Here is a 273,715-nt window from a genome sequence, read left to right as displayed (position 1 = left end):
AACTGATAATAAGCCAGTCACAAAAAGACAAATACTGTTATGATTCCACTTATATTAGGTAGAGTAGTCAAGATCACAAAGAGACAAAAGGTATAATGATAGTTGTCAGGGGTTGGGGAGAACAAGGAGTTATTGTTTAATTGTTGTCGAGTTTCAGACTTACAAGATGAAGAGATGGGACTGGATGGTGTTGATGGCTGCACAGCAGTGTGAATGTATTCAGTACCACTGAACTCACACTTAAAAATGGTTAAGATAATACATTTTTTGTTGTCTGTATTTTAATTCAGTAAGAAAAAAGAAATTACTATCAACAAGAGAATATATAAACGAGGTATAATGCATGTAATGGAATGAAAGTGAATGAACCTGTAGGGTACCACAGATGAATCTTACAGTGCTGATGAAAAAAGACATAAAAGAACATACACAGAATGACTATTTACCTAAAGTTCAAAAGCAGACAAATTTTACTATATAAAGAGGCATACATGGAATGGTAAGATTCAAAGTGAAAACAGTTCAAATGAATAACAAAAGATGACCTCTAGCGGTTCCCAGTCTTAGCACTATCTCAAAAATCACCTGGGATGGGGCAGCTTGGCAAGAATACTAGAGCGTGTTGCCATTCCCTTCTCTAGGGTAACTTCTTGACCCAGGGAGGGATTCAACCCAGGTCTCCTGCATTGCAGGCGGATTCTTTACTGTCATAGCCACTAGGGAAGCCCTTTAAAAATCTTTCCACGTCTATGTTCCACACCCTTAAGTTCACGATTTCATCATGTCTATGATGCTGGCCCTAGCTCAGCTGGTAAAAAATATGCCTGCAATGCGGGAGACCTGGGTTGGGAAGATGCCCTGGAGAAGGGAAAGGCTACCGACTCCAGTATTCCGGCCTAGAGAGTTCCATGGTGAAAGAGTCGGACATGACTGAGCGACTTTCACTTTCTCTTCATGATGCCGTCTCTAGACATCCAGTTACAAATCTCCAGTGTTTCTCTTTCTCTCCGGGAGGGTGGGGCACATCAAACCCTGCAGTCTGTGGCATCTTAGTTCCCCGACCAGGAATTGCATCTGCTCCCTCAGCAGTGAAAACTCAGAGTCCTAACCACCGGACCACCAGGGAATTCCCTCCCGGTGTTTCTAATGGGGGGACAAAGTTGAAGATGCCACCTGCTCTAAGGTGAAGCAAGAGGGCTGTGACTGGGAGGGGCAAAGGTGAGGCCTCTGGGTGCTCTCAGTCATTTTCCTTGCCCTGTGGGGAGTTTCACAGGTGTTGGCTTTATAATTTTCCACTCTGCTGTTAGTTTATTTTATGCCCTTATCCATAGGTCAGCTCTTCTCTTTCTCCACAGCGTACACGTAGGTGTTCCAGGGCCCACAGCTCACAGTTCTTACTTGGAGTTGCTTATCTACAAAGTACTCCACACGGCAGGGCCGGTCCAAAGTGGTTGTGTCCTTGTGGCCGAGCTGTCCATATTTACCTAAAGTGAAATGAGCCCCTTTGCCATCCTCTGCTGGGCCCTGTGGCTTCTCCCCTCCAGGAAGGAAAACCGGCCCATTAACCGAAGCGCTGGGCTTAGGCCACCAATCTGCTAGTGTCTGCTCCGTGAGTTCAGGAGACCAGCATCATAGAGCCAGGCAAATCCTCCAGGCTCCCCACACCTAAGCTCAGATGCACAGAGATTTTCACTGTATCTTTTTCTCTTCCCAGGGCCAGACCAAAAGAGGTCTCAGAAATGCTGGCAAAATATTCCCCTGGGACACACACTTTTTCAGAAAGGTAGATGGGACATACGGACACCTCCTATTTCTCTGAGCTCTGCCCCTCTGAGTGTGCTTAGATCTGTTCCAGAGAAGGGAATAGACGGCTTTTCAGTCCAGCAGTCGTGCTGAGACCCCTGCTTCCACTTCTCTTTACAGCTGTTGTCACCTGCCCTCTACCCGCAGGTCTTTTCCTCCCCTTAGTTTAAGCATCACAAAAGCAAACCTTTTACTTACCCCAGCCCCAGGTGTAGAGCTCCCCTGTTCCTGCAACCAGAAGGACAGTAAAGGGGCTGTTGCAATGCTCTCTGACAGGGCATGCATCCAGATCTGCCTGCCACAACCCACAGCCAGCTCACTGTGGTCGTCGTGCGATCTGCTTGGCAGAGCAGCACATACTCTCGCTCCCTTTTTAACAATAGTATAGTCACATGTCAGGAAGATCCCCTGGAGAAGGGCATGGCAACCCACTCCTCTGTCCAGAGAATCCCATGGACAGAGGAGCCTGGCAGGCTACATAGAGTCTCAAAGAGAGTCGCAAAGAGTCAGACACAGCTGAAGCGACTTAGCACGCAGCATACACACACACTAGTCCCGTTTGGGGTGGTAAAGGATCCAGGCTGAAAAAGTTCACCTTCCTATAAGCCCAATGGCTGTGACTCACAGCTACTGAGTTTGGAGTCTCAGCAGAAGCAGGGTTGGGCAGGCCCTCATCCAATGCAAGGCCGGCAAACACTAGCCTCCCTCCAGAAGGAAGAACCTTCGCGGCCTGATAGGCTGGGTAGCCTCTGTGAAAGGCCCGTGGGAGTGAGGCTGCTAGTCTTTTAAGTGACCACACCCTTTCCTGCAGCTGCCAGCTAGACAGTGGGCGGAGGGGGCTTCCTGCTCCATCCTGAACCAGCCTACCTGGCCCCACTCACTTGTCAGCACTGCCGTGTGCCGGGATCCGCAGCTGACCTTGACTGCCTCTGAGCCTGGGGTGAGGTCCAGTAAAGCTGGGAACGGCTGGACCGCTATGAAGGGGGAGGGGGCTCCATCCTCACCCCCAGGTACTCTCTTCACTTGGGAACCATCTTCATCCAGTCCTGAGGCTTCAGAGAAGCAGTAAGAGTTATGATGATAATGATGGCGAACACTCACTGAGACCTGATCTACACCTCAATCATAAAAAATAATTAAAATAATAAACCTCATTCATACACACTCCAAAGCTGTCACTTCTGACCCCAAATTCCCTGGGAAGTGCTGGAGCTGACAGGTTTGTGGGGCATGCTGTGAGGACACTGGCATCAGTCCTTCGGTGTGTCCTGGGGTCCCAAGGATGTCGCATACCCCTTCTGAGCCCTGTAGCTCTCAAGCCAGCCTATGGCCAGGAGGCAGGAATGGCAGAAATGTGTGGAAATCAACAACTGACTCTCACCAACAGACTTGTGGTTGCCAAGGAGGAGGGGGTGGGGAAGGGATGGATTGGGAGTTTGGAGTTAGCAGATGCAAACTATTATATATAGAATGAAAAAAACCATAAGGTCCTAATCTACAGCACAGGAACTATACTAATATCCTGTGATAAACTGTAATGAAAAAAATATAAAAAAGAATATATGTGTAGGTATAACTGAATCACGTGGCCATACAGCACAAGGTAACACAACACTGCAAATCAACTGTACTTCAATAAAATAAATTTTTAACAAAATTGACCCTCACCTTCTCCTGCACTTGTCTTTCCATCTTCTGCCAGGCTCTTGGTGGGCAGGGCCAGCTGCCCTGATTCATTCCAGCCCCAGATATAAATATCTCCTGTCTCTGAGACAGAGAGAATAGGGGCCCATTAAACAGACTCAGATCACCCCTGCATCCATCCACACTCCCTGTAGGAGTGTGGCTCCAGAGAGACACCATGCCCCACCCAAGTCAGCAGTCCAGATTCAGTACCTCCTTCAGGGCCCAGCAGCTTCCCTGTCTCAGCAGGGCCTTTCCCCCTTAAGTGCATTCGGCCACCTTATTCTTAAAGGACACTTCTTGCTAGGCTTGACTCTCCAGGGTTACTTTTCCCCTTTGTTGTTAAATCCCAGCCCCCATCCCCAACATGCAATTTGGAAATGAGTCCCTGGAAGTTCCCTAGTGTCTTTCTTTCACATCCACTGAGCCCAGGCTCCTTTCTTCAGCCCTACCCATCACTGGTCCTGAAGACTTTTTTAAAAAAATGTGTGTTTTTTTTAAGTTGACCAGCATTGATTTAATTGAAACAGCATGAAACTTTTTGTATAAGTTTCATGTATACAACATTACGTATATTTTGACTTCTGTATGCACTACAGTTCGCTTATCACCAAAAGGTCGGTTTCCATCTGTCACCGCACAGCTGACCCTCTTGACCCATTACACCCTCCCCCATCCCCGAAGGCCTCTAGAAGCTCTCAACATTGCTTGCCTCCTCCCACAACACTATATAGTTGGTTGGCTGGAGCAAGAACCCTAAAGCTAAAAATTCACTAACAGTAGTAGCTGATTTTTACCAAGTGTTTAATCCATGCCAGCGTTTTAAGCACCATACCCCCACTTTACGCCAGAGAAACTTGAGCAGTGAGGTGTTCCGCCCAAGATCATGAGGGGCAGAATGATGCTGATGTGAACCTGGGAGGTCTGGTTTGAAGCATCAGTGCTCCAACCACACTACACAGAGGCCTCAAACTCCTTTTGGACCTTAGTGTGAGACTTCCCATTGCGCTCACTTTCTGGTCCTCTCGTCTCCTTCCTCCTGTCCAGTAGTTCTCAAGCCTGGCTGCCAACCCAGGCCCATTAGAATAGGGAGGGGAGAGTGCAGGCCTAAGTCATTTTTAAAGATCCCGGGTGAAACCATGCCCCATGGAGTTAACAGAAGGTGATAACTAACAGAAATTCTTGAACTTTCCTTGGAGAACAGATGAGGAACACACTATTAAAACCCCTTTGCTTGTAAAGTGCCTTCATTAAGTTCACTTTGGTTATTTTTCTTTTTTTCCCTTTAATTGCATACAGTTTCATACAACCCAGCTGTTTCACAGGAACTTGAGCCTGCCCAGCAAAAGCCACCTGGAGACTAGATGGGACCACCGACCCTAAAACTGGGCCTGTGCACATGGCCAATGAGTGGCCTTCTGATGTCAGAGGGTTGGAAAACTCCACCCGCAGATCATGGTAATTGCCTCCTTTTTTTTCCCCCGCTGCCTGCGTGGCTTGTGGGATCTTTATTCCCTGAATAGGGATTGAACCCAGGCCCCAGCAGTGAAAGCCCTGTGTCCTAACCACTGGACTGCCAGGGAAGTCCCAAAGTGCCTCCACTTTGAAATCTGCAGAACCATGTTGACTCAGGTATGCCTGCTCATAACACTGATTACCTCACTTTCTTCCCTACCTCCAATCACCTTTCTCCATGCCTAAGACCACCTGTCTTATGCCATAAGTACCCCAAACCCTGCAAAGTGGCAGATCGGAGGCTTATTCTCCTATCTCCTCACTTGGCTGCCTTGTGAATAAACTCTTTCTTGGCTATCAACCTTGGCGTCTCAGCATTTGGCTGGCTGCGCAGCCCGACCTGGTCAGTAACAACGTAAGTAGCGGCCAGAGCTCCAGGTGCAGATCCTTGCAAAAATCATCTGCCACCAGTCCCACCCCACAGCCTAGCTATCAGCTGCACCTGGATCTCCTGCCAGAGGGGTGAACACAATCTCGAGTGACGTCCATTCCCATCCTGGGTGACCAGCCACGGCACTACCAGAGCTCACACTGACCACCATCCTCCTCCGGGTGGGCCTCCCAGTGTCCACTGTGTGCCACGCATCACGGCCACCCAGGCAGCTGTTGCCTTTCTCCTCTGTCCTCCTTGTCTCGGCTGCCCCTCACCCTTCCATTGTCCCTTGGGAAGTATTCCAAAATGACAGCCCTGGCTGGAGGCAGATGGATGGGAGAGGTAGTGAGACTAGAAGACGGGAAACGACTGCCAACAGTCCGGATTGTGAGGGTGGTCACGGTTGGGGGGCGGGAGAGGGGGGCACTGAATCTGTGGGGCCTTTGGGAGTCAGGAATGCCTGGGCTGACAGATTCGGGATGAGCTTGGAAGGAGGCCTGGCTAGGCGACCCATCAGATGGGGAGAGGAGGAGGAAGGTTTGGTGCCTGGGAGACCCTGAGCTGGTTTTGGAAAAGCCCTAGGTCACTCACCACTCAAGCACACAGAGTGCCAGCCACCTGCGGCGACTTCAACCATGGGTAAGCCCTGCAGTGCCTCCAACAGCCTGGGCTCTGATTCTGCCTCCAGGGTCCCGTGGCCCAGCTGTCCATGCCTGAGCAAAGGAGATCTCAGTCAGCTATGGTCACACCAAGAGGTCTCCTCCCTGTCCTTGCCCAAACACTCCCTCCTGGCCCCTGTATGCTGACCTCCCACTCCGAGGTCACATTTACCGTCCCGCCCCGCCCCCTCATCTCCCGCAAAAGCCCAGCTGGCCCACGTGGCCAAGCCCCACTCACCTGCCCGCGCCCCAGGAGAACACCTGGCCCGTGGCGTCCAGCAGCAACGCGTGCTCGGCGCCCAGCTCCAGCCGACGAGCCCGCAGCGTGCGGGCCAGAGGCCGGTAGAAGGGCGGCCGCGGGCTCACGTAGGCGCGAGCGCAGGGCAGCAGTGGCAGCGGCCCCACCTGGGTCTCATCACGGCTGGGTACGCTTTGGGCCTCCTGCACCGCCTGGGACCAGAGGGGCTCCCCGCGCAGTGCCGAACCGGGCGCCCAGGCCTGCAGCTCCGCCCCGGCTCCCGGCCCCGCACGCAGCAGCACCAGGAGCTCCTCCGACGCCCAAGCGTCCGTGCATCCTCCCGCCGCGCCGCCCGCCGCGCCCGACAGCTGCACCCGGCCTCCACCTGCGGGGGGCGGAGAGCGGGCTGGGGACGGAGGGGGCAGCGCGCACACCGGGGGCCAGGGTCGGGGACGGAAAGGGGCGCTCACGGGTCACGAAGGCGGTGTAGCTCCAGCTCGCGCTCACGCGGCAGACGTCGAGGCTGCCGCCCGGCGTCCTCAGCGGCTCGGGGCTGTGTACCTGGCGCCCGAGCCCGGAGCCCAGCGCCTGCCCGAAGCCGCAAAAACCGAAGCCGAACCAGGTGCCCCGACACTCCTTGTCCATGCCCCGCAGCGCCCTCGGCTGGCTGCGACCTGGCTGGAGCGGCTGGGGAGACGGAGGGTTAGGGCAAGAAACCGGAGAGATTCTTCCATACGAGCCCTTGCAAGATACTGCAGCTGCCTTACCGGTAAAATGGGGGGAAAGCCACCCTCCTAACCACACAGGTGCACGGCATGCATTCCACCGACGTTCGCTGAGTCCTACCAGACTTAAAATGATTCTGAGCTGTGTAAGTGGGGCCTTTTCCCTGTCCTCCCTTTTGACTCAAGCATATTCATTGTCCCACAAAGTGGGCACGAGGTAGTTAAGTAGCCTCTCCTTTAGGCATCGGACTAGGAATCTGAGTCCCTCCCACTCCAAAATCCCAATATCAGACACATTATCCCATGTAATCCTGGGAACTAGAATTGTCTCTGTTTGACAGTGGAGACTCCCAGAGAAAGTGACCCTTATACATAAAGCAAGTAACAGCACCGAGAGGGGCAGAAGGCTGAACTCAAGATGCATCATTTCCCACCAATGAAAGGCCAAGATAATGCCCTGTCAGGGGGAGGACCAGTTCCAGGGTTCACACGTTTGCCTCTGCAGCTAGCAACGCCTGTGTCCTTAGCCAATTGACTTGAGCTCTCTCAATCCAATTCAGTTTCTTCAGTTGTACAAAGCTGGGCAGCTGGGGAGGGTGATGTTTGTACCTACCTTATGGAATTGCTATGAACTGATACAAATAAAGGTTTCAAGTGCTGGCACATAGCATGGTAAGCACACTGTCAGCTTATTAAATCCAGTATTTAAGAGTTGATAAAATTAAAAAAAAAAGTCACTGGGATTTTAGGGACCTATGTAAACACAATTTCAACTGGACCTTGTCTACGCATTTATTCATCCCACACGCATTTATTGATCCTTTTTGTCGTTGTTCAGTCGCTAAGTCATGTCAGACTCTGCGACTCTATGGACCCCATGGACTGCATTGATCCCTTATTCTATCTAAGTCAATGAGAAGCACCGCTATCTGCTTTCAAGGGGCTCACGCATAAATGAGGAGACAGAGGCAGAGTCAAGTGACACGGTGATGCCGCTTTCTGCGTACAGTATGTTCGGCTTAATCAGAATATCGTTGGCATTTTTAAGTCTTTGAAGCCAGATCCTGCAGTCTCTCCTTGACCCAGGCCTGGGCTCCTACCCCTTCCGGGCCAATCCCAGCCCAAGGCCTCTGACCTTAATCCTGACCCTGTGTCCTCCACCCCCTCAGGCAGCTCGATCCGATGGGCCGTCTAGAGGAAGGAAAGGCAGGGAGGCAGGGCAGCCACCAGGAACCGGTCGACAGCCGGACGAGGACTACGCTGGCAACCAGGAAGGAAAGGTTAGAAGAGCCGCGCCCTGAGCCCATTGGCTTCGGAAGCCTCCCCGGGGCCAATCGCCGGAGAGCGGCGTGACCTCCTTGCCCAGGGCGGGCGACCATGGACTTGCTCACCTGGGTTCGGGCAATTCCGGCCGCGGCCTGTTCAGTCCTAACTCGGTCGAACCGGTCCCGAGGCCTCCGCTAGGCCCAGGCGGCCCCGGGCGGGGAGTGGGCCAAACTCCCGGCAGGCGTGGCTCGAAACGGAGGTTGGCCCAGATGGTCCCGCCCCCCGCAGGCTCGCACGGGGCCGCGGAGTCCGTATTAGAAGCATCTGGGGAACACTCACAGAGAACTAAGGGGTCGACTACGAGCGACCCCAGGGACGAGTGCTGCCTGTCCTTTTAGTATTGGGCGGCGGCAGGTCGCTCTTAACTCGCGTGGGTCTGCTGCTCAACGTGCCGCAGTCGTACTAGGCTGGAGGCGGGCAGCTTTTACCATCCATTGGCTCTGGAGTCTGTCACTTACCTCCGTGAGCCAATGAGAGTCAAGCTGGGCTTGGCCCGCAGAGCGGAAGCAGGCGCTCTGGAACCATCCGCCCAGCCAGGTGGGGGTAACTGTGGCGGCCAGCTCCAACCCTGCTCAGCTACTGGGGTCCCCTTCAGCGTTTTCCCAACCCTAGATCCCGAGTTCTCCCTGACTGGAGGCCATTGAGAACTCTCAATACAAAGGCAGAGGTATTGAAAGGCCTATTAGCTCAGAGATGCAGATGACACCATACTTATGGCAGAAAGCAAAGAATAACTAAAGAGCCTCTTGATGAAAGTGAAAGAGAGTGAAAAAGTTGGTTTAAAACTCAACATTCAGAAAACGAAGATCATGGCATCCGGCCCCATCACTTCATGGCAAATAGATGGGGAAGCAATGGAAACAGTGGCAGACTATTTTTCGGGGCTCCAAAATCACTGCAGATGGTGATTGCAGCCATGAAATTAAAAGACTCTTGCTCCTTGGAAGACAAGCTGTGACCAACTTAGACAGCATATTAAAAAGCAGAGACATTACTTTGCCAACAAAGGTCCATCTAGTCAAAGCTATGGTTTTTCCAGTAGTCATGTATGGATGTGAGAGTTGGACTATAAAGAAACTGAGGGCTGAAGAATTGATGCTTTTGAACTGTGGTGTTGGAGAAGACTCTTGAGAGTCCCTTGGACTGCAAGGAGATCCAACCAGTCCATTCAAAATGAAATCAGTCCTGAATATTCATTGGAAGGACTGATGCTGAAGCTGAAACTCCGATACTCTGGCCACCTGATATGAAGAACTGACTCATTGGAAAAGACCCTGATGCTGGGAAAGCTTGAAGGGAGGAGGAGAAGAGGACGACAGAAGATGAGATGGCTGGATGGCATCACTGACTCGATGGACGTGAGACTGTGTAAACTGGGAGTTGGTGATGGACAGGGAGGCCTGGCATGCTGTAGTCCATGGGACCGCAGAATCGGACACGACTGAGCGACTGAACTGAATGCATTTATATCCATGTAACTAAATACTGATTTGCTCCCCAACGTTTACCCTTTGACCTTCTAACAGGGATAAGCAACTCAGCAGACCTTGGGTGGGAATCCATTTGATCCCCTCCCTAGAGGTGACTGTGCTGCTGTAAAGCTGCCCACACTACTCAATCATGCCCAGCTCCCGCTCCATACTCTGGCCCACTGCCAGCCCTCCCTGCCTGCTGACAGAGCACATACTTGAGTTCCACATACTTCCTTTTATTTTTTTGGCCATATTGGCACATGGGATCTTAGTTCTCTGACCAGGGATCGAACCTGCAGCCCCTGCCTTGGAAACACGGAGTCTTAACCACTGGACCACAATGAAATCCCTCCACAAGCTTTTATTAGAGGATCAGAGGTGGTCCTGCTAGCAGGCTCAGGTGATGCTCATAGCTGGTGAGGCTGTTTGCTGTGTCCTTCCCAATACCAGGAACCCACAGGCTGAATTAGGACACGCTGTCCCCATTCCCAGCTGTCTTAGTAGTATAGGAAAAAGTGCCCTGCCATGTGAGGCCGGAGGCCGGAGGCTGTGCTGGGAGAGCAGGGCTGTGAACGTGCTCCCTGACTCAGAACAGAGGACATCAAAGGGCAGCTGGGAAGGAGAGGCCAGATGTTTGCATCCCAGCCCCCACCAGCCAGTCTGTCCTTGCTCCTTGTGCTGTGATGGGTAGCGTGTGCGAGAGGCAGGCCCTCATTTTCCGTCCTGGCTGGGTTTGATAAGCCCATATTCCACCGCTTTCCCCAGACAAGCTGTGGCCGCCCTGGTGACCGGGCTCTCCTTGTCCTTGGCCAGCACCGACAGGATCTCCAGCACCTCACTATCCATCAGGGTGCTGGCCATCTCCCTCGAGGCCTCCACCATGTTCAGCACCACCACAGCGCCCCGGTGCTGCAACTCCTGGCTGGGGCTCAGAAGCAGGGCCTGCAGGATCTCCAGCCAGTGTGTGGTCTGCCGGAAACAGGGCAGTGTGACCACGGAGCAGCAGGGAGCCCTGGCAGCAAACACCACCCGCACACCCTGGGACTGCCTTCCACCAACCGACCGCCAGCAGTCAGTAGGGGTTCCTGGCCCACCTCCCCTGTCTCCACCAAGAAGAGGCACTGACCACTTGGGGGATGCGGCTGCAGAGTGAGGGCCGCATGGAGGTGAGCATAGCCAGGCCCCCGGCGGCCGCCCGCCGCAGCAGCTCGTCATCCTCGCCGCTGTATAGCACCAACAGCTTCAGCCGGTCATTGCCCGTGGCCTCAAAGAGGTCCTGCACCTGTGGCCACGAGTGGGGAGGGAGCAAGTCAGATGGGGCAAAGCCCAGCCAGGGCCGGGTACTCCTGGGTGCCTGCCTGGCGTGACTGCCTGGACCAGTCCTCACCTCCTTGCTCATGGCCAAGTTACACATGCATTCCGTGGCTGCACGGCGGAGCATCTCATGCTCCTCAAACATGTAGCCCTCGATCATGGGCACAGCCTTCTCCTTCAGAATCTTCTGCCTGCGGGGCCAAGGGTGGAAGGGTTAGCATCACCTGAGCGTTTGCATCCATCACTCCCAGCCCTGTTTCCCCAACAACAAGCCTTGGGCCAAGGATTTCCCTGGGCAACATGCAGAGACCTCCCTGCGCAAGTTTGAAGCCACCAGGCAGTGGTTTCCAGCTTTCTAACCCGGCCGAGGAGATAGCACGTGGGACCTTGGAAAATGATCTCAACTAGGAGTTAGGAGACCTGGGGGTGATGATGGCGATGCTAACATCTTAACATTTGAGCACTCACCCTGACCCAGCACTTGGAATCTTACTTAATCCTCATCATAGGGACTTCCCTGGTGGTCCAGTGGCTAAGACTCCGTGCTCCCAATGCAGGAGGTCCAGGTTCCATCCTTGGTCAGGGAACTAGATCTCACATGCCACAACTTAAGATCCTGCATGCTGCAACTAAGACCTGGCGCAGCCAAATAATAAATATTTTTTAAAAAATCCTCACCATAGCCCTATGGTAAAGATGCACGTGTGATTATCACTACTATTTTGCAGAAGAGGAGACTGAGACTGAGTAGTCTCACCATTAGTGACAGTAATACATATTGTTGGACATATCGCTAGGAGTCAGGCATCTAGGTAGTAAATGCTTTTACCTGCATTTTCTCATTTAATCCTCCTCACTGCTACTCCAAGAGATAGGTATATAACCATTCCATTTCACAGAGGGGGAAACTAAGGCACAGAGGGGTTAAATTACTTGTAAGGTTACACACTAATAACCAGTAAAGCCAGGATTTGAACCCAGGTGGTCTGACTCCAGGGCCTGCACTCTTATGGCCTAGTTCCTTGCCCTTTCGCAGAACACTGCACAAATCACGCCTCTCGGCCTGTCTGGCAAATAAGTAACTGAGGAGCACACTCCAAACTGTAAAGTGCTGGACTTCCCTGGTAGTCCAGTGGATAAGAATCTGCCTGCTATGCTGGGGACATAGGTTCGATCCCTGATCCGGGAAGATCCCACATGCCGAGAATCAACTGTAAGCCCACGTGCCACAACTACTGAAGCCTGTGCCAGGGTGCCTAGAGCCTGTGCTCTGCTACCAAAGAAGCTAACACAATAAGAAGCCCGTGCACAGCAATGAGGAGCAGCCCCCATTCACCGCAACTACAGAAAACCAGCGTGCAGCAACTAAGACCCAGCACAGCCAAAAATAAAGTAAGTAAATGAATAACAATAACAACAAAAAAACTGTAAAGTGCTTTCCTGGGAATGGTCTAAACTACGGTGCCCTACCCAGGCCCCGCATCCCTGCGGACCTCACCGGAGCCTCTCGCTGATCCCCGCCAGGTTCGTTAGAGCCATGAGTGCCTCAAAGTTCTGCAGGCCGGAGCAGTTGAGGTGCAACAGGGAGACGAGGGGCCGGACCACCTCGTAGATCTGCAATACACACCCATGCATCAGGGCTACCCGCCCCAGCTCTCCTGACCCCACCAGCCCTGCAGATGGGAGTCCAGCCCCCAAAAGGTCGCCCTCCCCACCCCAGGGCCCAGCAGAGCCGACACTGCCCCATGGAGGAGCCACAGCCCGAGTGAAAGGCCAGGAGGGCCCACTGAGGGGGTGGAGGACAGGCCAGGGCTGGGGCAGGAAGACACGCACCCGCTCGCCAGGAAAGGTCATCTCTGGGTTGGAGGTGATGGTGAGCTTGGCGAGAGCCTGGGCTGCCTTCGTCTGCCCCACGTCAGTGCCTTCCAGGGCCAGTGGGAGCAGAGCCTGTGGGACAGGCCCATCAGCACCCAGGGTGCAGCCAGGATCATGAGGCCCGAACCATGAGGCCCGAGGCCCTGACTGCGCCACCCTCGCCTCTCCCGTCTCTCTCCCCGCGCTTGACCACACACCCACTCACACCCTCTCACTTCTGAGGCCTCCCAGCAAGCTACCCAGATGCTTCTGGAAAACACTTATTAAGGGCTAGATGTGGACTGTGCCGGGCATGGGGCCATAAAGGTCAATGACACAGGAACGCCCCGACCCTTGTAGCCACAAAGTCCAGGGCCCTTCAGCGTCACTCACGCATCAGGAAGACATTCCTGCTGGCTGCTAATGACATTTCTCTGTCCCCATCCAACACCGATCTCGGCTGTGGCAGCCACTGAGTCATGTTTTGTGGCCCATCCTGAAGGAGTCTGAGCCAGCTTACCTTGCCCCCTCCCTGAGCAACCACAGTGCCGCGGTCCTCGACCTCTTCCACCAAAGCCAGGAAGACCCTGCGGGGAGAGTGCCGGGCTGGGCAGGCGGGCTGGGGCTCGGGCGGGCAGACCTTCCGCGCCCCAGTTCAGCAAAGGCAGACTGCCAGGTGGGCGGCCCCTCTTACTCCAGGAGCCCACTGCACCAGCAGCAGCTCCCTCTGTAGTTTCATCAGCAGTGGGGAGGCTGATGGGCAGGGAGCAGGCTCACCTGGAGAGCAGCTCCCTGCAGGAACTGGTCAGCACAGGGCTCTCGGTCTTCACCATGCACGTCATGGCCGACACCACACCGGCCGCCAGCAGCTTCTTCACCCGAGCCCGCACGAAACTCGGCTTGTCCTGGGGAAGGAGGCAGCTGAGCAGAGGGACCTCAGCTGATCGGGCAGGGGAGAGGGGAACCCTTCTCATGGCACACATTGATGGGCATGACAACAAAGGGAAAGAGGACTTCCCTGGTGGTCCGGTGGTTAAAAAGTCACCTGCCGGTGCAGGGGACATAGGTTCGATCCCTGGTCTGGGAAGATCCCACATGCCGCAGGAGACTAAGCCCGTGATCCACAACTACCGAGCCTGAGCTCGAGAGCCCGTGCTCTGCAACAAGAGAAGCCACCGCAACGAGAAGCCTGTGCACGGCCACTCGAGAGTAGCCCCTGCTCACCACGCCTAGAAAAAAGCCAGAGCAGCACAAAGACCCAGTGCTGCCAAAAATAAACACACAAATCAATTAAGTTAAAAAAAGATTAAGAGAGAAAGAAACCCACTTAAACAGAAGGCGCATCTGCTGTGGATGCCTCAGGTCAGCTGGCCCCCCACGACGCGGAGGTCCCCTCACCTTGGGGTGCTGCTCGGGCACGTGCTGCTTGGCATACTTGGCCAGCTCCACCATCTTGGGGTCCGGCTCCTCGTAGTCGTAGCTGTTGGTGCAGTTCACCAGCGCGGAGGCCACCGCGAAGAGCACCGACCTCTCTTCGGACTGCCGGGAGGGGGCAGAGGGGCCGTCAGCGGCCAGCCCGGGGGCAGAGCAGCACCGGGGTCAGTGCTGCCCAGGCTCCCAGTTCTACCCTCGGCTGGGCCCCCCGGGCACCAGGATGAATCCGGGCACCTCCCAGGCCCCAGGGTGGCCCCCGACTTTGGGAGCTCCTGCACTTGACCTCCCCGACTCCTCCTAAGAGAGTGTCCCTTCTGACACAGCTGGCGCCAGTCAGAACGCCCAGGCCACACAGGGCAGTCACTTGGGCTACCAGCCCTGTGTCACAAACGCCGTTGGTCACAACCTGCCAAGAAAGCCCCTTGGGCTCTAATCCTAGTCACCGTCCCTGGACGACTGCAGGAACCCAGGGGCTACCTTGCTGAGCTGGAACAGAGCCTTCAGGGCAGCTGTATCCTCCACAAACTCTTCCTTCACATCGGCATCAAAGGTGAGGTAGGCCAGGCCCTCCACTGCCCAGCGCCGCGTGCCCACATCCATCTGGTCATTGCACAGCCACCTGGGGGCGTCCAGGGCACTGATGACTATCAGAACGAGCAGGGGGGTGGCAGAGGGGCAGCAGGAGGGGCACCCCAGGACCCAGGGGGCAAAAGCCAGTGGTTGGGGCATCCCCACCACATGCGGAAGTAGTTCACGTGGAGGGTCTGCCTGGGGAGGACAGAGGACTCCCCTCTTCTCTTGAGGTCTGGCCAGTAGGCAGGGAGCCACGGCCATGCTAAACCACTCACTTTCGACACTGCTTGGCCAGCTTAAGAGTGGAGCCTTCGGCAAACTGCTTCATGCTAAAGTCAGTCCCTCCGGCTGAGCCAAGCTTACAGAGCCCCTGGAAGAGAGGGTGAGAACCAGCTGTTGGCCAAGGGACAGAGGCAGGGCAGGGCTCCCCCCCAGCACTCTGCCAGGCTCCCGGGGGGCCAGGTACACCCCCACCAGGCTACCAGCTGGACTGTGCTGTGCTAAGTCACTTCAGTCGTGTCCGACCCTTTGCGACCCTATGGACTGCAGCCCACCAGGCTTCTCTGTCCATGGGATTCTCCAAGCAAGAATATTGGAGTGGGTTGCCACACCCTCCTCCAGGGGATCTTCCCAACCCAGGGATTGAACCCGCGTATCTTATGTCTCCTGCACTGGCAGGTGGATTCTTTACCACTAGTGCCCCCTGGGAAGCCGACAGAACCAGCTGCTAGGGTGGCCATGTGGTAGCATCTGAGAGAGACTGACATGCTGACCACTGTGCTGGCCCGGGCCCCACCCTCCTGATGTGCACCGGGACTTGCTCTGTTCCTTCCCATCTCACACCAAGGAAGCTCTTGACTGGCGGAGCTAAGATATGTGTGGGGAGAAGACAGGTGCCTCAGCCAAGGTCAGGATCCCCATGGGAGGGAGAAACCCAGGACAAGGTCCTCCTCCCCGAAAGAGGAGGACCGGCTTCCTCCAGGGGCAGGGCTGCATCAGGCTCACAGGGGTCTGGTGTTCCCTAGACCACTGGCCCTGGGGGCTGCCTGGCAGCCCAACCTGTTCACACAGCCCCCGGACCTGCCTGGCCTAGTGTGTCCTCCAAACTCCTCTGGAGCCGCTCCCACCACCCACTGTGGGCAGCCCAGGCTGCCTGCATTCTTAGGTGTCCTCTCTGTTCAAGGCTCACCTCCTCCTCCTCCTCCCCAGGAGGAGCCAGGGCCCTGCTCTGGCCTTGACAAGGCCCTGAAAGTGAAAGTCGCTCAGTCGTGTCCAACTCTTTGCGACTCCATGAACTGTATAGCCCGCCAGGCTCCTCTGTCCATGGGATTCTCCAGGCAAGAATACTGGAGTGGGTTGCCATTCCCTTCTCCATGGGACCTTCTCAACCCAGGGATGGAACCCAGATCTCCCACACTGCAGGCATATTTTTTACTGTCTTGAGTGATCAGGGAGACCCTTCGACAAGGCCCTGCACATCCCCCGTTTTCACCAAGCGTGTGCTGAGGCTGCACCCTGAGACACGGGCCAGCCAGGGCCCCCAGCCTGACCGCCTGCTGGCTCGGCCCAGTCCTGCCCATCTCACCACCAGCGCCCGGATGCGGATGCTGTCCTTTTCGCTGTGCTTGTACAGGTCTTTGAGTAGCGAGACGCCGTTGGCCGTGATGAACGAGGCCCGCTTGGCCTTGCCGGCCGCGTGGATCAGGGCCTCCACGGCCACCAGCTGCTCCTCCTCCTGCTCCGAGGCGCACAGGGCAATCACGCTCTCCATGACGCCGTTCAGCTCCAGGGCCCGATTGCCGGCGTCACATGGGCCCTGCAGGAGGCAGGACACCGTCTGGATGGCCCGCAGCTTCCCGGCCAGCCCGTGGCCCTCAAACCAGCTCCTGCGGGGCACAGGGTAGCACTTGTCACATCACAGCCAGCACAGAGAGACTGCCCTTCCCTCCCGCCTCCTCCACTGGCCAGGCATCTGCAGGATGTGGGCAACAACTGCAAGAAAAGCTGCCAGCGGGAACACCAGGACACCACCGGGGTTCTTCATCCAGGCTTTCATTCGAGTCCCACCCCACCCCCGATGACTTGCCATCTAACACAGGTCGCTGTCACTCACGCCACCCCGTCTCCTTCCCTGTAGTCACTGAGGTCTGAACGTGGGCCACTTACTCCATGACTTGTTATCCACCAGGCTGCTCCCAGCTGTGAGCCCTTAAGGGTGAGGACTGTGAAGCAGCACTGGTGTGTCAGGACGGACACACGGCGTGTGCTCAGTGAACACTACGTGCTGGAGGACACTGGCTGCACTAGATAGCTTGAGAGTTTGTGCGTATTCAGTCGTGTCCAACTCTGTGACCCCCATGGACTGTAGCCCGCCAGGCTGCTCTGTGCATGGGATTCTCCAAGCAAGAATACTAGAGTGGGCTGCCATTCCCTATTCCAGGAAATCTGCCCGACCCAGGGACTGAACCCGTGTCTCTTTCATCTCTTGTACTGGCAGGCAGATTCTTTAGCAATGAGCCACCCACACTGGAGGAGAACTGATGTAAGAAATAATATCCTTGGGGACTTCCCTGGCGGTCCAGTAATTAAGACTGTGCTTCCACAGCAGGGGGAATGGGTTTGAGCCCTGGTCAGGGAACAGATCTGATACACTAAGCAGTGTGGGAAAAATAAATAAATAAGTAAGAAAGAACATCCCTGAAGAGGGACTCTGAAACAACAAGTGGCCCTTGGGACCACTCTGACTCTCACAAGTCCTCCCCAAGGCCATTTCTCTGATGGAAAACCTTTCACCGCTGTCTCTCCCCAAAGAGTCAGCACTCTCGAGGGAGCACTGGCTGTAGGAGGGCTCCCTTACTTGATGTAGTTTTCACAGAGTCGGTGGAAATTCTCCCTCTCGGCATCACACTTCAGGTCATCGAAGAGCTTGCTGAGCAGAATGGAGGCACTCATGCGGCTGTTTGCCGTCACCGTGAGCTCCCCAGGAGGGTCCTGCACAGAGCCCCCCACCTCCAGGATCTTCTTCAGACCTGAAAAGACACCCTATTCAGACAGCAGAACACAGTTCCAACCCCGATGGGTGAAGGGAAGAGGTCTCCACTCGCACGAGGTCACAGAGTACAGGCAGATTCACAGAATCGGGCTGGCGGACCCACTGTCTACGGGGGGGCAGGTTTGAGGTCAGCAAACGACCTCAGAACTTAAGGCCTGTGTGCTGGCCCTGCCTGTGGGGCCGAATGCTCTGGGGCATGGAGGTTCCTCACAGCTGCAAAACTGCAGGTAAAATAACCTCATGCCTCATCGGATCATTGGGATAACAAGAAAAGATGAGTTCCCAACAGGCTTGCTCACGCTGGGACTTTGCCAACCTTTCCTTATGTTTCTTTAGGGGAAAGGAGAAGCGTGAACTTCTATATTAAACTGTAAGAACTTTCCCCCTGTGTACAGAAGTAACACACACTCAATGAAAAAAACTTGACACAGAAAGCTGACCCAGCCTCCCTGTTAACCTGCTCGTGGGCCTGCTCGACGTGTGGGCGAGTCCACACGTACATGGCTGAAAGGTCCGATGCTGCCGGAGGGTATAGCACGGGGCACATGCGCTTCAGCGTAGACACACATGCTGGGTGCAATCGCTCCTGGGGTCGCACAGGCCCAGCCATCTGAGCAACATGCCACACATATGCTTGGTCTATTTATTTACCTACCTATAAGTGTATGGCCAATAACTGTTAGCCACTCAGTTATGTCCAACTCTAAGGAACCCAACGACTGTAGCTCACCAGGCTCCTCTGTGCATGGGATTCTCCAGGCAAGAATACTGGAGTGGGTTGCCATTCCCTTCTCCAGGGAATCTTCCTGACCCAGAGATCAAACCATGTCTCCTGCACTGGCAAGAGGATTCTTTACCTTCTGAGCCACCAGGGAAGCCCTATCTACCCGTATTTCTATTTATTTACTTATTTATATGCTGTGCCGCATGGGATCCACATGGGATCTTCACTCCCCAACCATGGATTAAACCCAGGTCCTCGGCAGTGACAAGTACAGAGTCCTAACCACGGGACTGCCAGAGAAGTACCTCTTTTTCAAACTCTGTCACCTACCTTGGTCGATAACCCAGAGGGTGAGGCTGTTGTTGGGGTCCTTGGGAGACTTCCGGGGCACCACTTTAATCAGGAGGGTCAGGGCATTGTCTCGGCCTTGGCCCGAGACCCCCACCTCCGTCAGGAGCTCCAGGAGGTTACTGATGAGGACCTTCAGCTCCCGGGCGGGATCTGGCAACGGGAAGACATTCACCGGCTCTACAGTGGCCCAGCCCCGTCTGACCCTGAATTTCCCTGGTAGGGCAAGGGGACCTGCAGCCTGGGCGCTGGTTTCTAGCCTACCCCAGAGGCGCCCCAGGCCCTTAGACCCTAGAGTGAGATGCCGTCAACAAGCCTTTCTCCTGAACAACCTGCAGGTGTAGCCAACCTGGCCAGCTCAGCCCCTGCCTCCCACGACAGCAACACCCACAGGACACAGACCAGCTTCCACTGACTCACCCACGATGATGGCACCTTCTTTGCCGCGGAAGCCCTTTTTGACACCTTCCTTGAGAGCATCGAACATAACCTGCAGCAGGTGGCAGGCAGCCAGGGACACGGCCTGGTTTTCCACGCCCAGCATGGAGACCACCCGCCGGGTTCCCAGCACGCTCAAGGTGGCCACTGTCTGGTGGGGGGAGAGAGGTGGACAGAGCTTCCAGTTGGCAAAAGGCAGCTTCAGAGATCCCTAACTGGGTGTTGGAGAGGGTGGCCAGAGGGGAGAAGACGTGAGTGGAAAGAGCAGCTCCCTGGGAAAGCAGAGTAGGTCTGCCTGAGGGCGAGACCTGGGTGATACCCGGATTCTCTTGTTGGAAGGGCTTCCTAAAGAAAACACTGCAGGGACTTCCCTGGTGGTCTAGTGGTTAAGATTCCAAGTTTCCACTGCAAGGGGTATTGGTTCAATCCCTAGTTGGGGAACTAAGATCCCATAGGGATCCCAGGAAGGCTGCAGGAGGTGGGCAGAATCCACATGATTTTACCAGTTTTAGTTCTGGGAGACCCAGAAATAGAACCCGATCTTGGCCTGACTAGTTTTCACAGGATATTTCACATTTCCACCCCTGATCTAGAAACTGTGGGTTCCTCTAAAAGCTACCGAGAGTCAAGTCCTTGCTCCCTGAGTCCAGCTGGTGCAGGCAAGAGCCAGAGCAGGGACTTGGTGACACCGGCCTGGGACAGGGCTGTGCTGGCTGAATCGTGTGTGCAGGACACCCACAGTCTCCACGGAGAACCATCTCAGGGTCCTGCCCTGCATATCCAGTCACTGACTCGATGGTGAAGATGCTGTGGGTCACGTGACTCACCATGTCACACACTGTGAGGACCTGTGTCCAAGCAAAATGCCAGCCTGATGGCAAGGGAAGGACAGGTGCCCCGTTCTTTGCAAGCAGCGTGCTTTTACCACACGGACAAGGAGGGCATCAGTGACCAGGCATCTCTGAGAAGAGCCGAGGGCAACGCTTGTGAGCTTTCTGACGCACGTGCTCAGGGTGTCCCCGGGCTGCTTACACTCGTTCCTGGCCTCACTTTGTCCCAAATCAGGTTGGTCTTTTTGTCATTTTAATGTTGCCTCTCTTGTTATGTGTCTCCTTATACTCTGCCCTTTGAGTTGAGAGCTATGGGACTTCCCTGGGGGTCCAGTGGTTAAGACTCTGTGGTCCCAATGCAGGGGGCACGGCTTCAATCTCTGGTCAAGGAACTAAGATCCCACATGAGTGGATGGAGACAGACTGACTGAGGCAGTAGCTAGACCCTCCGCCACACCCACCCGTGACTGGTGCTCAGAGCAAATGCCAACTATGGTGCGCAGGGCTGCCAGCATCAGGTCGGGCTCTCCTGTGTCCAGCAGGCGCTGCAAGAGCTGAACCCCATTGCTCCGGAAGATCTTCTCGGCCCCGGCATCCTCCCGGGCCAGCACCACCAGGTTCTGAGACGCCTGCGTCAAAGGAAGTGCATCCTGACGTGAACACTGCACATTGCATGGAGAGAGAAGGCAACCTGAACCTCACTGCTTCCACTGAGCTCAGGGACCTTGGCCATAACCTTCACCGCTCTGAGCATCAGCTTCCTCCTCTATAAGCAGAGGGAAGAGCTCGCTCTGGGAGTTGATGGTTAGCATAAATGGAGCCTTAAGTCCCTGGCAAAGCCTGAAGGGCCAAGTCTGTGACTCAGACACCTCTGTGCACCTGGCTCCTGGCATGAGACCTGAGCACCAGTAGGTGCTCCAGGAACACTGGTTCCCTCTCCGTGGCCCACACTGAGGCCCCAGGCCCTCAGAGCCCCCACTCAGGCTCTGTGAGCCCAGCAGCACCACCTAAGGGGTGATGTGCCAGCAGACCAGGCCAGCAGGGGCTCCTGGGCCAACATCATACACACACACAGGGAGGGGTGGGCAGCACTAGGGGAGTTCAGCCCCCACTCGCCCAGGTCTATACCTTTTGCTTTTTCTCGGTGCCTTTTTCTTGTGGGTCCAATAGTATCTGAAACATCTGCTCCACTTTCGCATCCGTTGAGGACATGTATCTCACCTACGACAAACCAGCAAAGCATGGGAGGAATCACCTCTTGGCCCCAGACAACACATTTCCTCATTGTTCTCTCCAGCTCCTCCCTAGGCCTGGCTCCTGACTCCGGGAGGCACAGCACGGATGTCTGGGCCCAGGCCTCGCACCCAGCTACCTTGGGCAGGAAGAGACTTGCCTGGCAGTTTCTCCCAAACTTCCCTGGGCTATTTCCTTCTCTGAGCTGCTTCCTCCTTGGGTAGCAGGGAGCAGTGCCGATGCTGAAGGCAGTGCCATTCAGAAGGGTGCAAGAAAACCCACTCCTAGGGGGCCGTGTATTGTGTGGCGGTCTGGGTGCACCGCCCATGGCACTGAATCAGCATTTATACCTCCTGCAGGGGAGCCAGCAGGTCATGATGAAGTTGCTGATACCCTGTTTAGGTCAAGGAGTCTCTTTTTGATAGATTTTTTAAAAAATCTGATGACCAACCTCATCCTAGGCCTTTTCCTTCCCCAGGGTTCTGGGCGTGGATAGCACACATGCCTAACACGTGTGTCCTCACTGCCCCTCCTGCATCCACAGTAGACACCACTGATCAATCCCCTCCTAGGCCCAGGCGACGTGCTTCCTAATCCTTCTCAACACAGAGCTCGAGGCAGCCCCTGCAGATCAAATAGACCTGACGCTGAGAGGAAAATAATTTGCTTTCCCAGGTCTCAATCTTTTGATAAGGTGTCTGCCATCATATTACTTGCTTCCACTGGGTCAGCATATTAACATCCAGTTGTCAGGCTAATTCCAACTTGAAAATAGTTAATGATGTTCTTTAGATTCTCTTCTCCTTAATTTTCGGAGAGGGCAATGGCACCCCACTCCAGTACTCTTGCCTGGAGAATCCCATGGACAGAGGAGCCTGGTGGGCTGCAGTCCATGGGGTCGCTAAGAGTCAGACACGACTTAGAGATTTCACTTTCACGCATTGGAGAAGGAAATGGCAACCCACTCCAGTGTTCTTGCCTGGAGAATCCCAGGGACAGCGGAGCCTGGTGGGCTGCTGTATATGGAGTCGCACCAAGTCGGACATAACTGAAGTGACTTAGCAGCAGCAGCAGCAGCTCCTTAATTTTTAAATATGTGAATCATACAAACGTTGTCTCTTTATTTTAAAAATGAACAGATGAAGCAAAATCTCTTTTGAAAAACCCCTGCAAGCCCATTCTTTTCCCTAGCAGTCACACTGTTATCATTATGATGTCTCTCTTTTAAAAGATTTTCCTTTGTAATGACACACCCAAGTGTACCCATGAAAAAAACATGGTATTATTTTGGGTGCATATATGGGGGATTGTTTTAACATAGATGATATCACACTGTCAGCTTTCCACCTCCATACATGACGATCCACCTATTCTCAATAACTACACATAGGTGTCTGTAATAAGGATGTGACTCAATCTGTTTAGCCATTCCCCTATTGCTGGGCATTTTGGCAAGTTCCAATTTTTCATTACTACGAACAAGGCTGAAACAAACATACACACACCTGCTTGCATACATGGACAAGGCTTCTCTAGGGAAGATAGCCAAGAAGTAAACATACTGAATCACAGGATATGCTTTAAGAGATGTGCTAAAGGACTCTCAAAGGAGCTGTACCAATTTACACCCCCTGGAAGCAGTCATGAACAAGCCCACAATCCCCCCAACCTCACCCTATAACTGTCTGTCTCCCTCATTCTAGCAATGTGTACAAACTTTAAATGTCTGCCAAATGGGGCTTCCCCGGTAGCGAGTGGTTAAGAATTTGCCTTCCAATGCAGGGGACATGGATTTGATCCCTAGTCAGGGAACTATGATCTCACATGCAGAGTGGCAATTAAGCCCACGTACCACAACTACTGAGCCCGCCCACTCTGGAGCCCATGCACCACTAGAGAGAAGCCCATACAAGGCATCAAAGATCCTGAGTGAGGCAACTAAGACCCAAAGCAGCCAAAAATAAACATACATTTTTTTTTTAATGTTAAAAATGTTTGCCAAACAGACCACTGAAAAGAATAGCTCCTTGCTGTTCTTTCAATGTGCTTTTTTGTGACCACTGACAAGGCTGCGCATCCTTCTATAAGGTCATTTGCCATCAGTATCCCCTCTTCAGAGATCTGTGATTATAACTTTGCTCCAGATCCATTTTCCAGCGTCCCTCTACCACTGGGCAATGCCTCGCTCTCCCGGTTACTCACATACCTTCTCCTCAATCTGGCCTGCGATGTTCCGCAGGGCCTCCTGGAAAACTTTGTTCTTGGGCTCCAGGCTCACACATCTCTGCAGATCAAGGACAGCCTGGTCGAGGCGGCCCAGTTTCTCTAGGGCTTGGCTCCGCCGGTAAAGTGCTTTGACATCCCCGCCGTCCTTTTCAATGGCTGAGCACAAACAGGAGCTCTGTCAGCACCCGAGAGGCCACCATCTCCAGGCAAGAGCAGTAGGGAAAGATCTCGAGGGCTAGAGGAAGGTGGGGGGACGGATGTGGGGCTCAGTATTTCAGCCTCAGGAAAGGTGAGGGTAGCTGCAGAAAAGGAGATGCCCAGGGAAGGAGGGGGCGGGAAAGAAGGCAGATGTGTTTTAGGGGTGAAAGGAGAAGGAAAAAGTGAGGGCTGCCCACCCTAGAAACCCCAAGGCTCCACCCAAGGGCCCTCATTCCCCTACCTTTGGTTGCCTCTGTTTCTGCTTTCTCATAATCTTCCTGAAACAGAAAATACAGGGCTTGAGATGCTGGTCATCTCCTTTTTCGGGCAAAACTGGATAACAGGGTTGTTCTCGAATCACCTAAAGGCCCAAAGGCCATGTGACAAGTGTGGGGGGACAAGCAGCGGGGGGGTGGGCAAAAGAGGTCCGGGCAGGCGAGGGGAAGGGCAGCCGGCTCCCTCACCAGCTTGAGGTGGCAGGCCGCCCGGTTCCGATGCAGAATGGCCTGGTCCTGGGGCGTTGCGCCCAGACCCAGGGCTTGCGTGTAGGCCGTCAAGGCACCTTCGTAGTCCCCGCATTTGAACAGCTCGTTGCCATCCTTTCGCAGCTGTTCCACGGAGCTGGCCTGTGGAGGGAACGCGTGGAAACGTCGCAGGTGGTTTCAGGGTGAGTAGGGGAGCTACTGGGAGAGGACGCTGGGGGTCGCGGGCGAGTCCCATGGAGCGCCAAACTAAGAGGGAAGAGGCGGCCCGGGAATCGTCCGAGCAGGTGAGAAGTGGAGATGGCCCAGGGGGATGGGTAGATGGGTACGCACCCCGGGGCCGGCAGACTGGGGCTCAGGGGTCCCTGGACCACTCACAGTCATCGCGCCACACACGTCCCGGGCGCGCAGGCGCAGTCTCTGGAGTAGGGTGGGTCTAGGCTCGGGAATCCGCCGCCGGCTGCCCGGCCCCTGTCTTGCGTCAGAGGCGGGGGCGGGGAACGGGCGGGGCCAAGGCGAGAGCGCGCCAGGCGCGGGGCGGTGCTCGGCCCCGGTCCGCAGGCGCGAAGAAGCCCCGGCAGCGCTTAGTCTGTTCCCGCCGAGACCTGCAGGGGGCGCATGGTGGAGGACCTAGAGGGACGCCGGTCGCTGCTGGGGCTCTGGTCTCGGCATCGGTCCCGGCCCCGGCCCCGCCCTCGAACGCGGCAGAAATGCACAAGGTCTGCAGTCATCAGGGCCACGAGCAGCAGGCTGTAAAGGCTCAGCGCTAGGAGCGGGCCCGGACCCCTGTGAGAGACGGGAGGGTATCAGGATGCAGGCCCCAGCCGTTCTCGCTGCTTCATGTTACAGAGCCCCCGAGAGTCTGTAGAAAGCTACCCAGAAAAGTGCAGAATGTGTAAATACAAACTCAGGGAGCTCACAGGTACCCTGAAGTTATCCACGGACAGATTCAGGATTGAAAACTCCGACGATAATACATGTTTGATCAAACCCCGACTGCAAGGAGATCCAACCAACCAGTCAATCCTAAAGGAAATCAGTCCTGAATATTCACTGGACGGACTAATGCTGAAGCTGAAACTCCCAATACTTTGGCCACCTGATGCGAAGAACTAACTCACTAGAAAAGAAAGACCCTGATGCTGGGAAAGATTGAAGGCAGGAGGAGAAGGGGACAATAGAGGATGAGATGGGGGATGGCATCGATGGACTTGAGTTTGAGCAAGTTTGCCTGGCGTGCTGCAGTCCATGCGGTCGCAGAGTCGGACACGACTGAGCGGACTGAACTGAACTGATAATACATGTACTCCAGACTGCAAGATCCTTTCAGTATTGACACCCATCCAACCCCACCTGCCACACAACACCTACAGTGACTCCCTGTTACCCATTCTCACAGCCCCCTGAACTTTTCCTTCACAGATTGTTTTGTAATCATGTATTTAGGTGATTTTATGTTTGAGATCTGTCTGTAAACTACAAGCCTCCCACCCCAGAAATCAGGAACAGAGTCCAAGATACTGGAACACCCTGTCAGCGTTCCAGTGGCTCTGGGGTTGGAGTTCTCACCTGAAGATGGGAGGAGGCCGAAGGGCGGACAGATTGACCTGGTTCAACGCCTCAAATTCAGCCTGAGTGCAGCAGAAGCCCCCTGCAGCCTGCAGGTGGCAGCAGTAGGCTTCCTCCGGGGTGTCAGAGAGCCGAGGGCAGAAGAAACCCGGGTAGTGATGGCCATCAGCATCCCAGGTGGTCTGGCACAGGTGGGGGTGGTAGGCCAAAGCTGAAGGGAGGGGCGAGGGGGGCTGGAGACAGGCAGGAATGATCTACCCACATCCCATTCACCCCTTTTGGAGAGTAAAAGGGGTCAACTATTATCAGAAGGGTAAGCTTTCTCTCTCCTCACCAGCTCCCCAGAGTAGCCTATACCTGCTAAAAAAGCAAAGCACCGGAGGGGGTGGTGGGCAGAGGAGAGCACTGTACCTGACAGGGAGGCCGGCTGAGCACGCATCATCCAGCTGAAGAACAGCAGCAGCCCCACCAACAGGCCTGTCAGCAGAGGGCCTGACCTCCTCTGGAAGCCCATGAGAGGTCAACTCCACTTCCACCTCGGCCCTGATCCTAGAAACCCCAACAGCTCTATTTCTAAGCCACAGATGCAGTCAGTAAGGAAATAAAAATCAAAGCACCGTTAACATAAACCTAAAGCTTCTCTGTCACAGACCTCTAGCGAGAGATGAAAGTGATTGAGTTTCTGTCTTCTGTTGAAAAACGTGGGGATTGTGGCTCCATGCTGCCTAAGGTTCTCTGAGCTGAAGGGGAAAAGGCTCAGAAGGCTGGAGGGCCAAATGAGGAATGAGCCAAGAGTTGAGCCACTAGCCTGAAGAACAGACACGCGTTTAGAACCAGATATGTTTCTCTCTACCCACTCTTAACTTTCAGGCTGCCGTGGAAGCCATGGGAATTCAGCCTGTTCCATTTCAGGCCCCAGGGACCTCGTTTCCAGCATTTGGGGCTTTCCTCTCTAACTTCTGCATCATGGCAACCACCAAGACTAGCTGAAAAGCAAGAGCAAGTACTTTCGTTAACTTGTCCCCTGAGTCCTCATTGGCCCCAGCTACCAGCCAAAGTACAAAAGCTGCTAATCAGTTGGAGTAAACTTAGCATTCAGCCAACCCCACTTCACAGGGACAGCTCTTCCAGGGTCTCCCAGTCTCAGCAAACCTCATACTTCATAGATACTGTCTGCTGAGACAGGGGATTTCTCCAAAAGACCAGAGGCCACCAGCCCACAGTGTTGTGTTGTTGTAGTGTCTACTGAGGCCTGACAACGTCATTCTCTCAGAACAACAGTGACAACGCTCATAAGCCCAGGCGCCCCACAGCAGTGCCTGGGGACTGAAGTAGGAACCCTCAAGGCACAAGAAAGACATGCAGAGTTTGTTCCTGGCACCTGAGAGCAAAGAAAACAGTTCCTGCAGAAACAGCACTGCAGCCTGAGAGTCTTAAGTCTGAAACCATCACGGAGGGCTCCCACTGTAAGTTCCAATTTCCAGAACGTCAGACCCCGAGGGTCTTCTGGGCCCTAGTGTGAGGCTCCTTTGCCTATAGCAACCAGGCCATTCTTTCAGGGAGAACTATTTTTAGAGCACTTTGAGAATGTTCAGAGCATTGGCAGCTTGAAAATTGTCTTTTCATGGTGGGAGAGGGTCCTCCCCAAAGAAGCTGTCTCTGGCCTAGAGGCTAGGTGACTTGCTCTCTCTCCAAGTTACCACAGTCCCCTGCCCCTTCCTGCTCCGGACACAGTGAGGCCACTGTCTTCTTGTCTGTTTTCCTCCTTCTCCTAGGCTTCGAGCTCCCAGAGAGCCAGGCCATATTCTTCCTGCACCCTCGGCAAAGCACACTTAACCAGGAGCTGTTATGCTGTGGGCAGCAGCTTCCCACACCCAAGGCCCACTCGTGAGACCCGGAAGAACGCGTCCGGGCCAGACTCCACCATATCCAGGGCCTCCGCGGCGCCAGGGGGCGCTGTGGACGCTGGGTCCACGCTCCCTGGGCGCCTGGGACCTAAGGTAGCCGCCCCACCTGCGCGATGGGCTCCGAGGTGGCCCAGCTGCTGGAGGCTGCTGACTTCGCGGCCCGAAAGCACCAATGGCAGCGGCGGAAGGACCCCGAAGGGACCCCCTACATCAACCACCCTATCGGTGGGCGCGCCGCCGGGGGAGCCACGGCTGTAGCCTCCAGGGGGTGGGGACCGGGAAGGGAACGCGGAGGGCTTGCAGCTCCTCGGGCACCTAGTCGGTACCAAGTTTTGTGCCAGGCACAGTTCGTGTTTAAGACTCACAGCGACCTGGGGCGGTCGGCATGGCTGTTCCCTGTGTACAGTGGACATCCAAAAACAAAAAAAAAGAGTAAAGGACTTGCCCAAGGTCACCCCACTAGTGAGGGGAGGCCACCTTTGGCTCTGCAGAACCCACATCACGCCGCCCTGAACCCGCTCCTGACTTCCTGCTTTGCCCCGTCAGGTGTGGCTCGGATCCTGACCCACGAGGCGGGGATCACTGACATTGTGGTGTTACAGGTAACTTTCCTCCTCTGCTAGGAGGCTGGGCTGGGAATCAGGGGCCCCAATCAGCTTCTGGCACCCCTTGGCAGGCGTCCCAGGACTGAGTGGGAGCCTGTTCGCAGGCAGCCCTGCTCCATGACACGGTGGAGGACACAGACACCACCCTGGATGAGGTGGAGCTGCACTTTGGGGACCAAGTGCGGCGCCTGGTGGAGGAGGTGACAGATGACAAGACTCTGCCCAAGCTGGAGAGAAAGCGGCTGCAGGTGGAGCAGGCACCCCACAGCAGCCCCGGAGCTAAACTGGTGAAGCTGGCAGACAAGCTGTACAATCTGAGGGACCTGAATCGCTGCATCCCAGAGGGTACGCTCTCCCCCCCTGCTCTGAGGGAAAGAGGAAGGGTATCCATCTTCTTAAGTCACAAGTTGGTCAGTTCCCCTGGAATAAAACCCCAAGTGTTCTTGTTAATTCCCTAGACTAATCTTACTAGACCCCTCTGATCTTTCATACAGTAGAAATACAGAAGCTGGGCCAAGGGGAAGTTTTCAGCACAAATCCTTCCATCAGGAACTCATGGCCCTGCGCCAAGCCCCTCAGGAAGTGGGCAAAATCCAGGGCACTCCTGGACATCAACACGAGCGGTTTTCTGTCCACTCTTACGCAGGATGGTCTGAACACCGAGTCCAGGAATACTTCGAGTGGGCGGCACAGGTGGTGAAGGGGCTCCAGGGAACAAACCGACAGCTGGAAGAGGCTCTAAGGCAGCTATTTAAGGAGCGGGGGCTGACACTCTGAACGGTGTTTGGAGCCATCCTTGCCCAGGCCAGAGAAGATGCATACTCCAGCCTTTCCATGCCTCCCAAGCTCCCTCCCTGGTTCCCTCAGCACAGATATTAGAGACCAAATACACATGTCTTTTCTGACTCTGAAGATCTACCAATTAAGCTGAGCCCCAGATTGTGGGATGATGCACCCCATCCATTTCTAATGCATTCACTGCCCCTCTTCAGGCCTTGGGTCTGTTTGTTGTTTTGCACGCTGGGATCTCTGGCCCCTCAGGGACTTAGGCTTATCTATAAACAGTCTGTAAGTCATTATGCAAAATAAAACATTTGGATAAAGCTTTGAGTTGCTGTTGCTCCTCCTCCAGCCTCCCCAGTGGGGAACCGATGTGTGTGTCAGGAGGAGGTATCTGCTCTTCAGTAGGGCAGGGTTCCAACTGTGTGCCCTCTGGGACAGGTTCCTCAGGTTGAGGGCCTGAACTCCTCGGAGCTTGGTTTCCTTATCAGTGGGATAGGTTGTATAATTATCAGGGTTGAGCTAGGTGACATGCCTGACACATAGATGCTCAGAAATTGGTAGGCTTCCTCACTGAGGAAGTCAGGTGGGAAAGAAGTTGACATATGTATTGGAAAGAAGTGCCACCCTGTTTACTGGCAGGTGTTGCTGAGCTCAGCAGAGTCCCCAGCAGCAACATGATAGGGCCTGTGAGCGGGGGAGGGTCCCTCATACCTCCAGTTGCCACAGAAACCTGCTGTGGTTGGCACCCCACCCTGTCTCACCATCATCCCATCTCTGATTCCTTTCGTTGCTAAGCGACAGGAACTTCCAGGTGCCTCAGGAAGTGGCCTGGGAACTGACTGACCCTTGGAACCCATCAGGGTCTAGGAGAAGGGGCAGAGCTTTTCGAGGTGTCCACCTGAAGGGATCAAGTGAAGTGTTGTTGATCGCTGCTGAGCAGCTGAGGGTTATTAGCCCATTCTAAATGGGTACACTTGTGGGGATGAGGAGGGTTGTTAGGTCAGAGGCCACTTCATGGTCACAAGGTGATTGATGTTTTCTTTTCACATATGTTTCCTAATCTGTTCTTTATAATAACCGGATGAGATAGGCAGGGTAGGGATTATTGTTCTCATTTTACAAAGATGAAATACGAAGCTCAGAGAGGTGAGAAGACTTGTTAGTGATTAAACAGAGGAGTAGTGTCAAAATCAAGACCAGAATCCCTCTTTTTGCCACTGTGGGCCTTTTTAACCAAACAAGACTGAACACAATTGAGGTTAACTCCAACCACGCTAGGACTTCCCTGGTGGCTCAGTGGTAAAGAGTCTGCCTGTCAAGGCAGGGTGAAGGGTTCGATCCATGGTCCAGGAAGATTGCACAAGGTGTGGAGCAACTAAGCCCATGTGGTGCAACTACTGTCCCCACCCCCTAGGGCCTGCACACGGCAACTGCTGAGCTCACATGTTGCAACTACTGAAGCCTGTGCACGCCTAGAGCCTGTGCTCCATAAGCGAAGCCACCACCACAATGAGAAGCCTGTACACTACAGCAAACAGTAGCCCCTGCTTGCCACAACTAGAGAAAGCCTTCGAGCAGCAGCAAACACCTAATGCAAGCCAAAATAGTCTGTATAAACCAAAGTACAACCATTGACATCAGGAAGTTAATGTTAATACATTACTACCTTAAATCTATGATGATAGACCGTGTCACAATTTACTTGTATGCTTACTTTGGCTTTTGCTGGGCTGGGAGTATATCTGGGGACTTTCCAAGCGGTCCATTGGTTAAGACTCTGTGCTCTCACTGCCAAGGGACTGGGTTGAATCCCTGGTTGGGAAACCAAAAAGCCCATAAACCTTGCAGCATGGTCAAAACAAAAAACAATTTTACTTCTGGCCTAGAATTAGGTCAACAGAGATTCCTGGCCCCTCCGAGGATCTGTCCTTAACTGGACTCCATTTCTCTGGGTCTGCATGGCCTCATCTACTGTTCATGGCTGTAGTTGATCTCTCCATTCTTAGTCAAAGGAGATTTCCTTTTGAGTATGACTATGGCATCTGGTCCCATCACTTCATGGGAAATAGATGGGGAAACAGTGGAAACAGTGTCAGACTTTATTTTTGGGGGCTCCAAAATCACTGCAGATGGTGATTGCAGCCATGAAATTAAAAGACGCTTACTCCTTAGAAGGAAAGTTATGACCAACCTAGATAGCATATTGAAAAGCAGAGACATTACTTTGCCTGCAAAAGTCCGTCTAGTCAAGGGTATGGTTTTTACCAGTAGTCATATATGGATGTGAGAGTTAGACTGTGAAGAAAGCTGAGTGGTGAAGAATTGATGCTTTTGAACTGTGGTGTTGGAGAAGACTCTTGGGAGTCCCTTGGACTGCAAGTAGATCCAACCAGTCCTCCCTAAAGGAGATCAGTCCTGAGTGTTCATTGGAAGGACTGATGTTGAAGCTGAAACTCCAATACTTTGGCCACCTGATGCGGAGAGCTGACTCATTTGAAAAGACCCTGATGCTGGGAAGGATTGGGGGCAGGAGGAGAAGGGGACGACAGAGGATGAGATGGTTGGATGGCATCACCGACTCGATGGACATGAGTTTGGGTAAACTCCGGGAGTTGGTGATGGACAAAGAGGCCTGGCGTGCTGTAATTCATGGGGTCGCAGAGTCACACACGACTGAGCGACTGAACTGAACTGATGCTTTTACATTTTTAATATTTAGCATTCTGAGGCAGTAGTTGAGGGGGCGGCAGGACAGGTGTCTACTCAGTTTGAATGCACATCCCCAGGTATTCTGACAAAGGAAACCTGTCTTCCCTCCATCAGTGAGCTTCTCAGGCCGCCATGCTGAACGCTGTGTCTTCCATCTTCAACCCTGTCGTGTTCCAAATGACGAGGAAGCCTCATTCCCAACCCCACATAGGCTTCCTGTGCCTCGATGTCATTCAGTCGCTTAGTCATGTCTGACTCTTTGCAACCCCATGGACTGCAGCATGCCAGGCTTCCCTGTCCTTCACCATCTCCGGGAGTTTGCTCAAACTCATGTCCATTGAGTTGGTGATGCCATCTAACCATCTCATCCTGTCATCCTCTTCTCCTCCTCCCTTCAATCTTTCCCAGCATCAGGGTCTTTTCCAATGAGTAGGCTCTTTGAATCAGGTGGCCAAAGTATTGGAGCTTCAGCTTCAACATCAGTCCTTCCAATGAATATTCAGGATTGATTTCCTTTAGGATTGACTGGTTTGATCTCCTTGCAGTCCAAGGGACTCTCAAGAGTCTTCTCCAACACCACAGTTCAACAGCATCAATTCTTTGGTGCTCAGCCTTCTTTATCGTCCAACTCTCACATCCATACATGACTATTGGAGAAACCATCGCTTTGACTAGATGGACCTTTGTTGGCAAAGTAATGTCTCTGCTTTTTAATATGCTGTCTAGGTTTGTCATAGCTTTTCTTCCAAGGAGCAAGCGTCTTTTAATTTCATGACTGCAGTCACCATCTGCAGTGATGTTGGAGGCCAAGAAAATAAAGTCTGTCACTGTTTCCTGTGCCTACTCTACCTAATTTCAGAGTTCTTTCTGTTCAGGTTTGTTCTCAACTAGCAAGGTCTAAGTCAGGAGCCAAAAATGGATGGACACTCTTTGCAGAATCACTTGGTCCTGGCAACTGTTACAATCAACTTCCCTCTGACCCTACATAAAATTGAGGTTTGATGTGAAGGATCTAGTCTGTCCTCTATCGTTTTTTTTTCTGTGAGAATTGCTCCTTGAAGTGTTTGTTCTTTGTACACATTTTTTGTTAGGGAAAAGCAAAAATTTAGTTCAAAAATCTCTTCTGGATGGGAAGGTCATTCCTACCACTCACACTATTTCCTTCCTCAGAGTGCATGAGCATCATTAGTTAAACACAGTGACAGACAGTGTGGTATGCAGGTCAATTTCAGGGTAAGGATGTCACTGTCTCCACACAGGTTATACTCATCCCCTAGGCAAGCCGAATCAGAGTGCAATGTGGCCTGCCCACCCTGCGCAGGGGGGACCCAGTAAGCTGGCTGTTCTCTTCATGGTTCCCAGCTGGCCACATTCTGGAAACAGAATGGTTCTCCATGGGTAGAGAGTTGCAGAGAGGAATAGAATCCTACCCATTGCCAGTGGTTGAAGTTGTTTCTCTCATGTCCTGGCTGTGTTGTTTTTTTTAATGTGTTTTATTTCACTGAAAATGGATTCGTGGAATAGCCTGGCATCGATATTGTGTAGTGGAAAGAACACTGAATTGGCTCTGCCAGTGGCATGGGGGAGTTCATGTAACCTCTGTGGGTCTCAGCTTATTTGTAAAATGAGAGGGTTGGACTAAATGAGCTATACATGCCTTTCTGGAACATCATACATGTTTGTAATTGAAGAGAAATTCTGTATTCCTTAACAGAGGATCCTGCATTGAAAGCAGGCACTCACTCATGGGCAAACGGTATCTGCCCACAGGGCTCTCTTTCCTCCCAAATTCTCCCTTACTCCTAAGGTCCCTGGTTGATATTTTAAAAAATAAAACACTGAGAAATATTAATTAGAAGTTAAATGTTGGGTTATCAAATTATATTGACACAATATCTCTAAGTTCTTTCCAATTTCAGAGTATGATTTACAGGTTAATGCACTTACATTCTTAATTCCAGGCATTGATCTTTTTTTTTTCCTGTCGTGCTACATGGCACACAGGGTATTAGCTCCCTGACCAGGGATCAAACCTGCAGCCCCTGCAGTGGAAGCACAAGTTTTAACCACTGGACCACCAGGAAAGTCCAGGTATTGATCTAACCTAGGAAAGAGACCAACTCTTAATCCCATGGTTTCTAACAAAGCTGTTGTATTCTGAACATCACATTTTATAAACTGGATTACTTACATACATATTTTAAGTATTTCTGAACTGGAAATGTGCATTCTTCTACAAAGGGCAAAAGAGGCATCATTTTTTCCCACCACATACCATAAAGGGAAATCTGTCAGAATGAAGATGGTATAGTTATGAGTCCATACAGCAATATTTTAAACAAATGGGATCAAAGTATGTGAAAAATTTAATGTCAAGAAATGGAAGCTGAAAAATATATTAAAAATTTTTCGATCAAGCACAAGTAATCCACCTTCCTGAATTGCAAACACTTCCTCAAGTATATGTTAGGGATCTGGTTCTGGTTTTGATGTAACCCTCAGAAGATCCCCTGGAGATGGAAATGGCAATTCCAGTACTCTTGCCTGGAAAATTCCATGGACAGAGGAGCCTTGTAGGCTACAGTCCATGGGGTCGCAAAGAGTCGGACATGACTGAGCGACTTCACTTCACTTCAGAATTGTGAGGCCTCAGGGCCAGAGCTCCGTGGGAAAGGGTTACTGCTAGCCTTAAAATAGCAGACCCTTTTCCAAATTATAAGTGCAGAAGACTCACGTGGGAGCTTGTTATAAGTGTGGATTCTTTGGTCCCTCCTCCCAGAGATGGTTCAACAGGTTGTGCCAAGGAATCCTCCTGTGCGCTGAGGGAGGGTTTTGTTTCTTGTTCTCATCACAGGTCAGTCTTGGGGACCTGTGGCTCTGCTGCACAGACACCCCTCCAGTGTGCCGGCCGAAGGAGCAGGGCAGTGGGACTTTCAACGAGCAATTCTGGTGATTGTGGACCCCACCTTGAGCAATGCTGCCTTATGGGGTTCTAAGAGGCCAGTATGTAGGAAAGAACACTTCAGTTCCTGGCAAATGAATAACCTCTTTGCACATCTAATACCTCCAAAGAGAATAGCCTTTATTCTGCTAATTTCCTAGGGGGTTCACAGGTTCTCCCTTAATACTGGATTACAAATTATACTAGAAAATAATACCAGCTATAATGTAATTGCTTAGCATCCTTAATGAACATGATTGTAGCTCATGTTTACTGAGCTCTTACATTAAATGTACCAGGCACTATGCTCAGCACCTCATTCTTTGTGTGACACAGAGAATGTGTCACACTCTCTGATAATCTTCATTCTTTCACTGTGACACAGACAGGATGCCACGTGTCTTGGCCTGGCAGCAATGACCCTGGGTGACCCAGAAAAACTCAGCTGGTCACTGCTGAATCTTTAGGTCACTGCTTATTAGGCCCCATGACTTGCTCTAAGGAGCTCAAAGCAAGTTATTCTCCTGAAGTGATCGTACACACCAATTTTTGAAGTGCTGCAAATATTTTTCTCCCAGTCATTTGTATTTTAATCTTGGTGGTTTCCATCATAAACAAACTTTACACATATTTTTGGTGGTAAAATCTGTTTATCATCTCCCTTATTATAGCTTGTAAGTTTTCTGTTCTGTTCAGAAAAGACCTTTCCACACCGGAATATAAAGATATCCTGTATTTTCCTCAGTAATTCTGGAGTTCAATTTTTTGTTTTCTTCCCTCTGGAGCTACTTTTTGTGGAAACTGTGAGGTAGACAGCTCTTGTTTTAATAGATAGGCAGTTATCGTAGTCTTTATTAAATAATCCATCTTTTTCCCACTTAAAATACTCCTGTGTTCTATACTGAGTCCCTCACACCTGGGTCTGATGCTGGGCTCTCTCTTTGGTTCCAGTGGTCTGATCCCACCCCAGAGCCCCCTGGGAAATCTAGTGCCTTTTACCCAGAACCACTCCCCCACCCGCCCTCTGCTCATTCAGAATTTTCTTAGTAGTCTCACACATTTACTCTTCCAAATGAACGCTATTGTCGTTCAGTTGCTAAGTCATATCTGCCTCTGAGACCCCATGGACTGCAGCATGCCAGGCTTCCCTGTCCTTCACCATCTCCTGGAGCTTGCTCAAACTCATGTCCATTGAATCAGTGATACCATTCAACCATCTCAACCTATGTCATCCCCTTCTCCTCCTGCCTTCAATCTTTCCCAGCATTAGGGTCTTTTCCAATGAATCAGCTCTTCGCATCAGGTGGCCAAAGTACTGGAGCTTCAGCATCAGTCCTTCCAAAGAATATTCAGGGCTGATTTCCTTTAGGATTGACTGGTTTGATCTCCCTGCTGTCCAAGGAACTCTCAAGAGTTTTCTCCAACATCACAGTTCAAAAGCATCAGTTCTTCAGCGCTTTGCCTTCTTTATGGTCCAACTCTCACAATTCGTAAATGACTGCTGGAAAAACCATAGCTTTGACTATACAGACCTTTGTCAGCAAAGTAATGTCTCTGCTTTTTCATACGCTGTCTAGGTTTGTCATAGCTTTTTTTCCCAAGAAGCAAGCATCTTTTAATTTCATGGCTGCAGTCACCATCCACAGTGATTTTGGAGGCCAAGAAAATAAAGTCTGTCACTGTTTCCATTGTTTCCCCATCTATATGCCATGAAGCAATGGGGCTGGATGCCATGATCTTAGTTTTTCGAATGCTGAGTTTTAAGCCAGCTTTTTCACTCTCCTCTTTCACCTTTGTCAAGAGGCTGTTTAGTTCCTCTTCCCTTTCTGCCATAAGGGTGGTGTCATCTGCATATCTGAGGTTACTGACATTTCTCCCGGTAATCTTGACTGCAGCCTGTGCTCCATCCAGCCCAGCATTTTGCATGACTCTGCATGTAAGTTAAATAAGCAGGGTGACAATACATACCCATTTTTGCACCAGTCCATTGTTCCATGTCTGGTTCTAACTGTTGTTTCTTGACCTGCATACAGGTTTCTTAGGAGGCAGGTAAGGAGGTCTGGTATTCCCATCTCTTTAAGAATTTTCCAGTTTGTTGTGATCCACACAGTCAAAGGTTTTAGTGTTGTCAATGAAGCAGATGTTTTTCTGGAATTCTCTTGCTTTATGATCCAACAGATGTTGACAACTTTGGAACCTGTCAAATTCCAAAAAGTATCCAATCTCACTGGAATACATCATATTTATGGGATGATTTGCAGCAGAGAACCAGAATCTTTACAGAAATGTAACATGCATCGTTTGAGTCGATGTACAGAATGCTCTATTAAGGTTGATCCTCTTGGATTGTATTGGATGGCTGTTTTGGAACTTTTGCTCACCCCTCTCATCTGCCACACTGCAGGGGTTAGTAGTGCCAGAGCACAGCTAAGTAACTTTATGGCCTTGGTGAATCTCTGACTTTACTGGGAATGTCTGGTGGTTGGCTCTTTAGAATGCCACTGGCTGTAGGTTTCAGATGGAGACACCTTTATCTAAGTTAGGATGTTTCTTCCTAATCTTTAACTTACTAAAAGTTTAACAAGGGATGGATTTTAAATTTTACCAAATATTGTTTAATAAGGGGTAGATTTTAAATTTTACCAAATGTTGTTTCAGCATCTATAGAAACTATCATAAATTTTTCTCTAATAATCGAAGCTGCAATGAAGGCTGACGAGCAGCCACGGTGCCTCCTAATTTAGTCTGTCTCCCTAGTTCCCCACAAAGACTTCTGTAGAAGGATGTGCAAGGAGAAGCTTCAGGCCTGCAAGGATGGTGTCGAAAGCCTTCTCAAGTTGGAAGCTTCACTTTCTTTCCAGGGAAAGGAGATGTGCCGGATCAAATGCCCCAGTGATAGGAGGCGGCTCCTGGGGAGAGTGCTGGACAGCGTGCAGGAACCCAAGAGGAGCCAAGCGGGGTAGCCCCTCCCTCACCCCACAAATCAACACACAGACCAAGTGCCCAGTCTGAGACGGGGGTTTTGGTACCTGGAGTGTCCTATGCCCTGCGGCCATGACAGTCATGAGTCCTTCCTGCCACATGGCAGCTCCTGGCCAGGGCGTGCGGGTCAGGGAGCACTTCAGAATGGAGCCGTCACACGAACAGCCATTCCTTCTACTCCTCCACCCCACGGCTAACCCTCGGTCCCCAGCCCCCTCCTCCTGGTGTTGCTCTGCTCCTGCTTATCACATCAGGACATGTGTCCTTACACAACTACGGGTCTCCCCTAGAGTCAGCTGTCGCCCACTGTGAGCCTGACGCCGGGCTGTGGCCCACTCAGCATCCCCTGCTTCTCCTCCATCCCATTAGGGCGAGAGGGTGGGTGCCTGAGCCGGTGCCCCACGAAGTGGACACGCACACCCGAAAGCAGAGGCCAGCACTGCCCCCTCTGAGCAAGGGCCTTCGCTGCTGCATCTCAGCGGCGCTGCCCTACCTATCCACCCAACACTGGGCCTGGGGGCTGCCCCCCTGCACAGAAGCAACGATAAAGGGAAAATGAGGGCAGAGCCCAGTCTGTCGTGGTTCTGAGAGGTAGATCGGGACAGGATACCGGGTGTGGCTTGTCCAACCCGATCTCATGTGAAGAGGCCAGTCTCCGTGGATGAATCTTCCCTTCAGGCCACAGGGAGACCTAGCCCAAGCGGAGGCGGAAGGTGGCGATCTCCATGGGATCCACGTAGACGTCAGTGCTGTTGGAGGGCGAGGCCAGAGGGTACAGCAGGGTCAAGGAGGTTGGCTGCAGGAAAACCACGTCCAGGCCGTGGAAGAGGCTCCCCAGGGCCACCTGTGGGGAGGGAGAAGGCGCAGGGCAGTGCTGGGTGCTGACCCGCCACGTGCTGCGGCTCTTCCTCTACATAACCCACGTGAACCTCACCTCAGCACGGGCCTCTCCACACACAGCAAGCACCTACACACGCAGTCAGTATGTGGAACCCTAGAACCCCTCTGTGGACCTCAGGGTAGGAACCACTGCACTGAGCTGTGAGGTCTCTGACGACAGGGACCATTATCTTTTCTTTTCCTTCCTGCACTGTGCGAGGCTTTGCAGGATCTTAGTTTCCCAACCAGGGGTTGAACCTGGCCCACAGGAGGGAAAGTGCTAAGACCTAACCACTGGACTGCCAGGGGAGTCCCGGCAGGGACCATGTCTTGATTTACCTCCAAATCACCGGCACCAGCACACAGACGCGTTGATCAGTGCTAGTCTTTGCTGGCTTAAACAATGACTAGAGTATCATGGCTTTTGTTTTTTAACTCCTGGTGTTTCTGTTTGTTTAACGCAGGTTCATACACGTGGGACGAAGTTCTCTACCTGGACACCTCATCTGGCACCGGCCCCTGCCAGGCTTCAGAGGCTTTGAAAACACATCAACAGCTTCTCCCCTTTCTCTCCATGAAGTCCCAAAGTAACCCTGCTCACCTCCCCACTGGCTGCCTGCCTCACCAAACTCTCTGCCCGCTGTTCCTGGTGCTGTTTCCCTGCCCTCTGCTCCCTTCCCACACCGGGGCCCTGCTCACCTTGCCTTGGCTTGTGGTGCAGTTGAAACCCAAGTTCTTGGCCTCAAGGCCACAGTCAAAACCCTTGCGGTGTAAGAGGAGCGCGGTTTCTGCCGAGGGCAAGCCATCCTCCTGGTGACAGACACACAGGGCAGTGCATGCGTGTGGGGGCGTGCGTGTGGGTGTGGGGGTGGGGAGGGGTCTCTGCAGGGCTCACAGGTAAGGCAGCGCCTCTGCCAGGAAGGCAGGGTTGGATGGAGAGGAGTCTGGGTGAGGAGACGCAAGGTCCACTCAGGAGATCCAGTGCTGAACCGGACACTCACCTCGGCCTGGAGCGTCCGCAGGTTGAGCAGGTGGAAGTCACAGGGCAGTGAGGAGGCCAGAGGGTGAAAAGAGCGCAGAGCAGGGCCGGGGGGCTGCCTCCTGGCCACGGGCAGGGCGAGCACAGGGGTGTTCAGGGACATGGAGGTCAGGTGGCTGAGAAGGGACGGGTAGCTTGCAGAAGGGCCCTCGCGGACCTGCAAGATGGGCCGAGGTCTGGCTGAGGATGTGGCACCGGGGGAGCGGGAGGATGAAACACAGCCTGTCAGCTCCTTTGCAGAGAGCGTCCCTGACACGTCTGGGTACATGGGGTGCCTGACTCCAGAACCCTTCCAGTGCAGTTGCTTCCTGCTCACACAGCTTAGGACGGGTGACCTCACTAGGCCACCGCACCTCTAACTCCGGGGGCTTTTTGCTTCCTCATGCTCCCATCAGCAATGTCTTCTACCATGTAAATTCTCAGAGTAGGGAGGACAAGGGAAGACAGACAGATGGACGCTTCACCTGGGTCTCTGTTGGAGAAAGCCTCTGGGGCAACCCCAGTTTCAAGCTCAAGCCACCCTGATGCTTGAGCCCAGCAGTCCCCACTCCTTGGTCAGCTGACTGGGACGTCACACTCACAGGCCTGAGCTCAGCTTTCCGCCATGGCGGCTACTCCTCCATGTTCTAAATTTATGTTCTTAGCGTCTTCCTGTTGTCCAGAATCTCACACTTCCCTCAGACACGATCTCCAGTCCCCCCTCGGCAGTGTCCTCACGTCCACCTCCAGTTTCTCCCTTCCAGGGCTCAGTTCAAGCCACCAACACTGCTTCCTGCTTGAACAGCCTTGAAGCTGTCACCCCGAAGACCCACCTGGGTCCCCACTGTGGGAGTGATATGCCTAGAGCAGAGGTCTAACAGCATTCCTTCAGCTCAGGTGCCCCACTGGCCCCCAGGAGGAAGTCCAAAGTCTTTGCCAGGCATCCCAGGCCCGTTCTGTCTGCCCCAAACCACCCTCCGTGGCAGCCTACACCACCCATTAGCACTTTCTGCAATCGTGGAGACACACTACCTCTGTACTAGCACAACAGCTACTACCTACCTGTGGCCACTGAGCCACTTGGAGTATGACTAGTTTGAATGAAGAACTGAACCTGTTATTATATTTAGTTTTAAATACATTTAAATGGCCACACATGGCTAGTGGCTGTCACACCAGACAGGTGGCTCTGGTCCAACTGAGTGAATTCACGGCTCTTAACCTTCACATTCTTTCTTGCCTCCCACCGTGTCTTGGTGCAAACGTGTAGGGCAGACGCCTGCTCATCAAAGATGCTCATGGATGACACCTCCTCCGGGAAGCTGTCCTGGATTCCACTATGTTCTCTCATTCCTCAGGACCCGTGGACATACCCATTTTCTACTTTTAATTTGCACACACACAGCTCATCCCCCACCCCTACTCACGAGTCAATTCCTAGAGGCAGAGTCAGTATTGTATGCATTTACTGCTCTCTCAGCCCTCACAGCACAGCGAGAGCCCAGCAGCTATTTGACAAGTGAGTGACCAAGCCCCAGACAGGGGATCGGGCAGCAGGCTCTGCCACCAGGGACTCCAACTCCAGCTACACATCACTAAGGCTAGTTTGACACCCCATCACTGGCCCTTACCTCTCGGTTCCTGTTCCTGCTGCTGTGAAAGATCAAGCCCCTAAACATGGCTGCCAGTTTGGAGAAAAAGCCAGGCTGGTGGGGGCAAAGAAAGCTGTGAGATGATTGGGGCAGCAACAGAAAGGGGAAGAGGACACAGGGGTGGGTGGGAGGTGAGAGATGAGCATGAGGAGGCACAGACGACAGGGAGCTGTGAAGAGGAAGGTGCCAGGCTGCGTGAGATGGAGCAGCAGAGCGTCAGACTCACTTCCCGCTGACCCGGGATCAGGCCCTACTCTGGCTACACCTGCCCGCCTCCAGGAGGCTCCCAGGCCGGGGCTGGAACCCAGGGCCACCCGCGGGCCTATCCTGACCTGGCTCCCAGGGGGAGGCCCAGAACTCACCTCCCTGCCCAGGGTTCGCCGTTCCAACAGGAGGCGGAAGTGGTTGCAGGTTCTCTTGTTGTCCTTGAGCCCCTGGCCAAGGCCCCGGTTGTCATCCTGCATCAGTCTCCGGTCCAAGATCACCTCTAGCTGGCCTGGGGGAGTTCACTGTGAGCCCCTGGCCTGCCTCCCTCAGCCCCAAGCAGATGCCAGCCTCTGGAAGCAGCCCACCCAAGGCCCGAGGGGAAAGCCCGGCTAGAAGGCGAGTCACTCAGGGAACAAAGTAGCCAAGAAACTGGGAGCTGGAAGGGGGCTAGGGAAGGGCTGTGACCCTGGCAGCTCGCTGCCTGTGTGTGCTCCGTGGCTCAGGAGTAGGGCCGGTCTGGGTGCCCAGGCAGGGACCCGTCTCTGGGCTGCCTACATGCAACAAAGTAAGCAGCAACCACAAAACCCTGTCAACTGCCACGGGAAGCGGCTGCAGAGGCCCTGACCCGGGCCAGGCTTTGTCAGGTTGGGCAGATTTTGTTGTGATTAGAACACATGCCTCCTGCCGTGGTTCTACGCAGGACAGACCCCAACTCTGCCTGCCACATCCGTCAAAAGGAGGCAGCAAGAGGACAGTCAAAACAGCAGGTGGTCACCTCTCCTTTCCTTTAAAAATATGCCTGGAGGAGGGGCTCAAAGCATACACATGTTGGAACGAGGATTTTTTTCCAGCACCTTTTTTTTCAAGACTCTCTCGAGGGGAGCCCATACAGAGAGCTCTACCCACCCTCTCATATCCCCTGCCCAGACCCTGACTTCTGTATCTCCTTGGTTTTTACCCTGAGCAACCACAGAAAGACACCCCCAATCCTAAAACGGATCCCTTGCATGCAAAATTGCCACCGTGAGCGCACTGTTTTCCGAAAGGGCAGGGGGACCAAGGCGGGACACTCGGCTGAGTGAGGAGTCTTACAGCCAGGGTGACCGTGGGCAAAGGGGCAGCAGAGGCACAGGCCTTCCAGCAGGGGGGTCAGGTCCCCACTGTGCTCACTGCTGGCCCCGCGGAGCCTGGATCAGGCACCCTTGGCTCAGCCCTGCACAAATGTTCCAGCCCAAAGACGGACAGCCTGACGGCCTCGGAAGGCACCAAGTGCCAACTGTTCACTTCACCCCGAGGACACAGGAGCCATCTGGGCTGGCCCTGTGTGACCGGCTCCAGGTCAGTCCTCTCAGGTCCTCCTTTTGATTCTCAAGACCGTCCTCTGTCTTTTTAGTCATTGTCTTTTAATGACGGTTAGGAGGAAAGCAAGACATGTTTTTCTCTTTTGCTGAATAATTCATCCTAACCCTGAAGGCACTGTCCCGCCTGTCCCTACCCTGTCCCCCCAGGAGAAGGCGCACACCCACCTCAGCTGCCGATCCCCCTCAATGCCCGCTGCTTCTGGAAGGGATCCAACAGGCCGCCCCCTCCCATCACCCCCACAGCTGCCAGCACCAGGGAGAGGGGGTGACAGCGGGTGGCTGCCTTCCTGTCATCTCCCACTGGGCCTGTGGCTGACAGGGAGAGGGAGAGGTCCACGAGGGGACAGGCCTCGGGAGCAGGGATGGGCTTCTCAAGCTTGCCCTCTACACCTCCCCCACCACATACACACAGCGCCTGCTCCCCACTCACCATCGTGGAGGCTGGAGACGCCCAGGGCCTGGGCCGTGTGCAGTGTGAGGCGGTTCTGAGCATCCTGGAGGTAGGCCATGACGGGCATGGGGTAGAAGTTGGCCTGCAGGGGCAGCTTCTTCAGATACCGTCGGGGCTGCACCTGCGGGCGAGGCCAACTGATTAGGAGCGTCCTGGCCCCCTTTGGGCCCCCATCACACTCCGATTCCTCCTTCTCTATCAGAGCAGATCACCCGCCAGGGCCTGTGATGCAGGCAGTAAACACTGTCAAGCTCTGTGCTTGGTGGGGTCTCTGGGCCCCGGGCCTGAGGCGTCACCTGAAAGCCGTTGAGGTCCGTGAAGAAGGTGCCCTGGCTGTCGATGTCCGTGCGAATGCGCAGGGCCAGCTCTTTGTTAACGTAGTCCCGGATGTCCACCAAGGCCGACACATCCAGGGACAGCCCCTCCATCCCTGGGTGCAGGACAAAGAGAGAGGCTGAGTGGAGTGAGCCTGAGCCAGAGCCAGAGAGGGTGGCCCAGGTGAGTCCCAGCACTTCCAGCCAAGCTCTACTCCAGCAAGGCTAAACAACATGCTTTCTCAAACAACATGCTTTCTGGGGACAGATGTGCAAACAGATACAGACAGCGGGCAGGAGCAAGACAGCATCACAGCCCACAGAGCCCACACCTTCCTCCCCACCCTCCCCGTCTGCAGGGCTCACCTGGCAGGTTATACAGCCGGACCACCTGGTGAACGTGCTCGTAGTAGGCAACCACCTCTGAGAAGAAAGGGCCTTCTGTGACGCGCAGCACGGGTGGGTCCCTGGGGACGTAGGGCTGGGGAAAGAGCAGGGGACAGCTGAATCCACGGCACAAGAGCATGACAGGGAAGCGCCGGCCGCCATCAAGCAGTGGGACTTGTTGCCAGCAGGCTCTGGGCTGAGACCCCGGCCCAGCCAGGCCCAGGCCCCAGGTGGCACTCCTCAGATGCCCGCCCCCCACGGGGGCAGTGGGTGAGGCGCCCTGGCAGGCAGGGGACGCCCTGGAGGAAGGCCCGCGCCCCTCCTCGTGCCCACTGCCCATGAAGCCTCCCAGGGCCCCCTGCGGTTTGTGGGGTGTCCTCAGGGTACCTTGGCCTCGCCGTCGGGCAGGAAGAGGTAGGCTCCGCTCTTGTCTTTGGACGAGCGGGTGCCATAGATGAGGAACTCCATGTCCACCCGCTGTTCCTGCTCCTCATCCACCCTTCGGATGCTCTGCCAAGAAACACAGCCCTGACCCCTGGCCCCACACCAGCACATCAGGCCTGCCCCCTGGGAGGGCATGGACGAACTTCCCCAAGGGGCCCAGCCCTGCTTCCCTGTGCCGTCGGCTCGGGGCCTACATGGCCCACTCCCAGGTACACCGCCAGTCAAGTGGCAGTGCTCACGGGCCGGAGGCAGCTCGCGTGACCTGCTCCAGCTCCCAGCCCCTGGCCCTTTACCTTGAGGAGCCCGGTAAGGCCTGAGAACCAGACCTGCATGTAGCGGTTGCTGAGGGTGAAGTCACTGGTGCCCGAGTCAATGACACGGAGAGGGAACGCCTCATTCCTGCTGACGGACAGCGGCCGCCCGTGGAGGTAGACGCGCACGGAGGAGGGCAGCGTGCGGGGCCCGTCCAGGCCCTGCTGCAGCTGCAGCACGCCAAGACCCAGCGCTGGCAGGCGGACAGGCACGGACACCTGCAGGCACGGGAGGCATGCTGGCCTCGGATACGGGCCTGGGGTTCTGGCCTAAGAGCCCAGGCAAATCCTGCACCCACTGGGGGGCCTGTCACCTCTGAAAGGGCAGGTGAGGTGACCTGCCCCTCATCAAGACTTTCATGAGACTCCAATGATACTTGAAAAGCCATGAAATGGTAATCACACATAAGATTTCAAGAAAAATCTGCTGAATGAATGAACAATGGGACAACATAACTGCCTTTCTTCCTACTGTCACACTACAGCAAACTTCACCTTCCTTCCAAGGACAGACTCAAACCCCAGGAGTGACCAAACTCCAGGCAACTCCTCTCCTCAAGACGCCAGTCCCCAACATGGGGAGTAAGGAGGCCGTGAGCAGGAGGTTGGGAAACCAGTGTCGACAGACAGCCTGAGGCCCCGCGGAGGCCAAGGGTCAGCACAGAGGGCCGTGGCGGGGCTCCACCTGCCGAGCCCCCCTCACCTGATAGATGTCAGGGACCATGTCGGTGGCAGAGCTCCAGTGCGCGCTGACCTGCACGGCCAGGGGCTGACCCTCCTCTGAAAGCACACGCACCCGCGGTGAGCTCACCAGCAGGGACACCACGCTGAGCCGCTCCTGTTCCAGTGGGTTGAACAGCACCACATACCTGTGGGCAGAAGGCAGGCTCACCCAGGAGGCCCCTGCTCTGGGGGAACGGAAGCAGGAACACGGCCAGGCCAGGAGTCCCCCAGAGGTTCGGCGGGAGCTGGGAGGGGTGGAGAGCCAGGGAGGGGCTTTGCCTCTGTGCCCGGCTTACCTGGGTGAGGATTCCAGCTGGATCACTGTGCGCTCTGGAAGGGCATCGTGATTTAAGCGGGTGTCATCCTGGAATTAAGTCAGGGGGAGGGAAGAACCATCGTACAGCTCAGCCTGACTCAGAGACTTGCCTCCCCAGACCCCAACCTGTCCTGATGGGGACCAGCAGCTATACTGGGCAGGGATCTTTCACCCCAGGAAGGGGAGGGAAAAGAAGAGCAAGGCCCTTGCACCATGGCTCTCTGCCCAGGCCCGCACACCAGAGGTCCCCTCAGGCAGACGCCGGAGCGGGGCTCACCATCTGCAGGAAGGGCACCTCTGGGTCAAAGTGGTAGGTCTTCTTGTCTCCCAGCACCAGGTAGTGAGCTGCATTGATGATGACCTGCTTCAGGCTGACAAGGGAGCGCAGAAGCCTGGGAGGGCAGGCAGAAGAGGCACCAGGGGAGAGGTGACCACCGAGAGATTGTCCACCCACCTGCAGGGCGAGGCCCCAGCAGGCCAGCCAACCAACCACCCGGTGCAGCCTCATACTGGGGACGGTGGGCAGTGGCATGGAGCGGATGGGGAAGAGGAGAGGGCTCCCACCTGACCCCATAGTCCACCACAACGGCCTCCTTGGCGGTGCCTGTGATGGCGTCGTGGTGCTGGAAGAGCCCCAGCGTGCGCCGAGCGTCCGTCAGAAGGGCGAAGTTCGAGAGTGGGAACTGGCTGGCCAGTCCAGCGCGGCGGGCATGAGCCACAGCCAGGCTGTACAGAATCTCTGCACCCCTGCCCAGATAGACAAGTTGGTCTCCTGCCACACAGCTCCCCTGGGCCCACCCTCGCTCTGCAAGCCCCACGCCTCTTCCTTCCTCCCCTTCTCTGTGTTGTGGTCTCCACGCCCTTCGTGTCCCTGATAAGCCAGTCCAGCTCCTCCTTGAACCCTTCTCCCTCCAGGCTGGAAGCAGGGGCCGTCTCACCGCAGGTGTGCTTCCAGGACGCGGTCCAAGTTCTTGTAGAAAGGCCGTGAAGTGTAATAGCCTGTCCAGTAGTGGTCCTCCCGGTCCGCGTAGGAGAAGAAATCCCCGCTCAGCACAGGGAAACCTGGAGGCCGGGCCCCCGGCTCCACCCCTGTCCTCTTGTATAGAGCGTCAAAATAGTCGGAGAGGGTGCCAAACTGGGCCTGTGGGGACCCCAAAACCCCTTTCCATCAGCTCCAGAGTCTTCTGGGAATTCTGGCCCCCCCATGCCACAGCTGGGGGTGAGGGGCAGCAATCTGGCCTATGCAGAGGGTAGTCCCTGTGTGGCCTGGACCTCACAGAAGCTGGGGAGCCTGGGAAAGAATTGTGACATAAAAGGAAAAACACACCCAAGAATTGCGAATGTACCTCTGCTCTGGAGTGGCATCGGGGAGCAGGAGACCTCACAGGAAGGGCTGGGCTGCAGCCCCACCGAGGCCCCCTCCCCAGCTCAGTGTCCCTTCACACCTGCACGTGGAGGTCAGGCTTGCTATTGAGGAAGTCGAAGAGCCGCTGGTAGTTGAAGAACTGGGCGTCCCACTCCTGGGGCTTGTCGTAGCGGAAGTCATCGCCCAGTGGCACCAGGAGCACGCTGCTCCGGAAGAGCCGGGACTTCTTCCTGTACTGGTCCAGGAGCAGGCCTGCCCTGTGCGTGGGGAGGGGAACCGGCTCACACGCAGCCTCACGTCACCGGATCCTGAGGAGAGCCAGCCTGAGAGGCACCCCCTCATACACCCCTGTCACGGACTCACTCAGCTCATGGATGGGAAACCCAGTCCCAGGGAGCCCGGGGTTCTCCGGGCGACCAGAGCGTTCTTCCCGAGGCATGGCTTCAGTTCCCTGGCCCCACCCAGTTCTGCCCTGGACGCTGCACAGAACAAGTCAGTCCTCCATCCCCATGTTGGTCCCTCAGACAATCAAGATGTGCGAGCGTTCCCCTGGGCTTCCTCGTCAGGCTCTGCAATCCCCACTCTTCCATCCCTGCTCTTCCTTCTCTCTGGTTCCTACAGAGCAGCTGGGAATCCACTCACCGGTGGGTCTCTGAGTAGCCCATCAGCTAGGAACCCGGAGTACAGGGCCAGCACTGACCATGCAAGTCCAGGGGAAGGCAGGCCACACTCCCGGTGTGGCCAGAGTGGCCGTGTGTTCACACAGGCGTGTTTGGCAGCCCTCACTCTCACCCCACCGTGCTGACGTTAGGGATCATGTTTTCTGTGCGTGCGGCCCAGCAAGACCCTTTCTCATCCTGAACTTTCCTATCCTGTTTACAGAGACTAAGGGTAGAACCTTACAGTTATATCTAATATTAATAAAAGTCTTATCCGGTTGGATTCAGCCCACATTTCAAACTCTTGAGATCTTCTGAGATCCTGACTCTGACACTCCAGCTTACTTTGTCACAGTCAGTGATACGGCACAGCCCCAGAGTGAAGAGCCCAGACTCGGGGGCCGGATGACACCAATGCCAGCTGTGCATGCACTAGCTGTGCAACCTTGGGCAATTTACTGAACCTCTCTGGGCCTCAGTTTCTATCAAATGAGGATAACATCAGTGCCCACTATCACAGTATTGTGAGATTTAAAATGAACTGAATTAATATTTGTTAAACACTTAGAACAGTGCCTGGCACATAGAACTATATACAAACATGTTATTTTCTTTTTCATCCCAATCACTAATATAATCAATAGAAAAATAGAGCCCTGTCGCATTAAAGCCTCTCTCTTTTTAGAGAAATCTTGTAAGTGGCATGTTATGTGTGTCACAGTTCAACCAGCCACTAATGTACTTGGTCCACTTTGTTCTTTGCCATCTTGTCCTCAAGGAAGGACTCCTCAAATACCACCTTCCCCTAATTTATCAGCCTGTAAGCCTTTTAAAGGAGAAAATGAGGCTATCTCCCATGACTTGCTCTGTAAACCTTGCCTGGTCTTAGATCACAGCTGCTGCTCCAAGAAAAAGTGGACCTTAAAAGCCCAAGGTTTTTACTTGGAAGCAGCATTTAGATTTTTGGATTCTAGAAACAAAAGACTACTTTCTTTTGCTTTTGGTCACGTTTCACCTCTTGGACGTCATGGAAACTGGAGTATTGCAACACAAAAACCAGTTCAACTTGTTACATTCTTAAGGCCAATCCAGTTCTGGCCAAATCATTGTTTAGCTCTCTCTTAACCCACCTTTTCCTGGGGAAGCCATTTCAGCAACATCTTTAGGGGTCCCCAAGGATTTTCTCAAAGGGAATGGGTCTGTTTTCTGTGGGGCAGGACAGAATGTGCATCTGAATGAGATTCCAGGTGCACAGAGCCTGAGGATCCCGGCCAACTTCAAACCAAGGCAGGAGGCCTGAGCTTAATGAAGGCACAGCAGGCTGAAGGTTGGAAGGCACTGCACTAATCTGAGAATCATTTGCCTCTGAGACAGTCCACTGGCTCCAACATTAGTTTATGAGGACACTGGAAAACACACTCATTCGGGAAAATAAAACCTTCTGGAAAAGGTGGTTCCTTACAGCCACTCTGGTTTTCCAGGAAAACGCAGTCAAGAAACTGTCACTGCAAGGGCTGTGGGCCTGAACTCACCAGCCGACCTTGTCCCCATTTTATGAACGTGGAACTTGAAGCCCCGCCTTGCAGCACAGCCCAGACGTGTCTGCAGAGGGAGAATGGCACCACCACACCCAGTCCAGGGCTGGGAGCAAGTACCTCTCGGCCACATTGGCCTCTGTGATAGCCCGGGGCGGCACCTTCCAAGGGCAGCTGATACGCCCACCAGGCAAGCGCTTGAAATCGAACTGGCAGCAGATCTTGGGATCCGGGCCACACGTATGGGGGACATCGTAGCTGTAGAAAGGCATCATGTGGCAGAAGATGTCTGTGCTGGCGTCCGAGTCTACAGAAGACATGCCAAGCAGTCAGGTCCTGGAGCTGGGCTCAGGGAAGCTGGCGGGGGAGGTTAACTACTCCAGCTAAAGTCTGAAAGTGCACTCAAGGCTGCAAGGACACGCTGGCCAGGGTCAGGATCAGGGAGGGCAGGGGAGCCCATGGCTCCCCCAGGGGACAGACAGGCTCCGCAGCGGCCAGGGATATCAATGCGATCCCCTACCTGACCTGAAAGCGAGCGCTTCTGATGGTCTACACCAGGGCTCGCTGGGCTGCTCTGAAGGACTGGTGGGTCTTATTTCTGAAATCCCTGCCCTTCCCCCAGGAGAACTACCGCTGTGACCCCCTCCACCCTACCTGGCCTTACCCCAGGTCTGCCTCCACATGAACTCCAGGCTGTGGCTGGCGGCAAAGTGCTTCTTGATGGCATAGTGTACCCTCTGAATGAGCATGCTGGTCAGGTTGGCACGGCGCAGCAGGTAAGGCATGGTGGGGCTGTATCCAAAGGGGTCCACTGCCCAGCCCGAGCGCGGGGTTGCACCTGGGCAGGGGCGCAGAAGTCAGAGGCCTGAATGCCCCAGGGCCTGGCCACCAGGTCCTTGGCCCCACAACCCCTCCTGCCATCACCCTGCAACCATGCTGGTGTAATCAGCCTTGAAAGGAAGCATCCCCTGCCCACCCCAGGCCTTATAGCCCCACTGCTGTCCTCTGGGCCAGTGACAGACGCAGACTCCGGCTCCTGAGCCCAGACTCACCCAGGTTCTTCTCCAGCCACTGGTGGCCCTCAATGAGCTGGTCAATCAATGCAAAATAGTGGGAGTTGGCCTCGTCCGGCATCACCCAGCCTCCTGTTGCAATCTCCAGCTGCCCGTTTCCCACCAGCCTGGAGTTAAGAGCGCACAATCAGCATGGGGTAGAGACCCTCTGCCCAGTCCTGCCAACCAGAGGAGGGGACCTGTGTGCACTGGCCTCACTGAGCCAGTTTACCTGAACCCAGGACCAACCTCAAGAATAGACATGCGCCCTCCTTTCCCTCCAGCCGACCTCCAGCTGTCCTGGCTCTGTTCATCCCTGGAGTCGGCCTGCATTTCCAGGACCAGGCCCTACGTTTTCTCTTCCCTGTGCTCACACTACTGTGATTTTTCCTAATACTAGTAACCCTCAAATCTGTTCCTGCCTCCTCGTCCCTGGTCCCTCTACCATCACACCTCATCTCTGCCATGTCTCCTCTTGTCTCTCCCTGGCACCCCCAGCTCCAGGAAAGGACTTCACACCCATCCTAGGACCCAGAGGGCCCTCCCGCCTCCCCGTTGGGCACTGGCCTTCGGACTGCTGCTCTCTTTTGAGCACTGATGTTGTCCCACCACTTGGCAAAGAAGGAGACTTCTGCCCAGATGAAGCGCCGCCGGGGGTCCTCCTGCAGCTTGGACACCATGTTGTTGAGGATGTGCTGGGTCTGTTCTGTGTAGTACTTGTCAAAGGTCTTGAGCCAGCCTGGGGGAGCCAACAAAGGGTTCCCTGAGGATGCCACCATCTTCTCCAACTGTCCCTCCCTTACCTTTGCCACCAGAAAGCCCACTCAAACCAAAGCAATCTTGAGAAAGAAAAATGGGACTGGAGCAATCAGGTTCCCTGACTTCAGACAACACTACAAAGCTACGGTAATCAAAACAGTATGGTATGAGCACAAAACCAGCAATCAATAGAGCAGGATAGAAAGCCCACAGGTAAACCCACAAACCTGTGGTCACCTAACCTATGACAAAGCGGGTAAGAATGAATATACAATGGAGAAGAGACAGTCTCCTCAGTAAGTGGTGCTGGGAAAAGTGGACAGCTACATGTAAAAGAATGAAATTAGAGTATTATCTAACACCATACACAAAATAAATTCAAAATGGATTAAAGACCTAAACCTAAGACCAGATACTATACAGCTCTTAGAGGAAAATGTAGGCACAACACTCTCTGACATAAATCACTTCTTTTTTGATCCACCTCTTAGAGTAATGAAAATAAAAACAAAAATAAGCAAATGGGGCCTAATTAAACTTAAAGGCTTTTGCACAGTAAAGGAAACTACACACAAAACAAAAAGACAACCAACAGAAGAAAATATTTGCAAATGAATCAACCAACAAGGGATTAATCTCCAAAATAAACAACTCATGCAGCTCAATATCAAAAAAATAAACAACCCAATTTTAAAAAGGGCAGAAAATCTAAATAGACTTTTCTCCAAAGATATACAGACAGCCAAAAAACATGTGAAAAAATACTCAACACTGTTAACTACTAAAGAAATGCAAATAAAAACTACAATGAGGTTATCACCTCACACCAGTGAGAATTCCCATCATCAAAAAGTCTACAAATGCTAGAGAGGGTGTGGAGAAAAGGGAGCCCTCCTACACTGTTGGTGGGAATATAAACTCATACAACCATTTGGAGAACAGTATGGAGGTTCCTTAAAAAAAACTAAATATAGAACTACTGTATGATTCAGCAATCCCACTCCTGGGCATATATTTGGAGAAAACTATAATTCAAAAAGATACACACACCCCAAGGTTCACTGCAGCACTATTTACATTAACCAAGACATGGCAGCAACCTAAATGTCCATCGACAGAGGAGTGCATAAAGAAGATGTGGTATATACATACAATGGAATATTACTCAGCTATAAAAAAGGAATGAAAGAAATACCATTTGCAGCAACTTGGGTGGACCTAGAGATTGTCATACTGAGTGAAGTTAAGTCAGACTGAGAAAAACAAATATCATATGATACTGCTTATATACGGAATCTAAAAAAATGGTACAAATGAATTTATTTAGAAAACAGACCCACAGGCATGTAAAACAAACTTATGGTTACCAAGAGAAAGTGGGGAGAGGAATAAATTGGGAGACTGGGATTGACATATACACATTACTATATATATAAAATAGATAGCTAATAAGGACCTACTGTATAGCATAGGGAACTCAATACTCTGAAATGACCTATAAAAGAAAAGAATCCATGAAAGACTATACATATGTATAAATGATTCACTTTGCGGTACACCTGAAACTAACGGAACATTGTAAATCAACTATATTCCAATAAAAAAAACAAAATAAACAAAGCTTCTCTGGTGTCTCAGCGGTAAAGAGTCTGCCTGCCAATGCAGGAGAGATAGGCTCAATCTCTGGTCCAGGATGATCCCACATGCCTCGGGACAACTAAGCCCATGTACCACAGCTACTGAGCCTGTGCTCTAGAGCCCGGCAGAGGCAACTACTGAGCCCAAATGCTCTAGAGCCTTCTGTGCTCTGCAACAGGAGAAGCCACCACAATGAGAAGCCCTCACATCACAACTAGACAGTAGCCCATGCTTGCCACACCTAGACAAAAGCTCACCTAGCAACAAAGGCCCAGCACAGCCACACAAATAAATTAAAAAAAAAAAAAAGAAAAGCTCTCTCCTTGGCTCCCGGGGTCTGCTGGGCACTCACTCACCTGGGTCATTGTGAGAGTGGGGGACCACAAACACCTGCAGGTCTTCGGTGTCCCAGTCGTGCGGGCTGTAGGAGATGTCGAAGCCTTGCTTCCACACACCGCCATCCACGTTGTCAAATGGTAACTCCTCTGATATAGTTAGCATCTGCCAGGCAGGAGGAGAGCAGCTCAGTGCCCTGGCCATGGCCACTAGGGGACCCTGCCAGCTCTGACTCTAACCTGCAGCTCCGGCTTCTGGCCATGGCCCCCCAAAGCAAACTGGCAGTCTTGAGGGGAGATGGAGAAGAAGCTGGGCCGGGGCTCTGGCGGCACCACCCAGGAGCCATTGGCCACATAGTAGGGCAGCAGGGCAGGTGGGCCCTCCACGTTGGCTGTCAGCTCCAGCACTGAGTCCTTGATGTGGCTGATGATCTCATGGTTCTCCTCCAACAGCTGCTCCAGCTGTTCAATGCGGTTCTGCAGCACAGAAATCTGACTCTGCCCCCAAAAAAGCAGAAAGCAGTCACCCTCAGCTCCCTATGTCACAAGGAGGATCACTGCATGCGGCTCACCGCCTGAGGCCTGACTATGATCCTTTCTTCCCTAATCGAAGGCAGGACCAGGAGCCTAAAGGGCCAGAAGGTAATGGGTGTGGTGTGAATCACTACTGAGGACTGCAGCCCACTTGGGCTGGGAGTATCCTCACTCTCTAGCTTACGGATGGCAAGGATTTCACCTCCCATGCCTGTTCTCGACAATTGTGTTGCCTACCTGGAGCGCTGTGCTGACAAGGACAGAACCTGGGCTTAGTGGGAGGAAAAGCTGCAATCCATGAGCAATGTCTGCCAAGAATTCAGGCGGACAGTGCAGCAGAACCCAGTGCCATTTTTCCTCTCTCCTTCCTTTTTTGCCATCATTGCTGACAGCTTTCTAGAAAATCTGCCTGTTGACCTGGGCTGCCATGACTCTCCAGCTGGAGCAATAACCTGATCCTTGATAATTTATGCATGCAGAGGTTAGCAGCCAGGACTGACTCACCCGGGGGAAGTTCCCACCGTTCTGGTGTCGAGCAGGATCATGTTGTACCCGGTCCAACATGAGGTAGAGCGAGAAGACAGCCACGCAGAAGATAGCAGCCCCACATACCGTCACCTGCTTTTTCAGCTTCATACTGGCCTCCACACACACCTGGCTGGAGGGACATCAGATGTAGCTCCGGCAAGCAAAAATCCCTTGGTGGTCTTTCCACCAAATGTCCCAATGAGTTCCTGCTCCTGAGGAACACCTATTTGCCTGACTCCAAAGAAACAAAAGCTTCTAGTGCTCTGTGACGACCTGGCAGGGTGGGATGCGGAGGCAGCTGGGAGGGAGTTTCAAGAGGGAGGTGACATATGTATACTTATGGCTAACTCCTACTGACTCACTGACCCAATGGACATAAGTTTGAGCAAACTCCCAGAAATAGTGAAGGACAGGGAAGCTTGGCGTGCTGCAGTTCACAGGGTTGCAAAGAGTCGGACACAACTTAGAGACTGAACAATTCCTGTTATGGCAGAAATCAACAAGACTCTAAAGCAATTATCCTTCAATTAAAAAAATTTTTAAATATGGGAGATATACATTAAAAAAAGAAAAGAAAAGAAAGCTTCTAAGCACGGAATCCTAACACTGGCTATGGACCCAACCTGGATTGTACTCTCCTGGCTGAGAGACAGAAAGCACTAGTAAGATTAAGCACATTTGAGGCCAGTCCTGCCTGGTCATGGTAGCAGCTCTGCCCCTAGGGTGGATGTGACACTCTCTCCCACGTGGATGCCATTAAAAAACAACCGGATCACAAAACTTTCCAGCTGCGACTCCTGAGCTAGCCATACAACTTCTCGGTTATAACCAGCCGCCCACAGCTTGCCTACATAGCCAGTGAAAGGAGGCGGGTGTCCAGGCTCCCTGGCCATGAGTCTCTAATTTCAGAGGAATAAACTGGTATCTATTTTGATTTAAAGGATACAGCCAAAGCTCCAAGAGACTAACAAGAAAGCCTTTCTCCCTGCCTGCTTGGATCAGACTGGTACTTACCAAAAACACTGCCTGGCACAGCTCCTCTCTTATTCAGGAATACAGAATGAATTAAAAAAAAAAAAAGCAGCAGCCACGGCTTATGCTTCTAACAGAGTCCTCTCCCTGTTCCAATTCCCACAGTGGGCAACTTTCAGCCTCTGCTTACAGAGCATTAGGGGACTCCCTCGGAAGCCCGCCGTGATGGATGTCGAAGATCCCCTGGGTGGGGAGAAGCTAGGCACAGCTGCGGGGCCGTGGGGCAACTTGAGAGCATCAGCCCCCTCCACCACCGCCCGGGGCCCGCACTTGCCTGCGGGGCTGAGAGAGGCCTCTAGCCGCCGGGCGAGCGGGGGCGGGAGCGGCCACTCCAGAGCCTTCCTCCAACCCTGGGGCCGAGACGCTCTGTCGCCTCGGCAGCGTTGTGCCCTACTTAGCACGATCTGATTCCGCTCAGGAGCCTCCGGGCAATATTTTTAGCCCTGGGAGGCTGGGTCCAGGCCACAGGAGGTGGAGAGCTGAGGAGAGAAAGTGGGATCACCGAGGGGGGCCGGCACCTGCCGCCGGGTCTTCGGCCACTGGCCGGACCGCCCACCTGCAGCCCGCAGCCCCCTCCCGGCCCTCCCAGCCCGCGGCGCTCCGAGGCTCGGCCGGGCGCAGGACCGCAAGGGCCACTGTCCGGTGAGGGGGCCGGAGTCACCTCCGATGCCGAAGCACCACCACCGTACGCGCTCCTGACGCCCACGGCCGACCTCGGCCGGGGCCGCCGCCGGAGCCCCGTCCGAGCCCGCCCAGCGCGTTACCGTCCGCGGCGGGCCTCCGCGCCGCCCTGGGCCCGGCCGGCCGCGCTGCGCGCCCTCACACCCTCGAGGCCGGCGGCCCGAGCGGAGGCAGAGACGCAGGCGAAGGGGGACGTCCGCCCTCCGGTCGCTCCCACAGGGGCCCGGCTGCCAGGGCGCCGGGCTTCCCCTCTCACTGCAGCCAGGCCGAGCGGCGTGCGGGGCGGGGACAGCCTCGCCGCGCCCCCGCGCCGCCTCGGCCCCGCCTGCGTGCCTCGGCCCCGCCGCCGCCTGTAGTGCGCCCGGCCGAGCCCGGCCAGTCGGGCCACGCGCGACCCTCGCTCGGCTCCCGCCGGCCGGCCCGGACGCTTCCGGTGCGGGCTGCGCCGTGACCCCCGGCGCCGGCAGAGGGTCCGCAGTGCGCAGCCGCAGCCCGGACCCCGGGCTCGGCGCGCCGCGGAGCCGCGAGGACGGGCGCGTGACTTGATGTTTTCTGACTCTTCCTAGATGTCAGCACCTGAACTACCAGTAGCAGAAACAGTCCTCCATTTCACCAACGGAAAGGTGGAGTGCGTTTTCCGGCCCCCTCTCAGCTCTGGTGTAGGTATCTTTCACTTAATGCAGTTACGCTCCTCGGGCAGAGGACTGCTGCCTCCTGGTGGTACCGTGCGTTAATCACAATTCCCTCTCTGAGTTTGCAATTAATGAATAAGACATATCTCGCTTGTTCTTTTACTGGACATCTGGGTTTATAATTTTGCAGCATACTAAACCACACTAGTGAACATCTCTATGAATTCCACATTTGTCTTCTTTTAAAATTATTACCTTGGGACATGCCTGGTGCTCCAGGGGTTAAAAATCTTCCCTGCAGTGCAGAGGACTGGGGTTCAATCCCTGGTTGGGGAAATAAGATCCCACATACCACAGGGCAACTACTGAGCCCACGAACCACAACTAGGACCTGGTGCAGCCAAAACTAAATAAATATTTTAAAAAATTAAAATTATTACCTTAGGACAAATTTGCAGCTGTGAGGTTACCTGCTCAAAAGATCAGGACTGATAAGACTGATGATACTTGGCGTTCTGTTGCTGCCCAAAAGGAGCAACCATCATCTGATGGTGGAGCTTCCACCATCAATTACAAACTTGAAAACTGCTTAAGCAACTTTTTTGTTGATTAGCCAGATTTTCAAACCCACTTCATTGTTTTAACTCCCATTTCATTTATTACCGTCAGAAACATTTTTCTAAGTTTATTTGCTAACTAACATGCCTGTTACTAAGGTGTTAGAGGTAGTCTGGCTTCATCATCCTCTGTGTTTCTGTGCTTTGTCCTTGTGGTCTGGGAAATTTATCTTCCAACGTGTCTACCGAATTTTTCATTTTGGCAATCATAAGCTTATTTTCAAGAGCTCTTATTGGTTCTCTGGTAAGTCTTTTTTTTTAACTGAGACACAACAAAGTATGTGGCACAAGTCTTAAGTATACTGTTTGATGAGTTTAAAACTCAGGTATGAAGGAATATATAGGTTTAATCATCACTCAGATCAAAACACAGAACTTTGTCATCACTCCCAAAGGTTCCCCCTCTCTCAAGAGGTCAAGGACTTCCTTGGAGGTCCAGTGGTTAAAAAGCTGCCTGCCAATGCAGGGACATGGATTCGGTCCCTGGTTCTGGAGGATTCCGCAGAGCACATGCTGCAGGGCAACTAAGCCTGTGTGCCACAATTACTGAACCCATGAGCTACAACTAATGAAGCCCAAAGGACCTAGAGCCTGTGTTTGGCAACAAGAGAGTAGGCCCTGCTTGCCGCAGCTAGAGAAATCCCGAGTGCAGCAACCGAGACCCAGAGCAGCCAAAAATAAATAAATAATTTTTTTAAAAGGTCAAACATTCCCTAAGTGCAGCATGGTAGCTAACAGGGCCACAGATCATTGTGCACAAATCTCTGCATACACCTAGCGAGATGTGTCTACCATACTTCCAGGAGATCCAGCTAGTAAGGAGATGATAAGCCCCGATGGATCCAGACCGCTATTACTCACACAGACAGCAAAAGCAAGGCCAGCCTGGTGCCAGCTTTCCCCAGCCACAGGATGACACTGAACCGGAGGGACCAGATGACAGGGAGCTTGATGGTAGGTCTCTCTGCATCTGAGAAGCCAACTATTAATAACTCAGCTGCAATCAGACAATTTTATGATCTGCCGCTACACTCTTAAGTGGTGGGAGAAGGGTGGGGCAAGGTGGAAAGGCCTACACTTCACTGAAACTAGGCAAAGGGATGAGAAATGGCTTTGTGGAATCTCCCAGAAGAATGTGGCTCTTCACCAAGCTGCTTATCTCCCCCTGTTCCAGGAGGAATCATAGTGTGTTCCAACAAGACTCAGATTGGACAGTGGTCAAGCCTTGCCTCCTGTGGCAAAGTCGTCAGGGCAGTTTATCAGAGCCATTTCTAAACAGTCTACCTTCCACCACCCCGACCTTTCATGTATCCAGCAAAGAATTCTTTTCAGGAGCATCAGTCACCCCATAAGGTAGTCCGATTCATTGCACTTGTGGGAGCTTGCACCAATAGGAACTTGCTGCCTATTTATCTTAGGCAACATAAGTTGAGAGTGACCACAGCTATGTGTCCCAGCAGGATGATCAGACCCACTTGTGGGTTAGACCATAGCCAGTCTCCTTATCTGTAGCCAAACCACTGTATCCCAGATGCTACTGGGTATCAACCTTAGACTCTCCCTGTTTATGAGTCAAGAGATAGAGTTAGGACTTCCCTGGTGGTCCAGTGGTTAAGAGTCTGCCTGCCAGTGCAGGGGGCACTCATTGCATCCCTGGTCTGGGAAGATTCCACATGCTTCGGGGCAACTAAGCCTGTGCACCACAACTACTGAAGCCTGCGCATCCTAGAGCCCGTGCTCTGCAGCAAGAGAAACTACCACATGTTCCTGCCTTGGGTAAGTATTGGGCTATCCTGTCTAGGGCAGTTTGAACTAGTTCGTTTTTCTAATTAGGATGTCATTGATAGAATAATACCAAGGTGCTTGTAATGGGATTCCAGGCTACTCCATGTTTTGGTCTATCCACTGGTGGCAAATCACAGGGGAATTCAGGTAGACCTGTGACAGCACTGAAAAGGTGTATTGTAACCCAAGCCAACAAAGACAAGCGGATTTTCATTATTTGGGTATAATGGAATGTTTAAAAAGACATTAGCAAGGTCTGTCCTCTCAGAGCCCAACAACAAGAGAGAGTTTTCAGAGGTCCTGGTGGTCCAGGGGTTGAGATTCTGCCTTGCAATACATGGATCATGGGTTAGGGTTCCCATGTGCTGTGGAGCGACTAAGACCCCTCATGCTGCAGCCAAATGAATAACTAAATATTCAAAAACAAAAACAAACAAAAAAAAAACAGAAGAGTTTGTCTCCATGGAAAGACTATCACTTTCCTCTTTTGGGACCCCTTGTATAATCGCCAAACCAACACAGCCTTATGGCAGGTTTCTCTCCCTACCCTGGCCTGTAGTGTGTTACCTTGACCTTTGCTGAGATTTCCATTCTGGGAAAATGATTGCACGGTAGCTGAAGAGTTTCCCAGACATCCCCAAGGGCAAGAGAAGATTTGGTTTCAGCCTTAGGCTGCCAGGGTTGAGCAAACGTTCGATCTGAATTTGGGGTGGCAATTTCATCATCTACATTTTACCAGTTTTTTTTAATTAATGGATAGGAAAATCTGCCATACAAAAAGAGTTTCTGTGGAACAACTAATTAACATATTTAGGAGTATACAACTTCACTCCCTGAAAGATTTGAGACAGCTTTCAAAACTATGTGTAATACTAAAAGATTAGGGCTTTCCTGATGAATCAGCAGGTAAACTACCATCTGCCTGCAATGCAGGAGACACAGGACAGTAAGGTTCAATCCCTGAGTCAGGAAGATATCCTGGAGGAGGGCATGGCAACCCACTCCAATATTCTTGCCTGAAAAACCCCATGGATAGAGGAGCCTGGTGGGCTACAGTCCAAAGGGTCGCAGAGAGTCGGACATGACTGAGAAACTAAGAACACACATTTCATCGTCTGGGTATGCATGTCTCCATAATGAATCCAGACTGAGGTCACAGCGGACTAAAAGGAAGTGACTACTCGGCCACATTGGCACTCAGCGTGGGGCCGAAAAGGTCACATCCCCTTTGCGAAACAAAGACAGGGCTCCGTGGGCTGTCAGGTCAAGTGTGGGCTAGAACTCCGGTGTGCACAAACTAAGCTATAGAGAAATGAAAACAGTGGTTGTCTGAGGATCCAGACAGCTCATTACTCACACCGAGAGCAAAAGCATGACCAGCATGGTGTCAAGGTCTCACCTCCCTAGTGCTATAGGCTGACACTGAACTGGAGGGACAGATGACAGGAGGCATGGTGGTAGGCCACTCTGCAGCTACGGAGCCAACTCTAAACTATGGCCAAGCAGTTGTAGGGCCTTGGGCCTTACTTCACAAGGGGAGGGGGCCAGATGGGAAGTCTGTACTCAAATGAAACTAGAAAGATGGATGAAAAATGGTCTCCCACAATATAGGAAGGCTCCTCTCTAGGCTGCTATGTCCTGTTGCTCCAGAATGCTGCTGCTGCCGCTGCTAAGTCGCTTCAGTCGTGTCCGACTCTGTGCGACCCCATAGACAGCAGCCCACCAGGCTCCGCCATCCCTGGGATTCTCCAGGCAAGAATACTGGAGTGGGTTGCCATTTCTTTCTCCCGTGTATGAAAGGGAAAAGTGAAAGTGAAGTTGCTCAGCCGTGTCGGACTCTTAACGACCCCATGGACTGTAGCCTACCAGGCTCCTCCATCCATGGGATTTTCCAGGCAAGAGTACTGGAGTGGGGTGCCATTGCCTTCTCCGCTCCAAGAATAATAGTGGTATATTCTGTCAAGACTCCAGTCGCCATGCACAAACCTTGCCCACGTGGTCAATGTAGAGACATGCCAGGTTATAAGGACATCAAGGCAGTGCTGTTTCCCTACATGCTGACCACCTTGTTGGTACCCCTCAGACAACCACTGTTTTCATTTCTCTATAGCTTAGTTTTGCCTGTGCTTGAACTTCCTGAAATGGAATCACAAGCACTGCTTCACGCAGAGTTTCTTTACTCAACCTGTCTTTGAGATTCATCAGTGTGTGGTGCATATACTTCTGGTTTGTTCTTTTTTATTGCTATATAGACATTTGGGTGATCCCAAGTTTACTCTGGTTCTAGCTCCTCTCTCTCCTTTTGGAACTTCAGTTACATTGGAGTCTCATGTGCTTCTTAGGCTATTTCTATTTCTTCTTCTCTCTGTTTTAGTTTAAAAGTGAAACTATTAGTTGCTTAGTCATGTTGGACTCTTTGCAACCCCATGGACTGTAGCGCTCCAGGCTCCTCTGTCCATGGGATTCTCCAGGCAAGAATACTAGAGAGGGTTGCCATTCCTTTCTCCAGGGAATCTTCCTGACCCAGGGATCAAACCCACGTCTCCTGCATTACAGGCAGATTCTTTACCATCTGAGCCACCAGGGAAGCCCTTTTTTAGTTTAGACGCTATAAATCTGACTTTAAGTTCACTCACTAACTGTCTTTTGGTTAGGGAACGAATCCTGGGACTGTGTGTTTAGTCTGTATGTGACTTTATCCTTTAGTTCTGACTTTTTAGAATTTGTAATTTCAGAGATGACATTTTTCAGTTCTACCTGCTCCTTTGATTCTTTTAAAATAGATTCCAACCCTGTTGAAATTCTCTATATTTGCATCTATTTTGTCCACTTTTTTCTCTGTTTAACATATTAGGCATAGTTATTTTGAAATCCTTACCTGCCAGCTCCAATATCTGGATCATCTGTGGGTCTGCTTCTATTGTTTATTTTTTCTCCTGTATATTGGTCCCATTTTTCTTCCTTTTTGCATGTTTTATAATGTTTATCATATGTTGCATTTTGGGTATAAAAGAAGGGTAAAATATGATGTCATTCCTTTCCCCAACTTCTCTCCCAGGGTTCCCAGAGGAGCTAGTTACCTTGATGTGATCAAGCATTGAGCTGAGTTGGGGCAGAGTTACAGTTCTGATAAACCTCAGATCTGGGAAAGCCTAGCCAGTCTCTGTCTCTCCAAATCTTTCAAATTCTGCTCTAAAGAGATTTTAAAGTTAGCTCTTTAGCCACCCACAGTTTCAAAACCTGGCCAGTATCTTGAGGGAGAGACCAGTTTGTTTGTTTCAGCGCCCCTCCTTCTAAACCTCTGCCTTTCCAGCCCAGCCCCTGCCTGGTTGCCCACACTGCTCCAGAATTCAGCGAATGTTCCATGGGGGAAACTGGCTTCGCGTTTGGGGTTCGTCTAGGTGCCAATCCATAGCACAGTCCCTGTAAGCACCATTTCTTCCCCTGCTCCCCAACAGCACCTCTTAATTCTGATCATCAGAGATGTCCCAAATCAGCAAATGTCTCAGGGAAGAGAATAACTGTGCATCATCAGTTCACCTTGGAGGGGCTTTCTCCTCCTTGAAATTTTAATTCATATGGTCTTTATTTCTTAACACTACTTGCCATTGTCTTTAAAAACTATTACCTTCATCTGACGTTTGCTCTTCATTGTTGCAATGGGTGTGGGGGCTGTGGGGAGCTACCACATCCTACCCTGAAACAGAAGTTCTTCAGTTCCACTTTTCACCACTTCTAATGGAGACACAGTTTGAGTTTTCACTTAGTCACCCTCTAACTCGATTTCCTCTTGTTTAAACAAGTATTAGGCCTTTCACCTTTCATCTCTTTGAAAGTAGGTATCAACAGCTTCTTGAACTTACTTGAAAGACAGTCATTTTTACCTCAAGATTCTTCCTGCTTTGTCCTTTGGAGCTAAAAGTCTTCCTAGTTTCTGTTTTTCAGTCTGTATATACTTCTTTTTTTTTTTTTGGCTGCACTGCACAACATGCAGGATCTTAGTTCCTCAACCATTGAACCCTACTTCAGTAGAAGCACAGAGTCTTGACTGCTGGACCACCAGAAAAGTCCCTCTTTGTCTTTTTGACCTTCACCTTTGCTGCTAGAAAAGTTTCAGATAATCTTTTAGGTTTCAGGGGGACTTAAGGGAGGAAGTGAGGGCCCCTCATTGCTCGGTAAACTTGGCTTGAGCGATGCGAAGCATTTTCTTTCTCTCCGGCCACTCCATCCGCTCTGGATGGAGCTCCAACTTTCCCTGACACTCTCCTCTTCCCTCCTGTATCTCATGTGACTGTGGGACATGGACTCAGGGTCTGTAAACATTTATAAGCTAACGACTTCCCTTGTGGCTCAGCTGGTAAAGAATCCGCCTGCAATTTGGGAGACCTGGGTTCAATCCCTGGGTTGGGAAGATCCCCTGGAGAAGGGAAAGGCTACCCACTCCAGTATTCTGGCCTGGAGAATTCCATGAACTGTATAGTTCATGGGTTTGCAAAGAGTTGGATATGACTGAGCAACTTTCACTTTCACTTTCAAACCTCAGCTGCCAGCCTATACTTCCCTCTGAGCTGCCAGACTAACATGTCACACTTAGATCCCCACAGGCCCCTCAAATGCTTCTCCTAACTCGCCATCCTTCCCATGGCTCTGATCCTCTGCCTGGGCTCCTAATTCAGAAATAACACCTCCATCTGGTCTGAAGCCCGCACATCGTCCTGGTTTCTCTCCCTCCTCCCCAAGTCTCACATCCAATGGCTACCAACCACACCACGTCAGTTCTGCCCTGGGAATGCTGCCCATCCTCCTCTTTCCCCATGGCCATGGTACAGGCCCTCTGGTCCTCCTAAGACCTGCCCTCCAGAGGACTGCACATGCTGAGAGCACCTGATGAGCACAAATGGGTTTATTATTTCTGCCTGGAAGAGGAAGCTCTGGAAGGAGCAGGGATGCAGGGCAGGCCGGGAGCTGCAGCCCTGCCTGCAGCATAGAATCCGGAGGCTGGAGTCCAGGACAATGAAGAGCTGTCCAACAGGGTGAGCTGGAGCCCCATTGAGGAGGTATAATCTTGCCCAAAGGGGCCGCTGGCTTGAGCAGTGAGGCCCAGCTTCACCGATGCCGCTTTCGGATGCTCTGTAACTCCTGGTAGATGATGCTGAAGGTGGGCCGCTGCCCTGGCTCGTAGGCCCAGCACTGCTCCATGAGTCTGAACACAGCGTCGGGGCACAGCTCAGGGCAGGGCAGGCGGCCCCCTGTGAGGACAAGCACAGCACATCAGGCATAAGGAGGGGGTCTGAGGGCCCCTGGCAGCCCCTGGGGACATGCCAGAAGCAATGGGAACTGCTTAAGCTGCAAAGTTCTCCTTTTTTTTCTTGCAGCAGGAGCCCCCTGTTCTTTCCCAGAAACAGAGATTCTAATCTCAAGTCACCGCGAGCTAGCTGTGTGACTCCTGTGAAACCTCCATTTTCTTCTGTAAAAGGGACCTTTTAGTCCTGACCTCACATGTTATAAAGAGTAAATGAAGGGCTTCCCTGGTGGCTCAGTGGCAAAGAATCACCTGCCAAAGCAGGAGACATGGGTTCAATCCCTGGTCCGGGAAAATCCCACATGCTGCAGAGCAACTAAGCCTGTGTGCCACAACTACTGAGCCTGTGCTCTAGAGCCTGGGAGCTGCAGCTACTGAAGCCTGCGTGCCTAGAGCCCGTGCTCCACAACAAGAGAAGCCACCACAATGAGAAGCCCAAGCACTGCAACTGCAGAGTAGCTCCCGCTCACTGCAACTAGAGAAAAGCCCACACAGCCATGAAGACCCAGAGCAGCCAAAAATAATTAAATAAATAAAAATTTTCAAAAACGAGTAAATGAAATAAAGGTATAGCCTGGCACATAACAGGGATTCCCTGGATGGTACCTCAAGGATTGTCCTTACTGTGCCCCAGTGGGGAGGATAGACAATTAGGAGACCTGGAAGAGTCTAGCTGGAGTGCCAGGAAGAGGGCCTGGCTCTGGGACCGCTGTCAGGCAACCGGGTTCCCTTACCCTTTTCCACGAACTCCCGGGTCTGCTGATTGCTGAGGTTGGGGTAGGGGGAGGCCCCCAGGCTGAAGGTCTCCCAGAGCAAGATGCCAAAGCTCCACACATCGCTCTCGGAGGAGTAGCGGCCTGCGAGGAGGTGAGGCAGCGTGAGTGGGCCGTGCCCACCAGCCAGAGAGGGGCAGGCGGCGGCACCCGTGCCCGGCCTCGGGCCTTGCGGCCAGCGTGGATCAGGCCCAGGTACCGTAGTTAAGGGCCTCCGGTGCGGTCCACTTCACGGGGACTTGTCTGAGACCCCCCGAGGCTGCGTAGATCCCGTCGGCTTCCTCCCTGGACATCCCGAAGTCGCTGATCTTCAGGACATTCTTCTCTGTCACCAGGCAGTTCCGAGCAGCCAGGTCCCTGGGCAAAGCAGGACACGGGGCTCATGTGGCCAATGTCCATGCGGCACCTGCCAACTGCCTGGCCAGGGCACGCTCGACACAGCCACAGGCCAGAGCTGCCCCCGTGATGATGCCTGGTCCTTTAGAGGCACACCCCACCTCTGGAGCTGGTGCCTGCTGGTGAAGGGGCAGGGATGGGGAAGGGGTGCTGGGACATCCTGCCACGCCCACCCCTCACCCCCTCACCGGTGAATGCAGCACTTGCTCTCCAGGTACTCCATGCCCGCGGCAGCGTCCCCTACCATCTGCAGCAGTGTCTTCACCCGCAGGCGGGGTCCCTCCGTCCGAAGGAAGGTCAGGAAGTCTCCCCCTGGGAGTGGGCGGTGTTGGTTGGGGGTTCGAGATGGGAGAGACCTAGCCCGGCTGAGCGCCCCACCCCCAGAGGTCAGCCCCCTCTGCTCACCCTGCACAAGCTCCATGACGATGTAGATAGGCTGCTTTTGGGTGCAGACGCCAATGAGACGCACGATGTTGGGGTGGCTGTACTGCTTCAGGATCCTGAGGGGTTGGGGGTGCTGCTTAGGCTCCTGCCTTGGTCAGGGGTGGAAGGGGCTTTACACATTCGCCTCCCCAGCCCCAGGAGCCCAAGGGAAGGCCAGGTGGCCTGAGGGAGGACAGGAGATGGGCAGCAGAGGAGAAGAGCAGCTGACCAGGCCGTGTGACCTCGGGTGGGTCCCCGAGCCTGGACCCCGCCAAGCTATGGGGGGCCAGGAGGATTAAACAACACGGCAGAAGTCAAGCCCTTTGGAGGTCAAATGTCCTGCTGTGCGCTGGGAAAGCTGTCATACGGGGGACCTACAGTGATGGGTGTTTTATCACCCACCTCGCTTCCTGCAGAAACTTGGCCTTGAGGTCAGGGGGGAGCGTCTCGCGACAAGATTTCACTGCCACCAGGGTGTTGTCTGCTCGCAGGCGTCCACTGAACACTTCGCCAAAGTTCCCCTGAAACAGTCTGGGGTTCCTACCTGTCTTCCCTGGACTGTGGGCCTCTCCTGCAACCAGGAGCACAGCCCGCTCTGTCCCTACCCACCCGTGACCCAGCGCTCCCCCGCACTTAGTCCTGTTCATTCTGGCTCTCAGGTCAGGGGGCCAAGCAGACATGGGGGACAGGCTGAGAAAGTCACCTCTGATTGACTGCAGTCACTGAGAAGTGACATGGAGGGTTCAAAAATCACTTTTGCTTGGGTTGGAAAAGCATTCTGAGTTTTAGGATAGTGACTTCTTTCCTAAGAACGTATTGTATGTATTTATATTCATTTATATTTGTTCATCTATTTATTTTTGGCCATGCCAGGCAGCAGGCAGGATCTTAGTTCCCCAATAGGAATCAAACTCGTGCCCCCTACATTGGGAGCAGGGAGTCTTCACCACTGGCCTGCCAGGCCACAAGCTGGTATTTTATAGGTCACGTGAATAGAGCGTGTCTCACCTCCTTGAGGTGGGGAGTGGGTGGGGGTGATGTGCGTGCATGTGAGGGGAGTAGGGTGCGGAGCTGGCAGCAGAAGCATCTCTGGGGAGTTGTCAGGGCAGGCACTTTCCCCTCAGTTTCTGGCAGGACGGTGTATGGCAGCGGATGGACAGTGGACAGGTGTCCAAGTTGGGAATCAGATTGAGGCACGGGGGCCAAAGAGCTCTGGAGGTGAGGGTGCTGGTGTGACTCGGACGGATGGAAGCGATGCTGGGGGACGGAAAGGCAGGCAGCCAGGAGCTGGCAGAGCGCACTCAACTCACCCGCCCGATCTGCTCGCCCAGCACCAGGTCCTCGTGGCTTAGTGCCCACTTGTCCTGAGGAAGGGAGGAGGTTGGAGGGGTCAGAAGTCAGTGGTGGGCGCATGTGCTGGGCCCTACAAAGGACTGAACACCCCCCACCAACGCTGTGCCTTTCATTGCTTGGCATCTTGGTTTGTTGGTCTGTAAAACGGGAATTGGACCCAGAGTCACACCTAGATGTCTCGGGGACCAGGCAGGGGCACTGAGTGTGTGAGCACCAGCCTGGTGTATGAGGCTCAGGAAGCGGGGGTGATCTTGATGTTCTAAGCCTAGCAGGAGGCTGGCTGGGCTCCCTGTATGTATTAATATGTATCCTGTATGTGGGTGCTAAAGTCGCTTACAGTTGTGTCTGACTCTTAGCGACTCTGTGGACTGTAGCCCCACTGGGCTCCTCTGTCCACGACAAGAATACTTTTCCAGGCAAGAATACTGGGTGGGTTGCCATTTCCTTCACTAGGGGATCTTCCCAACCCAGGGATTGAACCTGCATCTCTCACGTCTTCTGAACTGGCAAGTGGGTTCTTCCCAGCTAGTGCCACCTGGGAAGCCCACATATGTATATGTATTGCTGGGGACCTGAAAAGCCCTCAGTGTTAGGATCCTTTGTGAGCCTAAACCCGCAGCCCCCAGCACCTCCCGCAGGCTCACCTTGGGCACAGCCCTGTTCAGGACGACGCCGCTCTTCTTGGTGAGGGGCTGCTGGGAGCGCAGCAGGTGGTCGATGAGCAGGGGGATGCTGGGAAAACCATCTCCTTCCAATCGGTACAGGTTCTGCAGGGGCGGGGGGACCTGAGGTCAACGGCCTCCATTGCTGGGGGCGGGGGGTCACTGAGCCGTGAGAGAGGAGAGGAAGGAAGAGCAGTGGGGAGAAAGGGCCAGCCTGAGGCGAGAGGCAGAGGCCTGAGGGTGCACGACAAGCCTGCTCCCCCATCTTATGGGGGGATACACGCTGAAGGCTTAACCTCTGTTGGTTTTTGCAGGGATTGGGTAGTCTCTGTGGCCCCTTTCAGCTCTGCTGGGGAGGCGTCTAAGACATAGTAGCTCCTTTCTACAGCCTCAAGGTCATTCCCTGCTGAAGGGAAGGGGAGGGGAGGGGAGGAGAGGGAAGGAAAGGGAAGGCTGGGGTCCAGGCCCCACTCACGTCAGCGGACTGGATGATGAAGTGCCGGGGCTGGCCGTCCCACAGCACCGACAGCACGTACTCCTGCTTGCCCTGGCTCTCCCGGACGAGGAAGTCCCCGGAATTTGTCAGGAGCTCAGCCACCTCTGCCCGCGGGATGGCCCCGTGGTACCACACCTGCTCATGCAGGGGTTTCTGCACCTCTGGAACGAGCTGCAGCGGCGGGGGGAGCTGGAAAGGCACAGGGGAGGGGCAAGGAGGAGTTGCTAGGCCAGTCAGTTGGTGGGGCGGGGGAGGGGGCGTCTCTGTCTGTCTGCCTCTCACAGGCCTCCCATCCTCACAAACCACCAGAGTGCTACATAGAGCCGCCTGCAACCCTCGGAGCCAGCAATAAACTTGCCCAGGCTGGCTGATCTCAAATCAAGCTTTGCCTTGTCCACCAGGCTGCAGCCCGCAACCACTCCTGGAGCAGGGAAAGCCCTGGGGTGACCATGCCACACAAGGTGGGCGATGGAGAGGAAGGGGTGGGCAGGGGTGACAGGATCTGGAGTCCCAGGGAAGAGAGGGGCACCCCAGTAAAAGTGGCCTGGGAGGAGCCTCCAGTAACTAAACCCCAGGACACAGTGGTAGGAGCGACCTAGGGAGACGTCCCTGAGAGCCCTGGCCTGGCCCACCCCTTAGGGAAGGGCAGAGGTGTGGATCCACTCACCGAGAACTTGGGGCGGAAGATTCCAGAGATGTGGCTCTTGAGGATCTCCAGGGTGGGCGTCCTTCCCCCTTCTCGCTCCTGCTCCTGAGGCCAGGGACAGACGTCAGCAGGTGGCCGGGCTTGGGGAGGGAGGGGGAGGGTGAAAATGAGGCGCGCAGCCCCCAGGGGTGGGCGGGCAGGGCTGGCGGCGCGGGGGCAGCCGGTGGGCGGCTCACCGAGGATGAGGTGGAGTGGCGGTCGTCCTGCAGGAGCAAGACGGGTGGGGGCTCGCCGGGGCCCAGCTGCTCCAGCTTGGCCTGCAGCAGCTCCTGCTGGGCCTGCAGCTTGGCCTGCCCGCACAGCGCGACCTGCAGCCCCTGCAGCGCCTCTTGCAGCGCCTGCTTCTTGCCCAGCAGCTGCACCCTGCAGGCAGGGGCGGGCAGTGATGGAGGGGAGAGAGGGGGGCTTGGTCTGCGGCTGAAGGCCGGGGGTGAGCCAGGCAGGCCGGACGGAGGGCAGGGAGGACCAGGAGGCAGCTGTCAGCAGGCCCCACTCACCGCTCCCGGGGGTGGGTGGTCTGTTCCTCGTTCCAGAGCTCTCGCTGCAGCTGAGTGACCGCCTCCTGCCGACTGAGCACCGTCTGGGTAGCCGCGGCCAGGTCATCTGTCACCGAGGTCAGCCTGCGCCCGGAGGAAGAGCAGTGTGAGAGCCGCGCCCCTCGGCTGCCTCCCTGCCAAGCTGAGTAAGCCTGGCGGGCTGGCCACAGCGCTGCATGGACAGCATCTGCCGCCCCCCCTCGGTCCCTAACCAAGCCCCCACACACGTGTGCTGCACGCTCTCCACTGTCAGTTCGTTCAGCTGCAGCTCCCCAGGCTCCAGCAGCTCAGTCTCCTCCAGCAGTGACTCGTCAAAGGTGACACAGGGTGGGATGTCAGGGGCGGACCTGCAGCAACAGTGCCCGTCAGTGCCCGACAGGCCAGCCGCCCTGGCGCCCGGCGCCCGTGAGGAGGGGCTTACCCATACTGCTGCAGGAAGCCTTGGTACTCAGCCTCTGGCTGGATGCGGGCCACTGCTGCGGCCATCTCCCGGTGAATGGTCACCACCTCGTCTTGCACCAGGCTGCTAATCTCCAGGTACTCCTGCAGGGTCTCCTTCCTGCCCCCAGACCAGACCCTGGGTCAGGGAAGCCTCAGGCCAGACAAGGCTAGAAGCTTGGGGCCCGTGTCACTGGATTTGGGCCCACCATGGGGTGAGATTCCCCCCTCACCCATCATTGACCAGTCAAATGACCACAGGCAAGCCACTTAGCATCTCCTGGAAGTCATAACAAGGCCCCAGTGAGAGCATATGAGTGGAGTGTGTGGTGTGAGGAAATGCTTGGGAAATATGAGCTACAAATGTGTCTGCTCTGGGCAGTCAGCCCCACGGTGGGGCTCCAGGGGCTCTGATAACCCCCGAAGCCATCGCTGTGCTGACCCCATATTGATACCTCCAGTCCCAACACCTCCCAGAGCTCCAGTTGTCTCATGTAACCATCCACCTACTCAACACGTCCCGTCGGACATCTCTTAGACACCCAGACTCCACCAGCTGAAAAAGGAACTCCTCCGGATGTCCCCTAACCCTGCTTCTCCCATTGCCTTTTCCATGTGTCCTCTGCCTCCCAGGGGCTCTGGGCCAAGCCCCTGGAGCCTCCTTGACTGTTTTATCCACACTCTGCTTCCAGTCCATGAGGAAATTCCACTGGCTCCACTTTCAAAGTACTTCTGAGACCTGATCACTTCTTCCCTCCTTTGCTACTGCCTGGGTCAAGTGGCCGTGGTCTATGGTCCAGATCACTGCAGTGGCTCCTGTCTGGTCTAATCCTGTCTTGCCCCCTGAAGTCTGTTCTTAACTCAGCAGCCAGACGGACCTTATTAAGACAGCTCAGATCCGGCCACTCTTCTGGTCCACTTGGAGCCAAAGTCCTCCCAATGGCCTGCCGGACACTCTATTATCCTCCTGCAGCCCCTTGTCTGACTCTGTTCTTCCTGCACTCTGCACAGGCTACACTGGCTTCCTAGCTGTTCCTTGATTTCAGGCATTCTCCCAGCTCAGGCCTGCGGTTCCCTCTTTCTAGAATGGCCCTTCTCCAAACATCTGCCTGGTTCACTCTTGCACTATTGAGGCTTTCCCAGACCATCCCCCTTAAAACAGTAAGCTCCTAGACTTCCCTGGCGGTCCAGTGCAGGAGACACAGGTTGATCCCTGTTCTGGGAAGATCCCACATGCCTCAGGGCGACTACTCCTGTGTGCTACAAGTACTAAAGCTCACGCTCTAGAGCCTGCGCTCCACTACAAGAGAAAAGCCCTCACAGCACAACTAGAGAGTAGCTCCTGATCGCTGCAACTAGAGAAAGCCCTTTGCACAACAATGAAAACCCAGTGCAGCCAAAAATAAATAAGTAAAAATAAAAAACAAATACATATAAAGAACTATCTTATAAAAAAAAACCCCAAAAAACAATAACCTCCTACCCTGCCCCCCTGCATCCCCATTTTCTTTTCTTATTTTTCTCCATAGCATCTATCACTTGTAACATGCTTTCAACTTTACTTGCCGATTTCCTTTTCTTTCTCCACAAATGAATGATCCTAGACGACAGAATTTTGGTCTCTGTTCTCTGCTGGATTACCCAGGAGAGCCTAGTATGGTGTTCAATACGTATAATGAAAGTGAAAGTGTTAATCACTCAGTCGCGTCCGACTCATCTGCGACCCAATGGACAGAGGGGCCTGTCCATGGAATTCTCCAGGCAAGAATACTGGAGTGGGTTGCCATTCCCTTCTCCAGGGGAATCTTCCTGACCCAGGGATCAAACCCAGGTCTCCCGCATTGCAGGCAGATTCTTTACCATTTGAGCCACCAGGGAAGAGCCCATACACATCATGCTGCTGCTGCTGCTGCTAAGTTGCTTCAGTCGTGTCTGACTCTGTGCGACCCCATAGACGGCAGCCCACCGGGCTCCGCCGTCCCTGGGATTCTCCAGGCAAGAATGCTGGAGTGGGTTGCCATTTCCTTCTCCAGTGCGTGAAAGGGAAAAGTGAAAGTGAAGTCGCTCAGTCGTATCCGACTCTTAGCGACCCCGTGGACTGTAGCCTACCAGGCTCCTCCGTCCATGGGATTTTCCAGGCAAGAGTACTGGAGTGGGGTGCCATTGCCTTCTCCAATACACATAATAGAACCCTGCAATAAGGGCCCCAGAATAATATAATTTGGATGTCAATTGACTGGCCCAGGGCTCGTTTGCACGCGATTACAGGACTATCAGTTTCACAGGGTGGGGTTTTCTGGACGCTGCCTCTGGGCGTCAGGGCTGTGGTGGGTTAGGTGGGAGCAGGGGTGGGTAGGTCTGTGGGCTCACAGGATGCAGGCCATCTCCTGGTGCAGGTCTTGCAGGGACTGAAGCAGGCTGGGCAGCATGAGCCGGTGGTGGTGCTGATGATGCAACTGTGCCGCCCGCACGCCCAGCACATAGCGGTTGTGGTGAGCAAAGAGCTTCCACAGGCTGCGCACATACTTGTCCTTGGCCTTATCACGCTCCTTGTCTGCCAGATCGGGGGAAGGAGGTGAGGGTTACCCAGAGCAGAGGCCTAAGCGGTGCCCGCCGCCCCCGTGATACCTGTGGACGGGTCTGGGCTGAATCCCCACCCTTCCCAGGGAGGGAAACCTCGGACCTTTGCCAGCCTCCTGGTACTTGCGCCGGGCCTGGGCACTGTCCCTTGCCAGGGTTCGGTATTGGCTCTTCAGCTTCTCAATGTCCTGGCTGTGACTCTGGAGAGAGAGGAGGGACTGGTGTGGTTCAGCAGGTCCCTGGAGGATTCCTGCCCAAGGTGCAGCCCTGGACAGGGCCTGTGGTCCAGGTGGGCAAGTGCTCCAACCCCCTCCTGCAGGAAGGACCTGGAGACCCCTGGGACTTAGCCATTGTTGCTGAGATTAAGGTCAGAGGAGGTGGGCTGAGGACAGGGAGGCTCTGGGGTTGGCAGAGAGCCGGATTGGGCAGGCGACAAGTGTCCCTCCTTGGCCTAGAGTGGTATCATGTGGCAGGCGTGTGTGTGGGCTGTGCAGAGCTCCATGCTTAGAAGGACCTGTGCTTGGCTGAATGCCGTTGATGCCATCTTGAAATTCTTAATAATTTGTTGACAAGGAGCCCTGTGTTTTCCTTTTGTACTGGGTCCCCAATTATGTTCCTGGTGGCAGGAACAACAGATGGTCAAGATTGGATGAAGACCCCAGTTCCCTGCTGATGTGCTAGGACACTCAGAACAAACTCCGCCCCTCTCCTCTGAACCTCAGCTTCCTCATCTGCCACAGAGCGGCGCACACAGACTAGATGAGACTTTTCCTTCAGGGCCACAGTGGAAACATTTTAGGCTTATGGGCCGTGCAGCCTCTGTTAAAATTGCTTGGCTCTGCCATTTTAGCTCTTCAGTGTTGTTGTTTAGCCTCTAAGTCATGTCCGACTCTTTTGTGACCCCCATGGACTGTAACCTGCCAGGCTCCTCTGTCCATGGGATTCTCCAGGCAAGAATACTGGAGGGGGTTGCCATTCCCTTCTCCAGGGGATCTTCCCAACCCAGGGATAGAATCCGCGTCTCCTGCATTGGCAGGCAGATTCTCTACCACTGAACCACCAGGGAAGCCCTAGCTCTTCAGTAGCTATAGTATGACAAACATATGGGCAAGTCTGTGTTCTGCTTACACTGCCAACAAAAGCAGGCTGACACCTGAATTAGGTGATCTCCTGGAGAGAGGAACCAGTGGGTGAAGACTGGCCACCAGGGGCCGCTGTGGGGCCGCTGCAAGGCTGGGGTTTGCTCTGGGAGAAGGGGTGTGGTGCAGAAGGCTGCCCAGCACATTGAAGGCTAAAGCCTCCACGTAAATAGCTCCTATCAAACAGCCTCTAGACAGAGAAGCTGGGCAGGATTCAAATGCGGGCAGGCCCACCTCACAGCCCCAGGCCTTAACTTCCGAGTCAGGGGACCACGCTGCTGCCTCGTAGAGTCTCTGGGTCCCTGGGAGGAGATGGCCAAGCACCATCCCTCTCTCTGTCTCTCTCAAGGGCCAGCTGGTGCAGTGCAGGAGATGGGCACCCTCCCTTAGTCCTGAGCTCCTCCCAGGCAATGGCTGGATCACTCATCCTTGCGCTTTCCTGTGCTCCTCTGCCCTAGCACACAGTAGGGTGACAGAAAAAAGCACAGAGGGGCCCCCCCGCCAAAGGCCAGTCCTAGCTGCGGCGGGAAGGAGGGAAGGAAGCTGGAGCCGGCTCTGGAGGCAGCCTTGTGGTCAGACACTTCCACTTCTTCAGGTAATCCATGGGTTCCTTGCAAAACCAGCCCCCTGAGGCTCAAGATGTAGGCAGGGAGGACAAAAGCCCACCCACCTTGGTGAGCTCCTGCTGCAGCTGCTGCCACTGCTCATTGTAGGATTTGCGCAGTTGCTGGCGCTCCCGGATCAGCAGGCTCAGCTTGCTCAGGGGCCCTGAGTTCAGGTCCTCCGCGTGCTGCCTCAGGACCCGGCTCAGGCCCTCCGTCTGACTGGTGAGCTCTGTCCAGGACTGCAGTGGGGAGGGGCAGGCAAAGCAGGGAGTGGGGAACCTCGCTTCTGAGATGTGCTTGCCAAATCTCCAGCCCTCCCCAGCGCGGGGCTCCAGGAAATGGAAGGGGCAGGCGGACCTACCCAGGCACCCATGGGAATTTGCTGGTGGAGGGCGGGAAGAGGGGGGGAGTCCAGAATCCCACCTGACTGATGGGGCTGTGGGGGCCGATGCCCCGGCTCTGGCCCCCGCTGTCCTGCAGCGACATGTGATGAAGCAGCCCGGCATATTCCCTGTCGCTCTTGACCCGCTGGGCCATCCACTTCCTCATGCCCTCCAGCAGCCGGAGCTCGGCCTCCTGCATCTGCTGCACGGCCCCGTGGCCCTGGGGGCTGCACAGCTCCGAAGAGAAGCCCATAGTGTGGTCCTGGGGATGGAGACAGGAGAGGCCACCACTGGGGGCAAGTAGCTGGAGACGGACGGAGGGGCAGGACAGGGAGGTGAGGGGCTGAAGAGCCACAGATAGGCAGAGGGTAAACGCCTGTCCCCTTGGAATGCAGCAATGGGTATGAAACACCACCTGGCCTGGGAAAGCCGTCGGTGCTTCCCGTGTCCCAGGTGGAGGCCTGATGCCGGCAGTCTCCTCCCCAGGCCTGGAACAGAAACCTCCCACAGTCTGCCTTTCTGAATCCTTCCACCCAGCTTCTGCCGCAGGTGCAAGATGCACACTGGGCCCTCAACAGGGCCAAGGCTGCCCCTGCAGGCACCCCAGGCGGCCACCCCCCCACTCCCACCCGCAGCCCCTACGCTCCTGCGGCCCCTGCTCCACCCTGTCCTGTGTTCCTCTCTCTGATCGCCTGCCAGGCCCCTGCCTGCTGTCCAACCGCCTCCCAGGTTGGCCGCCGCCTCCCGGGCCTCGGTACAGGCATTACCAGTGTGGGCAGCTGCTCCCGGGCCGCCGAGGACCGACTTACACTCAGGCCCCACACCGCCCCGGCCAGTTCCTGATTCGGCGCTTCCTCCTCCTGTGGTTTCAGTTGGCCCAGGCCCCGGGGCGGGCCGGCCGAGGGGAAGGGGCGGGCAGGAGCCCTGACGCCCGCCCCCCACCCTGCCCAGCGCAGGCCGCTGCCTCAGCCGGCTACACTGGCCCACGGAAACGGAAGGGAGGAGGGGGCTGGGAAAGAATGGCCCAGAAGAGAGCAGTTTGCGCTGGGCACTCCCCAGGGCCCACACAGCGCCCTGGTGGAACAGCCCAAGGGTGCTTGGTGAGCACTGGCACAGGGAAGGGCTGTAGGCTTTGCCGTGGGCAGGGAGGGCCTGGGGGCCTAGAACCTAAGGAAGGGCAGGCGGGCAATTCGAGCAGCAGGCCAGGGATGCCCCAAAGAGGAAGGGGGAAGGCTAGTCTAGGCCTTTCCCACCCCACCGGATTCCCCAAGGAGGGCTCGGGCGCCAGCCTCTATTTGAATAAAATTTCCTATTAAATATCCCGAGGAGAGGCCTACTTCTCAGGCACGGATCCTGGTGGAACTGGCCTGGCTCCTCTCCCCACCACCGGCAGGGGTTTCCTGTCCCAAGGGAGACCTGGGGCAGGAGAGGGGCCTGGGCCAGTGTGTGTGTGTCAGGGGTGGGGTGGGGTGGGGTGGGGGATATGGCATTTCCAGTGAGGTTCTTCCCAGCAAAGCCTATCTTGATTCAGTTAGGCCCCACCAGAGGCCTCAGGACACCCTGAGCAACTGGAGCTTGGGCCATCGCTCTCCACCCAGCTGGAGCCATGGCCTATGGTGGAGGAAGTAAGTGCTCAGCTGGTTCCACTCTGGGGCCTCATCTGTCCCACCCCTGGGGCTTGTTGCCAGCTACTGTCCCTTCCACACCCTCCTAAACCCCTCGGGAGATGGACTTTGGGCAGCTAGGGCAGGCAGGACATCATGTGGGCACATAACTTGCCCCAGCCCTCACCCCCACCCCATCCTGGATGCAGCCCCACAGTCCTAGGAAGAATATCACACACTGGAGGCCAGGTCTGGTTTGCATAGTCTGCACGTTTAATCACTTTAAAACCTCTAACATTATCTCGTGTCCATTAAATAGAACCAACAATGCTGGGCCTGTTTAAATTACAAGAAAAAAAAAAAAATCACTGTGCACCAACCCAGTATTTTACAAAACCAGCTGGGCTGGCCACGGGAGGGGAGGTGGGTGTGGGAAGAGGAGGGGGCACCTCTGGGCAGGTGGCTGGGTGCCACGAGGGGCTGGGGGAGAGAAAGAAAGAAAAGGGAGCTCCCAAATGGGAGGGGACTGATTGTCCTAATGGGAGGGGTGCAAAAGGCACGTCAGAAGAGGGAGGCTTGGGGGGCAGGACAGGTCAGTGCTTTCTCCACCAGGGCACAGTGTTGGGGGGGGGGGCTCGGTGCCACTGCCTGCCCATCCCTGGCACTTGGAGAACCAGTGACCCATGAGCCCTTGGCACAACGAGCCCCATCTCAAATGGACGCCAGCCTGCCCCTTCCACCGTGATCCTCCTCCCCTAGGGCCCGCCTGGCCTGGCCTACCTTGTCAGTATCTGGGGCTCAGCTGCAGCCCACCCCCAACACCTCAGGCCCAGGACAGCCGAGGGCAACAGCAGGGTGGACAGTGGGAGTGGGAGGGTGGATGGTCCAGCTGCTGCTACCCCCGTTAAAAATACAAAAAAAAAAAAAAAAAAAAAACAGCATCTAAAGTGAAATAATCACAAAGTGAAAATATATCCTCAAACAGCCCCTGAGATCCCCACAGGGGAAAGCAGCATCGGGTGGGAGGCGGGAGAGGCTGGCTGGGCCACCGTCCCTCCCCACCACCCACCCAGGGGCTCCAGGGCTGTGAGTGCCAACAGCCCAGAAAGCCCCGGGCTCAGAAAACAGGGACTCGGGCCCTGGCGGGAGGGGAGAGTGCTGGAGAGGGGAGGATGGTCAGCACACCAGCCTGGGGCTGGGCCAGCCTCGCTAGGCAGGCAGCCCGCCCGCTGTAGTGGAGGTGGGCAAAAGGCTGAATGCACGTGGGCACACGTGTGCGTGCCCTGGAAGTGCCTGCCCTGCCTTGGTCCCTTCCTTCGCTCACTGCTTTTGCCTGAGGCTCACCAGAAATGCAGAACAGGGTCTGGATGCAGAAGCCCTTAAAGAGGTGGCCGCCTCCTTCCGTTACCCCCTAGGCCAATCTCTTGCTGCCTGGATGGGGCCCATTATTGCTTTAGAGGGACGGGGAGGGGCCGCAGCCCTGGTCAGGAATCCTGGGAGGGCCGCCCCTCTTCACAGGGTGCTCTGGCTAGAACCTGGACCTTGGAAAGCTGCCCTAAAAGTTTCACTCCTTTATCCACACGGAGGGCTGCTGCGGGTGGGGACAGGCTCTCCCCCATGCCCTCACCCCCAGCTGGCCCTGGGGTCCCACCTCAGGCCGCCAGGGGGCCCAAGGCTAGGGTGGGAAGCCATTTCTGCCCCTCTTGCCTCCCAGCTGGGGTCCAAACCCAGTCCCAAGATAAAAAAATACTTTGGTGAATTAAAAAGTGCCCAAGGAGGGGATGGGCTCGAAGGGGCGGGCAGTAGGCGCTCATCAAAGGGCGCTCTGGTCTTTGATAAAGGCGGTCCTCTCGCCCCGGCCCTCGTCCTCCTCCGAGTCGGACGGGCATTCCTCCTGCCAGGCTTCGGGGGGCAGCCCCTTGTAGGAGATGAGGCCGCGGTCCATGGTGTACACTTTCACCCCTCGGAAGCTGAAGCCCGAGCGGAGCTGCAGGACCAGGAAGACGGTGACGAAGACCAGTACGATGAAGGCGCAGCTGAGGCCGGCCACCACCTCGGGCAGGTGCGAGGGCAGCAGGTCCGCCCGTAGCCGCGGCTCCGCCGCTACCTCTGCGGGTGGCGGCCGGGGGGGCGGCGGCGGCAGCGGCTGCTGCTGGGGCGACTCGCGGCTGCTCTGGCTCTGGCGCGAGCACGTCCGCTCCACCAGGTCCAGGGAGGCATGGCTGGGGCAGCTGAGGCAGTCTGTGGGGGCGGGGCCCTGGCACGTGGCACACGAGGTGTGGCAGGGCGTGCAGACGCTGGCCCGGATGATCTCCACGTCGTTCTCTGTGCTGTAGTGTGTGTCCAGGACTTGGGGAGCGAAGCCTGGGGGACAGTGCTGGACGCAGTTCTTCTGGTGCAGGGAGAAGCCTTCCTCGCACACTGCCCGCCGAGGAGGGAGGGAAGGTGAGCCTTAGACAGGTCGCCACTGCTGCTGGGCCCTGAGCCCCAGGGCAGCTGCAGCCCTGGACACAGTCACTGCTGTCCCCAGGAGCTCTCAGCCCCAGGATGTCCCTTCACACCCCCTTTCCTCCTCTATTCCCCAAGTCTCAGGTCCCCAACCCCCACAGCGCCCAAGACTCACCCACACAGGCCTGGCTAGAAGTGAGGGTCTTACAACCGATGCTCTCAGGGGGTGTGGACAGCCCCTCGGGGGCTGTGCCATATAGCACGAGGGTGAACTTGGTCAGCGTCCCTATTGAGGGGCGTGGCATAAGTCAGGAGGCACTGGGAGCACGCCTGCCCACCACCCCCAGACCCGGCCAGTTCTTCTCCTCGACCCCCAGCCCTCAAGCATCCCCCAATACCATAGTTGTTGGCTTCACTGGTGTTTTCAATCTCTAAGACCCACTCGCCAGTGGGATCCTCGTCCCAGGAATGGGTCGTCATGAAGGCCCAGTCGTTAAACCCATCTGCAGAGTAGTCGTGTGGCCTGGGGAGGAAGGGGTACACGGCTGCCTGAAGCCTCTGGGGGACCCTAGCCAGGGGGTGCCAAGACCATAGCACATGGACCACACACCCTCCCCCAGTGCCACACCAACCCCGCTGGGCTGGAAATGCCTGCTGGTTGTTTCTCAGGAGGCCAAATGTTCTCAGTTGGAAGATTCTGGAAACATGCAAGAGAAAACTACATGCAGACTACACATGGGAAGGCACACAGGTGTGGCATGTAATGGGCAGACTCAGGGATTCTTGAAATATGGAACAGTCCCATAGGACAAAAACCATCCCTCCCAAAAATGTCAGCGTTTACCCCATGGAGAAGTATTTGTGGACCATCAGGGCTGTGTGAGTCAATGAATGAATGCACGCGGACCCAAGGGACAGGACAGGCTGGGCGGGAGAGAGGACAAGTACCTGGCAGCCAGCAGGGTGGAGCGGGTACCCATGGGGCTAACCAGGTGGATGGCAAGGTCGCCACGGCGGTTGTAGGACAGGGTGAGCCGCGCCTGAGCATGCTCCAGCCGCGTGATGTGGCTGGGCTCCCCCAGGCAGGCGGTCACAGTCTTCCGCACCTCCAGCCGCTTCCCGATGTCCCTGCAAGGAGCACGTGATGGGCTGTCGGGTTGGGCGTGGGAGGGGGGGCCAGCAGGCACCCCGGCGACCCTTGGGTCCACCCTGCCCCTCCTTCCAGCCAGGGTCCAGCCCTCACTTGGGCTCAGTGAGGATGTCGATGATGCATTTCCGCTGGGGGGCCACTGTCGTCCAGTTCTGGGCCAGAGCCACCATGGCGCCAGCGTCCAACAGCCCGTAGCCGTATGAATGGCTCACTGTGGGGCAAGAGGGACGGGGTCAGCTGGGGGGGTGCAGAGCGGCCCCCCAATCCAGCCCAGGGAGCATGATGCCCTCACCTTTGCGGCCCACACCGTTAGTGGCCCAGTCGTTGGCATTGAGGTGGGCTGGCTTTGAGGTCCGGACCACCAAGTGCTGCATGTCCCGCCAGGTGAGGTTCTTACTATAAAGGAGGGACCGAAAGGCTCAGTCTCTTCTGAGAGATTCCAGCTGGAGTCTGAGGGCTGCCCTGCAGGGGGCACTGGTGGGGACAGGCTCACCCCTCGGTCCTCACCACTTACTTGGCCTCCAGGGTGAGAGCGATGATGCCCGCTGCCAGAGGGGCAGACGCAGAGGTGCCCGTGTGAGACTCTGTACACTTCTGCCGCAGGTCAGTGGTCACCTACAGGATGACGACATCGGGCATGTGACGTGTGGAGGACACCAGCAGGGTCGCCTGGCTGCCCTCCCTCTGCCCACAGGCCCTGAGCACCATAAATGGCGTGGGGAGCCAGGGCCAAGATGCCTCATTCCCATTTGCTGCCTAGCTAACTCACTGCCAACAGGCCAATGCCTGGCTCTTTCTGAGCCCCAGTTTCCCAAAGAATAAGAGGGTTGAACTAAAGGTTGAAGATCACTGAGAGCAATGCAGGGCTTCCCTGGTGGCTCAGTGGTATACAGAAGCTGCCTGCCAATGCAGGAGACATGGGTTCAATCCCTGGGTTGAGAAGATCCCATGGAGCAACCAAGCCTGTGCACCACAAGTACTGAGCCCACATGCCAAAACTACTGAAGCCCAAGCGCCCTAAAACCCATGCGCCACAAGAGAAGCCACCAAAATGAGAAGCCCTCCCATTGCAACTAGAAAGTAGTCCCTGTGTGCCACAACTAGAGAAAAGCCGGAGCAGCAACAAAGACCTACCACACCCAAAAATACATACATAAATGAAAGTATAAGTCACTCAGTTGTGTCCAACTCTTTGCAACCCTATGGACTGTAGCCTGCCAGGCTCCTCTGTCCATGGCATTCTCCAGGCCAGAATGCTGGAGTGTGTTGCCATTCCCTTCTCCAAGGGATCTTCTCCACCCAGGGATCAAACTCACGTCTCCTGCACTGCAGGCAGATTCTTTACTGTCTGAGCCACCAGGGAAACCCAAATAGATTGTTAAAACAAACAAAAAAAGAGAGTGATGCATGTTTTTAGGGAGAGTCTTACCAGGGGCTTCACCAGTGGCTCCGTGACCCTCAAGAGTCTTAGAGAGGTCCCCTAGCTCCCATCCCAGTATACCTTCGCCACCACCGCCCAGCCACGTGTGGGTAGAAGGCAGACAGGGTCAGAAAGGCAGCCCCGGGCAGAGCCAGAAAGCGAGCAGCCCCATTTCCCCAGCCCCCTCCTGGGAAGAGACTCACAATCTGCTTCTCGTTCTGGTTGCCACTGCTGTAGGTGGTGGCCAGCGTGGATGAGCAGGCCTCACTGTACCAGGGCACGTTGCCGAACTGTGTGGCGCTGCTGATGGACAGCGTGTAGATACTGTTGGTATAGCCATCGCAATTGCAGCTGTCATGTTCCCGGCCCCCGTTCCCTGAGGCCCAGACAAAGATGGAGCCCAGACCCCCACGGCCCTGTGGACAGAGAGGGTTGGGGTCACACGAGAACAGGACTTAGGGGAGGGGGGCCTGGTGGGAAGATGCTGCTTGAGACTAGGAAGGCTGGAGCATCCTTCTCCAGTGACTCTCTATCCAGCCCCTTCCCCCAAGGAGACCCCTGGTAGATCTCTCTCATCTCTTTTTACACAAAAAGAGACCCAGTCCACTACCAAAATCCTCAGAGTGGTGATTCCAGAAAGTGGTGCTGCATGCTATGCTTAGTCACTCAGTTGTGTGTGACTCCATGGACTGTCTCCTCTGTCCATGGGGATTCTCCAGGCAAGAATACTGGAGTGGGAGTTATGGGCAATTAGCATTTACTTTTCTCTTCCTGTCCTTAACGTTTTAACAAATGTGCTTTGTATAAATTAAACACAAGAATAAATAAATAGAAACAGAAAAACACAAAGACGAAAGCATGGCAAAGACAGTGCCTACTGTGCCCCCTGAGGCTGGGCCTGGTTTCCAGGGCTGGGCTAGGACCCCCACCTCACCTGGCTGACCCCCCGGAAGAAGGCCTCCTCAGCCAGGCGGGCTGGCCCATCCACGGTCTTGCCGTCATCCTCGGGGCCCCAGCTGGCACTGTAGATGTGGATATGGTTGGGGTTCAGGCCCAGCGAGCGTGCCTCCACTGCGTCTGTCACTTCGCCGTCCAGCATGCGCACCCCTGGCCACAGACGGGGGCCAAGAGAGAGAGGCTGCGTGGGTTCAGCTGTCAGGGGCACCCCCAGGAGCACACCCAGCCCTGTACCCAGAGGGGAGGGTAGAGGCTGGTGCTGGGAAACCCTGAGCCCCCGGCTTCTTGGGTGGCCTCTGCCTTTTGAAGACAAGACCCAGGGGAAAAGGGAGATCTCTCCAGCCCTCAACCACACATTTTGGACTAGGACAAGTCTCTGGGGTCTCAAAGGAGCATGGAGCTCAAGGCCCTTCAGAGTAGAAGGTGAGGTTTTAGGGCAACTCCTGCTAAGAAACGATCCCTCCAGGATTTCCCTAGTGGTCCAGTGGTTAAGAACTCGCCTTGCAATGCAGGGGACATGGGTTCCATCCCTGGTCGGAGAACTAAGACCCCACAAGCCACAGCACAACTAAGCCCGCGCACCACAACTACTGGGCCAGCGCACCACAACTACTGGGCCAGCGCACCACAACTAGAGTCTGTGTGCTGCAACGAAACATCCTGTATGCCACAACTAAGACTTGATGTAGTCAAATAAATATTAAAAACAAATAAACATTCCTCCCACCCTGCAGCACAGGGCCACCAGCAGAAGGCGATGCATTCAGCTCTTTGAGCTGTGACTCTTTGCGGCCCTGTGGACCTCCCAGGCTCCTCTGTCCATGGGATTCTCCAGGAGAGAATACCGGAGTGGCTTGCCATGCCCTCCTCTTGGGGGGGGGGTGGTCTTCCCCACCCAGGGATTGAACCTGAGTCTCCTACATTTTCTGCATTGGCAGGCAGATTCTTTACCCACTGAGCCACCTGGGAAGCCCCTCTGAGTTGCTAAGAACCCTCTATAGAAGAGCCATGTGGTCAGAAGGATGCATAGCAGCAAAGTGGGGGACACTCGGATGGGAAGTGAATAGAGAAGAATCCCACCAGAAGGGTGGTCCTGAAGACAGGGTGGCCAAGGCCCACACCCACCTCCAATGCGGGCATTGTAGGCCACGCCTACGCCACAGACACCATTGTTGGCCACCGCAGCCACCTCTCCTGCACACCGTGTGCCATGCCTGCCGGGGCCAAGAGCACAGCGTTAGCAGTGGACAGAGCATGGTGGGGGCAGCCTGAAGAACATGAGGGGCCACACGCCCCTCCACCTTAGCCTGCTGTCCCATGTCTACGCACAGACACCCCCACCGACACACACACACACACACAGACACTCTCCACTCTGACCAGACCCTCCCTCGGAGCCACAGCTAAGACCAGGACTGTGGAAGACTTCAGCCTCTTGGACGGGGCTCGTCTACTTCCTCGGTGGAAAAGAAAAGGGAGACGGAGGCCAGGGACCAGTTCTTACCTGTTGTCATTCATCTGCGTGTACCGGGGCTGGGGGTCAGGGTCTTGATCATTGACATCGAAGCTGGCCCCAGGATCCTGGAAGGGAGGTGGCCATCATAGGGTCAGCCTGGACACACCGGCAGAGCAGGACCGTCCCTGGACTCCCCTCCCCGCCTCCTCACATAATTGCCTGCCAAGTCCGGGTGGTTCTTCTCGATGCCGTCATCCAGGATGGAGACCACGATGCCACGCCCCGTGTAGCCCTGGGCCCAGGCCTCCTTCACATTCAGGTCCCGCTGGGTGACGCCAGACTGCAGAGACACCCCCCCCACTACTCAGCGCTTAGGAGACAAGGTTGGTTGCTGGGTGAGGTCCCTTTGCCACTCCACAAGCTCCTTCTCCACCCACCCCTGCTCCTGAGATGCCACCACTGGGCTCTGTGGAATTATCAAGAACTCTGGAAGGGTACTCCCCAAGGCTTAGCAGGATGGGCAAGAAGAAGACCGAGGAAGCAGACAGAGGAAGACTGACAGGAGGCCTCAGAGTCAGCCTTGGCTGCTCATGGGACCCCTCAGTGGATAGATGGATGGATGGAGGCAGCCGGGGAGGCCACATACCAGGTACCACTGCTGGGGAAACTTGGGGTCCGTGGGCTCCTGGTATATGTCCCGTTTGGCCCGTCGCTTTGCCACCTGCTGCTCCAACCACTTAACCTGTGAGGCAGTGAGGCGGAGACGGTGTGGGAGGAGGAGGGAAGGAGAGCGGGCCTCCGGAGAACGGAAGGGGAAGGCTGGAGGCGGGAGGGGCCAGGGCCACACTCACTTGAGGTTCCCGCTGCAGCCGGCTGTGCCGCGGGCGGTGAGGAGACAGGGACCGCTTTGTCACCGCTCGATGCCAGAAGTGGTAATAGTCACCGAAGATCTGTAACAAAGCAGGGAGACTGAGCTAGGCTTTCCATCTGTCAGTCCCCGGGGAAGCGAGGGGGCGGGGGTGGACAACCAGTTGCAAGGGGAGGCTCAGGACGGCAGGGGAGTGGTGGGCATCCGCTCCCTGCCCGGGACCCAGCAAGAAGGTTCAGGGGGCTGAGGGGGCCTCACCCACCCCACCTCCCAGGAGGCACCCGTCCACTGAGCAACCTAAGCTAGAAGCCCAAGGGCAGGACGAGCCTTGTCTCTCCCTGCCGGGCACCCAGGTGGCCCAGAGAAGACAAGCCCCTGAGTTCCCGCGCCAGGTGATGGAAACCCTGCCCCCACAGGCCCCACCCCCAGGCGATGTCCTGTGCCGAGGCCAGCCGGAGGGAGCGACACCTACCTGGCCCAGGTTGAGGAAGCCATGCTTGCGTGCCACGTGGTCAGCGATGGTTGGGCCTCCAGGAATGTGCACAGCCCAGGTGTTGGTGAAGACCTTCTCTCCGCAGGCATCAGCCACCAGCAGGACCAAGGCTCCCGCTGCTGCTACCACCCAGAACAACCAGGGCCTCAGCTCCATGGGGGGGGACAGGTGGCAGGGACCCCGGAGCCCCCGTCTCCTTGGCCTGGTCACAGGGCCTGGGCTCCGGCGTACCTGCTCACTGCCTGTGGCCTGGGGCTGACTGGTGGGGGCATGGGGCCGAGACGGACAGGACTGTGCAGGGAGGAGGCAGGCTGCTGGCTCTGAGGGGACAAGGGAGGGAAAGGTGGAGAGTCAGTCCCTCCCGGGCATGAACTAAAGCTGCCTTCCCACCCCTCAGCTCACTCCAGGCCTGAAAGGGCCTCTGGGGGGGTGAAGGGTGAAAATCTGGCCCCCCAAAGTCAGCCGGATAGATGGAGCGATGGACCCCTTCCACATGCAGGAATATGGAAGTGGGAAGAGGATCAAGGCTCGAGTCACTCCAAACCAGAAGCAACAACTGAATAAATGCTTCCCAAAATCTAAGTTTAAAAGGTGGGGTATAAAGCAGCAGGTACCCACAATCCCATTTTTGTTTTGAAAAGAAACTATTTATACACATACACGTATATTTATATAAAACCACAGGACGTAATCTGGAAGGACACATGCTGACAATGGTTTTCTCAAGACGATGATAATTACGAGTAACGGTTATTTTCTTCTTCGTGTTGCTGTATATTTTCCAAATGACTCAGGTATATTTTGTAAAAGGATAAAATGTTGACTTTTAAAGTTTTTTAATGGGCAGCATCTACACAGCTCACTAGGGCTTCCTGGTTCAGACCCAGCCATGGGGAGTTACCTGCAAAGACCCATAGCCTCTGGCAAGAAAGAGGGGGCCACCTAAGATGGGGTGTGGGCTCCTGGGGCTGAGCAAGGAGAAGGAGGATCACAGTGGCTTCACCCTCCCTCTATGGACCAGGCCATCAGCAAAGTCAGGGGGTCCAGGCTCTCTTTTTACACAGTTTCCTGGGAGACGACAGGGCCACCCAGCCCTGGCCTGGAGGCCTCCAGCAGCCCCCTTTGGTGGCTCCACGCCCACCAGCCTTGCGTCATCCGAGCCCAGGCAGCCAGGGCAAACACTAGCTGCTGAGCCAGGAGCACCAAGGTGAAGCTGAATCAATAGTCTGCGTGTTGTTTTTCCTCCTTTAGCAAACAGAGAGCGGGACCTTTCCGCCTGGGGCCACATAACTGTCCCCACATAGGGCCCCTGGTTAGCCAGAAGCCTAACCCCTGGGGTGGGGAGAAGCTGCGGAAGGTCCTGGAGGTGTCCCGCCTCAATGCCAAGCTTGTTGAGCCTGCCCACACGGCCCGGATGCCCTCACCCCTCCTGGGTCCCGGCCCCACAGGACGTCACTCTGCTGGATGGCAAAGTGAAGCTCTGCAGCCCATCCAGGCCCTGGAGGCAGACCAGAGGGCTCACCACTGGGAAAACTCACTTTGCCCGGGGCTGCCCTCAGCATCCCCAGCCTCCCTGCCCGCTCCTCCTGCATTCCCACCCTTCAGGCTGGAGAGCCTCAATGCATAATTCCTGGAGTATTTTCAGTTTACACCAAAATAACCTGACAGCTGATGGCAGGAGGCATCCACAAGGCAGCTCCTCCTCACCCCGGATGGGCAGAGTCCATAGGGTTCCCGGACGGGCCGGGAAGCCACTGCCCCATGATGCCTTGGGCGACCAAGTTCCAGAGAGCTGATCTGAGCAAAGGCTGGGCAGCACTTGGGGAGGGTGAGAATTTGGGGAGGGAGGGGAAGGGGCCCCGTGCCCCTCACTTAAGAGAGGATATAGAGCCCTAGGGGCAGGGCCTAATAGAAACAAGTTCTCCTCTCCCCTTCCTGACCCAAGAGCTGCCTCTTGGGTTCAGATGTCAAGCAAGGCCACCTCCTGATCACAGTGCTGTGAGCCATACTGGACCCCCCCACACACACACATCAAGACTGGGTTCATCTGGGTCTAGCCCATGTTCTGACATATTGTGGGTGGAGCCGCAGCTGCTTGGTGATAAAGGTGCTTATTTAATTACCTTGCAGCACCCAAAAAGGAAGCCGGCTTCAGGAACAACCAAACAATCCTCCAAGAAAGGACTAGCCTCCATCTGCTCAGCATCCCCAGACACGCTGAGCCGTGGATATGGCTTCCACAGAGCTTGAAGCCCCAAACAGCCCTGCCTCAGCATCCTGGAAGCAGGGAGGATGGCCCCCACCTCAAAGAACAGACGCTGAGAACAATAAATGAATGGGCTTCTTCTCCCCACCCCCATCCTAGACTCTGACTCACCCTCTGAGTCCCTGTTTGGCTCAAACCGGTAGGCTTGCCATATTTCCAGCCTCCTGTGAAGCCCTCTCACTTGGGGCTCCACTCCAGGCTTAGCCACAGAGAGACCTGTGGGTGCTCTTCCTGGCTGTGTTCTCTTCTGCCCCAGGAACCTCGACGCAGCCAGCCTCTCCAAGGCATCCGAACTGAACCTCACCCAGGTCCAGCTGCTGTTTCCCAGGCATGGGGGGCGGGGGGAGGTGGTCTGGTGTAGTCAGGGCTGCCTGGGAAAACGTTCTTTCTTTGCAGCAGAGACACCAAACCAGCTCCTGTAGCAGGCACTGATGGCTCCGCTGAAATTCTGAATCCCAGCCTTTGCTCAACTACTCATTTGCTGTGTGATCTTAGGTCACTTCCTCTCTCTGTCTGGGCCTCAGTTTTCCTAGGTGGTAAAAACTGGTAGACCAGAGGTTTTCAAACTTTTTTTGAAAGCCACAGAGTCCTCTTTAAAAAAAAAATCAAATCTTATGTGGAAGCCCAATATAGAACATCGTAAAACTTGGGCGGCTCTAGAACAGGAGTCAAGCTTGGCTCCTCTCCTCGGCTGTCTCCACACCTGACCAGCGGCTGCCCATCCCTCACTAGGCCACATTACCTGGGTTTCCCTCCCATTTCCCGAGGCAGAAAGAATTTCGACACCCTCCTGTGCAGGAGGGTCTGCATCCCCCGGGGGTAAGGGGTGAGCGGACGGCGGGAAGGAGGCACTGACCTGACAACCGACTGCTGTTAAGACCTGTCTGGCAAGCAGGCCACCCCACGGGGGCAGCAGGGGCCTCGGCCAGGCCTTCGTGGGAACCAGCCTCCCCGCGCCCGCAGACCCCGCACCTGAGTGTCTCGCCGCCCAGGTGTGCGGGAGGGGACGAGGCCCAGGTTGTGAATAATCCCCTCCGCCGCGAGCAGCCGCTCCGCCCTTCCCCCGGCGGGAGCGCAGGCCCTCCCCAGCGGTGGAGTGGGCGAGCCGGCGGCTGCCCCCAAGGACGGCGGGGAGGCGGGAGCACCCGGCGCCTCTGGAATCCTCTCCCCATCCCGCCCCCGGCGCGGGCCCCCGCGGGCGCTTCCTGGGGTCAGAGGGCTCGCCCCGGCCCCAAGCGGAAGAGCACCGGCACCCGCGGGGGCCCGGCGCGCTCAGGTGGGCTGCGGGATGCCCTTCCTGCTCCCCGCGGCTCCACCCTCCGCGCCGGCCCGCCGGCCAGTTCCGAAAGCCGGGCGGGCATCGGGGCCCGGGCTGCCTCCGCGCCCGCGACCCCGACCCTCCCCCGGCCTGGGCGCTCGGGCCGCGGAGCCCGCTCCTCAGGCAGAGCGGCCCAGTCTCCTCGGGCCCGGCTCCCGGCGCGGTGCCTCCCCCCGGGGCCCCGCGCCCTCACTGCTTACCCTAGGGAGCCCAGGCGGGGAAACTTTTCCAGGCGAGCGCCGGGCGGCTCAGGCGCCCCTCGGCCGAGCGGAGAGCCCGGCTCCGGGGGGCCTGGGCTCGGCGCGGTCCCCGCGCCCGGCAGCAGCGTCACCGCGCAGAGGCGGGGAGGCGCGGCGGCGCGGCCTCGGCCGGGCCGGCGACCAGGGCAGGGCTCGGCCTCGGCTCCGGCTCCGGCTCCAGCTCCGGCGCGGGCGGGGGCAGCGGCCGGGCCGCGGCGGCGCGGCTTGTTTACTCGGGGCCGCTGTCAGCGGCTGCGGCGGCCCGGGCTCCTCCTCCTCCGCCGCCGCGCCCCTCCCCCTCGCGGCGCCACCTCCGCGCTCCCGGCCGCCGCCGCCGCCGCCCCACCGCCCCGCCACGCCGCCCATGCCGCCCGGGCCCCTGTTCCGAGCGGGAGCGCCGGGGCCCCGAGGCCTTCCGGGGCGCCTGCCGCCTCCGGCTCCAGCTCGGGGCAGAGGTAGGAAGTGGGGCCGGTGATCCCAGAGCCCTCGCAGCCGCCCGGCGGGTTCCCCAGGCCCCACTGCCAGCGCCCCCGCCCCCCGGGCTCGGCCGTTAGCTCTGCGATTTCCCCGGGCCGGCAGGCGAGGAGACCTGAACTCGGCACCCCGGGCAGGGGTTGGGAAGGACTCGAGGCGTCACTATGAGCCCAGTCGCGGCCGGATTCTGGGGGAGTTGGGCTTCTCCCCCACCCCCCGCCACTTCCCCACTCCTAAGCCACGAGTTTGGGCACGACCGGGTTAAGTGCCCTGGGATGACGCACCTGGAGTACCCCCCGAGGTCGGGCTTCACCGCGTCTCGGCAAACTTCCTTGTGGCCTACAGTTAGAAGACTCACAACTTTATTTGCATTTATATAGACAGGTGGATGAGCAGAACAACTAGCCCATCCCCTTTTTTAATTTTTTTAAACTTTTTTTTTTCAACTCCAACTGCCTGCCAGGCACCAGGTCAATCACTTTATATTATGCCTTCTTATGTACATTATTTAATCCGCATAATCCTTTCAGGCTGACATTATTAATCCCATTTTACAGATAAGAAAACTGAGGTGCACAGGGTTTAAATAATTTGCTCAAGGTCCCACAACTAACAGGCCTAAGATCCCAGAAGAGATCTGGGGCTTTGGCAGAGCCTGAATCTGAGCTCCTTGCAATATACCCGGCTCCTCTCCCTCCCTGGGTCCCTGCCCTAGAAAACGTCTGTGCTACTTGGCTGAAGCCATCACTGCTTGAGCTGAGAAAGAAAAGAGGGGGAGTGTGGCCAAGAGCTCCCCAAGCTGGGTTATTTCAAGGTCACAGCGCAGTCTCTGCCCATCCCTTCCTGCCCCCTTTGAGATAACCTGGCAGAACAGTGTTATTCTGTGACCTCTTCAGTACAGGTTTGGGGATGATGAGGAAAACGGACCAGGATGTTCTGAGCTCTTTCCCATGTGTTAACTTGCTCCATGCTTACCATGGATTCGGCAAGGTGGATACAGTTTTCCTTTAGGGAGCTTTCATGTATCACTATCTGCGCTTTACCCAGGAGGAAACTGAGGCCCAGAGAAGTTAGTAGCATTTGTAAAGTAACTCATTAGGTGACAGTCAACCCCCAAGCCTGAGTTCAAGTCACAGCAGCACTATTTTAAACTGGGCCAACCTTAGACAATGATTTGAGCAAACTCCAGGAGATAGTAGGGAGATAGAACAGGAAATGGCAACCTACTCCAGTATTCTTGCCTGGGAAACTCCATGGACAAAGGAGCCTGGTGGACTACAGTCCACGGGGTCGCAAACAGTCAGACATGACTGAGCGAGTAACACTTTTACTTTACGGGAGATAATGTAGTTCAGAGGAGCCTGGCATGCTGCAGTCCATGGGATCGAAAAGAGTCGGACTTGGCTTAGCAACTGAACCACAGTGACACAACCTTAATTCTCAGAGCCTCAATTTACCCTTCTGTAAAATGGAGATAATATTGAACCAGTGAGATAACATACTATTTGGGTACCTGTACGAACAGCTCAAAAACCAGAAACTCGGGGAAGAATGTGGGGTCCTGAAATTTGAGCGGGGAGGTGAGTCGGGTTGACCCTCTTTCTGAATGGGAACTACTCTCCCCATCACAATCACCAGGGAGCAAAGACTCCTTGGGGCCACCCCGGGGTAGCCCCAACCAGCAGCCCCAGCTACAGTTGGGAAAACAATGCTTCTGCAGTCAGACCTAGGCAGGAAGTGAGTCACGGTTCTTCCTAAGTCTGTGAGCAAGAGAACCCTGTTGAGGGGAAACAGGGACTGGGCTGGCCCCACCTAGCCTCTGAGCTCTGAGTCCCTCTGTGCCCTTCCCACTTGTCCCCTGGCCTACAAGAAAAGTCAGCCCGGAAAGAAAGCAGGGCTGTCTACCTCTTGGTGCCCCACCCATCCTGGAGGCTGGCCCAGGGAAGCTGCAGTGGGTCTGAGGAGGAGGAAGGGGCACTTTGAAGCGTCCCAGTTTCTCCCACCAGCCTGCGCCTCCAATGCTGCCTTTAGCATAAGGAGAATTCTTTAAACTGTTGTTCAGAGGGGCATCTCTGAGGGGAGGAGAGGACTGAGAGCCTGTCCCAGGGCATCCCTACCTTAGTCTCGCTCCTATTTTAGGGTTGTATTTTACAGCAATTCGGTTGTTAAAAAAAGAATGCGGAGGGACTTCCCTGGTGGGTCGAATGGTTCAGACTCTGTGCTTCCACTGCAGGGGATACAGGTTCGATCCCTGGTCAGGGAACTTAAGATGTCCTGCAAGCTGCTCAGCCAGGCCAAAAAAAAACAAAAGAATGGAAGCCACTCCTCTTGAGAAAAACCCTCTGGAGAGAAACCCACCTTGCCACAGCTGGTGACTGCTAGTCAACTTCTTCCTTTATCTCCTGGAACTAGTCAACTTCTTCCTTTATCTCCTGGAAAAAGTCCTAAAGGCAGGTTTTGTTCTCTTTATCACTCCCAAGAATTTATCTGAGGTTTAAGGCCTGAAGGAGCTAAACTGCCTGCCCAGGTCCCCTGACTTGGGGCCTCAGTAAGCTCACGGGCCTCTGGACAAGAGTTATAAGTTTTACACAGCAGTTACTACGACAGGGGCACCAAGTGACAGAAGCCTGGCAATGGGGGTTGGAGGGGTGGGGAGGACAACCTGTGGGGTTGAGCCGGGCCTAGTGGGTAAGGCCTGAGGCAGGAACAGGCTATGAGCAGTTCCCACCTTCCTAGCAGGGGGCGGGAAGAAGGGTCCAACCAGGCCTTTCTTTATCCCTGGATTTGAGGCTAACCAGCCAGGTGGCTCGGCTTCCCAGGTGGCTCAGTGGGTAAAGAATCTGCCTGCAATGCCGGAGACACAGGAGATGCAGGTTCGATCCCCGGACCAGGAAGATCCCCTCGGAGAAGGGCATGGCAACCCACTCCAGTATTCTTGCCTGGGGAATCCTATGGACAGAGGAGCCTGGAAAGCTATAGCCCATACAGTCACAGAGAGTTGGACACAACTAAGTACACATACACAGCCAGGTGGCTCAGACAGTAAAGAATCTGCCTGCAATGCAGAAGACCAGGGTTTGATCCCTGGGTCAGAAGGATCCCCTGGAGAAGGGAATGGTTATCCATTACAGTGTTCTTGCCTGGAGAATCCCATGGACAGAGGAGCCTGGTGGGCTATAGTCCTTGGGGGTCACAAAGAGTCGAACACAACTGAGCAATCTGGGGAGACCCCCAAGAGCAACTGGTGTCCTCTGATAAAATCCACCCATTCACCCTTCCCTCAGGCACTCCCATTATCCCCTTGGAGTGCTCCGGGGCATCCCTTCCTCAAAATCTCTTCCCCCATCTCTCAGAGACCTCAAACAAAGCTTTCAGGATCAAACAAAGCATGCAAGATCTTAGTTCCCCAACCAGGGATGGAACCCTCAACCCCTGCAGTGGAAGCTCAGAGTCTTAACCACTGGATGGACAGGGAAGTCTACCACCTCCACCAACACCCACTACATCCACACATGCATGGGAGAGCAGACAACAACATTTAATTGGGGTTTTCTCTAAAAGAGCGGAATTTGAAAGCTTTCTGTTGTCTTCTTTCTGCTTACCTGCACGCTCAGAAATTTCTGCAATAACTTTTAGAATAAGATAATGAAAATATTTAAGTCATGCAAAGCTGAATAAAGCATGCCCATACTTCACCAACTAGTTCCAGAACACCTGGGGTCCATCCTGATCGCTGCTGAGACAACAGTCAGGCTCCTCCTGTCCCGTCACAGGGCAGGGCCCTTCCAGTTCTAGCTAAACCGCTTTGGGAAAATCTCCTTTATATGACAGGCAAACTGGTGTCTGTGTGGGCGGGAGGAGGAGCGAGGAGTGATGTGGCAGTGATGTATCTGGTCACGCTGGGACAGGATCGCAGCTCGACCGGCCGTTCTCCTGTTCCTAATTATTAGGCTAGGTCCACGCTTACCTTTTACCTGCAGGTTCTGCCGCATCCCCAAGTCACTGCTCAGCTTAAGGGTTCCTTTCTGCCAGCTCTGTGTCTTCTGCTTTGCCCTCACTGCCCAGCCAGTGCTGCCCACGATTGGGCAACAAATAGGTGCTTTGGGTGCAGTCTGAATGCTGAGCCCTGGGACCTCAAGCTGAGCTGCTTAGGACTTGTCCTTAGGAAGCCAGCGACCACCTCCGGGGGAGATAGAAGGATACCCACCAGGAGCTTCCTGAAGCTTCACCTTCCCTCTGGCCTTGCAGCTCCAAAAAGCTCTGCCCTTCCTTCTCTCTCTTGATACAACAATGTAAAAACAATCAGTTGACATGACTTCTTGTTGAATTTTCCTATCAGTTCTATGATCAGAACAGGATTTCTCTTCCTCGACACTATTGACACCTTGAGCCAGGTTATTCTTGTTTAGAAAACTGTACTGTGCATGCTAGGATGGTTTAGCAACATCCCTGGTCCCTGAACGCTAGGGGCCAGAAGCATCCCCACCTCCATTATTGTTAGGGGAAGCACACCGACTGAAACTGCCCGCACTGGCCAGACACCATAGTAACCATTTACATGAGTTATTTTACAACAGGAGGTCCTGCTAAGGAACAGAGAACTAATAAGCCACCACCAACCAGAAGAGTTCCGGAAAGGTCCAAAGGACCTTCCCATGTGTCCTTCCATCTCCCAGAATCCTCCTTGCTGGCATCCATCTTGGCTGAGCAAAGCATGTGCGACCAGGAAGGACCCTGAGTCAGACTGGCCAGAGAACCGGAAACTAATCACATCACCATAACACCAGAGACGGTGAGCCACGTGGCAGAGCAGTTCTCCTGGCTTCCCTTACCCTCCTGCTCTCCACCCAGCCACCTCTTCCCAATATAGCCTCTTGCTTTGTCAGCTCATATGTCTCCTTGGACAATTCATTTCTGAGTGTTAGACAGGAACCCCCTCTCAGGCCCTGGAAGGGGTCCCCCTTCCTGCAACATTATGACAACCAAAACCGTCTCGTGTGTGTTTAGTCGCTCAGTCGTGTCTGACTCTTTGTGACCCCATGGACTTAACTTTCCCCTATGGAGCCCGCCAGGCTCTTCTGTCCATGGTATTCTCTAGGCAAGAATACTGGAGTGGGTTGCCATTTCCTTCTCAATAAAATGTCTTGCAACATTGTCAAATGTCCCCTCAGAGGGGGACAAAACTGCTCCTGGCTGAGAACCACTGGTTCAGAGTGAGGAGCAGGAGTGACTTGGGAGAGGGTCGGTATGCCAGGGTTGCAGGTGGCAGGGGCTGTGTGCCGGGAACTGCACCGAGACAGCTGGCAGCAAGAGAGAAAACTCCCAAACCCCAAACCACCTGGCAGGGCAGGGCAACAATGGGGCCATTTAGTGTGCAGGGCAAACAATCTTATGTATCTCCCCAACATCTGAGAACACGGCTCTCAAGAAAGTTAATGATAATGCTGAATTGAGGAGAGGAACTATCACGTCGAGCACACTCTGTTTACTGAGGTGGGGAAGCGAGTGAGACAGCTCTGCATTAAATATGTATTTGGAAAGCAGACAAAAGTGGTGGCTGAAGGAAGAGGGGCGGGGCGGAGGAGACTTTGGGGAGTGACATATCTGTTCATTACCGTAGTGATGATTCCATGGTATTCACAAATATCAAAGTGGATCAAGTCATCAGAATAAAAAAAGAAAAACAAAACTAACAAATAAAAATGGATCAAGTCGCATGTCTTAAATATATGGAGTTTATCATGTGTCAATTATATGTCAATAAAGCTGTTTTAAAAATGTATTTCAGGACTTCCCTGGTGGCTCAGTGGATAAGAATTTGCCTGCCAATCCAGGGAACATGAGTTCAATTCCTGGTCTGGGAAAATTCCGCTTGCCACAGAGCAGCTAAGCCAGGATGCACCACAACTACTGAGCCCACGCGCTGCAACTACTGAAGCCCGAGCACTCTAGAGCCTGTGCTCCGCAACAAGAGAAGCCACTGCAATGAGAAGCCTGAGCACTGCAACTAGAGAGTAGCCCCTGCTTGCCACAACTAGAGAAAAGTCCATGCACAGCAATGAATACCCAATAAAAAATAAATATATTTCATTGTTTAACATTTTAGTGCTTGAAAAGCACTATTTTGGAAATGTACTACCATGAAGTAGCCATTTCTTGACTGTGCCAGGTGAATGGTGGGGTGGGACAGTCACTGTAGTCCTTAAAAAGGAAACAGAAAACAAGGAGAAAATGGTCGTGGACCTCCAGGCACATCTAAGGAAGGAGGGAAAAATGATGGCAAGAACATTCAGCTCCAACATCTTTACATGATGCCAGCGAGAGCCTGTCCGCCGGCTTAGAGGAGACACTGGAGAGTTTTTCCGTTGGACGATGCTATCAGACCAACGTGTCTGGAAAGGTATTATCAGGGGCTTGGGGAAAAGAAATAACAACTCCAGTGCTGGCTGCCAGGAAAGGAACAGATGAATCTGGAAATTACAGGCTCCTCCACTGCCTTTAATCCCTAAAACAAACATTGCTGGGGGAAAAGCCAGTTAATACCTGGAGGGGGTGGGTGTTATCCCTCAGTGGGGCTGCTGCAGCTGGGGAGTGGAAAGCCTTTACAGGAGCTGGCTGCACGGGAAAGGTGCCAGCAGCCACTGTGCCCAGGGGGTGTCCTCGGCAAGGTGCCGAGGGGAGGGGTGCCAAGGTGCCCAGGAGGAAGAGCTGGGGATGGCCAACAGTGAGGGGCATCTCGCCAACAGTTCAAGTGCCTTTCTTTTTTTGAAAACCAAAATGTATTTATTTACTTGGCTGCATTATGTCTTAGTTGCGGCATGTGAGATCTTCGGTCTTCCTTACAGCATGGGGCATCTTTTTAGTTGCAGCATGTGGGATCTAGTTCCCTGACCAAGGATCGAACCATGGGCCTCTTGCACTGGGAGCAGGGAGTTTTAGCCACTGAACCACCAGGAAAGTTCCTGAGCTTCTCTTATAAACTGGTTTAGTTAGCCAGCTGTCTGCCGCCCTCACAACTGGAACACTGGAGGAGATCCTGCACCCAGCAGGTGTTCAGTCAATATCCAAGGAAGAAAGGAATGAAATGCCCAAAGCACAATCAACCCTCTACAAACGGAGATTTTTATGGTTACACATAATATCCCCATCGAAAAGGTCTGTCCTTGCTTCCCCTCCTCACTCTAGGCTTCTGAGAACTTCAGTGGAGGTCTCCATCAGCTAAAATGCACTTGAGAGACTTCCCTCGTGGCCCAGTGGCTAAGACTTTGAGCTCCCAATGTAGCAGGCCCAAGGTTCATTCTCTGGTCGGGGAACTAGATCCTAAACAGCGCAACTAAAGATTTTGAGTGCTGCAATGAGACTGAAGAGCCAGCATGCCACAACTAAGACCCACCACAGCTCAGTAAATAAATAAGAAGTTCAGATCATGGTAAGTACTCTGAAACAAAATAACAGAGGGTGGTGTAATAGTAGCTGGGGGATGGGAAGGTAGTATCCCTGGGGTGGTCAGGGAAGGCTTCTCTGAGAAGGTGATATTTGGGCAGAGGCTCAAACAAGAGACAAAGGTGTGACGATCTGGCAAGAGGGAGTCCCAGGCAGTGACAGAGGAAAACGGTGCATGGGCCTGGTACGTGAGCTCTGGAGTACGTCTCTGGAGTGCTGGGGGAGAGGGTGGCAGAGGGAAGAGATGGGATGAGGGTGGTCAGCAAGGCTAGACCACGCCGCATGCAGCAGCCTGGGTGGGACACTGAACTGAGCAGTGGGCAGTTTGAGGGGAATTTTACTAACTTGCCTTTTTCAAAGACCCTCTGACTACTGTAGCAGAGAAGACACATCAGGGCAGGTGGGTAAGAATGGGAGCCCAGGGACTTCCCTGGTGGTCCAGTGGCTAAGACTGTGCTGCCAATGCAAGGGGCCCAGGTTCGATCCCTGGTCACGGAGCTAGATCCCACTTGCTGCAACTAAAGATCCTGCATGCTGAAATGAAGATTGAAGATACCGAGTGCCGAAACTAAGACCTGGGGTGCCGCCAAATAAATAAATAAATACATACATAGATAAAGAGGGGGAGCCCATGACAGTCCTGTGCAGGAGGCACCATTCGTGACCCTCCCATGTTACAGGTGCGTGAGGGGTCTGGCTTGGGGGTGTCAGGAGACTCTCGTAACCCAGTAAGCCTGTTTGTGGGCTCTTGAGTCAGCAGCCGGTCTAGGAAGGATGGACAGGAGCCATAACACATGTCTGCTCTGGGAAGGTGGAGCCTCCTCAGGCCAAGAGCTGGCCCCGGGGCGGCCAGGCCTGGAACCCCACTGCCCAACCCCTTTGGTGGTTCAGGTGCTTCTCCCTGAATCACATCCCTGTCAGCATCTTTAGCTGCAGCCTTGGCAACAAGGGATGCCTGAGTTTCCAGCTAGGACTCCCAGAGCGCCCACCGCTCACTCCCTGGCAGGCACCCTGCCAGGTTCTTTCCTCTCACTGCCTCCTGTATTTGTTATGGCCACCCTGGCCCAGGCACTGGTGTTAGTCCCACTTTATGTATTTGTTTTTTAATTGAAATGGCCTATCTTTAAGCCATATCATCTTATTTATTCATTTATTTTTGGCTGCACTGGGTCTTCGTTGCTGTGCACAGGCTTTCTCTAGTTGCGGCGAGTGGGGGCTATTTTCTAGTTGTGGCGCTTGGGCTTCTCATTGCAGTGGCTTTTCTTGTTGCAGATCACAGGTTATAGAGCTTGGGCTCAGTAGTTGTGGCACACAGGCTTAGTTGCCCTGTGGCACGTGGAATCTTCCCTGACCAGTGATCGAACCCATGTCCCCTGCACTGACAGGTGGACTCCCGACCACTGGACCACCAGGGAAGTCCTGTTATTCCCATTTTATAGATGAGGAGCCTGAGGCCCAGAGAGCCTGCCTTGAGTCACAGTTAGGAAGGAAAGGATCCAGAATTTAAACCTGGGGAACACACACACTTCAGCATCTCAGCTTTTTGCTTCTAGAAGAGGGAGAACGGGTTGAATCAGACGCTGATTCCCAAGGCATCGTCATGTAGGTGGCTCCACTGTGGTTCACCTTTGACTTTTTCTTGGAGGAGGCTTGTATACCTGCACTCTCCCAACTGTGATTTTTTTAAATTAATTTGTTTTACATTAATCCATTCTCAACTTTTTAAAAAAAACCTGGGGGCTGGGTCTTCATGACTACTCTCTAGTTGCGGTGCTCGGGCTTCTCCTTGTGGTAGCTTCTCCTATTGTTGGGCACAGACTCTAGGTTCTTGAACTAGTAGCTGTGGCACACAGGCTTGAGTTGCCCGTGGCATGTGAGGCTTTCCCGGACTGGCGACTGAACCCGCGTACCCTGCATTGGTAGGGAGACTCCTGTACACTGTATCATGAGAGAATTCCTCCCCCACCCCTTCTTGTCTTGTCCCCACCCACCCCAACCCCCGTCATAATGCTGTTTCTATAACATGTGCGCTGCAAAACCAGAGCTGTTCTTTCCCCAACCTGGGTGTTAATACCAGCCCAGCCGTGGGCTCAAATGCAGCCCTAACACTGGCTTGAATGCCACCCCCACTCCCTGGGCAAATTACTTAACCTCTCAGGGACTCCGTTCCCTCATTTGTAAACTGGGGTAAAAACTGCCCAGCCCATCAGGTGATAAGTGTAAAGTCCTCACTCAACGCAGTATCTGGTCTGAAGCAGTGTCTACCGTGAGTAAATTCCATCCTCCTCTCTGAGGCAGGCACGCTCTTCCAGTGGGCTGGCCCTGGAGGCTTCTAACTTTTCCACATTGGCCCAAACCCAGGCATTCATGGGTGAAATCTCTGCCCTCCCTGTGGTCCTTCTTTGGTGCCGTTAGCTTATTTTTTTCCTCGGAGGAGAGCGGCGGGCCTCCTTGCCTTGCTGCGGTATGCAAAGCAGCCTTTGGTGTGGCCTGGTCCCTGGGTGGCCCATGAGACGCCTTGTAACCCTTCTGCAAGCTGCTGGCTCCTTTGACCTCTTGCCTTTGAGGTTGAAGGTCAGCAGACGGTCCTCCGAGGCAGTGCTTCCCGACATGGTTACATGCAGAGAATGTGAGTAGTTGCTGGGGCCAAGGGACCAGGCTGATTGAGGTTGATGGGGTCCTTCTGGCAGCTGCCACCCCACACCCTGATGCCCACTTGGGAGCTGGAGGCTGTAGAACCCATTTCAGACACATGAGTTGGCAGTGCTCGCTAAGGGGAGGCTGGCGGTCTGGCCATGTAGGGGACAAGTGGCTAGACTGTCCCACCACCGGCCACATTGCTGTGTTGTTAAGTTCTCTCCTCATAGAGTCCTGGGCAGGGCTGGTCTTCCTGACCTTCTTGTTTTTAGAGAGAAGAAATGTTTTCCAGAGAGCATTCTTAGAAGGTCGTTACCCTGGGAAGCAAATAAGGCTCTTTATCACGGACGTGGGTCTCTACTCTGAGTCTGTACATCCCCTTTATGGGAAAGACACCTGAGCACCCTCCCCAGTGCTCATGGAGGTAAATTATTTTGGTTTGATTAGATATCTCCTTGCTATAGTTCTCATGCAGCCATCAGGCCAAAACCATTCAAAGTGAAAACTATGTGGGAAAATACACATAAAACAATCGTGCTTCTACCTCTGACCCTTCTGTTTGGCCCCCTTCCACACTTGGGCGCCAATTTTTATTAGATCTGATTTATCCCCCCGATATTTCTTTCTGCCAAAAAAAAAAAAAAGAACATAAATTATATGTGCATACACATTTATCTCTCTCACTATTCTTTTAAGATTGTTTTTGATGTGGACCATTTTTGAAGTCTTTATTGAATTTGTTACAGTATGGCTTGCTTTATGCTTTGGTTTTTTGGCCAAGAGGCATGTGGGGTCTTAACTCCCTGAGCAGGGATCGAACGCACATCCCATGCATTGGAAGGTGAAGACTTAACCACTGGATCCACCAGAAAAGTCCCCTCTCTATTCCTGTCCTTTCCTTTTTTCTTAATCAAAAGGGAGCATGTTACATTTTTTTTTTTTTTTTTTTTTTACTTAGCAGTACATTCTGGAGAAGTTTACATAATAAAAATAAGCAAAGGATTAAAATATACACACTACTATATATAAAATCCCTGGGTCGGAAAGATCCCCTGGAGGAGGAAATGGCAACCCACTCCAGTATTCTTGCCTGGAAAATTCCATGGACTGAGGAGCCTGGCGGGCTACAGTCCATGGGGTTGCAAAGAGTTGGACAAGATTGAGTGACTGAGCGTGAACACACACATTTATAAAATAGATGACCAACAAGGACCTAATGAATAGCACAGGGAAATATACTTACAACCTTTAAATAACCTATGATGGAAAAGAATTGTAAGAAGAACATATATATATATGTAACTGAATCACTTTGCTGTATACCTGAAACTAATACAACATTGTAAATTAACTATGTTTCGATTAAAAAGTTTTTTAAAGGGCAAAGAATGCAAAAGTAAATAAACCAATTCAAAGTGACAACATTAGCTTGATGGGAAGTATGATGCTGCTTGGCTGAAATCAAATTGCCACTTGCAGTGATTTGGGACTGACCAATAAGAGTAGTTCTCCTTTCGAGTTTGTCATGCCTATGGATGCTCCATGTGCTGGGGATGACTCAGTTCTCCCAGTACTTTTCTCTATTTGAATTACTGCAATACTTCTGTTTGCATAGTGGGCTGTTACATCATTTGGCCTACACTTGGTTTCAATGCATCATTTACGCATTAAATCCGCCTCTGTTCTTTTCTTGTTAGCCAGCAGCAATCCAAAACGACTGCTTGATGCCAACACCATCATAAACACAAATGCAAACTCGGGCAGTGAAATCCTGTGTCAACAGTAGATTGTAAGGTGGTCATGCCGGCAGTAATGATGATGAAAATAATCATAATGACTAACATTTACTGAGTACTTGCTCGGAGCTGGCACCCTGCTAAGTGCTTTACATGCTGGGTCTTAGGTAATCTTCCAAACAACCCTATAAAGTAAGCACTACCCATTTTACAGATGAGAACATTTAGTCTAAGAGGGATTAAATAATTTGCTCAAGGTCACATGTACAGGAAATGGGACAGTCAGAATTTGAACCCATGTCAGGCTGGCCCCAGTAATCACCGCAAGGGCTGGGAGCTGGGGCAGGGACCTAACTAACCTCTTTGCCATCAGATGCTGGCCATAACTGCTCACCTGGCTAGGTGCTCCTGGGCCAGGCCAGGTAGGACATGTAGGGTCTGGGGCAGAAGGTGGAAGGGGAGGGTGTGGGCGGCAGTCCCTGTGGGGGCCTAGACTCTCTGGGACCCTCTCCCTGAGTCCTGGGTGAGAGTGAGCTGAGCCTGTCACTTCCCTCTCAGTATCAAAGTGAATAAACACACACACACACGCCAAAAACACCATTTAGAAGATAATGCTCTATGTCCATGACCGGTGACTGTGACAGTGACATTTTGTCAGGTTCTGGCAAAGGACTGAGAGTTCTGAATGTTCTTCTACAGTCCTTGGCTGGCTGTGCTGGCCTGGGGTTGGGCCAGGCTCAGGGTGAAAGAGCGGACTCTGTAGCCATCACCCCCCAGGGCCTCCTCAGGGCCTTCCACCTCCCATCTCACTTTCTCTCCCAGTCCCTGTCCCGCCCTTTCCCCCTCTCCTATCCCTGCTCATTTCCTGCCCTGGGCCTGTCCTTGTTCCCTGTTGCAGCCTCAGCCTGTAGCCTCCAAGTCCGGGAGAACCAGGGCCACTCAGGTAGGCCTGGAGCGGAGACCTCAGCTCAGTCTTAGTCCGCAGGTGACAGAGCATGTCTGAGCTTCACAGGCTTCCTGGGCAACGGAAGTGGTGTACTAGTTCAATGACGAAGATGGTGACCCAGTGGAGTCCTATTGGTGGCTGGCTGCCACCGTTTTGAATGGCAGCCTAGGGTAGGGGTTTGGCCCTCAAGAATCAGGACATCCCCCCCAGACATATCAGGCTGCTGGGGCCGACTCACCCCAAGGCTTACATAACAAATGCCTGAGCCCTGAAAACCTGGGCACTCCCACTGCCTGCCTGAGACCCTCTCCTGGTGAAGGTCCTGGGAGGCATACACAGGCCCAAGGGTGTATGGGAGGGCACCATTCCACGATCACCTTGGATCCAGGCCTGAGACCACAAACACCCTTATCCTTCACCCTGTATTAGGCCCCAGGAAACCCAGCCCTCTCTAATCTGCTTCTCACCCTGCCTGGTAATTTGGTTTCTGTTTTCCTAGATCAAAATGACTGTAGAAACTAAACCTTCCCCTATGGCTCCAGGTGATGCTCCAGGCATTGTTAGAGCTCCTGAAATGCTGGCCCCCTTAATAGTTCCCAGTGTGGTCTTTGATGGGCTCACCATGATTGGGTATTGGTAGTCTTCTTTTCATCTGGGTTTGTGCTTCTACTAGAGATTTTTTTTTTCTTTTTAGTTGCATGGAATGTGGGATCTTAGTTCCCTGACTGGGGATCGAACCCATGTGCCCTGCAGTGGAAGCCCCGAGACTTAACCACTGGACCACCGAGGAATTCCTCTGTACTTCTACTAGAATCTAACCCTTTCCTGTTTAAAAATTTTTGTTTCTTGCACTACAAAAACGGTACATACATAAGCACCATCCATCTTGTCCATTCCGACCTCATCTCATCTACTCCAGTCCTCTCCTGGCTCACTCAGCTCTACCATAGGCCCTGCCTGCTATGTCTCTTCTGTCCATGGGATTTCCCAGGCAAAAATACAGAAGCCGGTTGCCGTATCCTCCTCCAGGGGATCTTCCCGACCCAGGGAATATGCATCTCTTAAGTCTGTGGCATTGGGAGTTGGGTTCTTTACCACTAGCACCACCTCGAAGCCCATGGACAGAGGAGGCTGGTAGGCTACAGTCCACAGAGTTGCAAAGAGTCAGAAATGACTGAAGTGATTAACACTTTCACTCACTTTTTCACTTTCTTGCCATCTCAGCCACATAAACTAGGTCTGAATTTGCCTGGCAGCCGAGGATGGGTCACCAGGGGGTGTAAGTTTTGGTAATGGGGGCATTTAGAAGCAGGGGCGCTGCCAGGAAAGTAGGAAGCCTACAAACCCTGTTCTCCGTGACAGGAGTCCTCAGAATCGGAGAGCTCAAGACAGCAGTGACCTCACAGATAAACCCCAGTGCAAGCATTGGAGCTGGTTATCTGGGACAGGAAGTGGCTATGGAAGCGCTGAACCAACTCAAAATCCCCTTGCAACGGCTGCATAATTTCTCCAAGGACTCAGTCTTCACAGAAATGAGGTTACTGGGGCACCTCACCTGTGGGGAACATTTGGGGAACTCCTTGCGGGTTCACTTGGGACAGACACTTGCAGGATCACGTTATGGCAAACACCCATCACTTCTTTGTCCTAGCCCATCGCAGACATTGCTAATCCATCCCCACACGGCTGTGGACTCCTTGTTTCCACGGTGCTCCAGGCAGTCACCGTTAATCTATCAGAATTCACCCAGGAGGGGAGATGTAATATCTGTTGCTGGTAGAAGAGCCATTCCTGAGTATGGGGCAAAAGAAATGTGTCTGCAAACATCACAGGGTTAGGATTCCTCAGATAAGGAGACCAAGGCTCTGAAGGAATGAGACCTGGCTGAGGTCACATGGGGCACTCGTGGCGGAAGGATCTGGAGCTCTGGTCTTCCCACTCCTGGCCAAGAAGCCTTGGTCTGTAACTGGACAGTTGGTCTGGGAATCAGAGCACATATGTGTGTCCCTGTGCCCACATGTCCACCAGAGGCAGACCATTATATTAATAGCCCCTCGTGCCGACAAGCGCAGGGGGTGAAATCCCAGGGTGGTTGGGTTGATCCTGATGAACTTTGAACATTCTGGACTCCATGGGTCAGTGGGGCAGCAGTGTATAAATAGCCGGGAGGCTCGGTGCCTAGAACACGGCTGCGGGCCAGACACTTTCATTTGAGCCTTAGTCTGTGGCCAGCATCCAAGGCAATCTTCCCAGGACTCTCCGACCCAGGTGTCCAAGGGACAAGACTTGCTTTAGCCAGTTCCCACTCTGGGCAGGTTATCTCTGCCGTCTTGGCCTCTGAGGCCTGATGCATCCATAAGGAAGCTGACCTGTGGCTTAATCTGGCTGAGCCTAAGTTTCTTCATCCATTAAATGGGGATAATGATACCACCTCTGCTGAAATGTCACAAGAATGGGATGAACTAATTCTATAAAATGCTCAGCATGAGGACCTGCACACACATGGCAACTCAGGGAGGGCAGCTGGAATCACCCAAGGACTTCTCCAGCTATAAAGAGCCCAGCCTGTGACCTCCCACACCTTCCTGCAGAAAGCTGACTGTCCCGTCTTCTGCTGGCTCTGTAGTCACCAGAACTCAAATGCCTTGGCCAACCTGGGAGGGTGAGAAAATTGATTTCTCCTCATTTGGGGAAAGGGCAAGAGGGATGAAGAACAGGACAGAGGTTCCCAAACAGCAGTCCCTGGTGTCCACGTCCTGTGGCCTCTTTTGTGTGTTAGCCGGGGAAGCTGCAGACAGAGACCTCTCCTGATAGAGAGAATTCCTTGTGTGGCGGTGGGCTTTCAGTCAGCAAATCTCCGGCTTGGAAATAGGTTCTGGCAAGAAGTGCCCACCTCTGACTTCCTCAGGGCCATTCCTGGGGACCACCACTCTCTGTGCCCACTCACGTCACATGGGTTGATGCCAGAGAAGGGGACACTGGTGGCACTAGGTGGGAGGAGAAAGAGCTGGCAGTGACTGATCTATAGCAGGTTGGTACTTTTTTTGGCCATGCTGTGCGGCATGCCAGATCTTAGTTCCCCAACCAGGGATGGAACCCATGGACCCTGCATTTGGAGCAGAAAGCCTTACCTACTGGACTGCTAGGGAAGTCACTGATTCAGTGTTTTAAAATAAAAATAGCGTAGTTTTAAATTTTAAAAAGGAGCTAATTATAAAATAGTATGTAAAATGAAGCTCACGCTCACACGGAAAAAAACTGGAAGGAAATACACCACCAGGCTGAGAATTGTTGTCTTAGGTAACCAATGGACTGGAGGCTGGATTTTTCACTTTCTTCTCTGTGCCTTTCAAACTTTTCCATAGCAAGCTTTGGATTTGCTTTTTATCATCATCAGAATAGCGACAACAAAGTCCACTATCTTTAAACAAAGGTACACAAAGCCTAAGGGTTTGGGCTCCAGCTGTGCACATTGGGCTGACTTCCTGACCCGCGCCCCAGGGTGGTGACCCCCAGGCTGGGGTGGGGCCAGGTCCAGTCCCAGGGAATGGTGAGATCTGGCCCTCGTGGTGCAGGGGTGGGGGGGGGAGGGCAGAAGGGACCCAGCCTCCTCCCTAGACCTCTCCATCCCCCCCAACTGCCCACCCCCATCCCGTCCTGAAGGCAGCGTGTGTCCTGCCAATCCTGGCCCGCTGGCAGCGGGGCTGTGGCTTTGGCCCACACCCACCAGAGGCCTGCTGACTCCCTGCCTGCCGGGAACTGGGCCAGCGGACGGACGTGGTGACAGGCAGCAGTGACGTCTCCCCCCACTTCCTTTTACCTGCCCTGCTGCGTCTGCTGCTGAGTCAGGGTCCCTTTGGGGACCAATGGTGGGATGTGGCATGACACAGAAGGATGTGGTGGGAGGCTCTGGGTGGGCCCCTGAGGGCCAGGCGGGCTTCAAAGAGAAGCCAGGAGCTCCGAGGGAAATCAGAGAGCATGAGCCAAGAAGCTCTGTGTCCCCATGTGTGTGCGCCTCCTGGTCCTGTGGTGGGTTCTTTGCAGAGTCTCTTGGCCCCTGTGGCTCTAGTCTCACAGGATTTCGTCTGCAGTCTCTCAGCCCTCAGGGGACCCCAGCATTTTCGCCTTGACCTGAGCACTTACCTGTGTGCCTCATGGCAGCCTACAAGGTGGAAGTGAGTGGTGGTCAGTGTCCTGAGCTGGGTGGCCCGCCTGCATTCCCTAGCCGCCCTTCTTCCTTGCCTTTGCAATAGAGACCAGAGGAGCTTCTGAATTTTTCGAAGGGGAATGTTTTTGGCACAAGGTGGGGAAAAATTCATGTAAAATACTCCATGCAGTGCAGATGTGCGATCACAGTGGGCACCCGAAATGTACCCCCACGTCTCCAAACGTCCCTTCAAGCTGAGAATCACTGAGCTGATGCTCCATCGATCACCCTCACTCAGGTTGGGGCTCATGTGGCTCCATTCTGGACAATAAGATCAAGGACAGGTCTTCAGGGCAAAGGGATTTAAAAAAAAATTGAGGTATAGTTGATTTACGGGGCTTCTCAGGTGATGCTAGTGATAAAGAATCCACCTGCCAATGCAGGAGATGCAAAACTCTCAGGTTTGATCCCCTGGGTCAGGAAGATCCCCTAGAGGAGGAAATGGCAATCCTCTCTAGTATTCTTGCCTGGAGAATTCTGTGGGGAGAGGAGCCCAGTAGGCTACAGTCCATGGGGTTGCAAAGAGTTGGACATGACTGAGCACACCCCACATTCCACAGAGTTGATTTACAATATTGTGTTAGTTTCAGGTGTACAGCAAAGTGATTCAATTATATATACATATTTTTTTTCAGATTCTTTCTTTTTGGCTTTGCTGTGCTGCGTGTGGGATCTTAGCTCTTTGACTAGGAACTGAAATTGTGCCCCCTGCATTGGAGTGTGGAGTCTTAATCACTGATGTGCATGCATGCCCAGTTGCTCAGTCGCATCCAACTCTTTGTGATGCCATGGACAGTAGCCCACCAGGCTCTTCTTTCCATGGGATTCTCCAGGCAAGAATACTGGAGGGGGTTGCCATTTCCTCCTCCAAGGGATCTTCCTGACCCAGGAATCGAACCCAAGTCTCCAGTGTCTCCTGCTTTGGCAGGCAGATTCTTTACCACTGTGCCACCCAGGAAGCCCCTTAACCACTGGACCACCCGGAAATCCCTCAAAGTCTTTTCTATTGCAGGTTATTACAAGATAGTGAATATAGTTCCCTGTGCTATACAGTACATCCTTGCTGTTTATCTATTTTATATATAGTGGTGTGTATCAGGTAATCCCACAGTCATAATTTATCCCTCCTCCCCCCTGAGACTTTCTAAGGGACAGAAACCTTCTGTCTGAGCTCCCCAAACGGCAACCACCACCACACATCCAGGTTTTCCCAGATCAGAGAAACAGAGCCTCCATTTTGCCAAAAGCACTGAACATTAGGGTCCTCAGTTATTTACTGTCAAACGCATTTCCATCTGCTGCAGATGGAGAAGCAGAGGCACAGAGAGGTGGGGTCACTCACCCAGGTACTCTCCCCTGGTGAGGAGTGGAGGCAGGATTTACATCCACATTCTGGGTCCAGCAGCCCCACCTTACCCACCGAGCTGGCTGACTCTGAGCCCCACACACTCCACTCAGTTTCACAGACAGGTGCATGAGTGTTTTTCTTTCCCTGAGAAGAGAATCCATTCCATTCATTAGATTCTCAAAGGGTCCGTGATAAGAGACCTCTTCCTTGTGTTTGCTAATTTTACAGGTTATAGAGGTAAACTCCGTAAAGGGGAATGGCTTGCCATGTTGGCAACCAAGCTGAGATGGTAACTGCGTTTCACAACTTAAAAAAGCACAACATGAGAGGTGTGAGTTAAGTTTTATTTGGGGCAAAACGAGGACTGCAGCCCAGGAGATACCACCTCAGAGAGCTCCGAGAGACTACCCTGGAGAGGCAGGAGGGGAAGGTCAGTATAGGTGTGATTTTGGTGAAGGGAGACTATATACAATCAAGCACATATTTTCCCACTAGGTTTCTGCTAGTCTTGAGAAGCCTTCACTAGTCACAAGGAATAGTTGTCACCATTAAGGATTTCAGTGATCTTCTAGATATGAACAGATACAAGAACTGGGCTCATAAAATTGACTCCTGAAAATATCTATCTGAAGACCTGTTCGGCTAGTCCCCCCCCGCCGAGCACAGAGTGCCTCATTTCTGCTCTCCCTCCTGAATTCCTTTCAGGGGGTATTGAAAGCCAGCAGCGGGAGCAGCACGTGGTTTAATCCTCGTAGAAGTAGAAAGTGCCCATGGCAAGTGCCAACTTGTAGTTGACAGCTTCACTTGCAATTCTGTGCCTTTTCTGTTGCCCCTTCCCCTCCAACCCTCCTCCCAGCCTTTACAGCCCCACCTCACAGCGGCTGGGACCCATGCTGTAGCCTCCACACTGGCCTCCCTGCCTCTTGTTCTCCATTCTGCTCACGGCCTAAGGGGTCCCATTCAAGATCTACCGTGACTCTCAGCTCTAAATGCTAATAATTTCCTCTACCTACTATCAAAAATGGCCACAGAAATATTTCTGGTCCCACATGATCTTCTAAAACCTTGCTGCTCCCTCCCAGGAGGTGGAGTCCATTTCTCCTCTCCTTGAGCTACAAACCCTTGTAGATACTTTGATGAAGAAAACAGCAGAAGCGATGCAATGTGGCCTCCAAGGCGAGGTCATGAAAAGTGGTAAATCTTCTGCCTGTCTCTCTCCCTCTCTCTCTCTTTTTATTTCAGTATTTATTCATTCATTTATTTGTTTGGCTGTGCCAGGTCTTAGCGGCAGCACTCAAGATCCTTGATCTTCATTGTGGCATGTAGGATCTTTCTTAGTTGTAGCATAGGAACCCTAGTGGCTCAGTGGTGCAGAATCTGCCTGCCAGTGCAGGAGATGAGGGTTTGATCCCTGAGTCAGGAAGATCCCCTGGAGGAGGAAATGGCAACCCACTCCAGTGTTCTTGCCTGGAGAATTCCATGGACAGAGGAGCCTGGAGGGCTACAGTCCTCGGGGTTACATAGAGTCGGACATGACTGAAGCGACTTAGCATGCACATCCTTGTAGAATGAGTGAGACAAATTCGTGTGCAAATTCTCCCCAGTGGGCGAGGCCCAGCCTGTGTCTCACTGCTCCAGGGTCAGCTCCTTCAGGTAGCCTCTCTCTATCTCTCCTCCCAAAGGCTTTGGGTTCGGCCCCACTTCTGATGTCTCACCTTGCACACGTCCTGTTTGCTGTGTCTAACTGATCATTCGCTTCTATTTTGCTTCTTTTATTTTAATTGCCAGGCCAGGGAATTCCTGGTGATCCAGAGATTAGGACTCTGCGCTCTCACTGTGGAGGGCCTGGTTTCAGTCTTTGGTCAGGGAACTAAGATCCCCCAAGCTGCATGGTATGGCAAAATGAATTAATAAATGAATAAAAGTAAAAATAAAGATTATTGCCCAGGGCCATTTCTACTGCATGACTGTCTCCTCCTTTGAAGATGTTCCCAGTTTCCCCCCCGGGACACTCAGACGAGAGCTTACTGTAGAGTCTGTCCTCTGGGGAGGAAGGGCTAGGTCACGGATATGCTTGCCCTCGATCTGGCGAGATGCCACATCACGCAAGTGTCAAGTGGCCTTATCTGTCCCTCCACCAGCTGTGGGGTCTGCTTTGTGTAGCACCAGCTTTTTTTTTTTTAATTTTTGCCAATTTGAAGGCAATATCTCACTATTGTTTTAATCTAATTTCTCTGATACTGGCTAAGTAGCACCTCTTTTCTTATATGATTATTGTGCTTCTCTGGTGGCTCAGATGGTAAAGAATCTGCCTGCAATGCAGGTAGATCTGGGTTCCATCCCTGGGTCAGGAAGATTCCCTGGAGGAGGGAATGGCACCCGCTTCAGTATTCTTGCCTGGAGAATTCCATGGACAGAGGAGCCTGGCCAACTACAGTCTGTGGGGTTGCAAAAAGTCAGACACAACTGAGTGACTAACACTTATTGGCCATACAGGTTTCTTTTCCTAGGAGGTATTTGTTGACAACTTCTGCTGAATTTTCTGTTGGGTTGGTTGTCTTCTTGATTTGCAGAAGTCCTTTATATATTCTGGAAACAAATCTCCTGCTGGTCGTGTATATTGCAAATATCTCCGCCCAGATTGTGGCATATCTTTTAATCTTGTTTATGATATTTTTTGTTGAACTGAAGATTTGAATGTTAATGTCATCAGACTCATTATATTTTCCTTCACAGCTGATGCTTTTTTGCACCTAAGACGTTCTTCCCTGTCAAGAAGCACAGGGAGGCTTTTTCTGAGTTGCTGGTTGCATCCTATTTCTTGGCGTGGGTGCGGGGTACAAAACCAGGTTCACTTTGTGAAATTTTATGGAGCTGCAGAATTATAATGTGCACTTTCAAAATGCATATTGTAATTAACAAAAGGTTTGTTTAAAAAAGAAATCTTTCCTTACCCTTAGGTCATAAAAAATATTCTCCTAGATTTTCTCCTAAATGTGTTAAGCATTTTGTTTTTCACATGTAAGCCTGGAATCCACCTGGAGTTGTGTGTGTGGTGTTAGTTGGGGATCTAATTTTACTTTTTCCATATGGATCACCACTTGTCCCAACACCATTTATAAAAGAGTCTGTCTTTTCCCCTCTGGCTGGTGATGCCTCCTTGTCATATAGAAAGTTCTCATTTATGCACAATCCCGCCTCTGGGCCCTTCTTCTGTTCATTTCATCTCTTTATAGCCCGATGCCAAAGCTGGTGTCCTTAATTTCCTTTAAAAGGTTACATATTCAGTAGGACCCCTCAGAGGGTTTGAGGACAGGAAATGGTGGAGTCAGAATGATGCTGTGTCGAGGTCACTCTGAGGAGTGGATAATGGATTTTAGGCCAAGGCCAAGGGGCCAGGAGTCCAGTTGGTGGCTGCTGCAGTGTCCAAGCCAGAGGAGAGCACCATGGCTAAGGAATGGACTGATATTGAATCTGTGACAGACATAAAGTGGACGGGACTTGCTGACGGTAAGAAGAATTGGGGATCCAAAACGACTCCTTGTTTTTTGGCCACAGTGGCTGGTGATGTCATTGGCTGAGATGGGAAGGTCTGGGGTGCAGCTGAGAGGTGGGTCCTTAGAAAGTGCTTGATAATTGACTGAATGAATGAATGAGTGGGGGCAGGTAGGAGGTGTGAGCTGGCAGGGCTGCCCCACCTGCTACAGGCTTCCCATCAGATTCCTTGGGGAGGATGAAGCACCACCCTCTTTGTTTTTCACATGCTTTGGCTACCAAGACCCTGAGGCTGGGAAAAGATTGAGGGCAGGAGAAGAAGGGGATGTCAGAGAATGAGATGGTTGGATGGCATCACAGCCTCAGTGGACTCAAGTCTGAGCAAACTTCAGGAGACAGTGAAGGATAGGGAAGCCTGGCACGCTGTCGCCCATGGTATCGCAAAGAGTGGGGCATGACCGAGTGGCTGAACAAGTTTTTTCAGCCGTATGTCATTTCCCCCAAGCAGGACCCCCATTGCTGGGGCAAGGGGCGGGGGGGCGTCGTCTTCCTCCCCAACCCCATCCCGGCTCCGCGCAGGGCCCTTGGGTTCTTGGTCCCAGGATATTGGCTTCCAGACTCATTGGAGGACAGAGGTACCTGGTGAAGGACCGAGCTGAGTCTGAGGCTGTAGGACCAACTTTGTTACTCACCTCCCTCCTCAGTGAAGGAAGTGGCCTGGATGAGTCTCCATGTAATTTTTTGGGGGGTGGGGGTGGGGAGTTTGTGCTATTATTTGCCAGGATGGAGGAGACGCTTATAGCCTGGGAGGCCCTTGTGTGGGTGGGGCCTCAGACCAGGGCCATTTTTTTTCTTTTGCTCTATTTACAGCCTGCTATTGATTCATCAACGCCGGCTGTTGTGAAAATACCTTTAGTCCATAAAACGTGGAACATGCTGAGTCATTTCTCTGAGCATGTATTCAGCCAGGACAGCGTTCTTGAGGCCAGGCCCAGGGCGGGGCCTCTGTGTGGGTCTGTATTTAAATTTTTTTCTTAAAATTTTTTTTTATTTCTTAAAAAATTATTTATTTATTTGGCTGGGCCAGGTCTTAGTTGCGGCTCGTGGGATCTTTTACGTTTCGGCATGTGGATCTAGTTCCCAGACCAGGGATCGAACCCAGGCCCCCTTCATTGGGCACACGGAGTCTTAGCCTGTGGACCACCAGGAAAGTCCCTGTGTCTATGTTTAGCCTGTGGGCAGCCCCTGGTAGCCCCGTCAGCCAGCTCAAGCTGCAGCACACGGGCTTCATTCATTCTTTGAGTCAAGAACGATTTTAAGCCCTTTGTGTGTGTTGAGAGTGAAGCTGTGTCACCAAGATGGAGAAGAGCGTGGAGGGACCCCTGGGGGTTCTCAAGTCTCCAAATAACTTAGGGGTGTGTCAAGGGGTGGAGTGCGGGCAGGATGAGGAAGAGAAGGTGAAGGGAGCATCTCAGTTGAGGGTGGGGAGGAAGCCTAGGCTTAGCCTGGATCCTGCGGAGCCCTTGGCCTGAGCACTGTCCACTCCACCACAACCCTGGCCAGGGGAGACCTAGACACTGGGGCCTGGCATGACTCTTGGCTGGTAGGGAAGGAAGGAGGAAGGCAGGAGAGGAGAAACCAGTCTTTCTTAAGCAAATACTTCATGCCAAGTCCTCGCCTAAGCTTGTTCTTAAGGTCTTGTGCCTGATCCAGGAGCGCTGGTGGCTTGTGGGCTGCAAGGCCCTGGGCCAGGGACCTCACCCCTCAAGTCTTTTATCCTCATCTGCCTCATCTTTCTCATTTGGCCTCAGGCTTGTTGCAAGGCTCAAGTGAGGCAATGCAAAGGCACAATCAATTAATGGCCCTTCGTGGTTTTATAAATAATAATGACACGTTCACATTTATCGAGTACACTCTGTCCAGGCTCTATCTATGCTAAGTATTTTCCTTGCAGTAAATCATTTAACCCGCCCCCCCCCCCGCTGCAATTTTGAGGTGAGTTTAGTCCCATTGTACAGATGAAAACATCACAGTGTAGAGACATTAACTTGTCCAAGGCCACAGGAACACTAATGGTAGAGCCAGAATTCTGACCCAGGTGATAACGATTTGTATCTTATTCAATACATCAAGCCAGTTGAATTAAATTGGTGTTTCTCAGTGTGAATTCTCCGGAACCCTCACCTTTGCCCCATCTAAAAAAATTCATTTCACTATCTGATAAGCATGAAAAATGCTGGAACATTGCATTCTCTGGTACTCTAATATATCAAAGGCTCTCAGACATGTGACGAAAAAGGAAAAAACAAAGAACCTGTTTATGTGTAACCCAGCATTTCGAAGCTTGTTCGCTCTTGGAGTCTTACTTCTGAGATGCCCTTAGTAAGATCAAGATGGAGACTTACACATTTTCATGAGGCACTGCTGACATTCACCTGCCGCATCAGGAGTCTTACTTTCTTAAAGGGGTGGGGGGCATCCTGTGGACCACCTGGTTTTTGTTGTTGTTTAGTCGCTCGGTTGTGTCTGACTCCTTTGCAACCCTCAGGGACTGTGGCCTGCCAGGCTCCTCGGTCCATGGGATTTCCCAGGCAAGAATACTGGAGTGGGTTGCCATTTTCCTTCTCCAGGGGATCTTCCTGACTCAGGGATCACACCCGGGTCTCCCGCATTGGCAGGTGGATTCTTTACCACTGAGCCACCAGGGAAGCCCACCCTGATTTTAGGACCCTGTCGTTTTGCTTTGTTCTCTCATTCATTTTACTTATTCATTCAACAAATGTATCTCGAGTTCTCATAGGCACAATGAGAGGTAGAGAAGACGCAACTTCTCTTTTGAGAATCTCATGGTCTGACGGAGGAGATAGTGTGATCAGAAGTTGCAGGGATGGGGCTTCCCTGGTGGCTCAGTAGTAAAGAGTCCTCCTGCCAATGCAAGACACACGGGTCTCATCCCTGGTCCAGGAAGATCCCGCATGCCTTGGAGCAACTAAGCCTGTGGGCCACAACTAGTGAGCCTGTGTTCAGGGCCCGGGAACCACAGCTACTGAGCCTGCGTGCCCTAGAGCCCATCCTCTGAGACAAGAGAGTCCTCCTCGTAAGTCCCCAAGCTGCAATGAAAAGCAGCCCCCGCTCTCGACAACCGGAGAAAAAGCCCTTGCAGCAACGAAGATCCAGAACAGCCAAAAATAAATACATAAATAAAATTAGATATTAAAAAAAAAAAAGAATTTGCAGGGGCTAGGGAAGCAGAGTGGATAACACCCACCCTGTCTGAAGCCAGGGAGGGAGTTCTGGGGAAGGCATGGCCTCAGCAGCTCAAGTGAGGGGCTTTGGGTGCTCAGGGTGGTGGGCAAATCATTGTACTATCTGTGGAGAAGCTCTGCGTTACCTCGACTCTGCAGAACACCCCGGGGATTATCGGAGTCCATTTTATGAAGGCTATTTTACAGCTCTGCAAATCCTAGGTAACTGATGGTGATGTAAACCAATTCCGGTCTATACTGTGGATGATTCAGAACTCACCTGTAGAACACCGACTGACTGCCCCTCCCCGGTTTTGCCTCCATGTCTACATTCATTTCAGTAGTTCCGATCAATAAATGTGTCTGTTCTTCACCTTCTCTTTTGAACTGGTTATATCTCCTAATGCTCCTATGGATTTAGGAGTGTAATAAACTCTTTAACACATGTTCATTTATATATATATGTGTGGCAGTCGTGATTTGACCTCTTTTTAAAAGAATAGTAGCTAGAGGCTTCCCAGGCACAGACCCAGAGGCTTGCTCTCAGCACTAGGCATTGAGTAGCAGGTGGCCTGACCCAGATCCTCACCCAAGCAAACCATCAGGAGCAACTGAAATGGGCTGTTTCCTCCACTCACAAAGAGTGGAGGCAGTTTGTTGTTGTCGTTCAGCTGCTAAATTGTATCTGACTCTTTGCAACCTCCATGGACTGCAGCACACCAGGCTTCCCTGTCCTTCACTATTTCCCAGAGTTTGCTCAAACTCATGTCCATTGAGTCAATGATGCCATCCAACCATCTCATCCTGTCGTCCCCTTCTCCTCTTGCCTTCAATCTTTCCCAGCATCAGGGTCTTTTCCAATGAATGATCCCTCTGCATCAGATGGTCAAAGTATTGGAGTTTCAGCATCAGTCCTTCCAATGAATATTCAGGACTGATTTCCTCTAGGATTGACTGGTTTGATCTCCTTGCAGTTCAATGGACTCTCAAGAGTCTTTTCCACAGAACAATTTAAAAGCATCAATTCTTTGGCGCTCAACCTTCTTTATTTATTTTTATTTTTTTTATTTTTCAACCTTCTTTATGGTTCAACACCCCCCCTACCACCACCAACCCGGGTCTCCTGCATTGCAGGCAGATTTTTACTGTCTGAGCCACCAGGGAAGCCATGGGGGCAGCTAGAATAAAATAAAAACATTGTTGTTGTTTAGTCACTAAGTTGTGTCCAGCTCTTTTGTAACCCTATGGACTGTAGTCCACCAGGCTTCTCTGTCCATGGAATTCTCGAGGCAAGAACACTGGAATGGGTTGCCATTTCCTTCTCCAGCAGATCTTCTCAACCCAGGGATTGAATCCAAGTCTCCTGCATTGCGGTGGATTCTTTACCACTGAGCCACCAGGGAAGCCCAGAGCAAAAAACATGCTAATAATCAATTGACAGGCATCGATGTGCATGGAAACTGAATATTGCTTGGCTCCATGTCACCTCCCGATTGGTGCGTCTGCAGAGAAGCTGAATATACGACTCTTCTCTGGTGAGATCCATAGCATCTTCTGACACTGCCATTTCTCAGCAACAGTCAGGGAGCAGACAACAGGCACAGCTAATTTGTTTAATGAGCTCGCACAGACGCAGGCAAAACTCACCAAGAACAGAGGTGAGCTGGAACACCTGAAGCCTGTGTCTGAAACGAGGCTTGTTAGAATCGCCAATCTTAGGCACCAGAGCCCTTAAGATAATTAGCTAAAAAACAATTCCTGAAAAGCGCCAAAGAAGGTGAGAGAAACCGGACTGTCTATCTAGGAACGTCATGTAATATATGCACCATTTGAAGGAAGCTGGCCTGGGCTCTTCCAGCCTCATCCCACACAGCCTTGGGCTCCAGGAAAGGATTTCTTCATTTCTCTTCCTCCTTCCTCTTTTTCATTTGTTGCTAGTAGCTCTGGCCAGAGAGCTGATGGAGCCCTGTTTCTTGTCCTCCCTGGGGCCGGGCCCTGCTTGGGGGCGCTCGGCCAGACATGACTTTGCCCCATTCCCTGTCAGTGTGGGACTGGGAGGGTTTCCAGTGGGCCAGAGCACTAGGCATGTATGATGTACCCAGGCTCTGTGCTGGGTGCCTATGACCTAGACCCATTCACTGCACAGTAGGGTCAGGGCTGTGGGCACAGGGGCGCCCCCATCAAATATTCCTGCAACACCCAGGGACACTGCGTAGGTGTCTCAGGAGCCAGAATTGGCAAGGGGTAAGGAAATGGCCACACAGTCTCAGCACCTGCCCAGACTGGCTTCTGAGCTCTCTGGAGGGACTCCAGGAACCCAGGAGCTGGGGCGATGGCTGGACCCACTTCCCTGGGACCGGTGGTCACTGTGCCTTCCTTGAACCCCTCAGGACTCCTGCAGGGGTGGGGTCCCTAAAGTCCTCTTCCTCCCCAGCAGGAAAGCGCCCTTGATCCCCAAGCTTGGTTTCCTCATCTGATTTGCATAACAATCTGCCCAGACCAGCTCTGTCCTTTGCGCACCCAGGGCCAGAGCTCAGCACTGCCCTTTGGCCAAAAAACCCCAACCAGCCAAACAAACAAATCTTTGGCATAAGGACAGGCTATCGGTGGTTCCTGGGCAGTCTTTCCGGGGAGCTGCCTCCTGGGGACTGGCTGGCTCTGGAGTAAGCTTGGGTCAGTCCCAAGTGAGGGGCCCTCCTGGAAACTGTGTCCTCCTGGTGAGAGGCCCACCATCCCATCTGTGGGGCTGGAGGGAGTCCTGGGAGAATCCGTCACACACACACACACACACACACACACACGCAGAGGCAGATACACACAGAGGCACGGAGAGGGATGTCATCACAGCACTGCCTGTCTTAGCAAGACTAGAAATAACCTCCTCCGTGTCCAACAGTGGGGGAGGGGATCAGGGATTCTGGGCTTCCCTAGTGACTCTGGTAAAGAATCCCTTGGCCAATGCAGGAGACGTAGGTTCGACTCCTGGGTCGGGAAGATCCCCTGGAGAAGGAAATGGCAACCCACTCCAGTATTTTTGCATGAACATTCCATAGACAGAGGAGCCTGGTGGGCTACATACAATCCATGGGGTCGCAAAGAGTGGAACATGACGGAGCATGCAAGCACACGTTTCTGTGGGGTACCGCAAGCCCGGAAAAGGAATGAGGGTCTCCAGAGTGTGCTCACAAGGGGAGGGGGTATCTTCTCCGTGCCCATCCCTCAGTGCGCTCAGCGGCTCAGTCATGTCCAACTCTTTGTGACTTCATGGACTATAGCCCCCCAGGCTCCTCTGTCTGTGGGATTCTCCAGGCAAGAATACTGGAGTGTGTTGCCATTTCCTCCTCCAGGGGATCTTCTCAACCCAGGGATAGAACCTGCATCTCTTGCATCTCCTGTATTGGCAGGTGGATTCTTTACCACTGAGCCACCTGGGGAGCCCCCCATTTCCTCACAGGCTGCCATAAACCCCGTAGCCAGGCTCCCATGTCCCTCAGAGACCACCCCCCCGCTGCAGCCTCACTCAGTGTTCCCTGTGTCACACGACCGTGTCTCAGCACAGCACTGGGACTGGGGCAGAAGAGTGAGACAGAAGAGCTCAGAGCCAGGTAGGCCTGCCAATCTCAGCTGAGTGACCTAGAGCAACCCAGACCCTGCTCTTTGCCTCAGCCTCCCTACCTGTAGAATGGAGACAATTTCCCCACCTCGCAGGTGAGATGAGCACCCGGTTCACAGAGTAGGAGACCAATAGGGATGAATGTGACTTAAGTTTTGCTCACTGGGAACTATAGGGGTGCAGACCAGAGGCTGGGTGGGATCAGGAAGGTGGGGGAGCCGTGGGCGGGGGTGGGGCAGGGGCTCGGACGGCGGCTTTGCCTGTCACATGCTCCGCGTGCGTGTCAGGGATGCTGAGCCCAGCTCCTCGGGCCGCCTCCACAGCAGACGAGGGGAAGAGTTCACGCCACTGTTTCCTGACAGAGAGGGGAGGAGGCTCATCAGGCGACACAGGGTGACAGCCCCAGCCCTTCCCCCGACCCCCCACCTGCTCCAGGATTCACCCGGCACTGCTGGAGCGGGGAGACTTCAATTCAACCACGGGGGCTGGGGGCTTGTCCCAGAGCCACATTTGCTCAGCGAGCTCGCTACATGAATAGAGACATCGGTTTTAGGGAACTTCTGGGGGAGCTGGTGGACGCTGTGTGGGGTGATCATTCCCGGGGCTCTGAGGGGGGCTGAGGTGGAAGAGATGGGGGTCTGAGAACGAAGTTCCCTCTGGGCCTGCAGGAAGGGGAACCCAGCCCTGCCCGTGATCTTCCGTGAGCCTGATGGTGTCCAACCCCTGGACCTGCAGACCGTCAGTGGGCTTTGGAGGGATTCTCTGTCCCCTCTGGAAAGTTAGACTTTTTTCCCCCAATTAAACCTTTCCGACTTGATGATTTATTTCCCCCTTTCACTTTCCCCTCCTCCTTTAAGTGTGTATCTCATTGCTATTCTTACAACAGACCTTAAAATAAAACAATATGAATTATCTTCTTTATTCCCTTCAGGGGCCCCATGAGGAAGACTTGACAATGTCCTTGTTTTTCAGATGAGGAAACAGTCAGCGAGGACAGGGGACCTCGCCGAGGTCACCCGGTGGTGAGAGCCCAAGGCCCAGTCTCACGCACACGCCTTCCTGCCTCCCGGACACCAGGCCTGGCTGGCACTGGGCTGTCCCAGGGGGCGCTCAGACCACAGCCAGAGGGCAGGGGCCTGACCTGAGGCGTTGGAAGGTACGTCAGGGAGGCTTCCAGAGGAAGGGGTCTGGCGATCTAGGGGCAGGGGAAGGCGGCAGGAAGAGGGTTCTGGTGGAGGAAAAAAGTGTGCAAAGGCAAGGTGGTGTGGCGAGGGTGGACTTAGGTTGGGGTGGCTAGTGTGAGGGGACAAACAGAGAAGGGTGGGGTCAGGACTCCGCTCAAGAGGTGGGAGTGGGGAACTTCCTTGGAAGTCTAGTGACTAAGAATCCACCTTCCGGGCTTCCCTGATGGCTCAGTGGTAGAGAATCCCCCTGCCAGTGAAGAGGACACAGGTTCAATCCCTGGTCCAGGAAGATCCTACATGCTGCGGAGCAACTAAGCCCCTGCACTACAGCTACTGAGCCTGTGTTCCAGAGCCCAGGAGTCACAACTACTGAAGCCACCCTAGAGCCTGAGTTCCACAAGAGAAACCACTGCAATGAGAAACCCATGCACCATAACTAGCAAGTAACCCCCACTCCCTGCAACTAGAGAAAAAGCCTGTGCAGCAACAAAGACCCAGCACAGCCAAAAGTAAATAGATAAAATGAAGAAAAAAAAGAAGACTCCCCCTTCCAATGCAAGGACATGGATTCGATTCCTGGTCGGGAGAGCTAAGATCCTGCATGCCTTGAAGTGTGGCCAAAAATTAAAAAAAAAAAAAAAGAGGTGGGAGTGGGAGGTGAGGGAAGTGGAGTCAGATGGGGCTCAGGCATCCCCAAGGCTGCGGGAGAAGAACCCTGGCCGGGCACGTCCCAGACAGTTAGCAGGACTGGGCTGGGCCCCCAGCTGCCTGGTTCCAGCCCCTGCTAGAGTGGGTGTCTGTCTCATAGGGCGGGGATGGGAACCTCTGGCTGATGGGCTCAGGAGACAAGCTCAGAGGTTCTTTCAGCTGAGAGGGTTTGAAGACCTCGGGACCACCTCCCCTCTTCAGCTCTTCTCAGGATTCAGGTTCCCCAGGTCAGGATCTGCAGAGACTCTGGGTCCTCAGGCTGAATTTCTAAAAACCTTATTTACACTAAAGTGTTAATGACTCATATTGCTCACAAGGTAGTGGTTCTCAAGTTTGACTGTTCAGAAAAGTCATCTGAGGTGTGTGTGAAGGTAATGACTGTTGTTTTTAGAAGACTGATACATGCTCATTCTCAGACAAAACAAGCAAGTTAGAAAAGTACAAAGAAGGAAGCCATAAATCCCCTTGCTAGAATGCCAACTTCCTGAGCGCAGGAGCTTTGTCTCTTCTGTTCTGTACTGTGTTCCCAGATCCTAGAACTTTCTGGCACGCAGTCGATGCTTAATACAGCCAATTATCCACTGCTAACATTTGGTGAATGTCATCTGCACACAGAGAACTTGAGGGGAGATAATGAGGTACAGGTGGAAAGGTAAATTGGTGGTTGTTGTTTAATGGCTAAGTCGAGTCCGACTCTTTGTGACCCCATAAACTGTAGCCCACCAGGGTTCTCTGTCCATGGGATTCTCCAGACAAGAATGTTGGAGTGGGTTGCCATTTACTCCTCCAGGGGTTGAACCCTAAGTCTCCAGCATTGCAGGCAGATTCTTCACCACTGAGCCACCTGGGAAGACGAAATAATTTTAAAATGTGGGATTGTATCACACCTGCTCTATTTTAAACAAAAAGTGTTTAATTTTATTGAGTTTAATGGAAAGAAAATGAAAAAATTGCTGAATCTTAAATAAACTTTTATTTTCCACAGAGATATTCATTCATAATGAATTTATGAAACATTAAGAAAAAAAATCATGAAACCCATTAAGAGATTGGAGTCTTGGGGAAAAAGAATAAACCCTTCACTTTGGGCAGGCTCAGTATTTCTTGGGATCACTTCCTGTGTACATCCTCCTTTCCCACTCCCCACAGCTTCTGGTTTTGATGTTAATATTTTCACTTTGTCAAGGTTTATAGCACTTATACTCTGTTCTGCATCTATAATTCTCCTAGTATTTCGGCTTAGTTCTATACTTAAACAGATTTCATTCTTTCTTTTGAGCACATCGTGTCCCTGAATTTTGCATTTGAAGTCATCTCTCGGATGAATCAGTAAAACCTGTGAAAGACTTTGATTTTGGACCAACAAAAACAACAAAAGACTGGTGGGTGTCCTATATCTAGAAATGCAAATTGGTTTTGTCCAGTGGAATGCAACTGACTGCTGTCTGTGGCCACTGAACAGTTCTTGCTCGTACATGTGAGTTCATTTCAGTATTTATCTGCCTATATATGTGTGTGTGTTGTTCCCATTTTCCTCTGAACTAGTTGGAAAATATTACTTGTTCCTGCATTACTTAAGGAGTTTAATAAAAGTTTTGACCTGTGTTCATTTTATATTGTCTGAGAGTCATGATTTTACCTTTTATTTAAAAAAAAAAAATTATTTATTTGGCCATGTCGGGTCTTGGTTGTGGCACACTGACTCTAGTTGTGGTGTGGGGGTTCAGTTGGCATGTGGGATCTTAGTTCCCCGACCAGAGATCAAACTGGCGTGCCCTGCATTGCAAGGCAGATTCTTAACCACTGGACCACAAGGGAAATCCTTGATTTTACCTTTGGAAAAAATCGACACTTTTTTTGGGTGGGGGGTATCCCTCTGCATGGCTGGTAGGATCTTAGTTCTCCAACCAGGGATTGAACCCTGGGCCATGGCAGTGAAAGCACTGATCCTAAGCACTGGACTGCCAGGGAATTCCCCAAAATGAACACTTCTAATGGCTAGCTGAATTCATGACTACGTTTTTTTGCTTTTTTTCCTTCAAAAAAAAGGCTCAAGGATGCTATATCCATGGTGTCTATGAATCCAAACAACCCCAGCAGGTGTAACATTCTTGGTTTCCCCTTTCCATACCACTGTGAACACTCAGCTCTCTTGTCTTCTAGTCTTGAACATTGCTGTGGAAGAATCTGAGGTTGTCAACCAAAAAAAAAAAAAAACCACATGAGGCTGCAAATAAGAAAAGAGTTTATTTGGGGTCTTAAGAATTAGCTTAAGTCAGAACAGATAGACTTGGGTAAAACTGAGTGTTCAGAAAAGAGGAAGAGTTGCAGGCTTGTAAAGACAAAAGCCACAAGGCTGGACTCTGACACAAGAAAGGAAATTATTTGTCCTTAAGGGATAGGCTGTCATGAGTTATTTTAGGGTTAGGGCCCAACAAGTATCTGGAGTTTCTGGAACATGGGCAGATGTGTTGAGTAGATTGCATTTGGGCCATGTGTGGGTGCTCGGTTGCTCAGTCCTGTCTGTCTCTTTTCAACCCCATGGACTGTAGCCCAGGGCTTCCCAGATGGTACTAGTGGTAAAGAACCCACCTGCCAATGCAGAAGACATAAGAGATACGAGTTCAATCCCTGGGTGGGGAAGATCCCCCGGAGGAGGGCATGGCAACCCACTCAAGTATGCTTGTCTAGAGAATCCCCATGGACAGAGGAGCTTGGCCAGCTATAGTCCATGGGGTCGCCAAGAGTCAGACGAGACTGAAGCGACTTAGCATGCATGCACAGACTGTAGCCCACCAGGCTCCTCTGTCCATGAGATTTCCCAGGCAAGAATACTGGAGTGGGTTGCCATTCCTTTCTCCAGGGGATCTTCCCGACCCAGGGATCAAACTCTGTCTTCTGCATTGGTAGGCAAATTCTTTACCACTGCGCCACCAATTAAGAATGTTGTGGTAGTTTTAGGTGAAGAGGGAAGGGACTTAGCCACACATATACGTGTATCCATTCTCCCCAAAACTCCCCTCCCATCCAGGCTGCCACACAACATTGAGCAGAATTCCCTGTAGTTCAATAGGAGGTCCTTGTTAGTTACCCATTTTAAATATAGCAGTGTGTACCTGTCCATCCCAAACTCACTATCGCTTCCTCCCCTCTCCCCCCGCACCCCCACCATAATGACATGCCTTAAAGGTGGAATTAAGGGAGAGGTGATACGAATGAACTTCATTACAAAACAGAAAGAGACTCACAGACTTGGAGAACGGACTTCTGTGCTCTTTTTTTACTCCACTCATGTTATTGACGTTTCTCTCTCCTGAAGCTATTAGTTTCAAGGAAGCCGCCTTTGATCCTCGGCCCCACCAGCCATGCCCTCATGTGATTTCCTTCCCCTTCCTGGTGGTTGGCAGGGTGGCCTTGCAAGTTCTTTTCATCTTGCTCAGTTAATTCAAGCATCTCTCCTGCAAATGGTCCACTTCTCACTCGGGAACCAGGCTGTCTTCCCCTGGAAGGATGGTTTCGAGGGCTGTGTTGTTTTCAGTTTTTTGGGGAGCCCCAGGTGTGCAGGGGTTGGGGGCGAGGCCACCCTTGCTCAGTGCACAGGTCTCCTGTTTTCTGCCAGGCTTCACACACCCCAGACCCCCTCTGCCCAGCCAGGCCTGTGTCCTACTCCCGTGTCCCAGGTAGCCTGGGATCCGTGAGATTGGGGGGCCCTGGAGTCCTCTGCTGGAGACTGTTTTCTTTTTTTTATTTTTATTTTTATTTTTATTTTTTTTGGAGACTGTTTTCTTAACGTGTTGATTCATCTCTCATAATCTGTCATTCTTGTTCACATTGTCAGGTACTGGGGTAGGGAGAGTCTGTGTTCTCCTCTCACTCTGCCATCTAAAGCCTGAACTCCTCTCATAGGCAGTCTCTTTAAAAGCAATTTTTTTTTAATATTTATTTTTATTTTATTCTTTACCATCTGAGCCACCAGGGAAACTTCAGATGGAAAAGAATCCGCCTGCAATGCAGGAGACCTGGGTTTGATCCCGGGTTGGGAAGATCCCCTGGAGAATGGAATGGCAACCCACTCCAGTACTCTTGCCCGGGAAATCCCAAGGACAGAGGAGCCTGGCAGGCTACAGTCCACAGGGTCGCAAAGAGTTGGACACGACTGAGCGACTAACACTGTTATTTTATTTATTTTTCTGGCTGCCTCTGGTCTTAGTTTCATCATGCAGGATCTAGTTCCCTGACCAGGGATGGGTCCCCTGTGTTGGGAGCAAGGAATCTTAGCCACCGGACCACCAGGGAGGTCCCTAAGCAGCCTCTTAAAAATGCACATCTCCAGGTCCTGCTCACTCAGAGGCCCAGAGCCTCAGATTCTGTGAGTCTGGGTGGGACCTCTCCCTCTCCACTCTGAGTGAAATGGGTGGACAGGCCAAGGTTGAGGACTGCTGAGTCATCTACCAGGGTCATTTGCATTTTTGTCAAGTTAAAAGAATGTGGCTCTGATTATGTAAAATCACATATCCATAAACATTTCGCAGTTTTGGAATGTCCTAACATATGGGCATATTGGATCATTCATTCTAATGATGAGGCCACTGAGGCCCAGAGAGGGGAAGTGACTTGCCCAAGGTCACCCAGCATGTCAGCAACAGATTTGAAGGACTGAACAGACAGGTTTGAAGACATGGAAGTGCCAGGTGTGGGGCCTCGGGATCAGGGTAGCCCACCTCCGAGGGCAGGAAGGTCTCTGCCTGCAGCAAGAGCAGCTCCCTTCCCACCGGGGCCTTGGAGAGAGGATATGGGTGTGGCCCTTCCCCAGGGGCATCGCTGGGGAGGGCGGCCAGGCCAGGAGGCACACCGCCAGTCCAGGAAGAGTGACCCCACTTCCCCTCCTGCCTGCCTCACCCCATCACCCACTGCCCCAAAGCCATGCTCTCGGCATGAGCCCCAGATCTGGTCAGGACCATGGGCCGGGTGGCTGGTTGAGCCATCCTGGTGAGAAAGCAGCTTCGGAACAGGCGGGGAACCTGGGGTGAGAGCTGGAGAGGGGTTGGTCAGGCCTTTCTGGGAGGGATGCCTGCTTACCCAGGGAAGGGGCTGCCGGCGCATTTGGACCATGACCAGGCAACACAGCTTGACCATCCATCAAGAGGGTGGGCCAGGGACTTGCCTGGCAGTCCAGTGGTTAAGACTCTGCTTCTACTGGAGGGGGCACAGGTTCGATTCCTGGTCAGGGAAGGTTCCTGCCTGCTGAGTGGCTTGGCTGAAAAAAAAGAAAATAAGGATGGGCCAGGACCCTCAGCAGTTGGGTCAGCCATGCTGGGTGTCCGGGGTGTTATCAGCCCCCGGCCTGTCTCCTCCAGGGCTTGCTGTAGAGCCAGGGAGCCCACGCACATGGCGATGTGGTCAAGGCTGGCTGCAGCAGCAGCTGAATGTGCATCCCGAGTTGGCACGTCCTCCCCGGGCGCCCTGTGTCTGATGGAGTCACGGTGGTCCTGCCACGGGGTTGCTCCCTATACTTCCCAGAGTGCTGTGAGCGCCATGCAAGCCCCAGTCTCCCTTGTGATTCACACACTCCCTGGGACATTTGCACGCTCCCTGGGACTCTGGCCAGCCTGAAGACATCAGGCAGCCTGGGGAGAATCTGGACCCAACCCTGCCTGGTTTGATGGCTCCGCCGCCTGCCTCAGGGACAAGCAGGACCCTCTCCCAGGTGGCGGGGAGGGCAGATTCCTGTAAAGGTGCTGGATGCGTGGGCTTGAGCCAACTGGGAGCTCCTGAGCTCAGAACATATCCATTCCAAAGGGAGACAGGAAATACTTCACTGGAGTATTTTTGCAAGGAGTTGAAAAGGAATCTCGCCATTCACCATAGTGAAGCTGCAACTGAATTTCTCTCTGGGATGTCTCTGCTCTTTCCTTGCTCAACATGCCCCCCACCCCATCCTCTCCCACTCCCACCTGACCTGGAATCCCCTCTACTGTTCAGCCTCAGCCCTCTGTTTACACAGCTCTTACTACAACTGGGGGTGCTGACAGTGGCCCCCGAGGGTGCCCCGGGGAGTGTGTGAATCACGAGGGCGGCTGGGGCTGGCACAGTGCTCACCGCGCTCTGGGAAGAACAGAAAAGTGACCCCGAGGCAGGACCACCGTGACTCCATTAGACACACGCCGCCCGGGGAGGACGTGCCAACTCGGGATGCACACTCAGCTGCTGCTGCAGCCAGCCTTGACCACATCGCCATGTGCATGGGCTCCCTGGCTCTACAGCAAGCCCGGGAGGAGACAGGCCAGGTGTCTATCAGCGTCCCCCAAGTCCCATTTTTCAGATGAGGGAGTGAGGCTCAGAGAAGCTGAGGGCTCATGTAGCTGAGACAACCCAGAGACTGTGCGCACCCTGCTCTGCAACTCCTTGGGCGGTTTTAGTCTGACTGCACCATTGACTCTGAGAACCTCTCCATGCCTGACCGTTCCAGCTGTCCCAGCCACCCAGCCTAGGTTGCCATCCTTGGGGTTTGTGACAGGGCAGCTCCACTCCCTCTTCTCCGAGGCTTGTCTCCTCCTTGACATCGCGGCAGCTGGTCATTATGCCCAGTTGTCATCAGACATTTTTGCCTGGGGTTTTACACTTCCTAATTTGTGCTCATTTTAAATTTTTTGGCTGTGCCACAGCACACTGTGTGCCAGTGGCAAGTGACTAAGCCCCTGAGCCTCAGTGTTCTCATCTGTAAAATAGGGATAGCAGTATCTCAGGGCTTCATAGGTGGCTCAGTGGTAAAGAATCTGGCTGCCAAGTAGGAGACACAGGTTCAATCTCTGGGTCAGAAAGATCCCCTGGAGAAGGAAATGGCAATCCACTCCAGTATTCTTGCATGGAGAATTCCATGGACAGTGGAGCCTGGCAGGCTGCAGTCCATGGGGTCACAAAGAGTTGGATGTGACTTAGCGACTAAACTACAACAGCACGTTGGATCTTAGTTCTCTAACTAGGGATCAAACCCACGCCCCCTGCATTGGAAGTGCGGAGTCTTAAGCACCGAACCACCAGGGAAGTCCCGCTCTCATCATTTCATGGTGGTGAGTCCTCTCCTCACTTTGAAGAAGGCTTGGTTCTCAGGGAAGGAGATGCAGAGCTGAGCTGCTCCCATATTCTTCCTGGGTCTTGGTTTCAGGGACTCCCTGTGTGTTTCTTGGAGGGGCTACACTGTACAGGGAGCCTGCTGAGGACTTCTTCAGCCTCTGAGGCAGGGTCTCTCGAGCTTCCTGGTGTGCTGGCCTCTCTGACCATCTGATGAAGGTCTTGGCCCCTCTCCCAGAAATCTGCACAGACATACAGAAATAGTACATACAATTTAGGGGTTTATACACCCTCTGCCATCCATCCCTGGATCTTCCAAGGGCTCCAAGAGTCTACACGGAGACCTCTTATGTTAGGAGGCGCTGTCCGCCAATCTCCAGAATCCAGAATCCGGCTGCTTATGATGGTTAGAGGACTTGATGCGTCCACACCTGAAGGAGGCTTCTTTTTTTGAGAGAGCAATTTTAAAAAAAGAACAGGTGGAGGGGGGCTTCCCTGGTGGTCCAGTGGGTAAGAATCCACCTGCCAGTTCAGGGGACATGGGTTGGATCTCTGGTCCGGGAAGATCCCACATGCCTCGGAGTAACAAAGCCAGCGAACCCCAACTACTGAGCCTGAGCCCTACAGCCCCGGTTCCACAAGAGATGCCACTTCAATGAGAAGCCTGAACTCTGTAACTAGAGAGTAACTTTGAGCAGCAACAAAGACCCAGCACAGCCAAGAAAAAAAAAAAGAATCAGGTTACGAATGGCTGAGCCCACTGAGTGAGAGCTAAGTCGGTGTATTCACCAGTCAACATCTGCACAGATATATGCAACAGAAAACACAAACATAGGGTGGGTCCATGCCACAGTAACAATAATTTGTGTTCAGTGAGTGCCAGGCATGGCACTACCTGCTGACCATGCATTATCTCATTATACACTCATAAGAGTAAATCTCACAGGGTTATGCTCTTACGATCACTCTGAGGCACGGAGAAGTTAAGGAATGTACTCAAGGTCACACAGTAAATTGTTTCAGTTGGCCTCTGACCTCAAGCACTCTGACTCCAGAATCATCTGATAGTCCTCGTGCCTTTATGAAAGTGAAAGTGTTAGACCCTCAGTCGTGTCCGACTCTTTGCGACCCCCATGGGCTGTAGCCTGCCAGGCTCCTCTGTCCATGGGATTTCCCAGGTACGAATACTGGAGTGGGTTGCCATTCCCTTCTCCAGGGGATCTTCCTGACCCAGGGGTTGAACCCAGGTCTCCCAGATTGCAGGCAGATTCTTTACCGTCTGAGCCACATTTCACAGCGGGTGGTGAAACACAGCGAATGGGGTGGGGGGCGGGGGCGGGGGGACTGGCCCTATCCTCTTCCGAGATATGGCTTTGGATGTTGTGGGGTCAAGGCAAGGAGAGCAGGCTCTAAGTGGATGCTGAAATGGTAGTGCTCTGGAAAGCCTCTGTAGCACGTTGGCGCCCCCAGCCCTGTATCATGAAGTGGTGTTTGCCTACCTTGGCAGGGAGACAGAACTCCACTTCCCCCTGCAAATTTGGGTGGTGATGTGACCCCATTTGACCTCACAGGCTGGCAAAGGCTGCGGAACATCAGCCTACACTCCTTTCTACTGCTTTTAAGGTTCCCTTTACCTCCAGTGCTCTCTGCAAAGCGCCTGTGGGAAACCACGTTCCTGTCTCTGCTTCCTGGGTGAAGGCAGACTTGGGGGCTGGAGGAGCTTTTTCATGATACCAGACCACTTCCTGCAAATGGCTTTCCCACCCATGCATTCCTAAACACCCTCCAGAGGCTTCCAGCCCACCCGACAGGCTCAGCTGACATTGCAGGGGAAATCAAGGCTGAAAGAGGTTGCCTTGGACTTCCCTGGTGGTACTGTGGATAAGAATCTGCTTGCCAATGTGGGAGACTCAGGTTCGATCCCTCGTCCGGGAAGATTCCACATGCCGCAAAGCTTTTAGGCCTGCATGCTGCAGCTACTGAGCTTGTGCACCTGAAGGCTGTGCTTTGAAACATGAGAAGCCACTGCAATGAGAAGCCCGTGCAGCACCACCAGAGAGCAGACCCCGCTCACCGCAACTAGAGAAAGCTCAGGGGCAGCAATGAAGACCCAGCGCAGCCTAAATAAATAAGAAAGAGTTTGCCTTGCCCACGGCCCAAAGCTACATTCCCAGCAGCCAAAGTTTGTATTCACCCTGAGGGCTGACCCCCGGTGTTCTTCCCTCTGCCCGAGGTCAGAGGTTCTCAAAATGTGGGCCCCGGGGAGACGGATGGCCTCAGCATCACCAGGGAGCTTGTTAGAAATGCAGACCCTATGGCTTCAGCCCAGATCTTCTGAATCAGAAACTGCTTACCCCTGCCCTCCAGGGATGCTGAAGCTTTGAGAACCGCTGCCCTGGGCTTCCGCCTTCTCCACTGGGATGAAGCTCTGTACAGGTATCAATGACTGAAGGTTGAATTCCAAGCCCTCCCTACATCGTGGTCCTCCCCAAGGCCTTCCTCACAAGACAGTGAAAACTCCACATGCAGAGGCTAGAACAGGGAGCTAGAAGCAGATGCGGGTGGTTGTACTAACCTTAGCAAGCAGTGAAGGGTGCACCTCCGAATCAATAAACAGGGAAATCAGCTAGTTTTCTCAGAACAAGCAAAACACTGAAAGCCAAAAACAACAACACACGCGAACAAAAGGAAATTTGAGTGAATACCGAGGCCAAGGAAGTTGAGAAAAGTTGAAAGTGTTAGTTGTTCAGTTGTGTCTGACTCTTTGTGACTCCCTGGACCATAGCCCACCAGGTTCCCCTGTCTGTGGTGTGGAATCCTCCAGGAAAGGATAGTGGAGTGGGTTACCAAGCCCTCCTCCAGGGGATCTTCCCAACCCAGGGATCAAACACAGGACTCCCGCATTGCAGGCAGATTCTTTACTGTCTGAGCCACCAGGGAAGCCACTGAGGCCAACTGGAAGCCAACTTTCACTTGGTGAAGCCAACTGAAGTGGTGAGGGGGGAGTGTCCCCACAGGCCTGGCAGTGCCAAGTGGGCAGCGAGATTCTAAGATCCAGCAGGCCCCAGGCCCCGGTCCCCATCCTCCTATCTTATCCCCCCGTGGGGAGGGCAGCCTGGGCAGGCGCCTTCATATTGGCCCCTTCGCCTACTCACCCAATGAATATTATCTGGCACCTGCTGTGTGCCAGGTCTTCTCAGCTGGAACCCTGGTCTGGGGCAAAGCACAGACCTCAGCTAAGGACTATGGGGGCAGTGGTAGGACTTGTAGGGTAGGGGTCCTTGCAGGCCATCTGGGGCCCCCTTCTCTTTGCCCCTGGGCAGCACCCTCTCCTTGATCCAGAGTCCCACTGTGCTCCCCGTTGTCACCTAGTCAGGAGACCCAGCCCAGGGTGCTTGTCCCCCTGAAGTGAGGAGGGTGGCCAGGTGGGGAAGCATTGCTTTCTGTTCAGGAATGGGCAGGGTGGCCCCATTGGCGATGGCCAGATCCTGGGCTCCCCAGCCTAGAGGCCATGGGGCCACTCCAGCCTCAACCCCCTGTGCAAGTCAAAGTTCACTGACATCTGCTGGCTTTGCTTGGTCCTGGCTGGTGCCGGCCTGGGCACGGGGGTGATTTTTTCTGGCCCCACAGCCCATTCCTAGTCCACTGGAGGTTCCGACCCCACTGCCCCCAGTCCTCCTGAGCAAAACTGAACCCCAGAGTGACTGAACCCCAAAGTGTCCCTTGCTTTCTTCTGATTATAAAAATGATACAGAGCTTCCCTGGTGATGCTCAGTGGTAAAGAATTCATCATGCCAAGGCAGGAGACCCAGATTCAATCTCTGGTCCCCAGAAGATCCTGCACGCTGTGGAGCAACTAAGCCCGTGCGCCACAACTTCTGAGCCTGTGCTCTAGAGCCCGGGAGCTGAGCCCATGTGCTGCAACTACTGAAGCCCACGTGCCTACAGCCTGTGCGCTGGAACGAGAGACGCCACCAGCATGAGAAGCCTGTGCACTGCAAGTACAGAGTAGCCCCTGCTCGCTGCAACTAGAGAAAAGCCTGTGCAGCAACAAAGACCCAGCCCAGCCATAAATAAATAAATAAGGAAGACTCAAAATTAAAAAAAAAAAAAGATACAGAGCTTTTTTTGTAAAAAGTCAGGCAATTCAGAGAAGTAAAAATCATCTCAATCCCACCAACTGTTAATATTTTGGTGAGCAACCCTTTATCTAAACACATATATACACACACACAGATAAAGTGACAAAATCTGTACTAGCCATGTTGTTCTATAGCCTGCTTTAAAAAAAAAATAACAAAAACAAAACGAGCTGTCGTTTAAGATGTCAACGCCAAACAGGCCTATGCCTTATGACATGGCCCTTCCTGCAGACCATGAGGGACCCAGGGTCCCAGGCTGGGCAGTGGGGAGCAGGGACTTACAGCAAAGCAATGGGACCCTGTTTGGCTCCTCAGACACGTGCTGCGGATGATTTTCTAGGTCAATCAGCAGAGCATTCGTTACATGCTCTTAAATATAAAAAATAAATTAGCACAGAGGTGGCTTTGTTGGTGGGGTGCTGGTGTGGCCTTTGAGGATTACTTGCCAAGCTCGGAGGAGGCCACATGGGCTGCACGGACCACCATCATGTGCACACCCATGCACACCCCATACATCACAGGAGATGGTGGACCAGAGGCTCCCAAACTGACCCCTCGGGCAACAAAGCCTCTTCCTGCCTAGGAAGGGCAGTGTCTGTTGGTGTCCCTGTTGTGGGAGCGCCATCTCTCTGGGATGTCTTCAAAGCATGTCGACAGCCCCCGTCCCCACCCCATGTCCCCTCCTTGTCAGTGGGATCTGGCTTCTCCTGCCACCTGTTACCCTAAGAACTGCTGCTTCTCTTCCTGGACAAGCATGAGCCTCCTGCCTGTCTGCTGGCGTCTGGCCTCACCCGCCTCAATCCTTTTCTGACCCTGTGATCAAAGTCATTTTTCAAATACAAATTGGATCATGTCTCTCTGGCTTCAGAGCCTTCCCTGGGGACAGGTCCTCACTCCCCAGCCAGGACCATCGCAGCTGGCTCGTCCACCTCCCTCCCTTGTTTGGCTTGTCCCTCACCCCAGGGTGGTCCCCTCTTGGGCCAGGCTCCGTCGCACCTCCAGCCTTTACCTCTGCAGTTCCCTGGGGTCTCCTCCTCCTGTTCTGAATTCCTACTCATTCTCCAAGGCTCGAACTTCACTTCCTGGGCCCTCCAGGCTGGACTAGGTCTCCCCTGGAGCTCCCGCGGCACCCTGATCGCCCAGTGCTGCTTCTCCTCTCCTTCCCCAGGGGTGAGCGAGCACGGCTTCCCTCTCTGATTGTGAAATCGCCGAAAGCCACAGCAACGCCAGGGTCTCTGGTTTCAGACTGGCAAACATTTTCAGGACCTCTGACCAGAGGATACCATCACCACCTCGGGTGGCAGGGCCGGCGGTTACGATTCCCATGCAGATGAGAAGCTGAGGCTCAGGAAGGCCATGGGGCTTGCAAAGGTCACTCAGCGCGTGCGAAGTGAGCAGGGCCGCTGGGCTGGGAGCCGGGACCGGCGGTGATGAGTGGACGGTGGTCCCCACCCCCACCCCCCGCCGTGGTCCCCCGTGGCAGAGCGCGTGCAGCTGCAGGTGGCGGGCCCGTGGGGCTGGCGAGGGCGGCCTGCTCTCGGCTGTAACTGTCAAACCACGGCCGCCACAGACGTTCACACTTCCGTCTTGAGGTTGATGGGGTTCCCTGTCCCTCGGATCACAAGATGCTTGGGGCCCTTGCTGGGGAAGGGTGCTGGGTGTGAGCGGGACTCCAGCCACAGGCTTATTTCTGAGACATGCTTCCTTCCAGGCTAGGGTTCCAGACCTCTCCTCCTGACAGCAGTGAAGACCACTAGGTCCCGACGCCCAGAGGTGTGTGGCTCATTTCTGCCCCTCGGAGGGGAACGGTGTGCTCTGCTCCCGCCCAGAGCTGGGCTGGGGACCCCGACCTCTGTGGGGGCTTGAGGCTCCTGCCAGCAGCCGAGTCCCTGGGACCAGGAGAGGCCATGTGTGGGGGACCCAGGGGGACAGACGGAGGCCCGCTGCGGGGGCTCCCATATCTGGAGTAGGCTGAGGGGCCACCCGTCACTGACGGTCACCACACCCTCTGTGGGATGGCGCACCCACGCAGCTGAGCTGTGATGACACCAAAACCCCATCACCCACACCTCTGAGCACCAAGGACAAGCCTCAGACCCTCCTCCCTGCCTGGGAAACGCCTCCCTCCCTGAGGTTCTGCGGACTCAAGATCCGGCTTCTGTCCAGCCTCTCGTCCTGTCCTCTGTCCTCTGCCCAGAACAGAGGCCCCGCGGCCCACTCCAGCCTCGATGGGATTTTGTTCCCTCCTTCTTCTCTTGCCAACAGGGAACATAGGTCTGGCTAAGGAAAGCTGTTCTAGGGGTGGAGAGGACAGGAGAATAAGTGCTTTTTGAAAAGCAGGAGATTTCTAAAGGCCAAGGGTGCTTGTTCGAGCAGCTCTGGTGATGGCTGGCACAGCTGTAGAAACTGAGCCCTTGATGCCTAGCCAGTGGGGGCTGGGTCCGTGGCCTGGGGAACCCAGCAGGGGCCGGTCGAGGCTGGGGTCTCTCGAGCATGTCCCACCAGCCTGCTTCTCTGAGTCCTGTCTGTGCAGCCAAGCGGGGGACATGACTGCTGTCCTGAGGGAAAAGAGATGCTTCTTGGGGTCTCCGCTGAGGGCCCAGGGGCCATTGTCCCCCTGCTCAGAGGCCTCCACCAGGGTGGGAGCTCCAGAGTTCACTGAGATTCACCCCACCATCAACTCAGACTGCTGCTCAGAGGAGAGCCAGGTTGGGGACCCTGCAAGCCTCTCGGCACAGGGTGGGCCCTGGGGGCTCCGAGCAGCTCCACGCTGTAGGAAGAGAAGCGGTGTTTTGAGCAGAGTGAGGGGGCCTGGACCACAGCTGCTGCTTCCTCTTCTGGAGAAAAACCACAGTTCAGCTGTGCTGCCTGATAAGCTCTGCTGCTTCTGTGCCTCAAGCCTGCCCCAAGGTTCTGAAGTTTTGAGCCCTAGGGTGGTCCCTGGGGCTTTGGGAGGGAAAACGGGCTGGGAGAGGAGGCTGGATTGTCCAGGGAAAGAGCACAGACCTGGATTCCTTATAATTTAGCATCGAAACTAGAGCACTTTCAAGAATTGAAAGGGAGTTGTCTTAATTATTACACCAGGGCAGCAGATACCAATTGGGACTCCTCAGGGCAAACCGAGACGTATGTTACCCTACTTACTAGCATTTCTGAGCTGTGTGCATTTGGGCAATTACATAACCTCTCTGAATTCAAATTTCTCTCAATTCCAGCATAAAAAAGGCTGATCCTGTTTGCCTGCCGCCCAGGGCTGGTGGAGAGAATGTTGTTTAGTTGGTAAGTCCTGTCCAACTCTTTGTGACCCCATGAACTGCAGCACACCAGGCTTCCCTGTCCTTCACCATCTCCTGGAGTTTGCTAACTCATGTCCATTGGGTTGGTGATGCCTTCCAACCATCTCGTCCTCTGTTGTCCCCTTTTCCTCTTGCCCTCACTCTTTCTCAGCATCAGGCTCTTTTCCAAGGAGTTGGCCTTTCACACCAGGTGGCCAAAGTATTGGAGCCGAGGGATTAAAGGAGTCCATTAAATTATGTGAAAATGCCTGAACAGCCCTCAGCATAGACTGGGCTCTCCATGTGTGTTCTCCTTCAGTGAGGAAGAGGGCTCCTTGTCCTTGGAGGGAAGCAAGGACCTGTCAGCTCCCTGGAGTGGGTTCTCATGGGGAGGGCCCAGGGAAGGCATGTATACAGCTGGACAGTCAGACTCCAGTCTCTCCTGTGCCTTCCCGCCGGGTGATGGTGAGGCCCCAGCACTGGCCCCCATGCTCAGGACTACCTGTACCCGGGGAGGGTGGGCCAGAGAAGGGTCCTAGGCTGCAGCTCCTTTGTGGACTTGTCCCCTCCCCTCCTCCCAGGTGGTGGTCTTTGGTACTCATGGAGGACCCCTCCCGGCACCTGGCCTGAAGCAGCTTTGCTTTCTGCCAGAGGTCCCAGTTTTGGTTCAGAGAAAGCCTGTGTGCTTCTGTTCCCTGAGGTTGCCCTGTATGAACACAGCTGTGTTTTCTGGGAGGTCCAGAAAGAATTTAAGGAGGCTGCCTGCATTTCCTGTGGCTGCTCCTGGGAACTGAGAAATTGACCAGAGCCTGTGCCAACCCAGCATTTTGAACGAGGTGGCAAGGTGGGTGTGGGACCTGCCTCTGCCCCTCGACCCCGGGCTAGCCTGAGGTCTCCAGGCCCCAGGTTCCTGCAGAGAGTTCCTCCTCTGGGCTTGGTGACAGGCGTGGATGGTGCTGCCCTGCTCAAAGCCTCTGCATTCCACCCTGGGGCCCCCAGGCACCACCTTCGCCTGCCCCCACTGCCCTGGGAGCCCCTGAAGGCAGAGTGGGCACTGTGGAGGGGACAATTAGCTCAGAGTCCGGACATAGGTACCCAGTAGAGGACTGAATGAGTGAGTGAGGCCAGAGCTGGGAAGCAGCCCAGTGTGTGGCATACTCTGCGTGGAGGCTGCCCCCTCATCCCCTGTCCCCAAAGCCAGAGCTGCTGCAAGTGGAAGGTGCCACCTACTGCCAGACGCCCAGGTGCACGGCCAGCTCTCCATGGAGGCCTCAGGCCAGCAACATGAACCCTGCAGTCCAGACCACTGGCTACTTTGTCCCCCACTTCCTCCTCTCACCCCGAGGAGGCTCTTCCGGCCACCTGAGTTGGGACTTGCTGGAAAAGTGGTTTCTGAAAAGGTCAGCTCCGGGAGGCATCTGAAGCTAACAGAGCATGGCCCTCAGCAGACTTCTGCCTCCCAGTCTCCTCCATTAAATGAAGGCCCAAGGCCTCGGTGGCAGCGGGTAGGCATGCAGCTCCGAGGGCGACCCCTCAGGGTGGGTACAGGGTCGGCCTCAGCATCGTCTCCAGGCCAAGGCCACAGACTCCCAGCCAACTCCTTCTTCAACAAGCTTGGCCCAGGCAAGGGCTCCCCAGCTCTATCCTCTTGACAGAGATAAAGAAGTGGGGTACCCAACAGGTGTCACCAAAGTTACATGAGAGCTGAGAAAAGATGTCTCCAAAAATGAGGGGCTGGAACTGTGAAAAGAGGTGCCAAAATCCCACTGTAAGACTTTCTGGAACATTAGCCAGTTCAGGGAGGGTCTTGACAAGTAAGGCTTCTTTGATGCTAAAGGAAGACACCAGTATTAATACATGTTTTCACAGAGAACTTCTGACCCTTCTTTTGCAGACCCCAGATTTATCATCTAGGGCTGACAATTCCATAGGCAAACGAATGGCAACTTGTTGTTCTGATATTTTAAACGAGGGTGATTGAGCATTTTTCACATATTTGTGGGCTGTTTGCATTTCCTCTTCCGAGAACAGCTTATTCACATCCTTTGCTCATTTTTCTACTAGCTCGTCTTTTTTTTTTCTTAATGATTTATAGGTACTCTTTATATATTATGGATATGAATCCTGTGTCATGTATTTTCTTCCCTTTTTTCTCTGTCATTTATGTTTTAATGTTGTTTATGTTGTCGTCTACAAAAAGTTTTACAGTTTCATGCTGTCCCGTTTGAATCTTTCCCTCTGGCTTCTGTGTTTCATGTCGTGCTTCAGATTTCTCTCACTGAGATGATTCAGCTGCTGGTTCAGACATTCTGAGAAACAACGGCCACAGCGTTTGCAGTGGCAGCAAATTGTGCATGTGTTTCAAAAGAAAATAAGAAAATGTTTATTTTAAAAAACCAGAACTGTCACCCCGAGCATTTATTCAAATATTAATAGTACGGGTAAAAATTTATACATGGTATAACGAAACAAACAGCTTTATATTCACAGATGGTCAGATACTGACAAACAAGAAATGAGATCTATGTACATTGAGATTTGGTTGTTATGAAAATGCATATGAAGGCTTTAGAAATGGTCTATTCATAGGCTTTGGTGGAGCCATAATCCCCAATTTCCTACTGACTCCTGATGCTGCTTGAGAACCATGCAAAGTGGAACTGGGTCCAATTATGTTGGAGGGTTTAGTTTTAGAAGGTATCCTTCGGCATGTGCCGGACCCCCTAAAACGTGACAAAGAAAAGAAAATTAAAATGTCAAATAAAACCAAAAGTGAACAGTCATTTCTCTCCTAACCTGAATTACTGTGGTTTAATTGCTCAGTAATGTCCAGACTCTTTGTGACCTTATGGACTGTAGCCTGCCAGGCTCCTCTGTTCATGGGATTCTCCAGGCAAGAATACTGGAGTGGGATGCCATTTCCTTCTCCAGGGGATCTTCCCAACCCAGGGATCGAACCCATTTCTACTGCTTGTCAGGCAGGTTCTTCACCGCTGAGCCCCCAGGGAAGCCCCTTAACCTGCATGCACTTTATAATCCACGCTTTTCCTTGGTATGACATGTCTCTGCATTTTTGGCCTATGACAGCCCTGGGGTGAGGTAAGTTTCCTTTACAATTCAAGGAATAAAGGACTGCTGCCCTTTACACAAACCTGTCCTAGACGTGTCTTCCTAAAATGTCAAGGATTCTCTGACTTGAGTCCAATGCCAGGTGCCTTCTCTCTACTCTCCCTTCTTTCTACCCGTCCCTCCAGACCTCTGAGCTGAGACTCACATTCCCCACCTACTTCAACCACACAAAAAAGTGACAGCATTTCGTCTTAAGGCCCCAGTGCCTGGACAACAGGCGTGGTGGAATTGCTGCACTCCCACAGCCCAGAGGAAAGGAGCTTTGCGGGTGGGTGGAGGCGGCGTGGAGCAGAGGGAGCCTTCTCCTGGCTGGGCCAGGCCCGCCAGTCTTGGGCAGGCTGCAGATGTGGTTCCCGAGCGGGAGCAGCTTGGGGCTGCCATGTCTTCATTGGACCCTGTTGCCGGCGGCTCGCTCGCTTGTCTACACTCCAAGGTCTGCCTGCTCTCACCTCCCACTCGCTACCTTTAAAACAGGTTGAGAAGCCCCTGCCACAGTCTACTACAGAGGCCTTCCAGCACCTCACTTCCCCCACTGATCTGAAGATAACAGCTTTTCTCTCCCCACCAAATAAACTGTTAAAAAAAAAAAAAATTACAAAAAAAAAATCACAGGGCCAGTGTGTTTACAAGGCTAGCAGCAGGCAGCATTTGCCATAGAAGCCTGTCCCTAAACCAGTATTTCCCGTTGCTTTGCAGCCAGGCTGAATTCCTGCTCTGTGTTAATTCCCGGTCATCAGGGCACTCAAGTGGCCTCAGAGGGCCCGGTGTCAGGGCCATCAGCCTGCTGATGATGTTTTGGTGGGGTTGAGTGAAAAGTGGTTTTTCAACATTTTAAAACTCTCGCTCGAGGGCACTTTTACTGCAGAACTGGTAAAGATCTGCTAAAACTAGCAGAGAAGCAGCCTTAAATCTCCCTATGCTGATTTTCTGCTGAGAAATTAAGCCCCGAGAGAAAACCTGCTGTTGATGTTGATTTACAGAATGAATCTGCCAACAGCAGCCTCCATTTTCACCAGAGCCATCCATTTCACTCTCACTCAGGGCCCAGAACACAACCAGTTCATTGTGTGTTGTTCGGAAGATGTGAAACTCTGAGGGCAGGGTGGGGAGGTGAGGGCGCTGGCAGGGAGCCACGCTGATCCCGTGGCCACTCGGGGCCCCAGCCAGGTGAGCGGCCCGGACACGTGGGGAGCCACCACCTTGCGGAGTGGGTCAGTGGAAATGTGGAGAACCGGGCACGGAGACAGCAAGGCTGCTACAGGGTAAAGTGGTATTACACAACTTGCTGCTTTTTGCCAGCAGGGACTAGAAAAGAATCCTGCCGTAAACACACAGGCTAATTAAAAACCAGCATCAAAACTGTGCTGGCTTTGGGACAAGTGTGAGTTTCTCTGTGCTGCTGTGTTCAGTCACTAAGGCGTATTTGCGACACCCCACATGGTAGCCCACCAGACTCCTCCGTCCACGGGATTCTCCAGGCAAGAATACTGGAGTGGGTTGCCATGCCCTTCTCCAGGGGATCTTCCCGATCCAGGGATCCAACATGCGTTTCCTGCACTAGAAGCAGGTTCTTTACTACTGAGCCATCAGGGAAGGCCCTTACTCGCTTAGGTTCCAGGCCACAGGGCAGAGTGCTTCCCTCTGATAAAAAACAGTTGCGACAACACTGAGGGAGACAAAGGTTTGCTTTGTTCTAAAGGGCAGCAGGAGGAGGTCATGATGGACTCTCCGCGGGCCACATGCAGCAGTGAAAGCGCTCTGGGCAGGCCTGGGTGAGCCCGTGTCCGGCCCCGCCGTGAGACGGGACCAGGCTGGGGCTGCACACGCCTTCCCCAGGGGAAGCTTCAGGAAGCCCCGGTGTCCTCAGCTTAAGTCCCAGGGAGGGGGACAGAGGCCTTGTAAGGTCTTCTTCTCTGTGTGAGAGCCTGGGGAAACGAGTCTTTCCCAAAATGGTGAAATAAGTGAAGAAATGAAGAGAACGTCCCCACGGAAGGGCACTGGTGGGCCACTTGCACACGAAAACCCACAGAAATTATCCAGCCATGAAAATGGATGGACTTCTGCAGTTGCGACAATACGCGGGGACCGCAAGGGTGTGAGGCTAAACGAAATAAATCAAATATGCTATGATCGCTCTCATAGATGGAACCTAAATACATATGAATATTTAAACCAGGTTCATAGATGCAGAGAACAGACTGGCGTGGTGGTTTCAAGAGGCATGGATGGGGTGGGGTGTAGGATAAATGGGTGAAGTTTAAAGTTTACATAGAATTAAAATAGATAAATAAAACCCACAAAGTTAAACTAATATTTACTAATGCCTTTAATTTCTGTCCCCTGACAGAAGGATTAGCACATACAAGATGCTTGTTTGTGGACTTAAGCAGAAAACAATAGTTTGGTAACACTGCCTTCCTTTCTCTTCCCCACTCAATTTTTGGTCTTTATTAACCTGGAAGGAAAAGAGGTAGAAAAACTGCAAGAGGAAAACGCAACAGCCTGCACAAGTTTACTGAGTTCCCTATTTCTGTTTCCGTTAACACCAACGGGATGGTTGCCATCCCACCAGACCTGACCTAGAAAGTGAGGGCACAGGACGTTCTTGAAGAAGATGGGAAAGAGCAGGGCAATGATGAAGAAATACAAACGCTGTTCAGATCATCACCAGGACCTGACAGCAGTGCTGTCTTTGTTCCGCCTTGGTGAGCAGAGAGCACCCCAACGCTGGGGCGTCCCAGCCTCGGGGCCAGGCAGACGTGGGAACAGGGAGATGGCAGGGCTGGACTGACCTCTGGGGGGTTCCAGTCGTCACCTCTTCTCTGCTACCCGGCTAAGCTCGGGAGGCTGGCCTCCCGGCTGTTACTGAATGGCAGGGGTTGTGCGGGGCCTCCAGGTGGACGCCCTGCAGATGCTGCAGCAATAAAAGCGGTACAGCAAGTACTGGCGGGATCATAAGAGTCATGAGGAAACAAAACCCTTTTGTTTATTCAGCTAGTGTGTGACTTACGGGCTTCCCTGGTGGCTCAGTGGTAAAGAATCTGCCTGCCAAGCAGGAGATGCGGGTTGATCCCTGGGTTGGAAACATCCCCTGGAGAAGGAAATGGCAACCTCCAGTATTCCTGCCTGGAGAATCCCATGGACAGAGAGGAGCCTGGCAGGCTATAGTCCATGGTGTTGCAAAGAGTCGGACACAACTTAGCAACTAAATAACAACAATATGGTTTACAGTATTTTAGGTGGAAAAGTCTCTTCAGTGCAAGGGTCAAAAAAAAAAATTTTTTTCCCCCCTTGAAGGTAAGATGAAAATTGGAGAAGCTTTTTTACAAACTAGAAAACTTCAGTGATAGTCAACCTAGGAGCAGATATTATAAAAATCTGAAACAAAAAATATTTTTGTTTTGGATCAAAGCTTAATCCTGACTCCACGAGTTGGACCAGGCAACACTGAAAAACGGCTTATTTTAATGAACACCTCAAAGCAAAGCAGGGCAGCCCTGCTCCCTTCTATCCTTCTCCCTTCCACCCAACACTGCAGACAAGATGGTAGAACTTACCCTTTCGTCCTGGAACCACTGAAACCAGTTCTTCTCTTCTTGGATTTTTGGGAGGCTGGCACCCTTTTCCTCTTTCTTTCGTTTCTGGTTTTATTTGCAAAGTAGTGAGAAGATATGGGTGCTTCCTCATCTGACTCCTCAGGGGTGTTTTTTCCGGTGCCTCTGCTGCTGGAGGGGCTTCTCCGTGGGGAGGTGTCCTCAGCTACAAACGGACAATGCAGACATTTATTGGTAATGCCATGCTGATTACAGTCTACATGCAGACACACAGCACCAGGCGCAGTTCAGCTGAGGCCCTGCTGCCTTCCTGGAGCATCCCTCCACTTGGGTTCAACCATCCCACAAGAACCGTGCTCTTCTTTTATTTCACAGAGCCCCAAAGTAGTCAACGGCAATTCAGTTTTAAAGAATGGGGGTTGGAATTCATTAAGAAAATGTGTGATGCTCTCTAACTTAACTAGAGACGTCAGGTTTATTAGCTCACTCTCTGCAGCCCAAGTCCCTGGTATTGTTTGTGCCATTAATCCCGTGAACCTCTCTGAAAAGTAGAAAGTGCTAACTAAAAGACAATTTATTGGTTTACATATGCTGAAAAAGACAAGCCCAATGTAAGGAAAACATGACTATGTTCACATCTCATCTTTAGAGTGATAGTTACTTAGTAGTGAGTGTCAGAAAATTCTAGACTGTATTTTACTTTTCTTTGCATAATAGCTGTGAACAGTTCAAGTACTGTGTAGGAAATGGGCCTGTACAAAGCACACATTTGCAAAGAAGATGGTAATTTCCATAGGTATTTGCAACCCAAGGCACTCCCAAAGCCTGAAATCTCCCCACCAACAGTAACCAGGTCTTCATTTTCTGAAGGTACTTCCTGGCTGGCCTGGTTTACCCACAGGCTACCCTGCCTCACTGCGTGGTAGGAAGGGCACAGTAGGAAGGGCAAAGAGCGCAGTCATTCCAACTGTGGGACTGCAGGGAAATAAAAAGCCTTGCCCATTTCCACCTCCAAAATGGGTGTGCGAAAGTCCCTGGCGGTCCAGTGGTTACTCTGTCTTTTCGCTGCCTGTGGGTCTGGGTTCAGTCCCTGGTTAGGGAACTAAGATCCCATAAGCTGCGTGGCATGGTCAAAAATAAAACAGGTGTATAAGGAAGGACTGAATGACAAAAAACGGGCAAAGCTCTTGGCTCAGCATCTCTCCCTCAGTAAGCGGGAGTGGTCATCACCAGTGATTTCTGCAGAGCTGCCCTGTCTGACGTGGGTAAAATACCCTTCCAAACAAGGTGCTACACTAACCAAGTGTTAAGTTCCCACCAAGAGTTCAACGTGTCTGAAGTAAGGCTTTTATGGAATAATTACTGTACAGAAGAATTAACGAGAACCTGACTCATCTGCATGGTGCCAAGGGATAAAAATGACTGTGGAGAGACAGAACGCGACTCGCTCATTTCTCACCCCACTACCATTTCCCTCAGCTCCGGGAAGGACCGGAGTTACAGAACAGTTCACTTGGCTTGTCTGCATCACAGTATGCTGGAGGCAGGCACCTGACTCCTGCACCCGACCTATCCCCCACAACACAGGCTTTGTTCTCGATTTTCCCTGCATCCACACTTTCTATCGCTAGTAGTGAGAAGTACAAGTGATGAGCTCCGTAATTAGAGGTGCTACATGATAGGCCTCATGCAACCATTAAGGATGCACTCGCTCGGGCAATGCTAGTGACAGTAGAGGCTCTAGCGTTCCAGTTACATGTTCATTTTCCAAAACATTTCAACTTAATCTTTAGACACGCTTGTCGGATAACACGTTCCTTCCTCAGATAAGGAAAGTGAAACATGAAAAGGTTATTCGTTGCCTGCCAAGGATCACAGAGGGGGATGCTGACCAATCTGCAACCGGCACCCGGGGGCTCCAGGGTCCTCAGGCGCTTGCTTCAACAGAATCAACAAACGCTGGGCCCACAGGCCTTCCATTGGGTCCTATTAGCAGGTCTGGTAACTGGCACCCCCAGGGGACCCAAGCAGGAGTGTTCTCTATGAAGTGCGTGGCACCCCACTGGGGTCTGCTCGGAGCACTTGGATGTCAGTGTGATGAGGCGTAGGAAGCACTGACACAACCCAGAAACCACACAACTCTAATCCAGTGAGAGGCATCGCTTAACATTAAAAGAGGCTTTTGGAAAAACACATATTTGGCTGTATACCGAACCTGGCAATGTCCACTCAGAGTATTTCTGTAATACTGCAATCACTTCAGCACCATATTTTTCCAGTTTGTCTTCGGTAACACCATCAATTTGAAGCAAAACCTCAGGATCAGAAGATAAAGATTCTGTACATGGGCATAAAATTAGAAATTTAAATTACCACCCAGAGAAAACCCACTGGATTTATGCTCATTCACCCATTCAGCGCCTGTGTGTTAAGTGCCAACTGACTGCAGAGCACTGGGTACATGGGCCAATTTTCTAAAAAGGCAGCTAGTGCCAACGGAGGCAGCAGCCAGGCCCAGAGGGCAGGAGCCCACGGTCGCATTCCAACAGCAAAGGTGCGTGGTCAGGGCAGAGAATGGGAGGGGGGTAGAGGACGTTGGGGGGGAGCAGAGTAGGAGGGCATCCAGTCTTTGCTCTCACCCACTGTTCACAGGACAAAGACGAGTCTAGTTGCAATTATGGGGATCCTTTTTTTGCAGAGAAGGCCCACATTTGTGCTTCCACCTCTGACTTCTCCCCTGCACTCCTGACTTGCATCCCCTGCTCAGTAAGACCTCAAATGAATTCTCACTCCCCCCGCAACCCAAACCTGTCCTTCCTGCAGCCTTTCTGCATGTGGGCGAAGCAAGTAGGCCATTAAGAGTCCTCTGAGCACAGAAGGCACATGAGTCTTACAGCTAGACAAGTCTGTCCTTGTAAATACCACTCTGGCTGCTGTATGCAAAATGGACTGAAAGGGAAAGAGGAGAAACTGGAGCCTCGAGGAAGCTGCTGCAGGTGCGAGTGAGGATGCTGTGAACTAGATGGAGAGAAGAAGATTCGGACATGTTTTGGAGGCTAGGTCTGTAGGATTTATTGATGCTATGGGGAGCAAGTGAGTAATCCCCACATATTTGAGTTGAGCAAAGGGTGGATTTCAAATCTGTGATTCTCTCATCATTTCTACATTTAGAGGAAAAAGAACAGACCTGGGACCTGTGTCCCAGACCCTTGGAACAGACCAGGGGGTTAGCAGAAGATAAAGTTAGGGAGGCAAGGAGAGATGCCGATCCCTGCAGGTTCCCTGGTGGTCCAGTGGTTAAGACCCTGTGTTTCCACTGCAGGAGGTGAGTGTTTGATCCCTGGTCAGGGAACAAAGGTCCTATATGCCTCGGGGTGTGGCAAAAAAAAAAAAAAGAAATACAAATCCCTGACAGAGTTTGTACTTTGAAGAACTGTTGGAGCTTTAAAGAGTACTTAGAAGATTAAAGTGAGTATCATGTTTATATCTGGAGTTAAGGAGTCCAGTTAAGAAACTTCACTGAGAACCTAGGAACAAAATACAGTATTTTATTGATTCTAAGATACACACTTTTTTTTTTTTTTTGGCATTTTGGCATTCCAGGGGTCAAGCTGCGTCTTACAAGTGCTGATGGACAGATGGCAGCTGTCCAGTGGCTGTCACCGCCTACGCACGTGAGAACACAGTCACAGCATCAGTCAACAGCACCACTGCAGTGCTGGTTCCTCACATGTTGAGTTTAACTGCACATGAAATGTCTTCAAAAAAACTAGACTGAGATGAGCACTGAGAAAATGATGTGGGGACTTCCCTGGTGATCCAGGGGTTAAGAATCCGCCTTCCCAGGCAGGGGACATGGTCTGATCCCTGGTTAGGGAACTAAGATCCCATGTGCTGCGGGGCTGAGCCACAACAAACACCCAGTGCAGCCAAAAAGAAAAAAATAATAATAATAATTAAAAAAAGAAAACAACTGTGAATACAAAAAAGCTCAGATATGGAGTAATGGGGAATAAATGTGGCATTAACAAAGCAATTGATTTGTTCTGGAGGAGATGACAATTTCATAGTTTCTTACAGGCAACAACCAAGTGCTTTACATGACTTGTGTTGCTAAGAGATGTGTGCCCGTCCGTGGACAACTTTCTGGTATCATTAAGAAAATATCACCATCACATTGGAAGGGGTGGTGGGGATTTTGATAAAATTTGGGGGATATAGTGGAACATGCTAAAAAGGCTGTATCACTAACATCCCTGATGACATGAGGGAAAAACAATGACATGGACAACTGAGTCAAAAAAAGACTCAGAAGAGTCAGGCTTTGAATGTGAATTTTTACAAGTACTTAAATCAACCTACTTTGATTTATGCATTTTCCCATAGAGGCACAGTTACATATGTTAAAAATCTGAATAAAGTAGAATACAACTCTTTCAATAAAAGTACTGTGTCACAGTTTAATTAGCAGAATTTTTTTCTTTCTTGATAGTCCATAAAATAACAACGTGGCATCTTAGAGTTGATGAAATACTATAATGGCCTATGGTGGCCAGAGTGGGAATGGGAGGGAGGGAAGCTGGTGATTATAGGTTTTTATAAAGGATGAGCATGGAAGGAAATGTACACTCATCGTCAATCAACTGCTGGCCAGCTTATTTTCCAGGGACTTTACTACGAGAATTCTGGGTGGAGCTATCTGAAGCCACGGGGATAATTCAGGTCAGCAAGTATTTATCACAAAGTACTTAAGATACAGCCATGTGCTAGCTCTGGATTCGGAGAAGCATAAAACAAAATCTCTTTTCATAAGGAACTTATGTTTTAGGAATGTGAAGCTAAGGTCCTTATGAAAACAAAACAAAACCGTGTGCACAATTCGTTAAACATAAAGCAGGCAAGTAATGCACACAAAGTCAGTAAGAGACACCTGGTATTAGCAATTACAATTATCCATATCGTAACATGCAGCATTAAACCAAAGTATAAGATTAAAATTATATTAATACCATATGTCTAAAGAACAAAGTACTGTGTTTATCTTCAAGAATATATTTTATTTCAAGAATGAGTTTAAATTGTTTGAGCTTTCAGTTCAGAGATGGAAAGTCTTGCTAAGTCGCTTCAGTCGTGTCCGACTCTGTGTGACCCCATGGACGGCAGCTCACCAGGCTCCGCCGTCCCTAGGATTCTCCAGGCAAGAATACTGGAGTGGGTTGCCATTTCCTTCTCCAGTGCATGAAAGGGAAAAGTGAAAGTGAAGTCGCTCAGTCGTGTCCGACTCTTAGCGACTCCATGGACTATAGCCTACCAGGCTCCTCCATCCATGGGATTTTCTAGGCAAGAGTACTGGAGTGGGGTGCCATTGCCTTCTCCGAGATGGAAAAGACAGATATATTTATGCTCTTGATGAGTTCTTTATCAAGATTAACTTTTGGCCCATTCATTTATGCTGTGCAACAGGAGACGCACACATACTGACCTGCGAGCTTCTTGAGAGTGACGGTATTAAAAATATTAAAGTAGTGGACGCCAAAAACTTTCCCCAGAGATTTGCAGACTTCTGTAAGTTCTCCAAGACATTTCTTAACCACCTCTTCCCTCTGAGACACCTTTGCCACTAACGCTTTTTGTTTTTTCACACTGCTGGAATTTTCCGTTTCCATAAAGTCTACCTTTGTGAGAGAAAAACAGAGCACAGCAGTGGGTGTGTGCATACTTGCAGCCAAACAGAGGCTTTATTTAATGCTTAATTACATTTCTTGGGGGGCGGGTATTTCTGTTATGTCAAGTAGATAGTAAGTCTCTTGGGAACAGGGGCTGTCCATTCTCCATATTCACATTTCCAGTGAGAGCACAGAAAAGCTTTTTAATAAATGTTTATTTAATGAATATATTATGATCTAATGATCTAATAGCCCATATGATTCATTCTGACAGGTATGACATTACTTGGGCTCAAGTTTAAGATCTCTTTCTAAACTAAGAAGAACAGAATATGTTCATATAGGGCAGTACATATAAGTTCAATGTCCATCAGCTCATCAGCTTAGGAAAAGACACTTTAACTCGCAGTAAAATTCTACTCTTTGAGAGATAATAAAATCAACATTTAAAAAATCATACCTTTAAATGCCCGTTTAGTACGGTTTGTGCTTTACTTCCAAGCATCACATAGGCAATTGGTTGATCATTGGCATTGATATATAAGTCTTCATCCAAAATCCTGTCAAGTATCAGTTTTTTAAAAAGTCTTTCGGCGTTGTGTCTTGAATAAGTAGATCCTTTTCCAAATATTCCTGACTGAATTTTTGCACTCTTACTCCCTGGCAAGAAGGTACAAGAAGTCAGATTAGTAAATATAGGTATTTCATAACCGAGGGCTTCCTTGGTGGCTCAAATGGAAAAGAATCTGCCTGCAATGCAGGAGACCCGAGTTCGATCTCTGGGTTGGGAAGATCCCCTACAGAAGGCAATAGCAACCCACTCCAGTATTCTTGCCTGGAGAATTCCATGGACAGAGGAGCCTGGCGGGCTACAGTCCATGGGGTCCCAAAGAGACAGACATGATTGAGTGACTTTCCCTTTCACCATAACTGTAACAAAATAAGCTAAAAAAAGTCATTTTTGGGGACTTCCCTGGTGGTCCAGTGGTTAAGAAGCTGCCTTCCAGTGCAGGGGACATGGGTTCAATCTCTGCTTGGGGAACTAAGATCCCACCTAGCATGGGGCAACAAAACCCATGAGCCACAATGAAGAGCCTGCGTGCCATAACTAAGACCCAACGCAGCCAAATATACATATATATATATTTAAGTCATTTATGGACAGATCTGGATAAAGGGATAGATAACTCTTCTTCAGGAAAACCCATGGCATAAACAGACACTCATTTCCATAAAGTAAGAATATTTGAGTAGAATTCTAAAATAATTTCACGTCCTTCTCTTTACATAACAGGCATTGACCAAACACAGCAACAAAATTAAGTTGGTCATTTTAGGATGTTGCATGCACAGCTTATAAAATTATATGACAGCAAACAAATCAAAGACAAAGTTTATGTCAACTTTAATACCTTCACATCACTGTTGCTGTATTAGGATAACTATGCATTGTTGATCTAGTTCAAAAAAATTTTTTTGACAATCAACTTGATAAATATTATCTCTGGTCCTGCAATGAAAGTGCTGCTCCTTTACAATCAAAGTATTTAAGTCTACAAATTCTGTCATCCTCACAGATGAAACCTATATAAACTCCAAAACAAGAGCATAGCATTCCACGAGGCCATGTATTTCCCTCCTCCCCCAGGGGGCTGACTGAGAGCTCCACCCCAGGCTGGATACTTGGTTTCACATCCCAGCTGCTGTAATGACAAGCGTCTTTTTTTTTAAATCATAAGCACAGTTATTTTTTCTTTAATAACAATCTATTTAAGAAGGTTGGAGAAGGCAATGGCAACCCACTCCAGTATTCTTGCTTGGAAAATGCTATGGACAGAGGAGCCTGATGGGCTACAGTTCCATGGGATCGCAAGAGTCAGACACAGCTTAGCAACTAAACCACCACCACTTAAGAAGGTTGGTGACATTGATTATAATCAGAATTAACAGCTATACTTTGTAAGGCTTTAGTTCTATTGTAAGAGCTCCAAATAATTATGTTACTATAAATTTCAGATGGCTTCTGGTCACAGATGCTGAATGATCCAAGTTGTACTTCTTCAAGTGACCTGGACATAAAGGACTATTGCTCTGGTAAAGGACTGGGTAACGTGGACGCAGTACTAGTCCTGAGGGTAACTAAGAAAGCTGGATGAAACATAAACAATTTTCTTAAAAACATACAAGAGCTGATGAGAAACTGAAGCATGTGTCAGAAAAATGTCTGACTTAGCAATCTTTCTAGGAACCTACATGAAAGGTACAAACAGATGCAGGTGAAGGTGTACTTAAAAGGCTATTTATTACACCATTATGTACACTAGAAAAATATTGAGTTGGCCAAAAAGTTCACTTGGGGTTTTCTGTAAGATGTTATGGAAAACCCGTAACAGACTTTTTCACCAATCCAATATGTTCTAAAATAAAACTATTTAAATATATTTCATCAATATGATAAAATATAAACTAAAAACTACTTCAAGAGAGTAAAAAAATTTTAAAATGCTTATATTATTAAATAAAAATGATAGAAACTATACATTCAATATGATAAATATGTGATTGTGAGCAAACACATTAAAATATTAGTAGTTCTTTTTTCTGGAGTTTGTATTTTTCAGTTTTCTACATGTAATAATGTAGAATGTTTATGTATCATTCTTATAGTAAACTGTTTAATCTACAACCCTTTGTGCTCCCAAACTAGAAGGCAAGAATCCAGAAAGGAGGTCCAGCATTAAAAGCTGCTTTGTCCTGAGAAATGTGTGGATCCAGAGGAAACAGTTGAGAGACTGAGCAAACCATCTTCCTTCTCCAGTGGAGGCTATTCATTTTTTTAACTGCTTTATAGATTTTAAATTACAGTAATACATGTACATAGGAAAAAATACAGTACAGGAGGGTTTGACATTAAAAGCAACATTCCTCTATTCTACCCTTCCCCTCCCTAGTCTCACTCTTTTCCAAGTCAATCACTTTTTTAAAAATTTAGTTTTTAATTTATTTTGGCCATGCCATGCAGCATGTAGGATCTTAGCTCCCCAATCCCTGGTCAAACCCCTGCCCCCTGCAATGGAAGCGTGCAGTCTTAACCACTGGACTCCCAGGGAAATCCCAAGGCAATCACTTTTTAAATGGCTTGTTTTCAGCTCTTCTGGTGGTTACTCATGGAATCCACACTTCTGCTGTCATTCCAAGCCGTCCGTATACTCCCCTTTTATTTTTATCTGTTTATTGGTTTTGCTTGGTCTTCACTGCTGTGCGAAGGCATTCTCTAGTTGCAGCGAGTAGGAGCTACTCTTTGTTGCACTGCCTGGCCTTCTCATTGTGCTGACTTCTCTTGTGGAGCACAGGCTCTAGGGTTGAGCCCATGCCCTAACAGGCCCGAACAGGCTCTAGCACACATGGGATCAGTAGTTGCAGCTTGAGGGCTCTAGAGCACAGGTTTAGTTGCGGTGCTTGAGCTTAGTTGCTCCACAGCATGTGGAATCTTCTTGGATCGGGGATCAAACTCATGTCCCTTGGATTGCCATGGCAGGTGGATTCTTACCCAGTGTACCACCAGGGAAGTCCCTATTCTTATTTATTGTACTTTCATTCTTACATCACCAGGATTAACAACTATATCCTGTCCTGTTCTCTAACCACGTTTAAGTCTATACTTTGACTCTGCTGCTTATCAGCAGTGTTTAGATTAGGACAAGCTTCCTTTCCCACTTAGAACTCCTGACTCTCGTGCAACTAAGGAGGATGTTCACTGTATCCAGACAGATTATTTTGTACATTTTATCAATTACACAAAACAGTGCGGCCACTTCCTTCATTTTCTGATTGACCTCCGCTCTCTTGTATAATCTTTCCCCCGGAGTTTCTTTCTGTCATCAAAAAAAAAAAATTCATTTCTTCTTCTTTCTCTATATTGCTTGAGACTAATTTTTCCGACTTTCTGTTAACAATCTGTACAGACTGCTTCAGGACGATCCCCTGGAGAAGGGCATGGCAACCCACTCCAGTATTCTTGCCTGGAGAATCCCATGGACAGAGGAGCCTGGCGCGCTACAGTCCACAGGGTCGCAAAGAGTTGGACACAACTGATTGAGCACGCATGTAAAGACTGCTTACTGTTACTCTGGGACTTCTCCCTGGACCCATGGGTCTGTTCTTGTTTATGGTATACATCACATCATCTTCTTTGCCTGCGAGTATCCAGGGTTGCTGGTATTAATCTGATGTCCTTTTGGTTTTGGCTGTTTTTTTCTTTTCAAAGCTTTCAGGAGTATCTCTGAAGGGGTTTAGAATATGCCACAATGGCATCAAAACTATTTTGAGCAGAAGGCATCTGAGTTCCTGAAATCTATCTGCCAAAAAGCAGACACTCCCCAAAGAACTCAATTGTCTTAAATCCTACCCCCCACACCCCCGGGAGCAACCAGAGAAGACTGACTCTCATCATCAGAGATGAGAACTTTCCATACAACACCCAGATATTGTCACAAAAACGACCACGTCCCCCCCCATCTTTCTCCTAAGGGCCCGTTTATCTTCCACCCCCATCATTTGTTTCCTCCTAACCCTTCCTGCCTCTCCTTCCCCTATTAAAATGGTAGCTAAGTCTCAGATTCTAATGGCTCCTTTGAGTCACATTTTCCATGAACTCCCGTTACATATCTGATTAAATCTGTCCTTTCTCTTGCTAATCTGCCTCCCCTAATTATAACAGAGAAAAGGCTTTTCCTCCCTAACATCTCTTTACTCTCGGTATTCTTAAATCTCATCTTAGAAACCATTTATTTGGCATTAAGCAGGCTTTTTTTTTTTCCAATCTAAATTTTGGCACACCACACAATTTGCAGGACCTCAGTTCCCTGACCAGGGATTGAACCCAGGCCATGGAAGTGAAAGTGCCAAATCCTAACCACCAGGGAACTCCCCCAGTGGGCATTTTAATTAAGGCTTTTTTCCTTTTCTGAGAAATTTCCTTTTACCGTTGGTTTCATTATTTCTTCTGTTTTCTATTTCAAAATTTTGTCATATTTTACATTTCCTAAGAATTGATCTGTATTTTCTCTCTCACATTTTCCATGTATTTTTGCTGAGGTCTTGAGAAAATTTTCTTGATGTTGTCTTCCAGCCTTTCTATTAAATTTACTTTGTCAATCATTTAAAATTTTTAACAGCTCTTTCTTCATCTTTGTTTCTTTTCCATACAAGTGAAAGTTGCTTAGTCATGTCCGACTCTGTGACCCCATGGGCTGCAGCCCACCAGGCTCCTCTGTCCATGGAATTCTCCAGGCAAGAATACTGGGGTGGGTTGCCATGCCCTCCTCCAGGGGATCTTCCCAACCCAGGGATCGAACCTAGGTCTCCCGCATTACAGGTGGATTCTTTACCATCTGAGACACCATAACATTCTATTATTATTTGTCTTTGTGAAGATACTAATGAGGAGTTCCCCTTCCTGTCTCCCCAGAAGTACTACTTTCTAAATTATCTCTATCCCCAGGATCAGATATGTTACTTCTTTGGCCTTTCTCCTTTCTTTGCGGCATGCCAACTCTTAGTTATGGCACGTGGGCTCTAGCTCCCTGACCAGGGATCGAGGATTCCCTGCAATGGGGGCATGAAGCCTTAGCCACTGGACCACCAGGGAAGTATCTGGTCTTTTCTTGATTGTCTATTTATATTTACTCTTCAGGGACCAGATTAAACTTTTCAAGTGGATTTCTTATTATTTTGTATCTACATCTATTTCCCCCCAAATTCCTCCCTTGAAATGGGATGTCCAATTATCAGGTTTGCTTTAGGGTAAACGTGCTGGGTGGCCCCCAACTTGGCTGTCTTTCTGCTCCTCAAGCAGTTTGTTTATCTTTGTTCTAGAATTAGTTGCAGGCTGGTATTCCATGCAGTTCTTCTGTGAGCAGACTTTCTTCCAACTGTCCCCTCCTATTTGGAGCTCCCCTGCTTTCACTTCTACCCCTAGGCCTCTATGACCCCAGGTTTGGGGCCTGGTGACAGTGCCGTTCCGCCTGGTTGACAGTCCCTTGGCTGTAACTTTCTCCTACATTTATTTGCTCTGTGATTTATCGAATTTCATTCCATTTATCAATATGCTTCCATCCATTTTGTAAAAGATTTTAAAAACTTCTGCTCTGATGATGGTCTCTTTCTGGTTCTCTGGGCTGTTACAGATTGAATCCTCATTCTATTTCCTTGCTACTATTTTAAAAGGGCCTCAAGGAAGAAAAAAGAAGACAGGTACTTAATGCTCAAGCCGCTGTCCCAAGCCAGAAGCCCAGTGAAGTCATACTCACTCACTCAGATGAAACTGCATGAGCTTTCCTATTTTCTTTTTCATTTGTGAAAACTCATTTTAGTGACTTATATAAATTCTATAAAAATAACTGTTATAATGCATAAAATGGCTTTTCTTTCATTACTCTAAAAGGTTTTTATTCTAAAGCTCTTAAATTCTTTAAGAAAACAGACAATAGAGGTGTTTCTATGTAGCTGTAATGATTTCTTTAATGTTCAATTTTAATTGATGTAATTCAAATGATAAAACAGCTGACTTACCCAAGAAAATGTCGACCAGCATGTTCATAGTAAACCTCCCAGAAGGACCTATACACTTTATATTTCTTGTTCCCTGAGATGAACTGTGTTCTTGAACAAATCTTACAATATTTTTCACATCATTGGTCACATCTTTTGTCTTAAAATCCTATGAATAAAAAGAGATTACCTTTTTATACTTATTTGTTACATTTTACTGTTATCTTTATAATTAAGATAACAATACCTAGACTGCTAGGGTTTAATACTAACTGAAATAGTCCCACAACACGCCATTTCCACACTAAAACCAAGACCAAAACCTAAGGAAGTTGCAAATGCTCCTTCTTTTCTAAGTTTTTATATTAATCTTATGTCTAGAACAACTAGCAGTCTACTGTGTCTATTTCATTAGTTTCACAGACAGTTACCGGAGAGTACTCTGTGGGTAGAAATATTCTTTTTTTCCAAAATCCTTCATACTTTCTCTGTCACTTACTGTATGGTGACCTCTGGAATGAAAAACATTGTCTAACCATGCAAATGTATGAGTTCCGATGTCCTTTGAGTCTTTGGTGCCACAGTCAATCCTTTTTGTTATTTCCAGTCAGTTCCCTTTCTCGTAGCCCTCAGTTGTCTCCAAACTCTGCCAACCACTTTTTCTCCTTTGCTCTTTGAATTTTATTTATTTTCTTTTTTGGCTCTGCTGTGTCTTCATTGTGGGTTTTCTCTAGTTGTGCTTGGTGAGGGGGTGGCTCCTCTTTATTGCAGTGTGCTGGCTTCTCTTGTCGCAGAGCACGGGCTCTAGGTGTGTGGGCTTCAGTAGTTGCAGCACAAGGGTTGAGTGGTTGTGGCACACGGGCTTAGCTGATCTGCAGCATGTGGGATCTTCTCGGACCAGGGACTGAACTCGAGTCTCCGGCACTGGCAGGTGGACTCATTCACTGGACCACCAGGGAAATCCCTCTGCCTTCCTTTTAAAGTCCCCATTATTATGTGATGTTTTACTATCATCACATCACAGCAATGCTGAGCACCTGCAGTTCTCAGAAGTGGCATCGTGCTTCTGTGCCTCTGTATATGTAGTCCCTCTACCTGCTAATCCTTGCTCAACCCCCGCAGTCCTGAAGACAGGTGGGTTTTTCATCCTATACTAACAACTGGTAGTGATTCTGAGGCTCTATCTGGCATCATCACGAGAAAGTGCCCCCATAGCTCTCTCCAACCTGTCTCCTGCCTTAATTCTTGGTGACTTAGTGCACAGAAATGATTCTCCCACATGTTGGCCTTGGGCAACTTGATCTCCTGTGCTCTAGTGATCCCATCCTCCACAGATGTTGGCCACTCACTCTAATGGTCACACCACTACCTTAGTCTTACTAATACCAGCAACCCTCTGTTCTCTGACCATCACCTCCTACCTTTCAAACTCAGGCCAGCTAGTATGCTGACTCCAACAATCCACTGGGACTGCCTATCCATTGATCCACACCCTTAGATGTTCTCTAAGTACTAAGATATTCAGTTGATATCCCAGAGCCAATCTTTTTTTGGAGGGCAGGAGGAGAAGGGGGTGACAGAGGATAAGATGGTTGGATGGCACCATCAACTCAATGGACATGAGTTTGAGCAAAATTCAGGAGATGGTGAAGGACAGGGAAGCTTGGCATGCTGCAGTTCATGGGGTCTCAAAGAGTTGGACATGACTGAGCGGCTAAACAGCAACAATTTCCCTCTTCACATGTACTTATAACGTATATTGTCTTTATTCAGCCTTCCTCTGCTTGAAAGTGAGCTCCACAAGAGTAGGGATCTTCATATGTTGTTTGGTGATATATCCCAAACTCCTAGAACAGTGTCTATCACAGAGCAGGCACTCAACAAATATTTGTTGAATGAGTGAACAGATTAGCAACATCTATAGAGTGGGACGTGGTGGGTGGAGATGCCGGGAATCCAGAGACAGAGTAAATTGCCCTCTGCTTGGCTAGTGCTGCCTATCTGTAACTGGATTTATAACACGGTATCACAAAGATATGAATACAAACATGTCTGTCTCTCCTGTCTGTGAATCCCTAGCACCTTGCACAGACATTTCAAGTAATATATAAAACAAGAAAATGCTCCATAAACTGTGAAGTAGAGAAGACAAGGATTGAATTCAACCACCTCCCAAGGTTATTTTTACGAGAGATGATAACAAACTCATCTCGAAGCTATTGCCATTATTCTTTATAGTTTTTTAAAACCAATTTACAGAGTAATCTAATTGAGCTGAATTCAAACACATAAGTATACTAGTTATAACCCTTTTGAGAATAGGATGTTTAAATGTAATTACAATTGAATGGAAATTTATTCTAGCTGCCCATATTGGATCTTTTTGGAAATTTATAGATTAACGACATTTCTAAAATATCCTATAATCACTGAAACAGGTACAGTATATATTTTTTAAACAGGCTTCGAATTGTAAGAGTATGTCACAGAATTATTATCAAAGTGTTTCTATTTCCAATTAACATGGGGAGGAAGCCACTGTTCCCTTGTTAAACTCCTTAGCGCCAATTTTATTGCAGTCTAACTTCTATCTAACTTTTCTAAATTAAGAGAAGAAAAAAGAAATCTTGGTAATTTCCTTATTACAAAGAATTTAAAACCTGCTTATTTTACCTTTGTTTTACAGCAGTTATCACATGAAACATCTGGGTATTTCTTACAAAAATGAGGATTAAATTCATTTTCGCCAAAGTAAGCCAAAAGTTGTATTCTCCTACATTCTGCTATATTTTCACAGTAATGTACCATGCTATACAAATTATTGAAGTGGGTCTCTCGCGTATGACGGTTTCCATCTTTTTCCACTAAAAGAGATGAAGAACATAGTAAAACATACTTATTAAAGCAGAAAAATTGAATATATCACAGAAGTATTTAAAATAGGTTCCTATAATTCTAAATATTTATATGATAATTAACTGAATGTTTATGTTCATCTCCAAGATTCATCTCAAGAGAAGACTCTTGAAAGTTCCTTGGACAGCAAGATCCAACCAGTCAATCCTAAAGGAAATCAACCCTGAACATTCATTGGAAGGACTGATGCTGAAGCTGAAGCTCCAATACTTTGGCCACCTGATGCGAAAAGCCAACTCACTAGAAAAGTGAGAAAAGACCCTGATGCAGGGAAAGACTGAAAGCAGGAAGAGAAGGGGATGACAGAGGAGGAGATGGTTGGATGGCATCACTGACTCCCTGGACATGAGTTTGAGCAAACTCTGGGAGATGGTGAAGGACAGGGAATCCTGGCGTGCTGCAGTCCATGGGGTTACAAAGAGTCAAACACGACTGAGGGACTGAACAACAACAACCAAGAATTTAGTTTTACAGGAATAAACATAGGTTGTCAGGAGTAGCTGAAAACATTTTGCAATTCTTCATTATTCCCAACGATAACTATCTGAACTATATTTACTACATTTATCAAGACAAGCATGAACTAAACCTAACATCCAGAGTGAGCAGAGCCTGGGGCCGTGGCAGTGGGCTGTGCATCTTCTGGAGTATTTGGGATCAAAGTGGTGAAGCCATTGGTTCTGAAACTGTGTGCGAAGGACCTCCTGGGCTGGGGTGGGTGCTGCAATGAACGCACAGGGCTGCTGGTCGGTATTTTAAATTTAAGGGAAACACAGCAACACCTAACATCTGTTGAACTCCACATACACAACTAGTTTGGGGTAGTTCACAATGACCTTGTTGTTTAGTCACTAAGTCGTGTCCAACTCTTGTGACCCTACAGACTGTAGTCCATCAGGCTCCTCTGTCCATGGATTTCCCAGGCAAGAATACTGGAGTGGGCTGCCATTTCCTTCTCCAGAGGAGCTTTCCGACCCAGAGATTGAACCTGCCTCTCCTACATTGGTACATGGGTTCCTTACCACTAAGCCACCAGGGAAGCTCTAGTGATGTGCTCCTTTCCTTCTAATGACATTGTTATTGTTTTTTATTTAAATTAAATTTTTCTTGTTTTCCTGGCTGTGCCAGGCAGCATGTGGGATCTTCGTTCCCTGACCAGGGATCGAACTCTCACCTCCTGCATTGGAAGCATGGAGTCTTAACTACTGGACCACCAAGGAAGTCCCTCTAAATGACATTGTGAAGCTGAAATTTTGGCAGTTGCTATCATGAACACAGTTACCTCCAAAAAAATCAACCTGAAACAGGAAATGAGGGTGGTAGCGTCCATTCTGATTCCAAGGTTTGAGAACAACATGTACGCAGTTTTCATTCATAAGCAACTGTGGTTCGTTAAAAAGGAAATAAAAAAAATTTTTTTTCTGCTTTATGAGTATTATTTTTTTCAGATGGCTTCTAAGTATTTAGGGTTTAAATACTAAATTATCTGGACCTAACTTAATAAAGGTTCTTTTCAAAAACACACTAAGTTGAAAAGTTTCACTTTTTTGGACACACTAAGTTTAAAAGTTTCATTTTTTCACTGGGAATGATCTTGGTATAGTGCAAGGGAGGTGAATCTTGGATTCAGATCCACCAGGGCTCTGCCACTTATCTAGCTCTGTATTTCGAGGAAACTCTTCTGTAAAATGAGGAGAGTAAGAGTACTGTCTTTTAGGGTTCTTGTGAACATTAAGTGACGTATGTAAAGCATTCAAGACAGTGGCATACAGTAAGTGCGTGCTAAGGAAACATTATCATCACTATGACTACCCTCTCTGCTACTGCTGCTGCTGCTGTTGGAAGCAAGTTATAAAACCTTTCTGAAGTTCACTTTTCTCTTGGGACTAACTCTATCTCTAAAGTCGGTGGTTGGGAATTCTCTGGCAGTCCAATGGTTAGGATCCTGTTACGAGCACAACAGGTCAACATCATTCGGCACAGAGCCTGGTAAGCGTCATTTCACACACTCAGTATCTCTGCCAGAGTTCCTTCAAAAGTGGTCTCAAAACAGGCAAGTTTACTTATTTATCTATTTATCTATCTATTCCTTGTTCAATAAACAAGGAATATGATTCTATAGAATTCTATATAGTCAAGCTATGTGTACTAGTTGGAGTCATAGTTACACCCTAGTGTTGACTAGAAAAAAATCTGGTCAGTATACATATATATTAAAAAAAGCACATTTATATAATAACTATAAATAGAGGGGGCTTCCCTGGTGGCTCAGAGGGTAAGGCGTCTGCCTGCAATATGGGAGATCCAGGTTTGATTCCTGAGTTGGGAAGATCCCCTGGAGAAGGAAACGGCAACCCACTCCAGTACCCTTGCCTGAAAAATCCCATGGACGGAGGAGCCTGGTAGGTTACAGTCCATGGGGTCGCAAAGAGTTGGACACAACTGAGCGACTTCACTTTCTTTCACTATAAATAGAGTATAACCTTTAAATCACTATGTTGTATACCTGAATAACTCAACAATACTTCGCGGGGGGGGGGGCGGCGGGGCGGAAGAACACGCATAGTAGCATTTGCACTGTGAAATACCTGCATTCGGGAACATAAATATCAAATATAAGATATTGCCTAAAACGTAAAGCAATTACACCCCAATTTAAAAAAAAATTATTAAAAATAAAAAGATACTGTCTAACTCCAATGGGGAAGTCAAGAGATGGGATATGAGAAGGCTCTATAGGGGGTTTATTTCCTAACCTGGATGGGGGTACATGATAGCTTGTTAGTTTTTCCATTTTACCTTTCTGCATGTCTGAAATATACGCTATATACAAGGATCTAGGCAGAAAATGGGCCTGGAAGGATACAAAGGAAATTAGTAACTGGAGTTATTTCTTAGGATTGGACTGTATACAAGGCCTGGTTTAGAAATTTCCCAGTCTTCAACATGTTGAACAACATCTTTATCATAAAGAAGACCTAAAATAAAACTTCCATATCTATGTAAGCGCCTCTATTTTAAGGAACACTGGACCAAAAGCACCATGACTGCAGGGGTGGACGACAGTCATGGGACTGAATGGGACAGCACAGGTTCCCCAGGGAGCTCAGCTTACTCAGGATAAGCCTTTTCAGCCGGGTCACATCGTGGTAGGTGTAGAAGAGTATGCAGTGAGAGATCTCCCCGTCTCTTCCGGCTCGGCCAGACTCTTGGTAGTAACCCTCCATGGACTTCGGGAGGGAGGCGTGGATCACAAAACGCACGTCCGGTTTGTCGATGCCCATTCCAAAGGCAATTGTCGCACAGATAACCTGATGTAAAAGCAAAAGCCAGTGAGGCTCTTAATGCATCTGAAGGAACATTTTAATAATAGATGCTTTGAAAAGCTCCATCCTCTATTTTACTTAATTTTTTTTAAAGTAATTCTATTATTTATTTTTGGCTGCCCTGGGTCTTCATGGCTGTGCTTGGGCTTTTTCTAGTTGCCACTCTTGGGCTCTAGAATGCAGGCTCAGTAGTGGCAGCACATGGGCTCAGTAGTTGCACACGGGCTTAGTTGCCCCATAGAATCTTCCCAGATCAGGGATCAAACCTGTGTCCCTCGCATTGGCAGGTGGATTCTTAAACACCGGACCACCAGGGAAGTCCTTCTCTCTTTTACTTTGTGCAAGAGTGGTGCTCACACAGCCATGGTATCCATAATGTCCTGATAACCGTGTTGCTCAGAAGCTCTGGGTGTTCCTAGGGCTGGGGCTGCCGGGATAACTGCTGCTAGCTTTTCCAATGGCTCAGGAACAGTGGTGTTCTCACCTGCTCCAGGGCTTACTAACCGTTTTTCCAGCTGATCACACACCGGTTCCTTTTATTCATCAGCTGGTTTCAGAGTCACAACTTGTGAATTTTTTTATTAGAACTCGGATGGGCAAAAAGTCTGAGAGCTGCTTATGCTAGAAAAGAAAAAAAGACTGGAGACTGTGGATCTTGGCCTATACAAGTTACTCAGTGGAAGCAAAGTGGCACTCAAATTTCAGGAGCCTGATAAATCAGTTTTCAGTAAAAAATCATCTTCAAGCCTATCTGTTTCAGTGGCAAATTTAGGACCTATAACCCAGCTGAAGACACTGTATCCCCAGGCAAAATTACATTACACAAACAAAGCTGCAAGTCTTTTTTTAGGACCTAAAAAGATGAATTGTTACTTCAAGAAGAGTATTTCAAAAAACAACTGGAAGATGTGGCAGCCAGACTGAGGCTAATGACATGATTTCAGTCACGGTGAGTATCAGAGCCGGGAACTGCACAGCACGGAGCACCCGGATGGCAGACAGAGCGCTCACCCACACTGGGAACACCGGGGGCCTGTACTTGAGGTTATCCATCCACTGAAATTTACGGCACTGTGATCAAAGGGGAATCTCCCTGGAAAGGGAAGGTCTACCGCAGCCTCGAGAGGTGGGAGAGCAGGTGGAGAGGCTGTGGAGCGAGCTGTGTCAGCCCACAGGTCTCCAGGAAGCCTGGGTGCACCTCCCAGGGTCTGCCGAGCACAGCCCTTCCAGGGAGCCCGCAGGCTCATGAGGTGACGATGACACCAACTCCTGCTGCGTCTCTCTGCTTCTCGTAACTGGGAATACCGGCTTTGCTGAACTGATAATTCCTTCTTTATATCTGTGTGGCTTTCAAATTTCAGGGAACCATCATTTCTTTGTGAAGAAAAACAACCAAGTTTTATTCTATCCCACAAATCTAATAAGATCAAGGCTGCCCAGTTGGTTATTACACCTTGACTGTGAGGATTAGCTGCTCTGAGGCAGAAACAATTAGATTAAAAAAACTGAATTACTTGATCAAAGGGTTTTATATATAAAAATATGTACATTGTAGAATATACTATATATAAAGGGGCTTCCCAGGTAGTACAGTGGTAAAGAATCTGCCTGCAATGCTGGAGACTCAGGTTCAACCCCTAGGTTGGGAAGATCCCCTGGAGTAGGAAATGACAACCCACTCCAGTATTCTTGGCTGGAAAATTCCATGGACAGAGGAGCCTGGCGGGCTACAGTCCATGGGGCCACAAAGAGTTGGACATGACTGAGCAATTGAGCACGTACATATATATAAAGAATTAAAGAAATTAAACAAATTGACTTGCTGCTTTTTTCTTATCAGTTTTCTATCTGATTTTTTTATGGTTGAGACTACACACTTTTGAATTATATTTTTTTCTGCATTCATCTATCGTTAACATTCCAACATTTTCATACCATTAAAAAATTCTTCATAAACCATTTTAAATGGCAGGAATGTACTGCAATATAACCAGTCATGGTCTCAGAACATTTATTATTAAAAATAACACTAAAGTAAATTCCACACCTGTTTCAGATTTGAGTACAGTCCACCATACTGTTTTCCAGAAAGGGTCTCAGCCTCTCATAACACTGTTCCCGTTACTTAATAAAAGTTTGCTAATACGGAAGGTAAAAATCTCTGTTTTAAATGTTAATTCCTTTGATTATTAGTAAAGCTGCACTTAAAAAACATTTGTATTTAGCTCTCTGCTTCTTCCTCTCCAATAGTCTCCTGACAGCCTTGGGTAATTGACTATTTGAGCCTCATGCTTCTCTTACCACATTTTTACAAGGTCTTCATTATGTTTTATTTTTGAAGATACAGTTCCCAGTTTGCTGTTGCCTTTCGATTTTGTTTATAGATACAGAAGCATTTAGTTGTTTAGGTTTTCAATCATTTAGAGCAGTTACTTCCTTTAGGGTTTGTTTTTAAGCTTAGGTTCTCTTCCACATTTAAAAATATCAGTACTTGTATTTGCCTGTAATTTTTTTTTTGCCATGTGGTATGGTATGTGGAATCTTTGTTCCTGGACCAGGGATTGAACCCATGCTCCCTGCTTTGGAAGCATGGTGTCTCAACATGGACAGCAAGGGAAGTTCCTATTTGTAATTAATTTTGATATGAGGACTCAGAATAATTCTCCCCATCAGGTAACCAGTGCCACAAGTTGAATAAACTTCCCTTCCCAATTGTGCTGTGTGCCCAGTCGTGTCTGACTCTTTGTGACCCTATGTACTATAGCCCGCCAGGCCTCTGTCTTTGGAATTCTCCAGGTGAGAATACTGGAGTGGGTTGCCATTTCCTTCTCCAGAGGCTTCCCAGTTAATTTTACATTTTAATTAATTAATTTATTTTTGGCTGTCTTGGGTCTGTGCTGCTGTGCAGGCTTTTCTTTAGCTGTGGAGAGGACAGCTACTCTTTAGTTGCGGTGCACACGGTTCTCATTGCAGTGACTTCTCTTGTTGCAGAGCATGGGCTCTAGGGCATGCTGGCTTCGGTAGTTGCAGCACATGAGCTCAGTAGCTGTGATGCACTGCTGGCTTAGTTGCTCCGCGGCATGTGCAATCTTCCCAGATCACCCATGTCTTCTGCACTGGCAGGCGGATCCTTTACCAATGAGCCAACAGGGAAGCTCCCCAATTAATTTTAAATGCCTTCCTTATCATATACTGTTTTTACATGTTTCTAGTCTATTTTTGGATTTCTGTTTCATTGATCTAGAATGTATTGCAAAGCCAATGTTCATGTATTATCATTTTCTTGCCAAATTCTTTTGGTTATTTTCACTTGAATGTTCATCCAGGCAAATGTTCAAAAAAGTTCATCAAAGGAAAAAAAAACAGTGCAATTTTGATTAGTTAAATATTAATTTGGAGCCCCAAAAACTAAAGTCTGACACTGTTTCCACTATTTCCCCATCTATTTGCCATGAAGTGATGGGACCGGATGCCATGATTTTAGTTTTCTGAATGTTGAGCTTTAGGCCAACTTTTTCACTCTCCTCTTTCACTTTTATCAAGAGGCTCTTTAGTTCTTCTTCACTTTCTGCCATAAGGTTGGTGTCATCTGCATATCTGAGGTTATTGATATTTCTCCCGGCAATCTTGATTCCAGCTTGTGCTTCTTCCAGCCCAGTGTTTCTCATGATGTACTTTGCATATAAGTTAAATAAGTAGGGTGACAATATACAGCCTTGATGTACTCCTTTTCCTATTTGGAACCAGTCTGTTGTTTCATGTCCAGTTCTAACTGTTGCTTCCTGACCTGCATACAGGTTTCTTAAGAGGCGGGTCAGGTGGTCTGGTATTCCCATCTCTTTCAGAATTTTCCACAGTTTATTGTGATCCACACAGTCAAAGGCTTTGGCATAGTCAATAAAGCAGAAATAGATGTTTTTCTGGAACTCTAGTGCTTTTTCGACGATCCAGAACATGTTGGCAATTTGATCTCTGGTTCCTCTGCCTTTTCTAAAACCAGCTTGAACATCTGGAAGCTCACAGTTCACATATTGCTGAAGCCTGGCTTGGAGAATTTTGAGCTTTACTTTACTAGTGTGCGAGATAAGTGCAATTGTGCGGTAGCTTTGAGCATTCTTTGGCATTGCCTTTCCTTGGGATTGGAATGAAAACTGACCGTTTCCAATTCTGTGGCCACAGCTGAGTTTTCCAAATTTGCTGACATATTGAGTGCAGGACTTTCACAGCATCATCTTTAAGGATTTGAAATAGCTCAACTGGAATTCCATTACCTCCACTAGCTTTGTTTGTAGTGATGCTTCCTAAGGCCCACAATTTCTTACAACTTTGTAAATCAAACAAATATTCTGAACTATGTCTACATCTAAGTTTTTCCTCAGTGATTCTGAGATGACTCTTAATTTCCTATGTATTTATTCATAATACATTTGACTATTCTATCAATCTCAACTCTCCCGATTTCATTCTTGGGTGCACTTATTATTTTTAGGTTGAACATTACTCCCTGTTGCCAAACATTTTTCTGTTTGGCAAAAAAACACACATTTTTTTGTTTTTTATCCCTTCAATTTTCATGTTTTTTTTCCCCTTTACATTCTCAAGTTATTCACTACATCATTGATTCAAATGTCTGCATTGAATTGAACAATGTGTCTTGATATATAATTCTATTTGTTTTGTTTTTTCTTGCATTTTCTTATTTGCATACATGGAATTTTTATTTTTCTCTTCATGTCAGCCTTTTCATATCATCTTCTTATGGCAAACTGTTTCTAGTTCATACAAGTTTTCTTAAATCTTTCTAAGGATATTAAGTCGATATCCTCTAAGACTTCCTTTTATTTTCCTTCAGAAAATAATTTCAAAAGTTATTTTCTTTCTGAATCTTCAGGGTAATGATTTCTTTTTTTATGAGCTGAAAATTTCATGGGCTCCAAAAAAAAAAGTTTAGTCATTCTCAGATTCATCTTTGTGTGTGGAGGGAACTATCCAAGTGACAGTATGGGATGCCTAGAGTGTTCTCGGCTTCTTTCTTGATCCACTTGGGTGACAAATCTGTCATATCAGAAGTAGATGCTCAGCATCACTAGTTATTAGGGGATGCAAATAAAATCACAATGAGATACCACTTTACATCCACCAGGATGGATATAGTAAAAAAGAAAGGACAATAATTAATGTTGGTGAGGTGGAGGCATTGGAACCTCATACATTGCTGGAATGTATAACTTTATAACTGCTTTGGAAAACAGGCAGTTTCTTAAAAAGTTAAACAATGAGTTTCCATTTGACTAAGCAATTCTACTTCTAGGTATTTATTTATTTATAAATTAATTAATTAACTTGTTTACTTTTGGCTATGCTAGGCCTTTGTTCTGTGCTCGGGTTTTTTCTAGTTGGGGGAGCAGGGGCTACCCTTTGTTGTGGTGCTTGGGCTCCTCACTGTGGTTGTGGGGCACAGGCGTAGGCACGAGGGCTTCAGTAGTTGCAGCTTGAGGGCTCTAGAGCACAGGCTCAGTAGCTGTGGTGCATGGGCTTAGCTGCTCCGAGGCATGTGTAATCTTCCCAGACCAGGGATGGAACCCGTGTCCCCTGCACTGGTAGGTGGATTCTTATCCATTGAACCATCAGGGTAGTCCCTCCACTCCTAGGTATTTACCCAACAGAACTGAACATATGTTTACACAAAAACTTGCACAGAAGCATTATTCACAAGAGTTAAAACAGTGGATAAACCTAGATGTCTTCCAACTGATGAAGAGATAACAAATGTGGTACCTCATACAATGGAATATTATCCAGACACAAAAAGGAGTCAAGTACTGATAGACACTACAATGTGGATAAATTTTGAAAACATGCTAAGCAAGAGAAATCTGTCACAGAAGAATGCATACTGTATGATTCCATTTGTATGAAATGTCCAGGATAGGAAACTCTACAGAGACAGATTAATAGTAGTTAACAGATTAGTGAACCGGGGGGTGGGGAGTGATGGCTAGTGGATATGTGGTTTGTTTCTGGGATGATGGAATGTTCTGGAATTACACAGCGGTAATGGTTGCACAACCTTGTGAATATACTAAAAACCACTGACTTGTAAACTTTGGGAGGGAGAATTTTATGGTATGCGAATTACATCCCAATAAAAATTTTTTTTTTTTAATTTAAGAAAGAAAAAGCAACTTTAGATGTCTCAAAGATCTCCTTTTAAATTCACCTTATTTTGATGTTTTACTACCTTTAAGGTAAAAACAATTTTCCATCCAAGGTGGCTTACATACTGTAAAATATTGTTTCCTTTATGTTAAGTGATGTTACCTGGCAGCCATCCTGATTAATCCACTTGTGCTGTACTTCATCTCTGGCGGAGTCACTGAGGCCGGCGTGATAAGCCAAGGCAGCAAGGCCATCCTTCTGTAATGTTTCAGCCATTGTGTCACATTCTCGCCTGGAGAGGCAGTAAATTATCCCTGAGTCATCTGCCAAGAAACCAAAACAATCTTGTGAAATGAGGACAGGTAACATAAACAATGACGTAACTTACATGATGTTCTTAGAATTGTCTGAACTGTAAATAGACCTTCAGTTTTCTGACAGCAGAGGAGAATCACATAGGTAGAATAAATCAAGCAAGGAATAACATGTGCTGGAAATGACAAGATTTGACTTGCAATCCTGTTCCTCCAAATGGACCTAGAGGCACCCTGGCTCTGTTTCTCACTGGCTATACAATAGGAAGGCACTCCTACACAGACTTGTAGAAAGCATATGGTAATATGTATCAACAGCCTTAGAAATTCTCCTTCCTTTTGACTCAGTTTCCTTCTGGGAAACAAATCGAAGAAATAAAGTGACCCAAGGACTTATTTAAGAAGTTCTGTTTACAGTTTTTGGCCGCATTGTGCAGCATGCAGGATCTTAGTTCCCCAGCCAGGGATTAAACCCTCGCTCCCTGCAGGTGGAAGCGCAGAGTCTTAACCACTGGACCACCAGGAAAGGCCCTATAGTTTTTAAGATTAAAAAAAAAATTTAAGGGCCAACATAGGACATAATTAAGAAAGAAAATTACAAGCAACCATTCAGTGTTTTCTAAGTTTTTAAAAAGACATGAGAAAATGTTTAAAAGAGGTAAAGGGTAGAAAACACTGTATATACAGTAGGCTAATGGAAAGAAAAATACACACAAAAATTACTGGAAGGAAATAAGCCAAAATGGTAAGAGTAAGTTAACTTGTCCTATGGTAAGGTTTGTCTTTTCATTCTTTCTTTCCTTCCTTTCTAAATTCTCTTCACTATATTATATTTACTGCTGTTTGTATGCACATTATTTTTAAAAATCGGAAAATAAAAGGCAGTAAAGAAAAAGACATCTCTCTGTGGAAGAGCCAAAGATACAGATACACACACAAGGCTATTTATATTAGCTCCCTGGGTGGTGGGGGTGGGGGGGATGGAAAAGGAAATCACTGACTTTTTCCTTGATCTATCTCTGTATTGTTTGATTTACTGAAACAAATGTGTATGCTAATTCAAAAAAATAAAATAGAGATGTTTAACAACAACAACAACAAAAAATGCTCCATGGAAAAGTAGCTAAGACGTTACATGGAAAACTACCATGAATTTCGGAATCTCATTTTAGTTAACAGGACTCAAAGGCAGACACACTTGGGAGAAGGCGCTAGAACAGAGTTGCATAATTCACACACCAACAGCAGCCAGAAGAAAGACTGAAACCACGAATAATACAGGTGTGTAGGAGGGGGTATTTAATATGCTTTTTATTAGGGGTTATTGCTAACAAACCAAATGAGATTTTCTAATTTTCAGAACTGAGAGAGTTGCAATATTCTGTGCTATAAACAGCAAGTAAGCGCTACCATGAGAAAAGAAATGCTTAATATGCAATTTTATATATTCAACCGTGGCACTAAAAAGACATTTATCACTTCCAGACATAATTCATCACAAGGCTGTACTCACGTGGGTGATGCTTTCTGATCCATTCTAAGCAATCAAATGCCACCTTTTTAGGTTTTTTGGGTAACACATAGTATTTTAGATTGTGTCTGTTGAAGCTCATGCTAAACCTAAAAGAAGTCAGAAACAATAAAATTTCGCTATTATGAGAAAATATGTTTAGCCACCTTCGAAACCTGAACACTGATTGGGCTTCCCTGGTGGCTCAGTGATAAAGAATCTACCTGCAGATGCGGGAGACACAGGTTTGATCCCTGGTCCAGAAGATCCCATGTGCTTCGGAGCGACCAAGCCCGTGCGCCACAGCTATTGAGTCTATGCTCTGGAGCCTGGAAGCTGCAACTACTGAAGCTCAGGCACCCTAGAGCCCGTGCTCCACATTGAGAAGCTATTGCAATGAGAAGCCCGTACTCAACTAGAGAGTTGCCCCCACTCCCCAAAACTAGAGAAAAGTTCTCGCAGCAACAAAGACCCAGCACTGCCAAAATAAGTAAATGAACAAAATTATAAAATAAAAAAAATTAAGTACTGGTTTTCTACAATGCAAACCTAATCATCAAGTTGTCTTAAAGTGAATATAACTACTGGCAACTTATATAATAAAACACAGCTGGAAGTTAGGTTAAAGATTAAGAATGGTGATAAGGAGGGTATGCCTATGGGACTTGATGACAATCAGAAGGAAGGCAAAAGAAAAAAATATGCAGAAAAGACAGGAGCCAAGTTTCCAAAAACAAGGTAGATTAAAAGCAGAGATGGTTAAAACATTATTTAAAAGATGAAGAAATTCATAGAGAAACCATACATAACTTTAGGCTACCAACATCCCCCAATTCTAACTGTGCACAGAAGGGTGGGGGCTTCCCAGGTGGCGCTAGTGGCAAAGAACCTGCCTGCCAATGAAGGGGATGCCAAGGGACGTGGGTTCGATCCCTGAGTCGGGAAGATCTCCTGGAGGAGGGCATGGCAACCCACTTCAGTATTCCTGTCTGGTGAATTCCATGGACAGAAGAGCCTGGTAGGCTACAGTCCATGGGGTGGCGAAGAGTCGGACACAATGGAAGCAACTAGCCACGAATGCACACCAACAGTGGAGAGCTGGCTGCAAGGCCCCAGGAGGTGAACTTTGCAGACCCTGATCACTGCCCTTTGCTCTGTGCTCAGAGGGAACGTGACTGACTCTGAGACGGATGTGCTCTTCGTCCTCTGGCCTTTCGCTCTTGGTCTCCCATGTCCCCTATCTCCTCTGTGAGCTCTGCCTCTCCATTATCTCCTTTCCTGTGCTCTAGTCTCTTCTGTGAACTCTTCCCTTTTATCTCTGTATATGTACCTGGACCTTCCAATCCTGAAAACAAAAGCTTCTCTTGACCCTTCATACGTTCCACTGCAGCTGGCATCCCACTTTGTTCTCTCCCTCCAAAGGCAGGTTTCTCAGAATCCTCTAGTGCCCCCAACCAACTGGCTTCTGCCATTACCATTCGACCAAAATTGCTTTATCAGAGCTTTGAGAAGCTGGAGAAGGATAATGAAATTGTTATAGGGTCCTTGGCCCTGGGGAGACTCTGAAATTGCGCCAGGTTCCAACATGGCCCCAGGAAGGAGAGAGAACATGACTAAGGAGTTAAGGTTAGAGAATGAAGACATCTCAGTGCGTGGGTGGATGGAAAGGAACAAAGATCATGAACTGCAGTAACCTGTGGTAAGGAGGTAGTCTATACACAGGGGGTGAGGATCAGAGGAATGAAAGACAGCGACTAAAACCGCTGCCTTTCTGTCTTTATATCTAAGTCCTAGCTAGATGGGTCCAGGTTTGGTTGCCATTGATATCAAGATAAACACTTAATTTTAGGACTAAAGAATGCTTCACATGTGAGGCAGGCATGTTCCTGAGGGGACCGCTATGCAGATAAGATGGCCACACAGTAGGCGGCAGAAATCAACTGCATCTGGTATCTGCCCTGGTCTTCTGTCAGACCTCATTCTCTTACCTTTCCTTGTCACTCTCTGCTGTTTGCTAGCCTTACCAAAACCTCTATCAGCTCTCACAACCATGGGGCTTCTCCCGACTTATAGGAGAATCAGCTCCCAAAATACTTGGCTCTTCTCTTCTTCTTCCCCTGTATTATCCTCTTCAGGGACTGCACTCTCACTGCTTTAAACAGCATCCAAATATCATACCTGTGAGTTCCAATTTCACTCCCACTGTAGACCTCTTTTCAGAGTTCTAATCCACAGTTCAACTTCTTCCAAATCAGTGGTCTCAATTTGGGGTACGTATACCCCTAAGGGTTCACAAAGACTTTCTTTTTTTTTTTTCACAAAGACTTTCTAAAGGTACATGAGTGAAGATAATCTAACAGGAATCAATTTCCAGATCCTGTTTTCACATGTATGAATTTTCCCTTAAAAGATGGATCTGAGGGACTTCCCTGGTGGTCCAGTGGTTAAGAATTTGCCTTCCAATGCAGGGGACATGGGTTCAATCCCTGGTGGGGGAACTAAGATCCCACACGCTGTGGGGCAACTAAGCCCTCGAGCTGCAACTACCGAGCCCTAGCACAGCACAACAAAAGATCCTGCATGATACAACTAAGACCCAACACAGCCAAATATATAAACAAATATTAAAGGCAAACAAACAAGAAAAAATGGATCTGCGAATGCTGGTAATCAGGACTTTCTGCTCATCGTTTAGTCGCTAAGTTGTATCTGACTCTTTTTGCGAATCCATGGACTGTAGCCCACCAGGCTCCTCTGTCCATTGGATTCTCCAGGCAAGAATACTGGAGTGGGTTACCATTTCCTTGTCCAGGGGATATTCCTGACCCAGGGATAGAACCCAAATCTCCTGCAAGGCAGGCAGAGTCTTTACTGCTGAGCCACTAGGGAAGCCCTTTCTGCTTGATATTCCTGCCCCATTTTTTCCCTTTTACAATTGTCTCTCACTTTTGAAAAACAAACTTTACTTTTCACCATTCTAAACTTTACCATGTGCATTGTTCCAGATGTAAAAACCTCCAAACAAAACGACTGAAAGGTAGTATGGGTGTAGGTGCAATTTTCTTTAATCCAAGTACCAGAGACCCTGGGTAGGGCTTCCTGTCTCTCAATGCTTTACACATTTCTGTTAAGAGTAAAGTACAATATCAGGAAAAATGTATTCTGGCCTTTATTGGGATGATCTGATTTCAGATACACTGACAGAGGTGGCAGGAGAGAAGTTGATGCTCACTTTATGAAACTGGCTTCTTTCATTCCTATTGTCATGAAACGCATTACGTACGGCGTCTTGTGAGACGACTGCTAAACAATACTTTGAAACCATCTCTCTTAAGACATCATGTATATGTACAAAAAACTCAGAGATCTTTTAGTGCTTGAGATGCCAGAAGAATGTGTGGCAGACTGTGGCAAGACGGTACATGAGAGACTTGATACACCCATAGACTATTTTGATTGTTCTCAATTAATTATTTACAATCACTGCCACAGCAAAGGAAACTGCAGTCTTGATAAAATTTAGGCATAAAAAGAATTGCCCAGGAATACAAATGATGTAGATAATTTAAAAACTTGATATGATTTGGGCTTAAGCTGGGAATGGTGCATGAGTTGCCCTACCGATAGGAATGCCGAAATGATTATACACAAGAATGGCCTTATTGATTTCCCCTACATTTTACACTAAACTTTAATTTCAGAACGGTGTTTTATGCATTAAACAAAAAAGTTTTAGGTCAAAAAAGGGGAGACAAAAGCACATGCTAGTGGAATCAGAATCCACTATATCACTGGTGGGAATGAAAAACGGTGCAGCCACTTTGGAAAGCTCTCAAAAGGTTAAAAATAGTTACAATATGATCCAACAATTCCACTCCTAGGGATATACCCACGAGAAATGAAAACATAGGTACACACAAAAACATGTATGGGAAGGTTAATATACCTATGTTCAAACCTATGTTGCTCAAGGGTCCACTGTATTTACACAATTTGTTATAATGAAAAAGTTACATCTCTTAAAGAGTTCATTACATGTAACAAATCTTACTTGGCTTGTTGGAAATGGGATGTTTCACATCAATTGATAAGTGGATAATAAATGTGAAATGCCTATTCAACAAAGATTATTATGCCATAAAAAGGAATGAAGGAATTTCAGGTGGTTTACTGACTAAAACTCCATGCTCCCAATGCAGGGGCCCCAGGTTCCATCCCTGGTTGGGGAACTAGATCCTGCATACTGCAGCTAAGAGTCAGCGCAGTCAAATAAATATTTTTTTTTTTTTAAAGGAATGAAGTTCTGATATATGTTATAACATAGATGAACCCTGAAAACATGTTAAGTGAAAGAAGCAGGGCAGAAACAGGAAGGAGAGAATGGGTGGTGACTACTGAGTACTAGGTTTCTTTTTGGGGTGATAAAAATGTTCTAAACTTAGATTTGGGGGATGGGTGCACAACCTGTGAAAGTACAAACAAACCAGTAAATTCTAACTTTAAATGGGTGAATTCGGTGGTGTGTCAAATGTATCTCAATATTTTTTTTAAAAAAGCTTTGGATCCCAAAATATCTTCACCAAGGGAATATTGGTGTAGACACTGAAATGGTAAATATTATTAGGTCCAGTGTGTCAAGCTCTAGTTATTCTAAGTGATGTCAGGAAACGGAATCACTTTGTGCGCAGCTCTTGCTGCTTTTAGAACTGAGGCACTGTCATGGGCATGTATGTGTACTAAGTAGTTTATGTGACTTGAAAAACAAAGTCAGAATTTTTTTTTTTAACGTAAGAAAGTAAGTCTAGTTTGGCCAATTGTTTTGGCAATGAAAATTGGCTTTGCCAATTAGGTTTCATGGTAGTCATGTCTCATTGTTTGAAAGAGCTAATTGGCAGCCATAAAACTGACAAAACTATTATTTAAAAGCATATCACAGAATAAAAACATATGTCAAAAATATACTAGAAAAGATGTACTGAAACTAATAGCATTTTGATTTTTCCAACTCCTGGATAAAGGAATCATTTGAATGAAAAGAGTAACATGGATATCTAACAGCCATTAGAAAAGTTTGGTAAAGCCTATTTTTAAAGGTATATTTCCCAGAAAAAGTAAAGTGAATAACTAATGATCTGACTTATTTTGCCAGTCAGATGGTTCCGAATTCTTTGCTTTTCACAAAATTTGGAGGACTTAATTGAGATGTCAGCTGAGAGATCATTACAAATAATTTTTGATGACAGATCATTATATAATTTTGGCATAAATATCAGAAGGAATTCAAATAACTGAGCATTAATGCTAGGATAAAATGCTTTCCATTCCCATCTACATGCTTATATGAGCAACATTTCTCAATGCTATAAAATATACTTCTAAAAATAAGAAATATGAACTGACTTGACTGATCCATAGATAAATGTACTGAGAAAAAGTCCTAGCTCATTAAGTTACACATTCCCCATCAAAATTTATCCCTAAGAATTGTTTTAAAAAATGTATTTAAGCTGTTCTGATCAGTCATGTACTACTAATGTTATATATAATTCATTTGTTCAGTTAGGAAGAAAATTTCACTATAGGAAATTTTAAAAAGACAATTAATTTACATATATGTTTTTCTTTCAGGTAAATATAACAGAGTAAGCAATAAGACTTCATGCATAAAAATACATTACCTTAGAGTAAAATTCTATGGGGAAATTGAAAGAGAAACAGTATTCTTTGTTATATTAACTGCATAAATGTCTAGCTCTTATTTTTCTTTCTCAGTTCATATTATAAGGCCCTGAAGAAAAGGAATAAAGCCAATCAATTTTATTTCCATCCTCATATTTCCCAAAGACGAAGAATGTTATCACAGACTGGCAGTAGGAGAGAAGAACAGGGACCATGGCTTCAACCCTAGGGGCACCTGTCATCACCAGGGCCATGACACCACAGCAGTGGGGAAATTTAATCCAAACAAGGGGTCTATGGGCAGAAAAGAAGATCCGAAAAAAAAAAGTAACAAAGTGTTGGTTAAAATCTTTCACTTCCAACTCAGGGATTGAAATTCTCCCAAATATAGAAGCACCAAATATATTAAAGGAGTCAACAGACCTGCCCAAATTTTCATATTTTACCCACATTTACCAAAATTCTTCCGTATGTTTCATTTATTCATTCTTACCGAGTGCCAAGTATACACAGGGCACCACATGCTAGACTCAGGGAATGTACAGTCCATGACTTTTCCAAGATCTCCCCCACACATCCTTGGGAGAACATATTAGAGGTGTCTGCCTCTGAGCCTATATGTGCAATGCTTACTCAAAAAAGACAGATTTGATACTTCCAAAAAGCTATTCAAAAGGTGAATTGAATTTAGATCACTTCTCTTAATTATGGGCATTTGGCAATTAATATTACTGATTTAAAAGAATAGTAGATTGCATCTGGTATCTATTGATGGAAAAATGCTAAAAACACTGCCTATTTTTTAAAAAGGATTTTATAAACCAGTGGAAGACTTGTAGAAGCAAATTTCCAGCATGTGAGTTCTTCACTAGAACCTAACCTTATAAGGCATCTTAAATACAAAATGTAATATAAATCAATTATGGAAGAAACGATCTTCTTTTGTCCCAAATTTTATAAACAGTCCTCTGCAAGTGAAATTAAAATATGGCATTCCAGTTTTTCTGATGACCTGCACAAAATTCTGAAGACTCTAAAATTCTTGGGTTTATGAATGCCAGTTTAATCTGCAAAAGGTCTCTGAAGCTATCTTAATCTCAAACCCCTTCACACTAGGGCTTCCCTCGTGGCTCAGATGGTGAAGAATCTGCCTGTAATGCAGGAGACCTAGCTTCGATCCTTGGGTTGGGAAGATCCCCTGGAGAAGGGAATGCTACTCACTCCAGTATTCTTGCCTGGAGAATTCCAAGGACAGAGGAGCCTGGCCGGCTACAGTCCATGGAATTGCAAGGAGTCGGACACGACTGAGTGACTAATACCACCTTCACATCCGTCCCCACATATGGCACTTAAAGAGTTCTTATAATCCACCAAAATGCTGCTGTTGTCTTTACTGATCATAATAGTTATAGTGCCAGCTTATTTTCTTTATTTCCAAGTGAGCCAAGCTTTAAGAATTCACCCCAATACATTAGTAGCCATTATTCCCTCAGATATTCCTCAATCTCAAAGCACCCAGTAATAAATTAGAAAGAAAAAATATTTTAACCTTGGTAGACAACAGCTGTTTAAGTAAATGTTTGCTGAGTAAACGGAACCTGTCAGAGAATGTACTTGTCTTTACAAAGTCATACAGAGGTACAAAACAATTCAGTGCAACCTATACTGGGGATATTTTCTTATAGAAGCTTTTGTTATTGAATAATTATGGATTTGGTGGCAAGAAGAAGCACTTTGCTGTTGAGATGAAAACGAAGTAAAAAAAAAGCTGCTGCATATACTTTCTGGACTGTTCTCAACATCCTGGATATAGTTGGGACTTCAGAGGAAAATGACAAAGCAGTAACGTCTGTCCCTTTCATTATATACACTCTACGACAGCAGTCCCCACCCAACTTTTCTGGCACCAGGGACTGGTTTCTTGGATGATGATTTTTCCACAGGAGCTGGGGGGCAGGGGATCGTTTCTGGATTCAAGCGCATTACATTTATTACGCTGCTGCTGATCTGACAGGGGGTGGAGCCCAGAAGGTAAAGGGAGCAATGCGGAGTGGCTGTAACTACAGATGAAGCTTTGCTTGCTTGCCCACTGTTCACCTCCTGCTGTGCAGCCTGTTTAGTTCCTAAGAGGCCACAGTCTAGTAGTAGTCTGTGGTCCTGGTTTGGGGTCCCCTGTTCTAGGATGCATGGGAGCCAAAATTGGATAAATAAAAGCTAATTTATTACTGAGACCATCCTAAGGTTTAACAGGTATGGCATGCACTTTATCCCTAATTTCAAAACTGGTACAGGGATAAGAGTTTTAATTTCAGTGATTGAATAAAAGCCCCAAGGTCTTGGTTCCCAAATTCTGCTGCACATTGGAATCACTTGGGAATTCAAAAAATTAAAAAAAAAAAAACAACAATACATTTTGGCTCCCGGCTCCCCAAATCCTGATGTAATTGGCATCGGAGATGGAAATACACCCTGGAGATGGAAACAGCTGCCCACTTCAGTATTCTTGCCTGGGGAGTCCCACGGACAGAGGAGCTTGGCGGGCTACAATCCATAGGGTCGCAAAGAGTTGGATACGACTGAAGTGACTTAGTACGCACGCACCCCAGGCACTGGGATTTTTGAAGACTCCACAAATGACCCTATTGTGCAACAATCGGGGAAACCACGGCCCCCAGGTTTTAAAATGAATAACTTTCGACAACTTACACCTGAGGCCTGAGAATCTTCAGCTGAGTGAGTATGTCCTTCTGTACCCGGGGGTTGGCCGTGGCAGTGAGAGCCATCACTGGAACGGAAGGGAACTTCTGGCGAAGAATATTCATTCTTTTGTAATCTGGACGAAAATCATGTCCCCACTAGTTGGGAAAAAAAAAAACAACGACTGCTTTTCAGACTACTCGGATCTTCTTTATATAAAGCATACATTTAATACACATATTAAGAACCACATTATTCTTCAGTGAAATAGCAGAATAATTCAATCAACATTTTCTTCTCTCGGCACTCAAGATCTAGATACTGTTGGTGGTGTGTATTCACCGGTGTGTCAAGACATAGAGAACGATACTTACCTGACTCACACAGTGCGCTTCATCAATGACGAAACGTGCCAAGAGCCTCCTCTCATATAGATTCTCCAGAGTAGAGATTAGCCTGTTACTTGCACAGACCTAGACGGGAAGTGTGTTAGTCAGACATTTAAAACCATTTAAACACATCACCGTAAGGATCTGGTTGTCTTTAAGTTCCACTGTGACTTAAGTTGTATTAAAACCACATAAAATTGGTTCTGATTTCAACCTATGAACTGAATTAGAAAAAGTAATAGAAAATAGCAGATGAGACACTCTAGAATGTTCACCCACATTTAGCAAACAGTTATGTATTAGGTCAGTGCTTCTAAAACAATTTCTCAGTGTATCTGGGAGCCGCCACACATTTACACTGGTAACAGGGTTACAGACGTGTTACATGTGTGCATGTTGTTTGGGGGAATCATATGTACAATATATACACACATGTGTGCATGCTCAGTTGAGTCCAACTCTGTGACCCCACGGACTGTAGACCACCAGGCTCCTATGTCCATGGGATTTCCCAGGCAAGAATACTGGAGTGGGTTGCTATTTCCTCCTCCAGGAGATCTTCGAGACCCAGGGATCGAACCTGCGTCTCATGTCTCCTGCACTGGCAGGTGGATTCTTTACCACTGCGCTACCAGGGAAGCCTATATATACATGGCTTGTACATATAAGCCTGTATGTACGTATATTTCATAGCTCAGTCCATAACTGGGCCTAGAAACAATGACATCCCAGTAGCAGTGACGATATCTGGCACCCACGTCTTGACAGACATGTTGTAAGGACACAGAAGCCAGTGCGATGGAGCTTTTCCACTGGCCAAACCTAGGACAATTAAAACATCAAAACACACAATGGTAACTGATTATAACCCACTGATTAACTTAAGAATTCATGATTTCATATTGATAAAAATAAATACGTGGGTAAAATGGAAAGCTTGTCCTTACAGGAGAATACTAATTAAATTAGAAGAATCATCACTTGGCACCCACTACAATAACAACTGGTGGGGACAATAAAACTCAAGTCAAAGTCTCATGCTGCTGCTACTGCTAAGTTGCTTCAGTCATGTCCAACTCTGTGCGACCCTACAGACGGCAGCCCACCAGGCTCCGTCCACCATCCCTGGGATTCTCCAGGCAAGAACACTGGAGTGGGTTGCCACTTCCTTCTCCAATGCGTGAAAGTGAAGTCGCTCAGTCGTGTCCAACTCTCAGCGACCCCATGGACTGCAGGCTTCTCTGTCCATGGGATTTTTCCAGGCAAGAGTACTGGAGTGAGGTGCCATTGCCTTCTCTGAAAGTCTCATGAGACATAGGATATTTACACAGTTTCAGAAACATCATATTAACCAAGTGATCGAAGTTAACAATACCAATAATAGAATGAAACGACATAAATTGCCTCCTGATAGGCTGCACTGAGAACATATCACCACTTCTGTGATATTCCCCCCAAAATGAACAATGCAAATCTAACCAAGAGGAAACATAAAATCAAATTGTGTGACAGCCCACAAAACAACTGGCTTTCACTCAGCTGTCAAGATCATGAAACATAGAAATTGTTTAAAGAGACATGAAGAAAATGGATAATCTAGGATTTTCTTTTGCTATAAAGGATATTATTGGGATAACTAGTGAAATTGGAATAAAGTTTTATAAAGTAGCAGTATTGTAGCAATTAATATTTTCCAATTTTGTTAACTGTACTGAGAATTCCTTGTTTTTAGGACATGCAATGAAGTATTTAGGGTTGAAAGGATATCATGTCTGCAACTACTCTGAAATGTTTAAGGGAAATATAGAGAAAAAATGATAGAGCAGTTACAATAAAATGTTACCATGTAGGGTTTCTCAATTAAAGTTATAGAGGAATTCTTACACTAAACGCATCAGAAATTATGTAAAAAATTTAAAAACATATGTATTTTAGTGGGCTTTAATGAGATAACAGAAAAAATATACTGGTCCCTGCTCCCAGTTTCTGGAATAGGGTTCCTGAAACCCTTGTAAATTCTTAAGTGGTTAGAGCACTGGGGCTCCCCTGGTGGCTCAGTGGTAAAGAATCCGTCTACAATTCAGGAGACAAGGGTTCAATTCCTGGGTCAGGAAGATCCCCTGGAGGAAGAAATGGCAACCCACTCCAGTACTCTTGCCTGGGAAAATGTCATGGACAGAGGAGCCTGGCGGGCTACAGTCCATGGGGTCACAAAGAGTTGGATACGACTTAGCGACTAAACAACAAGAGCACTGGGAGCACCTTTGGTCCTATTGAGGCAACTCTGGTTGGGCTCCTGGGTGGGAACTGGTCACTCGAAAGACTACACCAGGATTAAAAGCTTGGGATTTTGAGTCCTACTCCCATCCTCCAGAGAAGGGAGTCAGTGTAGAAATGGAGATTATAACTGATCATGCCTATGTAAGGAAGCCTCCATAAAATTCCAAAAGTATAGGGTTCAGAGAAGTTCTAAGTTGGCAAACACATCCACATGCTTGGGGGCTGACACACCCCAACTCTACAAGGACCGAAGCTCCTGTGCTCAGGACCCGCCTCGTATACCTCTTCATCTGGCTGTTTATCTGAAGGCCTTTACCACAGCCTTCAATACACTGGTGAATGTAGGTAAGTGTCTCTCTGAGTTCTGTGAGCTGCTCTTGCAAGTCACTGAATTCAAGCAGGAGGAGGTCACAGGAACCTCAGATTTGCAGCCAAGTCAGAAGGAAGTTGCGGTAACCTGTGGCTTGGCACCTGGAGCAGGTGGTAATCTCGAGGGACTGAGCCCTTAATCTGTGGGGTCTGACACTATCTCTGGGTAGGCAGTGTCAGAACTGAGTTAAACTGCAGGACCCCTAGCTGGTGTCACAGAGGACCACTTGATGGAAGCAAAGACCTCCGTGCCTTTGATAACTAGCGTGTAATATTCTATGTGAGAAGTAAAGGAGAGAAAAACAGGAGGGAAAGACTTGGTATTTCCTCACTTGGTAAGGAGAACTGGGTTGTTTTTCTAAAATAGCTGTAATATTATATTTTAAAATAATGATAGAAATACAAACCTTCTCTGGAGTAACATACAGAAGTTTTATAATTGGGTCTTTTTTTGATAACTGGAGGTAAATACTTGTAGCTTCTGAGTCTGTCTTATCACCTGTCAGATATGTAGCTGGGATCTAAGCATAAAAGTAGTAAACAATTTAAATTTTACACATTAATCTGACTCAAACTTACATTTATCTTTAGGTTTTATAAATATTTTATAAGTCACATATCAAATCTGTCAAAGGAAAGAGAATCTCAACATAATAATCAGTATATATTTTTAAAAAACCCTTGTTAACCGTAAGTCAAATAGTCTTCTCACTATTTATTTCCTTTTCTTTTTCCCTGTTTCTTTACTTTGTTAGCTTTTCAGATTTGTAAGGAAGATAAATATGAATTCAGCATCTAGGAGATTCCAATTCTAATGTATGGCCATATTATTTTTTCAGGTAAATGCATCTTTTGGGTTTTAATGCACAACGACACTAAAAGAACCACAACCTCATGAATGGCTGAACAATGGCTACCATTTCTATACTGAGACATCTTTGGGAAGAAAAATCAAACCAGTGGTCTTGTTGAGGGGTGATGGTTCATAACCCTGAGAAGAGTTCTGTTTGATCACAGTATGTAGGATTTAATAGACTGCATTCATAAACTTTTCTTAACCTCAGCCAGGAGGAAAAAGGACATATGTGTGTGGGCATGCACATGTGTATGCATTTTAAGATATTAAGGGAGTGAGAACTAAGCCGATCTGACAGTAGTATAAAAAGAAATCCCTCCATAATAGAAAAAACAAATTTACATCAGCAATACAGGTTAAAGGTTCTTACTAAAATGCATTCTTCCAGAGTAAAACCAGACTGAACTCTAGAAAGTTCTATAATTCATCTGTACCAGAATTTCCAAAGACTTGTACTTAAATGTAACAACCTAATATAACTGCTGTGCTTTCACCTTATAGTTCATGAACTGTTTAATAAAAAATGTTACCCAGAGTACTAAATATAACTGTTTTTAAGTTATGCTATTCTCAGTATTTTTATTATAATTGGTAGTGTTTTAACTTACATCCAAGGAAGTCAGCTTTTGGACTTGATCTACTATAAGTGATCTCAAGGGAGAAATGACAATAGTGACCCCAGGAGAAACACAGGCAGGGAGCTGGTAACACAGGCTTTTACCACCTCCTGAAGGAAATGACAAAAAAGAAAAAAAAAAAAAAATCCATCAAGTTCTATGTTGAGAGCATGAAGGCAAAATGTACAAATGATACATAAAATTTAAAATAACTAACTAATGGGACACCAAATGATATTCTCCACGGTGCCAAAATATGCCATATTTGAATGAGCCAAAGTATGTGGGCAACTTAAATGCGTAAAAATTATCTTTAGGACAATCTTATGTAGGTACACATGATAGCAAAAGCAAGAATCAGGGCAGGAAACTTAAATGCAACAGAAATACCTTAAAAGTCTACTTGAGAAGGATACCCTGAAAAATGCCCCCTTGAAACCCTAGAGGGTCTTGGAAAGCCTTGAATGAAAACTGCTGGATGAGGAGGGTGAGAATTCTACCACTGAACTGCCAATGCCTCAGACTGCTGGACAAGACGGATGCCAGGGCCCTCTCTCCAGCTTTAGTTTTGCAGTGCCAAAGTGGAGTCAAAACAGGAGACACAGACTGAACGACAAGTTAATAAAGTATGAAAAGCTGCTGACTAAACAAACCAACACCATCTAAAATGTAAGATCAGTTTGAGAAAATTCAGATGCCTAGTCAACGTTATTTAATGATGATGGCCACAACTGATTGCTGGAGGTCACAACAAAGGCGAGTAAGAGGCAGAGGCAAGACTAGAGGTAAGTAACGAAACCCAAACTTTCCACACTGCTGCTTGCTTTCTTTTCTTAATTGAAGCATAGGTGATTTACAATGTTCCCCTGCTTCTTATCCTAATGGCTGATTTAATATTCTTACTTGGATGACTGTAAATCACTCAACAGCCATTATACACTTTAGCAGCACAATGAAAAGTATTGCATCTCTTCAAAACTGAAGACAAGAAGAACTATGTTCCAGGCTTTTCACTTAATCCTCATGACGCTCTGTGAAGTGGGTGCTTTGGTATTATTCCCACTGCACAAACGAGGAGCCTGGGTTTGGGGGGTGAAGTGCCTTGCTCACAGCAGCACTGTTAATAAGTGGCAGAGCTGTGCTTTGAGCCCAGGGCATCACTCCAGAGCCGAAGATTTCAACCACCAGGCCACACGAGGTTGTGCCAAATAAACTGCCAGAAGTGGTTGTGGTCTCTGACAGTAATTTTTTTGTTCCTGTTCCAGGCTAATTTAGACTAGAAAAAAAGAAAACTTCCCAAAGGAAAATCCTCGATCAATTCAACACAATGAGCTTTGAGGTGAGGATCTTAAAGGGCAATAAATGTTATCATGTCAACAACTAGAACAGAGGATATGAAGTAACATACTTTCCCAACTGTGGCATGGGAGGGTTAGAGGCCCCTAAATGATAGAAATATGGTGTAGGTGTTCTTTTTATTTCTATTAAAGGGCTTTCATTTAACATCTGCCAATGGATTCCTGCCAATTCATATCTAAAAATACATACCAGTGGGCATTAAAATAAAACAGTCTTCGCCAAGCAGTGCAGCATTGATCGCCTCTAGCTGATTAGTTCTAAAATTATGCAGGCCAAATTTCTTATGAAAAATCTTCATCATTTCTTTTGTATGAGGAAAATTAAGACTCTGGAAACGCTCGTGTTTCGGATTTCTGGATGCTAAATTCTGCTCCGTCTTGTCTAAGAAAATAATCAATGTTAAGAGAAATCAGGGCGTTATTGTAACCAATCAGCTTTGGCATTTTAACCCATTGCCCTGTAGAATTGCTGGTGTATGGCTTGCTACAGCACACCCTTCTTTACCTGTTTATCAGGGTTTCCTTGCTGCCCAGTGTCAAGGCCACCAGAGACTTCCTAAGGGCCAAGTTCAAGTTTTTCCTTGATTTTTTTTACAGCACCTACCCCTCCTATATATTCTCTCCTCCTTCTCTTTTGAACTTCAAGACAGTCATGGGGGGACTTCCCTGGTGCTCCAGTGGCTAAGACCCTGTGCTCCCAATGCAGGGGGTCGGGGTTCTAACCCTGGTCAGGGAACTAGATCCCACATGCCTCAACTAACAGTTTGCATGTCGCACTAAGACCCGGAACAGTCAAATACATACATACATATTTAAAAAAAAAAAAAAAGACAGTCCTGGGTTTTCTACTCACTTTAACTTCCTTTTCCTGGCTCCATTTCCTCCACCTGCCCCTGAAATTTGGGAGTCTCTGACACTTGGGACTGGGCTCAGCAGACATTCTTTTTTTGGAATTTTCCTAGTCCTTTGACCTTAAACATCGCTGATGTGCACAGAATGCCCAGATCTCTTTCTCAAGACTAGACTGATGCCCTCCTAAGTCCCAAGGTTGCACGCACCAACAACTGTCTGCAAGATACTTCCGCCTGAATGACTTCCCAACACTTGAAGCTCAGCAAGCCTTAAAATAGCCCTCCTCAGCTCTGCTCCAAATCTGCCTCCACCTCCTGACTTCTCTTTCTGTTCATGGTGTCACGGCTTTCTCAGTCACCGGGTCTGAAACCTCAGAGTCATCCTAGCTCCCTATGAATCTCCCTCCATCATGTCACTCGCCTCTGCCCCCTCTTCTGCCCCCTCGCTGTCGCAACTCTGGGTGGGTGCCCACAGACAGTGAGAGGTGCTCACTCCAGCTCTGGCAGTTCCTCTCACCCCAGCCCTCAACCATCTCAAAGAAAACTGCGAACACCAAGCATGACACACTCAAACATGACACAGAAATAAATCCATTAATGGTTATTTTAAAGGCCAACAGCATAGCTGTAAGAACAACCTCCATGGGATTAAGACATCAATGTCAAAAATAGGGAGGACTCCACTTTACAAAACCTTACACATATAAACTTCTTTCATTTTGTTTTTTTTTTAAAAACCACCTTTTGATAACTTTATAAGGTTAATGTAAGGTTTTAAAATTAATTTTGGATTTTCTCTGCAGCCTTTACAATGGCCAATTTCACTATTCCAAAAAGTTCTCTCACTAAACTGTGAGCTCCAAGCAGGCAGGAACTCTTTGTTATCCATCTATCACTAGGACTTGAGCATAGCTGAGCATAGCACATGGCACATGGTGGCCACTCAGGAAATATTTGCTGAATGAATTAAAATGATTCTAGACCAAAAAAAAAAATTTGACTGACTTAAGAAATTTCTGACTTCTTATGTTTCCGTAAATTTTAGTATTTTGACATAAAACCTGTTTCGCTGCTTTATAAACTGATCATTTCTTATCAACCCAGGATTCTAAAAATACACACAATGACATTTTTAACATATAAATTTACCTTTGCTTTTTATCCATCCCCCAAATTGTTAAAAACTTGGCCCTCATAAGGTTTATTCTTTTAAGGACTAAAAAATGTTAATTTAAAGGCAAAGCACATTTGTAATGACTTTTAGAGCTTTACTACAATAGGTTATAATTACACATTTTATAAAACTACAGCTGGTACCGAGACAAAAGAGCAACTTGCTTCTGAAATTGTGATTTGTAATTCATATTATCAGCAGAAATTTGCATAGAAACAATGTCATTCTCAGGCAATGATGATTTGCTATGGTTTTTCTTGTACAATTCCTATTCTGGATAGTTTTGTTGTCAGAGAAAATATAAGCATTCCATTTATTGTAAACTTACCAGGGTAATTCGGAATTGAGAAGTTTTTATTTTGAGTGATAGATGCCCCTGGAAGACAGTCTGTCTTGGCGGAAGAGGGTCTTTCTGACACTGATTTAACTGGTCGACCTTCCTTAATGGGTGGGTAGGCAGCTGTGGAAGATTTGCTGGCTGCTAAATTTTGCATCAGATTTTCCCAGTCATCATCATCATCGTCAAAGTCATCTATGTCAAAATTGTCAATCTCGCAAGCAGCCTGGAGCTCTCTTTCCAAGTCATTTATCGAGGTGGTATATTTATTCTGATCTTTCACAGCCGTGCTTGTGAGAACATTTCCTGGGAAATCAGGGCTTTCATTTCTTTTCTCTGCCCTCGGTGTTTCAGCCCAGTTGCTACTTACAAAGGACTTCTGTAAACGGGAACTGAATAGCGGTCTCTCAAAGGGACTCTTCGTGGTAGCTGAGACTCCCGTCTTTCCTAGGGGAGGAGTCAGTAAACATTCCCGGGTGGACATGGAATGTGAGGGGAGGTGTGGAAGAGTGAACTCCTTCACAGCATTCCCTTCAGGACAGGAATCACCCTTTGGAAACGCGTAAGGTAGGGAAACAGAGGCCGAGTCCTCCACAGGGCTCTCCAGGGGATCAGGCCTACATTCCCACATGGAGCCAAGAACACTGGGATCACTGGGATCAAAATCTGCTTCAGCTAGGAGTTTCCTTCTGAAGAGAGAACACAGGATGCCAAATCAACGATGAGAAGTTGGCAATGGTGTGGGCTTTCCTGGTAGCTCAGCAATAAAGAATCTGCCTGCCAATGCAGGAGATACAAGTGAGATCCCCGGGTGGGGAAGATCCCCTGAAATGGTAACCTCCTCCAGTATTCTTGCCTGGAGAATCCCATAGACAGAGGAGCCTGGTGGGCTACAGTCCATGGGGTTGCAAAAATTCAGACATTACTTAGCAACTAAACAACAACAAGCTGGCAATGGTAGGGTACACACAAGTTTATCTTTAGTTTTCATGCCAAACTGGCAAAATATATCCAACCTTAAAAATCTGAATACATGAATTTGAGTAGGCTCCGGGAGTTGGTGATGGATAGGGAGGCCTGGCATGCTGCAGTCCATGGAGTTGCAAAAAGTCGGAGATGATTGAGCAACTGAACTGAACCTCATACTCAGCCTTTTTTGTTGTTTTTCCCCTTGAATGACTGTCTCAACCTGTGTTTCATACTTACATCTTACATTTGATTTCTCAAATAAGCAAATACAGTATCATTAGTTATTCTTTAGGCTAGGTGTTGATTCTTCACATTGCCTTTCACTGGATGTTTTTAATACCCTCAAAAATACAGTTTAATTAAACTAAATTTAAATTGTAAAAAAAAAAAAATCTGAATACAAATGTTAAAGGAACAGTTTGAAAAAGTAAATTAATTGAAAAAGTAAATTAATTTAAGACATAACGTAGAGCACAGGGACCTCTACTCAATACTCTGTAACAACATATGTGTGTGCTCAGTTGCTCAGGCATGTCTGACTTTTTGAGAACCCATGGACTGTAGCCCACTAGGCTCCTCTGTCCATGGAATTCTCCAGGCAAGAATACTGGAGTGGGCTGCCATTTCTTCCTCCAGGGGATCTTCCCGATCCAGGGATTGAACCCATGTCTCTTACATCTCCCGCATTGGCAAGCAGGTCTTTACCACTAGTGCCACCTGGGAAGCTCTGTAATAACCTATTTGGGAGAAGAATATGAAAAAGAATAGATATATGTGTATGTATAACTAAGTCATTTTTTTGGTATACCTGAAACTAACATAACATTGTAAATCAACTATATTCCAATCACAGAATTAAAAAAAAAAAAAAAAAAGACAGTGATAAGTATGCTACACAATTTCTGGGGCAGAATGCCTGGAAATCTTGCCCTGTATGTTTGACACTTACAGTGTCGGTGGAAACGCAATCAGATCCAGAAGGAGAGAAGTCAAGATACCTTATGTCCCGCTGCTGGAGCAGCTCATTCCCACAATCCAAAGCTTTCAGCTCATCATCAGGAACAGCATCAACTAATTTACAGATTCGGTCCATCACACGGATAAGCTGCTGCTGTAAACTTGTCTGTCTAGCTGTAAAGTAATTATGCTATGAATATTTTTCACCACCGACAAAAAAAGACTTAAAATTTTGAAAGCCCTGCATGAAACACCTGAAGTAGTTTAAAAACAGGATTCTGAACAATAATATATTCTCCCATTATCTGCCTCTGAAATCATCTGAAATCAGACTGGCTCTAATCTGTATCATGAGAGCTCAAAACTGTTATCGTTTCACTTCCTGCTAATTCTTATCATAAGGTAACCAAGCTAGCTGTAAGAGAAAAGTTTTATGATTTTTTTTTTTTTTACTAACTTCAGATGTAAACCTCACCATGCCCACACAGAGTACGTCACACAGTTTGGACAGGTAAGAACTCCACTTGTTGCTCTGGTCTGCCTGCCAACCAGAGCTTCCTAACAGCACGGCACTTACACTTTCCTTTTGGAGAGCACTCCCACCCTCCACCCCCACCTCCTCAGTGGGCATGTGACGTGAGATAGCTCAATGAGAATTAGATCTTAAGAGTTTTTTGACTTACTGGAAAAGAGGACCTCTCTCTTCAACAAGCTGGACAGGCTGCAGGTGGCCAACTCTGCCACCCTGAAGGAAAATACAAGCTTGAAAATAAGGCCAACGTAAGGGAAAGCAGAAAACAGAGATGGAGGGAAATGGAAGACTGAGATAGGGAGATGTGAGAGAAGAGAAGGAAGGTGTGAGAGGGAGAAATTCCTGATAACACCCGTATGGACATATTCACATGCCCAGCCAGCCCACTCCACACTTTTACATTTCAGCTGTATAACTAAGAAATAGATGTCAGAGGAGGGGTGGCTTTAGATGAAGCAAAGAATAAAAAAAAATGGGTTGGGGAGCAAGAAACATGGCTATCGACCCCTGGGGCCTAAGGTGTTCAGGTGAAATAAACAGTTTAGGTAGCTACAGAGGCAACAGTATTCTCAGGAGACAATCAGAGAAGAGGAGGAGGCTGCTGGGAAACTACTGAGCGAAGGCAGCCAGCCGAAGGGTCTAAGGAGAGGAAGAGAGGACAGGTGAGCGTGGGGGTGTGAACACCACCCTGATGATGGGACCCACATGTCCACTGAAGACGACCTGGGAGTGCGGACTTTCACTAGCGACTGATGTACACAGGGCCGTGAAGTATGAAGTGGTACCAGTGCACTTGCTGGGCTCCTGTTTGACATCTGTTTTCTCTGGAAGGAGAATGGGCACTGGATTGGAAACAGGAGGATAAACAACAGTCCACAGGAAATGAAAACCAAGACAGGCTCAGAGATACAGTTATTGGAAAGGAGCTCAAGTCTCTTTGCCTAGACAGATTACACCTCAGAGTACAAAGGAAACCTGCAAAAGAAAGTCTCACTAACACATGAGGTGTCTAGTTAATAGGATAGTTGAAGGGAGAGTGAAGACAGTCAAACACTGTTCTAATTTTCAAAAAAATTCTAATGAGATGCCAAAAGCTACAGGCTCGTGTTCTTAAAGTTAATTCAAGGCAAAATTCTAGAACATGTTATCAAATGGCTGCTTTGTGAGCTCTAAGAAAAAGAGGAAACAATTACAGAGTTCACAAGAGTTCATAAAAATACAACAGCCATCTCAACGTAGTTCCTTTTTCGAAAGGATCAATAGACTGGCAGATAACAAAAGCCGCCATTTATTGAAGGCCTGCAGTGCAAGGGGCACTTTACCTTGAATCCTTTACCAGGCAAGGTAGATACTATTCTTCTCATTTAACAGAAGGAACAAAAACTGAGGTCCAAAGAAGCCGGACTACTTTGGCACAGTCACCAGCCAGGAGCGGGAAGAGGAAGGCTTGCATACCAGGTCAGCATTGCTCTAGAACCAATGGCCCACCTTTTTCCTCTTGCTGCCTCAGACCTTCAAATTCCGCAGTCAAATGAGCCAGTCTTAGGCATCCCCAGGGACAAGGGAGAGGAAACACAGTCTGAAGGCAGATTTGAAACAAGATGAACACGAGGTGGTGATGAATAGACTGCTGTCAGCTGAGACTGCTACTGCTAAGTCGCTTCAGTCGTGTCCGACTCTGTGCGATCCCAGACGGCAGCTCCCCAGGCTCCGCCATCCCTAGGATTCTCCAGGCAAGAATACTGGAGTGGGTTGCCATTTCCTTCTCCAGTGCATGAAAGGGAAAAGTGAAAGTGAAGTCGCTCAGTCATGTCCAACCCTTAGCGACCCCATGGACTGTAGCCTACCAGGCTCCTCCATCCATGGGATTTTCCAGGCAAGAGTACTGGAGTGGGGTGCCATTGCCTTCTCCAGGGAGGCTGCTAAGGACGTTGTGTAGGACTCTGTCCTTGCTCTCGCCTTAGCCAACCATTTCATCAGAGAAACTCGAGGATGCAGGAGCACTATGGTGCAGTGGCTACCAGTGCAAATTCAAGAGCCTCAAGACTGCTGGGTTCAAATCCTAGTTCTGCTGCTGTCTAACTCTATGGCCATGAGCAATTATTCAGCTCTCTGGTACCTCATACCTTGGTTTCCTTATTTGTAAAATGGGATAACAGAAACTATCTTAAAGGATCATTGTGAGGATTAAATTAATTAATATTGTAAGGCACTTAGAAGAGTGCCTATATCAGGTATTTCAGGAGCATTTTTAACAATAAATTCAGAGACGAAAATAAACAAAAATTCAGAGGAAACAGGAACCACACCAAGAAATCACTACACATGCATGTGTGCAAACACACACACATACCGTAAGTACAGCAACTGTCAAACACACATTCACACACCCCCTAAGTACAGTACCCATCAAATAAGAATAGAAAACAGTACAGAAATACTCATAGATTACAATGCAGCTGTTGGAAATTAATCTGATAAAAATGAAAAATTCCATGGAAGAGTTAATTCATGTCAATGTATGGCAAAAACCACTACAATATTGTAAAGTAATTAGCCCCCAACTAAAATAAATAAATTTATTAAAAATAAAAATAAATAAATAAAATAAAATAAAAAAAACAAAAAAAACAAAAAACTGAGGACATCTCTCAGAAAGCAAAAAAGGCAAGAGATGAAAAACAGAAAAGTTAATTAACGGAGGTCTAATGGTCCAATGGCTGAAGTTCCAGGAAGAGTGAAAGAGAAAAGAAGAAACAAAAAGAAGAAAACAAAAATGAATAATACCAGGAAAAATTCAGACTAGAAAGAAACAAACTTCTAGTCTGAAAAAGCCTTTGGGAAACAGAAATCAGGAGTGGGAAGGAGACACAGCAGTTTTTCAAAGACTTTAAGTGCTACTGGATTATTTATACTAGATATTTAATAGAAAATTTAAAAATGAATTAGAAATAAATCAAGCAAACAAAAAATATTAAACTTTAAGTGAACACCAAACCCAGGAAACTAGGAGGATGAACGGTCTAGAAATCAGTACCTATAAAAAAGGTACTGATAAAAAATATTTAGCTCTAGGAACTTCACATTTATCTCACAAAGATTAAAGCTACAGGAAGGCAAAATTTTGGTTCAGTATGAGAAAAAAATTCCTTCTCTATTCTAAAAACGCTACTTGTTAGAGAGTCATCTGGTGAGAAAACAAGTTTCTGAGTTATTTGAGCAAATGCTGGTGGTTGGTTATTATGGATGATTCACTATTAGATCAAAAGAAAGTATAGATTCATCATCTTATACTATACAGTCACAGGCTAAGAATACAACCTTACTTTGTTTTCAAAAGTAAGCAGCTACAATATGTTATGTCTAAAATACTTTTGTACCTTCACAGCTTGTGCTGGTTTCTCGATTAGGCTGCTGTGTGGCCATTTCCTTGGGTTTTGACAAGTCTTCTGCTGTGCTAAGACTATCCTTTTTGTCAGAGGTGTCAAGATCCTTCAACATACTACAAATTAAAAACACATTAAACTGATCAGAGTATAGACTAGACCAAATGCATACTTTTCTCTCTAATATTTTCCACAACTGGTTAGACACTATATAACAGAAAAGAGAAACATGACTCTGTATCTCTACTGTAAAACCTCTTAGATGGTGGTTTAGTTGCTAAGTCATGTCCGACTCTTTTGTGACTCCATGGACTGTAGCCCACCAGGTCCCGCTGTCCCTGGAATTTCCCTGGCAAAAACACTGGAGTGGGTGGCCATTTCCTTCTCTAAGGGATCTTCTTGGTCCAGGGATTGAACCCTCGTCTCCTGCATTGCAGGTGAATCCGTTACCAACTGATCTACCCGGGAAGCCCTAGCTGGCCCTCAACGTTTGCCATCTTTTGGCCCTGATATTAACACACGTAAACATGGTCATTCTGGCTGTATATAAAAAAATACTTTAAAAGTAACAAAATAAGTTAGCATTAAATAAGTGTTAAAGAGAGGATACTATGGCAATCCAAAGAAAGCTAATGCTTATGAAGGAGAGAGATTGTTGGTTTACTCTCATTAGGCAATGGAGCTTAGGGTTACCATAAGAACATAACTGGAGATAAAGCTGTAAAGATAATTTGGGATCTGCAGAGAGAGGATTTTGAGGGACAGCTGAAGAGGTTTAGGAATACAGGAGATATTAAAACATGTTCTCCTTTTTGTTATATATTTTCTAACCATTACATCTCTGAAATAAGTTCAGAAGTCACAACCAGCACTTTAAAATGTAATAAAATATAAACAGAAAATGTAAGTGTGCACTGCACATAAAGCATTTGTGAAAATCCTCTTTTAGTTTTATAATATATACAAATATATATACAAGGTTGCAGTGGAAAATATAGAGAGAGAATTTATCTCGGAAACAACCTTAGAAAGAACCCTTTTCCAACTGCTGAAGATCTAGGTAAAATATACTAAATTGTGGTATGACAACTCAATAAATTATGTAGCCATTAAGAGGAATAAAAATAACGACTATGCAGCAACATGGAAAACGTTTTAAAAATAATGGCAAAAGGACAGCAGATTGAAAAATGATAGCAACATGTTGATTACGGCAATGTAAAAATACACACATATAGAGAAGGAACAAAACAATGTGGACAGGCAAGAGGGAGGAACAAATCAGGAGTATGGGGATGCAAATACAAACTGGGCTTCCCTGATGGCTCATATGGTAAAGAATCTGCCTACAGTTCTGGAGACCTTGGTTTGATCCCTGGGTTTGAAGATCCCCTGGAGAAGAGAATGGCTACCACTCCAGTACTCTTGCCTGGAAAATTCCATGGACAGAGAGCCTGGCAAGTTACAGTACATGGGGTTGCAAAGAATTGGACATAACTGAGCAACTAACACTTTCACTTTCATATACAAAATAGACAAGGTACCAGGATTTACTGTATAGCATAGAGCATTATATTCAATGTCTTGTAACAATCTATAATGGAGTATAATCAGAAAAAGAAAAATACAAACCCTAAATCACTATGCTGTACACCTGAAACTAACACAATATTGTAAATCAACTATACTGCAATTTAAAAAAAATAAAATAAAAATAAAAAAACTTAACGTGAATAAAGAAAATGTTTGGTTTGTTGGACTATAAGACTATCAGTCAATATCCTGTTAAAGTGGCTACAATGTTATCTGTGCAATACACACTTGAAATAACCCTACACTGGATCTTAGCCCATTTGCCATTAATTACGTCATCTTAGACAATCCTGTTCCTCCGTAGGCTTCAACTCCTTCACCTGAGAAATAAGAATGCTGTTGAATAATGCTATGTGAACTCTTGCTTAGTTTTTTCCCCACAACTCTATCTGCGTTTTTATTGGGAGATGAAAGAGGGGAGTTTTGGGAGTTTTTCTGTTTTGTTGTCAAATAGCAATCACACTTCACCCTCTCCCATCTCTGTAAACATCTCAACCCACCTGTTAAAACAAAAACCCAGAGAAACCAGCTTATGTAGACAAACACCTCCTTCCTGTCTGCCTTCCTTCCTTCAGGTGATGTACTAGAGGGATTTGTTTCTCATCAAAATATGGTTAGCAGCATAGTATATATCAGACCTCTCAACTGAGTGGATTTAGGCTGGAGTCAGTATAGTGGTAACAACAACTATTAGTATTTTAAGCTAATAATGAACTATGTGGATTCTCTATTTTCCCACAACACCACCAATTAATCACAATAATGTCACAAATTTATCAAAATTCAGTGAATGACAAATACCAATGGTCAATTCTACTAATATTTGGATTAAGAAAAATTTTAAAAAGAAGAAAGGACATTTTACTTAATAAAAGTCACTTCACAAAGAAGGTGTTAGTTTTGGGTCATTTCAGGTCTAAGAAATCAGTATCTCTAGGACTACAATCCACATATCAAGATCAACTACATAAAACCATTTGGAGGTGCCATGTAATTAATGATAATGGGACTATATAGTTTTAGAATACCAACAATTAAATAAAATGTATATAAACAGGACTTTCTTGATGTGTTCATTTGAATACAAAACAAACTGCAGTAGCATGAAATTAGTCAATTTTGAGGTGACATTACACAGCTAAAATTATTTCATCTACCTCAGAAACAATGTTTATTAATTAATAAAACTATTTTACCTAGAGCATTTTAAAGAGGATGAAGAGGTAGAAGTCATTCCTTCTTCTGGAGAAGGTGGGACAAAATCTATGTCATAATCATCTTCGTCAAGCTCAACACATGAAGATTTCTCAATTGAATGTAATTCTGTTTCTTCCAAGTTTTTCTTCTTTTCACAATTACCTAAAGTAAAACAGTTGATGGTTATCTACTTTAAACATAGCAGTGTGTACATGCCACCCCAAACCCCCCAACCAACAAGATCCTACTGTACAGCACAGGGAACTCTGCTCAATGTGATGCGGCAGCCTGGATGGGAGGGGGGTTGGTGGGCGGGAATGGATACATGTAGGTGTATCGCTGAGTCCCTTCACTGTTCTTCTAAAACTATCACAACACTGTTAACTGGCTATACCCCAATACAAAATACAAAGTTTAAAAAATAAAGTAAAATAGTTGATAAGTGTAGGTTATTTTCATATTAACCAGCCAGAAAGAACAGGGTGTGAGCAGTTAAAAGTGAGTGCTTTGGATAAGATAAAAGCACTAGCAGCACTTGGTACTATATGAGTCCTCTCCTTTCACACGTTAATGTGGGCTTGTTTCTTCATGGAAGATGACTGAATCAACTGGATTAAGTCCAACAAAAGCTGGATTGAGGCTGATGATTTGCTTAAGGGTTTTCATGATTGTCTCCAGTTGAATTATGAAACTCATATTTAGTATCAGTCCTTTCATTTCTCTATTTTTCATTCACATTTAAATGAGGGTAAAGTACAGTAAGTAAGCCTGAGGGTTATACAAGTACCATTGTTGATACAGATAAACTATGTCTGCTGCTGCTGCTGCTAAGTCGCTTCAGTCGTGTCCGACTCTGTGAGACCCCACAGATGGCAGCCCAACAGGCTCCGCCGTCCCTGGGATTCTCCAGGCAAGAACACTGGAGTGGGTTACCATTTCCTTCTCCAATGCATGAAAGTGAAAAGTGAAAGTGAAGTCGCTCAGTTGGGTCCGACTCTTCGCAACCCCATGGACTGCAGCTTACCAGGCTCTTTCGTCCATGGGATTTTCCAGGCAAGAGTACTGGAGCGGGGTGCCATTGCCTTCTCCCAAACTATATCTACCTTATCCCAAAGGTGTCTTAGTTATTTAAGTCTCCCATAATAAACAACTCTCTCTCAACTATGTGGGAAAACAGTGTCAAATCGTTGCTCTCTAGTTTACCTGTTGCCAAATTTTCTCTTCATAAATAGTAACACATTTGATTAGACTATAGTTTTGCTTATAATCAGTCACTTTTCAGTCCCCTCTTACCCTGCAGTAACCTTGATGGGATTCAGGTGTTTAAAAATATTAGTCTCATATTTACAATTATTTCATCAGGTGGGTACCTCCACATATGGCTGATCTCAGCTATTAAGTTCTAGACATCTAATAACTATGAGACCTAAACATTAAACTATTTGACTGTAATTTATAATACTTGAATAGCATGATTACATTGTATTATTCATCAATATTAGGTAGTGCAAATCATAAAAGAATTATAACACAAAGGCTTAGTTTCACATCCCAACTCTACTACCAACCACTCAGCACACCATCAAGAAGCCATCTGAACTTCTATGGAAACTTCTCTTCTTTTTATTGAAGTATAGCTGATTTACAATATTGGGTTAGTTTCAGGTGTACAGCCAAGTGATTCAGTTTTTTGCAGATTTTGTTTCATCACAGGACATTACTAGATAATGGTTATAACTCCCTGTGCTATACAATAAATCCTATTGCTTATCTATTTTATGTACAGTAGTTTGTATCTATTAATTTCATATTCCTGATTTGTCCCCCCCACTTCCCTCTCCCCTTTGGTAACCATAAGTTTGTTTTCTATGTCCCTGCTTCTGTTTTGTATATTTATTTTTATTATTTTTTAGATTCTACATGTGATATCATACAGTAATTTTCTCTCTCTGACTTATTTCATTAAGCATTATATTTTCTACATATTTCTTCATATTTAAAATCACAGAACTATCCTTGCTAATATAAAAATTATATTAGCAGAATAAAATCTTTTATTTCCTTAGTATGCTCTGCCTCAAGAACGTGGCCAACAGATGATTCAATAAGCACCTCTATGTATCCTAGGGACAAAAGCTAAATTATATTTGCTACTCTTCCCAATGTCTAGCTTTGAATAAACTAATACAATCAACCTATTGAAATGAAATAATAATTTTTACCTCTTTCCGCTCCCAAATGAATTTTTAACGAGTGATTTTCCTGAGTATCTTCATTTATCAGCTCTTCAGAATTGGGGCCATCATCAATCCAAATCACGTCACTATTTAACCATTCTGAGTCATCCTTCTGTCTCTCAGTCAAATGTTTCTGCTTGCTCTCAGAGGAGAAGGGAGCCAAATCAGTCTTCCCCGTATTTTTACTTCCCTGCGCTTTTACTAAATTCCTCTTAGACTTTTTTGATTTCTGAGCAGTGCTTACTCTTACGAAGTGGTTTTTGCACGGTGTTGCAAATGCTTTAGAATTTCCAAAAGTATCAAAGTCATCCATATCACCCCAATCACTGAAGGGAATAAGAGAATCTGATGAGGAACTAAATTCTAATTTCTTGAAAGTAGCATCGCGGGATTGCTTTATAACCGGTGTGTTCTGGGCTGTACGTGAAACTTCCTGGGGAACCTGAGACAAACTTGGCAATAATGGTTTTGAACCAACTCTCTCAGTTTGCGGTCCGGATGGAGCACTTTTAAAGTCACTGATCCCCGTCTGCTGATTGGTAGTGTGGGGTAAAGGTTCACTGAAGGAAAAGGCCTCAGTGATATTAACATCTTTATCACTCAACACAGGTGTTTTTGCCACTGACACACTAGTTATAGAGACATCGTTGGCTGAAGGCACTTTCTTTTTAAAAGTGAAACCTCTGAAAAAGAATCGAAAAACTGAATTAGATGGATTAATTTTAACAAACCCAGAAAGTAAACAAAGCTCTGAATTTTTTTTTTTTTACTAATTTATATAATGACTTACCTTCATTGTATCCCAAATGAGCAAAGACTCTATCTGCCTCTCTGACTTTAAAATATGTAAGGTAACTTACATTATGCTTTGTATGCTCTGATCCTTCCTTTTCAGGAGCTCATTACTCAGCTTTGAGACTATCCAGGCCATTTCCATTACTTTGCCTCTCAGGCTCATAGTCCTTAATTAACAACCTCTCCAGAGAGGGGGAAAGCAGAAGCAAAGAACAGAAGAGACGCAAATGTGACTTGTTGCGACTCTGATGGAAGTTTTATGGGGAAAAGAATTAAAAACTGCCAGCTATGCTGAAGTCTGAAAGACAAGTGAAAGGGGCAAGGGCCCTAAACATCTGCTGGCTTTACTGGTAACTTTAAAGTCAAGCACAAAGAATGTGCCTAGAACCTGCTGAGGGCAAAATGAGGGCTATACATCATTAGCTATTGTGAGAAGGACTTTGGAATACAGCTTGAAGGAAAGAACAGAACTGGAGAGCTATAGTTTCCTTACACATGGTTTTTGAAAAGGACATAAAATTATATTAAGATACCAATCTGGGTCTTCCCTGCTGGCTTAGTGTAAAGAATCCACCTACTAACGCAGGAGACATAGGTTCGATCCCTGATCTGGGACAATCCCATGCGCCAGGGAGGAACTAAGCCCGTCTGTCACAACCACTTTAGAGCTCAGGAACCACCAGAGAAGCCACCACAATGAGAAGCCCGTGCACTGCAACTAGAGAGCAGCCCCTGGGCATCGTAACTAGAGAAAAGCCCACACGGCAATGAAGACCCAGCACTGCCAAAAAAAAAAAAATACCGATTTGCTCATATTTACAAGAAGACTCATTGTTCACTCAATGAATATATATTGAGCAAATATCATGTGCTAGAAACTGTGCAAAGATGCTGAACAATTCATTACCTGGAGTTGCTAAAACATGCTCTATTATTATTTTGCAAAGTGGGAGAAAACCATTGACCTCTCAGCTTCATTTTCTCATCTCTACGATGAAAGAGTTGTAAGAAATGTTTCTTTTCACTTGAGTGTTGGTGCCTGTATGAAAGCAAACTAGAGTACTTACGAAGATTTCGGTTTTGAAAGACTCAATTTATTGATAAGCTTTCTTGCCGAATGACGTTCCAGTTGTTCCTGTAGATTATTTTGAGGAATAGCAGCCATGATCCTAAAAAATGAGGGAGAAAAATATCAGTGGAATTACACGCTTTGGATTAATCACAGTATTTACTGTTCCAACTGTGCCCAGAGTAATGAGAATTTTTTTGGTCAAAAAACTGTTTTGACATTTAAAATAGGTGACATTTGAAATACATAATCTTTAACTAACTGAACGCTCACTTAAATAGCAAAATGACCTGGTTTTCCCCCAATGCTAAAATAAGCACAAAAGATATTATTAGGGAAGGGCTTATTAGGAAAAGGCTTGCAGAAAAAGGGGACCTGGCCTAGGTCTGAAGAATAGAGGAAAGGCAAATGGGGAGGGAAGTGTGAGAAAATGATCAAAGCACACTGAAAATCCAAAGAACAAAGGAATAGCCGAGTCCTCTGCCCGAGGGGAAATCGGGAAAAGAAGGACGAGCACTGTCAATGAAAGCAATGGTTTACCAGCAAGATGCTGTGCTTTGGAATCATCTAGTCTCAACCTGAAAGAATACTTTTACCAAGCATATAAATTGTGACACTGCTGAGCTAATTCCTGGGATAAAATGTAGCTTAGGGGCTTCCCAGGTGGTGCTAGCGGTCAAGAACCGGCCTGTCAATGCAGAATATTTAGATGTGGGTTCGATCCCTAGGTTGGGAAGATCTATGGGAGGAGGAAATGGCAACCTGCTTCAGTATTCTTGCCTGGGAAATCCCATGGACAGAGGAACCTGGCAGGCTACAGTCCATGGGGTCACAAAGAGTTGGACATAACTGAGCACCACCCCCACAAGCATTAACCATCAATGTGTATCTTCAGCCATCTTAAAATTAAGGGGGCCGGAGACATTCCTGGTGATCCAGTGGCTAAGATTCCGTGCTCCCAATGCAGGGGGCCTGGGTTCAAAACCTGCTCAGGGAACTAGATCCCACATGCAACAACTAAGACCCAGTGAAGCCAAATAAATAAAAATTAAAAAAAATTACTGGGGCCTGGGGTGAGAGGTGGGAGGGAAGTTCAAGAGGGAGGGGACTTATGTATACTTATGGCTGATTCAAGTTGATGTACGGCAGAAACCAACACCACATTGTAAAGCAATTATCTTCCAATTAAAAATAAATTTATTTTTAAAAAATTACTGGGGCCAAAGGAGGATGGAATAGCAGAATATATGGACAGTAAACAATTCCTATTTGAGCTAAGAGCTATAACCCTCTTTCTCATTTTATCTTTACCAGAGAGCTCCTTTTATTTTATGTCATATAACTTAGGAGGAAGAGCTAACAATACCAAATGATATTCATGGAAATATGAACTTTTACATAAATCACAGTCCACTAATTATTAAAATAAACTATGTTTAACAAGTACTTTATTTATTTTTTTAATAAATTTATTTATTTTAGTTGGGGGCTAATTACTTTACAATATTGTAGTGGTTTTTGCCATACATTGACATGAATCAGCCATGGGTTTACATGTGTTCCCCATCCTGAACCCCCCTCCCACCTCCCTCCCCATCCCATCCCTCTGGGTCATCCCATTGCCCCAGCCCTGAGCATTTGTCTCATGCATCGAACCTGGAAAGGTGTTCTGTTTCACATATGATAATATACATGTTTCAATGCTATTCTCCCAGAACGTCCCACCCTCACTTTCTCCCTGAGAGTCCATAAGACTGTTCTATGCATCTGTGTCTCTTATTCTGTCTCGCATATAGGGTTATCGTTACCATCTTTCAAATTCCATATATATGCATTAGTATACTGTATTGGTGTTTTTCTTTTTGGCTTACTTCACTCTGTATAATGGGCTCCAGGTTCATCCATCTCAATAGAACTGATTCAAATGTATTCTTTTTAATGGCTGAGTAATATTCCATTGTGTATATGTACCACAGCTTCCTTATCCATTTGTCTGCTGATAGACATCTAGGTTGCTTCCATGTCCTGGCTATTGTAAACAGTGCTGCGATGAACATTGGGGTACACGCGTCTCTTTCAATTCTGGTTTCCTCAGTGTGTATGCCCAGCAGTGGGATTGCTGGGTCATATGGCAGTTCTAGTCCCGTTTTTTAAGGAATCTTCCCACTGTTCTCCATAGCGGCTATACTAGTTTGCATTCCCACCAACAGTGTAAGAGGGTTCCCTTTTCTCCACACCCTCTCCAGCATTTATTGCTTGTAGACTTTTGGATAGCAGCCATTCTGACTAGTGTGAAATGGTACCTCATTGTGGTTTTGATTTGCATTTCTCTAATAATGAGTGATGTTGAGCATCTTTTCATGTGTTTGTTAGCCATCTGTATGTCTTCTTTGGAGAAATGTCTGTTTAGTTCTTTGGCCCATTTCTTGATTGGGTAGTTTATTTTTCTGGAATTCAGCTTCAGGAGTTGCTTGTATATTTTTGAGATTGTTTGTCTGTGGCTTTGTTTGCTATTATTTTCTCCCATTCTGAAGGCTGTCTTTTCACCTTGCTTATAGTTTCCTTTGTTGTGCAAAAGCTTTTAATTTTAATTAGGTCCTATTTGTTTATTTTTGCTTTTACTTCCAATATTCTGGGAGGTGGGTTATGGAGGATCCTGCTGTGATTTATGTCGGAGAGTGTTTTGCCTATGTTTTCCTCTAGGAGTTTTATAGTTTCTGGTCTTACGTTTAGATCTTTAATCCATTTTTAACAAGTACTTTAGATATTAGTGAAAAAAGGAAAAACTTGGAAGCAAGTTCAGTGGACGAAATCTTCATGTGTTGAGCTTGATGGAGATGATTACAATATCAATTTTGTTCCACCTTCCCTGGAAGCAAAAATAATGTTTGACTCTTCTTCCTCTTTAAAATGCCATCAGTAAAATAACTAATTATGCTAAGTTGCTTCAGTCATGTCCAAGCTTGGTGTGTTGTAGTCCATGGAGTCACAAAGAGTCAGATACGACTTGGCGACTAAACAACAAGAAGTCGCTTCAGTCATGTCCAACTCTTTAGACCCTATGGACTGTAGCTCCTCTGTTCATGGGATTCTGCAGGCAAGATATTAGAGTGGGTTTCCATGCCCTTCTCCAGGAGATCTTCCCCACCCAGGGATCAAACCCATGTCTCTGATGTCTCCTGCATTGGCAGGAGAGTTCTTTACCACTCATACCACCTGGGAAGCCCAATTAATAAACACTGAATAACTATGTGAATTATATCTTAATAAAGTTGTTACAAAATAAACACCAGAAAGTAGACAGAAAGGTATAATGAACTCTTATGTACTCATTATCAACATTTATCAAAAACTGTCAGCTCATCCAATATTGTTTCATCTGCACACACATCCCGGGGTCTTTACTTCACCATTCCGGAAGCCAAACTCTCAAAATAGTGATATTTTAATTCTGTCATTCCTTCTTCGTTCATTACCTGGAATATTTCTACCAAGAGAAACGTACTCTGATCTACTATTTTTGTTACCCAGCAGTACAGCTCACATAGGAAAGACAGGATAAATGTTGGATTTTTTCCCCCTTTATTAGTTTTCAAAATAATGAGTTAATTCTCTGGTAACCTCTATTGGTCAATTTTTCTCTCAGTATCATTATAAATTCATGGATTAAACATTAGGTATGTTTCAATTCAATATAATTATCACCCTTATTGATTCTCAAACTGTTTCAAAACTGGCCAGGGGGAGCCTTTCCAGTTGACTCTTCAGTCCTTTTTGCTTCTTTAGTTTTGATTTTTATTGGGCTCTAGAGGATGGGCTGGGAAATACCTCCGCATGTTATGCCCCACGAGGAAGATGTCCATTCTAATTTCCCTTGGATTTTTCTTTTCTTGGAGCTGCTGCTCTTGCTAGCAGTAGCCTCTTCAGGTCTACTGCTGAGAGGCTCCTCCTTGGAGGACAATTTCCTCTTTTTCTTGGGGACCCTCGTTTCCTGACTCTTGGGGTCACTAACTGGTTCCTTTTTAGGGAAAGATTTCTTCCTCTTGGGAAGACTTCCAGTGCTACCTCTTTTCAAGATCATTACTGACCAGCTCCTCCCTGGAAAAAGTTTTTTTCTTGGGTTTTAGAGACAGACGGGTCTTCCATTCCATTCTCCAGAGGAGCCTCCTGTTAGTGTTAGTGTTAGTCGCTAAGTCATGTCTGATTCTTTGTGATCCCATGGACTGCAGCCTGCCAACTCCTCTGTCCATGGAATTCTCCAGGCAAGAATACTGGAGTGGGTAGCCTTTCCCTTCTCCAGGGGATCTTCCCAACCCAGGGATCAAACTCGGGTCTCCTGCACTACAAGCAGATTCTTTAACATCTGAGCCACCAAGGAAGCCTCCTGGGGCTTTTGCTTTTGCTTCTTTTTGCGTCTTTCACTTGTCTCCTCATAATCCTCTGGGGCACGACTATTTTCTGAAGATGCCAGGGCAATTGCAGCCAGCCTTTTCTTTTCCTTCTTCAAGCATTTCTTCTCCTGTTTCTCTAGCTTCCTAGTAAATCTCAGTAGCCACTTCCTCTGCCTGAACCATTGCCTCTGTCATGACACCCAGATTCTTTTGTGGAATCTCTTCAGTCTCACAGAAGGACAGACGCTCCTCAACTTGTTTTTGAAGTTTCTCCCCAAATACACCAGTCGGTACCTCAGAGAAGCAATCAATCTGTGAGGCAATACTGCATTTGTTTGCCAGGTTATCAGGAGATACGGCCTTTGCTCTTGGCAGCTGCTCAGCCAACGAAGGTCGAGTGGAAAATGCGTCCAAATTTTGGGGTGTTATCCCTTGTCTTCAAGGCTCTGGAAACTTGGTCCCTTTGCTGGGCCCAGGGGATCACTCAGACACCAGGACTGGCTCTTCAGTCCTTCTGACATAAACTCAGGCTTTGGGAGCTTCTTTACTATCTGGAATAAAAAGATGTCCCAGACTTCTCTTGTGCAGTATTTTGCACCTGACTCAGAATCAGGCATCTCTCCAAAGAGCCTTGATTTGTGTGTGTTTTTGTGTGTGTGTGCGCGCGCCATGCTGCACAACATACGGGTCTTTGTTCCCCAACCAGGGATTGAATCCTCACCCACCTCAGTGGAAGCAGCGAGTCTTAACCACTGGACCACCAGGGAATTCCCCACCCTGATTTTTTTTTAAGTGGAGAAGGTATATCTTTTTTTATTTTTAAAAGATTGTTTTTTTCTGTGACCCATTTAAAAAGTCTTTATTGAATTTTTTACAATATTGCTTCTGTATTTTATGTTTTGGTTTTTTGGTTATAAGGCATGTGGGATCTTAAGCTCCTTGACCAGGGATTGAACCCACGCTCCCTACACTGGAAGGTGAAGTCTTAAGCACTGGGCCACCAAGGAAGTCCCAGTGGAGAATATTTTAAGACCATCATTCCCTGCATATACAAAGGCACCTCCCCATTTTACATCCAGTTTAAAAGCACTGGCATTTTGCTGAAGTATGTTTTCTCCAAAGCCCAGTCCAATATGGAAGTTTTTCACATAATAAAAAGACTGAAGCCACACTACTGACCTCCATCAATGATGCGGAAGCAGAGGCACACAGCCTTCAGCCTTAAGACAAAGCAGGACAAAAGGGTCCACAGCATCATTACATAACCTTTCCTCACATTCCTTCTCAGGTTTTACTGTTCCTGTCTCATCCTTCCGCAAATTTTTCATACTTTATTGATTTTTGGATCAAAACTAGCCACGGCAGTCTACAACAAAGATTTCTAACATTATTCCATGGCATGAACTGATATACATATCAGTTAAATATACATATTTAACCATCTTAATAGTACATATGTTTAACTAAATATTTTGTAACTGTAGTGATACACTGTGGATTCACAGTTAGCATGTAGTCAGTAGTAGTGTTAGTTGCTCGGTTGTGTAGGACTCTTTGCGACCCCATGGACTGCAGCCCTGCCAGGTTCCTCTGTCCATGGGATTCTCCAGGCAAGAATACTGGAGTGGGTTGCCATTTCCTTCTCCAGGGGATCTTCCCAACTCAGGGATCGAACCCAGGTCTCCTGCACTGCAGGCGGATTCTTTACCATCTCAACCTTAATATGTCCTTCCCTACTTTCAAGCTACACTGCTCTTTGGTTATTCCTAGCAGGGTGGCATCCTCTAATCAGTTATATTCTGAAGCATGGCAGCAAGGACATAATTTTCCTACTCCACAGCCTTCAGCAGCAATGCTTTTAAGAAGAGGTATAGAACATTTATAGCACATTAGTATGCTTTCCAGTGTTCTTTCCCAGTTAATACACCCCATATATAACCACTATCTGACTTTATCATCATAGATTAGTTTTGCCTGTTCTTGAATTTCTTGATTCGTATATATGCATTCAGACAGTATGTATTATCAATGTATATTTGAAATAGTGTCTGTTAAATCATTTTTAATAGGTACACTAAAACATAAAATTAGAACTACTTAAAATCAAGACACAATAAATATCTTATATTTTACAATAGAGGTGAATCCATTAAAAACAGGGGCAAAAATGAGACTGTTCTCTTATTTTCACTCTTATGCTAGACATTCTTGCCAATGCAAAAATATGCAAAAAGAGAAATATACTAGAAAGGATGAGAATATCATTACATGAGACAATTTGATTATATACTAACTCAATCCAAAGAAAATCAGTCATTAACAATAGACAATTAAAACTTCAGGAAAGTGGGTAAATAAAAGATAAATTTAAATCCATAAAAGTCAAAAGTATTCTCATGTAATAGTAATAACTAACTAGAAAATATAATTTTAAGAAAGTGTTCAATTAACAATAGCAATGAAAAACATTAAGCTACCAATTAACCTAACAAAAGACATACATCTTAATGATATAAAGAAAATGACCAAATATTACTAGGAAGAATTAAGAAAGATTTGGATTGAGGAATATATTTCATATTCTTAAAAGAAAGGTTTAAATATAGCAAAGATATTTCTTCCTATATTAGTGAGTTTAATAAAATTCCAATTAATGTACCACAAGAATATTTCACAAAACTCAACAAAAACACTTCATTGGACAAAGCATGAGGCAAGAATACAAAATAACAATGGGATGGGAACTAGCATTAGAAATATTATAATCATATTAAGTGTAACTAATTTAAATGGCATGGTATTCAACTTTGAAAAAGAAAAACCAAAATACAATGTTTAGTGTGCAATGAGAAAAACATAACAAAATAAGGAAAGTAATCATATTTAACAAATGTTATTGACATAATGAGCACACAATATATTCTAGATCAGGAGTTGAAAAAACTATGACTTATAGGCCAAATCCGGCCTACACCCTGTGTTTCTTAAATAATGTTTTATTGAAACACAACAATGCCTGTTTATTCACATACTGCATGGTTGGGAAGTTACAACAGAGAATGTCTAGCCTGCAAAGCCTAAAACATTTACTATTTGGCCCCTTACAGAAAAGGCTTATTGACAATTGATCCTACTAGATTAGTGCTGGATAAAATAAGACATTATTAAATACGGGGTGGGGGGACTAGACTAGGAGTTCAGGATTGACATGGACACACTGCTTTATTTAAAACGAATAACCAACAAGGGCCCACTGTACAGCACAGGGAACTCTGCTCAATACCCTGTAATAACCTAAATGGGAAAAGAGTCTGAAAAAGGATTCGTGTGTATGCATGTATAACTGAATCACTTTGTTGTACAGGTGAAACTAACATAACACTGTTATTCAACTATGCTCCAATATAAAATATAATTTTTTTATAAAGTTAAAAAAAAAGAAGAAATGATTAAATACAGCAAATCTCTGACAAGAAGATAAAATGATCAAGTCAAAAGTGAGAACCCAGAGAGGTAAGGAGAATACTGACAGCTGTTTTTGTCCTAAGGACAGCTGTCTAATTCTGAGAATTTGAACATCAGTTTTGCTAGCCTTGGAGGGAAAAGATGGGTAGAATCAAAGTCAGGGCAAGACCGTAGTGGGAACTGCTTCCCCATAAAACCGTCACCCCAAAGGGCTCTGTCATTTGGGCAAAGGTAAACTAAAATTAAACCCCACCTCTATCCCCAGGAATCTACAAATAAAGTTACCAATTAGTGAGGGGCTGAGTAGGAGAGACCCTGAAACCACAAGCCCAAGAAAATCTTTTCAACCCAATTTTTATCAATCACATATTTAAAAAACAATTCAAGTCATGAACGTAGATTAAAGCAATCCTAACCCCAAGGCACCTGGCAGAAACAAATGCAAAAATGTCTCTGGAGGACAAGCCCTTTATCTTATGCCTTAAATAGTTACCATGAGACAGTGTGTAGCAAACAGAATTAGTCAAGCACAAAATGGAAACAAGGCACCAGGAATGAGAATTAGTTGTAACAGAAATAAACAGTATCAGACATAGCAGTATAAAGCTATTAAACTTATGTTTACAAAAATAAAAGACAAGCTTGAAAATATCTGCAGTAAACACAACTGTTAGATTGACCTTGTCAACAGAACTTTTAGGAATGAAAGATACAATAACCAAAATTCAGAGTTCAACAGATAGACTTTGTAGAACAGTAGACTGTTCAGTTGTTCAGTTGTGTCCGACTCTGCAACCCCATGGACTACAGTATACCTGGCTCCTCTGTCCTCCACTATCTCCTCGAGTTTACTCAAATTCATGTCCACTGAGTCGGTGATACTATCTAACCAAATCATCCTCTGCCACAACTTTCTTTTGCTTTCTATCCTTCCCAGCATCAGGGTCTTCTGCAATGAGTCAACTCTTAGCATCAGGTGGCCAAAAGTATTGGAGCTTCAGCATCAGTCTTTCCAATGAATATTCAGGGTTGATTTCCTTTAGGATTGACTGGTTTGATCTCCTTGCAGTCCAAGGGTCTCTCAAGAGTCTTCTCCAGCACCACAATTCAAAAGTTATCAATTCTTCAGCAATCAGCCTTCACGGTACAGCTCTCACATCTGTACATGACTACTGGAAAAACCACAGCTTTGACTATATACCTTTGTTGGCAAAGGTATCTTTGTTTTTAAATATGATATCTAGGTTTGCCGTAGCTTTCCTTCCAAGGAGCAAACATCTTAATTTTGTGGCTGCAGTCACCATCCACAGTGATTTTGGAGCCCAAGAAAATAAAATCTGTCACTGCTTCCACTTTTCCCCCTTCTATTTGTCATGAACTGATGGGACCGGATGCCATGATCTTAGTTTTTTGAATGTTGAGTTTCAAGCCAGCTTTTTCACTCTCCTCTTCACCTTCATTAAGAGGCTCTTTAGTTCCTCTTTGCTTTCTGTCGTTAGAGTGGTATCATCTGCACATCTAAAGTTATTGATATTTCTCCGAGCAATCTTGATTCCAGCTTGTGAGTCATCCAGCCCAGCACTTCACATGATGCACTCTGTAGATAAGTAAGCAGGGTAACAATATTCAGCCTTGATGTACTCTTTTCCCAATTTTGAACCAGTACACTGTTTCAGCAGACAACACAGAGCTGAAGAGGAAATTAGTAACCTGGGGGGAAAATCAGAAGGAAGTGTCCAGGATCTGTCTCCATGGATTTCTCACACTCCTACATGGTCCAAGCCTTCTGAGCAAAGGACATGTTAAGTAGCAAACGGCCTTGGTGGCTGTACTCCTCTGGAGCAATTTGGCGTCACACTTTCCCCAGAGACATCTCATGGTAGCCAAGATAAAGCCCTTTCTTTTCTCTCCCTGGAGACATTCCCCTACATTTAGGGTAATAAACCTCAAGGTCCCTTCCTCTCTCAGCCGGGGAGATTTACCTACATCTTAAGGTAAAAAGTAATCTCTCTGGAAGATATGCTGGAACCCTTAAGTGCTCAGAGTCTCTGAATTTTGGGGTTCCTTTCCTGGGATGCACTCAACTGTATGCACAGGTATCATGTAGCTCTCATCACATCACCTTGTGGGAATTAGGGTGTAGGGAACGGATGCAAGGTATTGCTACAGTAAACAGTAAACCATCTGTATCCCTCACCCAGGTGTCCTACGTCATCAGTACACGTGTAAGCATCTCTGTATGTGTTTGGCTAACTTGTGAGCTGAAAAATAGGGTAAAATTTAAGATCCTTCAAAGTTTCTGACTTAATAGATGCATACACAGAATGATAAAGAAAACAGATGGAAAACATGAGGAGTTAAAAGGCATGGAAGATAGAGTAAGAAAGTCTAACATAAATCTAGCTCCAGAAAGAGGAGAAACTGGGGCAGAATATTTGAAAACATAACAGCTGGAACATTTCCAGAATGAAAGATACAAATCTTCAGATTTAAGAAAGGAAACATATTCTGAGCAAGACAGATAAAAATAAATCCATACCAAAATATATCAATTGCAAGATTTGTGGGGTGTTTTTTTCCCCCTTTTCTTTTTTGGCTGCACCAAGCAGCTTGTGGGATCTCAGTTCCCCAACCAGGGATTGAACCTGGGCCCTGGCATTGAAAGCGTGGAGTCCTAACCACTGGATTGCCAGGGACTTCCTCTAATCATGCAATACTTGGATAGACTTTTGGATAGATTTCTCTTCAGTAAAATTGGAAATCATAAGACAGTGGAATAGAGCACAACATTATAAATCATCTATACTTCCATTAAAAAAAGTGACAATAACAGTGGATTAATATCTTTCAATCTGCTGAAAGTAAGCTAGGACTTTTTTCCCAGCAAAAATATCCTTCAAACATTGAGACTGAATCATAAATTACATCACAGTAAGGCTGTTATTTTTTAAACTGGCTATAATGAAAGAAGGAAATGGAACCCACTCCATTTGGCAACCCACCCCAGTACTCTTGCCTGGAAAATCCCATGGACAGAGGAGCACACCTGAGTAACTTCACTTTCACTTTTCATAATGAAGGAAACAGGGAGAGTATTGGTGAGGATGTGAAGTGAAACCCTTATCCACTGCTGGTGGGAATGTAAAATGGTGCAGCTACTTTAGAAAACAGTCTGGCAGTTCCTCAGAAAGTTAAACACCGAGTTATCATATGATCCAGCAACTCCACTGCTAGATATACACTCAAAAAAGCTGAAAACAGGTATTCAAACAAATACTTGTATCTGAATGCTTATTGGGGCATTATTTATAAGAGCCCCAAACTACCCAAACTAGAAACAACCCAAATGTCCATCAACTGATGAATGAACGGATAAAGGAAATGTGGGTAACCATATAATGGAATATTACTTGGTCACACAAAGGAATGTAGTACTGATAAATGCAACAATAATGATGAACCTTGAAATATTATGCTAAGAGAAAGAAGCCAGTCACAAAGAACAACATATAGTATGATCCCATTTATATGACATGTCGAAAATAAGCAAACCTATAGAGTAATCAGTGATTGCCTGGGGCAGGGGTGCTGGTTAGATTGCGGTTTGATGGCTAGGGGTGCAGTGTTTTTCTTTGGGCTGACAAAGCTGTTCTAAGATTCAGTGTGACAACTGCTGCACAGGTGAATATACTAAAAGCCTCTGAATTCTATACTTAAAATGGGTGAATTTTATGGTATGTGAGTTATATCTAACAAAGTCATTATTTAAAGAGCCAAGCCAGGGGACTTCCCTGGCGGTCCAGTGGTTAAAACTTCGCCTTCCAATGTAGGGGGTGCGGGTTTGATCCCCTGTCAGGAAGCTGAGATCCCACGTGCCTTGTGGTCAAAAAACTAGAACAGACAACAGAAACAATATTGTAACAAATTCAATAAAGACTTAAAAAAAAAAAGGTCCACATTAAAAAAAAAATCTTTAAAAAAATAATCAAGGCAAAATAAAGATATTTTCAGATAATCAAAAACCAAGAGTTTACCACCAGCAGACTCTCATTAGATGAAATTCTGAAGGATGTACTTTCATGTAGCAGAAAAGTGAGCCTGGATGGATGACAGCTAGACTGAAGGACAAAGAAAGTGGCGAACATTCGGTTAAATCTATGCAAACCTTGACTGCACAAAACAATAACAATGTCCAGTGGGGTTAAAAAATTAGTTAAAACACCCAACAACAGATAACCCATAAATGAGGGAGGCAAAGACAGTGAACATGTTCCAAGGCCCTTGTATTGTCTGTAAGGAGTGTAAGGCTTTGATAACCTTAAAACTTTGAGAGCATAAATATGCATTTGCACTTTCTAGGGTAATTACCAAAGAACAAAAGCAGAGTATGTAACTTAAAATCTAGAAGGGAAAAATGATTAAAAACAAACAAACAAACAAAAAACTTCACCTGTAAGAAAGCTACATAAAAGAGGAAAAGAATAATACAAAGAAAAAATAAGGTAGTAGATCTAAATCCAAAAATTTATTAATTGTAATAAATGTAAACAGACTGACAAAAAAACAGCTGATGGCTATAATCATCTCAAATAAAACAGATTTTAAGACATAAAGCTTCAGTAGAGATAAAGAATATAGTGATAAAGAATTCAATTCACCAGAAAGATTCACTACTTTAAATTGGTATGGCTCATAAAATAACTGCAAAAATACATGCAGCAAAACTGATAGAATGACAAGAAGAAACAGAAAAAAGCCTGTAATTATAGTAATTTAAAATTAGCTCTTTGTAAATGACAGAACAAGTAACTAAACAATCAGTAACAATCTAGAAATTCGAATAACACAAACTTGACAACTACACCATGTACACATTTTTTTCAAGAACAGACATTGATAAAAACCAACCCTGTACTGGGTCACAAGGCAAGTCTCAACAAATTTCAAAGGACTGACATAATAATGACATGCTTCCAACCAAATGTAATTAAGCCAGAAATCAGCAATAAAAAGATAACTACAAAAAAAAAAAGCTGTTTTCATATCCATTGATGATTCATACCTGAAGAAATAATATGATTATATAATGATGGTTTTTCTAACCACAGTCATTCTTTAGCAGTTGGCATTACCATTTAGTAGTTGGCATTCTACTATCAAGAATTTTTCTGTCTCCTCTATTTGTTTTCTATCAGTAAAGAGTCTTCATTTATTCAGTGGGTTGTAATCTATACTGTCATTATTTATGTTGATGCTCAAATTGTTTCATATATGGATTATATAAATATATAGAGAGATAAATATAGATTCTGGACTGGGAAAGGGAGCAGGAGTGAGGCATGACACAGGGGCATGCAGAGACTTTTGGGAGAGATGGGTATGTTCACTAAGCCGATTGTGGTGATGATATCTTACATATATCAAAGCTGATCAAATCATAATTCAAATATGTGCAGTTTATTATAGGTCAACAAAACAGCTTCAAAAAAGGCAAACTCAAGGAGCATCTAGAAGACTGAAAAGTGTTTTGGAAATTTTCCTTCACTCTAGCCGTTTGACAACAACGAGAGACAGGTTACTCGGGGCTTCCCTGGTGGCTCAGTGGTAGAAGAATCCGCCTGCAATGTAGGAGACGAGGGTTCAATCCCTGGGTCGGGAAGACCCCCTGGAGGAGGAAACGGCAGTATTCTGTCTTGGGAAATCCCATGGACAGAGAAGCCCGGCGGCCCACGGTCCACGGGGCTGCAACTGCCGGACACGACTGAGCACGAGCACAAGAGAAGGACGGCTCAATCAGTAACGTAATATGGAGGGCTGATAAGGTGTTTCTGAAGTTACCCTTCATTGGTCCGAAACAATTTATTAGCATTGTTGATTACCCAGACTTTTGAAGTTTAGTAGAATTTTCCCTATGAAACCATTTGGACCTACTGCTTTTTGTTTTCAATGAAAAGGTTCTTTCAAAACTTTGTTTATCCTATGGAAATTGAGCTATTTAACTTGTCATCTTTATGAGGATCCATTTTGTCAAATTGTTTTTCTCTACCCATTTCAGATGGTGACTGCAGCTATGAAATTAAAAGATGCTTACTGCTTGGGAAAAAAGTTATGACCAACCTAGACAGCATATTAAAAAGCAGAGACATTACTTTGCCAACAAAGGTCCGTCTAGTCAAGGCTATGGTTTTCCCAGTGGTCATGTATGGATGTGAGAGCTGGACTATAATGAAAGCTGAATGCTGAAGAATTGATGCTTTTGAACCGTGGTGTTGGAGAAGACTTTTGAGAGTCCCTTGGACTGCAAGGAGATCCAACCAGTCCATCCTAAAGGAGATCAGTCCTGTGTGTTCATTGGAAGGACTGATGTTGAAGCTGAAACTCTCATACTTTGGCCACCTGATGTGAAGAGCTGACTCATCTGAAAAGACCCTGATGCTGGGAAAGATTGAAGGAGGGAGAAGAAGGGGACAACAGAGGATGAGATGGTTGGATGGCATCACAGACTCAATGGACATGAGTTTAGGTAAACTCTGGGAGTTGGTGATGGATAGGGAGGCCTGGCGTGCTGAGTCCATGGGGTCACAAAGAGTCAGACATGACTGAGCGACTGAACTGAACTGATGCTGGGAAAGATTGAAGGTGAGAGGAGAAGGGGATGACAGAGAATGAGATGGTTGGATGGCATCACCAACTCAATGGACATGAGTTTGAGTGAACTCTGGGAGTTGGTGATGAACAGGGAGGGAGGCCTGGCGTGCTGCAGTTCATGGGGTTGCAAAAAGTCAGGCACGACAGAGCAACTGAACTGAACTGAACCCATTTCATATAAATATTCAAATATGTTTAGAGGCATGCAAATTGATCTCATAATTTAAAAAATTTCTTTTCTATCAGTGGGTTTTTCCCCATTTGTCATTTTGTATTTGTGATTTCCCCCTATTTTAATTTTTTTATCTTTATTTATTTATTTTGGCTGCACTGGGTCTTTGTTGCAGCAGGTAGGCTTTCTCTAGTTGCGGGGAACAGAGGCTATCTTCCTTGCCGTGCGTGGGATTCTCATTGCAGTGGCTTCTCTTGTTGTGGAGCATGGGCTCTAGGCCTGTAGTAGCAGTTCCAGTGCTTGGGCTCAGTAGTTGTGGCGCACTGATTAGTTGCTCTGTGGCGTGTGGGATCTTCCCAGACTAGGGATCAAACCCGTGTCTCCTGCACTGGCAGGCAGATTCTTAACCACTGGACCACGAGGGAAGACCAATCCCCCTGCCTGTTTTCTTAAGTTAGGCAGTAGTTTACTAGTTTGCTAACTTTTTCAAGATACAAGATTTTGACTAATCATTTTTCAGTTCTCTATCTCATTAATTTCTGCCCCTGTCTTTATTATACTTTTGCCTCTTGTGCTTTCATTTGGTTTACTTTGTTGTCCTTTTTCTAACTTTCCAAGCTTGCAATTTAGTTCATCTATTTTCTTTCCTTCATTTATAATGGCTTTAAAGCTATAAATTCCCCCCTTCATCACCTCATTATATGTGTCTTACAGCACCTGATTTGTTGTTTTCATTTCATTAATTTTCAAGAATCCTTTATTTCCATTTGTATTTCCCTTGTATCTGATAGTATGTTAATAGAAAGTTTTTAATTTTCCAGATGAAGGGCCTTTGTCTTTTTTTTTTTTTAATCATTCTAACTTTCTAGTTTTGTTGTACAATGATAAGAACAGTTAAAAATATTTGTACTTTTGGGGAAATACTAATGTTTTCTTTGTGACTAAACATATTGCAAAAATTAAAAAAGGGAGAAATTTCACTGAAAACAGAGTTGCAAAGTCTTGAAGGGGGTGCTCTCCTCACATGTACCTTCCTTCACAGCTTGCTTTACGTTCCTGGGCAGGAAGCTTACTTTATCACCTGATTTTCTCCTTGTTAAGCAACAGCGCAGTCAATGAGATCTGCAACTCAGCCACTCTGAACTCTTGCTTTCCTCCAATGGTCTTGGGTTTAGAGCATCCCTTCCCAACTTCTTTTTCCATATAAAGTAAGGTTGTTCTGCTATGTTTTCCAGGCTTACCTGTGGTTTGCCATAGTTTGCACGTCCTAAATTGCAATTCCTCTGCCATTCCTGAATAAGTTCATTTTGCCAGTAAAATAACTATTTTATTTTTAAGGTTGATAACATGAACTATTTTAATGAATGTAAAATGCACACTTGAGTAGATACATTATTACTGGACTAATCCTACAATGTTTCCATAAAAATTAGTTTAATTTTTCAAAGTAAAAAAAAAGAGAAAGGAAGAAAGAGATCCAGGAAATCCTTATGTTTGGAAATAAAGAAATATACTTACTAAAAAAGCATGCATCAAATAAGATAACAGAGTGGGCATTAGTATATATTTTTGAACTGAACAATAATGAAAGTTTACATATAAAAAACTTATGCAACTAAAGAAGCAATTACAGGGAAATGCACAGCCTTAACTATTCTATCTCATATGTTTTTCATTTTCACAAGTGAAAAACAAAATAAGTCCAATGAATATAGAAAGAAGAAAATTATAAAGAGCCAAAATAATGAACAAATAATAGAGAGAATCAGTAAACAAGGTTTGTTCTGTGAAAAGGCTTACCAAAAACAAGAGAAAAGGCATGAATAACTCACTATCAGGACTAAAAGAAGAAACTCAATCACATATAACATAGACATTAAAATATAGTAATAGGTTGTTATGAACAACTTTGAGCCAGTGAAATTTAAAATTTAGATGAAAGGGACAAGTTTCTTTACAAACATAGTTATAAAAACTCACTCAAAAAGACAGAAAGCCTACAGCCTTACAGTTATTTTAAAGAAATATCTGTAGTTAAAAATCTACCCATAAGGATACTATCAACACCCAAGAGCTGGTGAATTCTTCTGAGCATTTATGACAATAAAATATTCTAATTTTTAAATACTTTATTTAAAATTCCAAATTTTATGAATGATTCGAAAGTACAGAAAGACTGAACCTCCCAACTCTATGAAGCTAGCATAATTTTGGGACAGAATTCTGCAAGGGAAGTTAACAAGAAAAATTACAAGTCAATTCTCATGCATGAATGTAGCTGCAAAAAATCCCAAACAATATGTTAGCAAACCAAATCCAGTCATGTATAAAATACACTATGACCAAGTTGCACTGTTTCAGGAATGCATGGTTGGCAACATTAATAAATTAACTTATTAAAGCAAAAGAATCTTATGATTTTTCTCAAGAGCTGCTGAATAAGCATACGGTAAAATCAAATAAATATCCATTCACAATGAGATCCATTCTTTATGAAAACTCTTATCAAAGAAGGAATAAAAGGGAACTTTCCTAACCCTACAGAGGGGATATACATTAAAAAATAAACAAGCCTCCATCCAGTGGGATGAAATTTAGAAAGCTTTTCCTTTTAGATCAGGACACTACAGGGATGCCCACTCTCACTACTTCCATATGATGTGCACTGGAAGTTTAAGCCAAAGCAGCACAGCAAGAACAGTCAATGAAACAGTACAGGAGGACTGGAAAGAAGCAAGAACACTAACATTCACAAATGACACAACTGTGTATACAGAACGACTAGAAGATCTTCAGATTAACGGAGGGGGAAAGCCTCAAGAAGATGTAAAGGGCAAGGAAACAGATTTTTCCCTAGAGATTCCAGAAAGGAACACAGCCTTGCCAACACCTTGATTTTAGCCCAACGAGACCCATTCAACTTTGGGACTACAGACTGTAAGATGATAAATCTGTGTTGTTTTAAGCCACTGAATTTGTGGTTATATGTTACAGCAGAAAACAAATGCAGTGAGTTTAGGCAGACTGCTGGATATGAGGTCAGCATACAAAAATTAATTCTATTTTTATATATCACCAATAAACAGAAAATTTCAGAAAGCTTACCATTTACAATGGCATAAAAATTTTTAAGTCCAAAAAATAAATCTACCAAACTATGTCTATGATTCTGTTCAGAAAATCATAAATTATTATTATGAGAAAGTAAGGAGTAATCAAAGGACTCTTTGAGATCCCATGGAATTCTTCAGGCAAGAATACTGGAGTGAGTTGCCATGCCCTTCGCCAGGGATCTTCCCGACCCAGGGGTCAAACCCAGGTCTCCTGCATTGCAGGCAGATTCTTTACCGTTTGAGCTACCTGGGAGGCCCACAAGGAGTAAATAAATATTTGAATCATAGTCATGACTGGAAGGCAACAACACTGTCAAGATGCCAATTCTCTCCAAATGGATGTGTAACTTCATGCAACTCCAATCAGAATTCTATTTTTCCCCCCAAAGGAATTTAATAGCTGACTGTACAGTTTATATGGTGATGCAAAATTCCAAAAATAGCCAAGACACTCTTGAAGACCTATAGGATCAGAAGACTAGCGCCAGCAGACATATGAGGACTTACTAAAAACCCACTTTAAAAACAGTGAGATACTGATGCAAGGATAGGCAAATAGATCAGTCTCTCTTTGGTCTAAAGAGACTAAAAAATCCACAAGCAAGGCAATATACAGACAATTTATGACAAAAGTGGTGCTGCAGAACACTAGCGAAGGAGTCTTTCAGTAAATGGGGCCGGGGCACTGGATATCTACATGAGAAGAAATGAAATTTAAGCACTACTATACTCAACACACATAAATCATTTTCAAGTGAACAGCAGCTCTAAATGTAAAGGGCAAAACAATAAAGTTTCTGGAAAATAATATAGAATAATTTTATAATCACCAAGACATTTATCAAACAAGATATATAAAGCACTAACAAAAAAGATAAAGATAAGAAAAACTGAACTGTCATTTTAATTAAGAATCTTGTGTGTGCCAACTAGTTTAAAATAACTTGCTTGGTGGCTCAGACAGTAAAGAATCTGCGTGTGATGTGGGAGACCTGGGTTTGATCCCTGGGTTGGGAAGATCTCCTGGAGAAGGGAAATGCCAACCCACTCCAGTATTCTGGCCTGGAGAATTCCATGGACAGAGGAGCCTGGCAGGCTACAGTCCATAAGGTTGCAGAGTCGGACATGACTGAGCAACTTGCACTTTCAAGACCTGACACCTGAATATAAAGAAAAAATAAGATCCTGATTGGGCTTTCCCAGGTGGTGCAGTGGTCAAGAATCCACCTGCGATGCAGGAGACTCGGGTTCGATCCCTGGGTTGGGAAGATCCCCTGGAGGAGGAAATGGCAACTCACTCCAGTATTCTTTCCTGCGAAATCCCATGGACAGGGAACCTGGTAGGATACAGTAGAGGGGGTTGCAATGAGTTAGACACAGCTGACCACAAGCAAAAGCAAGCAAGCAAGGTCCTGATTAGCACACAAGTTAGGATAATCGTTCTCTTTGGGGATAAGGACGAGACTGGGGCAGAGAGGAGGCTTTTGAAGGTGCTAGCAATGTTCTAACTTGGGACATGGGTACAGAGGTGTTTGCTTTGATACATGTCATTAAGCTGCTGTTGGTGGGGTCCCCAGAGACCACTCCCTCATGTTCAGTGATGAAGGACCCCCAGGCATACAGTCCCAACACACAGCTAAGTTTCATTAGAACAGGTTGTAAAGGCACACCATCAGATCAGCAAGAGGAAAAGACACACCAGTCTGTAGGAATCCACGCTGGCTTTACATACTCTCTCCCTCCCAGACAGCAGGCTCTCTCTCAAGGAAAGTGTAGCTACATGTGTGCAATCGTTCTTCCCTAGGGAACTCCCCAGAGATGCAATGGTTAGGGTCTTTATCTAGGGCTGGTCACATAGGAACCCTTTAACCCCAAAATGTCAGCTTCTCAGAATGAAAGCAAGTGTTAGTGCCCCAGGTCGGCGAAAGGACCTTATTAGATTAAGAAAGGTTCCAAGAGCCAAGTTCCTAGACATCAGTCAAGGGCCAATCTTGCATGCAGGTCTTTCTAAGGATAATTCTCAGGCCTACTATGTTAACTCATTGCTACAAAGCTTATGGGCTTCCCTGGTGGCTCAGCAGTAAAGAGTACGCCTGCTAATCGCAGAAGATACGAGTTCGATCCCTGGGTTGTGAAGATCCCCTAAAGAAGGAAATGGCAACCCACTCCAGTATTTTTGCCTGGGAAATCCCATAGATAGTGCCTGGCGGGCTACAGTCCATGGGGTCACAAAAAAGAGCTGGACAAGACTTAGCAACCAAATAACAACAACACAGTTTATATGGATGTTTTCTGCACTTTTTCCCATGAAATATAATATATATTATTTCACAGTAGGGTGGAGGAGAGAAACTTAAGAGTTTGGGATTGTACACATTGCTATATTGAAGATGAATAACCATCAAGGACCAACTGTATAACACAGGGAACTCTGCTCAATGTTATGTAACAACCTAAATGGGGAAAGAATTTAAGAATAGATACATGTGTATGTGTAACTGAATCACTTTGCTGAACAACTAAAACTATCACAACATTGTTAATCAACTATACTCCAATATAAAATAAAAAGTCAAAAAAATTTTCATAATAAGAATGTTTAAAAATAGTTGACTAAAATTATATTAAATCCACTTTTAAGAGCCACAGATGAGAAGATATCAGCAATACGTATAACAAATAAATAACTACTATGTGGAATGTAAAAATAACTCCTACAAAACAAGAAAAAGACAACTCCACAAAAAAGACAGAATACTTGAAGAGTCACTTTAAAAAAGAGGAAATAGTCCATAAATACAAGGTGCTCAACTTCATTAATAATCCAGGGAACTACAACCATAAGAAAATACATACACCTACCTGATAGGCAAAAAACAAAATCACAGTATCAAATATTAGAAAGGACACGGAACAATTAAAAGTCTAATACACTGGTAGGAGTGCAACCACTTCTGAAGACCATTTGGGTTCAGATCGAAAAGTAAAACCTATACATACCCTTAGACCCAGCACGTCTACTCTTAGTTATACACAAACTAAAGAACGTGTGTAGCAGGGAGGATGTACAAGAACATCCAGAGCAACATTAATAGCCAAAATCCAAAACCAGCCCATCAAAAGCAGGATGGATAAACTAAGGCACAATCATACAACAGAATATTCTATGGCAACAAAATAAGCTTTTATTATAAATCATTAAATTATTTAAAAAATTAGAAAACCTGCGACTTCCCTGGTGGGCCAGTGGTAAAGACTCAATGTTTTCAATGCAGAGGGCACAGGTGCGACCCCTGGTTGGGGAACTAATATCCCCATGCCACACGGCATGGCCAAAATATTAAAGAAGAAAAGGAAAACATGTATCTACAATATGGAAGAATCTCACAAACATAATATTGAATCAAAGAAGAAAGACAAAGTAGAAATATAAACCATCAACCCATTTACTGAGTTCAAACCAGGCAAAACTGAATTAACTACCTTACTTACAGGTGCATACACGGATAAGTTAGTAAGACAAGAAAATTGTTATTATAAAAACCAGGAAAATAGTTATCTCCAGTGTAGGGAGGACGTTATAATGAAGGAAGCACACTTCTGGGGGTACTGATAATGTTACATTTCTTCATGTGGGTGACAGTTACACGTAATTACAGTTTTATAATTATTCTTTATATTTACATAATTTTAATATAAAGTTAAACTCTATATTCTTTATACACACACACACACAATGTACTTAAAAAAATGTACTACTCTCACACACAAATTTTTTTTGAAAAAACAGCAACAAATAACAAATAAAGCATTAATATTAAAAACACATAAAGCTCCTAAGAACTAATGATCAGGGAGTATAAATACACAGTTAACCAGAATATACACATACAAAATAATCTTACGGAAAAATGTTCAACTTTTCTAATAATTAATAGCATGAGGCAACATTTCATACCTATTAAAACAAGGAGATGGAATACAGTGATAATTCACATGATAAATGACAACCACAAAGACTGAGAAGCTACATGGAATAATTTAAAACTGGGGAAAAAACAGTAAATTATGAATACACTAAGGTTATTTAGAAATTCCAAAATTTAAATTTCATGAGAAAATAAAAACAGCTGAAGTGAGTAAAAGACGGGATTATGAGTGCAATATTTTTCTTAACATTGAGAACATGCATGGTTCATTAAGATATAGGACTTTTTAGATAAAGTAAACTCAATAGTTCCTTGATATTCTTTAAGAACAAAGTCCCTATGTTATAATCCCAAGAACCTCCACTAGCTGATTTGAACTTGTATTTTCACTCTGTGCCAGAGATCGTAGGAGGCACTAGAGGACAGAGATAGGCAAGACATAATTATGACCCTCAGTGAGCTTCTAGACTAGTAGGAAATAGACATGCCAATAAATAAATATAATAAAATGGGGTAAGTCCTACAATAAAGTTTTTTCTTAAAAGTCTTATGACTTCCCAGATGAAGGTAAAATTCAGGAAAATCATAGAGAAGCTTTCCAAAGAATACTGAATTGGATCTTGAAGGACAACTGGAACCTTTCAGACAGGGTGGAGGTTGTGAAGAGTAGTCAATGCACCATTTGTGCAAAGACTGGTGTGAACTAACAAGGGTTAGAGGAGACTGTTCAAAGCCCTCATTTTATCAAGCTACAAGCAAAGGAGATCCACAGTGGCTTTTGGCATTTTGCTCCCCAAAATACTCTGCAGTTACCCATAGACCTCTTTTTCTATCCTTTCTTCCCTTAAACAGAATAAATACAAAATACAACCCAAGTAATATACAACTGTAATGCAATCTCATGAAATTTTTCACAGAATTAGAACAAATAATTCTAAAATTCATACGGAATCATAAAAGACCCCAAATTGCCAGAGAAATTCTGAGAAAAAAGAACAAAGCTGGAGGTATTGCTCTCCCAGACTTCTGACTATACTACAAAGCCACAGAAATCAAAACAGCACAGTACTGGCATAGGAACAGACTCATAGATCAATGCACCAGGATAGAGGGCCCAGAAATAAACCCACACATCTGTGATCAATTAATTTATAATAAAGAAGGCAACAATATACAATGGAGAAGAGTCTCCTCAACAACTGGTGCTAAGTAAACAAAAAACCCAATCAAAAAATGGGCAGAAGACTTAGACATTTTTCAAAGACATACAGATGGCTAACAAGTACATGAAAAGATGCTCAATACTGCTAATTATGAGAGAAAATGCAAGTCAAAACAATGAGATAACACTTCATAATATCAGTGATATCTGACTCAAGGTATCAGTCAGAATGGCTGTCATCAAAAAGTCTACAGACAAGAAATGTAGGAGAGAAAGTGGAGAAAAGCGAGCCCTTGTATACTATTGATGGGAATGATGTAGCCATCAAGCAAAGCAATATGGAGGTTCCTCAAAAGCTGAACTACTGTGTGATCCAGCAATTCCACTTCTGGGCATATATCTAGAAAAAAATGAAAATACTAATTCAAAAAGATACATGCACCCCAATGTTCATAGCAGCACTATTTACAACAGCCAAAACATCGAAGTAACCTATTAGCAGATGAATGGATAAAAAAGATTGGTGTATACATACACACACACAGAAATAAATAATACTCAGCCATAAAAAAAAATGAAATTCTGCCATTTGCAGCAATATGGGTGAACTTAGACCATTATCCTGTAATAACATTTAATGGAGTATAATCTGCAAAAATACTGAATTGCTATGCTGTATACCTGAAACAAATACAATACTGTAAATCAACTATACTTCAAAGAAAAATATTACATATTAAAATATATAGCTAACTAGTACTACTATACTTAATAGAGTGTTTATATTTAATTTTATATATTTCCTTAAATTTTTTTTTTTTAATATTTCAAACATACAAAAAGGTACAGAAAATAGAACAATTTCCATGTACCCACCAACCAAATTTAAGAATTTAAGTTCTGTCCTGTTGTTGTTTAGAACCCATGGACTGTAGCCCGCCAAGCTCCTCTGTCCATGAGATTTCCCAGGCAATACTGGAGTGGGTATCTCCAGGGGAATATTCCAGAACCAGGGATCAAACCTGCATTTCCTGTATTGGCAGGTGAATTCTCTACCACGGAGCCACGAGGAAAGTCCAAACTCTACCCTATTTCTCTTTTAAAGGCATAAAACATTTCAGATATATTAAAAATCCTATTCACTTCTCTTATCTTCCTCTTCAGAGATTGTGACTATCCTAAAGTGGATGTGTATAATTTCCCTGCACATTGTTCTTTTACTGCACATCTAACAATACAGTCTTTTTCCAATTTTTAAACCCTGGGTTTCCTCATCAGTAAAATGAAGGCAATAGCTCCCAGTTGCTGGGAGGATGAGAAATACTATGCATAAGGTGGTTATCATGGGGACACTGAAAATGATTCAGGATCCAGAAATTTCCTCTCCTCCTACTAGACCATAAGTTACTTTTTGACAGTCAGCAGCCCGGCTAACTAAATGTTGTTTCAATTTAATTCTATTCATTATTTCACACAGAATACTCTGCCTCTCCCTTCCCCAATTTCGGCTCTCTCACCATGTCCCTTAACCTTTTTTTTTTTAAATTGAAGTCTAATTGCTTTACAATGTTGAGTTAGTTTCTGCTGTACGATAAAGTGAATCAGTTACATAAATTGCTCCCTACTCTTGACAGGGGCACAGGAGTGCTATTTATCTACGTTGTGGCACCAGGAGCTGTCAGGCTGTTGTTTTTCTCCATAACTTGTGGTCGACTCTTTTGCGAACCCATGGACTGTAGCCCGCCAAGCTAAGCTCCTCCATCCATGGGATTTCCCAAGCAAGAATACTGGAGTGGGTTGCCATTTCCTTCCCCAGGGTATCTTCCCAACCTAGGGATCAAATTCACATCTCCTGCATTGGCAGGAAGATTCTTTACCACCAGGGAAGCCCAAGCTGTCAGGTACCTGCTCCTTTTCAGGCCATTAGATGTCCAAAGTCCCAAGTAACCTAAGGGCAAGTAAGGGGTACAGGAGGAATCCCCCAGTTGTGCAAGGTGTTGGGGTCTGGCAGTTTCTAATTCAAATCCTATCTCTAGCATTTAATCACCAAACGCCCTTTCACAAAGACACTTGTTTGTGCTCTAGTCTCAATGGCTAAAGTGAGAACAATCCTATCTAGTTCTCTGGGTGGTGATAAAAGAACCCTTACTAAGTAGTAAGTACTCTATGAAGCATTTACCGGCATATACAGCATCAAGACGGTTCAATACTAACAAAAACTCCAAGATGTAAAACAGGTCATCTCCTTCATATGAGAAGGAAACTGAGGCACTTTTTAAGTAAGAGTTTGAGAGTCACAGACCTAGTATGTGCAGAGGCCGGCCTCTGAACTCAGGAAATCTGATACAGTCTGTGCCCTTAAGCATTTCCCTTTGCTGGGAGTAAGCTACAGTTTTAAGATAAAGGGGTGCCGGGCACATGGTACACAGCAGACGCTCAAAACACCACTGCCTGGCTCATGATTGTGGAAGGTCATTTAGAAAAGTACAATGTTTTGGTTTTCCCTCGGTAGAGAAACGGGGTAGTGCCAGAAATCTAGACAGTGACTGTTCTGTGCCAGGCATCAGGGTAGGCAACATGGTGGGTGCTAGGCTGGCTCTGCCCCCGACGCCCTGGGACAGCCTGGAAAAGTCAGCCTCCGCCCCCGGGCCTCTGTTTCCGCATCTGAGGATCCCTGTGCGTCTCTTCTCCCTCACGCTGCTCGCGGGACCGGAGGACTCCGGACTCTGGCCTAGCCGAACGGAGGCAGACAACGGGAGGAACCGGAGAGACCTCCCTCTCCATCCCTGGGCCGGCTGGCCAGGAACGGAGCTGGGCCAGGCGGACAACGCGTAAGTCAGCGTGCGCGGGAACTCACCTCTCCTACAGTCTGGAAGCGGGCGGAACCAGGATCTAAACTACCCGCGTCGCGGCCACAGCCCCGGCGCCCCGCGCCAGCTCATTTCGCGCCGGAAGCCGACAGATTCCGATTGGCTGCGTCCAGAAGAAGCCGACCAATACTGTCCCTCGGTGGCACCTGTCCCCCGCCCCGTGGGCTGCTGGGGAGGGATCCACGTACAGGGCCGAGAGGGGCACGTATTCCCATAGCCCAATCAGAGCCCGGAATTCGAGGTCAGGTGACTACGGTTAATCCCCCGGGCTTCCGGCCTTGGCAGAGTCCTTTGTTTTTAGTGAATTAAAAGTGTGTTGCAAAAGGCTGTCAATGAGAAAGGCTCCCGGAACCCGACTGTGGCTGAATTGAAAACCCCCGCGTTTAAGGGGAGCCTGAGATTTTTGAGTTCCCATAGGCCCCGCCAAGACTCTGCGCTCCGGTCTTTTTGGTTCTGTCTCTGAGACTTTGACTCCAGTCCTCTCCACCTGCTTGGTAACGCTGGCCTCTACCCCACACAGTATCTTCTGAGTGAGCAACTGGAGATTGTCATTGATGGAGAAAAGGGTGTCAAACTCATATGCATCCAGGGATATGTGCAGTAGCTGAGTGAAAACCCGTGCTGAGGTTCCAGGTGATTTTTTTCCATCAGGGGACTGTGGGCCCTCTGATGCCAGATTTTCTTTACTTCCTAAAAAAATTAATTTTATTTCTCCTTAAAAAAAAAAAAACACTGAAAAATCTGTTTCAGTCCTATTTTGTGAGTGAAATATGCTAGGTTTTTTTCCTTTTTCTAAAATTAGAGTAAAATGGCTTTACAATGTTGTGTTAGTTTCTGCTGTACAACAAAATTGAATCAGCTGTATGTATACACATATCCCCTTTCTCTTGACTCTCCCTCCTTCATCCCCACCCCTATGGCACCCCTGTAGGTCATCACAGAGAACAGAGTTGAGCTCACTATGCTATAACAGCAGCTTCCCATTAGCTATCTAAATCTGTTTTTTAAATGTTCAGAAACAAAGCTGAACGAGACAATCAGAACACATCGCTGTTGAAATACTCTAGGAAAAAAGCAAGAGCAAATAGCAAAATGATCAAACAGGAAGCAGGATAGGGATAAAGAACAAAGAGTGAATAATTTACCAAAAGAATAAAGTGGTAACTTTTAAATTCAAAGGGTACCACAAGTAGGATCCTCTCTCAGAATTCAATAAAGTCTGACGCTCAGCTAAAATCGCCTAAACCACACACTGCCTGAATTCTCCTTTTGCTTTTCTCTTCACTGTCTTTCAACTTTGTGCTCTTGTCCAGTGCCAGGCATTGTGCCAGGCCCTGGAGAGTGTTCTTATGGAGCATACATTCTTTTAGACATCTTTTGAGGAGGCAGACACTTGTACACTTTATGAAGGCAACACAAGCGGTAACAATGCTGACCTATGTTACAGAGGTACCTAGGAGGGCAGATTTGTCAGGTTAGGTGAGGATTTCAAAAGGTGTGCTGATAGCTGAGAGATAAATAGCATGTGTGATCTGTAGGCAAAGGCCGGAAGACGAAAAACTATGTAAGGTAGTTTTAAGAAACTATCAGAAAAGGGAGAAATAGAGAGAAATTACACATTAGAGGAAACAGATGACACACCTCAGTTTGGACTTCACTCTGAAGACAAATAGCAATTGTTGGTTTTGGGGGCAAGTGAGATAGGGAGACGTTTGTGTACTACTCTTAAGTAAAATCAATGATTTTATATATATGTATATAGCTATGTATACATATATATAAATAAATGTATCTCCACCACTCAAGTTATATACCATTTCCAGCACCCCATAAGATTCCCTGGTGGAACTTCCTTTGTGGAGTTAATTTCTGCCCTTTTTTTTTTCCTGAACATAGTATCTTCAAGCTTCATCTGTCTGTGTACCAGTAGTTCATTCTCTTTTATTACTGTGTAATGTAGAGGAAAACTGGAAAATTTTTAAATGGTCTAAAAACATGAGTTCTGAAATGGTTTAAAACTTGAGTATCCGGTGAAACCATGGTGCTGCTAGCACACTCTTCTGGGATATCTGACTTGATGAGTGTTCCATACCTTTCATTGTCATGGAAATAACTTAGTTTTTTAAAAAAATCTATCATTGTGTATAGAAATGCAAATTGTGTTGAGTGCAATGTATTTTATTATTGCACTGTGGGTTTGATCAGTTCTGCCAGGTTTTGCATCTATTTGTAAAACATTTCATTATTCCTCATTTATTATGTGCCTGCCTGCAGTACTTTGAACTTTTCTTTGAACTTGGTATTAATATCTTCCTGGATCTCAATAATTAATGACTTAAATATTAATAAAACCTTTGATATGTTCATTTTATATCTGTGTGAGAGCCTTGATTAAACTAGATTTTTTTTTTCTTTGTAACATTTTCATTTTTTTTTAAAATAAATTTATTTATTTTAGTTGGGGGCTAATTACTTTACAATATTGTAGTGGTTTTTGCCATACATTGACATGAATCAGCCATGGGTTTACATGTGTTCCCCATCCTGAACCCCCCTCCTACCTCCCTCCCCATCCCATCCCTCTGGGTCATCCCATTGCCCCAGCCCTGAGCATTTGTCTCATGCATCGAACCTGGAAAGGTGTTCTGTTTCACATATGATAATATACATGTTTCAATGCTATTCTCCCAGAATGTCCCACCCTCACCTTCTCCCTCAGAGTCCATAAGACCGTTCTATGCGTCTATGTCTCTTATTCTGTCTCGCATATAGGGTTATCGTTACCATCTTTCAAATTCCATATATATGCATTAGTATACTATATTGGTGTTTTTCTTTCTGGCTTACTTCACTCTGTATAATGGGCTCCAGGTTCATCCATCTCAATAGAACCGATTCAAATGTATTCTTTTTAATGGCTGAGTAAACTAGATTTTTAAAATTACTCTTTAACAATAGTCTGCAGATGTGTGAACTCACTACAGTTTATTTATCCATTCATCTGCTGATGGTCATTTTAATTTTTTCCCTTTGCCTATTATAAAGCTTCTATGGATGCCTTTGTATAAATCTTTTTGTGAATAAATGTATTAATTTTTCTTGGTAAGTATCAAGGAATGGAATTTCTGAGTCATGGAGTAACTTTGGTGAAAACGGACTTGTTTTCAAAGTGATTGTACCATTTGACACTCCCACCACCGCCATATGAGTTTCTTACTTTCTGCATCCTTGCCAACACTGGGAATTGTCAATCTTTTTCATTTTAGCTATCTGTAGTTATTCTATGTTATCTCATTGTGGTTTAATTCACCATTACCATAGAAGGTTTTTATAAGGACTGAATAAATTTACATTTTAGAAAATTCTTTCTGGCTCTTATGTAGAGAATGATACTTGTACACCAAAGCTCATAGCAGCATTATTCACAATAGCCAAAATGTGGAAAGAAGCCAAGTGTCCATTGGCAGATGAATGCATAAACAAATGTGGTATATACATGCAAAGGAATATTATTTGATCTTAAGAAGGAATGAAATTCTGATATATGCCAATATGCCACAACATGAATGAACTTTTCATACTATTCATGGAGTTCTCAAAGCAAGAATACTGAAGTGGTTTGCCATTCCCTTCTCCAGTAGACCACGTTTTGTCAGAACTCTGCACCATGACCCGTCTGTCTTGGGTGGCTCTACACAGCATGGCTCATAATTTCATTGAGTTAGACAAGGCTGTTGTCCATGTGATCAGATTGGTTAGTTTTCTGTGACTGTGGTTTTCATTCTGTCTGCCCTCTGATGGATAAGGATAAGAGGCTTAGGGAAGCTTCCTGATGGGAGAGACTGACTGAGGCGGAAACTGAGTCTTGTTCTGATGGGCGGGGCCATGCTCAATAAATCTTTCATCCACTTTTCTGTTGATGGGCGGGGCTGGGTTCCCTCCCTGTTGTTTGACCTGAGGCCAAACTGTGGTGGAGGTAATGAAGATAATGGCAACCTCCTTCAAAAGGTCCCATGTGTGCAATGCCACACTCAGTGCCCCCTACCCCACAGCAGGCCACCGCCAACCCATGCCTCTGCCTGAGACTCCTGAACACTCACAGGCAAGTCTGGGTCAGTCTCTTATGGGGTCACTGCACCTTTCTCCTGGGTCCCGGGGCACACAAGGTTCTGTTTGTGTCCTCCAAGAGTCTGTTTCCCCAGTCCTGTGTAAGTTCTGGCGGCTCTGTGGTGGGGTTAATGGTGACCTCCTCCAAGAGGGCTTATGCTGCACTCAGGTCTACTGCACCCAGAGCCCCTACCTCTGCATCAGTCCACTGCTGACCCATACCTCCACAGGAGACACTAAAACACAGTTCTGGCTCAGTCTCTGTGGGGTCTCTGTGTCCTGGTGTTCACCAGGTTTGTTAGAGCCCTCCAATCGTCTCTGGTAGGTATGGGGTTTGATTCTAAATGCGATTTCGCCCCTCCTACTGTCTCGCTGGGGCTTCTCCTTTGCCCTTGGATGTGGGGTATCTTTTTTGGTGTGATCCAACATTCTCCTGATGATGGTTGTTCAGCAGCAAGTTGTAATTTTGGAGTTCTCCCAGGAGAAGATGAGTGCATGTTCTTCTACTCAGCCATCTTAAAAGGCAAGATGGGTGAGGGTGTTTGCTATGACCAGTGCGTTCTCTTGGCAAAACTTTTTTGCCTTTGGCCTGCTTTGTTTTGTACTCTGAGGCCAAATTTGCCTGTTACTCCAGGTATCTCTTGACTTCCACTGGAATGGGTGAATTTAACTCAGATGACCATTATATCTACTACTGTGGGCAAGAATCCCTTAGAAGAAATGGAGTAGTCATCATAGTCAACAAAAGAGTCCAAAATGCAGTACTTGGATGCAATCTCAAAAACGACAGAATGATCGCTGTTCGTTTCCTAGGCAAACCATTCAATATCACAGTAATCCAAGCCTACGTCCTGACCAGCAATGCTGAAGAAGCTGAAGTCGAATGGTTCTCTGAAGACCTACAAGACTTTCTAGAACTAACACCCCTCAAAAGATGTCCTTTTCATTATAGGGGACTTGAATGCAAAAGTAGGAAGTCAAGAGATACTTGGAATAATGGGCAAATTTGGCCCTGGAGTACAAAATAAAGCAGGTCAAAAGCTAACAGAGTTTTGCCAGGAGAACGCACTGGTCATAGCAAACACCCTCTTCCAACAACACAAGAGAAGACTCTACACATGGACATCACCAGATGGTCAACACCAAAATCAGATTGATTATATTCTTTGCAGCCAAAGATGGAGAAGCTCTATACAGTCAGCAAAAACAAGACCGGGAGCTGACTGTGGCTCAGATCATGAACTCTTTGTTGCCAAATTCAGTCTTAAATTGAAACAAGTAGGGAAAACCACTAGACCATTCAGGTATGACCTAAATCAAATCCCTTACGATTATATAGTGAAAGTGAGAAATAGATTCAAGGACTTAGATCTGATAGACAGAGTGTCTGAAGAATTATAGACGGAGGTTCATGACATTGTGTAGGAGACAGGGATCAAGACCATCCCCAAGAAAAAGAAATACAAAAAGGCAAATTGGTTGTCTGAGGAGCCCTTACAAACAGCTGAGAAAAGAAAAGATGCAAAAGGCAAAGGAGAAAAGGAAAGATATGCCCATTTGAATGCAGAGTTCCAAAGAATAGCAAGGAAAGATAAGAAAGCCTTCCTCAGTGATCAATGCAAAGACATACATCTTCATGATATAAAGAAAATGACCAAATATTACTGGGAAGAATAAAGAAAGATTTGGATTGAGGAATATATTTCATATTCTTAAAAGAAAGGTTTAAATATAGCAAAGATATTTCTTCCTTTATTAGTGAGTCTAATAAAATTCCAATTAATATACCACAAGAATATTTCACAAAACTCAACAAAAACACTTCATTGGACAAAAGCATGAGGCAAGAATACAAAATAACAATGGGATGGGAACTAGCATTAGAAATATTATAATCATATTAAGTGTAACTAATTTAAACGGCATGGTATTCAACTTTGAAAAGGAAAAACCAAAATATAATGTTTAGTGTGCAATGAGAGAAACGTAACAAAATAAAGAAAGTAGAAGTGAAAAGCAAAGGAGAAAAGGAAAGATATTCCCATCTGAATGCAGAGTTCCAGAGAATAGCAAGGAGAGATAAGAAAGCCTTCCTCAGTGATCAATGCAAAGAAATAGAGGAAAACAACAGAATGGGAAAGACTAGAGATCTCTTCAAGAAAATTAGAGATACCAAGGGAACATTTCATGCAAAGATGGGCTCGATAAAGGACAGAAACGGTATGGACCTAACAGAAGCAGAAGATATTAAGAAGAGGTGGCAAGAATACACAGAAGAGCTGTACAAAAAAGATCTTCACAACCCAGATAATCATGATGGTGTGATCACTCACCTAGAGCCAGACATCCTGGAATGTGAAGTCAAGTGGACCTTAGAAAGAATCACTATGAACAAAGCTAGTGGAGGTGATGGAATTCCAGTTGAGCTATTTCAAATCCTCAAAGATGATGCTGTGAAAGTGCTGCACTCGATATGCCAGGAAATCTGGAAAACTCATTAGTGGCCACAGAACTGGAAAAGGTCAGTTTTCATTCCAATCCCAAAGAAAGGCAATGCCAAAGAATGCTCAAACTACCGCACAATTGCACTCATTTCACACACTAGCAAAGTAATGCTCAAACTCTCCAAGCCAGGCTTCAACAGTATGTGAACCATGAACTTCCAGATGTTCAAGCTGGATTTAGAAAAGGCAGAGGAACCAGAGATAAAATTGCCAACATCCGTTGGATCATCGAAAAAGCAAGAGAGTTCCAGAGAAACATCTACTTCTGCCTTATTGACTATGCCAAAGCCTTTGACTGTGTGGATCACAACAAACTGTGGAAAATTCTGAAAGAGATGGGAATACCAGACCATCTTATCTGCCTCCTGAGAAATCTGTATGCAGGTCAAGAAACAACAGTTAGAACTGGACATGGAACAACAGACTGGTTCCAAATCAGGAAAGGAGTACGTCAAGGCTGTATGTTGTCACCTTGCTTATTTAACTTATATGCAGAGTACATCTTGAGAAATCCTGGGCTGGATGAAGTACAAGCTGGAATCAAGACTACCAGGAGAAATATCAATAATCTCAGATATGCAGATGACACCACCATTATGGCAGAAAGCAAAGAAGAACTAAAGAGCCTCTTGATGAAAGTGAAAGAGGAGAGTGAAAAAGTTGGCTTAAAACTCAACATTCAGAAAACTAAGATTGTGGCATCCAGTCCCATCACTTCATAGCAAATAGACGAGGAAACAATGGAAACAATGACAGACTTTATTTTGGGGGGCTCCAAAATCACTGCAGATGGTGACTGCAGCTGTGAAATTAAAAAATGCTTGCTCCTGGGAAGAAAAGTTGTGACCAACCTAGACAGCATATTAAAAAGCAGGGACATTACTTTGCCAACAAAAGTCCATCTAGTCAAAGCTATGGTTTTTCCAATAGTCATCTATGGATGTGAAAGTTGGACTATAAAGAAAGCTGAGCGCCGAAGAATTGGTGCTTTTGAACTGTGGTGTTGGAGAAGACTCTTGAGAGTCCTTTGGACTGCAAGGAGATCAAACCACCTAAAGGAAACCAGTCCTGGATATACATTGGAAGGACTGATGCTGAAGCTGAAGTTCCAGTACTATGGCCACCTGATGTGAAGAAGTGACTGATTGGAAAAGACCCTGATGCTGGGAAAGATTGAAGGCAGCAGGAGAAGGGGACGACAGAGGATGAGGTGGTTGGATGGCATCACCGACTTGATGGACATGAGTTTAAATAAGCTCTGGGAGTTGGTGATGGACAGGGAAGCCTGGCATGCTGCAGTCCATGGGGTCACAAAGAGTCGCACATGACTGAGCAACTGAACTGAACTGATGAATGAACTTCAAAAACATTATACTAAATGAAATGTCAGTCACAAAAGGACAAATATTTTATGATTCCACTTATATGTGGTACTTAGAATTCAGAGAGAGAGAGTAGAATAATGGTTATTAGGATTTGGGGGTGAAGAGGTGTCATGAGGAGTTACTGTTATTAAACAGTGTTTCTATTTGGGGTGGTGATAAGTTCTTCAGTTGGACAGTAGTGATGGGTGCACAACAATGCAAATGTAATTAATGCCATGCAACTGTATATTTAGAAATGGTCAATATGGTAAATTTTATATCACATATGCTTTAACACACACACAGACACACATACAGGCACAAGGCTGGTATTCCAGGTCTGAGAACTCAGCAGTGGCAGTTCTTGTCTCAAGTATAACTGCAGAATTTTAATTTTTGAAAGTGACTGAGTGATGGCATGGAAAGAAGTCATGCCATTCGAAGAAGAATTTATTACTTATGTTTCCCAAGGAACACCACATGGGGCCACATGAGGAAGCACCAGGTTTGGTCAGGAGTCAGAAAGGAGCAAGGGGAATGCCTCAGTCAAAGCCTTTACCAGGGTTTCTCCAGGAAAGGGCAGGTATATCAGGGAATATAGTGGGTTAGCCAAGAGGTTCTAAGAAACTTCCAACCCAATAGTTTAGCATCAGCTAGTTTAAAGAATTCTTTTGAACTTTAGGGCTTTGGGGCTGTCCCTAAATGTCTGGTACCTGGCCTTGATTTAGATCCCAGAGGAGCGCTAGGCAAATTTGGCTGTTAGTTTGGCCTTGTGATTAGTAGACATTAAATAGACGAATGCAGAATCTAAGAAAACAGAGCAACCCCTTTCCACCTAGAGGCATTTTCCAAGAAGCCAGTGGCCTCAGCTACACATGTTATGCGTAAAATAGCAGCTTCCATAGCTTCACTATATATCCTTTCATATCTTTTTACATTTGTACATTTGGGAATGGTAACCTTTAATAGTATTAATTACATAATTTAAAATAAAAAGCTAGAGGTTGCAATGGTATTGTATAAGCCTTAGTAAGAACAAATCCTATTATACCAAATACATTAAATTTTCAAAGTATGTAAGATAAGTATATTTACACTTCTGACCACTTGGGAGGAAAGTAAACAGAACACAGTCAAGAGACCAAGTAGATGGAAGAAGATCTTAATTAAATTTAAAGTTATGCATAGTCTGTCTTTTGTTATGTTTGCTAAGAAGATGCAAGAAGCTTTCTGAGATATCTGGTGGTAACTACAAAGTTATTCCCAGAATATTCAATGTTATCCATGAAGAACTTCTGCTTCTGTGTAGGATGTAGTCAGTATCAGTAGGTCTTCATTTGTGCAGCAACAATTGCAAAAAAAAAAAAAAAGATAAATTGCAAAACTCACAATTTAAAAGACATCAGAGGGTTTCTCTGGTGACTCAGTGGTAAAGAATCCACCTGCCAGTGCAGGTGGAGAAGGCAATGGCACCCCACTCCAGTACTCTTGCCTGCAAAATCCCATGGACGGAGGAGCCTGGTAGGCTAGAGTCCATGGGGTCGCTAAGAGTCGGACACGACTGAGCGACTTCACTTCCACTTTTCCCTTTCATGCACTGGAGAAGGAAATGGCAACCCACTCCAGTATTCTTGCCTGGAGAATCCCAGGGATGGCAGAGCCTGGTGGGCTGCCATCTATGGGGTCGCACAGAGTCGGACACAACTGAAGCGACTTAGCAGCAGCAGCAGCAGCAGCAGGCAGTGCAGGAGACATGGGTTCGATCCCTGGGTCGGGAAGATCCCACATGACTCAGAGTAACTAAGCCTGTGAGCCACAACTATTGACCCTGTGCTCTAGAGCCCAAGAGCAGAAACTATTGAGCCCACATATGGCAACTACTGAAGCCCACATGCCCTAGAGCCTGTGCTCCACACCAAGAGAAACCACTGCAATGAGAAGTCCATGAACTGCAACTAGTGAGTATCCATAGCTCCTCACAACTAGAGAAAAGACCAAGCAGCAATGAAGACCCAGCACAGCCAAAATAAATAAAATCAAATCAAATTTAAAAAAGACTTCAGAGAGCAGTAGGAGCAGAGAAGGAAGATCTCATTATAGATGAGCTGAGACTGTTGGTCATTTTTTCCCCTGAGTCACTGCCGTGCTAAAGATTGGGTTTGGTTTACACTGAACTATTGAGGTCACTCAGGCTCCTACTATAGACTAGACTCTAGATGCAAGACTCTTTTTCCTATGGGATATTTGCTGAGTGATAGGGTAGACTAGGGGTTGATGATGGTGGGGCTGAGGTAGGGCCTGGCTGGGGGCCTGGGCTGGAAAGGTAGCATAAGGTCTACAGTCGTTTGGTGTTTGGAGGGTGAAGTCTCACTGGGGAGAAGAACCTGCAAAAACACAAGATAGATCTCACACTCAAGATAACTAAAATCAGAGGTGGACTGGATCCAACTAAAGCTGCAGCTCACCCCAACTCAGCTCAGTTCCTGATTTCACTGAGGCATCCATCCCTTTAAGATGTATTGTCTAACAGAGAATAAGTCAACCCTCTAGGGGAAAATGGGCTTCCCAGCCGGCCCAGTTGGTAAAGAATCTGCCTGCCAATGCAGGAGATGCAAGAGACATGGGTTTGACCCTTGGGTTGGAAAGATCCCCTGGAGTAGGAAATGGCAACCCACTCCACTATTCTTGCCTGGAAAACCCCATGGACAGAGGAGCCTGGCGGGCTACAGTCCATGGGGTCACAAAGGGTCGGACACAACTGAGCACACACACGCACACTAGTGGGGAATATGGTTAACTTCAGTGTCTGTAATTGTTTCATATACAATATTTGGCATATGATAAAAAAGTTACAAGTCACAGAAAAAGCCAGTATGGTAGACTGAGCAATGTCCTCCCAAAGATGTATCTGTCCTAATTCTTAGAACCTGTAGGGACTCTGCTGATGTGATTCAGGACCTTGAGATGGAAAGAGTATCGTGGCTTATCCAGGTGGGCCCAATAAAATCACAAGGTCAGAGTCAGTAGTAGGTGGAAAGATGGAAATGAAAGTTTGGAGTTATGTGAACAGGAGGTCACAAGCCTGAGGATGCAGGTGGCCATCAGAGTCAAAAAAGACAAGGAAAAGGAGTCTTCCCTACAGTTTCCAGAAGGGACCCACCCTGCTGACACCTTGACTCTAGCCCAGTGAGACTGATTTTGGATTTCTGACCCCCAGAACTGTAAGATAATAAATCACTGTAGTCTTAGACTTCTAAATTTGTACTAATTTATTAACTGGTAGTGGGAAACTAATACAACTGGACAATGTGACTGATAATCAAGAGGGAAAATGAGGCAATAGAAGTAGACCCATATCTGATCTGGATATCAAGGACTTTAAAATAACCATTTAAGGGAATATAAACTGGTCCAGCTGTATTTTTATTACAGAAAATACTGAGGTTCCTCCAAAAACTAAAAATAAAGTTGTCATATGATACTGCAATCACAGTCTTAGGCACATATTCAGAAAAAAACCTATTAATATAATTCAAAAACATATATGTACCTCAATGTTCAATGCAGCACTATGTACAATAGCCAAGACATGGAAGCAATCAAACACCCATTGATAGATGAATAAAGATGTGGCATATATATACATTGGAATAATACTCAGCCATAAAGAAGAATGAAATGATGCAATTTGCCACAACGTGGATAGACTAGGAAGTTATCATACTGAGTGAAGTAAGTCAGAAAGAAAGGAAAATACCATATGATATCACCTATATTTGGAACCTCAAACATGACACAAATAAACTTTTATGAAATAGAAACAGACTCACAGACATAGAAAACAGACGTGTGGTTTTCAAGGGGTAGAGGAGGGTAGGGGAGAGATGGATTGGGAGTTTGGGATTAGCAGATGCAAATTATTATTTATACAATGAATAAACAGCAAGGTCTTACTGCATAGCATAGGGAACCATATTCCATGTCCTGTGATAAACCATGATGGAAGAGAATGTGAAAAAGAATGTATATACATAAAACTGAATCATTTTGCCATATGGCAGAAATTAACACATTGTAAAGCAACTATACGTCAATAAAATAAATTTTAACAATGAAATAACCAATGAAATATGTTAAAGAAAATAGTAGGATCAATGAACAAATGGTGGCAAGCTATGAAATTTCAACAGAGAATGTGTAAATATATAAAAACCAAATGAACATTCTAGGATTAACAATATCTGAAAGGAAGCATTCAGATGCGCTGAGCAGCAGACCAGACACAGCAGAGGCAAGAGATTAGTAAACATGAAGACAGACCAATAGAAAATATCCAAACTAAAGTACAGAAAGATAAAGGAATAGAAAGAACAATGTTAACTACAAAGTTTTTGTTTGATGTCTTCCCAACATACAATATTTAGCCAAGTAGATTATTCATTTCATCTTCGAATGTTTGTTGTAGCAGATACAAGGGAATTTGTTTACTTAAATTGTAAGTAAACTCACTTTGTGAATCGTATCGCAGACACTCCTACTAGTGTAGGAACTCTTGAACCTAGTTTTCTTCCACAGATCGCAAGTAATATAAAGCAAAGCTTCTAGTGGATTTGAATCTAAAAATCACATCCATTGTCTAACTCTGAAATCCAATTTCCACATTTGCAAAATGAAGGTGATAGTATATATCTCATAGCTTTAGCATGAAGACTAAGTGACATAAAGCCCTTAGCATAATAATGCCTGGCACAGAGAAAATGTACACTTTTATTAGCATTTTTTCCCTCAAGCAGGTACATCTGTATGTCAGAAGAAGCATCAGAGGGAGTATGAGGTAAAGGACTTTCATTAAATGAAATGAGCTTAAATGAAATCAGGGATGTAAACTCTCCATAAAGAGATACAATGGTGCGCTTTACTCTTTTTAAAAACCTTTTGTTTATTTTTCTTTTTGGCTGCGCTGGGTGTTCATTGCTGTGCTTGGGCTTTCTCTTGGTGCAGCGAGAGGGGGCTACTCTCCGTCCCAGTGCTCAGGCTTCTCTTGTTGCAGGGCACGGGCTCTAGGGCACACTGGCTTCAGTAGTTGTGGCTCGAGGGCTCAGTAGTTGCGACACGAGGGCTCAGTAGTTGCAGCTCTCAGTCTCTAGAGCACAGGCTCAATAGTTGTGGCACATGGGGTTAGTTGCTCTATGGCATGTGATGTCTTCCCGGACCAGGAATTGAACCTGTGTCTCCTGCATTGGCAGGCAGATTCTTTACCACTGAGCTGTCAGGAAAGCCCAGGACTTTGTTTTCTTGAACCCACTTCATCATTGCTATTAGAAATCAGTCTCTCATTTCTCTTTCTCCCTGCTTAAGGCTTAAGGGGCTTTTATCTGATCTCCTTAGAGAACCCTACCTTCTCAATAGGCTTAGTTGTTTTGAACTGTATTTTTGGACTATTGTTTTCTACTTTCATTACGACTTCATCTTTCCTCTGAGCCAATAAACACAGAACTGTCTTAAATTGATGAAGAGGAAGGGAAGGGATGATAACAGAAAGAAATGAAAATGTATCAAGTAAGGGGCTTTCCTGGTGGTACGATGACTAAGAACCCATGTTCCCAATGCAGGGGGCTTGGGTTTGATCCCTGGTTGAGGAACTGGATCCCACATGCCACAACTAAGTGTTCACATGTCACAGGTAAAGTTGCTTGGCACAACTAAGACCCAGTGCAGCCAAATAAATAAATATATTTTTTAAAGTATATCAGGTAAGGAAGGGTTCCAGCTATGATATAATCTTTGGTACCAGATTAGCCTCCCGCCCATAAACAACCATAAAACGGGACAAAAAAATACGAGCAACCATTCTCATTTGCCTTGGACAACAGACAGTACCTGACACTGATCCTTGAGAGAAGGGAAACTCATTAGATGTGCCCCCAAATCATTTTTGTTCTCTGCTGGGGAACAGTTTTCAACCATAGCACACCAAGCTGAAGTCTTAGCAGAGTAGGAATGCCTTGCTGAGTTGAAGAGACAGAGATCAGAGCTCAGGGTTGTTGAAACAGCTCCAATCTACAGGTCATGGCACTGACAAAGATGTTGCTATGAAGTGTGGAAGGCAAAAATATATGTGTGGTGCGGGGGGGTCCCCTGTGAATCCTTGGCTCAGGTCTGGGATGCACGTGTATACAGGAAGACTACCTGAGGCTTTCCAGAGAGAGGTTGCTACTAAGTTGAGGATAAAAGAGATACTAGAAGTCAAGCAGATAACAGAATCTAGAGCCTCTAAAATGTACCATCCAGTGTCCATTAAATTGTCTAAAATTTCTACATATGTCAAAAACAAAAACAAGGAAATGTGAAGCATGTAAAAACAACAAAAAAGAGGCAATAGAAACTGACCGCAAGATGACCCAGATGCTGAATTTAGCAAAGACTTTAAGGAAATCATTATAAATATGTTCAAAAACCTAAAACAAAACATGCTCAAGGAATTAAAAGAAAATATGGTCATAAAGAGTGAAGTAATGTGGAATCCAGCCCAAATGTATGCAGTGGGATAGGGGGATCTAGGGATCTTTCAAACTGCTTTTGCCCAATTCTCATTAATTTATACACTTCTTTACTCCCAATTCCAGAGATACCTGGTTCTGTCAGTGGCTGTGCCTTTTCAAAATTCCATATTAACTGGGTTGGTTTTCACTTTTGCCCACTGCTAGTCCAGGAACTGTCTCTTCTAGGATCTGCTAAAAATCCCCATTCCTCTTCTGCTGTCTAGCTTCCAAAATTTTGTTACTGCTGTCTTCTCTGTTCTCTCATCTTTGTAGATATATTGTCGTTTAAAAAATTACTTTACTATGATTTTAGCAGGAGTTTTAGAGGAAATGAATCTAGATGTGCATGTTTAATCTGCAGTTTCAGCCTGCAACTCCTGTATTAGTTCTTAAAAGTGATTTAAATAATGTAACGTTTCCTGGAAACTGTTCTCATCCAATATGTTAACAGCCTTCTGTTGGCCTCCTCCTCACTAAAAGGCCCAGATGAGATTTCTTATTCTCTTTCTTCTTGTGCAGTCAAGGACCACAAAGACTCTAAAATAAATTACAATTATGCCTGTCCCAAGACCATTAGTTGGACATGACAAATCAGTAAAAAAAAAAAAAGAGATGTTCATTTTCTTCTAGGGAGGTAGCCATCCCCAAGGGACCTGGGCTCACCACAGTCTCACAAATGCATATCTTCTTGGACATGTCTGGCTTTTGCCTACAGTAAATATTAAATTATACTTCAAATATAAAACCTCTACTGTATCTAACTCAAGCTAACCACACTAAATGATTACCTAGGTCTTAAAATCTAAAAGGCTTTTCTTCCCTTAAACAGTCCTGTTAGCCCATGCATTAGGTACCCTTGATTCTATAGTAAGCATGTCACTCTTTTCCGCCATTAAAAAGCAAAATTTGCATTTGTTGTACAAAGACTAATGCAGACAATTTCCCATTGCTGTTATAATCCTCTATACAATTGGTAGCACCAGCTGTGCCTCTAGACTGTCTTCTGTCTAGAACTATAGACAGTGACTAGGACATCTATCTCATTGGAGTCTCCTTCTGTTTTTGTCTTTGTTATTGTTCATTGTTCAGTCACTAAGTCATGTCAGATTCTTTGTGACCCCATGGACAGTACCCCACCAGCCTCCCCTGTCCTCCGCTATCTCCTGGAGTTTGCTCAAATTCATGTCCATTGAGTTGGGGTTGCTATCTAACCATCTCATTCTTTGCTGCCCTCTTCTTTTGCCTTTCAACCTTTCCCAGCATCAGGGTCTTTTCCAATGAGTCAACTGCTCACATCAGGTGGCCAAAATACTGGAGCTTCAGCTTCAGCACCAGTCCTTCCAATGAATATTCTGGGTTGATTTCCTTTAGTATTGACTGGTTTGATCTCCTTGCAGTCCAAGGGACTCTCAAGAGTCTTCTCCAACACCACAGTTTGAAACCATCAATTCTTCAGCGTTCCACCTTCTTTATGAGCCAACTCTCACATCTGTCCATGACTACCTCTAAACGGGGAGAGGTCTGCTCCTCTTCAGGTACAGCACTCCTTCTGAAAACCAAAATACAATTCCTATCTACTGTCCAAGTATGTTAGCATTCCATTTCACTCATCTTAGCTGGTAATATTACCCTTACACATTGTCCCCAACTAAATCCAGCAATTCCACTTCCAACTCCAACATATTCAAAACTTCGTATTTGTCTTACTGTTTTTGAAAACATACCTGTTTGCCTTTATACAACCCTTCTTCCCTCTTTTTTTTTTTTTTTAACAGAATCTTGATTTCTTGCAGACATCTCTATACATATCCCTCCTCCCCTAGAAACTGCCACTATTCCCGGTCCAGGGGCAAATCTTAATTACTTGGGTACCATTCCCCTGAACGGGAATTGGTCCAATATGGATACAGTTCTGCCAGTGAGATATGGGGAGGAATCTCCTGGGGAAACTTCTGGGAAAAGTTTCTTCACTCCCCCTCACAGACCCCCACAGAGTCATTTTGTTTTGGAACTGCAGCCACCTTCTTGTGACCGTGATCTAGGCTGAGGAGGGCAGAGGAGAAAGATGGAAGGACGTCTTACTGTCGACTTTTACACAGATGGATCTGTTCATTGGTTCCAGTGTTTGTTCCCCTTCGATGTTCCCCTTAGATGTGTGACATCTGCATAGGTGATGAATGGACTGCTTTCCTCAAAACACACACCCTTTATATAAATCTGCCAATATTTTTATTTGTTCCAGCTGACTTTGGGGTTGCTCATATTTGTGGCCAACTGGAAAGCAACAAAGTGAAAAAAAGTCTCCAAGTGTCTTTAGCGTAATGACTTTCCCTGCCTTCTAACTGTCTTCTAAAGGAGCCTTATGACGTGCTCCAAGTCAAAATGCCATGGCTACTGCAACCGTTTTCTCTCCTCTCAGGCCATGACTTTATTTCCTTCACCTTTCAACTAAGCTCCTCTGAAACTTTAACTTTCTTGAATGTTGCTTTGCTCTGAAACCAGGCTCCAAGTTTACAGGGAAATCGGTTGAGCCAAATGGTCTTCAACCAGCTCACCTTCATTCCCCAGATGGCCACTTGATGGCGCCCAAGAATCTTCACTTTACTGGCAAGATTGGTGGGAATGGCTCAGGTGAATTAAGCGGTGGGGTATGATAAAGGAAATCTGATAAAAGTTAGCAGTGTGTTCCAACATGTTTCGTGAGTGGTAGTACTGTCATGCCAGCCACTTTTAAGGATATAATGGGAGGGGACAATCCACAACAGGATCATTCTGTTTGATTTCATCCAGATGAACAAATACTGATCACATAAATACATGTTCACGGGACATACAAAAATATCATCATGTGCAAAATCAAATATACTCCCATCATCAAAGAGCTGCGAAAAGTTACCACACTCAGATTTGAAATACTACTATCCTTTAATATAATGGAACACACACTTCATTGGTCAAACTGGAAGTCTTTCAGAAACAGCAAGAATTTAACTGTCAACTCTCACTGTAGATAATCAAGGGGGTAAAATGACAACATAGTATCTTAAAAACTATGTTGGCCAGTATATACGCAGAAACTCAGATGGCCTAGATCTTGCCCTTAGTTCTTGGGAGTATAAGATGCATAGTTATCAAAGAGGCAAGACTTTCTCATCTTGATATATTAATGGGTTGGCCCATGAAACTTCATACTATGTTCCCAGAGGCACACACTGAAAAGAAATCATGTATTAACTGACTCTACTGAAGTTGTGCAAAGCATTTTTTGGAAATTTTGTCAAGGCCTTCTGTTCATAACTGTCCTATCAGAGCAAATGCTGTTGGTGCTTCACCTCCATCCCCTTGGGTCCCTCTGATTCTGATTTTAATTCTGATGTGTGGTTTCCCTCCCATATATCAAGCAATTCTTCCACATCAGCTGTGTGTGCTACAATTCAACTCGTTTCTGATACTACCTACCTAAAGATAGATAACCACAGTTTAAGGCTAAATCTTACAAGACTCTCCCGCACCCCAGATGCCAATCATAATTCCAGGTTTTCACCTGGGTTTCCGACCAACCACTCAAGACTGGAGTTTTCTGTGACCCCCTTCTTAGATTTCATTAATTTGCTAGAGCAGCTTAGAACCCAGAGAAATATTTCACTTGGTAGATTACCAGTGTTTTATAAAAGGACATAACTCAGAAACAGTCAGATAGAAGAGATGCACACGGCAAAGTGTGTGGGCAGGGTGCAGAGCTTCCATGCCCTGTCTGAGCACCTCTCCCTGAATTTCCACATGTTCATCAGCCCAGAAACTCTTCAAATCCTATCCTTTGGGGGTTTTTATGGAACCTTCATTACCTAGGCATGATTGATTAGATGATTGACCATTGGTGATTGAACTCAATCTCCAGCTCCTCTCCCCTCTCTGGAGGTCAGGGGGGTGGAACTCAAAGTTCCAAACCTCTAATCACATGGTTTGTTCCCCTGGCAACCAGCTCATCCTTAGGTGACCTAACAGCTTCCCAAGTCACTTCATTAACACAACTTGAAAAGACACCTTTATGGTATCTTTATCACATAGGGAAGTCCCAAGGATTTTAGGAGCCCTATGCCAGGAACAGGGTCAAAGACCAAATATATATTTCTTATTATAAATCACAATATCAGTTCCTTTCATCCTTTCTATTTTGTCCTCCTCCAGCTTCCATGCCTTGGGTTTCTAATGGCTTGTAACTACGACTTCATTCAGAGGCTCTCCCTTGGGCTATGGGGGCTACTTTGAACACCATCATACAAACGGAACAGGAATTCCGTGAGAGTTTGTGTTCTCCTCCCTACTGGGTCCGTGGCTACTGGCTGGTTCAGGAGTATGAAAATACAGATCTCTTGTTTAAGACGGATGAACTACATGAGGTATAATTTACCCTTCAGAACTGCCCCCTGGGTCAGGCTGAAGCTGGGGCTTGGCCAACTTCATACTCTTCCTGGCTTCTTCCCTTTACATCCCTCTTTCCTCCATCCTTTCCTTGTTTTCCCTGGGACACTTCTGTTGCCGTGAAAAGGAAAAAAGAGGAATGAGTTTTTCTCTTTCCCTTTCCTGAGAACAAAGCATATAAGAGAACAGTGAGCAGGCCTGAACATTCCTAATTTTTTTTTTTACTTTAACTGCTTCTAACTCTGCATGTCGGTAACTAAGTTTGCTTTTCTGCCCCTTAACTCTGCAGGATCTACACGTCACATCTATTTTCCCTTGACTCTTTGCTAAATACACCCCCTTCCTGGTGTTTATCCTTACAACACCCTTCCCCGTGTAGTTACATATTAGAAAGAAGGCCGCAGAGCCACCGAACTGCCAGACTCAATTACTGGGTTGCTGTAATTGAGTAAACTGACAGCCAGTTTATAACTTTCGTTGAAACAATGCAAGAGGAAGAAATCAAGATCCTATCACCTTTGTTTCTCATCACCAACTCCTGACTGTGAGCCCTTGCTTTATATAAGCCCCTAAACCCCTCATCAATGCCAAGAGATAGAGGAAAACAATAGAATGGGAAAGACTAGTGATCTCTTCAAGAAAATTAGAGATAACAAGAGAACATTTTATGCAAAGATGGGCTCAATAAAGGACAGAAATGGTAGGAACCTAACAGAAGCAGAAGATATTAAGAAGAAGTGGCAAGAATACACAGAAGAACTGTATAAAAAAGATCTTCATGACCCAGATAATCATGATGGTGTGATCATTCACCTAGAGCCAGACATCCTGGAATGTGAAGTCAAGTGGGCCTTAGGAAGCATCACTACGAACAAAGCTAGTGGAGGTGATGGAATTCCAGTTGAGCTATTTCAAATCCTAAAAGATGATGCTGTGAAAGTCCTGCACTCGATATGCCAGCAAATTTGGAAGACTTAGCAGAGGCCACAGAACTGGAAAAGGTCTGTTTTCATTCCAACCTCAAAGAAAGGCAATGCCAAAGAATGTTCAAACTACCGCACAATTGCACTCATCTCACACGCTAGTAAAGTAATGCTTAAAATTCTCCAAGGCAGGCTTCAGCAATACGTGAACCATGAACTTCCAGATGTTCAAGCTGGTTTTAGAAAAGGCAGAGGAACCAGAGATCAAATTGCCAACATCTGCTGGATCATCGAAAAAGCAAGAGCGTTCCAGAAAAAACATCTATTTCTGCTTTATTGACTATGCCACAGCCTTTGACTGTGTGGATCACAATAAACTGTGGAAAATTCTGAAAGAGATGGGAATACCAGACCACCTTATCTGCTTCTTGAGAAACCTGTATGCAGGTCAGGAAGCAACAATTAGAACTGGACATGGAACAACAGATTGGTTCCAAATAGGAAAAGGAGTGTGTCAAGGCTGTATATTGTCACCCTACTTATTTAACTTACATGCAGAGTACATCATGAGAAATGCTGGGCTGGAGGAAGCACAAGCTGGAATCAAGATTGCTGGGAGAAATATCAATAACCTCAGATATGCAGATGACACCACCCTTATGGCAGAAAGTGAAGAAGAACTAAAGAGCCTCTTGATGAAAGTGAAAGAGGAGAGTGAAAAAGTTGGCTTAAAACTCAACATTCAGAAAACTGGCATGGCATCTGGTCCCATCACTTCATGCAAATAGATGGGGAAACAGTGGAAACAGTGTCAGACTTTATTTTTCTGGGCTCCAAGATCACTGCAGACAGTGATTGCAGGCATGAAATTAAAAGACGCTTACTCCCTGGAAGGAAAGTTGCGACCAACCTAGACAGCATATTAAAAAGCAGAGACATTACTTTGCCAACAAAGGTCCATCTAGTCAAGGCTATGGTTTTTCCAGTGGTCATGTATGGATGTGAGAGTTGACCTATAAAGAAAGCTGAGCGCCGAAGAATTGGTGCTTTTGAACTGTGGTGTTGGAGAAGACTCTTGAGAGTCCCTGGGACTGCAAGGAGATCCAACCAGTACATCCTAAAGGAGATCAGTCCTGGGTGTCCATTGGAAGGACTGATGTTGAAGCTGAAACTCCAATACTTTGGCCACCTGATGTGAAGAGCTGACTCATTGGAAAAGACTGTGATGCTGAGAAAGATTGAGGGCAGGAGGAGAAGGGGATGACAGAAGATGAGATGGCTGGATGGCATCACCGACTCGATGGACATGGGTTTGGTTAGACTCCGGGAGCTGGTGATGGACAGGGAGGCCTGGCGTGGTGCGGTTCATGGAGTCGCAAAGAGTTGGACACGACTGAGTGACTGAACTGAACTGAACTGAAACCCCTCATGGAGGGGGGCACAGTTCTTAAGCCATGGGCCTACCGTGTTCCCCTCTCCACTGGCTGAGAATAAAAGCCAGCTTTCTATTCCCTCTAAACTGTGTCTCTGTATTTTTCATTCGGCTTCGGTGGGCAGAGAAAGCCAAGATTTTGGACAGCAACACTTCCTTAATAAATCATTTGTACCTCACTCCTGTTTCAACATGTACTTTTAGGAACCCAACTTAAGAAAGCAACCACGCCTGATAAACCATGCTGCCACAGAAGCTTGGGATACACATCAAAATTTACCAGCAAAAAACTTCACTGAAACATTGCTGAAAAGGAGTCTTTGGCTTTGCAGAATGTAATGAATTAAGAATATATGTTGTAATCCCCTAGAGCTAAACTGATAATATTGTACAAAAAGGTAGAGCTAAAAAAGCAAATAGAGGAAATAAAATAAACTATTAAAAATATTTAATTAATTGAAGACAGAAGAGCCAAAATCAGGTAGGACAAATATGAAACAAATGGCAAGATGGTAGATTTAAACCAAACCATGTCAATAATTACATTAGTTGTAAAATGAATTGAACACTTCCATTAAAAGGCAGAGATCATCAAATTGGATACAAATGACCCAAATCTCTGCTGTCTGAAGAGACATACTTTAAACATACAGACACTGATAAAGCAAAAGTAAAAGGATGGAAAAATACATTATGCGTATGTAATACAGATAATAAGATGAAATAGAAACAAAAATAAGAACACACAAGAAGATGGGAGACATATGTATACCTATGGCTGATTCATGTTTATATATGACAGAAACCAACACACTATTATAAAGCAATTATCCTCCAGTTGAAAAATAAATTAATTAAAAAAAAAGAAAGCTGGTAGGGTCATGTTAATATTAGACAAAATAGACTTCAATATGAGGCATACTACTAGATATAAAGAGAAATTCCATATTGATTAAAGATTCAATCCATCAAGAAGATTTAATAATCCTAAATACGTACACTCAATAGCTATATAACTTTGCTAGCAGGGTCATAACAAAGTACCTCAGACTGCGTGGCTTACACAATAAAAATTTATTTTCTCATTGTTCTGGAGGCTGGAAGTGTGATATCCTGGTGTTGGCTGTGTTAGTTCCCTCTGAAGCCTGTCTTCCCTGTGTCTTAACATTGTCTTCCTTCTGTCCATGTCTGTGTCTAGAACACTATACCCAATAACTGCAGAATACAGAGGTTTCTTTTCAAGGACACATAGGATGTTCCTTGAGATAGACCATACACTGGATGATAACAAATAATTATTAAAGCACTGATATTTTATGCAGTATGTTCTAAAAGAAATCTAGAAAAGCCCCAAGTATTTGGAAATTAAACAACACACTACTAATCAAACAATCATAAGAGAAATTTTAAGATATCTTAAACTGGAAGCTAGTACAACATATCAAAATATGTGGGATATAGCTAAAGCTATGCCTAGAGGGAAATTTATAGCTTTAAATGCTTATATTACAGAAGAAGAAAAGCTTTGAACAATAATCTAACTTTCCACCTTAAGTAGCTAGAAAAAGAACAAATTAAATCCAAAGTAACAGGAAGAAACTGACATATACACCCTACTATATATTAAATTCATAACGAATGAGGACCTACTATATAGTATAGGGGGCTCTACTCAATTCTCTATAATGATCTACATGGGTAAAGAATCTAAAAATGAGTGGATATATGTGTATGTATAGCTGATTTGCTTTGCTACACATCTGAAACTAACACAACATTGTAAATCAACTATACTCCAATAAAAAATTTTTTTAAAGAAAAAAAAGTAGTGGGAAGAAAGGAAATTTAATAAAAATGAGCATAAATCAGTGAAAGAGAAATCCATTGAAAAAGAAGAGAAAACCAAAAATTGTTTACTTGTAAAGATTAATGAAATCGATAAAATCAGCAAGACAGCAATAAAGAAAAATAGAGGGAAAATAAAAGTAAGACCTGGGTAAAGGCTATATCATGGTTCCTTAACACTGTTCTCATAGGTTTTCTATACATTTCAAATTATGTCAAAATAAAACTTTAAACAAAGTGGGTGAAATGTGCAAACTGATAATATTAAAAAATTCAGATTTTGGTCAAGAGAGATTGTCTTTTTCTGTGAAAATGAAGCTAGGAGTGAGGAAGGTGTGGGAAAGAATAAAAGGTGTGGTTGAAGAAATAGGAGGCCTGAGTTCTTGGATGTATCACAACAATGCCTGTAACTGCTGACAGTTAGAGCTCTGCCATTCTAACCCTGATACCTGTAGAGGCTGTGCAGTGTCTTCATCATATGCAGTTTTCTCCGCATCAGGTTTCCATGCCAGTTTGCATTCTCTGCTTGATGTTTCTTGCACTCAACACTTAAACTCCTCTTGTATCTTTAACCTAAACATCATGGTGAAGCCAATTTTTTTTTCTACAGTGTTATGGGGAAGACGATTAAGTTTTAGAGGGGGAGAAGATAGGCATCTAAATTTAGATGTGGATGAAAGCAAATTTCATATTGCATGTGAATCAGAAAGGAGGCAGAGTCACTTCTTTATTCTGAAAGCCAACAGCTGCTCAGAGACAAGCAGATTGAACCACTTCCTCCTGCTCAGAAATTCTCAGAGCGCACACACACACACATTTATATACACATATGGTTAGAAGAACAAAGAAAAGGAGCACAAGGAAAAATAATTCATTGATGATGTCATTTGCAGCTTCAGTGCACAGTCCTATGTTTCATAGTACATGATTTCCTGCAAAAAGCATGCTCATGAAAGTCCAGGCAATTCTCTCAAACCAGGAGGTTAAGGATTATGTTCAGATAAGTGTTAACCAACCAGTTAAGACCAGTTTTTGTTTTTAAGAGAGAGATATTATTTCTTTTTTAGATTTTTATTATGAAAAATTTCAAACATACACAGAGGAGTACAATAGTCCCCCTCACATAACCAGCACCCAGAATGAGCAATCCAATTACACTGAGTTGGAAGAAATCATAAAAGAAGAAGTCTGCAGTTTGGGATACAGTTAAATTTAGCTTTACTGGGAGCTTGCTCCAACTTGATTAATCAGCTAATCAAAGCTCTTTGTTTAATTTCAGCTTCTTTATCGTGGTAAAGAAAAGCTATTCATAACTCAACAACTGCACCAAGTTTCTGTAGGTCTGGGTCAAATTCTCAAGCTCTGTTCAAGATTATCTTACTTGATCTCTTATTAATCACGGTTGGCGAAAGAAAAGGTGACATTACATTATTGTCTATATGTCTTTCAACAAAAGTGAAGGTTACATTTTAAAACTGCAATCCACTGTTTGAAATGGTGGCAGGGTGTCTGCATGGAGTTGACCATTGGGCAAATGAGACTATAAACCTGGATCTTGGGACTTCCCTGGCAGTCTAGTGTTTAGAGCTTCTGAGCTTCCAATGCAGAGGGCACAGATTAGATCTCTGGTCAGGGAGCCAAATCCCGCTGCCGAGTGATGCAGCCACAGACAAAACAAAAACACTCCCTGAAAACCTGGGAGAGAGTTCTGAGATTGGAGATGTGTTGGGAGTGGTAGTCTATAAAACTGGGAGACAATGTCAAGAAGAAGTGGGCAGGGGTTGAGGGTAAGTCCTATGTGGAGCTCTGAGGAACATCCTCCTGCAGGTTATAGGGGAACCGGCAGGAGCCAGGCTGTGAACACACAGCCTTGGGAGCTAAAAGGGAATAAAAGGGTTAACCATATAGGGGGCCCAGGGGGCCAAAGTCCCTCAGAATGAGGTGGGACAAGGTCATGGCACAAAGACTATGAGGCAGAGACAAAAATCTAATTTCTATCCAGCGTGTCTCACTCCTCTCCCCCGACCTGCTTCCAGTTTCTGGGTTGGGGAAGGGGATTCCCTGGTCTTTGCGGGTAATGTTGTTCTTACTCCTTTCCTCCAACACTGTTTTTTTCTTTCTACACTGTTTTGGATGCACCTCACGGCATGTGGGTCTAGTTCCCTGATACAGAGATCAAACCTGTACCCCTTGCCTAGAAAGTACAGAGTCTTAACCGCTAGAACCCCAGGGAAGTCCCTTTCTCCCTGTCCTTTTTAAAAATTAATTGATTAATTATTTTTAAATGGGAAGATAAGTGCTTTACATGCTGTGTTGGTTTCCCCCAATGCTTTTAATCTCTTCCTCCTCCTTCTGCCTGGACTATCTAATTCCTACCCATCAATCTGATCTCAGCCTCGAAATCTCTTTTCAGGTCTCCCTTCCAATGAGATCAGATGCTATCGTTCCACACTGTGTACTTTTCCTCTATAAAATGTTCAGGTTGTCATGGTGTATTCTCATGACTCTTTGACTAATTCCCACTCCCCTAAATAGATGGGTATCTCTGTGAATGTAGAGATCACACCTGGATCCTTCAAAGTATAACATAAGTGCCCACCTCAGGGCCTGACTCAAGCCGTACTCAGTCAAGACCAAATGAATGAAAGAGGGCAAGGAGGTGGGGGCACTTCCCCAGGACTCAAGGCCCAGTGTTCTTTCTGGAACATCTCAGAGGTTCCGTTTTACCATCTGTGGTTCCCACCGGGTAATGCCAACCATCAACCGTCCCCTGCCACTGTTCCTGTGGCCAGTGTCCTGAGTGGGGTCGGGTCAGCCTCCCACTCTCTGGCCTCAGCTCAGTTCTGCAGAAATCGCTGACCACACTGGCAAGAGCTGTTTCAGGGGACTGATGAGGGTGGAAGCCAGACTGGAAAGAGTGGGAGGTGAGGAAAGGGAGACGGTGGGTGTAGACAGCTTTTCCACTAGTTTGGCTTTGAAGGGGAGGAGAATTAGCGTGGTAGCTGCAAGGAGCTTTGTGGTCAAAGCATTTTTTTTTTTAATGGCAGTGACTTAAACCTGTTTAAATGTCAGCGGGAAGGTTCCAATCAGGAAGGAGAGGTTGAATAAATCGAAGTGAGAAAAAATCCTGAGAGGAAGAGAGAAGGCACTTCTAAGGAACACACGGATGTTAATAATAATATTAAACCTATTACAAGCTCTTTCTGCCTCTCTATTGGCTGAGGTCCCCGCAAGGAAGGCAGCAGCTCCACTGTTCCAACGTGGGACGCTAGACCACCTCAGCAGGACTGGAAAGGGAAATGTCTGAGAACTAGCTCTGAGTCACTATATTGACCGCCCACTTCCAGCTTATAAAGAGGATGGATGAAAAGCCCAAGAGAGGACTAGACCCTCTGAAGGAGATTTCCGGAGGAGAGGCTTTTACTATGGAGAGAAGGGGGGCAGGGTGTACTTCTTGTTTTCTGAAATCAGCCAGGGGGCCAACTGGAGAACTTGAAGTGTGGTCCCTAGAACCAGGGGAGGAGGTCTATATCTGGGGCTTGGCTATCTGTCAGTGGCCTGGCTTTTACAAAATGCTCTATATGAGAGGTAGGTGAAGGTCGGTTCTATGTGTGCACTCCTGTGGGGCCGATGTGGGCTACAGATTCGAGACAGAGCAGCCAGAGGTTGCTCTGGGTCCCGTTCTCATCTGGGGATTTCCATGAGGTTCCAGCAGTTAAGATTTTGAGCTCCGGATGCAGAGGACCAGAGTTCGATCCCTGGTCAGGGAACTAGATCCCACATGCCGCAACCAAGTGTTCACATGCTACAACTAAGACCCAACGTGGCCAAATAAAAAATATACATATATTTAAAAAGAAACTAATAAACAAAAAGCGTTCTCACCTGGGTGACTTAATACCCCTGGGACATTTGGCAATGTCTGGAGACGTGCTTGATCAACACCTCTAGGGGGCACTACAAGCAGGACTCATCTGGTACAAGGCCAGATATGCTGCTACATATCCAAAAATGCACAGGTCAGGGCAAGTTCAAGGGCAGAACTGTGCAGGTGTGGTGTTGGGAAGTTGAAAAAGTCCCCATATGATGGTCTAAACTTTTTCTGTGGAATTAGAAATTCACCTTCTGCTGGGAGTGAGAGGCATGGGAGGGCCATGGAGATTTGAAAGAATGAAGAATGGAAATAGTCCTTGTAGGAGTGGGGAGCTAGGCGACGCATGGTAGGGTTGCCAAACAACCAGAGAATGCAGGGGTCCAAAGGCACAATCCAGACAGACCCCTGCAGGGGCACACAGGCTCAGGGGTCCTGCAGCAGAGCCTGTGTGCCCAGCCCCCTCCACGGAGGGGCCCCAGGGGCTCTCTGCTCTTCTTCTGGTGCCACAGGTCTTGGGTGTCCACTAGGCCACCTCAGAGTCCCTCACCCACCCGCATCAATGATTCACTTCCTTTTTTTTTTAAGTAGAAAAATCTTGATAAATATAATTTTACTGATTTATTTATTTTAATTGAAGTATAACTGATTTACAATGTTTGTGCCAATCTCTGCTGTACAGCAAAGTGACTCAGTTACACACAAATATACATTCTCTTTTTACATCCTTTTCCGTTATGGTTTATCACAGGTTATCGAGTACAGTTCCCTGTGAGGACCTTGTTGTTTATCCACTCTAGATGTAATAGCTCGCGTCTTCTAATCCCGAACCTCCTATCTATCCCTTTCCTCCTCCCTTCTCCCTTGGCAACCACAGGTCTATTCTCTATGTCTGTGAGTCTGTTTCTGTTTTGTGCATAGGCTCATTTATGCCGTATTTTAGATCCCACATATATGTGATATCGTGTGATGATTCACTTCCTTGGTCAGCGTTGATACAGTAACTGCAGGGAGCTCTTGGCCTCCATCGCTCTCATTTTGCCTTCACAGAGGGGAGACCTTCTGACTGTAGCTTGTGAATATCGTTGAGCACAGCTCTGCAGCCCCTGTGCTCAGGCACCCGCAGGAGTCTTTGAGATATGGAGTGGGACACAAAGCCCTCAGTGCCTCCAACAGCAGTGACTTGGTGCTGTGTGGGTTAAGCAACAGACACTGACCTTGTCACAAAGGAAATCCATTGGAAGGGTAGGAGTCCCTCCCACAATATAGGGCTTCCAGGTGGCTCAGTGGTAAAAAAAATCCACTTACCAGTATACAAGACACGGGTTCAATCCCTGGGTCAGGAGGATCCCCTGGAGAAGGAAATGGCAACCCACTCCAGTGTTCTTGCCTGCGAAATCTCAAGGACAGAGGAGCCTGGCAGGCTACAGTCCATGGGGTCACAAAGAGTCAGACATGACTTAGCTACTGAACAACAACAACCCATAAAAAAGAGGAAACTTGAAGAATCTAGTCTGCAAAGGACAGGAACCAGGGAGGTCTTGGGGACAGAAGCAGGGCCCAGTTGAGAGTCTCATCCAGCCACTATGGGGGTGTGTCAGCCCCCACCTCGTCTCTGCTTTTGCTTCTCTCCATTCAAGGGTCAGAGTCCAGGAGAGAGTGCCTCGGTGGGCCCAGCCCCTCCCATCTCAGGGAGGACAGACACAATCTCTGACTCCCATAGGTAATCCAACTGCTGTTTCCAGAATCTGGAGAACAGGCAGGACTGAGTAAACAAGGGTTAGGGATCTCATCGGCTCTGCCAGGAGAAGATTCTAGATGCTCATTTCCTGAAAGACCCTCCACAGTTCCCAAGAGCCCCCCTCCATGATAGAGATTCCTAAACTCTGAGTCTCAGACACCCTTGCCACTTGGATGGAGACAAGATTACATAACAGTTTCTGGGCATCGCCGGACCCCCTGTCTAGATGTCCAAGTCTCATCCCCTCTCCCCAGCCTCTGTCTGGCTCAGCTGGAGGCCCCATACGCTGTCTTGCTGGAGACACACAGTTTAACCACTTCACTCCCATGGACACGTGTGTTACACAAGCAGGGCCGAAAGCCTCGTCTTAACCTTGTTACTTTTTCTTTTTTTTTCTAAAAGGGCAAAACACTATTTTAGTCACTGTTTTGTGGGGAGAAAAAGTCCTGTTTATCCTTATGATTCATTTTGGTGGGTTTTGGATGATGTTGTATTGATTCATGACGACTCACTCAGCATCTGGTATGAATTAAATGGGACTTTCTCTCGGTGACAGTAAAATGAAAGGTCTTAAACAAGACTGATATTAAAAAGAGGCCTGGTGGGAACACAAGAGTTTGAGCAATCTTTGGGACTTGAGGCAGTTCAATCAGAAAGCTGCAGGGTCTCAGCAAGGTTTGGCAAAAACCCGACATGTGGCTTTGGGGTGGTGCTGTCTATGATGTAATGTCTGGTCCTCACTTTTACGCCAATGAGTCTTTGCAAGTCAAATTGCTTCCCACAATGTGTTGCTTTATTCCTGTAGCCTACGTCCCAAAAGACAGATGGGGAAATAGAGGCAGGAAGCTGTCAAGCGTGTCACACTGGGGGCCAGATTCTCTGGTTTGTTTCGGGATGTTTTCTGTAGAAGCCACAGGCCACAGCCACTATCCAGTGGTTCTTTTTTTTTTTGACAGAACATTTCTTACAATTGATTTGAGGTAGGGTGAGTTACATGTTAGACATAGATTGATAGTCTCCATACACATTAAAGTAGAATTGCTATATTCACTGTGATTAGAATTTTGTTATAGCTGCTGTTCAGTTGCTAAGTCGTGTCCGACTCTGAGACCCCATGGACTGCGGCACAGGCTGCCTGTCCTTCACTCTCTCCTGGAGTTTGCTCAAATTCATGTCCATTGAGTTGGGGATAATTTCTAACCATCTCATTCTCTGCTGCCCCCTTCTCCTCCTGCCTTCAATCTTTCCCAGCATCAGGGTCCTTTCCAATGAGTTGGCTCTTCACATCAGGTGGCCAAAGTACTGGAGCCTCAGCTTCAACATCAGTCTTTCCAATGAATATTCAGGACTTATTTTCTTTAGAATTGCATCTAGTATTTTTAATGGAGGATGATTTTGTCACCCTAAAGGGCATTTGGCAAAGTCTGGGGACATTTTTGGTTGTCACAACTGGGAGGGTACTACTGGCATCTAGTGTGTAGAGGCCAAGGATGCTGATAAACACCCTACAAAGCTCAGGACCATGTCCACAGTAAAGCGCTTCCCAGCTTTGTGGTTGAGGAACTGCTTTAATCCAAACCCACCCTAGATCCCAAGTGACCTGATGATTTCGGGTCATTAACTGACAATGAAAAGACCACTGGTTATGGTAAAAGCAGATCTTTTGAAATTCATGTAATTTCTGTGTTTAAAAAGTGTATCTATCTTGCCTGGATCTTAGTCTCTAAATAGCTTTCTCCACTGAAAGGAACCAGGGCTCCCAAGAAACAGCAATTCCAGGACTGGGACAGATGAGCAGGGAAGGTGTTAGAGACCATGAGGCTGGATTAAAAGGATGCAGGAGCCAACCTGAAGAGGCTCCCTGTGGTCACATAAAGGATAATTCAAACATCAAAAGGAACAATAAAATGTGCCAAAATTCATCTCTGCAATTGTGCAGCTTTTAGAGATTTTCTTTATTTTAAAAATGATATTTCCATTGCTTATTAAATCTAGGTGTTCTCATTTTTTCTTTAGCATTATCAACAGTGGAGGAAAGAAAGTTTATATGGCCTTGGCTAAGGTCCTGTAAGCTTCCCTCATAGCTTAGTCAGTAAAGAATCTGCCTGCAGTGCAGGAGACCCAGGTTCGATCCCTGGGTCAGGAAGATCCCCTGGAGAAGGAAATGGCTACCCACTCCAGTATTCTTGCCTGGAAAATCCCAAGGACAGAGGAGCCTGGTGGGCTGCAGTCCATGGGGTCACAAAGAGTCGGGCATAACTGAGCGACTAACACTTCACTTCACTTCAAGGTCCTGTAGGAAAGCTGCTCCAGAAAGGTGAGGGTACAGAGTGATCACACAGTCATCATCAAAGAAACCACAGCCATTGTCTGGGATGGTTTCATCTTTTGTGTGGGAAAGAGAGTTAGAAAGAGAGAATACTGTGTGAGCAAGTGACGGTAGAATGGATGGATGTGTCTATGGTAGGGTGCTTCAGTTGGAATCTTCCTCTTATAACTGAAAACCCAACTCAAGTAAGTTTAAACAATACAAAGCAATTATTGACTCACAACCAAGAGATCTAGACAGTGCTCCTAAAAGCATAGACTCAAATGGTCCACAATGATAGAACTACATTTTTTTTTTTTTGGTTTGGTTGTTTGGCCACACTGCAATGGCATGTGGGATCTCAGTTTCCCGACCCAGGATCGAACCCTCACCCCCTGCAATGGAAGTGCAGAGTCAACCACTGCACTGCCAGTGAAGTCCTGAGAGAGAACTACACTGATGAAGCAACTACATGCACGATCATCTGTTCGGCTGCACCAGGCAGGCCAGCAAGCCTTGTAACTGTCCAGCTGTGAGAACAAAGAAAGAGCCCAGGGACAGTGACAGAGACTTCAGTGATGGGTTGAACAGGGCATCTTTTGCATCCAAAGCAAAGTCCTGGAGCAACACCCCACCGTGTACAGCAGATGGCGAGCAGGACACAGCAGCAGTCTTCGAAACTCAGCAGGGAGAGGGGAGGTTACCAGTTATAGGGGGAACTGACATCAGATTGGCTCATCAGTTACCAAGGAAACCAGCAGCTGGGGCAGGGAGGGGGGCAAGCATGAAGGCAGTTACTGATTAAGCCCTATGATTAAGAGGATTGGACGGTCATGTGAATAGGGTGTAGATGAAGCAGGGACTGGTCAAGCAGAAGATACACAGACAGCAAGAGAACAGCCATCTTGAACAGTCTGTAGTTCATACATCACCTTTTTTTTTTTTTAATTTACTTATTTGGCTACGTCATATCTTAGTTGCGGTACTCAGGATCTTTGATGAGTCATGTGGGGTCTTTCATTGTGGCGAGGGTTCAGTAGTTGCAGCGTACTAGCTTAGTTGCTCTGTGGCATGTGGGATCTTAGTTCCCTGACCAGGGACGGAACCTGCATTGGAAGGTGGACTCTCAACTACTGGATCACTGGGGAAGTCCCCTTACATCATCTTTCTACAAACTTCTTTTCCTCCATTGTTGATAACGATGAAGAATAGTGAGAGCACCTGAGTTTATAAGGCAAAGGAAACACTTTTCATGAGGGAAACATCTAGAAACCATATGGTTCATTTTTGCTGCATGTTATGAAAGTATCAGTCAATGGGATAATAGAAATATAAAACTGGAAATGGAAACCAAAACTGCCTTTATCACAGACAGTTTGAGAAGCACTGGTCTAGTGTGGTGATTCAAAATCCTGGCTCTACCTTAGATTCACCTGGGGAGTTTTGACAACTAGTCATACCGAAGCTCATTCCTAGAGATTTTGACTTAATTGGCCCAGGGTAGGGTCTAGGCACAGTGGTTCTAATGCTGAAAGTGTTGAGAACTATTGGTCTGAATTTAATGAGTATGTGTATGTTAAGTCACTTTGGTCATATCCGACTCTTTGTATCCATATGGACTGAAGCCTGCCAGACTCCTCTGTCCTTGGGGATTCTCCAGGCAAGAATACTGGAGTGGGTTACCATACCCTCATCCAGGAGATCTTCCTGACCCAGGGATCCAACCCGGATTGCTTGTGTCTCCTACATTGGCAAGCGGGTTCTTTACCACTAGCACCGCCTGAGAAGCCCAGTCTGGATTTAGGCTGGCCTCAAATGAGGCTTGATCCGGTGGTCAGGAATGTCATCAAGAACCTGTGTTCTCATAGCACTAAATGCTTATGTTACAAAAGAAGATCCCATGTCACTGATCTCAACTTCTACTCTAAAAAACTGGAAAAATATGAGTAAGTTAAGTCCATGGTAATGAAACAGAAAGCAATAACAAAGATTAAAGAGGAAATCAGGGACTTGTCGGGTGGTCCACTGTTAAGAATTCACCTTCCAATGCAGGGAACTTGAGTTCCATCCCTGGTGGGGGAACTAAAATCCCACATCCCAGCGGGCAACTAAGCCCAAGCGCAGCAACTAGAGAAGCTCGAGTGGTACAACTAAGACCTGACACAGCCAAATAAAGAAATAAATCCAAAAAAGAAGAAATCAATAGATAGAAAACAGAGCTATAGAAGAAATCAATGGAAGTACACAAATACTAAGTACACACGTCAAAGAATTTACACACACACACAGTCTTATATAACTATCACCCAGACACAGACCGTTTCCAGCACCTACAGAAAATTTACTCTTTCCACTCTCTGTGAAATTGAAAATCAAATTATGAGCAGTTGGTTGGGTGTTCACATGTGGTGAACCGAATCGTGTTCTCCCATAACTCATATGCTGAAGTCCTGACCTCCAGTGTGTATATTTGGAGATGGAGGCCCAGGTGGCGCTAGTGGTCAAGAACCCGCCTGCCAATGCAGGAGACATAAGAGATATAGGTTCGATCCCTGGTTGGGAAGATCCCCTGGAGGAGGGCATGGCAACCCACTCCAGTATTCTTGCCTGGAGAATCCCCATGGACAGAGGAGCCTGCCAGGCTACAGTGCATGGGGTCGCAAAGAGTCAGACATGACTAAAGCAACTTAGCATGCAAGCAAAATATAACTAAGGTTAAATGAAATTGTAAGGATGGAGCCCTAATCTGATAGAACTAGTGTTCTTATCAGAAGCAGCAGCAGCAGCAGAGCTCTCTCTCTAGCCCCCTCCCACTCACACACACAAATAAGAAGTCAGGTGAGGGACTTCCCTGGTGGTACAGTGGATGGGAGTCCACCTGCCAATGCAGAGGACATGGGTTCGATCCTTGGTCTGGGAAGATTCTGCATGTCTTGGAGCAGCTAAGCCAGTGCACTGCGTAAAGACATCACAACTAGAGAAAGCCCGGGCACAGCAACTAAGACCCAGTGCAGCCAAGAAGGAAATAAATATTTTTAAAAAAAGGAGTCAGGTGAGTACCTGGGAGGTGGTGGCCATCCTTTACAAGCCAAGAAAAGAGGCCTCAAGATGAAACCTACCTGGTGGCAGCTGGATCTTGGACTTCTAGCCTCCAGAACTGTGAGAGAAGAAATGTCTGTTGTTTGAGGCACCCCATCTATGGTATTTTGTTATGGCAGCTCAAGCTGTGATACCATGTGACCCATACCAAGAACAAAGAGAGGAGAAAGACGTGTTGAACAGAGAACTACCCTTGGTAGGAGCTCGGGCACTTGACCCCATAATACAAGCAGGTGACCTGTGCCCAGCATGGGATGAGGGAGAGTGCTGATCGCACTGCTGGGAGGACAGGCAGCCGCTCAGGCCTCCAAGTCCAGTCTAGTTCCAGGCTGAAGTGGACATATTGCAAGGAGACGTTGACAAATTTGGAGCTACAGTTAAATGTCAACCAACAGCCTCTCGCTCATCTGTCCCTTAGGAAATGCTCCAAGACGGCCCAACCATCCATTTTACTTTCCTGATCCAAACGTGAGCCTGGTGGGGAGAACCATCTGAGCCTTGACTTGTTAGGAAAAACTATTAATAACCCCTTAGCATGGGATGGACTTAGTGCAATTTACCAGCCTCTCAGCCAAGTTGGGATGCCACTTCACCCTGCTATTAAATCGTCACTCCTCTCACCTGGATACTGGGGAACCCTTGGCCAGGAGTAGCTGGGAGGGGTCAGATCCCTAACTGTGTCATCATCCTGTGGATTGTCCCCTCACAGGCATCTGTGTCCTAAGATGGCCACTCACTAAACTCGTCTCTTCTTGTGTCAGAGCTGATGTATCAGTGACAGACAGCTTCTGGTCTCTGCTCCTGCAACTCCTCTATTTTTATCTCTAAAGGAGAGTTTTGTTGCTCCCACAATTTCTCTTCCTATTTGTCAGGGCAGTGCTGCGATGCAGTCCCTTCATCTACCTGCAACGTGACCCACCACACACGGCCAGCCCCTCTGGGCTGCCGTGGTGGAGAGCGAGGGATACACCCCAAATTCAAGGTGCTGGGTGCCTCGAGGCTGGGGGCCGGGGACATAGAGTCAGAGAGGGACACTAGGGGCTTCATCTCTCCTTAGTATGTTCTGTTTTTCTTACACTGGGTGATAGGGACATGGGTTCTTGTTGTTGTTTAGTTGCTTAGTCGTGTCTGACTCTTTGCGACTCCAGGGACTGTAGCCCACAGACTCCCCTGTCCATGGGATTTCCCAGGCAAGGATACAGGAGTGGGTTGCCATTCCCTTCTCCAGGGGATCTTCCCAACCCAGGGATTCAACCCGTGTGTCTCCTGCATTGGCAGACGGACTCTCTGGCCCTTGGCTGACTGTTAAACCTTCTACCACCATGGAAGAAGGGGGCATGGATGCTGGGAACCCCCCACTCCCTATCAGAACACCCCATCGTGTCACCCTGGTCAACTCTTTACTCTCTTTGCCCACGTCAGCTTTTCCAAACTCTACCTCCAACACCACCACCTCCATCTCCCTGGTGCCACTCTGAACATACAGCCTCCCTTCCTGCTTTGAGGAGCAAAGAGAACCCAGCTAGGACTTCTTTCAACCTCCTGCTCCCCCTCAACCCCAACCCAATCCCTCAACAACCTCTCTCTACCTACACCCATCTTTTTCCTTCTAAGGCCAGACCCTACTCCTGAGCTCTCAACCCATTCCCTCCCCCTGGTTCTGCAACCTCAAAGCCAGTAAGTACCTTTTATTGTCTTCAGCCTCTTTAGTCCCTGTGTGCTTCTCATTAGCCTTTAAACAAGCTCAGATCTTTCCCATCATTCTCCCCTTTGTCTCCCCCCACTCCTCTTGCTCCTTCCAATCACTCTGCTCTCCTTATATCAATACATGAGCAAGAAGGATCCCCCTTTTCTATGCTCAGCCTAATTTTTAGTTCTGTTAAAACAAGAAATGAGTTGAAAACATCTAGATACTAAGACACCTAGAGAGCCATCCAAAGAGTTTATTCTACATTCCCTTTTCTCCCTAAACAACATCATGCAGATTTGGTTGTGATCAGTCTTCTCTTTGGTGTACTTAAAAATAATCCAGGGAGATACAGAGTGAAGTAAGTCAGAAAGAGAAAAACAAACATCGTATAATAAAGCATATAAGTGGAATCTAGAAAAATGATACAGATGAACATATTTGCAGGGCAGGAACAGAGATGTGGATGTGTGGACACAGGAGGGGACTGGGAGGGTGGGGTGAACTGGGAGATTGGGACTGACATATGTACACTACCCCATATAAAATACACAGCTAGTGGGAAGTTGCTGTATAGCACAGGGAGTGTTGTGTGCTCTGTGGTATGTGCTCAGTGCTCTGTGATGACCTAGAGGTTGGGGGGCGTGGTCAAGAGATCCAAAAGGGAGGGGATGTATGTATACATGTAGCCGATTCACTTTGTTACATGGCAGAAACGAACACAACATTGTAAAGCAATTATACTCATAGTGAGGATGAAGTCTAAAAGAACAAAATAAAGGAGAGCAAAAGAAAAAGAATAATCCAGAGATAATTGGATCCCCAACTTTTGGGGGGAGCTGCCCCAGACTGTCCACAGCCAATCAACCTGTTTCAGAGAGGGGAGGGTCACATTCTGATCAAAGCCCCATTTCCTCATCAAGGCAGGCCCCTCTCTGTCCAGTAATTGGCACACTTTGGGAACAAGAATTTCGCTAGGAACTTTGAAAATACTCCATATTCATTTTGGACCATTGATGTCCAAATATGTCTTTGTATGAAAGAGGAACACAGGTTTCAGTGAGACTTTGAATCTTAAAAAACAGTCACAATTTTCTCTCTCTCTCTTTTTTCTAGAAAGAAAACAATGTAGCTTAATGGTGGTATTAAAGGGTTTTCAGGCCTTTGGAGGAGAATTTAACCATGGAGCTCCTGGAGCATCTTCAAAGCCAAGAGTCTGGAAGTGTAGAGCGTTGCCTACACTCTGTGCCGTCTACCCTCTGGGTTTTACCTCTGTGTCTCCTATTCCCTCCTCCTCTGCTCAGCACCCACTGAGGCAGCTCCCCCTGGGACCTCACCACCTTCCTTGTCACTCCAGCCAGTGGGATCTATTCAGTCCTGCACTCTCCTTCCTCAGTTCCCTCACAACATTTAATTGCACCACACTGTGGGGTTACTGGACTTTGTCAAAGGTTTGGGGGGGGGACGGTTATGTTAGCCTTGCACAGCCTCCCGCCGTCTTGCTTTCTCACCATCACGTTTACCTTTCATTTCACCATGGCAAGCACAAAACTTGCCTCCCCATCATCTGAAGCATCTCCCCGCTCCTCTGAATCTTGAGACCTACTGACACCGAGGCCTTCCCAGGAATGGGTATGTCACCTTCTAAAACAAGCCCTTAGCACGATTTATAACAGAAATTATGGAGCCAACTATTCATTTAAAAAGGTATTTATACACCTTGCTCCAGCCCTGGCTTTTTTTCTCCTAGCTCCAGGCCCATGAAGCCCATAGACATCTTGAACTCAACATGCCCAAACGGAGAGAAAGCATCGCCCTCTCTCCTAAGCCAGTTTCTCCTTTGTTCGGCTCTCGTGATTGGCGTCGCCATCCGACCAGGTGTCTGTATTTTTCCAGACAACTGCCTCCAGGCCAAGGCCGTCTCTTGCCCAGATAAACTGCTTCTGGGCACACCCCTTCCATCCATCCTCTCAGGGCAGCCACAGGCATCTTCCTAAAATGCAAATCTGATCCTGACACGACTCTGCATCAAATTCCCCAAATGGCTCCCATCCTCTGCTGACATCCCAACTCATCTGTCACTGCTCCCCACCCATCAGGCCTCGCTCCAGCCCACTGGGCTCTGTCAGCTTCCCTGGTGGACCGCACTCTCTCTCCATCTCTGGGCCTGAGCACTTCCTACCCAGGCTCCCTTCTCCCCTTGCTATTTTAGGCTTAGTCTTGAAATCTCATTTTTTTTTAAATTTAATTTTTAAAAATTTTGTGGGCTCTCAGTTCCCCAACCAGGGATCGAACCCACACTAACTGCTATAGAAGCGTGGCATCTCAACCACTTGACCTCCAGGGAAGTCCCTTGAAGTCACTTTGATCTGTTACTCCTTCCAGAAATCTTTTCCTGATCCCTCACTTGGAGTCAGGTGCCCTCCTCTTGATGGACAGGGCTTAGTAGCCTCTTCTGCAGTCATAATAATATAAGCACTCTTGATTTAGTTAAAATTGGGATGAACGGTCTTAGGAAGATAAGGAAAAAGGCAAGTGTGGGGTGTGTGGGTGCAGGAGTGTACAGGCGGAGAGGTGAGTGATAAGCCAGCTTCACCTTCATCTTCGAGAAGAGAGGGGTGGAAATCAGTAGATGATGGTTCACATCGAAAAAAGTCAGTCAATAATCATAGATGCATATTAACTGAGAATTAGGGAGGTAAATACCAAAAGAACTGGCTTGAGAGTTTGAACTTTGCAAGGCTGGATGAGGGAACTGTTGCTATTCAACCAATGTTTATTGTACAACTGACCAAATAAAAATTAAATTAGGAAAATAAATAACAGATCAAACCAGAGTCTCTCTGCATGGGCTAGGAGGGCAGACCCTGGCCTCAGCCTATCCCTGGCATGCTCACAGCATAATTTGAAATGAGACAAACTGTGGTTTCAAGAAATTCCTGGGAAACAAGACAGAACTGCCAAATGCCTTGGATGAGAAACACCCGCTTAAACAACAATTAGGCTTTCTGTGATTCAGGGTGAGAGAATTTTGCTGTATCTAGTTTCTATAGAGAAGCTAACGCAGACATCTCCTTTGGTAGTTTATTCAGCACTCAGAATCTCCAAGAAGCTAGAATCCCTCCCTCCCTCCCCTCGCCCCCGGGGCTGTATTGGCTGCAACCTAAGAACTGTCACTGCCCCCTCCACCCCCAGCCTCCTGCCATTTAAGAAGTAGCATCTTTTCGAATGTTCAACATCGCTAGTTATTCGAGAAATGCAAATTAAAACTACAATGAGGTAATCACTTCACACCGGTCAGAATGGCTATCTTCAAAAAAATCCACAAACAGCAAATGCTGGAGAGGGTGTGGAGAGAAGGGAACCCTCCTGCACTGTTGGCGGGAAAGTAAATCAGTCCAGCCACTGTGGAGAACAATATGGAGGTTCCTTAAAAAACTAAAAATAAAGCTACTATATGACCCTGCAATCCCACTCTTGGGCATATAGTCAGTGAAAAACATGGCCTGAAAAGATACATACACCCTAATGATCATTGCAGCACTGTTCACAGTAGCCAAGACATGGAAGCAATCTAAATGTCCATCTACAGAGAAATGGATAGAGACGATGTGGTACATATACACAATGGACTATTACTCAGCCATTAAAAAGAATGAAATAACGTCATTTGTAGCAACATGGATGGACCTAGAGAGTGTCATACTGAATGAAGTAAGAGAAAGAGAAATGTCATATGACATCCCTTATATCTGGAATCTAAAAAGAAATTATACAAACAGATTTATAAAACAGAGACTCACAGACTTAAAAAACAAACTTATGGTTGGTGGGGGGAAGGGATGGTTAGGGACTATGGGAAGGTGATATACACACTGCTATATTTAAAATGGATAACCAACAAAGACCTATTGTATAGTACGTGGAACTCTGCTCAATGTTATGTGGCAGCCTGGATGGGAGGGGGTTTGGGGAGAATGGATACATGTATATTTATGGCTGAGTTCCTTCCCTGTTCACCTGAAATTATCAGTGTTATTCATCCGTTATATGCCGATACAAAATGTTTTCGGTGTTAAAAATTTTTTTTAAAGGGGCTGCGTCTTTTCGAGATATTTTCTCCTGAAAATATGCCTTCCTGATCCTTCATAGAGCTGTGAGAAGGTCTTGATAAAGCAGGTAGGGAAAAGCCCTGTTCACAGAAGTGTCTCTGACAATGTGTGGAATTTTTCAGACACAATCTTGGCCAGTCTAAATCAAGAAAATTGCATATCTTGGTTAGGTCCTTCCTGGGCCAAGTTTTTACACAGATTTCTAGCAATGTCAATGCATGGTATATAATTATAGTATCTTCAAATTAGAAAGAGGCTGCATGAAGATGCTAACGCAACCTACTGCATTTAGAAAACCTTTCAGCCCAAATCCTGTAGAACAGAGATCTATTGTCACTATCTTATCTCAGTCATATGTGATATATGACTTTTTCAAGCATTAGGAATTTATATATGTATAAAATCTGCAAAAGGGAACATTACATGTGGGGGTCTGTCCCAGGAGTTTCCAGGAACACCTCTGTCTGCAACATAGAATTTTTTCAGCTGTGTCCCCAGGGTCTGTTTCTTTATCTGAGAACTTTCACATCCGTGGCCATTCTCAAGAGTGGACCATGCCCTCCACCTACACACGCACGCACACACACACACACACTCACAGAGCCATGGAACAGAGAGGTGGTCCACCCAGAGGAAGCATATCAGAGGCTGAGCCAATCCCCTCCCTGCCCTGGGTATCAAGAATTGGGTCACTTAGAGACAGGGTCAGTTAGTACAGGCACCAAAGTGTAGGGTCATGAAAAGACTGCAGTGTTTCAGCAGAGATGAGAAAGCCAGTCCACAGGCAAACAGAGAGAGAGAGAGAAGGGAAAAAGATGTACTGGGAAGCAGAGATGAGGGATCTCGTGTTCTGAGAGAGACAGGTCAGCAGGAAGAAATCAACAGAGGCCAGGACACCAACAGCCAGCAAGAGTGCTGGAAGGATAGACACGGGACCCAGGAAGAAAAAAGGAGAGAGAGACAGAGGGATAGGCTGAAAGACAAAGGGATGGGGAGAGGGCACCCTGGCCCCCCACATGTCCCTGCACTTCCATCTGCCTCTTCCCCGCCCAGGAGGTAAATCACCACCTTTGCTATCCATTAGGCATAATCTGAAGTCTGGGTGATTCAGCCACCAGACAGTGCTTGGTACTGAAGGCAGTCAGCTGCTGTTTTATGTTTGTTCTGGTAATTTATTTTTATCCTATTTGGGGGAGGGGGCATTCAGTATGTTTTTGTTTTTTGTTTTTCCCCCAAAAGGATGGGAATTAAAACTCACTACGTATGTCTCTGTTCAGACAATGGTTTTTTTTCCCTCTGTCTTCAGTCATGAAGTCAATGTTGCTATAAGAGTCACATTTAAGTGACTTGGTTTTTATTTTTGCCCCCAGGGTACAAAACTCCTACCTCCTTTCTTACTGTGCACTGATGGGGTGAGGTGTCCAAGGGGATTGCTCCGGAGCTTCAAAGACCTGAGAACAGGTGATCCAGGTAGGGCTCTGCCTTGTCATCTCTGTGGAGTAAAAACTCCACAACGACAGGGTTTTTTTGTTGGTTTGTTTAATGTTTAACTATTTATCTATCAATCTATTTATTTATTTGGCTGTGCCAGGGTCTTGGTTGCATCGTGTGAACTCTTAGTTTCGGCATGTGGGATCTTAGTTCCCCAGCTAGGGACTGAACCTGAGTCCCCTGCATTGGAAGCACAGAGCCTTAGCCACTGGACCCTCAGGGAAGTCCCAACAGGTTTCAAGACTGTTCTCTCCACCAGCTTGTAGTGTGTAGTAGGTACTCAGTCAATCCTGGAAAGGACAGAGACACACGAACAAGTGCCATGGGTATAACTGGGCCCCAGGAGTGGCAGGCGGAGAGAGAGCAGAGGGCCGAGGTCCTGACCTTCAGGGGTCTCCCCCATTTCCAAGTGGGCCCTGGTTTCGCCTTTCCTGCCATATGGCTGTCTGTGACGCCACCTGAATGGGGTTGGGGAGGGTCCTGGGTTGTGCCTGCCCTCAGATGGCCGAGGCTCAGGAGGAGGTGGGCATGAGCTCGCTCTCTTCTGCTCTGGCTTGTGGCAAAGGACTAAAGGCGGCTCCGGAGTGGAGCTTACAAAGGTGGGAGCCCTGGAGATTTGAGGGAGGGACCTGGGCTGCCCTTTTCTCATCACAACAAACATGCTGGTCTGGGCTCCGATGACTCCTTGGCCATCTCCCTGCTCCATGGCCTCCTATGTCCCTGCCTCAGTTCTGCAGAGGCCTGGGGGCCTATTGCGGGGAGTGTCCAGGCCTAGCCCTTCCCATCGGTGCAGAGGGATGGTGGGGTCTGGGAAGACTATCCCTCTGGTCACCACCGAAGGCCAGAGCACCTGCAGTGTCACAGAGCTGTGTTGCCAGTGCTGGGCTGGGCTGCGACCTCCCAGCTATCCCACGGGGAGGGTTGAGGCTGCCCCCACCAGCTGGGCCAAGTTAAGGCAGCAGGTCCAACCCTGCTCTCCCAGTGCTGATTCCATCATTCTTTCCTTTGTTCTCTGACTGTCTCCTCTTGCAAGAACCCAAGGCCGGGGAGAAGGAGCAGGTGGCCCGCAGTTTAGGGTCATGAGAAGACCACTGTGTTGATGGTACTCTGTAAGCATCAGCAGAGTGAGAAAGGGCTTTCTTTCGAGGTGTCCTTAAGTCTCCGTGAGGCCATTTCCTTGAGTTTCCAGGTCCGAGATTTCCTTTGATTGTCTTCCTGGCTTTAGGAGTCCTGGGGAGCCCTCATCCCTTAAGGACTGTAGTTTTCACTGAATTGTCTCCGGCAGTGAGTGTTGCCGGGTGAAGTTCAAAGCTGTCCTGATTATCAACATTTTTGAAAGTCACCTGACTTTGATTCCTCTGCTTGAAATTTAGAAGAAGTCTTTATCTTCCCATCAAGTTTAGGAATTTCACCAGGATGTATCTTAGAGTCAAGTTGGCTTCTCATTTGGATAGGTACAAGATGACCCATCTTAGTTCACTATAACCATTTATTTAGCAAATATTAAGGGCCTACAATGTGTTAGGCACTGTTTTAAGTTTTGGGGAGACAGCAGTGAAGGAAATACAGAAAATTCTCTGCTCTTGTGTGTGTGTGTGTGAGAAAGAGAGAGAGAGGGAGAGAGAGAGAGACAGGGAGGGAGGGAGAGGGAAAGAGGAAGAGAGAAAACAGACATGTTTTGAATACAGATTCTGTTCCACTGATTTATTTAGACATTTCAGGGACCTTTTTTTTTTTTAAACTGTGCAGGGTGGCTTGCGGGATATTAGTTTCCTGACCAGGGATCAGACTGGCGTCCCCTACTGTGGAAATATGGAGTCCTAGCCACTGGACTGCCAGGGAATTCCCTTCAGGAACTCTTCCCCCCACATTAAATCTTCACACTTTATCCTAAATGGCCGACATTTTCCTCTAGCTTTACTTCCATCTCTCCATGCATTTCTCCTGCTTGCCACATAGGTTTCTCTCACCTACCTCATTTAATAATCCAATCTCCTCTAATCCTATTAATCACAGGTTCCAGTGACAAGCTAACGTGACTGGGCACCCACTTGCCCTGCACTATCCTTGTCTGATTGCCCTAAGAATAGGTAATAGCTGTTTTCTAAAACCTTCTTTCAATTCACGTGAGTGATCCCTTTCAGAGAACAGGATTATCAGTACAAAAATCACTGCTTTCTTCTTTTACTTCCATGCTTGGGGCTTTTCTCCCTGGGATCAGATTAGTTTTATGCCTTTTATATCCAGACTTCCTTGCAATTCATGTGTAAATCCAATAAGAGCAAGTGGTTTTTTTTTTTTTGTAATCACTAAACCTTGTAGTATATATTCATTCAAAAGGGAGGAGAGAGGAGTAATCGGAAAAGAGAGGAAGGGAGGGGAGAAGAGAGGATGATTTTAATACTGCTGGAGATTCTGCCTCTCTTTCTACTCAGACAGCACGTACCCCTTAATAAGCAGAGATCGATGTAACCAGAAACTGTGGTTCTCTGCAAGAATCTAGGATCCCGTGTGCCCCTTATATGTGAGCATCTCATCATGACCCTAAAAGTCTAAAGATGTGGTTTTCATACAATAAGACCCATAAGGTAAACCAGCTGCTTCATGTACACAACCAAAGAAACAGTTATCTTCCCAATTAAAGGGAAAAACTGGCTGAACTGGATATTTGATTGGTGGTACTAGATGGCAGAGAATTTTAAGGGTAATGTAAGAGATGTTCATGAGTAACTCTAAGGCTTCCCGGGTGGCACAGCGGTAAAAAATCCACCTGCTAATACTGGAGACGTAAGAGACTCGGGTTCCATTCCTGGGTCTCGAAGATCACCTGGAGTAGGATATCACACACTCCATTATTCTTGCCTGGAGAATTCCATGGACAGAGGAGCCTGGTGGGCTACAGTCCATGGGGTCGCAGAGTTGGACATGACTGTGCAACTGAGCACATTACACAGGCACACATGAATAATAATGACTATTTGGGATAAAGCCTTATCTGGAGATTTTTGAACCAGCCCTCAGGTAAGATGTGATCCCATTGTACTAGATGTGTTAACTATAGTGTCTGGGAGGCCACAGTCCTTTCTGATGATCCAAGTGAGCAAACACCTCTCCCCAAAGCCCTCAGTTTATAGGGCCTCCTGACAATCTATGGCTTGGTACAAATAGGGAACATAAGTCAATTGGATTCCTCCTCTCTGAAACCTGAAATTGGAACAGGCAAAGGAGGAGGCTATTAGCCATGGCCACTGAGGCTTGAAAGTCATACACTGCCACTTCCACAGTTCCCTACTGGTCACACCGGTCAGCCCTGCTCACTGTAGGAAGGGACTTCATGGACACAATTCATTAACTTAACATTTATGGGTACCTATGATGTGCTGGACACTGCTCTATGAGGATACAGAGATGAACAAGGCCCCAGCTCTTATAACTCTTACTAGAGGGCCGCTGTAAGCAAACAAGAAATAGGTACATGAGTAAGATGGTCAGAAAATGGCAGAAAGTCCCACGTTTTAGAATGAAGTCATGAATTCTCTTTGCAAGTAACTGTTTTATTTTTGCAAACCAGCTCTCTCTTGGGTTCTGCTGTTGTTTGTAGCATTACCTATGGAAGGAGGGTTGATGAGGAGGTTAAGTAACTAAGGGGTAGATGGTGCAAGATACACACCATCCTCACTTTGACATCCCTACACCATGGACACACTTCCTACACTTTGAGAATTCCTCACCCAGTGAACACGTACCTCCCCACAGTAGAAGCCAGGGGGCTTCCCAGCCTCGCTTGGAGAAGGAGCAGAGCACGTGACTTAAGCTGCCACCAATCAGCTGCACTTGCATCAGGCTACGCGTCACTGAGAAGCAGGTGCCAAGAGAGGATGACAGTGGATCCGCCTGGCTCCCAGCGGCAGCAGCAGCAGGCACCCCAGCGGCGGCAGCAGCAGGCACCCCAGCGGCGACAGCAGCAGGCACCCCGGCGGCAGCGTCCATCGTCAAGTGCACCCCCAGAGCAAACGACAGTGTCCGTGCGATGGGGGTTTTCCACACAGATGGCCTCCATGCCTGGTTTTCTGCTTTCCTGGAGATTCTAGGAGGTACCCAATATCCTTAAACAAATTCCTTTCCCGCTGAAACCAGCTAGAGAAGGATCTGCTGCCTGTAAACAAGAACTCTCGTTGGTACATGAAGGGAGAAGAGTGGTGATCCCATAAACAAGATAACTTCAGGTAGAGATCAGTGCTAGGAAGACGTTAACACCCAGGGATATGAATGAGCATCTCTTAAGAAAATGTAACACGATGTTGGCAGTGACTGCAGGTGTACATACGTCACACCACCAAACTGTAAAATGCAAATTACGTATCATCATTGAGGTAGTACCCACACATTTGTAACAGTGAACAACCACCCAAAACAAGGTGATGTGAAAGAGAGTGATAGGCTAGAGCAGGGGATGTTTTTGATAAGGTGATCAGGGAAGCCTGTCTGAGGGGGTGACGTTTGAGCTGAGAAAACTGAAAGATGAGAAGGAACCAGTCACCCAAAGATCTGGGTAAGGAGACTTCTAGGCAGAGGGAGCAGGAAACAGAAAGGATAAACTTGGGAAGTTGGGGGATAGATGGAAGGTTGGTGTGTTTAGTAGGTAAAGAAGGACATGATGAGATCGGACAGTAGGTAGGGGCCAGTTCACACCAGGCTTTGTAAGATCATGGGCAAGAATTTGCTTTTGATTCTAAGAGTGGTGGGAAGCCATTAGAGGGTTTTATTTTACTGTATTTTAAATCTTTTTTTTTAAACTATTTATTTATTTATTGTTTGGCTGGGCCAGGCCTTAGTTGCGGCACCTAGGATTTTTGATCTTTGTTGCGGCACGTGGGGGCTTTACTTGCTGCATGCGAACTTTTAGTTGCAGTACTTGGGATCTCTTATTAAATAGTTGTGGCGTGTATGGTCTAGTTCCCTGACCAGGGATGGAACTGGGGCCCCCTACATTGGAAGCACAGAGTCTTAGCCACTGGACTACCAGGAAATTCCCTAGAGGATTTTAGACAGGGAATGATACGGCACTGTGGTAGCCAGTGTCCAAAATATCCCCACTGATTCTCTCTCCTGGTATTTACATGCTTGTGTAGTTCCTCCCACACAAAATAAGGCCAATGAGTGTAGCCACTAGGATACTGCAGAAATGAGCATGCGCCTTTCCAGGCTAGGTCATAATAGATAGATACTATGACTTTGCCTTGCTTCCCTGAGTCACTCCCTCTGGGAAATCCAGCTGCCGTGTTGTGATGAGGCTCAAGCAGCCCTGTGGAGAGACCACACTGATGCACTCAGGCCTCCCGCCCACAGCCTTATGAGAGAGACATCTTGGAAGAAGATCCTCCAGCCCTGGCCAAGCCTTCAAAGGAATACAACTCCAACCGACATCTTGACTATAACTTCATGAGACACCCTGAGTCAGAGCCACCCAGCTCAGCAGCTCAGAGTGTGTGTGATCATAAAAGTTTGTTGTTCTAGACCACTGAGTTTGGGGGTAATTTGCTACTTCTCTCCATTGGTACCGTTGGTTTCTGTTCTGCCTGGCAGATGGCCATGCTTTAGTAGTTGTCCTGTACCTTGACCATCAGCCCCGAACAGGAGTGATGACAAAGAGCAGGTCGAGTCATGGGTGAGATGAGACCAAACGGTGGAGACAGAGAGAGAAAGGGCACCTGGGGGAGGCCTGGGTCACTAGTGTTTGGAGGAGGGCAAAGATCTCAGCCCAGATATGGGCACAGGGAACTGGCCAGCTTACTCCACGCAGTTACGACCACATACTCACTGTGTGTCAGGCTCTCCAGCCAGGTAAAGGAGGTGCTGTGTGAAGGGACTCCATTTCTTCATCTCTTCTCATCAGGAGGGGCTAGATTATATGGATTCAGATTCTGAGCTATGCTTTTCCTTCTTTGTGCTGGCTGTGCCTGAGAGATTTTGGAGGTTGATTTCAAGGTCGTTTAAATGGAATTTGGGATGGGAGATGCTGGAATTTCAGCTCACTCTGAGTACCTTCTTTTTTTGTTATTTATTTTTGACTGCAGTAGGTCTGCGTGGCTGTGCTCGAGCTTTCTCTAGCTGCAACAAGCATGGGGCTCCTGTCTAGTTGCTGTGCTTGGGCTTCTCACTGTGGTGGCTTCTCTTGTTGCGGAGCACGGGCTCTAGAGCGAGGCCTTCAGTAGTTGTGGCTCATGGGCTTCATTGCTCTGTGGCATGTGGCATCTTCTCTGACTGAGGATCAAACCCGTATCCCCTGCATTGGCAGGCAGATTCTCAACCACTGGGCCACGAGGGAAGTCCTAAATAACTTCTTGAAAATGAGACATTTGGCATTAATTTAAAAAATACTAAATAGAAGTTCAAACAATACAAAAATACAGAATGTGAACTCCCCTTACTCTCCCCACATTCTGATTATTTAGATTATCTTTAGATTATCTTTGGTTTTTCTCTAAAACAAAGAGTTCTATCATGTGCATACTTCTTCACATACCCACATACAATTGAGCAAGTATTTCTAAAGGATAGGTCCCTAGAAGTAGACATTTTTCATGCTGATGCTTTCTCTCCATGGTCCTTCAAAAGACTGTACCAGCACATAAAGCCCACTGTGTCCAGGAACAAGCCTTTCTTCTCGCCAATGCTAGATATTATTACTTTTAAAATTTGCATTTCTCTGATCCTTAGTGAGCATAAATGTCATTTCTTAACAAGTGGCCACTTGCATTTCTTCTGTGAATTGCTTGTTCTTGTCCTTTGACCATTTATACATTGGAAAATAAAACTTTATCCTGTGATATGAAGAGACTCTGCATATTTTAGGTTATTATGTATGTTGACCCTAATGGCTGTCACCTGTCTTTTATCTTTGGTATATTCATCTTGCTTAGGAAAGTTTTCCCCACTCTAGGAATATAAAAAAAATTTTATCATATTTTCTTCCAGTGCCTTCATAATTCTGTCTAGTGGCTGATATCAAATTGTCCTCCAGAAAGGTGGTACCAGTTTACACCCCATCAGCTGTATGTGAGAGCCCTATTTCCCCACACCTTCCTCAGCCCTAAACATTGGCAGTCTTTTCAAATCTTTGTCAAGAGTGAGCAATTTATATCTCCTTGTTTTAAGGAGCATTTCTCTCATTATGCGTGAGATCAGGAGTCTTTTCATATGCGTATGAGTTACTTGCATTTCTTTCTCTGTGAACTGCCTGGCGGTGTCTTAACCCTGGGTTTGCTGTTGGCTGTCTTTATCTTACTGATAAAGGGCTCATTGTTTCTGAAGGAAATGAGCCCTGTGTCCGGCCCTTGTGGTCAATAAGTCTCCCCAGTTTGTCCTTATCTCTCTGCTGTCTGCTAGCATCATCCGGGGCCAGCTGCCTGGTGCCGTGGGGAGCAGCAAGGCCTAACCACACCCACTGGTCTCCTTGTCCGCTGCCTGGATCTCCTGCTCCTTGTGGCCACCTTCCCTGCACTTGGCTCACCCCAAAGGCCAGCCCTTCCTCTCACAGCATCCTCTTCTGAACATTTATGGCTAGATTTTCACCTTCAACTCAATCCCATCTGTTTGCCTTTCGCTCTTCGGCATCCTTCACTCCTCATAATTTTTTTCTTTTTGTTATTTTATTTTATTTTTTTGGCTGTGCCGAGCAACATGTGGGATCTTAGCCCCTCCACCGGGGATCAAACCCATGCCCCTTGCATTGGAAGCACGGAGTCTTAACCACTGGACTACCAGGGAAGTCCTTCCTCACAATTTCTGATAATGAGGATATCCCTTTGCAGTTTCTAGCCCTATGATAGATTTTTTTTAAAAATGCATATTTTTTTTTTTCCACTTAGGTTGGAACATGTGTTCAAGCTGCCATATTGATTCAATCTCTTCACCATTAACTCTCACCTAATCACATAACTTCCTTCTGGCTTTCAATTTTATTTTCTCCAAGATTTCAAGTCAAGATTCATTTGGTAAAATGACTATTTTACCACAGATATTTTAACAAACCTGCATTGGTGAGCCACACTCATTCACACAAACTAGATGACCATGGAGACATTTTTGAATTGGAAAAAAAAAAAAAAAGACTTCTAGCCATCCGTAGCTGTATTAATAGTATTCACCGATGGTTCAGAGGCATCTCATGGGCTTCTCTGAGCCTGGACTCACCAGGCCTTCTGTGTTAAGACCTCCAGGAGGGACTTCCCTGCTGATCCAGTGATTGAGACTCTGAACTTCCACTGCAGGGGACATGGGTTCAATCCCTAGTCAGGGAACCAAGATCCCTCATGCCTCACGGCAAGGCCCAAAAAACAAACCCCTCAAAAACCTCTGGATGCCCTCTCCTTTCCATGTACTCATTCCCATTTTGCTCCATCCTTTCCCTTCTCCTTCTTTGCTCCTTTCAAAATCCAGTTCTCTCCCACCTCCTGCTCTCATCCATCCCTATCCGTCTCCACGTGTTTTCCAGTGTGTTCCAAAGAACATCAGCCACACAAGATGGTCCCGATGAAAAGGACTCAGGGGCCAAACAAGTTTGAGCAATGCCAACTACCAGGTCAACCTCTTGGAAGTGGGTTGGCCCTTGAGAGCCCCTGATAATGCCCTTAGTGAGGACGTCTTTCTACTCTGTTTAGGCTGCCAACACTCCAGGCCAGTGGGAACAATGCTCTGTGCATCTGTCCTCCCCCGCCACCTTTTTTTAAAATGTTAATTTTTTTGTTTGACTAGACTAGGTCTTAGTTGAGGCATGCAGGATCTTTAGTTGCGGCATGTGGGATCTAGTTCCCTAACCAGGGATTGAACCCATGCCCCAGGGATTGAACCCATGCCCCCAGCATTGAGAGCATGGAGTCTTAGCCACTGGACCATCAGGGAAGCCCCACCTGTGCATCCCTTTGTCAACATTCTGCAGAACTAGGGTTTGCCAGGCTTTGCTGTGGGGAGCACTATTTCTCAGGCCCCCTGGGTGAGAGCTGTCTGCAACAGCTAAAGTTGTGTGCTGGTGTAACCATGGATGTTCCCCAGAGCTGGCCCACGGATTTCTTTCTTCCGAAAGAACCTGGAGCCAGGAATGACACATTTCACCAGCTCTCACTGCTACCCATGAATCTGAAAGAGAAGGCGGAGTCAGCAACAGGAGCCGAGATGGCAGACCAGCCTCCGGGTCCGGGGAAGACACAGTGCTACAAGATCCTCAGGCTTCTCTTTGGGGAGTTCAGCCTCACAAACTGTGAAATGAAGCAGTTCTCTGCTCCAGAGGACAGATGAGAAAG

General features: G+C 47.6%; 8 protein-coding genes and 1 long non-coding RNA gene across 79 annotated transcripts; 3 read left to right on the top strand and 6 right to left on the bottom strand.

Moving 5' to 3' along the window:
* Positions 1-447: 447 nt before the first annotated feature.
* On the bottom strand, positions 448-8,700 carry RCCD1 (RCC1 domain containing 1). 27 transcript variants are annotated; one of them, XM_081547070.1, is made up of 9 exons: positions 8,388-8,700; positions 8,132-8,256; positions 6,742-6,958; positions 6,272-6,656; positions 5,966-6,087; positions 3,472-3,570; positions 2,671-2,855; positions 2,002-2,031; positions 448-1,665 (listed from the first exon to the last, which is right to left on the bottom strand). In XM_081547070.1, exons 3-9 carry the CDS (start codon positions 6,914-6,916, stop codon positions 1,630-1,632), a joined length of 1,032 nt encoding a protein of 343 aa, XP_081403196.1. In that variant the 5' UTR covers positions 6,917-6,958; positions 8,132-8,256; positions 8,388-8,700; the 3' UTR covers positions 448-1,629. The 27 variants fall into 27 exon arrangements, with proteins under 27 accessions (XP_081403196.1, XP_081403187.1, XP_081403189.1 ...); XM_081547061.1 differs by having other exon boundaries at positions 448-1,484; XM_081547063.1 differs by having other exon boundaries at positions 448-1,846; positions 2,685-2,855.
* A 1,440-nt stretch (positions 8,701-10,140) lies between these two features.
* On the bottom strand, positions 10,141-24,922 carry UNC45A (unc-45 myosin chaperone A). Of its 5 annotated transcripts, none has more exons than XR_014070477.1 (20): positions 24,834-24,922; positions 24,483-24,644; positions 24,260-24,296; positions 23,801-23,976; positions 21,490-21,582; positions 20,823-20,990; positions 19,514-19,682; positions 19,076-19,246; positions 17,827-17,998; positions 16,555-16,855; positions 15,245-15,339; positions 14,874-15,015; positions 14,361-14,501; positions 13,740-13,867; positions 13,483-13,549; positions 12,942-13,055; positions 12,602-12,722; positions 11,182-11,299; positions 10,921-11,076; positions 10,141-10,763 (listed from the first exon to the last, which is right to left on the bottom strand). XR_014070477.1 is itself a non-coding variant. In XM_081547025.1 (20 exons), exons 1-20 carry the CDS (start codon positions 24,882-24,884, stop codon positions 10,633-10,635), a joined length of 2,712 nt encoding a protein of 903 aa, XP_081403151.1. In that variant the 5' UTR covers positions 24,885-24,922; the 3' UTR covers positions 10,141-10,632. The 5 variants fall into 5 exon arrangements, 4 of the variants coding, with proteins under 4 accessions (XP_081403151.1, XP_081403149.1, XP_081403152.1 ...); XM_081547025.1 differs by having other exon boundaries at positions 10,917-11,076; positions 12,607-12,722; XM_081547023.1 differs by having other exon boundaries at positions 12,607-12,722.
* A 3,129-nt stretch (positions 24,923-28,051) lies between these two features.
* Positions 28,052-29,684, top strand: HDDC3 (HD domain containing 3). Of its 3 annotated transcripts, XM_081547086.1 has the most exons (4): positions 28,052-28,201; positions 28,523-28,578; positions 28,686-28,926; positions 29,228-29,684. In XM_081547086.1, the coding sequence occupies exons 1-4, from the start codon at positions 28,090-28,092 to the stop codon at positions 29,356-29,358; spliced, it is 540 nt and encodes a 179-aa protein (XP_081403212.1). In that variant the 5' UTR covers positions 28,052-28,089; the 3' UTR covers positions 29,359-29,684. The 3 variants fall into 3 exon arrangements, 2 of the variants coding, with proteins under 2 accessions (XP_081403212.1, XP_081403211.1); XR_014070478.1 differs by having other exon boundaries at positions 28,052-28,578; positions 28,653-28,926; XM_081547085.1 differs by having other exon boundaries at positions 28,052-28,578.
* A 5,450-nt stretch (positions 29,685-35,134) lies between these two features.
* Positions 35,135-56,834, bottom strand: MAN2A2 (mannosidase alpha class 2A member 2). 18 transcript variants are annotated; one of them, XM_081547000.1, is made up of 25 exons: positions 56,262-56,601; positions 55,772-55,976; positions 54,442-54,595; positions 53,644-53,901; positions 53,425-53,569; positions 51,239-51,410; positions 50,672-50,799; positions 50,284-50,457; positions 49,740-49,926; positions 47,505-47,682; positions 46,998-47,200; positions 46,624-46,806; positions 46,337-46,451; positions 46,040-46,107; positions 45,724-45,889; positions 45,003-45,239; positions 44,653-44,775; positions 44,245-44,359; positions 43,861-43,994; positions 43,544-43,685; positions 41,908-42,041; positions 41,525-41,599; positions 39,877-40,071; positions 39,575-39,685; positions 35,135-38,840 (listed from the first exon to the last, which is right to left on the bottom strand). In XM_081547000.1, the coding sequence occupies exons 3-25, from the start codon at positions 54,571-54,573 to the stop codon at positions 38,688-38,690; spliced, it is 3,528 nt and encodes a 1,175-aa protein (XP_081403126.1). In that variant the 5' UTR covers positions 54,574-54,595; positions 55,772-55,976; positions 56,262-56,601; the 3' UTR covers positions 35,135-38,687. The 18 variants fall into 18 exon arrangements, with proteins under 18 accessions (XP_081403126.1, XP_081403123.1, XP_081403128.1 ...); XM_081546997.1 differs by having other exon boundaries at positions 54,442-54,591; positions 56,262-56,600; XM_081547002.1 differs by having other exon boundaries at positions 39,575-39,682; positions 54,442-54,591; positions 56,262-56,600.
* Positions 56,835-64,097: 7,263 nt separating this feature from the next.
* Positions 64,098-75,866, bottom strand: FES (FES proto-oncogene, tyrosine kinase). Of its 4 annotated transcripts, none has more exons than XM_081546994.1 (19): positions 75,814-75,866; positions 75,045-75,266; positions 74,687-74,860; positions 72,981-73,077; positions 72,668-72,851; positions 70,281-70,418; positions 70,087-70,206; positions 69,821-69,943; positions 69,500-69,686; positions 69,285-69,368; positions 68,597-68,806; positions 68,104-68,226; positions 67,417-67,470; positions 66,509-66,627; positions 66,089-66,183; positions 65,872-65,995; positions 65,487-65,644; positions 65,249-65,371; positions 64,098-64,461 (listed from the first exon to the last, which is right to left on the bottom strand). In XM_081546994.1, the coding sequence occupies exons 2-19, from the start codon at positions 75,255-75,257 to the stop codon at positions 64,319-64,321; spliced, it is 2,469 nt and encodes an 822-aa protein (XP_081403120.1). In that variant the 5' UTR covers positions 75,258-75,266; positions 75,814-75,866; the 3' UTR covers positions 64,098-64,318. The 4 variants fall into 4 exon arrangements, with proteins under 4 accessions (XP_081403120.1, XP_081403121.1, XP_081403119.1 ...); XM_081546995.1 differs by having other exon boundaries at positions 75,045-75,308; positions 75,772-75,838; XM_081546993.1 differs by having other exon boundaries at positions 75,772-75,838.
* Positions 75,867-76,860: 994 nt separating this feature from the next.
* FURIN (furin, paired basic amino acid cleaving enzyme) lies at positions 76,861-90,054 on the bottom strand. Of its 4 annotated transcripts, none has more exons than XM_081546989.1 (16): positions 89,982-90,054; positions 85,380-85,720; positions 84,891-84,989; positions 84,686-84,781; positions 84,251-84,379; positions 84,088-84,164; positions 83,709-83,797; positions 82,561-82,733; positions 81,830-82,042; positions 80,721-80,821; positions 80,499-80,602; positions 80,300-80,417; positions 80,005-80,184; positions 79,455-79,579; positions 79,232-79,342; positions 76,861-79,029 (listed from the first exon to the last, which is right to left on the bottom strand). In XM_081546989.1, exons 2-16 carry the CDS (start codon positions 85,554-85,556, stop codon positions 78,422-78,424), a joined length of 2,400 nt encoding a protein of 799 aa, XP_081403115.1. In that variant the 5' UTR covers positions 85,557-85,720; positions 89,982-90,054; the 3' UTR covers positions 76,861-78,421. The 4 variants fall into 4 exon arrangements, with proteins under 4 accessions (XP_081403115.1, XP_081403114.1, XP_081403117.1 ...); XM_081546988.1 differs by lacking the exon at positions 89,982-90,054 and adding an exon at positions 89,185-89,473; XM_081546991.1 differs by lacking the exon at positions 89,982-90,054 and adding an exon at positions 89,185-89,473 and having other exon boundaries at positions 79,236-79,342.
* Positions 88,938-95,832, top strand: LOC145528500 (uncharacterized). 5 transcript variants are annotated; one of them, XM_081546992.1, is made up of 4 exons: positions 88,938-90,167; positions 91,931-92,147; positions 94,275-94,489; positions 95,486-95,832. In XM_081546992.1, exon 1 carries the CDS (start codon positions 88,955-88,957, stop codon positions 89,696-89,698), a length of 744 nt encoding a protein of 247 aa, XP_081403118.1. In that variant the 5' UTR covers positions 88,938-88,954; the 3' UTR covers positions 89,699-90,167; positions 91,931-92,147; positions 94,275-94,489; positions 95,486-95,832. The 5 variants fall into 5 exon arrangements, 1 of the variants encoding a protein (XP_081403118.1); XR_014070474.1 differs by having other exon boundaries at positions 89,330-89,678; XR_014070473.1 differs by lacking the exon at positions 91,931-92,147 and having other exon boundaries at positions 89,330-89,678.
* A 41,297-nt stretch (positions 95,833-137,129) lies between these two features.
* Positions 137,130-223,055, bottom strand: BLM (BLM RecQ like helicase). Of its 12 annotated transcripts, none has more exons than XR_014070466.1 (23): positions 222,953-223,055; positions 202,786-202,972; positions 197,214-197,315; positions 195,337-196,034; positions 193,114-193,276; positions 190,319-190,440; positions 186,448-186,580; positions 184,472-185,169; positions 182,309-182,500; positions 180,752-180,870; positions 179,695-179,808; positions 176,624-176,722; positions 176,259-176,407; positions 167,877-167,983; positions 166,212-166,372; positions 159,680-159,875; positions 156,322-156,512; positions 153,670-153,817; positions 147,557-147,756; positions 146,909-147,105; positions 143,646-143,768; positions 141,434-141,635; positions 137,130-137,470 (listed from the first exon to the last, which is right to left on the bottom strand). XR_014070466.1 is itself a non-coding variant. In XM_081546965.1 (23 exons), the coding sequence occupies exons 3-23, from the start codon at positions 197,309-197,311 to the stop codon at positions 137,293-137,295; spliced, it is 4,284 nt and encodes a 1,427-aa protein (XP_081403091.1). In that variant the 5' UTR covers positions 197,312-197,315; positions 202,786-202,972; positions 222,953-223,055; the 3' UTR covers positions 137,130-137,292. The 12 variants fall into 12 exon arrangements, 5 of the variants coding, with proteins under 5 accessions (XP_081403091.1, XP_081403092.1, XP_081403090.1 ...); XR_014070470.1 differs by having other exon boundaries at positions 146,913-147,101; XM_081546965.1 differs by having other exon boundaries at positions 146,913-147,105.
* A 34,888-nt stretch (positions 223,056-257,943) lies between these two features.
* On the top strand, positions 257,944-272,525 carry LOC145528498 (uncharacterized). The gene is made up of 4 exons (XR_014070472.1): positions 257,944-258,105; positions 262,905-262,989; positions 264,293-264,392; positions 268,170-272,525. It is a non-coding gene; the product is annotated as an uncharacterized LOC145528498 (long non-coding RNA).
* Positions 272,526-273,715: the final 1,190 nt, after the last annotated feature.

Source organism: Giraffa tippelskirchi, chromosome 12 (genome assembly GCF_054371585.1).
Source record: "Giraffa tippelskirchi isolate mGirTip1 chromosome 12, T2T-mGirTip1v1.2.pri, whole genome shotgun sequence".
In the NCBI taxonomy this organism is placed as follows: domain Eukaryota; kingdom Metazoa; phylum Chordata; class Mammalia; order Artiodactyla; family Giraffidae; genus Giraffa; species Giraffa tippelskirchi.
Note: the sequence above shows the minus strand (reverse complement) of the source record. Positions and strands in the feature narration are given on the sequence as shown.

What these genes read in the sequence shown, in the direction of transcription:
- RCCD1 (XM_081547054.1), bottom strand. Translation starts at nt 6,916, where the DNA reads ATGGACAAGGAGTGTCGGGGCACCTGGTTCGGCTTCGGTTTTTGCGGC. An exon ending in GCACTCTGTGTGCTTGAGTG is followed by an intron (nt 3,571 to 5,965) that starts GTGAGTGACCTA and finishes TCTCTGTCTCAG; the next exon opens with AGACAGGAGATATTTATATC. An exon ending in AAAGACAAGTGCAGGAGAAG is followed by an intron (nt 2,856 to 3,471) that starts GTGAGGGTCAAT and finishes GCTTCTCTGAAG; the next exon opens with CCTCAGGACTGGATGAAGAT.
- UNC45A (XM_081547023.1), bottom strand. Translation starts at nt 24,884, where the DNA reads ATGACTGTGAGTGGTCCAGGGACCCCTGAGCCCCAGTCTGCCGGCCCC. An exon ending in AGAAACAGAGGCAACCAAAG is followed by an intron (nt 23,977 to 24,259) that starts GTAGGGGAATGA and finishes GTTTGTGCTCAG; the next exon opens with CCATTGAAAAGGACGGCGGG. An exon ending in GGGATCAGCGAGAGGCTCCG is followed by an intron (nt 11,300 to 12,606) that starts GTGAGGTCCGCA and finishes TTGGCCCCGCAG; the next exon opens with GCAGAAGATTCTGAAGGAGA.
- HDDC3 (XM_081547085.1), top strand. Translation starts at nt 28,090, where the DNA reads ATGGGCTCCGAGGTGGCCCAGCTGCTGGAGGCTGCTGACTTCGCGGCC. An exon ending in CTGACATTGTGGTGTTACAG is followed by an intron (nt 28,579 to 28,685) that starts GTAACTTTCCTC and finishes GCCTGTTCGCAG; the next exon opens with GCAGCCCTGCTCCATGACAC. An exon ending in GAATCGCTGCATCCCAGAGG is followed by an intron (nt 28,927 to 29,227) that starts GTACGCTCTCCC and finishes ACTCTTACGCAG; the next exon opens with GATGGTCTGAACACCGAGTC.
- MAN2A2 (XM_081547000.1), bottom strand. Translation starts at nt 54,573, where the DNA reads ATGAAGCTGAAAAAGCAGGTGACGGTATGTGGGGCTGCTATCTTCTGC. An exon ending in AGGTGCCCTTCCTGCAGATG is followed by an intron (nt 46,108 to 46,336) that starts GTGAGCCCCGCT and finishes ACTTAATTCCAG; the next exon opens with GATGACACCCGCTTAAATCA. An exon ending in CCGGCTGTATAACCTGCCAG is followed by an intron (nt 43,995 to 44,244) that starts GTGAGCCCTGCA and finishes TCCTGCACCCAG; the next exon opens with GGATGGAGGGGCTGTCCCTG.
- FES (XM_081546994.1), bottom strand. Translation starts at nt 75,257, where the DNA reads ATGGGCTTCTCTTCGGAGCTGTGCAGCCCCCAGGGCCACGGGGCCGTG. An exon ending in GCCACTCCACCTCATCCTCG is followed by an intron (nt 69,369 to 69,499) that starts GTGAGCCGCCCA and finishes CCCTGGCCTCAG; the next exon opens with GAGCAGGAGCGAGAAGGGGG. An exon ending in TGGGCGAGCAGATCGGGCGG is followed by an intron (nt 66,628 to 67,416) that starts GTGAGTTGAGTG and finishes AGACTGTTTCAG; the next exon opens with GGGAACTTTGGCGAAGTGTT.
- FURIN (XM_081546987.1), bottom strand. Translation starts at nt 88,838, where the DNA reads ATGGGGAGAGGATTCCAGAGGCGCCGGGTGCTCCCGCCTCCCCGCCGT. An exon ending in TAACAGCAGTCGGTTGTCAG is followed by an intron (nt 85,721 to 88,522) that starts GTCAGTGCCTCC and finishes TTGTCCCCTCAG; the next exon opens with AGCCAGCAGCCTGCCTCCTC. An exon ending in GGCTGCAGCGGGAACCTCAA is followed by an intron (nt 84,782 to 84,890) that starts GTGAGTGTGGCC and finishes ACTGCCTCACAG; the next exon opens with GTTAAGTGGTTGGAGCAGCA.
- LOC145528500 (XM_081546992.1), top strand. Translation starts at nt 88,955, where the DNA reads ATGCCCTTCCTGCTCCCCGCGGCTCCACCCTCCGCGCCGGCCCGCCGG.
- BLM (XM_081546965.1), bottom strand. Translation starts at nt 197,311, where the DNA reads ATGGCTGCTATTCCTCAAAATAATCTACAGGAACAACTGGAACGTCAT. An exon ending in AACCAGCACAAGCTGTGAAG is followed by an intron (nt 186,581 to 190,318) that starts GTACAAAAGTAT and finishes ATTACTTTACAG; the next exon opens with CTAGACAGACAAGTTTACAG. An exon ending in AAGCGCACTGTGTGAGTCAG is followed by an intron (nt 176,408 to 176,623) that starts GTAAGTATCGTT and finishes TTTCCCAACTAG; the next exon opens with TGGGGACATGATTTTCGTCC.